Source organism: Chroicocephalus ridibundus, chromosome 8, assembly GCF_963924245.1.
Source record: "Chroicocephalus ridibundus chromosome 8, bChrRid1.1, whole genome shotgun sequence".
NCBI classification, from domain to species: Eukaryota; Metazoa; Chordata; class Aves; order Charadriiformes; family Laridae; genus Chroicocephalus; species Chroicocephalus ridibundus.
Genome location: NC_086291.1, coordinates 7,161,301 through 7,449,658, shown reverse-complemented (window position 1 = coordinate 7,449,658; position 288,358 = coordinate 7,161,301). Strand labels below are relative to the sequence as shown.

General features: G+C 40.8%; 10 protein-coding genes across 24 annotated transcripts in view; 4 read left to right on the top strand and 6 right to left on the bottom strand.

Moving 5' to 3' along the window:
• The window catches only part of RAB3B (RAB3B, member RAS oncogene family), a 58,121-nt gene extending 8,254 nt beyond the window's left edge, over nt 1-49,867 (bottom strand). The window contains exons 1-4 of one of the 5 annotated variants that reach the window (XM_063343964.1): nt 49,723-49,858; nt 44,520-44,600; nt 38,321-38,548; nt 4,799-4,917 (exon numbers count right to left, since the gene is read on the bottom strand). In XM_063343964.1, the coding sequence (XP_063200034.1) occupies nt 4,799-4,917; nt 38,321-38,548; nt 44,520-44,540 (368 nt within the window). In that variant the 5' untranslated portion in view covers nt 44,541-44,600; nt 49,723-49,858. The other 4 variants (XM_063343965.1, XM_063343968.1, XM_063343966.1 and 1 more) reach the window with 4 other exon arrangements.
• Nucleotides 49,868-56,098: 6,231 nt separating this feature from the next.
• Nucleotides 56,099-68,130, bottom strand: TXNDC12 (thioredoxin domain containing 12). Its single transcript, XM_063343728.1, has 7 exons — nt 67,891-68,130; nt 65,723-65,783; nt 60,393-60,445; nt 59,603-59,676; nt 58,928-58,997; nt 58,755-58,838; nt 56,099-58,324 (listed from the first exon to the last, which is right to left on the bottom strand). The coding sequence occupies exons 1-7, from the start codon at nt 67,979-67,981 to the stop codon at nt 58,245-58,247; spliced, it is 513 nt and encodes a 170-aa protein (XP_063199798.1). The 5' UTR covers nt 67,982-68,130; the 3' UTR covers nt 56,099-58,244.
• Nucleotides 62,178-65,174, bottom strand: KTI12 (KTI12 chromatin associated homolog). The gene has a single exon (XM_063343727.1). The coding sequence runs from the start codon at nt 64,117-64,119 to the stop codon at nt 63,397-63,399; it is 723 nt and encodes a 240-aa protein (XP_063199797.1). The 5' UTR covers nt 64,120-65,174; the 3' UTR covers nt 62,178-63,396.
• Nucleotides 68,131-68,596: 466 nt separating the features above from the next.
• Nucleotides 68,597-79,425, top strand: BTF3L4 (basic transcription factor 3 like 4). Its single transcript, XM_063343405.1, has 6 exons — nt 68,597-68,719; nt 69,948-70,011; nt 70,917-71,030; nt 74,012-74,213; nt 76,026-76,085; nt 76,931-79,425. Exons 2-6 carry the CDS (start codon nt 69,958-69,960, stop codon nt 76,975-76,977), a joined length of 477 nt encoding a protein of 158 aa, XP_063199475.1. The 5' UTR covers nt 68,597-68,719; nt 69,948-69,957; the 3' UTR covers nt 76,978-79,425.
• A 19,683-nt stretch (nt 79,426-99,108) lies between these two features.
• Nucleotides 99,109-161,908, top strand: ZFYVE9 (zinc finger FYVE-type containing 9). Of its 3 annotated transcripts, XM_063343959.1 has the most exons (20): nt 99,109-99,405; nt 114,008-114,095; nt 115,434-115,538; nt 122,537-122,641; nt 123,432-125,515; nt 130,531-130,630; nt 134,186-134,362; nt 134,698-134,867; nt 135,640-135,763; nt 137,504-137,626; nt 138,874-139,029; nt 146,976-147,200; nt 149,602-149,684; nt 150,425-150,529; nt 153,251-153,401; nt 154,864-154,944; nt 156,297-156,459; nt 157,418-157,523; nt 158,515-158,691; nt 159,523-161,908. In XM_063343959.1, exons 4-20 carry the CDS (start codon nt 122,572-122,574, stop codon nt 159,682-159,684), a joined length of 4,257 nt encoding a protein of 1,418 aa, XP_063200029.1. In that variant the 5' UTR covers nt 99,109-99,405; nt 114,008-114,095; nt 115,434-115,538; nt 122,537-122,571; the 3' UTR covers nt 159,685-161,908. The 3 variants fall into 3 exon arrangements, with proteins under 3 accessions (XP_063200029.1, XP_063200028.1, XP_063200030.1); XM_063343958.1 differs by lacking the exon at nt 114,008-114,095; XM_063343960.1 differs by lacking the exons at nt 114,008-114,095; nt 115,434-115,538.
• A 53-nt stretch (nt 161,909-161,961) lies between these two features.
• CC2D1B (coiled-coil and C2 domain containing 1B) lies at nt 161,962-197,914 on the bottom strand. 4 transcript variants are annotated; one of them, XM_063343961.1, is made up of 25 exons: nt 197,811-197,914; nt 197,240-197,344; nt 194,135-194,276; nt 189,654-189,769; nt 188,760-188,879; nt 187,505-187,642; nt 185,194-185,467; nt 184,643-184,767; nt 184,428-184,503; nt 183,202-183,297; nt 182,743-182,873; nt 182,404-182,476; nt 180,088-180,200; nt 179,096-179,288; nt 176,662-176,834; nt 175,869-175,994; nt 174,574-174,632; nt 174,206-174,322; nt 173,620-173,693; nt 172,921-172,979; nt 171,019-171,070; nt 169,539-169,638; nt 165,670-165,760; nt 164,837-164,967; nt 161,962-163,135 (listed from the first exon to the last, which is right to left on the bottom strand). In XM_063343961.1, exons 2-24 carry the CDS (start codon nt 197,303-197,305, stop codon nt 164,848-164,850), a joined length of 2,634 nt encoding a protein of 877 aa, XP_063200031.1. In that variant the 5' UTR covers nt 197,306-197,344; nt 197,811-197,914; the 3' UTR covers nt 161,962-163,135; nt 164,837-164,847. The 4 variants fall into 4 exon arrangements, 3 of the variants coding, with proteins under 3 accessions (XP_063200031.1, XP_063200032.1, XP_063200033.1); XM_063343962.1 differs by lacking the exon at nt 197,811-197,914 and adding an exon at nt 197,431-197,556; XM_063343963.1 differs by lacking the exons at nt 194,135-194,276; nt 197,240-197,344; nt 197,811-197,914 and having other exon boundaries at nt 187,505-187,616.
• Nucleotides 197,915-198,559: 645 nt separating this feature from the next.
• On the bottom strand, nt 198,560-219,290 carry ORC1 (origin recognition complex subunit 1). Its single transcript, XM_063344580.1, has 17 exons — nt 219,134-219,290; nt 218,374-218,478; nt 217,848-217,975; nt 214,431-214,600; nt 213,638-214,013; nt 212,689-212,986; nt 211,041-211,145; nt 210,484-210,685; nt 209,307-209,413; nt 208,412-208,513; nt 207,731-207,902; nt 205,474-205,581; nt 204,561-204,710; nt 203,209-203,328; nt 201,528-201,694; nt 200,279-200,366; nt 198,560-198,890 (listed from the first exon to the last, which is right to left on the bottom strand). Exons 2-17 carry the CDS (start codon nt 218,460-218,462, stop codon nt 198,696-198,698), a joined length of 2,577 nt encoding a protein of 858 aa, XP_063200650.1. The 5' UTR covers nt 218,463-218,478; nt 219,134-219,290; the 3' UTR covers nt 198,560-198,695.
• An 85-nt stretch (nt 219,291-219,375) lies between these two features.
• PRPF38A (pre-mRNA processing factor 38A) lies at nt 219,376-223,809 on the top strand. The gene is made up of 10 exons (XM_063344581.1): nt 219,376-219,583; nt 219,682-219,841; nt 220,405-220,526; nt 221,039-221,124; nt 221,297-221,407; nt 221,982-222,094; nt 222,632-222,658; nt 222,740-222,837; nt 223,180-223,228; nt 223,482-223,809. Exons 1-10 carry the CDS (start codon nt 219,454-219,456, stop codon nt 223,522-223,524), a joined length of 939 nt encoding a protein of 312 aa, XP_063200651.1. The 5' UTR covers nt 219,376-219,453; the 3' UTR covers nt 223,525-223,809.
• A 2,042-nt stretch (nt 223,810-225,851) lies between these two features.
• Nucleotides 225,852-273,792, bottom strand: TUT4 (terminal uridylyl transferase 4). Of its 6 annotated transcripts, none has more exons than XM_063342732.1 (31): nt 273,664-273,792; nt 272,104-272,281; nt 264,317-264,988; nt 262,440-262,603; nt 258,844-258,960; nt 256,539-256,716; nt 253,212-253,300; nt 251,930-251,981; nt 251,076-251,145; nt 249,974-250,100; nt 248,849-248,968; nt 248,248-248,469; nt 247,924-248,098; nt 245,118-245,860; nt 244,472-244,622; nt 243,782-243,868; nt 242,614-242,717; nt 242,182-242,239; nt 241,984-242,087; nt 241,244-241,333; nt 240,029-240,142; nt 238,835-238,912; nt 238,274-238,451; nt 237,854-237,901; nt 237,669-237,751; nt 236,215-236,330; nt 234,383-234,543; nt 233,240-233,337; nt 230,150-230,675; nt 227,415-227,588; nt 225,854-226,377 (listed from the first exon to the last, which is right to left on the bottom strand). In XM_063342732.1, the coding sequence occupies exons 3-31, from the start codon at nt 264,873-264,875 to the stop codon at nt 226,286-226,288; spliced, it is 4,878 nt and encodes a 1,625-aa protein (XP_063198802.1). In that variant the 5' UTR covers nt 264,876-264,988; nt 272,104-272,281; nt 273,664-273,792; the 3' UTR covers nt 225,854-226,285. The 6 variants fall into 6 exon arrangements, with proteins under 6 accessions (XP_063198806.1, XP_063198802.1, XP_063198801.1 ...); XM_063342731.1 differs by having other exon boundaries at nt 272,104-272,254; nt 273,664-273,769; XM_063342734.1 differs by having other exon boundaries at nt 264,317-264,985; nt 272,104-272,254; nt 273,664-273,769.
• Nucleotides 273,793-277,184: 3,392 nt separating this feature from the next.
• GPX7 (glutathione peroxidase 7) lies at nt 277,185-287,823 on the top strand. The gene is made up of 3 exons (XM_063343928.1): nt 277,185-277,437; nt 284,817-285,078; nt 286,970-287,823. The coding sequence occupies exons 1-3, from the start codon at nt 277,195-277,197 to the stop codon at nt 287,131-287,133; spliced, it is 669 nt and encodes a 222-aa protein (XP_063199998.1). The 5' UTR covers nt 277,185-277,194; the 3' UTR covers nt 287,134-287,823.
• The last annotated feature ends 535 nt before the right edge of the window (nt 287,824-288,358 follow it).

The following is a 288,358-nucleotide window of genomic DNA, read 5'->3' as shown; positions in this document are numbered from 1 at the left end:
CTGCTTTAAGATAATAATCATTAATTGGGGTTATTCATGGGAATGAAGGAAAGATTGTACTTCACGTTCATATACTACCTGGAGAGCTTATCTAAATACCTGATACACAGCCATAATCCTCCTCAGTCAGGAGAAAGAACGCCTTTACTTGGTTTAGGTAAAGTATTTCTGGAGTGACACAAAGCAAACCAGAATCCTCTTTAAGACACCCACCCATAAGAAGGGTGCGGTGAAAAGATCACCCAAGGAAGAAATCATATGGCAGACTGGAAGAGATATTCTCATTTCCTTTGTAGGCAAGTGAGGCCAGGTCAGGAGGCCGTTAAAACAGTCATATGCCAATGAGCCAGAGATGAGAGGTACAGTGCACCATATGTAGACGGGAGGCAGTTTTAGAGGGGATGTGTTGGAGCTTCGTGACAAGGCTTGGAGAATAATAAGGCTAGTGAGCACAACCTGCTCTGACAATTTGCCAGCTAGAGGAAGGACATGAGCGCTAAGATGCTGGAGAGGTCTAGAAGGGAAAAGACTTCTCTCTCGTGGACAGCTGACTTTGCACAAGGCTACCTTCCCACAGTTTCAGTGTAATTAGGAAGATGAATTTTGAGATGTATGTGCACACCCCTATGAGCTCAACAGAACGCAAGAGTTTGCCATGGGTGATAGCTTACTTGGAGTGCTAGGTCTCTGGTTCAGCTGTTTGTTCATGCTTTTGGATTGTTTTCTGTAGGGAACTCTGCAGGAAGAGATGGCACAAGAGAAAGCAGTGAGATGGGCTGAGACTCACATTGACAACCTGCTTACCCAGTATCTTAAAAAAAACCACCTGAATCACTAAACAGCAGTAGTCAGGGCACCAGCAAGAAGTAACAGGCTTTCGGAATGGAGAATGTCCTACTGTAAAACACATGACTACTCTACACAATTTGACCCATTCCAAGATTTCGTGACAATTTTAGGACCAAGGCATTATGTTCAGGTAGGAAATTCTTACCAGGTGGTGAGAATGGCCTGGGATGGACAGCAGCCAAAAGTTAGTGGAAGGGGCATCACTTCATATTTTATTTGCTGATGATTTTTTTGAGGTATCCTCCTAAACTTGATTGTGTTTGCTTTATGAACTCAGTCCCATGATCGCATGGCAGGTGGCTTACTCATCTTCTTATGCCAGAGAAACACTCAAATTCCATCCACACACGCTATTTTAGAAATAACTGGGAAGGTTAACAAGTTCCTTACTGGATTTAATTCACATTAACTGAGTCCTGCTGATTTATTCTCAATGTCTAAAAGGTCAGCCTATCCGCTGCATCATGCTGCATTTATGACAAAATATTCAACTTAACAGTATTCTTTATTTAGCGTAGCTGGACACTGAAAAATGCATCACTAGCAAGGTAGGATAGCAAGACACTTAAAAGAGAGAAAGGATGCGTAGGATTAATTGCTGTAATTTCTGTAAACTTGCAGGATGTAAGAAGACCTGGGATGAGCTTGCCTGTTAGCTTTTGCATATATTCCAGGTGGATGTCTCATTTAATGTCAATGAGGGTTGAAGCATTGTCTTAGAACACACGTGATGGATGAGACAAGGCAGGGCTGAGCATCAGGGGCATGCTGCTGACTTTGCAGCCTGTGCAGCTTCCCAATTGCTGCCACTCCATCCTCTCACCAGCACCAAAGAGAAGCACTGCAGGACTATTAAGGCTCTGTTATTAGTATTAGGCATGCTGCTGCTGTCTCACACTTGACCTGAAGAAGAGACTAGGCTCATGGAGATACAGGCTCTGAGCTAAAGGAGCTCAAGTAGTAGACACCTTCATGTTCCAGGGAGAGCACATCTTCTGACTGAAGACCAAATCCAGTGTAATGTTTTTTTGAAGCATAACTGTATCACTCAGCATGGAAAAAAAAACCCCAAAAACCTAAAAAACAACCAAAAATCCTACCTACTCGCTATGCTAGCAAATGTCAGAGGCTGATATAGCAGCATCAGTACCAGACAAAAGCTTTTGTTTCCATTGCTTGTCCCTTTGGAAGTTTAGAAAGCAATTTTGCAGACTGGGAAAAAAACATCTCTTAGCGGCATGGCCGCTAGAGGACTCTGCTGGCCCAGCGATGCTGGCTTTGCCACAGTCCTCATCTCTCCTGTGGACAAGCTTCAGAAAGGAAGGAAATGGGCTACCACAGGCTGATTTTATCTGCCCCACTGCATCATTTGGGCTCAGAATCTTAAAACTGGTTGGAATGATTCCTGACGTACAGAGTAAAAACAAACTGACGGTTCACCTCTGTCCTTTTGCTGACAAGGTGCTCTTAGCAAAGATATTCATACAGCTTCCATAGCACAGGAAGACATAAATTCAAATACACAAAGCTGACCTTTCCTAATTCTTACCCGTGCACCATCGCCTTTGATGGAAGAGAGGTTAGACCACTTCAAATACAAAGCTTCAGGTTAAACTTTGCCTGTACAAAACTTTAAAATAGTAGCAGCTCAGAGACTGAAATTTGGTATTTTTTGGCTAAGTTGAGACTTGCAAGCAAAACTTAGTACAGAGGAACCAACAGACAGACAGATGTACTGGTCATATACACCTTGTTTCATCAGGGAACCAAGCTGAAAATATTTATAGCTTAGTGAAAGAAATTGCCCTCACTCACATGCCTGTACTCCCATGGAAAAAAAATCCCTGTGCAGACACTTGGAGAAACAGTTTCATCTGAGCTTGGTGGAAAGTATGCCATGTGGAGGAACCCAGTTTTGGCAAAGCTTTTGGGTTTGTGTTTATAGCAAGGAAAACATTTATTCCTCTATCGTTAGCTGCTGATGCACAGCTCAGGGAAGGTGTTGCAGTTCACCTTCTGCAGCATGGTGTCCTGATACTGGAGATGGGGTGAAAGCGGAGACTACGGCTTTAGACGTAATGATCATGACCAACCGCTTCAGTGGATGAGAACAAATAATGGGCAGTCTTGGAGGAAGGACAAATTACTAGAAGAAACATTGTTGTGGCTTTTGAGTTAGAACCTAGATTAGGGAATATAGAACAGGTGTTCAACAAAAAGCCATACTGAGCTGGATGCTAAGAGCCAGTGCCATAGCTCGCGTATGTTCCAGGAGAAACAGGCTCTTCTGATCTGCTAGGTAAGAAAATTTTAAGTCACCTACGTGCTGCTGTCACATGCTCCTGGGAAGCCACTGAGATCATAGAATCGTTTAGGTTGGAAAAGACCATTACAGATCAACCTATTGGACTTGGGAGATTACATTAACAACCGCATTGCCTTTCCTTGCACGCTGACCGTACCTATCTGCAGTATACAGCAACAGGGTAACAAGCTGAAATGATTGCAAGACATTTGAGGGGGGCCACAAGGGAACTACTTCTGAGGATAAACAAAGCCCTTCCCCTGCCTCCCCATGCCCTGTATGTCCTACACAAAGTCTGGTATCCCTTTGAGAGGATGCCATGGCAGAACATGGGCTCCAGCAACAGGGTCCAGCCTTCTGCTTATCTGTGCTATGCCTGCAGCCTCTACCTCACACCAGCAGCTCAGATGTTTTCCCCCCAAGGCTCTGTGCTGGGTCCCTGCTGAGAAAACACCTCCCATCAGCTGCAGGCATCGCCCGTGGCCACAGCAACAACACGTGCTCTGCCTCTTCTGGGAAGACCTCTACCCTTCCTTCTCCTACGTGTACTTGTCTGGAAGGCAGGAGAGCAGGAAGAAGGTCTGGGCCACAGCTCCGCTTCCAAAATCAGATCAGTGTGGGTGAGATGGGACATTTCTTCCTGAGGAAGACAACAGGTGGCATGAGCTACAAGGGGAGCTTCCAGGTAGGGAAAGGAAAGCACACACCAAAATGTTGTGGGAGATGAGCCTGGCTACAAATGCAGCTTTGAAACTGCCATGGAGTTTTTAAAGTGACTGACCTGGCACTTTCTTTTTTCACTGTAAGCCAAAAACATTTCCTGGCTTGTCATCAGAAACCATTTTCTGATGTTTCTGCAGTTACACTGAATTCAGTGGAGCCAGAGGAGCTTCTAATACCTGAGAATCTTTTTCATGGCTAGTTTTAAGGCTAAGTCCCCACCCTTCCCATTTAATAGATAACTGCTTCTCCTCCATCCCACCCTGATCTCTGCCCTGCAGAGTTGTTCAGGTCCTGCTGTAGACAATGGTAACAGACAGGCCCTTTTCCAAGGGGCACCCTTGCTTTCTGTCCTAAACCTTGCTCTTCCTCCTCTTATTACAACTGTAACTAACTTAAACATCACAAGTTTCAAATGGCTAAAGTTAGATTTTTAATTATTGCCAGTTAGGCAAGGTGAATACTGTTCCATGTGTCTATGCTTGTAGGTTCCAAAAAATAATAATCACTTTTTAAGGCAGTTTGGAAAGATTTAACCTTATTAGATTTTAAATGAGATTTGACTTAAACAACCACTGTTAAATGGAGTGTTTTAGCAGCATACCCAGAAACCTCATAAGCCCAAATAATGCATTAAAAGGATTGATTTCCTTACAATAAATTAGGACTTTTAAAAGCAACAATTGCTATAGTGCTACTATATTTGAATTGTAACTTTTTCCATTAAAGTCAAGCCGTAGAACTGTTTCTAAGGAGAGTTTTAAAACTAAACTATTTAAACCAGAGTTTAGGTGAAAAGGAAGGAATACGGTGATGCAAAGCACTGCGGAGGGTGGGATGTCAGATGTCCTCAACAAACAATTGTGAAGAGAGAACTGGCCAACAAACAAACAAACCTAACAACAACAATAACTTATTTCCTACCAGTCCTGCACTGCATTGAAAGAGTCTTCACTGGTGATATCATACATGAGGATGAAGCCCATGGCTCCTCGGTAGTAGGCTGTAGTGATGGTCCTGTATCTTTCTTGTCCAGCTGTATCCTGGAACAGAAGGGAATATTATGCTTTAAGACTTCAATTCTACAGAAACAGGAATTGTAGTTAGATCTAAAATAAGGCAGCCATTTTTTCTTATTATATATTTTAGAATTCTCATTTGCTCCCACTGAAATGAACTCTACTTAGATTTTAGCATTAATTGGGCTTTTGCATCAACTATGATTTGTTAAATGCATTTTGACACATGTACTATTAAAAAAATAACCAAAGATGTCAACCCTTTAATTGCTCTTCTCTGCCTCAGTCTCAATGCAATAATAAAATCTTAGCAGAGTTCACCGAAAGCTGACACTTCAAAGCAGAGGCAATGGAAAGCAGTCCAGGACCATACCAGGCAAAAGACATTTATGTGCTGCAATTTCATGTCACGGTCAGGAAAACATCCTTGAGATAGATGCTGTGGGTGACTTGGTTCTTACCTGAGGTTAAAGACAACAATTAAAGACTCGATGCAATGAAAATTATTCTACGAAGAGAATTTAATGTGGAATGTCCCAATCACAATGTCTGAGGTGCACGTACTCATTCAAGATTTACTAATCCTCTCCAGCTTAATTCTGTCTCTAGAGTGCTGAAGAATACTTTTACCTGCAGTTGTCATTTCTGTGTTCAGCCTGGAAACACAAAGGTGAAATCCTGGCACATACAACAGAAGCATTTCAAGACTTGTGACAGCTGGAAAACACATCAGCTACCATCTGTTGGATGCCAACAACATTTATTCTGCACATTTTGGGTGCCTGCTCTTAAACTGAGGAATATTTCTACATCAGATCAGCAGTCCGGCAGCCAATCCGTTGCCCCTGGACCCGCCTTCTGAACCAGGGAGAGAAGTTGTGTGCTTAACAGTATCTCTCATTCAGGAGATACCTATCATCTGAAAAAGCACATTCCGTCCATCTTTTGGCACACAGCAACCCCATGAAACAGCTGCAGGGAGGCAAAAGGCCTTACCTTCATGTTGGATGTTCAGCGTATGGTATTGACTCTACTTACTCTTATGGGCCAGCAGTTCTGAAATGAATGGTCCTCCAAAAAATTTAGTCCTCCAAAACCCACACTTAAGAAAGCATTTACTGCCACTGTTTTAAAATGCAATTAAAGTTTCTCTTCTCTGGAGAAAGAGACCCTAAAGGACTTATCACTCACTTAACAGCTAGGTGGAAGAGTAAAATAAGGCCGTGCAGAGCACTCTTGCAGAAGCATAGAGCCAGCTTCTGATCAGACACAGCACATCACCACAACACCAGAAGACACACAGAGTGGGAAACTCCTCAGCTTTAAAATCCTCCTGTCCATCATTCCCATACATGCAGCTTTGTTTTGCTGCATGCAAGAGACAGCATCGGCCTTTCCAGAACACATGCCAGCCAGTCCCTGAAAGGGGAAAACATCAATGATCACCTGTTGTTCTGCACCAGAACATCAGAGAGGCTCTCAGTGGGAGGAAAGCGCTTTTAAATAAACTCCCTGCAGCTTGCTTAAAAGGCTCTGCCTATTGCACTACCATGAGACTATCCACAGCTGTAACATGCTGCGAATTTCCCAGTGGAGAGATTATGCGCAGCAGGAATCTTGCTGGTTCTCCACCACGCTTCTGGAAAGAGAAGGGATTTTCCCCCTGAAACTTGTGCATTTATTTCAAGACAGGGTGGTCCATTGGCTGATCACGGCGAGACATTAAACACTCACTGAGAAAGAGTCCTCCTATTCCCTCCCGACAAGAAGTACCAGAATGATATACCTCACAGCCCGAGTGACCACTTCTTCTGCCATTGATAAATCCATCACAGAACACTCTCGTATTCCCTGACACCGCATCCTCACTTAGCTGCTGAACAGCTAAACCAGCCATGCCAGCTACATCCTGACTGTATTTCAAGTGCGAAAGGTCTCAGCAGCAATTGGATCATTCTGTTTCTTCAGACACATGATAGTTGCTTTATTTTCAGCCTGATTTCCTAAGGACATGAGAATTATTAAATCATCGGTCTCCATACGTATATGCTCCTTATAACTCTGCTGACTTCCGATCAAATTTGACACTCTCCAAGGTACATTCTTACCAATGTCACAAAATAGTTGGTGAGGTGAAGAAGAGCGCATACCTTAGCTGGGGAAAAAAAGCTTAAGTGCAACGCGTATCTTTTTCTGACACCAAAGGATCCGCAGGGGAGAGGCTTTCTTCATGCCTCATTATGAGAAAGACCTAAATCAGTATTAGCAACTTCTCAGATCCTGCAGACGACAAGAAGAAACAAATCCATAGGAAGTCGGGCTTCTCCAGTTCTCATGCTCACAGCCTTGCTGTTTTACACCTGCATTCCCAGGTTCTTCTGTCTCCCAAATCTCATCTTCTGTTTTCTGCTCTGTGTTTAACTAGTGCTCATTTTGATTTAGGGCATGAGGCCGTGACCAGGCAGTAAGCAACTGCAAGGCACGTTCTCTAGCTACACACAGAATAATTTGGAAAGAAATTAAATTTGACAATGGCTCGGAGCAAGGAGTTAGCTCTGAGGATGTACACCCAGGCTGTCCTGGGAAGCAGCCCCAAGGGACTCTGAAGGTGGCCTCCAAAACCTGCCCTGGTACCATCCCAGTGCCTCAGCATAAGGAGGAACTGGACTCCGCCCGCAGAGTTCATCTGTGTTAAAGGCAAACTGTGCTATTGCCCAAAAGGTCTGAAATTTAGTTAACTCTGGTTTGTTGGTTTCAGCATTCTGCCCACGAACCCCCTGTGTGGGGGTGGGCGAGAGACAGGAACGTGGCTGCAGGAGGTACAGAAGCCCAAAGGGCTACATGCCTCTGCTCAGCCATAACCCATTCTCTGGTCAGCAATGCACTTACCTCATTAGTAATTAATTTGCATATTCATTAACATCTACTTAGGTGCCTGCCTTCTCAGGTTATCAAAGGCGGGGGGGAAGGCATCCTATATTTCACGGTATGTAAAGTTTACTCATAACCTTGCCCTGGTAGCAATGTGGTACAGTGCAGAGCTGTGATTCACCTCTGTGTGAGTCACTGATGGATTCCTCACCCTGTTTCACTGCACAGGCACAGAGCATGTCATTTCCCCTTAAAGGTCTTTAGCTGCCTTTCTCCAAATCCATTTGAATCTTTGTAATATCACCCTGAAGTGAATTTTTTCCTCAGGTTATGTTAGCTTCTTAGGCAGCTATAAACTGCCTTACTTTTCTTGACTCGCACCATGGTTTATTCTAGCTCCAGTGAACACCACACACTCCCCAATACTTCAACATAAATAAAATAAAACAAGCTGCAAAATCTGAGCTCAGTTTCTTCAACATTTACAGTAGGTGTCCTTACATCAGTATAAACCACCATAAACCTTAGGTAAGTAGGCATTTCAGTGGTTTATGTGCAAGATGTTTATCTAACGAAGGAGCAAATAACTGACACAGATTGCTTCCCCCCCCAAAGCTGTTTGCAAGATTTCCAGGTAGGCCACAAACTCATTAGAAGACAAGTAGATGAGGCACAGGCAGGGATCAGCAGAAACCCGGTGTAGCTCTAATTAACAGTCTAGCAAATGCCTGGGAAGAAGAGCCCAAGCCTTCAGCATTCAGAAGCCTGTTTGGCTGTCCCTGATGAGGAATCAGAAGGCTTGGTTGTAACCAAGCATGGAAGGGTCTCTGAGAGGTATATTTACACTAACGTGCTAACAACTCTGTTCTTTTCCAGCTTACATACGCACCCGTCCTTGATACAAACAATTAAAAAAACCCCACAAGACCATTAGTTGGTAGCTTGAAATAAAAATTTGAAGGTTTTGCATTAATGAGCAATCAAAATTCAGTGTTTATCAGAGGAGAAAATGACCTAAATTCATTTGCATTATGTGCAGATGCCCTCTACTCACAAGATCCATCACCTAAACATTCACAAAGGGAGCACAACCAGCTTTTCTTAAATTTGCTTGGCTGTCTCAGCTGAAACAGCAAGGTACTTACACAGGAAACGTATTTGAGTTTTTAAATCACAACAGATGCTCTTTGCTGCAGGTCTGAAAAATCAGATTCTCTGACTCTGAACCATCGCTTTTCTAGTGAAGATTTCCAGCCGCAAGCTCTTTGTTCCAAATAAAATGTCACTGAAACTTCTCATCTGTACCGGATTTAAGCCCCTCAGCACCATGACTGTTCTATCAGTATATGTGACAAACAGCCTCTAAAGAAATAAGCCTTTCAATTTGTTTTTAAAAGGACTGTGGCTTGATTTTGGATTTTTTTTTTTTAAAGAAAACAAAACAAAACAATAAGAGTCTCCTGTTGTCCAGATGCTTGTCAACAATTAGAAGATGCATGTACTTGGCACCATCCTTGCTTAGGCTGCTCAGACTCAGGACAAAGGCTACCTCAACTCCAATAACCATCACCAAACACAATTTTGGGGCTTCATCAGCCGTGGTGAAGGAGAAACCTCTTCTTCCCTGCTGTTCAGCATCACATCATTTCGCATCTTCTTCAGAGGCTGGTCAGCCTTGGAGACAGGATCATGGGCTTCAGGACCCCATGGTTATAGGGGCAGCAAGTTGTTAGACATCAAAGTGTTGGGAAACATCTGCCTCCCTGCAAACATAGCTCAGTTCTGAGCCCGACTGGCCACGTCAGCTCCTCTTCTCTACAAGACAGATAACCTGAATAAGCAAGAAATAAAGGCACGTCCTTAAGGCAGAGGGCTGTTTGTCCTGCTTCAGGCCAGTCTGGCGCTCAGTAATACTTGTCCCCTTTACTTTCTCTTCGATCGGAACTCCTGGATGTTACATTAACACGCGCACATTTCCTTTGCAAGAGTGCACTTTTGCGTGGAAGGCACCAAGAATCAGCTAAACAAAAGTCACCTTGAGAAAGAGGAAGGGGGTTAAAAAACAGCGAAGAACCACAAGGGGTGAGTGAAAAGAGTGACCTTGGGCAAACTGGTAGGTGCCGTTAATAAGAGAATGCTAACATTGAGCTTACTGTTCCTGCTGGCAGCTAGAAATAGGAACAAACAGGCAAGCAAGATGAGTCACTGGTTAAGACATGGGAAAGACGTGATGTCATGAAAAGCCTGTGAAGTTTCAATTGCTGCCAGGAGCAAAATAACACCTGGTTCCTTCAGAGCTCAGCTCTGATTAAAATGCTCGAGTTCATCAGATTGTATTAAGCATTTTTTTTTCCCCTCTCTTGTTATTGAGTGCTCCCATTGCCCAAGAGTCACTGGAACCTACTCGACACATTTAGATACTTTGAGAGCCAGTTTGATTTGAGCAACATTAGCAATATGCAGCAAACCATTTCTGTTGTGAAAAAAACCCCAACCCACCAACACAAAACACCCTGCCTTTTTTGTTAAAAGGCTCTATATCCTTACAAGTGTTTTTTAAACATTTCCCCACTATGGCTATCTTCACTTCAACTCTTTGAAGGCAGTAAAACCAGAAGCCTTGGATAATTTCACTACGACCGGCTGCAGAAGCTTCACTTTTCCCATCCTATCGTGCTTACCCTGTACAGAAGCTCCTATCACCTTGTTTTCTCCAGCATTCCCACACTAACTGCTCTCACCGTGGAGGTGGAAATTTTACAAAAAGAGACTTTTAATATATGCACAGCCTATGAGAGCTCACCAGTATCTGGTCAGTCATCAGAGGCCTCAGTCTTCCCCAACATACACATGCTTTAAAAATTGTCCCCTGTAACTCAGTGGCTGAGTGTCCCTCCAGGTGAGGCACTGAACTTTTCTTTTTAAAGTACTTTTGTAAACCAAGTTGATGGACAAGGAGGAAAAACAATCAGTGTAGGTTGACCTCATCCACCATTACAACATTTCTGTTGGCTGGGAAGCCCCAGTCCTTTAACTTTGCTCAGCAGCTCCACACCATTGAAGACAAAAAGTGAATGACTGAAAATACAACGGGGTGCATTTGCTCAGCAGAATGCAATTTCCAAACTGGAATCAGGCCAAGGTACTGTGATGAACACTCCTGCTTATGACCTAGTAAGATGTTAAAAAAATTATTTCCATTTTCCCCGGTGTCTTGAGATTGTAGTGAGGATTAGCAGCAGTTGCCCTTCCTGATCTGTGAAATGGTAAGGAGGATTGAAATAGGGCTGCCTGCTTATGAACATTATCTGCTCTTCTCATCTTTTTGCAGATTGAGTTTCTCTGTTAGAGCATTTAAAAGACAGTGGCTGCAAAAGAGAAATCACACGAAGAGGTACACACAAAGATGAAGTTCATTGTGCACGTTTCTTAAATTTTACAGAACTGAAAAGTCCTCTTTTTCATGACTAGGAATTAATATGAAGATCAGTCTGATATTTTTTGATCCTTCCTGATCCAGTTACCTTGATAGAATAATAACGACATGCCTTTAATAAAAATGTGTAGCATCCACACCACATACCTACTTCCAACTTCCACTTCTTTTGCTGTGAATAAACAGCAGAAGGTAACAGCAAACAAAGTTCAGAGGTATGATGCATTTGAAAGCCCATCCACTGCGGGCAAGTGATAAAACCATCGCTGCTATGATAAAAAAAATTAAAGAAAATATTAAGAGTGAGATCCTAGAATAAACACATTTTTAGGCACTAAATGCATTTTTATATAAGAATATTTTGCCAGTTTTGCAAGATCTTTTTAGTTGTCCCACACATATCCTTTAATTCCGTTAATTGTAGAATCATAGGGTTGGAAGGGACCTCTGGAGATCATCTAGTCCAACCCCCGTGCCAGAGCACTGTAAGAACAGCTGTACCATGCACAGATGTCTGAGCAACGTTAGCCACTATAAGCATTATTAATTAGCTAGGGTTGTTGAGAAGCAGATAAATTAATCACAGCCAGAGTACTTGAGAAGCAGCACTGCACTACTGTGATGAGCAAGTGTGGACATCCTAATGGTCCTGCAGCACAGTGGGTAGACCCTAAGTGGTCCTGCGACAGCCCAGCTACCCCTGCGTGTGTCGTGCTGACCCATAGAGATGTCCAGCAGCAAGGAAACTCTCAATACGTTATGAATCAGCTGCCAAAGGAACAAATGCAAAATCCCCGAGGAGGAAGTTAAATGGTCTGCCATACAAATCTGTCTAAATTCAGTAGCCTCGTTCTTTGATCTGGAAAGGTACAAGGACAGGTGAAGGGAATTAGCATTACTGTGCTATCGGCCTGCCTCCCCCTCAAACCTACGCAAGTGAAACCGAGCAAATCCCAGCTCCGAGAGCAGCAGAACAAGACCCAGACTTCCTGGAGCCTATTTCTAGGTGATCAAATGTCATGGTAACCAGACAGAGAGGCAGGCAGTGACAGAGAGAGGGGCTGCTCTGCTCTGCGCAGGGCTGGCGGCAGCCCCCCCTGACTCCGGTCCCCCCTGGCAGCATCACGGTGGTACCCGGTCCTGACCACGGATGCACCACTCTTGGCAAGACCTTCAGGTAACTCATTCACAAAGCAAATATTTATGTCCGAAGGTGTTTATGATTCTCAATGACTTTGGGCCCGGGAGACCTGTTAGCACCCCAAACCGTCAGAAAACTTAGTTCTCTGCTACGAGCGTCACTCCTAGGGCTTATTCTTAGCAAGGGAAGATTTCAGCTTATTTAGTAGTGGATTAGAGCTAAATCCAGGCCTCATACTTCACAAGAACCTTCTAGAGATATTATGTCAAGGGGGTCAATTCTAAGACAAAGCGCTCAGAAATTCTGGGGAGGTGTTTATGATATTTCTAAGATAAAAACACCAAATCAAATTACAGCCGTGAGGCAAGAACATGTGCTTTAAATTGAAAGGCAGCAGCAAGAAAAAAAAGAAGATAACCAAACACAGTTTATATTAAGAACCACATGACAATTAAAAGACTAATTCTTTTAAGGTCTTTAAAACCTTACTGTGTAATTTTTCAAGATTTGGTGGAAATTTAGAGTTGATCGGGCAATTTCCAATTTATTATCTCCCAAATTAGGAAAAAAGTCCCTTTGCTGAATTCAGGTGAGCATTAAATAAAAATATAAAGACGTTTAAGGTTCTAGCACTCAAGAGGGTAGAATGAAAGCTTAAAGACAACAAAACCCAAGAACAATCTGAAGCTCATAAATCAGAAGGTAAATAGAAACGAAATAGGTACCTTTCTTACTTCAGTGGAGTTTGAAATACATTTTCCAAACACTGAAATTAGCAATAACATAGATTCCTCTATCTCAAACGTTTATATTTGATAGAAATGTGCACATACTCTGAAAAGCAATGCAATAAATAAATCTGATACAGTTCTTCACTGGTGACATGAAAGGTTTTTTTTTTAAATTCACAAAAATGTAAAAAAACAATCAAATGGAATTTGAAACTTTCCAAGTAAACCCACATCTCTGCTGAGAATAGAAAGGAAGACTTTCAGCTAAAGGACAGCTATTTTGGAGTAGTCGTAAGCATCTTAAAATAGAGGCTTAGAATTCAAGTTCTTTGTCAACCACAACAGTACACGCATGATGATGCTCAGTAACAACACGAGACAAAGAAAATAATCTGCTACCATTTACCGTAATATTTTCTATTAGAACCACACAGTCCAGATTGTTAAACTAGAAATTTCATTGTGTAGCAGCTGCAGATGGCCCTACTGCACCCAAAGCAGTTCAGTAAGCAGCTGTGAGGTCCCTTTGGGGCTGTCATGTGGGCACGGCACCTGTGGGTCTCTTGGTGTGAGGTCCTTTTGCATCCTTATTTGAAGTTCATCCACCTTTGAGGTGATGCCGTCTCCTCCTTTCCATTTGAAAAGGGGGCCATGAGCAAATACTTCCTGATATACATGTGACATGTTTTGCTGTTTGGTATTTTTACTGTGTACTAATCACTTCATCACCACAACACCTCCCAGCTCCGTCTAGGCTGTGTCCTGCTTCCTAGCCTTTGGCCAGTGGACACACTAAGTGCCTGAGTGGCTCAAATCTCACTGATGAAAAGCACATCTTCTTATTTACCTTTTTAGAAAGACAGAGGAAAACTACAACAGATTTCCCAGCTGAAGAAAACATGGTTTTGGCATAATAAAAAAGGAAGGACACATAACTAATTTATCTGGCATTCAGACAAACTCCTAAGCCAGTTCTAATCCTCTCCCAGCCAGTCCCTATCGATCAAGAACTGCTTCTCCCCGCTCTAATATCAAATGGGGCTACAATCAAATTTTCTCTACCACCATTACCTACTTGAGACCTTCCAATTACTTCCCTTCACCAGTTGTTTAAAAACCTGACTTTTAGCTGCTCTTCTTGGCAGGAATCACTTTGCACTTCTAAATTAAAGATACTGCACATACGCTCAGTTTAGGAGCAAGCCAAGCCAAAATCCATTCCTCTAGTTCCTTTTTCAAGGACTAATGGTTTTGCTAAGCAATGCAGCAAACAGAGGAAAGGAAGTCCTATCTAAAGGGAAATAAATAAATAAATAAATAATCTTTGAAGACCTACATCATTGAAAAAGACCCCAAGAAACCAGAATACATTTCAAAGAGACTTAGCAAGCAGACCACAGCTAGGTCAATCACAGCAGGTTCTGCAGCAGGTCCACAACTCAGATACTAATGAGAATATCATGTCGGCACTTCAGATGATCAGGATTTCAATGAGAAAGCCTGGCCTAAACTGAGGTTGGACAGATGCTGCTGGGCCCACCTTACATTGCTTTTAAGTATAATCATCTGGAAAATGAGCAGTAATGGATGTTCGCACCAGTGTGAATCTCATACAGTTGAAGTCAACCAATAAAGAATGAATATTGACAAGAAAAATACGTGTGGAGAACTCTATCATATTTCTAATGATTTATTAAGCAACGCGAGGCATAAAAAGCAACAGACTATTTCAAACCCAACTTGCTGCTAGGCTAACACGTGCACATGTACACAAGTGGTAAGGGTCAAAGGATTCTCATCCTAGCAAGAAAAATGCTAGCTACAGAGGTTTGCAACAGCACCACTGTTTACACTTTTTACAGGGTCTGAGTGGGCTTCTACTGAAGGCAACAGAATTACTTTTATTGCAGGTAAATCTACGTGGCAGAGAAGACTGTGCTACAGGGACTGCAGTGTCCCTGATGGTGCACTTACTTGCTCTTCCGATGGAGAGCAGCTCTGCTGCCACATGCCTCCAGGTTCAGCTGTCCCCAGCCATTCCCACTAGTGGGACCTCAGTCAGGGTCTCAAGCCCAGCCTACTGCCTCTACTCACCAGGATCACACAGTTCAGCCCAGATCTGGGGAGATGCCATTTGGCGACTGAACTTTGATACAAAATAAGCCCTGAAGAATTGTAGGCTCCTGCCTCCAACCAGTGACCTCAGTGAAGAATCCTGCATACGCAGAGGTCCTGACGTCTTTCCCGTAAGACTAAGTTTCTAGATAAGAGGAAAAGAAGATGCAGCATTTTCCACTTGATCTGTTTCTCAAAGCACATAAGAGACCCTCAGCTGCAAAAAGAGCTGTTAATGACAACTCCAGACCACCTTATTTAAAGCGAATGAAAATCCTCTGTGCAACAGGGACAGCATGAGATCATATTTGTACAGAACACTAAATGCGTATGATGCTTTACAGATCAACAAAAATTTGGGGGCATCATTCTTCATTATATTCTATCAATTTTACGTTAATATAGCTTCATAAAATAGGGAAACTGCACAGCATCACCCCAAGCAAGTGAAGGACTATCAACAAATCTGTAATTGAAGCAGTCATAGTATCAGGCACAATACAAGCACAAGTTCATGCACAAGCATTATGCTGCTTCCTACATCACCCAGACTGTCCGCCACCAGAAAACTGACAACAGACTCTCTGGATCGTCAGCTCAGTTCAGCAAAGGGCAATTCTACACTCCATTACCATTGCACTTTTAGAAATGCTTCCCAGCCTAGGAATGAATCCGTCCTGTTACATTGGGGAAAACACATACTAAAATATTTATCAAATGAAACCAGCCTCCTTAACGAGAACTAACCCCTGGGCAGATTGAGCTCCTCTGCGTTCATGTGGAGCGACGTGATTTGTTTGGAGAAGGTGCAACAAGTTGATGTTTTGAGGAATACAAGTTATTTACTATGACAGAGTGAAAAAAAGGGTCTTAGGACTTATTCTTGGTCCCACTCCAGTCCAAATCAGTCCTCTTGACCAAAAGGGTGCAAAACCAAATTTTGGAGCAAAGCATAAGGTATAAGTGAACAGAATTAGATCTCCCAATGAGCTAAAGACATTTTAACTCTAAGGGGGCATAACTTCAGCAACAGCATCACTGCTGCAAAACATCATGAAACTACATTTAAATGAACGGCACTTTCTGCCCACTGCTATTTTGCCTTACTCCAATGTCAAAAAAATTATAACTCAACCCAATTTTAGAGGCTCTAGAGCAGCAAGGGAAGCTTTGTTGTTGGCTGCCTGGACCTTACCCTCATGCTTTATATCAAGATTCAGGCAGGGACAGTATCTGGCCTTTCTGCAGAACAGAAATATTTCTGGTCTTGCAGGAAACAGATAATTAGTTTCTGTTTCACTGGTGCACTCATACCACAATCACCATTCTCAGAAGAACAGAGTCCAGAGAATGTATTCCCATTTAAAGCATTAATAAAATTAATACAAAGAACTGAAGGGGGGGGGGGGGGAAACAAAACAGCTTCTGTTCTCACATGGTACCCAGGTCTTCTTTCTCTATCCAGTGTACCAAAGTGGAAGCAATTTCCCTTGACCAAAGGTTTTCTCTTCATCTTCTGAGTCAGTTAAAAAATTATGAAAGCCACAATAATATCCAGATCTCTTTGTTCAGATGTCTCCTTTTGCTAGTTCTTCATATGAAGCCTGAAGGGAAAGCAGAAGACTTCATCCCTACCCTACCACCACTCACTGCACCATGACAAAGCACGTGTGTGAGGACAAGTGCATCCCGTCTTACAGGCTGAGAGTTCCCATAAATCTCAGACACCCTTGACCAGGCCTTTTTTGGGAGACCGTGTGGTAGCATCAGAGCTCATCTCCTGTCAAACCTGCAGCTGAGGAAAGAGAATCCTAAAATCTAATCCACAACGAAGAGTCTTTTACCACAGTTGAGCAGTACTTTGTGCCAGCCTTCCTGATGCTTAGTGACTAAAACTTTCCTAGATCCTAGTTATCCTCATCAAGTAAGGCATAAATAAATACGCTGCAAAGTTTCATCCACAGTGTGTACTCTTCCTGGAGTCAAACAGCCAGACAATAAGTGTTAGATGATAAAGAATAAACACTCTGTTCTAATCTCAGAGTGTCCTTCCACATCACTAATGATATCATATCAAGTCAGCCCTGCATTCATTAGGACAGTTATATCAACAGACAACAAATGTTATATAAAATCTCTTAGATAAGAACAGACAACATACTGGCACATGTTTACCTCCTTTTAATTAATGAACAGACTAGTTGCAGTCTATCTCATGAAATGAGATGTAAACATAAACGACCTCCACATATTCCCTATCTTTCAAAGCAGCTTATTGACAAGAGCTGACGGACAACTTCTCATCCACACTTGCTTCAGTGCTACATCCATTTCTCTGCCACTTCCAAAAAGGAAGAGGCTGCATTTTTGTGCAGAAAGAAGAAAATCAGCGAGTATTAAAGGTGCATTGCCCACAAAAGAAAATGGGAGGGATGGTACTAGAAATACACTGGGATTTCTCCAGAGGGAATGGGATCTGCTGCAGAGACTGGACTACTGGGAAGGAGACACCTCATGACACATCATGGTGGAGGAAAAAGGGACAAACTGAAATGAGCCAAAAGAACAGCAAAGATGATGATGGGAGGGCTGGCTTACTAAAAAACATTGGAAAGGCAAGCTGTGTTTGGATGAGCTAAGTAACAACAATAATCCCAGGATGCTACAGGGTTTGCTTCAGCAAAGGCAAACCAAGGTGCTTCCTTGGGCAGGCAACAGGCTTCTTCAGCTATGCCAGAGACTGGCAGGGACCAGGTCCTCAGGCAGTCTCTCCTTTGGGCTTGAATGACTCCGCTTCTGCAATTCCCAAGGAACATTAGAAACAAAAGACAATAAAGTGATATTATCCTTGTCATAGTCAATAAGGCAAAAGAACTGCTGTTGATCTCACTGGGTCTAGGACTTGTGCCCACTGCACTATTTAAATTTTCAATGGAGTAGGAAAACTCTTCAATCAGTTATTTTATTTGCTAACCACAGACCTCTGCTTCTGCTGGTAGGGGTTTTTTTTGGTTGTTGGGTTTTTCGTTTGCTTGTTTCTTTTTTGAATCTTTGTGTAGAGTTTATTCTGTCAGTTCCAGGGGTTTGGCCAAACTCAGCATGCACAGAGTTGCAGAGAAATCTTGTAAAGCTTAAGACATTCAAAGTCAAAGATGCATTTTGCTCATTGCATTTTGTCAGCTTGTGACTTAGTCTGAATGTTGAACAATTTCATAGAATTGTAACGCAGATTAGTGCACAGACTGCACTGAGAATTATAACCACACTCTGGAGAAGCAGAGTTGTCACCACCTCTACATCCACATCGTTACTGAAAAGCCATTTCTCAGACAATATACTCAGATTTCAGGAGCAAATGATGGGAATACAATTAATGAAATTATCTAATGAAAACAGAAACTCAATTACAGGCTTCACATTGTGCCTCAATTAGACTGTGCTTAGGTCAGAATTCTCAGGTATTAATAGGATTGTTAAAACAGAGAAAACTAACAAGAAAAAAAAAAAATCAATGCTCATAATTAGCATCTTTGTTTTACTAAAAGGTATTGCAGAGCTTCAATTGCAGTATATAGCATCAGAGAGTTTTCAAACACACCATTATAACAGAAGGGAAAACAAGAAATTCAGAAAGAATGTGCTACATTAACTTGATATTGCCATGGTAAACAGCGCTACAATCTTGTAAGAAAGATTAAAAAGATCACAAGTTACCATGGTACCATTGTTCCTTCCAGCTTCATGTTTTCAACACAAAATTGAAAACTTTAAAGGCAACATGGAGCTGCACTTTCTCCACTGCAAACTCATTCATCCTTTTCTGTGGGAAGCTGCAATAACCAGCACAGGATTTTTTCAGAATTTCTTTGTCCACAGGAGTCACCAGCTTGGTATTCAAAATTCATTATAGTTTCCACAATTTGAAAGTGAAATAATTTTCTGGAGGCAGTTTTCCAATGTAACTTCAGACAAAGCATCTGAACCAGATTTCGCTCTCGGGTATGCTGCTATAGAAGCTGGAGTTTTCTGGGTTTGTCTGATCTCAGCTGAGATTAGCAGCTGATCTACCACTGCTTATTCACTTGCTTAACAGTGACAAAAACCTGCCAATTACAAAGCACACTCCTGTCACTCCAGATGGACAGTGCTAGAGGGGCAGCTCGGGGAAACAAGAAGAAAAAAAGCATGTCATACGGTATTAAAGCAAGATAGACAAGGGCACATCACCAGGACCTTTTAGGGGTCTTGCTGAGTCTTTGCAAGGACCTTCTCTCTTCACTGACCTTCCCCTCGTGAATGTTTTCCTCCTAACTATACAATCGCCTTCCTGCCTCCACTGATTGCTTCTGGCCACTTCCAGTGCCCTAGACCTAACTGTATCCCAAATGGTCCTTGCAGAGAAGACCTGAATTTGTGTGACAGACAGACATCCGTAGACACAGCTATGACAAAGCCACTGCCAGGACAACTCTGTGCAATTCCTAAAGTAAAACAGGAATTCAGTTTCAAGGAATGAAGAGTTAATATATAAAAGAAAAAGAAAAAAGAAACAGAAAAGAAACACCAGCCCGGACGTAGCTATTAATTTTATAATGAAATACAGATTGGTTTTGCCGCAGAGAAACCTTAGGTTTCACAGGTTCACATTACAAGTATACTTCATTTGCCACTACTGCCTGTCTGCTTACCCACCTGAATGAATGCAGGTGTTAACTGGCAGGCTATACTTTCCAAATAGCATACACAAACTGCCTCATAAACATATCAAGGCTGTCATCTGCTACATCTAGGAGGAGATGCCACCTTGATGCTTGACAGGAGCAGATTAAATACCAGCAAACCTCTTCCTGATCTTAGCAACCATGCTCATGTCACACAAATGACTCCTGCAAAACACACAGCAAAAGCAGAACAGTCAGATTGCGTCGTTTTGCACCCAAGAACACCACACTTAGCTACCGAGCAACCCTTCATACGTCAGGGGGACTTTCTCCTTCACAGGAGTGCCATCTCCTCCTCTCAACACACCACAGTGCCTAAAGGTGAGAGAACTCCACAGTTTTTTCAGCTCCAGAGTCCCCAAAGCAAACTGCACTACCACTAGTGCCGGCTGTGCTGCCAACAGCGCAAGAAGCCCTGCTCTTGCCTTGGAGCTGCCCTAGGAGAAAGCCATCGCAGCTCTGCCATCCGTGGGCACTCACCGGCGTCCTTTACCTGAGAGTTTCGGGGAGAAAAAGGAAGCAGAGCTCCCCTCCTCCTGCTCAGGCTCCATACAGGAGGCTCTCGTCTACTTAAATAAATGTTATTTGTATAGCTCACCTTGGTAGCACAGGCAGTATGATTACTGAAGCGTTGTATCAAAAACATCGCACAAAGATAGCTGTAAAACATCCCACTCTCTCTTCTCCTCCTGCAGCAGCTGTGCCTATAATGATTATTTGCATAAGTCACTCAGATCAGTTGCTATCAATGACTAAATGGTGGATTATCACTTAATGTTCTTATACCCACCTCCTTGATGAAGTGGGTATTTTTGGCTAGGTGGAAAACACTTTAGGACCTCAACATCAGCCAAGTCTCCCAACAAGGAGAGCAGATGACTTGCTATGCCACAACTTAATTTACTGGCCATTCAGATTTTTATTTCAATACCATATTCATACAGGTAAGAACAGTGGAGTTGGTTGTTCTACATTGTATCTTTACAGTGCAGCTCATTTATTAAGCATTTGTGGAATCATAGCATGGATAAGTTGATGTGACTTTTTGGGAGCACAGGAGGAACAGCCACATAGAGGAAGGAGTTATCACTTTTAGCTACTTTATGAAGAACAGCACTTCATACCTTGGCTGATTTACACCCACACAATACAACAGAAAGGCTTCCTACCTGTAACTGAATGCTCACAAGAAAAAGTTTTTAGCCTCAGGTTTGAGATGTGCTAAGAGATGTGTCCCAACAATCTGCTTTCTCTTAAAATTATCCACTATGATATTATGCTTTTTCTCCCTAAGCAACGTGGACGCAAACATCTAATACGAACAGGCTCCAGCAAATTAAAAACTAAAGGACCAGTCTCAAAGGGTGGTCTGAGCTGGGTGCCTAGAGCTCATACACCACTAGTGGGAGTTCAGTATTGCATCTGAACAACCTTCTTCAGAAACTTCTTAGATAGAAGAAGTTATTTTCACAGTTTGTCCAGGCAATGCAACCTCTTGACCTACAAGCAGTTGTTTTGCTGAAAAACGGCACTGGGTTACCCTCTTCCACCACAAAGTGTGGTAGGTGAAGGCTGCTATGATCCAGCAGCTGGAGGTTTCCACACACCTCAGCATGGGGGCACAAAGCTGTGAGCCCCCCAAACTCTGTACTACTGCCAGGTTAGCAGGTTTTTGGTTTGGGTTTTTTGGGGAGCTTTTGTTTGGGTTTTTTTGTGGAGTTTTGGGTTGTTGGGTTTTTGGTTTGGTTTTGTTGTGGTTTTCTTTTTTTAAAACAACTACCAGTATTACTGGTTTCCTGAGGCAAAGAAATATACGTATCCTACCTAGATATATTCAATGTCCTAATTTGTACTGACAGAAAAATGTGTTGTCAAGCTGCTATCAGAATAAATGTGTCTCCTCCTGTTCATCAAGGAGTAACCACTAAGAAAAATTTCAAAGTAGTCCAACACATTTTTACTGTACTTTTCATGCATGTCATACAAACATTATGTATCAGCTGCGCTAGAAATTGAAGCAGTCTTTTAGACATGATGGATTGTTTCTCATTAGCATATCCTCCTGTCAGTAATCAAAATCAATCAACTTAAATCAAATTAATTCTCCATGTGTTCAGCTAAAATGTACACCATATGCTGGCTGAAATGTACACCAAAGCAAGACTGTGCTGCTGTAGAAGGCTTCTTTCTGCAGCTACATCTAACAGGAACGTTGGGTCAGTTTCCATTAGAATACTAAAAAAAATCATGTGTAACTATTTTCAACCAGCCTTGTGTAGCTCCAAAGGATCAATTAACTGAGTTGCTGAAATTGGTCCTCAGTGACCCATCACAATATGTGCTGTCTCTGTAGGGTGCAATCAGGGGTTAAAGACAAGAGTGTACTCTCTGATCAAACAGGACCTCTGAGAAATCACAATTTACAAGGCATATCTGGAGTCCCAGCTCCAGTAGCATTTGCAAGATTTATATGATGGTATTTAGAGTCATCAGTTACTCTACCTTGTTAAACATCTGGCTGCTGTCAAATTTTCAAGGTACGCTGAGCTAGAATGCACCTGCTTACAATACCAACTACTTCCTAACATCATTTGTATTGCAAGAATGATCAGGACCCTTCATTGTGAAGCCACTGCAGAAAGGTAACTCAGACTGGCCCAGCAGCACTTCCTCCAGCTGATGTTGGAGGTGCATCTGGCCAGGAGAATCAGCAGCGACCACTCACAGCCACAGGGCTGCAGGAACCACCACTCCAATCAGGACTACAGTTGCCTCCTCCCTACTAGATAGACCGTCTGCTTTACGTTCATGGAAGACACTGGGCAGACAGCTCTGTGCAGATCCACGTTTGGTTTTTATCCCACAATTTCGCTGCAGATTCAATATCAAGTGTAAGATGACACACCACCAGTGTGCTCGCGCATCCTGAGGGACTAGACAAGAGCTGAGCCACCCTATAGTCCACTCAGTCCTCAGCCTCTCTACTGCAACTGCTAACAAAACCAGCTGTACTGGACTGTCTGAAGTTGGCTGGGAAGTGGACATATAGCCCTGTTTTATATTAAATACATTTCAGTTACTTTAACGGCCCTGTTCTGATGATTTCAAACAGCAGGAAACCTTTGCTTTTGCTTGCCTCTCCAGTCTCCTTACCAGAAGCCCAGTTTGTACTCGGTGAGACAACTTGTTTTTCTCTCAACCGATCACTGTCATATGCCTAACTCAATGTGTCAAGCAAACAGTATTATGAGAGATTCATAAAATGCTAAACCTCTAAGAGGCTTAGGAATGAGAAACATAATCAAGCATCACTGCTGCAGGCAGAAGAGTTGTTTAGGAATTCTGGTAAGCACCAGTTCAGTGGATACTCATTTTTATGCTAGTTAACCAGAAACGGGTAGCTTCAGAAACCAGAAATGCTTGTCTGCCTCTGTGCTCATTCACCACGGGGTAGAGACATCACCGTGCCACCTCAGATCAGCAGTTGACCAGCACAAGCTTCTGACCCAAACCGCAATCAGAAATTGATGTTTCTGGAATAGATACAAAATTGCAGTGAAGTACAACTATGTAAAACTTTACCAACAGGGGAAACATCTTCCTAACTTAGAAGCCAATCACCAATAAACCAGTTTGCGGTGGACCTCTTTTTCAATACTCTTTCATGTATAACTGAAACCTCTCCTCCTCCTCCCTTGTCTGTATGGCCAAATGTACAGAATCAGACAAATTCCACAGACTTTTTTTATGACACAATGCTCTCAATTTAAAAGTTTTTCTTAACCCTATAAGTGTAATGTAAAGGACCTCACCCTCACAGGTCCCTCCCTCACTGGTAAGGCTGTGTACTGGGACTATAAGATGCTCCCTGACCATTCTTGATCATAAGCATTAGAAAGCCACTATCATCACCTACATCAGGCAAATCATCTCACATCCCACTGGCTGATAAATTTTCAGTCAAATTATCTGTCATCACTGCCCACCTCTCCCTTTGAAAGGGGTCATGGTAGAAGGAGGACTGTAAATTGATGGGGTTTGGTCCCCATCACAGGAGACTGCAGCTGGAGACTGAGCCCTGGGACAGCTGCAGGTAAATCCGGCCTGTATTTAATCTCTAAATTTGAGGCAGTATTACTTGTTTATTTTCATACTGGCCTCGACTGCAGTGTTTCATGCACAGGTACATGCCATGCTACCAATCTGTAAACTGACTTCCCATAGAAATCTGTGGAAAGCTCTTCTACACAGCATCAGAAAGGCACCTGACACAGCAACACAAATAACCTGATGGAGGCATTCACTTTGCTGTCCCGATCTAGTTACCCAGCAATCACGTTACCTTGCTCCTTCAATACCTCTGGGCTCACTTCAATTCATTTTGGTCCCTCTGAACTTGACAGTATTCTATCTGCTGCTGTAAGATGCTCTCCAAACTAGAGTTTGATTTTACAAAGGGCTGAACATCTTCAATTCCTATTTCAACAGCGGAAACACACCTTCGGTCAAAACACATTTAGACTCAGAGTGATCACTGCAGCACTACTAATTAACAATGAGATGCAGGCTTCCAGTGAACTGTCTGAATAAAGTTAGGATAACATAGTCAACTTTGAACTGCCGTATTTCTTAAAGCCAAAACTTGCATACACATAGAAGTGTCCTGCACTGATAAGCTAGTAGCAAATGACTTCCTTGTTGTTTTCGGAAGAACATCCCTTTCTTTTAGTCACGGTTTGCACTCTTCTCACTGCACCCATAGGAAGTTTCAATAGCACTGTCAAATCGATACGGATAGGCGATCTGCATGCATTTAATTTCAAAAACGGTATTAGTAACTGCTTTCTAAAAGGTAAATGTTTCATGTTATCAAAATAGTTCTTAAGATATATAGACTTTCATGACTCCTTGCTACTTTCAAAATTCACTTCTCTCCCATAGACAAGAAAAATCTCTAAATAACTTCATAGTCTTCCATTCATTAAAAAAAAAACCAACATACTTTGCAATTCTACTTTGAAGGAGGAATTCTGCTAAAGTAGAGCTGGGAAACTGAATCGTATTACAAGTTGAAAAAGCAGAAAGCATGCTGCCATTCATTTTAGTCACTTCCAAGCAATTTCATTTGAATCTGCTGAAGGCAAATTTCAGTGTAAAGTATGAAAGCTCAAGATCATCTAGTTACTAAGATGAATGCCTGTTAAATCTTCAGTTGGGACTATTGCCTTCATTTATAAAAACACAATTTCTGCTCCAACAACAGAATTAGCATAAGTGCCCTTACAGTCTTGCTCACAGGATCCACCAGCTATATCTTCTTTATTTCAATCTGAGATTGACGTCAGCAGCATTCACAACCTTTTGAGAACTCACTCTCCAGTTTCTACTTAATTTGATGTCTCAGAACATTTCTATGACTCACAAAATTTGGTGTTTGAAGCTTCAGGGCACAAAGATGCAAAGAAATCCAAAGGGGGAAAAAAAGGTTGGGTCTAATATAGTAAAATAATAGTAAAGAAAAAGAGACAGAGAAAATATAGTCAGGTTCTATTTTTGGTAAGGACTGTGTGGTAAAAGAGGCGCAATTTTCTCTTTCATTATTTAATAAAACAAAGAAACACCATTTTCTGTTGCATTCATTATGAAGAATGAAGAGGTTAGCCATAAAAGCAATGTTAAATATATAGGATTTTGCAGCAACCTGCAAGAGTTGAGCAACATTTTGGAACTGCCAAAGCAAAGCAGCAAAGCATTTACCCTCTCAACAGAAAGCACTTTTTTACAGAGAACACACATACCTGACTCTGGGAGAAAGCTCCTCTAGAGTCAGAAACAGGTCCAGAGTGCAAGTCCTAATTCAAAGTGCAACCTGGACTGTGCAGAACTGCAAAACTTGCAAAGAGCCCATTTCTGAAGAGTAGGAATTAAGATGTAATGACTGATGCCAATACAGATTTCATTCTTGCAAACCCCTGCCCCTTCCTCTGCGGATACGCAGGACCTGTACATCCTCCGGGTGAAGGGAAGACCATGCAGATGGGGAGATGTATTCCTGATTGCACCTCATATGAAGACAGACTACTGCAACGCTCCCACTCTCAGATGGTGGTCTCTAGATCCAAACCTGCGTCTCTGCAAGTTCCACCTCTGGTATAGAATAAACCATCCCTCCTTTTCTGAAAGGAGAACACCAGTTATATGAATCCCTCAAGCCTTGACCCACTGTCAAATTAACACTCTTATTGTTATTAGTCAAGAATTTAATAGATGAGATCTTAAAATTAACATGTCTTGGGAATCTTTTCATTAAAAAAAAAATGGAGACCCAATGAGTCATGACTGAAAAAGTCACTCAGCATCTCCCTTCAAGAGACTATTTTGAAAAAATACTTCATTGAGCAGACAGATTTTAGCAGAACACACATGGCTCACCTGTGGCATGAGGGCAATTAAATCAATTTTTTTACATCCACAAAATAAGTAATTCTCATATTTCCTAGTAACAGTCCCAGAGTAGTTAGCAAATATGATACCTTGGATTTATTCTCACCTTCCTTCATGAAAAATATACTAAAAAAAAGAAATCAATGCTACAATGCTTCTCAGACATGTAGACTATAGTTTAAAAAAAGGCAAAAAAAAAAAAAAAGAGAGAAGGTGGCCACATTGCACAGATTCTGACACTGTAATCAAAACAAATAGCAGCTCTTCTCTGCCCTTGTATTAGGTGATAAAAGTTTTTTTGTTTTTGTTTTTTTTTTTTAAAAAAGTCTGGGTTTTTTTGATCATCAAACTGACTGCACTGACTCAGTCGCAGCTGTGGGATATCATAATATCATACATTTGGAGCGCACATTCTCAGGCAGGATAAACAGCTGCCATTCCAGGAACTTTAAAGCACTGAAGGTCCCAGCTGGAGTAAAAGGGATGCACAGGTGTGATACTTTCAGTACCAGAGCGAATAAATACTTTGTACACAGTTAATGGAAAATAAAGCTATTAGTTTCCTTCTGTTTAAGCACTTGGATTTTGCAAACGGTATGGTGGCTGATGACCTTGCCATCACTTAGCAACATCACATTTTGACATGCAACTGGAGCTGCTATGCTTCCCAGTCTCCCAGCCGTGCAGAGAGGATTTCCACAGCCCACCCTGCAGACGGGAGAACTGCCATGACTTCAAGCCAACGACACAGTGATGCAAAGATGCTGCTGTGTCGAAGTTACAGCCAGATTCTGCAAGTACCAATGATTCGGGTGCAATTTCCCATTAAAACAGTAAATACCTGGAAGACCAAGACCATTTCCAGATTTAGGTGAAAGATTATTCAAATCACAGTTTTGCCATGATAATGGTGTGGATGATTTTTGCTGAATTTGCTGCTCCCTTTAGATTTCTTGCAGTCTCTTGACAGAATAATAAGTAGCTCCTATGCATATTTACAACAGAATTTTAGCAGAAAATCTGAAACAATTTCAAACATGTCCAAGATTTCAGGATGACAGCCACAGCTTTGAAAATGCTACTGTGGAGTGGGGCATATGCAACTCAGAACAGGAGCGAGTACGTCACAGGGGCAGAACCTTATGCAGTCTTCCCTTGGAAGAGTTCATTTTTCCCTAAATAAACCATTAACCAGCACAAGTGAAAGGAAACTATTAATTTTACACTTCCAACCCCCAAAGACTCAGGGGGACCAAGCAGTTCTCACAAATTTGCCTCATTTAATATCTTTGCAGCAGTGATTTTTCCTGCATGCACTTTTCAAAATGAAGGGCATTCTTATAAAAGAGGAGATTTTAGCGAGGATAAGAAGCCTTAAACAGGTATGGATTTTCAGCTGCCACATAATTACAGCACAACAGTTGGAATGAGCATCAGCACGGTAATACTGTTCATCTGGAGCCCTGAGTTCCTGTAATCAGACAACCCATTCAAGTCCCTCCTGCGCTTAACACAATGTCTCACACTTAGGAAAACAACACCTAGGAAGGGGGTTTGGTGGGGAAGGGTGTATAGAAACAGGCTGAAGAGCTTTGCCAAACGCATACCTTCCTCATTTTGGGAAGCGCTAAGCCCAGACACCAACCAGCTCGCAGGAAGGCTGGGATCCATATGGTGTTTGTGCAGACTGACGCTTCTCCAACAGCAGTTCCATCCCTGCAGAACCCAGCCCTCCTGGGCTTCCTGCTCGGGGCCGCTCCGTCCTGCTTGCAAGCCAGCATTTATGAGCACTGCTTCTTTGGTGTTGCTTTCCACTGTAATTAACATAATCATTAAAAGTACTGGTTTGGGTTTTTTTGTTTTGTTTTCATTTCATGGTCCTGCTTTGGTTCTACTCCAGTTTTCACTCCAGTCACTCACTGGTTTTAGGGCACATCAGCACTGCGCTGTGGAGTCGTCTGCACAGGACCTCACTTACCAGAGACAGAGCTGTCTCCAGCAGTGGAGATGGCACAGCTGTGTCAGCACGAAGCTGTGCCGAAGCTAACTCAGGCTTGCTGCAAGCCCCCTGCCATGCTGCACCAAGCTCAACCTTCGTGCTTTCAGACAATGCATCTCCCCTTGGTGTTCTACCATATTGCTCAGCAGCTGGATGCATGGGGCCAGGTTACCACAGCATGAAACCCTACACATGACATAAGCCTGTCCTGCAGATCCTCCAAGTCTGCACCAATGTAAGAGATTAGGATCATATCTAAAGACTTTCCTTCCCTTAGGTTGCCCAGGGCAGCTGTAGAGGTCCCATCCCTGGAGGTGTTCAAGGCCAGGCTGGACGGGGCTTTGAGCAACCTGGTCTAGCAGGAGGTGTCCCTGCCCACGGCAGGGGGCTGGAACTAGATGATCTTTAAGGTTCCTCCAACCCAAACCATTCTGTGATTCTATGATTTTTCTGGTAACTGTTAGCACTGTGTCTTTTGGATTGGAGATGGGAGAAAAAAACCACTGTAAATCCAAATGCTCAGTGGCATTTCAACATCTATACCTCAAATTGTCACTTAAGTTTCTCTCCCTGATGGCTGCACACAGCCAAAACTTGCTCTCTGGCAATCATAAACAAGTTTCCACAGTCCTGCAAGAAGCCATTTCTGAACAACATTCACAACAATGTGTGACACAAGCCTTCAGCCTTGGGCACCTTGGAAATAACATGGGAATAAACCAGACTCCGACTCCTAATTATCTCTTTTCTTGTCTCCCAATCCTCTGTTGCCTTCTATTTAGTCGGCTATGCCAGGAGCAGAGAGCAAATATAAAAGAATTCCAGCTGAAGTTTGTATTTTACAGCAACACTGAGCAAACAAAAGCGCTTACACCTGATGATAGTGGAGATAACTCCAGAGAGGGTTGATTCTGTCCACCAAGTCATCAAGATGTTACGTGACTGCACACCCCAAATCACACTTCACCTCAGTTAACCTCTGCAGGGCTGTCACCATCATCATAAGTGAAGCTGATAACCACAACAGAAGCTAGTGTCTCTTTAGAAGCTGCACATGCACATACACATGATCATGGTGAAGTCTGATTTTCTTCACAGTTTTGGCAGTTCTACAACCCAACAAGGGCTGAGAGAGGGTAAGAGAAGCATAAAGGTTGAGCTCCATCATTCCACTCTTATGCAAGAGAAACATAGAAAATGCATTCCTTAATTAGCCTTGCTCGGCTGTAAATTTCCAGTGTTGCTATTCCACGCAATCAATTGATGCACCAGCGTGGTATATTACACTCAGAATATTTCTTCTCTAGAAAGGAAACAAGTAAATTGACTTCCTCTCTTTTCCCCAGCTCTTGTTCACTCTTACGCACAACTCCCATTATTTCAAATTCTGTTACGACAGTACTCTGCGAGAACAATCCTTACAGTTAATGTAAAAGTGTTTACAAAGGTGGTATCTGATTTCACCAAGAGCAAGTCAGGGTGCTTAACACAGAGCTTAACACAAAGACAAAACTACAGGAAAAGTGGTATAGCCTTACAGAAACATGCACGGCATGAGGCTAAAATGCACAGCAAGGAAGCAATTTACCCTTTGGTGGTAATTCTGATGGGAATGCATTTTTTAGCCTTTCAATGCTGTAAGACAGTTTTAGAGTTAAAAAAAAATAATCCAAAACACTTTTGATGGGAGTTATTTCTCTTTCTTCCGCCCCCACAAAACAAAAAAAAAGAGAAAGAAAAAAAAGGAAAAAGAGACCTGCAGACCACTTGGTAAAGGACTTTCCATGGACTTATCAAAGCTGACTCACACCAGACTACCACAATTTGGCACTTGGAGCACTCATTCCCTCTCAGACCTGGGAAGGGCTCAGTGCCCGCTGGCAGCCAGCGGCGCAGGATGCAGTTACCATGGCGCTCAAACGCCTGGTGACTTCAGAACTGCCACAGTGTTATCACCGATGTAGGGACCAAAGGAGAGGAAGCAGCAGGTGGATCTTTGAATAAGCACATGCAAAGGCAAAACCAGCATTAGAGTGAATATCCTGCGTAATAAACATCCTATGCACAGATCTCTGTACGTTCTATTTTATTGCTCTGACTGCAGGAAAAGCAGAGAGACAGTAATACCTGACAGACGTCAGCAGCATATGTGCACACACGTATCTACACACACCGCTGCTCTCCATGACTTTACCCTCTGGCACTGGTACAGATGTCTGTATCAGTTTGTCAGAGCCACTAGCCAACCAGAATCTGGCTGAGAAAATATCATCGTTGAGCCTTCTTCAAGTGATACACAAAGTTTAATCACTTGACTCTTACACCATATGAAGTTATTTCAGTTAATAAAGCACAGCAGTTCATAACACGGTGCATTTATCTGCTCCTCCCAAACTCTCTTGCCACCTCCTGTTTCAGTTGCTAACATAAATCAGTAGCAAAGCAATGAGTATCTGATATATGATTAGGAAAGAAATGGATCAGAAACAGAATTAGCAAAACCAAAGGACTTCTTAAACAAGATAAAAGTCCACAACAGAAGCACAGGATGCCATGTGTAAGCTAGGTAAAACACTTGGGATCAGCAGCTCCACTTGGAAGGAGGAACATGTTAGCAACACAGCGAAGCCTGGTCTGTGACAGAAGCAGAGGACACACTAGGATGCCCAAGATACACTTTAAGGCTACTGTGGCCCCTGACTATAAAATGCAAGGTGCTAAGCTGCTATCAGAAGATATATTAAGATATATTCTTGAGTTGGCGTTGTTCAACTTGGAGAAGAGAAGGCTTCAGGGAGATCTTATGGCGGCCTTCCAGTACAAGAAAGCTGGAGAGGGACTTTTCACAAGGGCATGTAGTGATAGGACGAGGGGTAATGGCTTCAAACTGGAAGAGAGGAGATTTAGATTAGATATCAGGAAGAAATTTTTCACTACGAGGGTGGTGAGACACTGGATGAGGTTTCCAGGGAAGCTGTGGCCACCCCATCCCTGCAAGTGTTCAAGGCCAGGTTGGATAAGGCTTTGAGGAACCTGGTCCAGTGGGAGGTTGATGATTTTATGTTGTGGATAGGGAATAACGTCACCATTTCCCCATGCTGAAAGGACTGTCACTCATTCACCTTTCCAACAAATCAAAAGGTGCTTCAGGGATACTCATAGGACCTTCCCTCCACATGACTGAAAATAGCCCTTGCGAACAGAAATACAGAAAATCAGTGCTCAACATCTGTGAGCTTCATTCACGCTGTTCAATGACTCAGGATGACATTAAATAGCTAGACAACAGAAAATAAATTACAAAGTCCCCACTGCTAAACTCCCGGGTACTCCAGTTGTGCTACAGGGTTCAGTTTCTCACATCTGAAAACCAGTTTTTATCGTCTCGGGTTCCTGTTTTTATCTCTAGAAATCAGTCATTCAGTCTACTCCTAAGTGTTGCATAAACACAACACCACAGTAGACAACGCAATGCATGGAAGTTATAAACCTGAATAAGCTCAACAAATCGTTGTATTTTCTCATTTGACCAAAAACTTATGACACAGTTTAAGTACCTACTCACTGGAGACAAACACCATGAGAACACATAAATTCCACCCACTGCATTATCTTGTAACTCATCACAATGTAACCAACTATATTTAAATAGAATATACCTAGTCATTATGTAGAAGATAACACTGTGAAAGAAAATCATAGTAAGGGTGATTCTGATAAGACAAGGACAACTGGAAAACGTTTTGAGGCACGTGAGTCTAAGACCTTATGTAAAATGATTACTGGAAAGTACCAAAATATCTGTTCTGAATTTCTGCTGTAAAAAGCATTAAATGCAAAAGATCAGGAGGTCAGCAACTCATTTTGTCCTTTCAAAGCTTAACCTGCCTTACTACATCAACTGGAGAATTTCCCTTGAAATCTTCTCAATACCACTTTTCCCCCACTGGGGAAATGTTAACTGGACAACCAGTTAACATTGGCCCATTTTCTCTAGAAAAGGTCCAAACCATTGAACTATCAGCAGCACTTAACCAACTCAAACAAAAATACTGGACCCTGATCTCGGATACCACACGGTACCTCTGAATGCAATATTGCAACTTTTTTCATTCTACTGTAATGTACCAAACAAGGGCAAACACTCCAGGTGCCTAAACTCTGCAAAGATGTAGCATGAAAGGTATACTACACCTTGCAGTGAGACCAAATCCAATATCGTAAGCAGGAATAACTCCAGTGGTAACAGACTTTAGACTGAAGTTGAATTTGGCCTTCACTGTAATGAGTTATAATAAGATAACAATGGGATCAAGGTGATTAACTATAAACACAAATAAACCTTCCATGTCAACTGTTTAACTGCAAATACAGGAATGCCCTGCTCAGCAAGCTTAGGCTGTTAAATAAATTCAATAGTGAGTGGAATAACTAACCATCCAGGATTTTATTTTTAAGTTTTTATTTGTCCCTTGTATCACTCTTGCTACGCTAATCTTAAAGACCATTCAGAGTGGCATGAGCACCAAGTTCTTCCCAAAGCAGGAGTATTATTTCTTGAGATATAACCAAGACCTTGGAATTGAGTTACAGACACTATTATTGTATCTCTTTTCCAGTTATATGTTCTGCTTTGTGTTTTAACACCATAGCTGCTTTATGTCTACTCACTCTCAACGACTTTCAATCCTGGGACCCAGTAAATCCTTAATCCTGCAAATAAGACGCGATCCTTGCTCTCTTACAAGGTTCAACCTGTTCTTTTCACTATCATGACTCTGTCCACTTGAGTTCTTTGTCTAAACAGCAAATCAGAGGAATTCACAACAGCTGTGAAAGTGCTGAGCAGAATCAGGCCCATTAGATCTTTAGAGACACCCATTGCTATTGCATCTATATATTAAGTTACAGAACTCATTATCTCTTTTTTTAGAAAGAAGTTTTGTGAAAGCATTCAAGTTTAAAGGCTGTGCTTATAAGGAACTTAGCAAAAACGTGATGGGAATGGGATGCCAGGGGAACAGATGATTCTCTCATTTGAAATGCATAATTAGCTTCTGGTTAAGTGTGCAATTAACATTAAAATTTACAATCAAGTATGATGGTGTTCTAATTTTACCTCCTTTAAATGAAAGTATTAACTTAGTTACCAGCGTTATTTCTTTGAATCCCTTCCCTATGAGGTGAACTGCACAGTAACAACCTGTCATCCAGGCGATAAATAATACAAAAAGCTTTTAAAAACACTGCATATTTGCCTTTGGGATGGCTATGCAGCTTGGGTTTTATTTTGGTTTACACTTTTTTTGGTTTTGTAACGGTAACTGCCACTCAGCATAATTAGCAGTTGTCATATTTCTGTTTGTAAAGATCCTTCCCACAAAAACAAGAGCGATGTCTCTTTGCAGTCTCTTCCCAGCTGTGCCCAAGAGCTGTAACACGTGTTTCAGACACCCACTACAGCTAATCTCAGACCCCTACAGGTTTCAGCAGTCAAGCCATAGAAACATTTTTGTTAATGGGAATGAAAAAGATATACTCATCCTAGCAGCTTAAATCTGATAAGCAGCACCTTAAAATAAAAATCATGCTGCAGTCTAAATACGCTGTCTCCATCTGAACAACACATCCTTTTTGCCTTTTAACCTGAAGTTAAATTTAACCTCTATTTACCTTTAAAAAAGGGGATTGAAAGTAGTTTCAACTATAACATCAGCTGCCGAACCCTGTATTTAATTACATTTATTATTAATCACATAGATTAATAGCTTACAGTACCTGCCACAAAAGTGAGGCTCCCCTGTGTAGCATCCTCTACAAAAGTATAATGATGGTGTAACGCAACTCCTTACCCAACACACATATTGTGTGGTGTGCAAAGTGTTGTGGTGTGCAAGTGTTTTGGGCTAAACACTGCCAATGATTTTCCATAAGTAAATTTGTGTTACTATCCAAAGAGCTCATGGAAATAACCTAGACTGGGCGAGCGCGAAGGACCAGAGCTTGCCCCTCAGCAGTTGATCTCAACGCTACACTGCTCAAGAGTTCTGCCGTTATCACCACTTACCACCACTATTACTTATCACCTAGAGACACACAAACGCACAGGAGGAAAAATATGAAATCTCACATTGCTCTCACCTAAAACCAAAATCACTTTTATTCATTCACCCTGCTTCCATCTGGATCTGGACAAAGTGGCCCTCTCTAGCTGCTAGGCAACCTGAACGCTGCATTGAGTATTAACTGTACGCATTCGCTAAGAATATAATAATGTTACCTTTGAAATTTATTTATAATAAAAAGCATACCTAGCTGAAAATATAATAGCTTTTCTTCAGTAATCAGTAATGCAACTCTGGGAATACAAAACTGTTGGTCAAGAAAGAAATAATCCATACATACATCCCACATGCAGAGAGAGATTATAAATCAGCTCCTTATAAATATATGGTGAGGGAGATATTTTATATAAAAGTATTATTGCAGATGGCAGTGGCATAAAAAATTTCTAATCGAAGAATTACATTTATGTAGATATTGGAATATCTACATAATATATTAATATATTTACATAAGTACTATTTTAAATTAGAAATGTTTAAGTTACCAAACCTCATGCAGCTAAAAAATGAACTTTCTCAGTAAAGGTCATGTATTCAATTTACATAAGACCACCATTCCTAAACAAGACAGAAAAGACTTGAAATTAAAAACACAGTCAACTGATCTTGGAGTTCTTTAACAAAGAAAAAAACCCCACAAAACATTATTTCACATAACCCCTCTCTGGACCATTTTACTGCTTTCTTCTCTAGCAGCAAAGCTATCACTCTACCTTAAAAACACCATGAATATCTTTGCTGTGTCCCATTCCTCTCAAACTCAAAAGAAAGAGATACTCCTTTTCAAGTCTTTTCAAAGCAGATCATTTCCCAGACTGCTAGGTCCTAGCACAACTGATAGGAATCTTATTAAAATATCAGTTTGGGTGACTGACATGCTAATGTCAACAAAGCAAGAGGCCCACCAGAGCCATCAAAATTGAACAGAGCAGCACTCTTTTTTGACCATTATACCTGACAGCTTGTCAAATCCTGATTCACAAAATACAGACCTCCTTAAACTCAGCACAAACACAAAAGCTAGATCTCTAGCTTAAAAACACTCATCAGTTTCTTCTGGAGATATTAACCATGAGAGACAGACATTTACTGACACAGCGACATGCTGATAGCCTTTACATGCAGCTGCTTGGCACTCGAAGTGGTGTGAATTTTTCTTAGCTTTAAGAAAACCCAAGCAGCTCTTTGTAGCTGGAGTGCTGCACCCAAATATTCTGCTCTTCTGTTCAACACAGGCAAAAGTCCACGTAGGAAGTCACAATGATCGCTGATCTCTTTGGATCACAGCAGAAGAGTAGTAACTCCCACACACACACCTCGCCTTGAGATTTGTAGGACACAAAAAGGTTATTTGTGCACAGCCCTTGAGCACTTCAGTCTGCCACAGCTGCACACACTCAAGAGCTCCACAAGCACCCATGAACTGAAAGAAACCTGGCTCCACAGAGCAGAGACCATTAGAGGTTCCTAATGGTCCCCTCTGCATTTTATAAAGACATTTGAAGTGGTTAATTTAAACACTTGTACCTTCTCCGTCTTCACTTAGTTTCACATTGAACTTGGTTCACGTTAATACTTAACATCAAGCTTAGGGAGAGCGTAATTAAAAAAAAAAAAGTCAACATAATTGGAAAGTTTTAAGTAAAAGCAAAGTGTTGAATGGAGCTGCAGGGTCCCAGCAAAGTGTTCAATGGAGCCACAGGGTCTCACACTCACAGAAGCTCAATAGCAGCTGTAAATCATTTTAAAAAGTAATTGGAAGACAGGTTTGTAAGAAAACTCTTCCTTCCTACACATAGGAACACATAGTTTTGGTATGCTAATGGCCCCCACTTCTACTACATGTACCCTGAAGAATACACTGAAATTACAAGTTTAGGCTCAGGACAAGCAGAAGGTAAACAAGTTCAAATATAGTTTTTTATAGAGGTACACACTTTAGTGTTTTTGTTAAGGTCCTTAAATCATGACTTCCATCAGGGATTCATGCAAGGAACACAGAAAGAGAAAAGAAAGGAACACGAGTCACTCTGGAAAACTGTCAAACACTTACATGAACCTTCTATTGAAAAGAAATTTTAAATCAACAATGTTGTTGGTAACTCCAATATTACAGGTTCTCTAGACAGCACCCTCTGAGGAATCCACCTGACATCTCTTTTCATAAGAAGTTCAAGGTTATTAAAGCCTTTTTCCCCCCGAAGCCTTCAAACAGATTTAATTAAGATTATTGCTTAATTCATTTTAATCCCAGTATCATTGCAAAAAAACCCCAAATATTTCATGGTGTTTTCTGTCTTGCTTTTATACAACTTATTGGAGAATTTCATGTTCCAAGATTAAGACAGACAAACTGGATGGAAATCATCTTTAGTTGTTCGCGGGGCCTGAAGTACAAACTTTCTTATTACCTAAACCCTAAATTAAATCAAAACAGTTTCATGTCAGCTTATCTACATTAGTTTCAATGCCAGAATTTTGCAACATAAAAAGGATCTTTTATTAAATAATTTGTACCTTGTACCCAGCAACACAGAAATAAAATGAATCATACTGTTGCAGTAAAAAAAACAAACCAAACCCAAAGGTTCCTCATTTTAGATTCTCACTAATTTATTGTGACTATTCAAGATAGTCACAATAAACAAAAGCCCAATCTGATCAATATAATATTACACTTAATGCAATAATTAAAGAGTAATTATCAATCAAGTGTATATAGAACAATTAGAAGACTATGCTCGTAGCTGGGGCAGGATTTGGGTAGAAATGCTGAACAATTTCAACTCATCTTCAAGTCTGAACTTCAAGCTCAATTTGTGAGAGAAACCACTAAGTAGGCAGCTACTTCAAGTTAGTAAGCTAACTCCTTTGAAATTATTAAGTGAATATTAGCCTCATATCTTCTATTTGAGAAGAGAAGAATCTTGCTAACTGTAATTCCATCTGGAGCCCCATGGTACTTTAAAACACAGCAATCTGAGCCTAGATTTTTTTTAAACACACTGAGTAATTCACTGGGACACAGAGGGTTTAAGCATCATCAGGATAAATTGCATTTGCACTGTAGGGTTTAAGTCATGTGCCAGCAAGTAGAATAAAAGAAAATATTTGGTTTCCATAAAAAGGAACATCATGAGCTACTGACAATTGCTTGGCCTTGGTCTGCCACTCTGCAGCTCAGGAACTTTTTTTATTTTTTTAAACTAGGTTAGGATGCCGTAACTCAAAAAGGCTGAAAATGTCTCATGACTGGGTGTTCGAGCAGAAGGAGCCTCCAGCTTACCTACACAAGTTCTCTTCCTGTTTGATTTACCAAGAAGTCACGTCAGCAGAGATGGTTTGAAGCATACCTTTGTCTTTCCCCTGAGGAATTCTGGATGGAGGAAGTGAGCTGGCTTGGTGCTGCTGAGGAGGTGCACGAGTTGCAGGAAGATACGAGTATCTTATTTGGAGGATATAAGCCGATAGCAGAAGCTATGTGCAGAGTTCACTCATCGAGCGCCCACTGAATTTCTTCACCTACCAGTGCTCACTCAAAAAGCGCTACTGAAGGGCTCCAGACCTGCTTTGGGTTTGTTGCACTTTAATAGTTCACTGACTCCTGAGAATGTAGAGCAGCTCCTCGAGGCCGTATCAGGAGTCCCACCAGTTGAGCAAGACAGCAATACAAAGAAAACTTACTCAGCTGTAATGCAGGGAGGCAAATGATACAGCCACACGAAACTTATGAACAATCAAAATCTATATTAATCCAAAAAATTTACTTCCAAAAAAGCTATTTTTTATCATCAAGTCTTTGCTGGGATTAATATAAAGTGTTTTTGAAAACACTGTCACTTACCCAAATCTGCAGTTTCACCCGCTTGTCATTCCTGTAAACTGTTTTCACTTTGAAGTCAATTCCTACTGTGCTAACGAAGGCTGGTGTGAAAGTGTCATCGGCGTATCTGAAGAGGAAGGATGTTTTACCCACGCTGCTGTTGCCAATGATCAGGAGTTTGAACATGTAATCAAAATTTTGATCTGAAGTATCTTTCTGCCTGTATCTGGCATCTGTTACTGAAGCCATCTAAGAAAATGACAAACATTGAAAAAGAACAGATTTAAGAGCAGTTCAGCATTTGTTTTCCTTAACTGTATACCATATGTTTAGCTTATCTCTCTTCTTTCTAATATCATAACTGCTATATCTGCTGAATAAAGAGCAACACACCTTGAAATCTCATTTTAAATCTTCGCTTTAAATCTCTATTATCCATTTGTACTGGTAGGATTTACAAACCCAAGAAATACACCTGTTGTACCTCTTTGTGTTTAAAAGAATAACAGATGGCTACTGCAGATTGTTCAAATACTAGTGGGGAAACAGCATTCTCTACTCCAGTGGCAGGGTGCCACTTCTGTTGCTCCAATAAACTGGAGTACTGCAACCAAGAACTGAAATCTTTGACAGTGCATCCGGCTACGCAATTCATTAAGCGGCCTCCAAGGTAAACCTAAATAATTCCTTTTATGACTGCTAGGGAAAATCTGCATTCCTAGCACAGGCACCACCACCTTTTTTATCCTTAGAAAAGTTCTGTCCTCAACATTTACAGAAAAAAAATGAAATGGGAAAAGATGAAACGTCAGGAATTTCAACTGACAACTTTGAATCCATCCAACACGCATCTACTCTCAAGACCACAATTAAAATAAACGGCAGCTGCATGAAACATGAGGGTGCAGTGGGGCTGCAGGCAGCATTTGGAATGGATAAATTATCCCTTTTTATTATGGGGACGTGAGAGTTGGGGACATTAGTGGAGCAGGGAGGCAGGAAGATGGAGCCTTGGAGATCGCTCCTTCTCTTGTGACCCTGAACTGGATTCAGAAACCAAAAAACAACTGCAGCATCTGAAATATCAAGACAAGTGGAACTCACTGAGCAGCTCTTGCTGCTTGAACATACGCAGCTCGAACACCCCACAGGAGAAGGCAAGGCCCTGACTTTTCATCTCTGGTTGTACAGAGCAGAAGACAACTACACAGACCAAATTACTACAGAGAGGAGAAAAAGGAAACTTTACCTTTTAACAGATATACCACACTTTTAATCTCTAATGCTGTTTCAAAATCTACCCCGCATCAAACAAGCGAAGGTCTCGGCTCCTTGTAACCAGTCACGGGGTGGTGCAAACTGTGGCAATGACAGCACGGGCCTGATCAGCAACTGCTTGTCCAAACTAGGACACATGCTACTCGCGTGCAGTGTCAGAAAGTGCTGAATGGAGACCGAATCTCCTCTTCCCCCAGCATCCAAAGAATTAAGTTAATTTTCCCCTCAACTCAGATCCACGGACACCTTTAGGAACAAAATTCCCACCACTGTCTACTCTCACCACATGCCCAAATACTTCCCTTCTTAGTGAGCCTCACCTGCACGCAGGATTTCACTCACTGCAAAAAAAAAACCAAAACAAAACAAACAGTTCAAAACTCACTGCAGTTAAACAGCTAGAAACCTAACTGCTGTCCAAAAGCAATTTAAACTGGGATGGCAGTTTAACTTAAATTCCTAACAGAGAGGAAACAAACCAAAACCAACCCAGTTTGAACTTCAGTAAAATATGCATGATGGCTTATCTCTGATTAAACACATGCAACTTTCCCACACAGAAAAGGGCTGGTGCAGCAGACATTTCATTCACAGATTGCATTAACAAGGACAGTTTTTGAAGAACTTTATCAGTAGCTCAATAGTCAACAGCTGCACTGAATGCAGTAAAATCTTCCCACAAGTGATTCTCTGTAGGATACAACGCAATTCTGATACACACTCTTATGAACTTCAGCTGCTCTTCAGTAAGACTACAGTCCTGTGCAAGCACTCCAGAAAACCCAAGTACAAATTTTCTTCTCAACAGCTCATCAGAAAAGGACTCTTCTGCTTATGCCTCATGGTTCATAAGAGGAATTTCTAAAATGAAGAATTCAACATCCAGCCTACTTCCACGCACACGCTCAGGCCAATGCACTCACTGCCTTGGTTCAAATGCTAGAAATCTCAGCTCCAAAAATTATGAATCCAGATGATTAGTTGATTTGTACCATCACCAAGCTGGAAGACATTAAGTAGTTATCTATTTGAGTAATTTATCTTCCTCATACACATACATAACTTCCACAAATGCCATTGAGGACACATGTGCACTTGCTAACGAAGAAGAAAAAAATTTTAAAATCTCTACTTCTCCATTCCACTCACAGAGGCTTGAAAAAGTGAGATGCCCTCATCACTTGAAGCCTGGTCATTTAAAGATTCAGACGCAGACCTTTAACAAAGAAGTATTCCACTAATCATACAGGAATCAATATCTTCTTTCTACCCCTGCCTTTGTAGAATCCATCCGCACACTCCAAGCTGATCTTGTAAACGAAACGCTACTGCTTCTATTAACCCCCCCTAGATTGCTATAATCAAAAGTGTACCTGGCGACAAATGCCACTTTCAGATCTCACTTAAAAAAAGCAATTACAGAATGCGGACAGCTAGAGCAGCTTTGTTAGAAGCACAATGCAGAAAATAAGATCCAATGATACTCGCAGAGAGCGCGGTGCTGTTGTCATAGAAGCACAACACTCACTGGCTGCTGCGTCCCGCCGTGCTGCGCCGAAGATGCTGCGGGCTGAATCGTTACAGGCAGCCTCGGAGTGCAAAAATTTCAAAGAAAATTCCATCCCCTTGGCTTAAATTTGACTTTTCCCTTTCCCCTCCTCGGGTCAATAGAGTGAAACTGAAAGGACGTTGGCACTAATTACTGATTACTCCTCTGATTGCAGACCATTAGTGAAGCTGTATTTGGGCTGAAAGCATTCACAGGGCTGCCCCTGAATTTCTGGGAAGCCAGGAGCCAGCAGACCTTCTTCCCAATTCTCCTGCCCTCCCTTCCTCTTCCCCACTTGCTGTCCCACCCCTGCTTCAATCGTTCCCAGTTACGCCAGTCCCGAGGACCGCACAAGGAGCTGGTTCATGGAACAGAGATCCCAGTTAAAAATAAACCCTCCTACAACTTCTGCTGTTTTGCAGTGCTGTTTTTTAAAGTTGGTTCAGTCCCTGATCCAGCACAGCTGAGAGAGCCAGGCGGAGGGGACGGAGCAGTGGGAAGCGATGGCAGTTGCTATGCTACTGAGAGAAAGGTCCATGAAACCCCATCTCCTGCCGGCCCTCCGCACCTGGTGGAGATTCAGCATCAGCGGTGGAAGGAGAAGTCAACAACACGCTGGTGTCGGGCAGCTCCCATCTGACTCGTCAGAACAGCTTGCGCAGCCATCGCTCCCCAAGGAATTTATTCCCTCCTTGGTGAAAGATGTTTCAGTGGCAGTGTAACCCCCTGCTAGCTGGGTACAACAGCTACAAACACACTTTGTTTAGGATGATTCAGCAGCTTCTCTGCTGTTTTACAAACACATGCAGACTAACTGGGGTTTTCTTACCGAAGACCAAGTCAAACCTGACTGGCACGCAACGTGCAAGAGAAAGGCTTTCAACTGTTTCCACTTTGACTGCTTGGGAATAATCCTCAAGAAAATACCTATAACAGGAAAAATTTAGCTACATTACAGAAAACCCATTACACAGGAGAAGAAAAAGCTGCCAATCAGACTGTCCTTGAGAACACTTCAGTATGAGACCTTGCATCTTTTAATTCTTTGCCTGGGCATCCCACTTCTTTGTAGCTAAGAGCATACTAATATTAACAACCTGTTTTCCCCACATGCTTTAGCAAAGGGAACAAGGTCTCAAACACTTCCACTTCCAGCTAGTTTTGCAAGAATAGGCAGTTATGTAGCTATGAGATACCTTATGATTTCCCTATTGAGGAAAAGCCTGCAGCGTGAGCTCGTCTTTTATTAGACAGAGAAACCACATAGGAGGAGGATGCTACAAATGCTCTAAAGCAATAAAATCTTAATCAGAGCTTATTGGCCACCGAAGAATAAGTTACCCAGTCAAGGTGCCTCTCCTTTATTTTCTGTTTTGGCCTAATGAAGTTTAAAAAAAATGACGACTATCACCATAAGACACCTCCATGGGAAACCAGCCTTCACTGCTTTCAGTACTCCCTGAAGCGTGTCATACAGATGGCTCCACACAGCTACACTCTTTAATTTGTGACCAACATCACGATAAAGAATCAAACTGTTTTGTAGTGCAACACAAACCATCAAAGTGTTACTGCTCTTACAAATCACTAATAGTGGTCACTGCTGCCCCGGTTCTGCACTATTTACTGCCGACAGCCAACTTCAGTGAAAAGCAGAACGTGAACTGTCTAAAGCTGATGGTGTTGGCTAGAAATCTTGCCATCCATTTGCTTACAGAAAAAAAAGAACACTAATGTTGAATTCAAGTGTTTCCAGCCTTTAACATTTTGGGTATAAATTAATGGAGGGTTGTTCTCCTCTATCCACTCACAGCAAGACACAAGAAATCTGATCATTACATTGGAAGTTTAGGCATCTCTGCATTAGCAACCACACGGGTCTGTTCACAGACATGGCCGTTTCCACATCGCACTCTCTCTCACAACATTGTGAGGAAGAAGTCTGAATTGCCTTTGGAAAAGGCTCTCCTTGTCTGCTGTCTGTCATGGTCACACTGATGTCCCTGCTCACTGCAGGGAGGCTGGACCAGATCACCTTTAAAGGTCCCTTCCAGCCCAAACTATTCCATGATTCTAACTTATACGTCAAACTACACACGAAGACATATCTGCAATTTCAACTTGTTATGAATCTATGTATTCTGTATATTACAAGTTCCATGCACTTCTAACAGTAAAAACATCTTGTCACAGCTTTATTTTTAAAGGCCAAACAGAAATTTACTACACATGTTTTGTATTATATAGGACCAGTGGCAATTTAAATGTGACTGTTTAACTGTGTCACCATCATCCGCTAACACACACACATTTCTTTTATTAGGCAGAGGAGAAGATGGGGGCGAAAATGCCCTTCTATATTTCTAAGAGTCAAATATCTTATGACAGTATGCTACTTCATGCTACTGGATTCAGACTCATTTTGTGTGTGTCCAGCAACCGAGCCTCTGCTGTTTCTCCTGACATATGATTTTATTGCCTTACAGAGCTACCAGTCACAAACCATCCCTTTATTTCAGATCCAAACTTCCTTTTTCTTACTTCCATTTTATTGTTCCTGAGTTCCAGTGCCCAAATCAGACAACAGAGAAAAAACAAGAAAGAAGTTAATGACTACCAGGCTAGAAGGAGAAAGTGGTAAGAGCAGGCGACAAGAGAAAGGGCAGAGTCACAAACACAGTTGTACCTGTTAGACTCCTGGCTACCCATAGGCACTGAGGAGTGCGTAAGGAAGAAAAGAGATTACTAGATACACTGATTTAGTAAAAGCAGAAATAATGAGGCTAAATAAAGGTAGGAGTTAAAAAAACACGACGTACATAGTGCTAAAGTCACTACAGTGTGCTAAAGTCAAATATATCACACACCCGCCAAAGCTCTTCTAGAAACATAGAATAGGAGTGTTGTAGACAGCTCTGAAGATACTAAAAGACTGTGTAAACTATTCTGGAAGTTATGTGGTAGGGAAAAAACAAAAAAAGTAGCTAAACCAAGAGATTTCTTTTCAAAAGAGCTAATACCTTGTGGGGTTTCCCCCCCCAAGTCTTAAAAAGTGCATCTACATTAAGAATACTCTAGTTCATAAATTACACATCTATGTCGATTCTCTATTACAAAAACTCACTCCTTTATATGCTCTGTCATCCAAAAAGAATATTTTTCTTTTTTGGGAATTAAATTAAATCTTGAATCAGATTTCTATCAAGTAATGGAATTTTCTTTACAGCCAAGGTATGCTGTCCTAAGAATAAAGCTTATAAAGGAAATAAGGCCACGACCTTAAGGAGTCTTATACAAATGCTAGTACTACAAGAGAGATTTATCAGAAGCAGAAAACACAGCATGAGCAATTAACATAACTGCGAATAAATATTGCAAGCAAGCGATAGTTACCAATTTAGATCTATAATCCATGAGACAGATGGAGGCTTTGCTGTGAGTATATGAATCAAGAGAGTGGTCACACTGTTGAACCTGCGATGTAGAAGCAAAAGGATTACAACGTTTACGGTAAAGATGGATAATAAGAATATTATGTAAGAGACTAACGGGTAGGCAGGTTAGGCTGTGAACACACGGCTGTGTAAAGGTCTGAGCTTCCTTCACCGAAGGTAAAGGGGAAAGCCCTGCAGCATACAAAAGAGAACAGAAACAGCGCTTGAGTTAGCGACAGATAGAGAACAGCAGATATTTGGAGCCATCAGTTTAAAATTTATTAAAGGGACAATATCTAGATTAATCTAAAATAAAAGTTTTGGATAAATCCTACAAGCGGGTGCAAAATCTCAGACAGGAATCGTTACGCCTCTCCTGCAGAAAGGCAGCAAAGTAAAACGAACCAAGGAGCAGCTGAAATACATCTGTATACATCGGTGTTTCGCACAAAGCCCAGGTCAAAGTCTAGCATGCTGCAAAGGCAAACTGCAATAGGATGTGGAAATGTCTGCAACCCCCCTCACAGCACATCTACACCGAAATAACTGCCTTAAAGTAATAGTTATTCTGGGTTTAGAGCAGAAAAACATAACAGAATTCAGTCCTCTTTTTCATGGCTAATATAATTTAAAGACCAACTTTGTCTCTGGTGCATTTCCTCTCCAGCAAACAAGGGTAAACCACCGGTTTTCATCTTGACTTGCATTATCTTGCCTTGTGGAGACTGCCAAGACACACGGACAAACTCAGACCTTATGTAAATAACAAGCTGCAGCCACCTATTTCAGGTCAGAATTTGGATCAAACAAGGACAAATCCTTTCTCACGATCCACACAATTGACAATCACCTCACTTGGCAAGAAGACAGCACTTTGCTCTTGCCCAAAGTACTGCACATTTGTCAGTATTGGTTACGTTTCTTCCCGTTTTCCCACCCCTGCCCTCTGCAGCAGTTGGTCCCTGTGGCAGCCTCTGGCTCGCACTTCAGTACTGCCCAGAACTTGATTTTGAGGCATCATCCAAATAACTTAACTGACAGATCTAGAACAAAAATAATTCAACAGTGCAAACAGAAAGAAAGTTAAGTCTACGGTTATTACTTTAAAAATGTGAGCCCCTCATCTTGGCAGCAAAAAGTAAAATCGATTTATTGAGTCCAGAAGTCTTTGCAAGAAGATGCTTGTAGTGGGTTTGGATTTGCTACAAATGAGTTCAATATATGCATGACTACTGAAGGATAAAAACCTCTGAACAATGTAGGTGGTTATTTATTATTATCCATTCAGTTTTGGGAACACAGGCTTTAAGAAGCCTTGTAAGAATTTGCTGGGTATGGAACAAAAGTCAGGGACCTGCAGATATCACCCCTTTCCCATCAACTCTCTAACTTTACAACTACCTTTTGTTAGGCAGCAGGCTGGGACTGTTGTTGAAAGATTTCCCCGAGCCAAATGTCTCTCCGTGTCTGAGGCCATGCCTCTCCCATTTCCTGCACGACGTTCAACATCCTTAAAGTCCATTTTAGAGCCATGACAAAACTCTCAGGAAGGGGGAATTAGTCACTCTAATTTTACAATGGCAAAAAATGCAAAGAAATAAAAGTTCCCACATTTTTTACTCTCTTCTATGAGTGTTTTCATTGCGTTTCTTTTATCATCGCACAGGTCTGCGCCTGGTGGCAAACACGCTACTCCTGAAGATACAGAGAAAAATATTTAACAGTACAAGGATCTCCCCTTCTAAAGGGGAGCCAGTAACCAAGCCCAGCTCAGCTCTCTGCCAAAGGATGCATGGAACAAGATTTACATCCTCTTTTATGCTCTGAAAAGTGGACGCAGAGATTTCCAAAATTCCCCGAATATTCCATTGAGTTTGGGAACCCCAGGAGCCAGCCAATTTCTGGACCTACAAAACCACCAGCTGAGGCTGACCCTCAATCCAGCCCTGTCTCCAGAAAACAGTGCAAGCTGAAGAAGTTGACGGCTATCACAAAACTCACCATCATTAAAGCCCTTGCTTCCCGTTACAAACACGGCAACGGTGGGCAAGATAAGGGACTTCAGCCACCTTCTCCTCGGCTCTCCAGCCTTGCAGCTCTGCCTCAGCTTCCCCAAGAATGAAGCAGCAGTAGTGAAATACTTCCGAGTACCTCACTGCTGAATACACTGAAGTAGCAGTGGCACAAAAGCACTTGGAGCGACACCCATGACACCTGTAACTCCCTGCAGATCCTTCCCCAGGAGGGAAGGATTCTTCCCTCCCTCCCCAGGATCCCTCCCTGCTGGAAGGCTGGACACAGAGACACATTCTGCACTGGGATACAGCCCTCCACAGAGGAAGCCACAACCGTGTCCTCCCATGGTGGTGGAAGATAAGGCAAGTTCAGGTATATGATGGAATTCATACTATCCGAGACTAGAGTCAGGCCACATGCAGATTTGGGTAGACACCCCTCCACCACTGCGCAAGAGACAGTTTTACCGATTTTTCTGCATCACCAGGTCTAAAACCTTTCATTTACAGGTAAAAGTAAGCTGCTGTCCTGACCAAATCAGGTGACTGGAGACATGTATTGTCTTGTAAACCTGTAAACCAGAACCACATGGAGACAGGGCCAGCTCAGGATGCCCCTGCAGTGCAGGAGAAGTTTAATTTGCTGCCTTTTGTCCTCCTCCTCCAAGCAGAAAACCTGTGATGAACAAGCTAGTTCATTTCTCTGTGCTGTGATGGTCTCCGTGCTGTGAAATAAGCCACCTGCTAACTGGGACTAGAACAAGCACCCTCGCAATTCCCGTGTTTTAATTAGCTAATACTTCCAAACATAAGTCTTATTGCTTACGTCAAAGATCAAATACTACAGCGCTGCAGTAAGCTAAGCACACATTTACAAGAGCTCACTAAACACTGCAGATACTTTTTTACAGCACACAGTATAGCTGAAATTACCAGTTCGAGATATTTCTCAATGTTAGCCATTGAGAGGAGCCTCAGAAAGATCTTCTTCCTTGCGTTGAACTAGTAACAGAGAACAGCTGTGGACTTACAGGGGAGGGTGAACCGGATGGATGCGAGTACCCTTCCCTGGTGCTACCACCAGCCAGCATAATGCAAGACCCCGAGATGCGATGCTGTGACCTGCCCATTTTGATCTGAGGCTGCATCAGATCACGTGAAAATGAAAGTAGGGGGAAAAAAAAAATAGCTATCTGAAACACACACAAGTCAGCTAACATGACTATTACATGACAATGACAACTAGCATGCTAATGAACACTACATGCATTGCTTTCCTACACCTAGGTGTAGCAAGAACTACTGCTATTAAAACCTAAAGCTAGCAAGTCTTCTCAATTTGTTACTTGAAAATGTATCAGATCTGCAAAGAGGGCAGCACAGTTTGGTCAAAACTGCAAAGGAAGTTTGATTTAAATATTCGGTTATTTGCCTTCCTTCTGACTTATACCACAAATTGTCCTGATAAAAGAGTCCTGAAGACGGTGATAACACCAAGGTCTCAGTGAATGCATATACAACCACTTCCAGGATAGCGAGCACAAGAAACAGGAAATAAAAGGTTTTTAGTTATACGCTTACAAACAGCATATGGATTCAATCTTGTACCCACTATAATACATACAATATACATACCAGTGCTCCCGCGATCTGCGTACAGATTCAAATACACAGGTCAAGACTATGGCTCCACTGACATTTTTACCTTGTGAGGAAAAGTACTTAGAAGAGGAGGTTTCTTTGAACCCAGAGCTAATCCAGGCTACTCTGCAGCCCCACAAAGTGTTACTAGCACAACTGTGAGTGCAGCACTGGGTCAGGAGTGAGTAAATGAGGAAAAAAAGAAGTTGAAACCAAGGTTTGCCACCAAGGAAGTGCACAGAAACACAAATTAAACTTCTGAGGCCACGGTCTTATATTGTCTCAGGCCAAGGGAAAACCTGGGTTAAAATTAAACACTCCCCCCCTTTATTATATATATTTTTTTTTTGTCAGGTTAGTCTTAATTTAGGTCAGATCAACCTGATGCACTGCACAAACACACTACTGCTCGTGCCGTGAGAAGGAAAGGACAGAACCTTGGGAGGCAAAAAGGTGGAAAGGCTTGTGCCAGCGCTGGCGATACTGCCTGCGATCCCACAGCACCACGTTCCATGAACATGGGGCGACACTGCCTTGCTGCTGGGAGAGAAAACACTGGGGGGGGAATGCGTAGCCTCAGAACATATGGCAAAAAAGACCACATGTATTTTGTACAGCATAAACTGAAGAAATTGGGAAGTTTAGACTTTTTATGAACTAAATTAGAATAACTGATCCGTGTGGCTTCCTGAAATGGGCTCGCTGCTGCTGCAGGGCGGAGTGGACGTCCACGCTGTGCCTCCACCTGTACGGCGAGACAGCAAACCTGCGGTGGGTGCTCTGCGTCCAGACGCACAGTCCAGCGGCAGCAGGTCTCAACCCTTCAAACAGCAGCAACAACAACAACAAAAACACACGAAACCCCCCCCATTTCCCGGCAGTTCGTTTGACGGACGTACAGTTTTTTGTTTCGAAGCGCCGCATCTCCCGAGCAGAAAACAACCGCCCAGGGTGCCAGGAACTGACAAAGGTTACACACCAGCTGGGAAACAACCGGGAAGGCCCCGGCCTCCAGCCTCCCCCCCTCAGGATATTTTAAAGATAAAGCAGTATTATATCACCTCTTATTGCTGATAAATATTTATTTTAGAGATTTAACTGCTGTCACGTTCTCCTCCACGTCGCTGCTGAGGGGCTGCCTCTCACACCGCACCTCAGGGGCACTGAGCTCCCATCCCGGCCCCTCAGACGACGCCCCGCCGCCCGGGGCGCCTCCCGCCTCCCGCCCTGGCCCCCGGCCCCGCTCCGCCACCGTCCTGCCGAGCCCGGGGACAGCCCCGACGCTGGGCACCGAGGGGGGCGGGAAGAGTTTTGGGGGACAGTGAGGCGAGGCCGCCCCGAAGCCTGAGGGGAGGGCGGGGGGGGGCGACGCCCCGCCGGCCGCCCGTGCCCCCCTCACCGCTACTTTCGGCGGGGCAGGCTGCGCCCCGACGGCGCGCACGGCGGCGGGAGGAACCCCCCACCCTTCCTCCTCCTCTTCCTCCCCCAGGGGGCCGCGGCTCTTACCTGAGGCGGAGGAGCGGCAGCGCCGAGCCAAGCCGTGTGCCGGTCCCGCGGCCGCCGCTCGCCTGGCGGGAGCCGCCCCCCCGCCGGTACCTGGGGCGGCCCCGGGGGCGGAGCGGCGGCGGGGCGGGGGGCGGTGGCCGAGCGGGAACGGCGGGGCCGGGCCGCGGGAGCCCCGGCGGGGGCTGAGGAGGGGTGCAGCTGCGCGCGGAGCCGCTCCGCAGGGAGCGGGAGCGAGCCGGCGGTGGAAGGAAGCGCCGACGGGGGCCCCGTCCAGGTGCTCGCCCTCCCGGTGCTCCGCTCCCGGGGATGTGAATCCCCTCAGGCGCTCCTGGAGCTCCGGCGGCGGGGAACGCCGTCCCAGGTACGACCCTGACTTGCCGTTCTTGTTGCACTCTCTTATACGATCTGGAATTCACTTCAGTAGAACTGTTAACTCTGCAGCCTAGTGATGGTGGCTGTGGCATCAGGAACTCCATTGCTACTGGTGAGAAGACACAAAAAAAATGAGGTGTTGGTGGCTGCGATCCTTCTAAGTTGCTTGTCTGATGAAGAGGTTGCAGCAAACCCTCTTGGCTTTAAAATCCTACAAACGGATTCCAAGTTCAAGATCAGAGACCTAATTGCGGCCTGTCGCTCACTGGGAAACCAAAACCGCTTTCAGAGATGATCCCCTAGATAGAGTGAACAAAATCATGGGTGTTTAAAAAATCTCTCTGATGTTAACAATGAGGCGCTTCCCAAACAGACAGCAAAGATGGCAGCGTGTTTTCCCACTGCCAGGCTCTAAGCAAAAAGAATCTAAGCCCAAAGACAATCAGCTCCAGGAGAGTGGCTCCTTTCAAGGGGAGGCCAGCGCAGGAGCCAACTAAAGAGGCTGGAGCTGCAGGATTCCTCTCTTCTCTCAATGACTAGTAAGCAGCTTCCAGGGACCACCTCTGAACTCAGGGCTCTAAAATTGGTGGCTGCAGGTGCCTCTGTGCCCCCACCATGTCCCTCAGAGCACCGTCCCCTTCCCGCCAAGTCTCATCATGGTGTGCCATTGCGTTTGATGTGCAGCACTTCAACTCAGCTTGGACACTGCCCAGAGAGGACAGAGATCGCTTTGTCTACTTGTAAAAGCTTTTTGCACATCTGGTGATCTTCAGTAACCATCTTTGGACTGGCTTGTAGGTCAACCAGCCTGTGGACAAGCTTTAGCTTTCTAACAGTTCAGCCACTTTAAAGGAGTCTGTAAATTGCTTTTATTGCTACGTTTTTCCCAGGGTAGTTGGCTAGCTAACAGTACCGCGAGAATGCAGAAATCCAAAGAATGTGGCAGTGCTATAGAACTACTGTATAGCCAAGGTCTGCATTTTAGGAGCAACCACAGGAGAGTTGCAGAGAAGCTTCGAGGAACACCTCTTCTCACTGCAGATCAGAGATGCCATACAGCTTCTCCGTTCCGTTCAAGTCAGAACTATCTGCCAGGTGGCCCAGGGCATGATTCTACCCAGCATCGGAATCATTTTCTACCCTCATCTAGAATGACAATGTTTATTTGCCATTGAGACCCCAACTACAATTATTGTTATTTAAGCCAGGCCCTGATTTAAGCCTTAAGCAAGGTATCAGCTTTGCGCAGGCAACCTGAAATAATCGATAGTGCAACAAAATCCCGGACTCATTACAATAGTTATTTCAAAGACAGCCTAACGGGTTTGACACCTACAAAAGTCTTTTTAGCTCCTTGCAATCCTCTCCTTGCTCTGGGAAATGTGATCTCTGCCTTTTCCAAAACCTGACTTCCACTCTACCCGACACGGTGTCTGCAGCGATGGTGACAATGCTTTTCCCTCTGCCTGCTGACTGATGCTTGATCTAGAAAAGCACTGCAAGCCAACAGCCCTACAAAGCACCAACATGGAAGGCAAGTGCTCATGGGCAGATACCTACACCTTTGATGCAAAGGGCACGTTATGACAGAGGCTCACTTGGGCATCTGCTCAAGTGATTGCCTGATTTAACATCCCCTGACAAGCCCGGGCCACTGTTCAGCCTAACTTCCAAAGGCATTTGCAGATTCCATGCCATCCCTGAAATGCCAGTGTTTATATCCAGCTATACTGGAGCATTATGAGAGCCCTTTCTTAGTCAGGGCTAAGCAAGAGCAGAAGGGATGCACCAGGTAATTGGGAGACAGGGGAATTTGTAGTGATTCTTTCTGTCTATCATTTTGTTTAGCCACGTTTCTATAATTTATGGAGTGAATATTGTTTGCTCTCCAAATGCAATTCCCCTCCAGGATTTAACGTTGCACAGTCATGAGTTGCTTACACAACTTCCAGTGAGGGGGGACGTCTGTATTATTTTAGATTTATCGATGGGCAAATGAGGGAACAGGAGAGAACTCCCACAAGCCCACGGAGGTGGAAGGGAAGAGCAGATGTTATGCTTTATCTTGTTTTCTGACATGTGGATCTCTCTGACTCTCTCGCAGCAATCACGCAAGCACATTTATCAAGCACAACATGCATACTCTACTACTCTCCCAACGTTTCTAATTCAAGTTACCGCATCCTCACACAGTGCAACTGACCTAAGAAAACAATTTTAATCTTTTCAGTTCCCTCTTTTCTAAAAACATGGTTTTATTTATTGCTTTACTTAGTACTACAGCAAGAGCAGGACCAAAGCATGTAAATCAAGGATGACAGTCTGTCATGTGCGATGCTGTAAGTACGAATAATACTAATGGCCCTGAGACTAGAAGACCCATTGTCTAAGCTCTTGATAAGCACTGGTCACACATAGACAAAATTGTATCCCCAAAAAGCACAGTTTGCACACAGAGTTGTCCAGGGAAGCTAGGTGAACACATGCCAATTGCAAGAAGAAAACAAAATTCTCCTTATTAGAATAGGTCGCACCCAGGCGCTTCTTCATTTTGGTGTGGAATAAACAGCACGCGTGCCCCATGCTGTGTTCCCAAGGTGTGTGCAAACTTCATCCTCTTTAACAGGGCTAATGCACCAAAATCCTTAGAGAGTTTGAAAACTGTTCATAATATTAGAAATAGCACAATAAAGTGACATTCAAAGCTGACTGTGCTGACAATGGAGCTTCTTTTATGCACAGCATGTTATGTCATGCCCTGAAACACACTCAGAAAACGGGGAGAACATCTGCAGTTCTTATCAATTAATATTTCTGCAGCACGTCTACCTACACCATACTGTGTGTGTGCAAAATGGCCCAAAAATGAGCATATACCAACAAATGATCTCTAACCAGCAACCAGTCACCTGCAGCCTCTCCTGCCTCTGCAGCCCTGTCCCGGCTCCTCCTGCAGCTCCCATGGTATCTTTGCTCCCTTGTACTGGCTTGGAGTGGCAGCAGTGGGATCCTGTCCTTTTGAGAGGGGAGAAGCTCTAGGAAGTTGTCTCCCACATCATGGCAGGGACACGGGAAATGGAGCAGGAGACACCTGTGTGGGAGGAAAGCAGAACACAGGAGCAGCTCCGAAGCGCTCAATTGTTTTTACAGCAGCCACCCTCTCGGTGATCCCATGCCCGGGACGTACCCTGCCCGCTCCCTGCACCGTGCTTGATGGGCCGCTGTGCCCCGTCCTGGGACGAGTGCCAGCGTGGGGTGGTGTGTAACAGCCTCTCTGGCTGTTCTGAGTCAGAATCTGGAACGCCATAAGCACAGGTCAGCCAGTCCCTGCTTCCAGCATAGCTATGAACGGGGAAGTTTGGGGTCTCTATTTTTTTGGTCACTAATCAAAGGAACCTGCCACATATTTAGCCATTGCAGAATTGCGCCATGACATTTGTCACAGCCTAGAGAGGATCGCACAAGTCTTGGAACCTGTCTCCACTGCCTGTGACAGGCCACAGGATCTGGCTGTCAGCTGTCAGTGGAGATTCCTCCTCCTCGGGCCACGCTGACGTGGTGGCAGCGGGCTGGCGCTGCGGGAACGAATCACCACCTCTCCCAGGAGTGGTGCTCCCCGGACAATGGCAGGCCTGGGAACGGTGTGCAGGCACTCCTTACGCTAGACAAACTTTGAAAGGAAAAGCAAACTGAGTTTATTTGACTAAACTGCTTGACAAACCAGCACCTGTTTCTTGGAGGAAGAAAGGGGGAATGAGTTAATATGCCAAATAGTTTTGAGATAAAGTGACTTTTACCATTTTGACAGACCTTTGTGATTGTTTCCTCGTTCCCCCAGGCAGCAAGCTCCCCTCTCCAATTATCCCCAAAGACATCTTACACAGCTGTCTGGAAGTGGGATGCGACCTTTTAGATAAATTTCATCCTTGGGCTTTGCTTTCTTTGAGATAAGCATGAACATACAGTGAAGTTCCCCTTTTTATCCCGCTCTCTGGACAGAGTCCTTCTTGGCGTAATTCCACTTTATTGCTCTCTGAATCTCCATCCTCAGGTCTCAAGTTTTGATCCACGTGTAGCCACAATTGTCAAGGAATAGCACTGGAGTGGTTCTCCTGGTTGGGCAAACCCAACCAGGCATAATACTGGGTCAGCTGCAAATAAATATCACAGCATAATGGAAATGCAAATGCCTCTCCCCTTGCCAAAAGTTAAGAAAAGTTTCATCACCTCCAAGGATATATGACCTTGCATTCATACGGGTTTAATAATATCACACTTCAGAGCTATTCATTACACAAGCTGTAAGTGTGGACAATGAATGAAGCTCATTAGCAGTTTGATACAGGCTAGATTTGATGGCAGAAAAACAGCCATGGGGACAAAATTGCATTTGAAGTGGATGGCTCCTAAACTCTGCACGCCAGGATGATGGACAGGACACTCTGGCCGTGCTGGTGTTCTTGGTTGTTGCACTTTTCTCCCTGCTGCTAAGCACGGCAAAGGAAAGGTTTCCCGAGTCTCTAGCTGACACTTCCTTAAAGCCTGTTCAGCCCCAGGTGCACAAAGCAACCTCTGCTACCAGGCAGCCAGATGGCTAGCTGCAATCCAGTCACTCTGTAATTAACTTTGGTTTGTTTGGTTTTTTTTTCCTCTGTGGGTTGTTTCTGGGAGAAAGGGAGCTGACAGCCTGTTTGTTTACATGAGACTGATTTGGCCTGGCAGTTCCCTGGGTCTATACTAAGCATTTTGAAGTGTCTTTGGGTTTTGTTATCACCATAAAAGGAGTAGAAGCTGAGAATCCAAGGGGATTTCTGGGATGTATCTAAAGAAGTTATGTAAGTGTGCAGGTTTTTTGCAACTCAGACGCAGATGGGCATGCACACGAAACAAAGCTGATGGGGAAAACTAATCTGAGGCGTTGGTTACTGTGTACTGTTAAGCTACTACAGTGGTTAATTAACTTTAAACGCAACTACAAAAAACACTGACCTGTAAGCAGCTCGTCTAAACCCTGTGGAGTTGCTTGCGTGCATGAAGTTACACAACATACATAAAGCAACTGTTGGATGGAAGGTTCAAGATGTATCCCTCTGTACCGCAGAAAATGCCAACCAGCAGGTTCACCTGGTCTGGGTTAAAAAGCAGAAGGGCATAAAGAATCTGCAACTCAAATGTCCAGGTCTAAAACTAACAAGTAGAAAGAGAAAAATATTGAAGTAACAGATCAAAAGTAAGTTTGCTCTGCAATCCAGAGATGCAAAACAGCTTTTACGCCTGTTAACTGCTGCCCTAGCAATCAAACTGGGGCAGCACGTACGTCATATTCTACCGAGACCCCAGCTACACGCCAAGCAGGGGAGCAAGTGCCAAGCTCCATCCTGCTACAGAGGACAAAAGCAAGTAGAAGGGAGGGTGGGGAAGCTGTACCAGCTCACCAAGTCTGAACATAGGGAGGGTAGGAAGGATTAGAGAGAAAGGAGGCAGCCACATAACAAAGGAAAATAGATTATGGAGTATTTTTGCTTCAGAAATAGCAAGTCTGGAAGGCAGAAAGTGCTGAAGGAGATGCATCAGAGAAGAGGTGAAGGAGAGTAATTTTGAATCAGGATGGTCTTAAAGGTAAAGGATGAAGAACACTTCCCACATCTGCCACTGAAGGGAGATGTCTCTAGATGGAGAACTTTTTAAAAATTACTTTGAGGCCACGTTGCTTCTGACATCAGAGCATTTTACAAAGCACAGCTTTGGGACAAATGCCATACATCTCCCAGGCTGTAATTTCACTGCAGAGATAAGACAAGGACAGAGCTGCTGCAAAAGTGTGCCTGGAAAATAGCAGAGGTGCACCCTGCTATTTTGCATCAGAGACTGTTTTTTTAATTATTATTTGTTGAATCATATCCCAGATGAACAAGCAGAGTCCTCCCCCTGGTGGCAAGTAAATAAAAAGTATCAATGATTTTTTAGTCATGTCAATCTAAGACTATACATGAAAATAAGTAGCATCAGACAAGACCTATTTTTTATTAGGTCAACCAATACAGCTGGGGAAAAAAAGACAATTTTGCAAAACACAAATCCTGTTCAGGACTTACATAGAATTATTTACTTTGAAGGCTGATACAACTTGAGAGCAGTTTCCGAGTTCAATTTCATGGTTAATTTATTAGACAATTTGCAAGACAAGCAGAGGATAAAACTTGTAGAATAACTTTTAGTAGCTGAGCAGGGTAATTGTAATGTGCAATAATCCCATTATTTCCACTGAGTTCTTGTCTTTTAGAGCCCAATTGAGTTTTGGTGTCTAAAATCCCTTAAAGGCAGACTAGTTAGAAAAGTAAAATTCATTACGCTACTGAACAGTAAAAACAGACTCAGTAGACAACTTGGGTTTATTGTATACAACAATTTTGCCCAACTAATGTCCTCAGATACCTCTTCAAAAATTAGCTGTAGAAAATTATCTCTCTGTGTTTGTTATGGGAAGTTACGGCAAGTGCCTTTTGGACAGGATTTTTTCCTTAAGACAAGTAGTTTGGTGGATGAGAGGAGAGCAGTAGGCGTTTTGGCTTTACTAAGGCTTTTGACACTGTCTGCCATAGCATCCTCAGAGACAAACTGATGAAGTACAACCTAAATAAACAGGCAGTGAGGTGGATGGAAAACTGGCAGAACCGCTGGGCTGAAAGGGGCTCGTCACTAGTGGAATAACCCCTGGGGTCAGTACTTTAACATCTTCATTAACAACCTGGGTGAATGGACAGAGTCCACCCTCAGCAAAATGACAGATGATACAAAACCAAGGAGAGCAGCTGATAACCAGACGGTTGTGCTGCCATTCAGAAGGACCTCAAGAGGCTGGAAAAATGGGCAGAGAGAGTTGCCAGGAAATTCAACAAAGGGAAATTCAAAGTCCTTCACCTGGAGGGGAATAACCTGTGCACCAGTACAGGCCAGGGGCTGACAGGCTGGAAAGCAGCTTTGCAGAGGAGGAGGTGGAGTCCAGGTGGAGAACAAGTTGACCATGAGCCAGCAATGCGCCCTTGTGGCAAAGATGGCCAACAGCATCTTGGGCTACATTAAGAAAAGCATTACCAGCAGTTCAAGAGAGGTGATTTTTTTCCCCTCTATTTTTCTTTTCAGTTCCAGTAGATAAACACTAGGTATTACCCTGCCCTCAACAGTATAGGTAGTATAAGAATGGCTGAATTGTAATTACAAGGAAAAAACCCTGTTGTTTTTTACTTACAAAAAGGAGAAACCTTCTTTGTCTGTGACATTCAACATTAATAACCGCTGCAACATAAACAAAAATATATTCCCCCATCCTTAACAATGGCAAGCTATGCCCTTTACCACAAAACACTGTCTGCATGCTTATGTTTAAAAAGGTTTAATTTTTCACCCTGGTACAAAAATACAGTACAATGTGATGGCAAGGCATTCGCCAAAAAACATTCAAAGAATAAAAGGGGAACCCCCGTAAAGCTTCAACATAACCCACCCTCACTTGATGAAACAATCAAAAGGTGAGTGCACAAGGAAAACGTTAAATTTCTGCCCAAAGGCATATAAAGATGAATCACACACAGTTTTACAGAAAAATGTGTTTGCAGAGCTAATAATTTCACATGCTACTTGGACATTCATGAAATTTATTCTACTTGGCTTAGTGGCAAAATTCATGGTTTGGGTTGTCTAGAAAACACCTGGCCGAAGAACATGCCCCATTCATAGGAATGCCCAGTAAAAGCAATGGGATCACAAAACACCAGTGAGAAAAGGATTCAACCCTGATTAAGCATCAAAATGCCGGCTACTTCTAGTTATTCCAATCACACTGTTTGTCCTCAAATGAACATTCTGCCCTACACACCTCCTTTTTAACACCAAATATTAGTGGTTGCTCAAACACACAAATTGATGTGTTTGCACATCACCTAGTTGCAAATAACCATTACAGTACAAACTGCCAGGCAGAGGAGGAGATAACACTGTAATTGATGCATGTGTGTGAACTCCAAACAGGGTTTAACCTAACATTGTTGACAGGAGAATTATGTCCCTCCAGTGCATCTACATTCTTGGTCTGTTTAATCATTTCCTTTTAGACTTTCCAAGTGATGGAAAAACATCATTCAGTGTATTCATTATAGTTCATCTCCCAGGTGTTTTTGTTTGAAAGCGTCACCTGTTAACTTCTCCTGGGCCTCCTTCATCCCTTGGACAACTGAAATTTAAACAGAGAGACAGCAACTATTAATCTCAAGATTAAAACATGAAGGTGTCCTGGTAATGAAAGTGTTTTAAAATAACACAGTTACAGAATGTAGATCTACAAATTAACAAAAAAAAAAACCAAAAAAACCCAACCAAACCAGTCCTGTGCCCTTTTCCCAACTGTTTGCAGCTGGATCATATGAATTGCATGATTTTCCATATCACAGCTGGAGACAAAGTTTAGGTCCTACAGGCATTATAGTAAGTATTAAGGCTCCTCAAGGTATGAGAGCCACTCACTCACGTTGTATCTAACAGCTCCCAGTTATCTTAAAGTATCATCATTTTTCTCCACTCAAAAGTGAAGATGAGTCCTTCACTCAGCACTCACACAACGCTTCATCTCGCTGAAAATGCACTTCAAACTACTTTGCACATACCTTGATCAGCATTGGTATAGAAATACTTGTAGCTGGGGTTTCCTTTCTCATTTATGATTTCTGGGTGGACTTTTCCACTGGGGTCTATGGAACAAGAAATCAAACAGGAAATGTAGGTGGTAACAATAAGGACACGGTCCTGTGAGTAGATACAACAGCTGTGGATTCCCTACCCATGAAGAGGATTCTGGGAATGTAACCTCCATCAGGACTAAAGGCTTCATCCTTTGGCTCTTCATCATCCTATCAAAGCAAGACAGAAAAGAGGGAACATATTAGCAAGGTATCTACCAAAACACAACACTTGTTTTAAAGAAACAAGCTATTGCCTTCATATTCCATTTATCCTGAGTAACTTGAACAGACACTCGGTAAAACTGCAGTATCTTCCGCTCTCAAAGGAAAGTAAGTTATTTTTACCTAAACAAGTACCATTTGTGAATAGTATTTTTTTTCTGTTCCGTCAATTTGCATTAAATGCATGGGAGGTGTCCCTGTCCATGGCATAGGGGGTGGAAATAGATGATCTTTAAGGTCCCTTCCAACATAAACCATTGTATGATTCTATGAGAGAATGAATATAAATTCCTTTATTGCAGCAACGGAATGACAAAAGGTACAAATTGTTACAGAGACAATGGCAGAGAGCCAGGTTTATAAACACAACTGAAATAACCAGACTGAAGAAAATTCTTTTTAAAACAATCAGGTCTATCAATCAATCCTGAATACCTATTCGGGAGTGCACAACTTAAGATGTGCACAAAACAGGATGCAACCAGTTAAGTGGGATTCCAAATGGTTAATTACTATGCAGTTACATGGATATAAATTAGAGAGCAGCCTACCTCAAGGTTGACCATAACAAAATTATGGGCAAGTTCAGAGATCTCCTTGGATTCAGCAAACTTTGGCTTTAAAGCTAATTGGGGAGGGGAGGGGGGGCAGGGGCAGAGAAAAAAAAAAAGAGATGCGTAAAGACGTGGAAAAGATTTCAGGTTTTCAGGTCAGCATCAAAATCTCGACTTCATTCTTCCCTCTGGAGAGCTGGTACTTTTCAACAAGCAGTGAGTAAATGGAATATATGCATCAAACTGTTAAAGCCAGGCTCAGAAGAGCAGGTAACTGAAGCAATCCTTGCTAAGCAGCCGTACGATGAAGCCTGGCCAATAGACACACATGGTCATATTGGAACCAATGGAACAGATGCAAAAACCTTGGTATAACCTAGCAGTTCTCACTCAACCAGCTCATCCTCTAAGCTTAGCCATTATGCCCATATGTTGGTGATACTGAAAGAGACAAAGTCTCACCTTCAAAGAACCACCAGCTCTAAGGCAATTTACACTTAATTCTTGAAGATCATTCATTCTGTCCCATTTTTTATAGCCAAGTGCAGGAGAAACTGCAGCTACTACAGAAGTGCAGCATTACAGCTGGCAGTTTGCTGGCATTTAGGCATGGCCGGCTTTTGGCAGTGCTAACAGGTGAAACGGTGCGACATTATACCGCTCTAAATGAAATACAAATACTGTTAGCTACGTATTGAATGTGAAGTTCATGTTTCTCACGGTTAAATGATTTGTATACAAAAGGTCATTAGAAATTTCAGTGAGCTCTAGTATTAAATGCACTTACCTTTGCAAGCTCCACACCACGACTTGTGGATGATAACCATAAGAGGCAAACCGCTAAAAAAAAAAAAAAAAAAGAGAGAAAGAAAATCATCGAAGAAAGCTTACAGAAACCGCATTGTATTACATGTACACTTTAATGGCCAAGACTTCTACAAAGACTAAGCGTAATGGAAAATAACAGAGATGTAAAGACATTGTGCTGTGTTTTAAGGTTGTCTTGCAAAAAGTTTTCACAATCTTAAAACATGTATAGTAATAATTTATTATAACTGCCAGCCAATAACTGCTCTTGTAGAGGAAGAGACTTTCTCTTTGGAAGGTTTGCTTTTAATTAGTTTGCATTTGTTCAGATAAACAACTGGTCATGTGTTTTTTTACTGGAAGTGGTTAGCGATACCAGCTGCTTGAGAGATCTCAGTATGGATTTTCGTGGCCGCTTAAGGCAATCCGTGGATGACAGTCAGACATCCATCCCTCTCCCCACTATGGTCTGCATGTTTCAGTCACCTCCTGTGACTAACACCCTCCCTTGAGCAATAATCAAACACAGTAACCTAGCAAACCCTCTGGCTGCCAGGCTATTTTCCTACGTGTTGGTCCGCTGAAATAAATCTGTGACAAATGCAACAAGTGCCAGGACTGAGAAGGAGGGGGCTGCGCGGAACTGCAGCCTAGATTAAGTGCAGTGCAGAAGGGCCAAAGTTATTCTTTACTATTCTCTCTCCCAAAACAATTCACTTGACTTTCACTACCTATACTACCTAGAGGTTAAGTTCCCATTGCCCAACATACGTTTTATTTAACCCTGTTCTTCAAAAATCCCATTAGCATTTCACCTTCTGACAAAGTCAAGCTTACCAAGTTGAATTTCTCTAAGCTCTTTTATAATATATTCAGGCTACATTATGCGATTAGACAAAGGCCTTAAACACACTACAAAAATTCCTGTTGTTACTGATGGTGATTCAATTAACGCACCATTTCACTGCTCCTGACTATTTGCATCAATTTTACCTTTCTAACAAGAAAAGTGATAAAACTACAGGTGACTTTTGTCGCTGAGCACATCCAGGTACAGATGGAGGAAGGAAATGAAAAGAAGGAATCAAGACGCAGAGAACATACTATATTGATACTTCTTTCAGGATATGCCAAGCAAAGCAAAGTTTAAGCTTTCTGTTATTGTAAACTCCGTTACCATTTTGGGCATTAAAAATGAAGTGAATTTCTCACAAACAGAGAAACTACAAAGACCTTTGCACATGGTGGCAACTAAATAAATTACTAGCAGAACTAAAGTACAAGTTTTTCTTTAGCTGTAGATAGATATGAAAGAAAATTTCTACTCAGCAGCATTCAGCTATGGCCGTCAGAACCAGGAAAGGGTGGAGAGGAAGCAATTAACATTTAGAACAGTTCAAACAGAAGCCTGCCATTAATAACTAACCAATATGTTAACATCTTTACGTAGGACTCTGTTTGCAGTACGAAGCAAGAATACACATTTCCCTAGTAAAGCCTGTATTGCATCAGCGTCCTCTCCCTGATGATGGAAGAGCATCCTCTTTCTTGAGGAGACACTGATTTAAGTCTGGAAAATACACATTGTTCTAATCATCAAGGATCAGTGCTTCATGTCAGAAACGTCTGGTAATCGGTACTGCAACACACTTTTTTCTTTTAAAGTTAAGAGACATTTTCAAAGCAGATTTTAAATTTAAGTGCTCACAGTCCTGAAGTATCAACTCTTACCCAGTGAGAACTCAAAAGTTCTAGAGACACTGAATGTACTTTCCCAGCTTTATTCTCTTTACTTAGACAGGAAAAATAACCTTATTTACATCAAAACATTTTTGTAGTCATTTCTCACTCCTGCAATGCATAAGTCCACCTAGCAGCCAGTATGTCAGATAAACAGCCATTGTAATTAAAGTAACCCTTCCTGCCCCACTTTACCATTTCCTCCCAGGCAGCACTACACATACAATTAAAACCAAAAGCCACAATTTATTAAAATGAGAGATGAAGCATCCCCTAGAAAGTGAAAAGTTTATATAAGCTATATATGTGGTATAGCAAAGACTGAAATTAGTTGAAACTAAGTGCAAAACTAAGTTACCCATCACAGCTGGTACAGATTTATGGGAGAGTTTCACCCAGAACAGACACTGTCATTTTAGCTCACTTTTCCTATGACAGCACTCATTCTTAAAGAACTAAGTGTTTTTAAAGGCGTTTAACGATGACCTTGCAGAGAAAAAGACACAGCAAATTATTTCAATAAAATAGTCCTGCAGATAAATTAAGACCGTACTCTATTTAAGGCACACATTTTATTGCTAAACCTGAAACAGAGAGGTTTGAGTATGCTAAGCCGGCACCGTTCTGTCACACACAGTTTGCAAATCTATCTCTTGGATTCAGCAGGATTTTTTGAAACAGTCACATCCTAAAAATACAGCCTGTTACAGTTCTGCACCAGAAGTCTCCTCTGCAGTTTGACATTAGCTGGAGAAAGCCTTGGAAAAACAATCTTCTTATTCAAGACATACACATGCCACTGCGGAGGCAGAAAGTTTTCCCTACAGTCACCACCTTTTGGGCTTTCATGCTGAGACACTATTGGATTACTGGGGTTTAGGTCTCCATAGGAGACTTCACTTGCTCAGGCATGCAACAGTAGCTCTCCTTTTCCAAAGATGCAAGTGAGGAGAACGCAGGGGTGGAGGAACAGCATCCCTACAGATCCCCTTAGCAATATAGCTTGCTCGGGTGCTGCAGGGACATGGCATCCATCTTCCCAGAGCTGCTGTTGCCACATGAGTTGGACTTGATGATCTTTATGGGTCCCTTCCAACTTGAGATATTCTGTGATTCTATGATCCAATATGCGATAGGTGGGACCCGAGCTCCGTGGGTCTGTGGCTGGAAGGCACGTTCTTACTGTTGCGAGCACTTTGGGACCGGACCACGGCCACTGCTGTGTGCGGCACAGGTGTCAGGCTTCACTGGATGCTGCGGCTAAGGTACTGCAGGAACATGCTGGCCAACTGGGGCAAGTTTTCATCACTGGGCTGCATCTTGGTGTAGCTGATGAACTGCCTGCGCAGGCGGCTCAGCTCGGCCATGCTCACGGGCCGGGTCAGCACCAGCCCTTCGGCCACGCCGGGGACGCGGACCACCTCCCCGGGCTGCGCCCCGTCCCTCTGGGCGGCCATGACGGCGGCCAGCACCTCCTGCGTGACACGGTCGAGGTGGTGGAGGAAGCCGCAGGACTGCAGGGGCTGGGAGCGGGTGGCGCGGTGCGGCGGCGGCGGGGCGCTCTCGAAGAGGGCGGCGCGGATGGCGGCCAGCGGCAGCGGCTCCTCCCCGTGCACCGTGAAGAGCGGCCGGTCCCAGCGGTTGCGGGGGTCGGGGGCCTCGAAGGGCGGCTCGTCGGGGCGGCCCGAGCCGCCGACGCAGTGGAGGAGGCAGCGGGCCGTGCCGGCCTGCCGCGCCGCGCAGTACAGCTCGTAGCGGATGCTCCGCAGCTCGTTACCCGCGTCCACGATCACCACGTCCCGCCGGCTCAGCCGCCGCTCAACCTCGGCACGCAGCTCCCCCCGGCCGCCCTCCGCCTCGGCCACGACGTGGGCCTGGCACTCCGGACCGCCCAGCGCCTCCCGCAGCTCCGCCGCCCGCCGGCTCTTCCCGCTGCCCGGTCGCCCGCACAGGACCACCAGCGGCATCCTCCCCGCCGCGCCCGCCCCGCCGCCATGCTGACCCGGATGGCGACGGATACTGCTTCCGATAGGTCACTCACGCCCCTCTCCGTGGTCGCCCGGGCAACCGCGGCCTGCGCCGGAGCCGCCGCGGCAAGAGGCCCCGACCCTCGCCACAGCGGCGCAGGGACACCGGCCTGCGGGGTCCTGCGGTGGCCGCCGGGAACCAGAGACCCAGGGGCTGTCTGAACGCCGGACCCCCACCCTCGAATCCCCCCAGAAACAAGCGTCTCCAGCATCTCCGACACGTCCAGATTTGATTTACAGAATTGAAATCGATTTAAAGCCTTGAAACTTCCTGGACCGCTGGCGCTGATGCATCCCACTTGCTGCACAACTGATAATTTCATATAACTCTCCATCTCCTGACCTAAGGTCAGACTTAGAACAAAAATCTCCTTTTTAGGTTTGCTTATCTTTTTCTTTGGTTTTGTTTCTCCCAAACCTTCAATTCACTAACACTCAAATGCTGCTGGTCAAACCGGTGAGCAGGTCAAACTGGAAGAGGGGAGATTTAGATTGGATATCAGCAAGAAATTCTTTGCTGTGAGGGTGGTGAGCCCCTGGCCCAGGTTGCCCAGAGAAGCTGTGGCTGCCCCATCCCTGGAGGGGTTCAAGGCCAGGCTGGATGGGGCTTTGAGCAGCCTGGTCTGGTGGGAGGTGTCCCTGCCCAGGGCAGGGGGGTTGGAACTACATGATCCTTATGGTCCCTTCCAATCCAAAACATTCTATGATTCTATGAAAGGAGAGAGTGTGCATATTTTTTTGCTCAGGTATATCAAATAAATGCTAAAATATACCGCGATAAAAACTTGTAAGACTTCTGAACTGTACCATCTGGGTTAATTTGGTGCCTATACTAGAGTGTAGAACTCACAAGGCAAATCAGTTTGAGAGCAGAATTCAATAAAACAGCAAACCCGGAAGGCATAATGAATTTCTGCTCACGTCAGCATTGTCAGATCTAGGTTGTAAATTCAAAAGTACAAGTAGAATTAATAAACATACAATTTCCCTTCTCGCATTATAACAAAACCAGAAGAAATTCTGAGGAAAAAAATGTGTCAAAATGTCATTTTTTACCTTTTCATAGAGACAGTGTTATTTTTAGAGTTGAAACTTAACCCAGAAAAGCGTCTACTTAAACAACTTATCAGTTCACTACAGTGACAAAATAACTCGTCTCACACTGAGACCTCATCCATACAGACACATTAGCACCGCTGAGTTCAAGGGGATTGAGTACTAATTAGACAAGTGTTTGTGGGTTTGCGAACAATATCCTTCTTTACTATAATAAACACCCAGTTATTTTCTTCCCATTTCAAAGACATGCTAGGACTTCAATCATTTAATTAGACTGCAGTGATTAAACCTAGGTGGTGCTTCAGCAAAGTGAACAAAACTCTTTATTTTCTCTCTAGTAAGCCATAGTGATGTGAACAGTCTCCCAGATCACCTTCATGTTTGTTAATAATTACTATTTTCAGTGGTTAAATTTAGGATTGATACAGAACCTTTGTCAATGTTTTTAAAGACGTTTTTCTGTATTTAAAACTAGCCAACATACCTGGCTGCTGCCTCTTTCTTCCCATCTTCTAGTGTTCTCCAATGAATATGATCTCCAAAACCTGCCAGAGAGAAGGGTTTATAAATGCTGCATAATTTAACATGCCAACTAACAGAAGAAGACAGACCAACCCTTAAGAATATTTTCAACTCATTTTATATTCTTTTTTTATAGCCAACTATAATCCCAGTCCTGGAAAGACTTCTGCAAATACTTACAACCTACATAGTCTTATGAGGAATCCCACTGAAATTAATTAAGAAGAACATACCACACTCATGAATATTTTAATAAATATGCAAATGACAGCAAATCCCCCAAACAGAGATTAAAACTGAAGGGCCTTCTGACTATTCCCCATTCTTTTTCAATCTGTGAACATTTATTAACTGATTAGTGACAAATTAAACATGTCAGCATTTGGCTTCCTAAATCCCACTGAATGTGAACTAAAGTGAAACTTAAAAATTCCTAGGCCAACATATGATCATTAATTGCTCTAAAACTATTATGCTAAGTGTTACTGATGATGATAATATTACTGAAGAGTAAGAAAGAATGCCATTACACAGATTTCTACATGTTACAGTGACTGAACGACGCAGGAAATATTTTATCCCATACCCAGACAACAAGTCTTGTTATGTCAGTTGAGATAAGAGCGAGCGAGCATACATTTAACAACTGCAAAGTGGGGACTGCCAGGTTTTTTGACCCTGTAGCGGACACGGCACTACCTCTCGTGGCTGAAAGCCACACAGAGAGCTGAGACGAAGGAGATCCAGGAACTGTTCACAGGGGAACTCCCTTGGAAGAGCTCCTCAGGTCTCATTGCTCCAGTAACGCAGGGCTCTGCTGGGTGACCAAACATCAGCCTTGGCTGGCCCCTTCCCAACGCTGAGGGTTTGGATTAGGCAGCAGTGCCCAGGGTGCTGAGGGGGACACATTTTGGGAGCTACACAGGCATCAGGAGCCAGAGGCTGCCCAGTGCTGACACAGGGGAAAGTGGACACCACCTCCAGCAGAGGACTATGGCAAAGGAGCTGGAGAAAGACAAGAACAGGGTCGGCAAAACCTTGTGGCTCCTTAGTTCAGCATCCGGGAGGTTTCAACTGTTGGCACGGTATTTTTATTACCTTATCTTCTGTCCTGATATGAGCAACTGTGAACATATGTGATGCAACACATCAAATATTTAGTTGTGGGGTAAGGAAGGTGGGGATGCCTTGTCCGTGTCCAATCACACACACTTGTGTCAGCTGCAGAAGCAGCTTCAGACACGAGGCTGTGTTCGTACCAGCAGGACGTAGCAGAGCAAAAAACAGTTGGGTTAGCAGAAGTCATGTTTACTCAGAATATTGACACGTTAGCTATCTCATTCAAAGGCCAACATGTTTAAACCGGGAAAACCTCCTATTGTTCTAGCTAGGAAACGCTTTTTGAAAGCTTTTCATCTTTTAAATTAAAACCCACTTTGTGGTGAGCTTCAGTATGTTTTTAAAAGCACTGCACAACGCATTTCTGATGACTTTCTTTTGAATGAAAGTCATCTGCGGAATTAACTGTAGAACAGAAGGGGAATGACGGATCCACACCACAAAGCTTTGCTGTCGTTGACCAAATTGCGTGACTCCCAGCCCCGGAGAGGAGATTTATCCCTGAGACAGGCTAAAGCCACTACCTGAGGGGAAGCTCAGGCGCACCCTGACTGAACCGGGCTATTAGACATGGCAATGACAGAAGGAGGCCCAGACGAGCCAGGGGAGAGGCAAGGAGCGGCGGGGAAGGAGAAGGGGAGCCGAGGGCGGGAGGGAAAAGCCGTTCCTGGCGCACCAGAAGGGGCCGGCGGAGGCCGGGCAGGGCTGACAGGGCACTGAGGGGCTGCGCCCCCCGCAAGGCCTTGCCCAGGTAAAAGCGAAGCCCCCCAAAAGGGAACTTCCTCGGGGTTTAGCCGGAATAGAACCCCCACAGCAAAGACGGCTTAAAGACCTCCCCTCAGCTTTAAAGTCAAAAGGCAGCGCTCTCCCTCCAAACGCCGGCGGCAGCGCCCGGCCGGCCCGGCCCGGCCCCCCCGCGCCTCCCTCCCCGCCGCGGGAACCGGACCGGCCCCGGACCACACGTTCACCGCAAAAGTTGAGAGGAAAGCCCGAAGAAAACGTTTGCCTGACCCTTTCCGAGCCCTTCCGCGGCGGAGGCTGCGGAGGCCGCCAGCACCAGGCACAGGCAGAAGACGGAGGCTGCCGCCGGCTGAGCCTTCATGGTGTCGGCGCGGGCAGCAGCGGCACCCCGGGTACGGCCCTTAAACCTCCGAGACGAGACCGGAGCAGCTTAGGTGATTCAATTTTTTTTTTTCCTCTTTTTTTCTTCCCCCTTTTTTAAAGCCCAGGAAGTGATGTGAGGCGGATGTGGGCGGTGCGCCGCCCTCACCTCACGGGGGTGCCGGGGGAGGGAGGGAAGGGGCTGCTGTGGGGGTTTCTCGCCCCGGCCCTTTCTGGGGTGGTTCAGCCACTTCCCGCTCCGTCGGAGCAGCCGGGACCCGCGGGGCAGAAGTCCCTCCGTCACACCGGGTTACTCCCCTGAACAAAACCCAGGGGAGCAGGCAGCGAGGGGTGGATTTATTTTCTCTTACCAAATAAAACCTTTTTTCCCGCTACTCCCAAGAGTTGCCCAACTGGTTAGGCAGGTAATACAGATGAAGGCGCTTTGGCCAAGGGGCAGAGCGCGGTGACACTTCTGTAGCCGCCGCCTCCCGCCTCTGAGTTCCTCGTCCCCGGAGACTACAATTCCCAGCAGGCATCGCGCCTCGCGCGCACGCCGTCCCGCGCCCACGCCCCCCTCCTGCTATGCAAATACGGCTCCGCGGCGCAGCCAATCTGTGGGTGGGTTGGCTTTGTCACGTGGCGCGAAGCTTCCTTTCTCTGTGCGCCTCTCTTTCCTTCTTCGGACGCCATCTTGTTCTCACCGCGTGTTGGGCTGCGGGGCATCCGCCGCGCTCAGGTGAGACCTTCCCCGCGCCCGCCGGCACGGCTCCGCCGGTGCCACTCGCCTCCCTTCTCCTGCCGCCTCATGGGGCGGCGGGGCGCCGCGGTAGCTCGGCGCCGTCCCGTCCCCATCCGCCGCACTGGGCCGTGGCGGGGCCGCGGGCGCCTGCCGTCCCCTGAGGAGAGGGCGGCGCAGTGAGGCCGTGCGGCGGGACGCGGTGTGGCGGGGTCTGCCCTGGCTCCGATGGCCCGCGGGTCCCCCCTGGGGCCGCGGGGCTCCTGGACGGGCGGGGTTGCCCTGGCTCCCGAGGGACGGGGCCTTCATCCCCTCCCACTCCCCCTGGTTTGGGGGCGGCCAGCCAGCCGCCCGCCGGCCCCAGTCCCTTCTGCCGTCTCCCCGGCGGGGTCCCTGTCCGTGCGGTGATCATCCCCGCGGCGCTGGGCCCTGGCTGGGATCCCGCTCGGCCGCGGGAGCCTCGTCTACCCCTCCCCGTCGCTTCCCCAGCACGATGCCCATGCGGAGAGGGTTTCCCCTTTATTTAGGGGTTCACTGATGACTTCTTGGGGCAGAGCAGCGAAATGCCTTCCATGTGTTGGAAGGTTTGGGGTGTTTTTTCACCCATTACAGATTCTCAGGTCTTGCAGCCTTTAAAGGTCCCACCTGACCAGTTGGAGAAGCCACTTGACTTAATTTCCCAGTCATTGAATTGGGTGAATAGTTGCCAGAGGTTCATATAAAAGATCTATCAAGACATGAACTTCATTGAGTTTGGAACTGGCTTATTAGTTAAAAGTACAAGAAATTCATTATTTCAAAATCATATTCAAAGTAGTGCAGTGATGAATCCCTCCCTGGGCTTTCTTAAAGGTATTTCCCTGGAAGTCTTCGTGCTGTGCGTGCAGGTTTGGGTGTGTTCTGAGTCAGTAGTTCAGTCAAATAGTTCTAACAGTAAACTAGCATACTTGAAAATTCACAGTTAGTACCTCATACTGACGTAAAATCAAATGTCCTGTTGATTTGCCTCCTCATGGTACAGACACTTCAGCTAAACAGACCGCTGATGGACCACTTAGTGTTACTTAGGTGGTGTTTGTTTATGTGAATTTGTTTGATGTGCTGTTTTGGTGAACTTTCTATAAGTTTAAAAACCCACTGTAACTTTAAGAGTACTTTTAAAATGGACTGTGGAAAACTTAATATTTTGATAGTTAACTTGTGTTTGTATCTCATTCTTATTCTTTAGACGCAGCACTATGAACCAAGAAAAGCTGGCCAAGCTTCAAGCGCAGGTCCGAATAGGAGGAAAGGTAAGAAAACCATCAGAGAGACATTGTTTCCTGTAATTTACAGTTTGAAGGAGAAACATCTCTGAAATTTGTTTTTCAAAATGTAGGCTTTAGTTCATGGGAGGGAGGGAAAAAAGCATGTACGTTTGAGGCCTGAAAAATACATTTTTGTTTCTTTGTGTGATCTACTACCTGAAATGTGATTCTATTTCAGTTCACAACTGCTGGATGAGTAGTTCCCACAGCGTGTAAGCTTTCTTTTTAATTCAGTGACTTGTTGTGACCTGTGAAAGCTCAAGCTAAGCTTACCTGTTGGTTGGTCCAGTTCTGCCTTTCTTTTTTCCGTGTTGGGGAGTTCCTTCCTTTGTACCAGCTCCAGGGCTTATGTGACTCTGCATTGAGCTGTTTCTTTTCTCTGAGCCAGCAGGTAGCTTATATGACCAAACAAAAGCGTATAGTTTGTTCAGTGTGGGTGTTCATCTCCTAACCATGGGTGGGGTTGTACAAAAATTTGCAGAGTAAGAATTCCAAAATTGCTGTCTGTGGAACAGTTTAAAAATGTTAATTATTTGGTTACGAAAGTGTGACCTTTTTAAATCACTGTGTTTGTGCTTCATCTTGGAAAAAAGTTCTTGGGGAAACTTTTTACATATTGCTTAATACTAAATAGTATTTTTATAATCTAGCTTGTGGGAAGGGAAAAATACTGCTGCTCTTCAGTACCATTTGGTCTTTTACACTTAAGAAACAGCTTAAAATTGAGACTGACAGTTAAAGCTGTAGGTGAAGTAAGTTGATAAGTATTTTTGACTACAGAGCTTTCATATAGCTTATAAATAGGTTGCTCAGACTGTGATATGACTTTCAAAAACTAGTGTTGTGAGATTTTGAGAATAGCTGACTGTTGTGTCTTGATTCTTTTCCAGGGAACAGCTCGCAGAAAGAAGAAGGTGGTGCACAGAACAGCTACAGCTGATGACAAAAAACTTCAGAGTTCCCTCAAAAAACTGGCAGTAAATAACATTGCTGGCATTGAAGAGGTATAGTGATAAGTGTTTCCTGTTTGAAATTAAATTTACTCTGTTGTTCTGGTGGTGGTTAGTGGTTGTGTTTTTTTGGTTTGGTGGTTGTTTTTTTTTTAAATGACAACTTTCTCTTCCCCTCAGAAAATTACAGGTCTAGTTACTGATAGGTAAGGTTATTTGATTCTTGTCTCATTTACATTAATGGATACACACCTAGAGAAATAAGGAAAAAGGTTCTGCTGGCCAGATAGTGCTTGTAGAGGCCAGTAATATGTTATTAATGTGTGTAGCATGCATTGCAAAACAAAACTTCTCTTGATTCTTGACTTCATGAATTTGATTACCTGCTTTAATGAGAAGAGCAGTAAATGCACATCTGCTGTGCAGGCACATCTGAAGCAAGGGTTGTGTGGTGCAGAATATAAAGAGACATTATGAAAATACCTGAAGTAAGAACTCGCAAGTCTGTATTATTGAAATTGTGTCTTTTTATTGCATGAAAATTACCAGAATTGTGGTAGTGTTTAACCCCAGCCAGCAACTGAGATCATGCAACCTCTTGCTTACCCTGCCTTCCTGCCCCATAGAAAGGTAGGGAGAAAAGAAGGAGGAAAGGGGGGAAAAAACCCAACCTCATGGGCTGAGATAAAGGTAGTTTTAATAGAACAGTAATGGAAAAGGAAAATAATAATAATGGTAAAAGAATATACAAGGCACAAGTTAGTTTCACTGCCCAGTGAATTGGTTGCCCAGCCTGACTTGAGCAGTGATTGCGGATTCCCTCCCTGCCCCAGCCAGCCCCCGTTTATATACTGAACATGATATGTATGGTATGGAATATTCTATTGGTCATTCCATTGTTCTGTCTATGTTCCCTCTTGGCTTCTATGGGAAGCTGAAAAAAGTTCTTGACTAGTATAAACATCACTTAGCAACTACTAAAACAATGTGCATTATTGACATTCCTTTCATACCAAATCTGAAAACACAGCAGCCACTAGACAGAAAATTAACTCTATCTCAGCTGGAAGCCAGACAGGTAGTCACAGGAGACAGCATTTCTTGCAACACAGCAAAGACTTTACAGAACCAGCTTCTGTGTTAAATGTAAGTAGGAATATAAAGGTTCCTATTTTACATGTATAAAATATGAACTGAAACACTGACATGTTCCACAACACTGTAGAGTGATGGTTATATGTGGGAGGTGTTCCTTCATTGTGAACTCAATATGACTGTAGTACTTGGCTAAAGAAGCATAATATTTAATCTGTGATTAATTAATTTAAGCAGGATTGCAGGGTGCTTCCAGAGGTCACTTAGTGCATACCTGTCTTCCAAAGGCAAATGCAGATTCAGTGTGGAAGCCTGGTTTGCCTGTAAGCTTTCATATCTCTGCTACAGAAACAATTCAATTTGTCTGTTTACTTAAGCTTGGTATCTATATGCTGAGCTATACAAACCCAAAGAAAGACACAGTTCTTGTTCTGTTTTGTTGTGGGATTTTCCCCACCGAGCATAGGATCTTTATCCAGACACTAAGGATTTTAAATGTCTTGATGTGAAGGAAGATAATACAACATGCTCTGCCTTGATAGCTAGGTATGTAATTGCAGTATGTTGTTGTATTCAGGTGGACACCTTTTACACCATGGTAAACTCTGTGTAGATAGACGAGTTTGGGGAGGCTAGTAATGTTGAGTTAAATGTGATGTCTGTGATTTTGTTAAAGAGGCTTTTGAAGAGGGTGACTGGGCTTGAAGCCTTTACCATTTCCCCATATGCAAAGGACAGGACATCCATTAGTTTTGCAGGAAAGTGATGCACCTGGTTTTCCTCTTCAAAATGTATTTTGAACTCTGTTGCTGTGTGAAGATTGATAGCTTACCTGTTTTTATATTTTAGATCTCTTTATTTTAGTTCCTAAATTTCTGTTTTCTCCCTGTAACTTCTACTAAAAGCAAGGCTTACGAGTTTTGACACTAAGTTTATTAGTACTGTTTTCGTTGGATGGGTAAAACTCTTCCTTTTTTCAGGTAGTGATTTTCCACATAACCATAGTTTAGCCATGCCCAGAAGAAAAACTTTAACTTTCTATTCTGTCTCCCTTTAAGTTAAAAAACATAACATAAACCCATACAAATCTGCCAGTATAAACTTTGACAGTAGGAGCGAAGTAGGCTATACTGGTGATAAAACTTAATTCTTGGTGATTTAGAAGACCAGGGAAGAGGAAGAGAGCAGGACCACTGTGATGTCCTTAGTCTTAAAAGAGTTGTCATGGAATTATTGGGAAGGCATAGAAGCCTGTTCCAGTGCAGTTGGTCCATAAACCTCCAGTTCTGTGTGTGTATGTGTAAGAAGCATCCTTGCCTTCGGCAGCTTCAGCAAGCAGGCCAGATTGTGAATCTTGTGCCTTTGCCAATTCTGCGGAAACAATAACATTTTCCTGGTAGGTGACACAGATAGCTGTGAATGGCGAGGTCTCCTAAGTCATAACTGATGTGGCAAGGCTTTTCTGTTAGAGCTTTTAGTTTGCAGAGTTAACGCAGAGCTGAAGGTTTCAGGGTCTTTTTTCCCTAGGCATTCCTGATATTAACTCTATACCTTACAGTCTAGTAACCTATGTATGTTTTTTGCCTTCATGTTAAAAATAAGCACAAACTGTATAACATATGATCCTTGCATACTTGTTACTTGTATTTAGATAAGGGTATTTTGTGAAGGAACTGTAGCTCTAAAATTCTACCTTTTCATATAGTATGTATGAACCCATATTTTACCACTAACTCGTATTTTATTTCCAGTTTAGGTGGTATTGATTCCAGGTACTTTGATTTTTATCATGCTAGTATTCTCCTCTAGGAGGAGCGGTAGTTTTGTAATCTTTTTTTATGTTTTAGTATTTTAAATCTAGATCTGAATTAATAATTTATCATGCTTGTTCAACAAGATGCAACAACATTTTGGTAAATGTTATTAATATCTTTAAACAGGTGAACATGATAAAAGATGATGGAACAGTTATTCACTTCAACAACCCCAAGGTTCAAGCTTCCCTCTCTGCTAACACTTTTGCAATTACTGGTCATGCAGAGGCTAAACCGATCACAGAAATGCTTCCAGGCATCTTAAGCCAGCTTGGTGCTGACAGCTTAACAAGTCTCAGGAAGTTAGCTGAACAATTCCCAAGACAAGGTAGGTCTCTTTGGAATATTTCATCGCTGATTTAAAGAACAGTATTAAAGTATTAAAAGTTTTAATCCAAATTTACCAGCAGCATGTGCAACTCAAAGTGATCAGAAGCATATGTGCTTTTATGTATTTGCCACTGCTGTGGAAATACAGGGGGTGAAACTCTTTTTTTTTTTTTTTTTTTTTTTTTAATTTGTTGAGTCAAGATTCTATATAGGCAGGCCCTGATTTTAAAAACAACCAAACAAAAATCTGGTAAGTCAAGCATGCTGCTATTCCAGGTGTACATCTGTGTATGACAAAATGCTGAGGAAAGCAAGTTCATGTTTTCACTTGGAAAAACTCAACAGGTTATCTTTGTCAGGGAATTCATTCTGTTTTCTTTGTTCATACAAAACATATTTCTATTGTGGTTATAGAGGAAGAAACATATTCCTTAACTTCTTTATAATTCCCTTTGGAATTAAACCAAGACTTTTTAAAAACGAATTCAAAAATCAAAGATTTGCTTCAAAATAAAAAAAATCCCAAGTTTTTGATGTAGTTCTTTATATTGTACTCGTTTTAAAAGCATGGAAGCATGGTGTATATGTGCATATATGGGGTATAACTATTACTGGGATTTTACAGTTAAGAAATGGAGTCTGGGGACAGTCCTTTTTAGAATAATACCCTCCTTGAAGTACTGTAGCATGTTTTGTAGAGGTCTCTACTACTGTCCCTAAGCAAGTATGTAATTTAAGAATAGATGGAAATTTTTACAATGGGTTATGTTATGAAATTGGAACATGAGAGTACTTTAAAGCATGCAAGTAATCAGTCTGACTTTGATACGAGTTTGTAAAAGCTTTCTTAGACTGTAGAACAGGTGCACTTTTCATTATAAGTAGTCATATCAGAGTTCAAGTTTCATGTTGAATATTGCTAAAAAATAGTTCTTAATATCAAGCTCTGAAGTTGGGCATTCAAAAAATTATGGATTTCATATTTATACTGGTCCTTAAAAAGACTGTAACTGGTCATGTTGCAATTGTCTGTATTTGGAACTGGAAAATACATTACATATTCTAATGTTTTCAACAAATAGTTATTCCTTCTAAATCAATGATTTTAATTTCTACTATATTTCATGTTCAGAGTTTAATTGAAAGTAAAGGGTTTATTTTTCCTAGTTCTTTACTAACATGTAAAATATCTTTCAAAACTTAGAAAGATACATTGTCATAAGCGTATTTCTTTGATAGAACCTTGGTATCAATAGATACTTACTGTGCTTTCGTTAGGTAGTACAGGAAGTCAGACCATAGAGAAGAAATGCTTTATTTTTTTAAGTTCTTGCATTTCTCTAAATTACTTGTAGCGTGTTCCAACTCCTGTGACCTTGAAGACTAGGTTTGATGCAGGACCCTTGATAGGGAAACACTTTTTCATACAGATGTGGCCCCTTGGTAATTGAATCATACGATGTGTCGGTCCCTGATTGGTACCATGTTATCGCTGCATCGAAACACATGACTTCAGTTAGAAGATCTAGTCATGCTGGGTTTTTTCTGTATCGTTTGATCTTTTGCTAGCTCTGCCTTAACACACCTAAGCATTTGAAAATGGCTGTGCTGATACTTTGGTATAAGAATGTTTTCAAGTAGACCTCTTGGTCATGTTGATTACTGTTGATGCCCAGTCACTTGTGTGTCTGTCATTATTAGGGGTTGGGGAAATGTTTTGTCTTTTTTGCCTGTGTGTTATGGGTTTTATTTTGTTTGGTTGTCCCTAATTCTGTATAATGAGACCTCAGCACCAAATCTCTTTTTATAGTGTTGGATAGTAAAGCACCAAAATCCGAAGATATTGATGAAGAAGATGATGATGTCCCAGGTAGGCACATAGATGTCCATTGAATGTATAAATATTTCAATTCATGCATTTAAATATTTAGCTCTTGATATGATTATACTTCTCACTTGCTAAGGGAGGCTTCATATACCAGGCAGCATTAAAACATTGATGACTTTGGATTCCAGCTTTTGAAAAAAGGTTTACCTTGTGCAAATTGCTTAATTCTTAAGTGAAAATAGGTTAAAATACTTCCAGGGAGGTTGAACAGGTGATCTAAATGCCCAAATAGGGTTTTAGGGCTGCAAAATGACATGATTGACATAGTCATCAGGTTTCTTTAAATCAGAGCAGTAGAAGAAACAAAGCATACGTTAGTGTTTGAAAGTTTCTCAATGAATAAATATTGTAAGTTCTTAATTTGTCAATCAATAACTGTCTATCAGTCACCGCACTCTTCTATATCCATCAGCATGGTGTATTAGCTAAAACAACAGACTAGTGGACCCATAAGTTCAGGCCTCATGCTCTAGTGCTGTTTTTCTTTCTGTTTCCTGGAGTTCATGGGTGCCTAACTTCAGGCATTCTTTAAAGAATGATGATGGCTCAAGACTCATCTGCAGCTTGTACAGCACCTCTGAAAAGTAGATCTTAGTCGCTTCATGTTAGAACTTCCATTCTTATAAGCGTTCCTGCATTTCTGTTTCTTCATGTCTGTTCAAACAAACCCTATTTTCTAAAGCCCTTTGAAATCTGCCCATAATAAATGGCATACACAAGTCTAGTTAAGAACTACTTAACTGTTCCTATAATATATGTATTTTCATTAAACTTGCAAAGGTAATGTTACTGGGCGTTACTGTATTAAATATCTTCATCTCTTTCAGATCTCGTAGAAAACTTTGATGAAGCATCAAAGAATGAAGCTAACTAAATCATTAATAGTTCTGGAAGCTGGCATGGACTAGATTTAAGAAATCAGCTATGTGGTTCCAAAGTTTTAAAGAAACAGAGAACATCATCTGTTAATAGTTCAGTAATATAAATATTTTGTATTTTTATGATGCTGTTTGTTCAGCATTTTCTGTCAGTTGATTTTGCATTTTGCACTTACTCCCAGGATCTACTCTTTTGGTCAAAAAGAAATGTCAGTGCAGTTTGAGGGGTGTGTGCATGTGCGTGTGTGTATGTGTGTGGGTGTACATATAGTGGAGAACAAATTGGAGAACACTTATTTAACCTTTCCCCTTTTCCTTTGGAAGTAGAAATAAAATGAATCTTCAACATTGTTACTTTTGATTATCATCAAATAGTGCAGAGAAGGTAATTAAGATGAAAATTTTGTCCACATTTTGTGACCTGAAGGCATTGCCATTAAAACTTGGGTTTAATTTGCTGTTAACTATTGTACATGCAGCTGTGTTTCTCATCATTGTTGAAATGTGCACATGATATTTGTTACCAACCTTACCTTGATCCCAGATGATACCGAAGACAAGCTGTTTTACCGGCTTGTTCGGTACAGTAACTTTTTAAAAAGAAAACTTGGTCTCAGAAAAACGTGCTCTTTTTTTTTTTTCTTTTTAACCTTTCTTAACTCTTCCTTTCTTTCTTGTCTCTTTAACCTTTTGAGACAAGCTGATGTTTGACTCTTTCCATGTAGACTTAGCAGTATGTTCTCCTGTTGATTATGTAGTATATTTTCCATGTCAAAAGGAAAACAAACACCTTGGTTCTCTACCATCAGGTCACTTCCTGAACTTGGAGGTCTAGTTGGTTACAGTCCAGTGCACCAGTTCTGCACAGTAACAGATTTTTGCTTGAATAACTTCAAGCTGTTCTCTTGGCATGACTGCATTTACTAGCAGCTGATGATCCGCTGTCATTCTTAGGGCACTAGAGATTAAATGCACCGTGTGAGCAATGTTTAAGGTGGGAGGAAAGAGTTCTTGTCATTTTGCCTTGCCTCCTGCTGGGTGGTTTGTGCAATTGACTAGCTCTAAAGGGATATTATTTTTTTTTGCCTGTAACTTACCGTTGCCTATAACCTACCTCTAGGTTTGGTGTCATCTATGTAGTAGCTTCTTAAAAACCACAAATGCTCCTCAGGCATAAGGAGGACATTGGGAGGTACTGTTGGTACAGTGCAGTATTTATAACCTTTCTTTAAAATGCTTAATGTGAACCCGTTTTCTCAGAGGCTCTTTCAAGGTTCTTGATGTAATGTGCATTACGGTATAGTTAGACATCATTGTAACCTGTGTCAAGGGCAGCTGTGGCTTAAGAAAGCCGTTTTCTCCTCTACATCTGTCACTTAACTATGGCTTAATTGGAACATATCAGCTTTTGATGTAGGTTCATACGCTAGAGAACTGTAAAAGTACAAGGTAAACAGTACATGAGTTCTGGTGATATCATAAAACCACGAAAGCAGAGCTGTAGTGGTTTGTCATCCGAACTCCTTCATTTATTTTATAGGCTTTGTTCAGTTTTTTCCTGTTATATTTTATATACTACATGGATCTTACTACAAAATAAAATAACAGTACAAAAGAGGAAATGCTCCCTCTTGTGTGTTGTCTCCTCCACCCACCAGCACTAGCTGAGGAAGGACAGGTGGGTGCAGCAGCTGTTTCAAACAGCACAAATCCTTGCTGACAGCGACATGCAGGGCTACAGGGGATCCTGTTAGAGCTTTGGGATTTCACACTCCCATATACCCACTTTCCGATTTTTCCTGCTGTGTCGAATGAAACTTTGGTTTGTTGTATGGCTAATCTGAAATCAGCTGCAGATACATTTGTTGTGCTTATAAAGAAGAGATGTTTTCATTAATGTGTGCACAGGCACACTGAACTGCCTTTTGCTGCCTCTGCAAGCTCAAAGAGCAAATGAAGGATACTAAGAATCAGGTATTTGCAGTGTCTTGCCATTTGCTTAAGGGGCGTGAGTGAAGAACGTTTTGAAGTAGCAACTGTACTGAGACTATGTATGGGACATCCCCTCCACCTAAGTACTAATCAGATACTGGAAACTCATGCTTATTGGTTTCTGATGTAGGAAGCACACGTCAGAAGTAATTTTGTGAGAGGTTAAGAGTAAGCCTTGGAAACTGATTCCTTAGACTTACATAGTTGAACTTTCCGATTCTACAAAATACTCATTTAATTCTTGCTATTGGTCATGACAATTTACATGTTAAACCCTCACTTTTTCCTATGTTTGACAACCAGTAAACTAACTAAATATGCTAGCTTATGTAGTTATAATATCTTTACTTTTTTCACTGTATCTGAAAACAGTCAACCACTTATGATTTGCTGCTGGAAATACTAGAGCTTATCCATCATTAAACTGATTTTAATTAAAAGTAACCCATCAAGGCTGTTGTGGGAAAAGCTATTTTTCTTCTTCATGTTTATTCATGGTATAACTCCAACGGTGTTTGAACATGCCGATGGAAACGCGAGGTTACTAAGAGTAGTTTTGGGGAGTGTTGCTACAGTAAAAACGCCCCACGTGAAGGTGAACAGGTCAGTGTTAAAATGTTCTTTGCTTGGCTTGAAGCATGATAACCACTGTACTTCTGAAGCCCTTGAGCTTACCTGCTCACATACTCAAACACTGTTGACATATTAAAGATATTGGTAAAGATAACTGAATATTAAAGATATTGACAATGATCTGAAAATAGAGCAGAACGTAGGTTGAAACATGTCTTGGATTGCTCGTGAGAGAATTAAAGCTTTATCATGAAGACTGAAAGAATCAAGAACTTGGCAGATGTGTAAGACTGCAAGTGCTAGTCTTCCTGCCCTGATTGCTAGTAGATTTGTGTAGTTCCTTAGTTTATGGTTGGGGAAACCTGGGACTGGATGGCTTCTCCCAGGAGAAGTAAAAACCTGCAGTTGTGGTGCATTTGCTCTATGAAAAACATATACTCACGCATGATGGGTGGCAGAGATTACAGTACAGTCCGTGATGCTGGAGACTTGGTACCGAGTGCTGGTGAGGGATTCCTGGTGCAGCACTTGGTAACAATATAAGTTTGCAGCTAAGAGCCTTGGTAGGTTGGAAGGCGTTGACATTAAAAGAACATTTAACATACAAAACAAACTGGGACGGGGGGCAGAAAGAGAGTTTGGGTGAATTTTTTCTTTTTGTTATGTAGGAATACTTGAAGAGTGCACAAGAATTAAAGGATGAATTTAGAACTGCTGCTGAAATATGTTGATAATTCACTAGTATTTGTCAACTTTCTATGGGAACTGCAATGAATTCCCCTGTGCCACGATCTTCACAAATAACGTTTTAGATTTGGTGTGTACAAAACGAGCACTGGAGGTCTTACAGATTTATTTGATTACTGAGCAGTGTATTGATTGACCAGTGTATTGCTGTTAACAGGATGGAACGGAGGAAGTTCTAACAGCACAGTAAGTCTGTGCTATATGTAAGAGATGAATTCATGCCTCTACTGAGGAATGTCCCGGGAAGGATTCTCCTGAGTTTCTCTGGAATCAGACAGCGCTGCTCCAGACAGTGGGGATGTACAGAGGGGCTGAGCAGACTGCCCCATAAGTGAAGGTGGGTGTGTGTGAGTTTTTCTACTGGCCCTTAAGATTAGTCTCCTTTTATTATTTTAAGACAGTGCTGGTTTGTTCAGCAAAGTGAACAGACAGATTGTTCTGGAGATCAAGAGTACACTAATTAAATGATCCATGCTTTGTGCTTGAGCAAATGAAGTGATGCAGAACAGAAGCACATCACAACGCTAGCCACAGCAACTTTACGGAAGTGACAGCAGAAGTACAGGGAATGGTTATTCACATTCAACTGTTTGCTTTCCCATCAAGTAATTATTTTTTTTTTTATCCCCCCCTTCTCCACCTCCCCCCTGCCCTCTTTTTTTTTTTTTTTTCCCAAAGACCAGTTTGCAGACACTGAAGAACTTCACGGATTTATTCAGGAACTGGGGGCTGCAGTGTCAATTGAGGATTCAGGTAGCAGAGCAAACGAAGAGATTAATTCTAAAATCAGTTGTCTGGTATGTTGGGGTGGAAGCTTGGCTTGATATCTAGAGCAGCATTATTGGGAACTGGGCTTTCATTTCAGACTTGGGTACTGTGTATTTGGCAAGAAAAACCAAACTTGTACATCTTCCAGTGCCTTGATTTGCCTTTATTTCAGGAGTACTGCTCTACCTGTTACAAGTATGTGGTGTGTAAATTAATGAACACAAAACCTGGATGCTTCTTGAGAGAAAAGAGCTACATCTGTGCAAATGGTAGAAAAAGCTACACTACTTCCACATGATAAACGCATAAGATGTGGTGGGCTGTCAGTACCATTAAACACCCTCTCACTAAACAACAGCTTGCTCAGATGTGATTTTTTTTTTTTCTTGGCAATGTTAGTATCTGTCAGATTCTCAAATATTAGATGACATTTCCTTGAACTTCATGTTGCAGATGGGGTTTGTAACTGTGCTAAGTTAGTTGCCTCCTTGGAGTAAAAGGAGGGTGTCCGTTCATTTGAGTTCTTGAAGTTATTTCTGATATTTTTGACAAAGTATCAATGCTAAGGCAAACATTCAAACCAAAAATTATATTCCAAGGTCTTTTGACCTTTCGGTGCACGTATTCCAGCTGAATAAAAGGAGTTATACAACCTTTTGCCCTTTCTTGACAGTGTCCTTATGGCAGCTATAGCAACTGCTTATGTCAAAATGTAATATTAGAAAGTATTTAATGTATTTTTAGATTCTGTCTAATGCAACTTTGCTGACAAAGAAGAGTCAGTGCCATGTGACCAGCTTTCTACAAACATTGGGAAATGTGGACCAAGCTACAATTTGAGAACATCAGATATGATTTTGAGGCCATGTGTGAAGCTGGAAATTTCTAAGCAATGCAAATTATTGCCAGACATAGGTAAGTGAAGACTTAAAATCTCAACAGATTGTCAGCAAGACACCAGACCTTTGCACACCAAGAGCGAAGTTCCCTGAAAGGCTTTCACAAATCCAGGCTTCCCTGCCACCAAGAGGGGGGAGTCTTCCCCTTCCTTTGCTTTGCCAAGCACCAGCAGTAGTAGCTGATGTCTGAAGTCAACTGGATCAGCTTGCTCAACTGGTTGCAGAGGACTTTTAAAAAGGTTAGTTTTCAGATGGTCTTCAGCTTGCCTTACTGTGAGGTCTGACCATGCAGTTGTGCATAGTGGTACTGGCACGTGCTAAGAACTCGACTGTTCCTCTTCCTGACAGCTTGCTTTGGTTGGCTTAGCCAGCTTGTGGAACTGCGTCCTGAGCTCTGGTGGCAGCGTTTGAGCCTGCCAGTCCCACAGGTGCCTGCAGAGGAAGCTGCAGCTTTGGGGACAGTGTCAGTGGTCTTTGCCTTACCACATGCTGGCTATTTAAATTTCTGAGAAATAAATGGTAACCTCCCTTCAGAAGGAAAGTGTTCACATGCAGTATTTCTGGGCAGGCTTGGCAGATATGACCATCACACAAACCATCCTCCCAGACTGAATTAGCCTTTTACCCTGCTGCTGTTTGCTCTGCTTGTGAGGCTTGTCTTGGCAAGAAAGTGGGGGGGAACTTGCGGTGCTGCTGCCGGGGTCGTGCTGAGTTTGAGAAGAAGGGAAGGATTTGCCATATTGATGCCTGCCTTGGCCGAACGATTCTGGTCAGATACTGTAACTTGCCGTTTGCGTTTAAACTTTGAGTCGTGAAATAGGGGTTTGGTACAGTTCACTGTGCCTTGTGAGGCACAGGCATTGCCTGCACTGTGGGCTGATAAGCTGCAGCGTGTGACCCCAGCGTGCTGTTACCGCAGCCACCCTCTGACCCAGCCACCCCACTGCTCTGCAGCTGCATGGCTCCCGGACACAGCCTTCCCCTTCAGCCTGTTTGGCGTGTCTCTTTAGACGAACAGTGATTTTTTCTGGGCAAGCCGTCAAAGTTTTAATTCATGCTGCAGGTTCTTGTTCACTGAAAATCACTTTTTAAGTTAGTTACTGAGATTTTTAATAAGGCATTTCCATTTTTGTGACAAGATCTGGATTCAAGTAGTTTCTGACACATGGTGTTTAACTGAAAATAGCTATAACTTGCAGCATTTTTACAGTCTCTAGGGAGTAACGATGCAACTAAAGTTTCTTCTATTTTAATTTTGAAACGTTTGCTCTATTGCTAAAGACTCTGGTCTGCTCTGTGTGATTGGCAGTTGTAATTAGTGATGGCTTGCATTTTTTGCATGTTTCTGAAAGACAGCAAATAGGGCCTAAAATAATTTTTACTTTGAATAAGGATTTCTTCCCCTGTCTGTCTTAAGTTTCCCACGGCCTGCTTCCTCAGCTTGACTGAAAGACATCAGGTTTTCGCATAATCTGCTGCTGGATATTTGGATATTTTGATGAGATTTCTATTTTGACACAAAAGTGATATCAATTTTCTGAAAACCAAGGAATGTGTTACATTTTCTAGGTTTTTTTTCTACATTACCTTTCTCTCAGTAGCATGATTTCTCTGTTGTTGTAAATTATTAACTTTTGAACACAAGGGTATTATTACCTCTATCTCTTCTCCTGCCCTTTGAATTGCAGAGTTGCTTTCATTGGCAGCATGCACTGAGAAATCACGCTGGCCACTTCCAGCCCTGAAATTGTAATAGTTTATCCCATTACATGGTGATTTTTTCCAGCTCAGTTCTCCTGAGAACCTTGAAATGGGTTTTCCATAAAAATATTCTATCCACTCTTTTTTCTTTTAAAGGCTATAGTCAAATTTGAAGGGATAATCTAGCTATTGTTTCTAGTGGTATGTGTGTTCTATCCTGATGATTTTGTTAAATTACAGAGGATTTTCATAGTGCAGTCTAGGTCACTGAGAACTTGGTGACTTCTTTGAGTGAGATTGCTTGTTCTTTGGGAACAAGCAGAGACACATCATTACCATCTTAACTGATGGAAACTTCTCTATGAAAAATGCATACATTTTTTTATGATTTTAATCTGCACAAGCACTCCATGAGATTCCAGTAAGCTGTAATAAAAGGTTTAGATGTCTTATACCCACATTTCCTCAATGGCTCACAGTACCATCATCTGGAATGTATACCGAGTGCATCTTCCTTTGTGCTAGTTTTGTCATCTTCCTTTCTCTGTCGCTGTTGTGAGTATTGTCTGGGAAACAGAGCTTTTGAGTTTGGGCTGCCTGACATTGCAGCTATGCTAATGCTTTCAAGCTGCTTGGGCCCTCAGGTTCATTATGGTTCGGAGGGGCCAGTATTTGTCAGGAAAGAACAAATGAACTAGGAGCTATTCAGAACAAGATTTCACTTGCATTGAATAAACATGGGGAGAAATTATTTTTATTAGTTTCTCAGCTGAGACGTTAATCTATGCTAAAATTTGTATGAGATGTGCCTTGGTTCAATCTTTGCCCTTCTGTGTTTGCTCTTAGATAGGCCAAGACGAGCAAGGTGATTAAATACTTGTCCTCAATTAGTTTTATCCTTGTAAGCAGTCTCATGAAAAACTGCTGTGGGAGGTACTACATGCATTGTCTACTTGCACAATAAAAACAAGCTTTAACAGTTGTTCCTACCATAGTTAAGTAATCCTGTTAAAGCAAAAATATTTGCAGGTTTTGCACTCAGAAGGTCTCTCTGGTTTGGTAAAAGCAAGATAAAGGATAGATGTCAAAGAGCTTCCCCCCCTGCCCTTCCATTCAAGAATGTACTATTACTGTGCCCTATTCTATTGGCTAACATTGTGCTTAATCCTGTATCATAGTCAAAAATGTCTTGCAAGGGTTCTGGCAGTTTGAAATGGGGTACCAACCTTTTTTAGCACACTCAAAACATTCAGCTGACTGACTTCTGAGTTACAAATGTGAACAACTTACAGATGTGTCTCATTGAGGTGTTGAGGAAATAATTGGTCAGGGCTTCCCAAGTGCTTTGACTTGCAGCACTCCGCAAAATCTCAATCATGTATTTAGCAAGGCATAAATAAGCTTGGGTTTTTTTTTTATGGGCTTAATTACACCTGGTGAAGCAATGTCCTTTTGCTTGAGTAGGGAGTTGCCACACTGCTGTGAAGTCAAAACATTGCTAGGAGAACAGGAAGGTTCGGGCAGAGCTATTGAGTTCATAGGAAAAGCAGGAGCGTGTGTACTCGTGACCCTGTTCTCTCTACACGTGTACACTTCCATGGGATTTAGTAGTGGGATTTGTCTGTGACGGTAAGACTGAATGATTCCCTGTTTGCAATCACTGCTGACTTAATAAATGACATGATCAAGACCAGTGTGTGTCTGGCTTCCCCCCCCCCCCATATGTACTAGTGAAAGAGAAATGAGCTGATGGGCAAGAGGGCACAACCTGCCTGGAATGATTGGTGACTTGTATTCAGCAAGGAGGTCTTTACATAAGTGATGTTACTGCTTCTTTCACTCGGTTTTTGTGTGATTTAATGTCTGTATGTCAATGCCTGCGGCATTCCAGGCTCATTCAGTCCATGTTCAATACCACGCCTGGCAAATGGGAATTTTAGGTATGTTTTCATGAATAAGGAGGCTAACACAGGCTGATCTCCAAAGCATTTGCTCAGCCAGTGCAGCTGCTGCCGATGGGATATTTTGTACCATTAGTGGAAATGGGTGTAGCCAATGCCATTCCAGTCACTGATGGGCTAATGCTTGGATCTCAAGGATCGTCTGTTAAATGCTGAAGGTAATGCTTAGGGAGAACACAGTGTGCAATTAGTGTTGCATCATCATATTGTGTAATGGGCCTTGCTGGATACTAAGTCCTTGTTATACTGTTCCTTGTGAAAACAGAGACTAAAACATGGCCCTTTCCCTGTACAGCTTATCATTTAAGGGATAGTCAAATTAATGACAACTGGTTTTCAGTAATTGTAAATGTCAGTAAAATGCATTTACAGGGCTCAGGGCTTCTTCCTCACAGAAACAGCAATAGTGTCATAGCTACTGGTCAGCTTTCATTTTCAAGGCCTGTTATACTAAATGGCATTTTTACCAAACTCAAATATTTACTTGATCAAAGTCTTTAGTAATAAAAAGCACCTTGAACTCTGCTTAGGAAGCTCATTTATTTCTTACTAGTATTTGAAGTCCTTTGCCTGTTTTACAGGCCTAACAAACTCCCCTTAGTCTCCTACCTAAATTATCCTGAAACCCAGTCTCTTATCTTCCCCAACCCCTAATTTGTTAATCACATGCACACTGCCACAATCATGAAGCTATGAGCCTGCCACAATTTTGCTGAATTCTCATGTTGCTTTCTGTAGCCTTATCCTTTTTTTATTCAAGCACTCTCCCCGAGGTATGCATTTCCATATTGTCATACCACATAAAGTTCTGGCTCAGTTTTAGCTTGGTTCCCTTATTCGGCCAAGAGACAGGGTTTTCTTCATTATTAAGGTGCTCAGCTTTTTGCAAACTATAGGGGGAGATGTTTGCTTATCAGGTTTTTTTTTCAGAGTTAAGCACTCATTTTCCTTGGGGGAAAAAGAACAAACCCAAAAACTTCTCTTTCTGGCTGTCCAACAAAAGGACCACCTCATTACCAAAGAGAGAATGAAGGAGAGGGGCTGCGCTGTTTTCGTTTTGTTTTCAAGATGTTCGGCTTAACTCTGCATTTGCACACTGTTTCTATTCTTTAATGGTTGGTTCACACATGAGTTTTCTATCCAGTCCGCTTTCCACTGTATTCTTTTGCTTTGCTACAATTTATACTGAACTGTGATCTCATATAATTTATACAAAGTCATTTATTTAAAACAACTGTCCTGTAAAGAGAATAAGGGATTTGCTGCCAGGTATAATAAATGGGTAAAACAATTCTATCACATTTCAGGCTTATTCAAACATCATTCCATCTACAGCTATTTTCTCTAGTGTCATATGTGTTACTTGAGAATCAGTGACGGTGACTTAATTCTGAAGAAAATAAATCCTTTTCTCCAAGCCTCTTCCTGCTTTACATTTGCCCGTATTGTAGCAGTCTGGAGGGAATGTGCCAGTGCTGGAGCCAGGCCACGTGCATAGCTGTACAGACCACAGTCACTTAGGCTCCTTTTTCATAACTCCTTTTAAATATCAATTTCAGAAAAATAGTTTTGAACACCAAAAAAAAAATTGTCATGTGAATATGATCTGCAGAGAGCAAATTAAATGGGTTATAACTGTCTTCCCCAGTGAATTTATGGTGTGGGGAATTTCATGTCAGTTCAGCTGACTGCCTCATTTTTCAAAGCGTTTCACTATGGGTTTTACATTTTCAGTTAAGCTGTTGCTATTTAAAAAGATGACTTCTATGTCATTTGCAAAGCATGTAGAAGTTGGAGGCAATTCAGCATTTTGACACTCTTAATTAACTGACGGCCTGTCACAAAAGTAGGTTGTAATTAAATGATATGGTAATTTTGGCCATGCTGCTTTTCAAACTATTTTTATATCCCAGCATAATAATTCAGGTGGTGACATCATGTCAGCGTATGTGCTTCTCCTTCCTCAATGCTTACTCAAGAATTGTTGCTCGTGGTTCAAAATAGCTTTAAGAAAATAAATTCCAACCAGTTCTTGGTGAAAGAGGAAACAGAAATTTAAAAAATTTCCTGGCACAGACTGTGGCCTGTCATCCTGTTGGGGTCTGTGAGGATGACGTGTAATATGTGACAACCTACACATCCTGTAAGAGATATTCACGCATTCAGAGATCTGCAGAGTTTCTAGGGCAATCCAGTTGGGTTCATGAAAAATGACTGGAGAAAACAAAGATAATTTTGATGGCTGCAGAGCCTGTGGCATGCTTGCTCTGGGGGATTACTAATGATTTGAGTGAGATTGTATTTGGATTTGGCCCAAAATATTTTTAATTAATGAAGATTATGCTGTCTTCAACTAGAGGGGTGGGTGTTGAAATGGGAGTACTTTCAGTGGGTAAGCAAACATAGTTTTACAGAGGCATTCCGGGATGGACGTGTCCCTTACACAGCCTGACAGTGTTACTGTTCAGAAATGAGTAGGATTTGCCAGCAGCCAGTAATACTCACTGCATTTTGAGCCAGGTTCTTTTGATGTCCATTTTCTGATGTGCTGCCCTGGGGAAATCTGCCGTCTATTCATCTCTTCAATCCCTTAATAACATCCCTTATGCCAGGAACATCATAATGCTGAATGCCATGACTGAGATGTTGCTATGAATATGCCGAAGATCCTCACTTGGTGTGTGATGAAACGATCTTTGGGGAATAAGTGAAACAAAAGTGCGTGTAGGATATCCTTTAATTCAATGAAGAATGTGGGTGGAGAAGCAATTGAAATGAACAAGATGCTTTGGATTTTCGTTAATGCCTTGAATACTTTAGGGTGTACTTAAACAAATCTCTGCATGTGTGTATGTGAACAGTTTCACTGCTCAAAGGACTAATGAAAGCAGGAGGAGCTTGTGTTTTTTAACCATCTCCTTCTCTACCTGTCCTTCATCGCATCTTTCCCCTGAGATATGGGTACTATATTCCCTGTGGCAGTTCTGACAGGGGAGAAATAACCATATAAAGAAGTCTAGACCTACATGGGGCTGACTGACAAGCCACCTGCTGCTAAAAGCTACTAAGTGGCTGCCTTCCCTCTGCTGTGCCCTCAGTAGTGGCAGTCATTTGTGACTTTCTCCTATAGCAGTCACCAGCTGCCTCTTTCAAGTGTGGCTGAATTTGAGCAACAGATTCCTGAATTGTTTAAGGGGGAAGGAAGATGTACCTGCATCTGCAGCACAAATGTGTGAGCCTTTCTTCTGTAAAAGGCTTAGCTAAAAAAAAGTGTATGTGCAAAGAATGGTGTTTTTGATGCCCAGTGCACCCACTGTCATTAAGGAGACGTAGGGTGGAAAAGATCAGCATGCCCACAGTATGCACCCAAGACAGTGTTGCAAAAGTGGCGCCTGCCGGACTCCTTCAAGATTAAAATCCCTTTTGCTGGAGTTTGACTCTATCATGCATTGAATGATTTAATTACAAAAAAATCACGAACCAGAGCTTAAGAGTCGTGTATGTCCATGCATAGCAGCTATTAGTTTATCTCCAGCACAACAAAGAAGGGAAATGCTTAAGATAACAATGAGCCAACTACATCTACCGCTTCCTTTGAAGTAAGTTTCAGTTCTTTTCCTTCCTAAAGAAAACCCAACTCTTCCTTTGAATTCAGAAAGACTAAAAGGATAAATTCATATACACATATTAGATCAAACTCTTCACATAAACACTGAAAGAAAAAAAGATATTCTAGATAAAGGTTTATACCTCTGGTTACTTACATCCTTAAAAAAAAAAACAAACAAAAAACTCAAACAACGAAACCAACCATATTGGAAATATGTAACTGCTTGTTCATGGACACATTGACAATTCTACAGTTGGATGGAAGACTTTTTCTGAAACATACTTCCTACCTCAACCAGAAGCGATGAGCTTCATGCAAGATGCGCGCTCTCCTTGCTCCTGCTGTCCCTCATCCTCTGCTTTCCTGTGCCCCAGGACTCAGTGGGCTCCTTCGCTTTGTGTCCTCCCTTCTCCTGTGGAGACCGGCAGCTTTCTCCCTCCTCCCTCAGGTTCATAGAGCTGCAGATCTGGAGAGATTGGTGATGGAGGAAGGTATTGAGAAAAAAATTATATTGTAACACTCAGGGCCCCAGTGTTCCACACTAATGTCTGTAAGGCACATGGTGTTGGGAAGCATCACTGTTTGGTGCTGCTTTTACAGCATACACTATACAAGAAGTCAGAAGTAGTAGTTTCTGACCTTAATCTGTTTACTTTGTCTGTGTTACCACTTTGGCCTTCGATTTATATTTAGATGTCTTTCACATAATCACAGAATGGTAGAGGTGGGAAGGGATCTCTGGAGGTCTCTAACCCTCTGCTCAAGCAGGGCCAGATACAGCAGGTTGCACAGGACCATGTCAAGAAGGCTTTTGAATATGTCCAAGGCTGGAACATCCACAATGTCTATGGGCAACCTGTGACAGTGTTTGGCCACCCTCATAGTAGAGAATTTTTTTCTTATGTTTAAGGCGAGTTTCCAGGATGTTAAATGTTTTTGACGGAAGCAAGTTAAAGCTGTCTAGGGCCATTCCAGAAGGTTGAGTTAACTTTTAGCTTTGACCATCCAAGAAGCAGCACTGATTTTTCAGATGGTCTAGTTTACATGTGGATAGCTCTGCTTGTTATTTTGTAACTGTTATCCACCCCAAAAGAGAGGGCAGTAACACCAAGGCTATGACTGTGCTTCTCTAACTTGGTGACATGGCCCTCTCAGCTCTGGCCATAGCCCTCAGCCTGTCCATAAGGATATAACTGAGGCTCTAGAAGCTGAAAATGACACCATATAAAGATGCAGAGAAACTTGTGATTTAAAGAGAAATTGAAAATGTCATAATTTTTGCAGAACAAAGATGAATCAGAAGGAACATAAAGGAAATAAACAGAATAGAGGATTACATAGAGAAAGTAAAATCGATTGTTCCTATATGAGACAAAAAAAGGATATTAAGTTAAATTGTGCAGTACAGCATTTACATTTGATGAAAGAAAATACTTTTAAAGTACCACAATTAGTGCACAGAACTCACTGTTACAAGACATCACAGATTAAAACAGGATTTAAAAAGGATTAGATTTTTTCTGTATAAAATGCGTGTCCGTTTATATTAGATAAGTACAACAATGAACTGATTTATTTAATTTGCATACTGAATCTGTAAAAAATCTGTCAGCTTTTTTGATCATAGAATGCATTTATGTTGGAAGAAACAAAAGAAAAGACTCTCACATCAAAAGATATCACTTCAACATTCTTAATAATGGATTATTTAATAATACCTATGTTGATACAATTTTTCAGTTTGAAATAGTTTTTTTTTGTACTATATATAATTAGAATCGAGTCAAGTTTGAACTGTAGTGTTTTGATTTCTCTAAAATTGTTTTGTTCTTAGAAGTTTCCTTGCATCTGAAGTGTTGACATTCGAGGGAGTGGGTTTCTGTTCACAAAAACAGTCATTCAAAAATCCTCCACAAAACATCCTCTGTGCTACTGTTTGCTGGTGGAATTCCTTTCTGAAGTGTCTGATGCGGTTTGTTCTCAGCCAGCATATTGAGTAAGTCTTGCCTCTACGAGTGAGTGCATCAAGCACTGAGTATGTTCACTGAAGCCCACACAAATGCCTGAGACTGTTATTTACGTAGACCTAATTTATGAGCTTGTAAGCTCTCTTGTCGGCCCACATCTGGGCTAGTTTTGGAGAATCTCAGTTTAAAAATCACCTGTTCTTCACCATTGTGCTTCCTATTGGCCTTGAAGCGTAGGTATGTTGGTGGCATGTATGGAAAAGTGCATATGGCTCTTTAGAAAAGGCTGTCAACAACTCAGAAACTTCTTTCTAGAAGCTTTGAGAAATGCTGGTCCCTCCTTCCTCATCAATAAATCATACTTAAGGCAGATTTTTGAAACCAAACCGGCGTGAGTTATGACTTTTATCCAAACAGTGAGAATCTCAATTGTCCTACCTTCCGCCATCCTCTGGCACAGCTCCAACATTATTCCCGGAGTACTATCATCTTTGAAAGATGGAAGGTTTTATATGATTGAGGAAATTAAATGATATCACAGCCAAGTAATATCCCAATATAGATGGAATAGGATGTAAAATCAAGAGTTCTACAATTCTAGGCCAAATTCTTAAATGCTTTTTTTGAGCAATACGGAGCAGGTTGCTTAATCCTCACAGGAGACTAACAGGTTTCAGCTAATTGTAAAGTACTTTTAGGTCTGCAAATGGAAAATGCATATTTCTCAGCATTTTAGGAAGATGAAGGTCTGTAGATGGAGATAATTTTTCAAACTCTTACTCATTTTTGACTCTCAAAGGTCTTTTGTTTCAGTGAACCAGAAAGCACATATTTAGGTGATGATTTCATATCTTCCAAATGATAGTTTCTCATGTAATCATCATAATAACACTTTTCATAGGAGACTCTGAAAGTGGTTTCACAGACCTTCATAAGGTCTCATGGAATACTTACTCATGCTGTAAATATAACTACTTCTACCGTACACACAAGGAGAGAGGATCAAACGGGTTAAATGTCACTCAGCAAGTCAGCTAAAGAGATGAACAAGAACCTGTTTCTCCCGATTCCAAATCCTGGCGGGTTTTTTGTTACTGAGCACAGACATGTCCATCTGGAACACCCTCACAAATACTTGCTCAAACCCCACGGGTATTCACTAAAGGCATTTCCAGCTTCTGGCCAGACCAGGAATGTAATCAGAAAGGTACTTAAGCATTTCCAGGGCTTCCAAATACAGATGAATAGCAAAATAAATGATAAGAATGAAATGATCCAAATGTTTCTTGTTTTCTTGTTAACAGGGACTCCTAAATCCTGTAAGTCGACTTCTTGCTTAGTGGACGCTTTCAAATTACCTAAGTATCACATCTCGGTCTCAAATACTGAGTCCAAATAACAACCTTTGAAAAGTTGTCCTGTGAATATTGGAAAAATCGCCCTTGTTTGCACATGGATTTGTGTCTTCACCCTCTGATCTCTTCCTTGCAATAACCCTAGTCCTGCCACGTCTGTGATGACGCTCCTGCCACAATGACCTGAACTTCCTCCACGTTGTCTGCAACGCTCCTGGGCCGAAACAGCATATGCTGGGAGTAACGCAGCCGTGCATGCATCCTGCCTGAGCGGCCGGGACAGGCGCTGATTAACAAACTGGCTGCTGCCACACTGCATGTGCACCAGCTGAGTTGGACTTGCTTTGGCTCACCCCCTCTGTGTCTGGCCATGGATTGCCACAACACTTGTAAGAACTTAAATTTCCTTTTAGACTTACCACTTTTTCAGCTGTGGCAGAAATTGGCCAAGAGATCCTAAAGATATGGGAAGGAAGGAGGGGAAGAGAAAGACAAACACTTTAATTGAATAAGTGTTGTTTCCTTCTGAATCTTGGGCTAATAAGCTAAAATCGGTGCCAGAGGGAGACAAAAAGAAAGAAAAAAATCAAGATGTAATTAAAGTCCAAAGCTCTTGCTCAAGCTTACACAGAAGTTTAGCACAGATACAGACACAGATCTTTTAAAGCCTCTGGGCCAGTGTCTGGAATACGGAGAGAAAAGTGATGCATGTTCCAAGATGTAGCCAGCATAGACAGTAAAGCATTTATGTTCCCTTTTAAACGCATAACCTATGAGAGTGTACTGTTGGAAAGGATTAAAATGCCATCTTTTTTACTCCTAAGAATACACGTCATGTTTAAAATGTAAACTGGACAAAATAAGAATAGGTATTCAGCATGGAATGACTCTAAATTTACCCATGCATTGAGACGGTGACCTAACAGGTCTTTTTCTTTCCTAGAGATTAAGTTATATCTGGTGGGAAATGCATCATAGATTAATTAAGTGCTCATGTATTAGTGGTCTTATTGTATGACTCACTAAATACTCAGTTAAACTTAATATAGGATTCTGAGGATGTTTAGCCAATCATTTTTATTGATTCAGATTGTTCTGGTGCAGGTAGTACTTCAGTATAATGGATGAAGCATGCACAAAATTTAGAAAAATCAAAGATTCAAGGCTGATGAGATAATAAAAATGTATTCAAGACAGATGCCACAGGAGCTGGACCAGTCACTCAGCCACTGGAGGGCAAAATCACAGCATTGTAACCTTTATTGCAGGCCTCTTGGTGTCTTTCTAATGGTGTAATCAGAGTTGTTTTTTTACAACAAAAACTGGCACTCTATTAGCAGTGGTAGTAGTAATTAACATTTAGAGTCTTGTGTCTGTCAGAGTGTGGTATGCAAGTAGTTACTAGCTACTGTATGGAAAAAGCCAGCATTTTCTTCCATGGAACTATGAATAAAAGCTTCAGTCACCCAAAAGGTTTGGATGCTTAGGTTTACAGCACAGGCTTTTTGTACTCGAGATCTCGCATACCAGTAGAAGACGGAGTATTTGTATCAGCAACTACATTAGGAAAGTAATGAACATTTTGCTGTGAGGTTTTCTAATTGTATGATGCCATCAGATCAGAGCAGCAGGCTTCCGAATGCCACATTCTGGGGAGATTCAGAGCCTCACGTACGATCCCCTATCCAAATCTGTCTTTGACCTTCTAATATCAAGTATTCCTGTTCTTCTCTTCCCTGGTTCTTGTCCTCTCCTGCACCTATGCCTATTCATCCTCACACATCTATTCTCTGCTCCCACCAGAACTCCAGCTCCAATGTTCAGAGGCCAGGGTGGGTCAGCTTTGGTATGGACCTGAAAGACTGCTCGGCGTGGGAAAGATCAGTCTCCTGCCTGTGACAGTGGCCAGAAGCAGATGCCAGAGAAAGAGATTAGTAGCAAGATATTCATATAGTCGCACTTGTCAGGAGTGACCTCCCAGCTTCTAGCAACTTTTGTCTCAGACTTCTTGAGTGAGAAATGTTATCTTTGTATGCAATATGCTTCAAAGGATTTGCCTTCTGTGAACAAGTCCACCCATCCCTTCAACCCATGTAAACATTACCATCCACGCGGCTGCTCCCATCACGTGCTCAGGAACACATGATCTGTGTCAGATGATGCTGAAAGGGATGACAGGTTGTTACTTCAGCGCCCAAGGAAATCGACTTCTGCATAGACTTGTAACTAGAATCCACAGCTGTGATCACATAGTTGTATCTCATGGGTAACAGAATTACAGGCCTCAACTCCTGCTTGTGTTAAAATATAGTTTTTAAAAGCACCTGATTTTGATTTTGACATTCCAGTGCTGGGAAATCTAACTTGTTCCTCCCTAAAGTGTCTCAGTGATTATCTACCTTCACTGGTAGAAGACCTCACCAGGAAGCTGAATACCTCTGCCTTTGGCATACAGTCACTGAATTTTAGAAGTACTTAAAACCTGTGATTGAGTCACCCCTTCACTTTCTTTTTTGATGATGAAATAGATTGCACATTTTCACTTTCAGTCTAAATCATTCTTATTGGTCTTCTCTGAACCATCTCTTTTTCAGCTATCAAGGAATTAAGGAATTTGGGTATCAGACTTCAGGAGCAGTTGGACTAGTACCAGATAAAAATACAGACGTCTTTCTGTATTCTCCTGTTTGTAAAACCAAGGATTGCATTAGCCTGTTGGCCACAGCACCACATTACCTACTCATTTTCTTCTGATTATATGAGATGACTCTCGGGATTTTTGAACATTAATTTGTTAGAGCACAAATTCTCTCATCCTGTAATCATGGTCTCTATTCTTTGGTGCATGTTTTTACATTTGGCTGTACAGAAATGCATATTACTTGTTATCAAGCTGTCTCAGATCTTTACAACATGACTTGTTATTTATCACTCCCTATTGCTTACAGCAGTTGCAAACTTTGTACGTGATGATTTTATGCTTTCCTTAGAGACGTTAATATCAATACAATATAGTGGAGAACTAATTGCTGTAGGACCCAGAAACGCATTCTTTGATGATGATTTCTTATTTCCCCACTTTGTAACTGTCAGTTAGCCAGAGTTTGAACAATCTGATACATGCCATGATGAGTCTGTATCGTTCTGACTTCTTAATTAAAATGCTGCAAGTTACTGAAACAAATATTTTGCAGATATACTTACCTTGATCAACCAAACTCATGCCATTAAAAAATAAAATTATTTTGGCAAGATTTATTTTCCACATTAATTTTCATTTATTTTGTTTCCATCCTTTAATTCTTTTTTAATCAAGTAATGTAGATAATATAGAATTCTTGTCAGGCTGGCAGGTCGTAATTACCCTGGTCACCTTGTTTACCCTTTTGAAATATTGGTACAATATTTCATCCAGTCCTCTGGAACTTTAACAGTGTTCCAAGATTTATTGAAAATCAACATTAATGGTTTAAAGATACTCTGTGCCAGTGCTTTTAAAACTTTTGGACGCAAGTTACCTAGACCTGCCAATGCCCAACTTTATTAGCTTCTGTTTAACATCCTCCTCGGTGCCTGTTGTAATGGAATGTATTTCATCATCATCATATGATATTCGTATATCATCTGGCTCTTCCCCAAATACAAACCAGAAATAGTTATTGAGGTCTTCTCTCTTTCCTACACTCGTACAACCGTTCTATTATTCCCATCTAGTAACAGACCGAAGCCATTACTAAGCTTCCTTTTCCCCCAAGTTTCTGCAAGTTTCACTAAGTAAGTAGTTAAAAAAATCTTCCTTATTTGTCCTTAACTCTGCTGTTCGTGGATTAGTCTTGCATCATTTTGAATCCTGTATCAATTGCCCCTTACTCCTAGCTCCCACTGTACATACGGTGTTACAGACACACATCTTTGTATTGATTCTGTAACTCTCTGCTGCTCCCTTCAAGTAGGGCATGTCATAGCTTCCCCTCACCTTTCTAACTGAGGTCTTCTCACCCACTTTCCAGTTCCCTGACTTTTGCAACTTGAAGTTTCCTCTTCTATATGCTCTCCTTCATGCCTCTTCCTTGGTACCTTCTCATAAAGATCTGGGAAGAGATGGTAAAAGGAAGAGATGGTAAAAGGCTTTGGGAAAAAGATGTTAAACTCAATACCAAATGTCCATGCTATCATGTGGGGTACTATTAGACGTGATTTCTTACCACCATGCTATAGAGGCTCACTGACTTGAGGCTGATGTACGTGGAAGAGCTGAAGATACCTTTTGGAGAATTTGTAACTCTGACACTTGCACTGAATGTGCCAAGGAGAAGGTCATGGTCCATGTCTTAGAGCCTTGGTGGAGCTTGGGATCAAAATTATTGATTTGGTTTGTATGTAGTGTTTCCCACTATCCATACCCAAATGTTTCCTGTTTGGACAGTAGCAGAGGGACATTGAGAACACAGGACAGGCAATCTCCTGCTTTAAGCTCAGGTGTCTGGCACCACAACTGCCTGGAGCAGCAAACTGAGTTTTAATGAGTTTCTGCTCCTCTAGATACATCTCCATTGGGAACAAGTCATGTGGCATCCAAGATACATACAGACAGCAAGACAGGACAGAGCATGAGACCACGTGCCATCATCTTAACTCACAGAGATGTTTCCCATTGCTCCTAACTCCTTTTTTGCATGCTTTCATGAGATGGCCGTCTTGAAAAACAGCCAATTATGATATCCCTCCGGTAAAAACTCAGTGTTTGGTGAGAAAACATTCCAATGGATGGCTGTATGCAGAGGGATTAAAGTAGAACAAAATTATGGTAGTGATATGCCTCTGTGAGACACACGTAGATGGCAAACCTTTGTGCTTGCATGCATTTGGCCAGAGGGTACGAAGTGTTACATTGCTCACCCTTTAATTTATTCCCTTTTTGTTTGTCAGGCATATTGTGTGTTTAACAGTCTGCGGTGTCTCATGAGAATTGTTTTAAGGATAGTAACTGTGTATTGGACTGATCCGAACTCCTCATCTGTGCTTTACAAGCATGACACCACTAATTGCTGAAGAGATAGCAAGTTGGGGTTAACCGGGAATGCTTTATATGGGAGAAAATAAATTCCGCCTCCATTAACATGCTACTACCAGCAATGATTGATTAGCATTTTTTATCTCCTCAGCTCTTTGCCCATGGATTGATGATTCAGTTGATTGGGAGTATCTTGTATTTTCTGCTTGAAAAGCACATAGTTCTAGCAGAATCAATGAATAAACATTAAGTGCTTCCCTTTCATTTCAAGTGGGATGGGCAGATGCTGTTTGAGCAAGAAGGCCTAGATTTTATCGCCAGGGCTCATTACACCGTATTCACTGCCATATGTAGGAAGTTAATGCAGAAGCCGAACCTGCTGGAAAGTGATAGCCTGCAAGCGCGAAGACCTGAGAAGGGGGAATGGCGGTGCAACTGCATTAGAGGCCACAACGCCCGCCTTTCTCTCTGTCCTTGGGGTGACATGGCGTTCCTGAGGGGAGCCGAGGCGTCCCTGAGGCGGCCCGTGCCTGAGGGGGGACGTTCCTGAGAGGGAAGCGAGGCGTCCCTGAGGCGGGGCCGTTCCTGAGGGAACGCCGAAGCGGTAGGTTCCCGAGGCCGGCTGTTCCTGAGGGGGAGCCGAGACGAGGGGTCCCTGAGACGTGCCGTTCCCGAGGGGGGGAGCGTTAGCGGGGCGTGAGGCGCCGATGAGGGTCGCTGTCCCCGCCCCGCTGGCCGCCCCCTCCCCACCGCTCGCCCCGTCCGACCCGCAGCACCGCCGCAAGCCACACGCGGGAACGTGCCATTTCCTCGAGTTCCCGAGCGCCCGCAAGCCGGGCGGGGAAAGGTGTCCCGCTCCCGGCATGGGCGCCACCCTGGCCGCCTCCTCTTAAGAGGGAGAATCGGTGAGACTCCGGGCGCATAGTTATGGTTTGGCATAACCTGCTAGCGTGCCACCGCAATTCTGTGAGGAACCAGCGTGCCTTTTTTTTTTTTTTTCCTGTAATCGTGCTCTGATGAAGAGTTAACGTGTCGCTGAGCGGGTGGCTCCGTGTGCCTTGCACCCCTGAGGGAGGCCGTGTGGGCTCGGGTGTCCCACAGGAGAGGGTATCCCTCTCCGATTATGAAGGAATTCCGTATGAAATGGCAAAGTAACATAGGAACGGCTCCCGGCCGCCCATCCTTCTGCCTACAGCGTGTAGGTGCAGTTGCAGCCGGCTGCGGGGCACGTCCCTCGGCCGAGGGCGCGGTGCCCGGCTGCCTCCCCGCGGCGTGGGCAGCGGCACGGAGCCGGGCTGCCTGCTGTCGGCTTGCGGCGCAACCCCGGTGCCGCCCTCCGCCTGTGTGCGAGCGCGTGTGGGCGGCAGGCCCCGGCCGCGGGGGGCTCGGCGGTGGCCCGCAGGCTCGCCGGGACCCCGCGGGGGGAAGGGACGGTGAGCGGACAGGCTCCCCCCGCCGCGCGCCCCCCTGCGCCGGGTGACTCCTGCCGCTCCCCGCCCGGCGGTAGGCGGCCGGGCCGGAGGTGGCGGCGCGGCCTGCCCGGCCCCCCGCGCCGCGGGGCGGGGGTGCGGCAGGCTCCGCACTGCCTCCCCGGCGGTGCCGCAGTGCCGTGCGCTGCCTCTGGGGCCGGCCAGGGGGCGCTGGCTGCCGGTAGCTGCGGCGGCCTTGGCCGCGGAGCCAGCGAGCGAGCCCGGCTGGCAGGCGGTGAGGGCGGGCGCCGGCCTCTCCAGCGCTGGTGGGGGTCTGCGGGGCCCGCCCGGGAGCGAGCGGCGGCGGAGTGCGACCCCGGGGGATCCCCCTCGCCATGCAGACCCGGCGGCGTCTGCTGCCTCCCGAGGTGAGTGAGCGGCGCCCAGCCCTCAGCCCCCGGGCCCGGGAGGCCGGGGTACCCCGTTCCCCAGGCCCCTGCCGCCCGGAGCGAGGCCCCGCGGGCGGGCGGGGAGGGCTCCGACGCCTCAGCGGAGCCCCCGTGTCGCCGCAGCCGCCCCGGCCCAGGGCCTGGGGGCTCCGGGTGCCCCCTCACCCCGCCGCCCTTGTCCCCCGCACGCCGCCAAGGGGAAAGGCAGCGATCGCCCCTCAGCCCTCGCCGGCGGCGATGCCGGTCGTCCGAGCCCCTTCCCCGCCGTCCCCGGGTGCGTGGAATGGGTGACCCCCTCGCCGGCGGGGGGAAAGAAGGGGAAAGAGCCGCAGAAGGGGAAAGAGCTCTTGCCGTCCTTCATCGGGGCTCCCCCCCCGGGACCCCCCTTGTGCCGCCGGTGCGGGGCAAGGCGAGGCGGTTCCCCGGGCCGCGCCGCGCTCAGGGGAGGCAGCGGGCAGCCTGGGCTGCCGGCCCGGGGAGGGGAGGATCCCTGTTCGCATCCCGTGCCCTTTTTATGGCCTGATCTCCGCTCTCTCCCCGGGCAGGGAATGTTACTTGCTCATCGCGATGTGTAACAAGTCACTCCTGCAATGGTGGTGGTAGTGGGGGGGGGGGGGATGGGGCGAGCGGGCGGGCGGGCGGGATGCGTTTTATAACATCTCTAATTACGTGAAACTGTGGTCATGTCTCACTCTAAGAATAACTGGCACTCTTGGCATGTCAGGCTTTTTGCAGAGGTGGGTTAGTTACTGGCTTATGAATGTTACGGTTAAATAGGTGCATATGATGGAAGGTGGCTGAAGAACTGTTTTTATCTTGTGAACCAGACTGAGAAACAAGTAGCAGATGGGAACTGATAGACTTTATGTTTTCGTGTTAACTATCTTGTTTATTTATAGACAAGATTTTCTTGATTATTTTGTGACAGAGGTTTTTCAGAGGGTTAAATTTTTACACATATTTTCATTCAGTTCAGATATTAGAAGTTGGCTGAATATGGAATCTCAAATTCCGGCAATCATTTTATTAAGGATGGTTGTATTAGATTAGAATTTCTGAATAACACTACCCTCAGTATTTTGGTCCAGGCTGAATCCAAAACTGGAAGAGGCCCTGTATAAACAAGTAAAATAAATTTTAAAAAGAGATGTTCTACTTGAATAAAAGCTTTTATTTTCTTTAGATAGCATTTCACTGACTACGCAGTGTTTTAAAACATTGTAATTAACTTTTATTAGCAAATCATTTTTGATTGCATGGAACGAATCCAGATTTTAGATACACCTTCAGTGATTGAAACATCAAAATCCTTTGTTACTGCCTGAGCCCAGTAGTGCACTTCTTTTTATAAAGTAATGGCATGTGGTACCAAATGAGAAGAACAGTCCTTGACCCAAGAGAGACAAAATTAAAAATCTCTTCAGAGGTTTGGGGAATCTGGAATGGAAGCTGAGTAGGGGCCTAAAATCTCAAGCAAGCTTCCCTCTAATTCAAGCCCTGATCTACACCTAACAAGTCACCATGTTGTCACACATGGTGATTGATTCTCTAATTGTCCATTGCTTTATGGTGCCTTCTCTAGTGTGTGAAAAAGGAAGAAAACCACCCCAAAACTGCATTGCCAAGCCCTGATATTGGGTGTTGTTTTTATGTACTAGCTTTGAGTCTTTTATTAGGCTGGGGATTAAATACTTTCAAACGCATGTTTCAGGATCTGAGGCCTGGGGCTAAGACTGAGATGAAATACAGTTGTTTTTTTTTTAGTTTGGCATAAAGTCTGACTGTGATTGTCTCAGGGAACAAAGGTAGAGACTGAGCAAAGATGCAGTATTAAAACTTGTGGCCAAAGAATGATAAGCTTTTAATATCTGTTGTTGCCTGTCCACTATCTGTGCCAACTTCAGCAGAAAATAGCTTGGTAGTTTCCCAGTTTACAGGCTGTCTATAAAAAATTACCTGGAAATTATTTTGCAAAAGGGTTAGAGTGAAGCTTTGCTTTTGAATAAAAGTTGGCCAAAAAGAAATAGATTCTGGGAAGAAGTTGTGTATTCATGTTTTGTTGATCAGAAGAATGTTTTTGATCCATTAAGCTGAGAATCTTCCAAATAAATGTGAGTTTCTTGACAGAAAATCAGATGAGGGATAATAGTTTCAGTGTATGGTTAGTCTGTGTGCTGATGAATCGGTGATCTTTTCCAGAACGTTGTTGGAAGACACCAGTTTATTCATAGACTACTTTGAAAGTTTTGTATAAAGACTATTGTTTATTTTTTTTAAATTGATTGAGATTAAAGTCTCTAAAGAAATTGAAAGGTGGCTTGTTTTAGAGGTCTATTTGTGATTCTTTATGAGACTTGAACTTTGAAATGAACAGAAGTATGAACATACATGCTCAGTTTTCCCTCCTGTTTTTGTGAAGCATTGAGAAATGGGTCTGTACAATAACAATAATAATAATAAAAGTTTAAAAAGCTTTTTGTATCGATAAGAAATATATAGCCAAGAGTAAATGGCGGAAAGTAAGTTAAAGTATTGAGTTTTAGGTGATAGAAACAGCTTTTACTTCTGTGTTGGCATCTTGCAACACTGGGAAAATTATGTCAATTAATGTAAATGGATGGGAAGTTTTAAAAGATATATCAAGGATCCTTCATTGACATAGTAGTTTGTACTTGAATTAGAATTCGGGATACACATTCATACAAATTTATTTGACTAGCGACTAGAGCAAAACATGCTATATAGTTATCAAAAGAATAGCACACTTTGGAAAACCAGAGTGATAAAAGTAAATGACCATTAACCTAATACACAAAAAATATATTTATATATAAATAAAAATTGTTTATTTTATAGATATACATGATTCTATTTTTACAGACAAATAAAGTACTTTCCTATGTATTGTTTGGGTGGCTGGGTTTCCCTTAGTTGAAACTAAAGCAAAACACAGTTTCTTTTTTTTTAATTCAGCTGTTAAGATTCTTTTTTGACATTGAACATTTGTAGATTTTAAGATGCCCTGTTAAATCTTAATGGCTCTAATTCTTGGCTAGTGTTTGTGGGAAGGAATGAGTGTGAGTGTCATACCTAGGTTATTAAACTATGTAATTCCTTTAAATGTTAGTTTCTAGAGAAAATTACAAGACATTGTAGATCCCAGGACCTTTTCATTGGGATTAATGGAATGCTGCACTCGGTGCTTTTGTCTTTGACAGGTATTTCTTTCCTGAATATGCTTTATGATGTTTTCTCCCTTTGCGTCATACACACGCGGAGTTTGGGATATTTAGGAATGCTACTATTCATACTGCCATAGCAGACAGATGGAATAGGAAGATACTTTTAAGGCGAGTTTATATGTATTCTTTCACTGAATCTTTTCAGTATTGTTTATTACTGGAATATTACAACAGTAATTATATTACTGTTGTATTGCTAGAAGAGATAAGTAGAAATGTGTAATATTGATACTTATTTTTCAGAAAAAACAGCCTCCAAGTAGTACATCAGCATCAAATAGGCTGAAGGTGAATGGTAGAGGAAATCCATAAAGGGTCATTTAAGCTATTTTAAAGGTCGTTACTAGAGAAATCTAATTAATTTAGAAATATAGGTTAAAGACAAATAGTGCATGGCCAGAAACTCATGGGTAACAACACTGGGTAAATAGTTCCTTCCCTATTCTGTCATACAGATCTGCTCAAGTGGGAGCTGACTTGAAGCAAATCCAGTCAGTTGAATTTAACACAGACATAGTTCTGTTAACAGTAAAAAAAAAAAAAAAAAAAAAAAAAAAAAAAGAAAAGTGATAAACTATGTGAAAAACAGGTTTGGAGTCACAGTCGGTAGATTTTCTGTGTTTTGGAAAGTGTGGAGCTAGAGTGCTCTCTGAATAGCTTGCGTGATATCTTCAGTCTAAGTATAAACTAAGGCAATAGTTGTCTTAGTATGAAGGCCAGTGAGGAGAGAGCTTAAAGAAACTTTAACAGTTTTTTGCTTCCCTGTAAAATTTAATAATTTGGAAATGTCAATATGTGGCAGTCTGACCATACGTTATGTTTTGAAATTCTGTTGTCCATATATTAAACTTTTCACATATTCTATTCCCAGCATCCACTGTACGTTGGGCAAAGGAAAACATGGACCTCAGTGTTGAATTTCCACTTGCATTGGTTTTTTGTTTGTCTCTATGTTCTTGAGAAGCAATTACCTTCTTATGGAATTATTTGCAGATAATGCTAATGACTGTACCCTCTATATCCTGTCTCTGTGTTGTACATAGGATTTATAAATATTTTTGTCTTGTTTGCTGTATGTGTTAGTATTAATTTATACCTCTGATGCTTTGATGGCAACTGAAGCTACAAATCTACCTTATGAGTCAGTGGGGTCACTGTAGTATCAGTTGTTTAAGGGAATACACTGAAGCATTCCGGTATGCTCTGCTAGGATTGTCTAGGTTTTCCTATCAATAATTGTATTGCATGCTACCTCAAACCAGGACACTAGCATATATTTTGCTTCTGGTTTTGGTACTTTTCACCCCTCCTTTTGATATCAACAGGAAACTTGATGATTTTTTTTAAGGGATTGATTGCATAATGAAGTTGAGTGGGACCTCACAATTGGAATGATATTGCTAGTTAATTTTTCTTAAAATTGTTTTGTTCTATTTCTGTTACTGGTTTGCTTCCAACATAGTAACAAAGGTGGAAAGCTTTCTAGTGGAGGCTTGAGGCATCAACTCATACTTCAGATAGTGATGCTGAACCCTCGTTTAGGGTATGGCTTTGTATATAAAATAATGCAGTAATGTGTCTTCGCTAGTGTCTTTCTGCTTTTTGGCCTGGCTCAAGCTGAACTGACATTTGCAGTAGTTAGAAAAAAGCACTAAAGCCTAATGCAGGCAAAGCTGGAACTGCTTTTTTCTGCTATTATCTATGTATGAAAATATTGCTGTGCTGTAGATTACACTTTGGTAACTATTTTAGGACTGTCCCCCAGCTATTCTTCATTAGTGACAGAGGAATTAGACATGATCAGAGGTGCTGGAAATGTTGTGAGCCTTTGTTTGCTGTTTACCAAATTATGACTATCCTTACAGGTTATGTTTCATTGTGGGTCTTACTTACTGACTTCTTGTACTTCAGTTTTGCCAAAGTTTAGTATATGGCTAAAGTTCAGTGCCTTTTTTTTTTTTTTTGTTGGTGAAGTGGTAGCTGGGAGTAACCTATCTTTCCCTCTTCCCAGCATACAAAAGATCAGAGGTCATTTCCTATCAGGTGATAATTTGAAATTAGGCCATAGTTATGTCAGAGATTCACGTGTGCTCTATGAATTACAGAAGTGCCATAGCTGCCCTAGTAATATTTACCAGCCTTACTTCTCGATTCTTGTAATTTTTCTAAATTACTGTAGTATGAAAGTTTTTGTTTATTTCTGTGATACACTGAAGCCTTTTTTTATAAATAATAGGACTCAATCTTTATACACATGCTCTGAGTAGAACATTTATATTTCACTCCAAGTTTAAAATTGTATTTGGGAAGTAATATGGGTGAAATACGTTAGAAAATTCATAGAAGGTTATCAATGGAGGAACATACACTGGTACATTTTTCTAAAAAGTAGTATGATGAACTTAAAAGGAGTTGGTAATGTTCAGTGTAAGAAGCAGATCAAAGAGCTTTCTAAATCGCATAATAGCTTCTTTATCTGTGAATGACACTGAGTATTAGAGGAGCTTTTCTATTTCTAGATTCAGTTTTGTAGTGTCAAAACTCTGCTTTGAACTCAGCCTACATGTTGGCTTACCTGTTTGCACTCCAACTGTGATCTAGACGATTGATTTAGGATGACTAAAATAAAGGCCAAACCATTTGAAACACTATGAATTTATAGTGTATGTGGTTGTTATAAATTCAAGAAGAATTGGCAAATCATGTGAATATGCATAAAATTTATTGCTTGAGTGGTTGGCCAGTTGGATTATTGGAAGTTTGGGAGATACTACAGGACAAAAATTGCAGATATTTTCAGATCTGTGAGTTTTTTTGTTTCTTAGTTATTATTTACTGTACTTTTCTTTCTTGTGTTTCTTTTAACCTGGACAATGAAACTGTTCTCTCATCTGTTTCCTTTTCTTCTTCAACAGCTTTGATTATTTTTTTTCTCTCTCATTTTTTTTGAATTGTTGGATTGTAAGAGGAAGGTTTGAGAGTGGTGTCATTAGCAGTAGGATATGGGGCCTGGTTGCTGGTGATCTGGATTCCTCTGGGCTATGGTGTTTCAGACCTCATTCTGGTCTTGGGTGTGCCGCACATCCAGTATCTGAGGTAGAATTTGATGATCTCTGTGGGGGTGACTTAGGTAATTCCTGCCCCAGTCACCTGCTGAAGATGCCTGGCAGAATTGAATTTGTGTTCCCTCTTCAAGTTCTGCAGCTCTGAGCTTTGCATATCAATTTAAACAAAATCAAATTAATTTTGTTTCTACACCAGATTGGGGAGTGCAGTGACTGAAGAGGTATCACATTTGCTTTTTCTGCTTGTGATGTAGAGAAGGAAAGGCAAGTGGGCCTCAGTGAACTATCGCAGAAGACGGGAAGATATCTGATGCTGGTGATTTCTTAAGTAAGCATGATATGAAAGAGAAGAGCATGCGTCTTGGATCTCTGTGTGAGTCAGTTCCACAGGCTGTGGAACAGGGATAATGCTTACCTGTATTTTCAGGACATCACAGATCCAGGGAGCATGTTGCCTGACCTCATGCAAGACTGAGGGCAGAGAACACTGGGCTTGATTAAGGTGATGCTCCAAAGAGCTTAGTGGTTCTTGGGTTGAGTCAGTGGAGTGTGCTGGTCCAGAGATAAAAGAGCTCCCATCACTCAAGCTGAAACAGTGGAAACCTAATTCCAGATTCCTTTCTGGTGGCTAGGACTTATTTTCCACCCATAATTCTTCAGAATTTGTAAAAGATTTTTGTAAGTAGCAGGGAAATTCTTACAAGATCTGGAGACGGAGAGACCTGTGTTTTGTTTTGAATTAGAAGATGTGTTGAATGACTTTTATAGTGTAAACGGAATTTGTTATACGTGCCCAAATCTTTTGAGATACTTGGTAAGCATACTGTTCTACCATCAGTGGGATGAAAGAAGCTTGTTTTTCTGTAGATTTAAATCCTTTTTGCCCCTTAGTATCTCTTCCCTTCCTTCCCTGTCTGCAGTAATCCCAGCTTTCTCACATAGCACCATAGTTCTGTTTTTTCCAGAGCTGTGTGGGTATTGATTGCCCAGCAGGTTGCTGCCAAAAATACATATAGCAGCTTGCTTTTCCCTTGGAGGGCAGTCATTTGGATTTGTTTTTACTGTGCAGATACTAATTTTCATGACCGTATATTTTTTTGGGGAAAGATGAGCATAAAAAATAGTAAGTGAACAATATGATTCCATAATCTTCATTTCTGTAGGAGACCAGATCAAAGATACAGAACTTGGAAAGTGATAGTAACTGAACACTTACCAAAACGTAAGACCTCTTCTTATTTGTGGTATTGAAATTGTGAATACTGAATTTTCTTTGTAGGGTGGAGGAGACAGAAAAGTTACATGGTTAAAATATACCCAGCAAACCAATCATGTCAATGTAATTTTTTATTCTCTATCTGGACTGTAATGCAGATAAATGAGCATTTAATATGAATTGAGATCATGTCAGAGAAAAGTTCCCCCTTTGCCTATTAATTTTTTTTTTTCATTTATCTAGCAGACTTTTTGAAATTGCATGTTCTTCTGCAATACAGTAGAAATACATGCTGTAGCTTACTTAAGAGACTTGTGTTTTGTAGAGAAAGGCACAGGTATCTGATCTATGCCCTTTTGGGGGTTTATATGTCAGTATATAGCTCTTGTTCCTGTTTGCTGGCCAGTTTGTTAGTGTAGTGGAGCATATTGTTACAAAGTTACATTGTGAGTGCTATATTAATTCAAAATGAGTATTTTAATGATATCTTATTTGGTGAGCTTGAAAGTATGTGCGAAGTGCACTTCTTAGGTTGTATTATTAACAGATTGCTTTAAACAGTGTATATACTGAAACAGCCTCTTAACTGAAACATCGAATTGCATTGATTGTAGGAATTTCATACTGTGTTTTTGTATAAATGATGAAGGCTGAATAAAACCCCAGTATCCTTCATGTATTTTACAGTTCTTTCTTGATTCTTTTATAAACGTAACTTTAAAAGGTCTTTACTTAACTTTAAGCATCAGTCTACCTGTGTACTTTTGTGCTTTGAAGTAATTTTATTAGTGTACTGGCATAATAGCCTCTATATTGTATTTACTTTAGTTTTAGTTAACAATTCACCTGTAAAAGGCATTTTAACCTGTCGCTGGAATCTGCACATAAATTGTTTTGGGTTTTTTTTTTGTATACTCCTATAGAATGAACATGGGTTTTATGATGACAAGAATTAGAAATTGTTTCTTGAGACTCATGGGCAATAGATGCATGTATATGTAGTGGTTTTGTTCCCTCACTCTTTTCCTGTAATACCCTTTGTTGTTATATTTCCCTTTTTTTTTTTTGCCATTATGCTTCGTTTCTGTACAGATGGCTTGTAGATGCAGTTGTATCTTCTTCTACTTTGAGGAAATATATCAATAGTAGCTCCTATGTAGTTAATAAATCTTGTCTTAACTAGAGGTTTTAAATATATAGATGCTTGAGGGAAGAAGCAGGTAGCTGTGCTGGTCCTAGACGCTGGATACCCTTTGTGTGTATGTGTCAAAAATTGTATTTCACAGTCTAAAGAGGTTGAAGCTTTAAATGAATTCATGAAGGAGCCATGGCATCAGTAAATAATGATGAGGATAGGTAGAAGGCAGTTGACAGTTACAACGATGTCTTATGGTTTGACTGTTATTTTAGCCACGTGTCGTTTTTTTTCTTTTTTGGTAGCTATTTTGTGTAAAGACGTTCATTTATGTTTAAAAAGTGGGCGCATCACCACTGTTACAGGATTTGTTCCTATCATTCTTAGAAGTGAGGAACAATATCCTGTGGTTAATAAGGTAATTTACAACTGTTTTATACCAGTTGATCTGAACAGTGATGTTGAAACATGTGGTTTCTCATTTTTTTGTCAAAGAAAGAAGGAAGCTCGGGTAGGGATAAAGAAAACAGATGCAGGAAGGAGTAAGGAAGGAAAGTGTTTGAGATGGGGAAAATAAGATGAAGAAAATGCAACACAAGAATGTACTACAGTCTAAGAAGGAGAGGTAAAGAAAAGAGGTAGGGAGAGAAGTGGCAGAGATTTCTCAGTTTTGGACTCAGAAACATTGCATCTGAGTTTAGGAGGATTTGGTGTTCCTAGAGCTCCGTAAGATTTCTGAAAACTGTATATTCACTCATTAATAATGAATGCTTTCAATTTTTTTGGTTTTTTTATCTGTTAAGCCTTTATTTCCCGTGACTGCTAGCAATGACACAGAATTATGAGCACTTAGTTTTATAAATAAAGCTTTTCTAAGTCTTACATAATTTTAAAGTATATGTCCTGATTGGTATATTGCACCACTGAAGCAATAGAAAAAAAGGCTTTGCAGCGAATCTGAATACAATTTACTCATCATTTCTGTTGGTTAGCGCTTAGTCCCCTCAGCACTGTTAAAAGCATGTTAATGGACCTTAGCATAAATGAGAATCATACTCAGAAATAGCAGTTTCAGTACACACTGTTGCCATGGATGTTTTGAGTTGTATTGAGTTACTAGTTACCGATGACTTGAGACATAATGCACTGTGAGCATCAGCAGTGTAGTTAGATCAAGATCACAAACGTGGGAGTAAACTTTGCTACATTTGACAAGACAACAATGTTTTATAATGTGTTAGTATTGCGTGTGTGTATATATGTACATAAAAATTTAATCTTGGTGTGATATGAATATCAACACAAAATGGGAATTAAAAGTTACTTCCTTTGCGATAATTTTAGGTTGAAGGGAGTATGAGATAAAAATTCATAGATATCTGAATTTTTTTTCAGGGTTGCATGGTCATCCAGCTCTACATAAATAGGATTTGCGAAATAGTAACTATTTGCTGTCTATAACTATGATATTTCTTAAAAATGTGTGTGCGTAAGATTTTAGAACACCGTTATGTTACATAGCTATCAAATAAGTAAAAATGACCATAACAATGTTGGAAAGAGGGTGTATACAAGTGTGTTGATAAAGGTAGCTTGAGTAGCTGATTGACTGCTCTTCGGTAGAAAGTGACTGTAGACTTTCAGACTTTTTTTCGGTACAGATTGTCCTTTCTCTAAAGAGCAGCTGAGTACATAAATTGTGTCGCTTCTAGCAGCTTCTCTCCCCAGTGGGTACAACTCAGAATTGATGGGCCAGTAAATGGTGGCGAAGCGGTTTCCCTCTTTGCCTGTTGTCCTTTTCATCTGTTCCATTCTGGTTGCGGGGCAATTCTGGCTTTTATTATTGAATACCGATTTTGCTCATGGCATCTGCAAGTGTTGGCCCCTCATGGGTTTTATAAAAAGGACGGTTCCTTGGCAGTTTTAGGCATTTAATTAGTGATTCTAGGGTACCTTAGTCAGTTTTTTCCATATTGCTCAAATCCAAGAAACATCTGAAAGAATGATCAGTATATTTGGAATTCATTCTTCTTTCTACCCTACATTAGAAAGGGGGAAGACACATAAAGTATTAGAATACAGGATTAATCCATGCTGAGATACATAGTGTGTGACTTTAAATAATTTTATTCTTCGTATCTGTTAAACATTAACTTTGAACAGTCAAACCCCTGTTTCTCAAATACAGAAACATAAAAAGTCATCTCATAAACATATTTATTCTATACGTTTTGCTTTAGTTTGTATTTGAATAAAGTCAAATAACAACTTCACTGTGTTAAATTTACTGATTTTTTTTTAAAAGCACATCATTACATTGATGACATTACATGGAATCCATGCACAAATTAAGAAACACGATTTCATATTAAATTTATGTTTAATGTAGTGTGCATTAATTTTTTTGTGGCTTACAGTATTTTAAACTTGTGAGTTATGTAAAACAAAGTGTTATAAAACATTAGATTTCTAAACCACTAAATTTTGAAATGAGGTCCGTAAGCGTATGGGTAAGCTCAGGAAAGGATTTTCTCTTTTTTTCCAACCATATTCCTCTGGAAAAACTTGCATTGAAGGCAGTGCTGCAGTGTAAACCTATCTATTTGTTCTTCCAAGGAGCTGGGTATGGATACTTTTCAAGGGAGTCAAAAGTAGTTACGCAAGAAGGACATGTGGTTCCTGTCTCCAGGTGCTGAGGGCTCTGCTTCTGCAGCCTGCTGAGGAAGGATGGGCTTTTAGGCAAGGTTGGTTTTTGTGTCAAGCAAATAAATCAATTTCTTTCTCCTTGAAATAGTAAAAAAGGTAGGAAATTGAATTTATTTTCTACTCTAAAGTTTTATAAAGCAGGTGTCCTTTTCAGTTGGGCTGCTTTCTCTTATTTAGTGGAGGACAAAGGTTGATAACGCTGCTATAATTTTTCTTGTCTCCCTGTTACTTTTGACTGTGATACTTTCTATAACGTTTCTTTGAAGTTGCTGCTCTTTTGACTGCCTTACTGCTGCTCTGGCATGCGTGAATGTCTCCTTATGGAGACTTGGCTGGAGACAAAAGTCAAAATAATAGCTTTAAAATGGCATGGGGAAAAGTCACAGGAAAAGATGCAAATATTAGTGAAATAATTAGAGCAACTGTATTCTGCTTTAGGCATTGTCCATCTCTATTTGTGCAGTTGATTGGAAAAAAAGGCAAACCAACGCAACATTGAAATAGTTTATCTTTTGTCAGCATTCATGGGTAGTGAGCTGGTACAAAGTGTTGTATTACACAGAAATAGTCTGCCATGCCCCAGTCTACCCTTTCGTTAATTTATATTGAGTAGTAGGAACATCAGCGAATTATGGGAAATAAAACCAAAGGATACTTGGTCATGTTGAGCTTTTGGTGCTGAAGAAGGATTAGAAGCGACCTTGTTTATATTTGTTATATATATTTATTTCATCACTTGCTGCTGTTTTTAGTATTTCTTATTAAATGGATTTATGGTGAGTTTTAATGGGATTTTCTAATCCTGAACTGTTTCTTAGACAAGGTATTTTTGAAAAATTATTTTGTTATTTGTTGAGTCTCCTTTAATAAATAAGAGTTTTAAAAACAATTTTTTTTTTTCTGGTTGTATTGCATGGCTGCTAGTTTAATTTATTAATAGAACAATTTATGTTGAAATGTTTAATTTGGGGCCTAATCCAAAGTCCTTGCTGTTGCAGGCATTTTCATGTGCATGACACAGATACTGCTCCTGCTGTGTCACAGGTATTTGATAATGCCCGCCTGCCCTTTTATTTGGCAAACACTAGGTAGAAGGATCCCTGTACTTTGTGCAGAATTAATAGTTGTTTGAGAGTCAATGTAGTGTTCAGGCAAGGTAACAGCAACGGAGAATGAAGCTTGCATGGACACACACTGTCCTTACGAACTCCGGGTGCTGTTGTGACAGTGTATCCTGAGATGGGTCTCGCCTTTGCGGGAAGAGCATTCCTGCATAGTACTTAGTCTTTCTACTTACAGTAATTCTTTAATACAAACACATGTTCATGTGAAACTTGACTGAAAGTTGCTGCTTCATCTGAAAGAGGCCGAGAAGGAACTGTTACGAAGTGACAAATCATTGGGCATATGGTAAATTACCATTATTCCAAGCATTTCATCACTTGAGTGAAAAAACACCACCTTTTCCACTTGTGAAGATTTAGCTTCCAGATTAACTGATCAGATAAAATAATTCATATTGTATGTGTGTCCTGAAACTTGCTACCTGTTTCCCCTTTTGTTTGACTACACTGTTTTCCTATTAACGTAACCCCCTGCTCTAGTATTTCTTGTTGTAGTTTTTATTCTTGCAAAGTTGGGACCTGAATTCGTCTGCTGTATGTAGTCTCCCTGAATCTCCCATGTGATAGTTCCAGAATGTAGACAAGCTGGGAAGTTAAGATACCAGCGTTGAAATCTGGGTTTGCATCTAAGATAATGCCTCGTTCAACTAATCTAGCAATAATCAAGTGCCTTAAAATGGCTGCAAATGTATTCCTGCCTACTCAAAGACATCTTCTCACTGGTAGCACATTATAGAGGATCTGTAGTGTAGTTAAGATTTGGATCCTTGCCAGTAGATCGAAGCATTTTTTAGCATCTCTTCATGCTTTGAGCTTTTTCCACATTTTTTTAACGTAGTATCAAAATTGCTTCTTTTTCAGTCTCTTTCCATTTATTATAAGCTCTTCCAATTTGTGCTAGTTCAGATTACTTCCATTTGACGTAAATATTTTTTGCATTCTTTTTTGTGGAAGATATTTCTAATTTTATATTTTTAGAGCTCTTTTCTTCTATTCTTCATCCTCTTTTTATTCTGGGCACGTCTCTGCTTGTCAAATTTCTCTTCAATTTCTGTTTTGCTTTTGCAGTAATTGGCAGTCACCCTCTTGGAGCTCCTGAGGGAAATCATGCATGTAGGGTATAACCAAAGCAGCACCTGAGCGATACCACTTTAGGGCAGGAGACAGAAGAGTTCAGCCAACCATCAGCAGAAGAGATAAGAAACTGTGAAATGCTCCAAGTAAGCAAACTGGAACAGCAGAGACACTGGTTCTTCTTCATTCATAATGATCTTAGGTCTCAGTAGGCACATAATTTTTAGGTGGAAATGTATGTATTTTTTTCAACTGTGATGGAACCCTTTTTTAGCAGTGTGTATAATTAGTGAAAAACCTAATAATCACTAGGTGATACATTGTTGTGGATATTTTTGACTCTCTTTTGTAGTTGTTCTTTTTGTCCTTGATTTTTATTTTAATATAATTCCTTTACACTAAGTTCATATTGGAAGAAGAATTTGGCACTGTTGTCAAGTTGTTCATTTTTTCAGGAAATCCAAACCTTATAATTTACTTTTTAAAAATCGCTTTTTGTTGAAATATATTATATTCGTATCTGTAAACATGCTTTGATTTTTGCATTCATCTTCGTAAGGGGAAATGGCTGCTGAGAGTAAATGTTGAATTGTAAATAAAAAGCTCTACGACCTCCAGGTAATATCTTTTCAAAGTGTTCTTTGGAGACTGGTAGCAATTGATTGGATCTGTGTTCTTCTGTGTTGAATGGTTACAGACAAAAAAGTTATTACCTGGGAAGAATGGAACAAGGAAGATGGATCAGAATAAAAACAATGAATAATAAAGCTGTACTGTTGCCCTGAATATCACTTCCCTGTAAGGCTTGTTGGCTTGGCTTAGAGCACTGGTAACAGCACAGCACGTTTCAGCTGTAGGTTGCTAGGTCTGATCCATTTCTGATTGGTAAAGATTCAAGTTTGTGGTTAATGTATGACCGACTGGTTCATGTGAAATGTGTTTGATGTTCGTGATGCAGTTGACAGGCCTTGTCATAAATCACAAACTGGATTGTCATTAATTGATCTATCTTTTCAAAGGGTTCATGGAAACTGAATAATTCTCCTCCACCTACAGGCCAGGAGGGGACGTGGTGCTGGTACAGATAACCTTGCCCTGCTTCCATAGGTATTTCATATCCCTTTGAAAAAGCTTATCATTCTGAAGCCTTTCAGTGCAATTAAATTTTCCCTCACCTCCATTTTTGCATGCATATCAAGCCTATCTGAAGAACTTTGTAATATACTAATTTCTACTATTTCCCAAATATCCAAAATTCATCTTAGCTTATAGAGGTAGAAATACCCATGGCATCAGAAATTTTACTTGCGTATGGGGATGGTTCTGTTGGCATACAGAGCTGTGGGATTTTATTCTGAGTTTAGAAACAGTACTACTAGGAGTGCTACTGTTCAGTTCATTAGTTTCCTGGAATTATTACTGTAGCTTATTTCTGAAAAGAATAATAAACAACCCTGGGAAAATTGTAGTATAACACTGAATAACACTTTCATGCACGGAGAACTGATTATTTTTTTTTTAGCTCTGATCATTTCGCTGGAGTTTTAAGTTTTTGTTTTTTTTTTTTTTTTTTCTAACATATGCTGCTTCATCAGGGCAGTAGTAAGTATTTCAACTAACTAACAGGTCAAACACCAGAAGCAGCAAACCTTAAAACGTGAATATAGCTTATCTAACTCCTTGTTCGTGTTTCACTGTTTGTCATAAACTAGTCTATTCTCTTTGCTCATGGCTGTGTTGGATTTTTGAGCTATGTTGAGTGTTAGGATGCGGTCTGTGAAAATGAGCACCTGACCTATAGAAATGCTGTAGTTTAGAGAACAAGACAGTGTCTTCTGAAAACTCTTTTTTTGCTTTGGTCCTACCTACTGTTGGAGGTGCTATTGATGCTATTGTGGTTTTTGAGAGAAGAAGCCTTTAGGAAATGAAGGGAGCCTAAGATTGTAGGGGGAATAATTTGAAGACAAACAGTTGTTTAGCTGTAACAAAGTCAGCGTGAAGCTGATGAATACAGTTTACGGAATCCAGAGGGCCGTGAATTTTTGTTAAGTATCAAAGCTACTAGCTCTTTATTTTTGGAAGGCCTATTGTAGTGTAATATAATTAACTTCAGAGGCTAGTTTTATAAATTAAGCGTTACAGTCAAGGTCATCAGGAATACAAGGACATTTGAGTTGCTGTCTCACTCTATGAGTTTACAGTTAAATGAAGAATAATAGGAAGCAATGTGTTTTTTATTAAAAGCTTTTTTTACCATAATATTGGAGTGCAATAGTGGCATAGTGCATAGATCCCTGAATTTAAAGCTGCAAATGTAATCCAAATCATTTGAAGGCTTGCAGCATTTGCCAAATGTGCCTGTGCTAGCTGCAGTCATCCGTTGAAAAAACATGGTTTGTGGCAGAATTACCAATCATAAAATACATGTTTATATTTTCTTTCCAGGATCAAGTAGAACACACTGATTCAGCAGAACTGGCTGGTTGTGCTGCAGTCATCATGAGTAGGCACAGGGTCATTCGTTTCTTAACATATGTATGAGAGAAAAAGGTAAGAGGCAAGTTCTCTTTAGAATATATTGATTCAGGGGTTTCTACGTGAAATGCATGTATTTTTATGTGTGCTTATGGATATATATTTATATACATACATCTCTATATATGGATATATAGCTTATATAGAAAATGATGGAGTATTTTTAGCATTTTGTTGTTCTGTTTTTTATTAAGAGTAATTGCCTTGTTTTAGAGCAAAGATGTGTCTTATTTTGGTTGTGGGGGGGGGGGGGGGAAGTGGGCACAGTCTTTCTTCCTCAATCGGTGCTGTAGGCAGATCTCATCAGTTAAAAATACAGCTATTGCTGAACTCTCAACAAGCTGTTCATTACAGCAAAGGTGCTTGACTTCGTCCTCCCGGAGGCAAATAATACAAAGGTCACTAAGGAAGCTGCAACAATATGTGGACTTGACCATTGTTTTTTGGGGTTAAAGGAAGTCCTGAGGAGCACTAGATCTAATAAATTAATTTGTCCAGTTGATATGTAATTCCATGTTGTCATGCTATGGGAAAACGACATTTTCTGGACGTCTGTTTTTTATCAGGATGAATGAGCAATGTTTGTTTTCAGTTTGATCGTGCCCCTTGTGACTTTCATCTTAGGAGTCTTTCATATATTTTTTTGGTGAGAACTATAATAAACTACTTGGGTATTTTGTTTAGTAAGAGTTTACTGAAATGTGTATGTTCACAGTTTCATATTGAAAGAGTAGTCTACGCAGGACAGCATTATAGAAAGTCCTGAGATCTTACTCTGGTTCTTTACATACTCTCTGATTTTTAGGCCTTTGCTGTGAGACTAATAGTTGTATGTTGGTATTATTTCCTTTTGGTGCATTTTTTATTATAGAGTTTTAATATGATTGTGTGCTGGTCACTCGCTGTTAGAGTCAAGAAAATTTGAAAGACCTTAAGGCTGTCAGTTCCGGTGGTGAAAAAAATCTTGAGGGTATTTTAGGATGTGCAGTGCAGAAGATCATGGGTTACATAATTCCTTATCACAGAGACCAAAACAAATCTGAGTCTTGCCACTTTGCAGGTATAACACAAGGCCTATCTCTTTGTACGGATCATTTCTGAAGAAGAAGCTGGCATGTGGGATATCTGAGCTGTCTTGAGAGGCAGTCTCAAGGTTAAGCCTGTTCAGAATACCATCTAATTTTAAGGAAGGTTTTTCTGTCCTTTACTTCTATCTCCTTCCCTCCCCACTAATCAATTAAAGTTTGTCTTATGTCTAAATGTTATGGTGACTAGGATAGTAATTCTGGATACGTATGACAGACATTGTGGTACATGCCTCTTTATATTTAGACATTAGGGGAGAGCAGAGCTTGTAAACTTGATAAAACTTAAGTTCTTAAGTTTTAGAGATGAAGATGATGATGATAAGTTCATGCTGTTGAATGAAGAAATTGATAAGTAAACCACAGAGTTTCTGAATTACCCATGAGCTGTGATCCAGCAGGAGCTTGAAAATAATCTGATTGACAGGCTGCATATTTTCATTAGCTTTTTGCCATGAAAGACAGGAGATGACTCTGCAATGGGTACCAAGTGATCTCGGGTTCTGGACTTAGAGTACCAGTGGATAGTAGCCATTGAATTCTTTTTTTTTTTTTTTTGATACAGAATTAAAAAAAGAAATTTGCTATTTAATGGGGTTTTTGGCTATAATTAGTCTTCTCTGCCAAATCTTTGCATGGACTGTATTATTGAAAAACTGTCTTATGCTTTTCCCTGAATTTGTGATTTATGCCTCCTTTTCGTTGCACTGGCACGATATCCTCTTCTTCATATTGTTCATCCCAATATATACTAATTTAGGAAGTGTCTCCTTTTTGGCAGCGTACAGCTAAAATTGCCATTGAAATTTCTTCCTGATTTGCTCATGTTTTTATTCTCACTTTTCCAGAGTTTGAGTTGTGTGTTTGCTCGTCAGCTTCTCTCCATGCCATGGCTTGGAATAGTTGAGGAATACTGAAGAGTTTCACAAGTACCAAGGATCCTTTAAAAATATAATTTCAGCCTTTATACTAGGAGGAAATTTGGGACTAGAATAATTCTAAAACTGTTTCAAACTTTTATAGTGGTATAGTGGTGAGTTACAATCAAAGTTTCCAAAGACCTGTAAAGGAATATGTTTCTTTTTATTTATGTTGGATATTTCATAAAAATATTAAAATTAAATTCTAAACCACAGGGAAAACAGCAACCCAATTATTATAGCATGCTGTGTTAGAGGGTTGTTTGTTTTCTGTGTTGATCTTGAGTTGCTGGCTATGCCCAGTTGAAGTATTAGATCTTAAACTGGCAAAAGTATGAGTTGCTGACGATGTATTTGGTCAGGAAGTATTCCTGTCTGTTAGGAACATGAGTACTTGTCCTCCTTTTCGGTCAGGAATAGGGCAGTAAGGGCTTTTGTGGGTTTGCCAGTGTGTTTTGCCCTTGATCAGAAACTTCTGGAAAAGCTTGGGGGGATTGTTGTGTTCTTTCATATAATAATAATAATTTTAGATGTTAGACCTGAAGATTTGCAGCTGACCTTTTCTGAGAAATACCTACTTGCACAGATAATGAGATCTCATTTAGAGTGGCAGTCAGCTTAGTGATTGTGTTTAAAAATTAAAGTTTCTCCATGTATCCTGGTACATCAGTAAGTGAAATAACAATAATGATATAACAGGTCTTTTCTCTCTTCAGTTTGGAGTATGAGCACCCATCAGTCTGGATTTTTGGCTTATTGCATGTTTGCGTATCAGTATTTGAGCTTCAGAATTCATATGGTTACATATATTTGTTTACAAATAGTTCTCTCTACTTAGGATTTTTAAAAATATAGAAAAAATCTCTTTGTCATACTGGACCAAATTTAAACTCACAAATGTTAGATCTTTAATATTAGATAATAGAGATGTTAATACAGATACTATGAACAACATCGGGATTATAAGGAAGTGGGAACAAAATTCTAAGTCTTCTTTATATGCCTTCTTAACATTTATATATGTTGTTAAACACGTGGTCCTTTTCTAATGTTATAAAATGACATAATATAAAATTTAAAATCCAAACCCTAACATAAGTCAATAAAGATGATTGTATTTATTATGAACGTCTAACACTGCTTTCTTTGGTTAGGCATATCTTGTTCCTGATTTGTATGACAATGAAAAATTTAGGAAATGTCGGGGGCAAACGTGGCTTATATTCTACTTACTCTAACGTGCATAAATTTGAGTTAGTTCTGAAGTAATTTTGTCAGGCTTTCAGACAGGTTTGGAAGTTGTATGAATGGTCAAGTCTGAATTTTTCTAAGCATTTGAAAGTTACACAGAATCAAAATGCAGTCATCTAAAGAGTTACTTAAAAACATGTTTTCAGCAACTACATAATCAGCATAGTGTTCCTTCCCCATCAACTTGCTTGTCTTCTCTTAAATAAACAAAACAAAACAAAATCAATGCTTGTAGCCTATTTCTTTGGGGCCACCCATATTGCAGAGCTTGTGTTTGTGTTTGTGTCCTAGTGAATGCCTTGACTGGATGCGCTTTTTTGTCACGAAAGTGCATGGAAATCTGCGTGCGATGCCTTCAGACAGCGTCACAGTTTAACTTTAGAACACAAGAATTTTGTATGACACTTTTCAGTCTTGCAGTGCTTCACTGACAAATAACTCTTTGCATCATTGACCTTAGTAGCAGGACTTTGCCTAGGAATAACTATTCACATCTTCATCAATTGTTTGCTAGACTGGAACGTTGTCATCAGAATGTCAATTAAATACATGATAAATAGATGTGAAATTATATGGCATTTTGTACAGAACAGTCTTACTGTAGTGAGTTAATTTTGGTTGTTTAGAACTCTGAATGGAAAAAAAAATTCAAGTGAAATATTCATTGGGACAGGTTGTAATTAACTTTTCAATATTTGATATTTACTGAGTTAGTAAAGATGCTTCCTATTAAGGAGCTGAAATGAGGTGTAGAGAAAGGTGCAAGAGAACCTCCAAACTCTTGCAGTTTGGATGTAATTTGAATGAATTTAGTATTTGGATGTGTAAGGAGAAGCATCTGCTTTTTAAAATTATTTTGATTTAAGTGAAATGTGTGTGGTAAATGTAATTGTTTCAGATAAAATGTACGAAATATTTTTAATGCAATGATTTGGTGGGCAGACTGGATAACTCAGCAAGACCTTAGAGTAGGTATCTGAGGGATCAAAGAGTACGCTGTCACGGTTAGAGGTCAGAACCTGGATTTGGGTAGAGAATGTAAAATGTGAGCTTTTTTTAGCCTCCTGAAATGCAGCTTTTGATCAAGCTGGCCAGCTTCTCCATTGGTTTTGTTATAATCTTTGCATCTGTGTACAGTAAATTATATGGCCAGTCATCTATTTTCCTTGCAGAAGGAGTTAATCTAAAATCCCAGAACAGAGGACAAATCTGGGAGTTTGTAATGTGACACGTCTAGTTTAACTCTGAATTTCTTTGCAAAGTGGCCTTTTTTGGGGGGTGATGCTTATTGCAACTTCTAAGTTGCTATTACACTAATTTTCTTTAAAGTTGGCTTTTTGTATATATCTTTAAAACATAGTTTAATCTGATTCTATTAAGTAGCAATGTATTTATGTTGTAGCATGGTCATCTTTTAAAAACACCATTTGTCAAATTTGAGGTCAACCTTAGAAACTTGAACTCTGCATTTGATGATATTTTAAGGCATGATCTCTTTGTATCGATAACCTAATTGTAGCTGTTGCCCACAATAAACACAAAGCTGTATTTAATGTTGTAGTGATTGAAATTAAACTGGTTGATGTCTTCCTCAAATCCAGATGTTATGGAGGTAATGTTAAAGTAAAGTACAGTTTTAAATTGGAAACTTCCTCTGACATGTTTCTTGTGTCTGTTGTATCTCAAGTGTAAAAGAGCAGGTTTTTAATTGAGCTGGAGTCTCGCTGTCAGGTCTAACACTGTTTCTTACTGCAAAACAAGGTTCTCGCCCTCTCCTCCTCCATTTCCTTATTTCACAACATTGAAAGCCAACTCTGAAGAGAATAAGGCTGTTTTGGATGATGTTCAGAGAACAGATCAAATCAGGGTCTCTCTTTATGGTATATAGGTTACGGCACATATTTCTCAGTGAAGATGTCTTTACCAGTAGTGAATGTTTTTAAAAAATGAATCAGGGTGACTTGTTGCTACAAGCCTTTGGTAGCAAAAAGACCATATTCCTACTGTTAGGGCGAAAATGTTATTTATTATGCGGAGTTGTAGAAAGTTCTTTAATTACTTAGGGTTGGGGTTTGTTTTTTTTCATTTCTCCCTTGTCATCTTCCTTTCTTGCCTGAGAGTATTATCTTTTGATGATACTATTTATTTCTGCGCATTTTGCTGGATTTCCGGTGCCTGCCTTTCAGGGAAACAAGAACTATTAAAGCAGGCATTTTAAGAGCTAGCACAATTCAAGTAACACCCATTAAGTCCTTCAACAACTTTTACAAGTATGAATCTTTGAAGCGTCTCTGGGAAATGAGGAGTGACACAGAACACTGCTAGCCCAGTATACATTAAAAAATCAGGAGCATGGAGAGTTGAAGCTACTTGTTCAAAGCCACATGAGCTAATCAGTGGTAGCACAGAACTGAATCTGATCTTTAGATTGTTACTTGGCTTTCTGGTTCTCTAGACTGTTATTTTCTGGTGGGAGCAATTGGAGCAATTTTGCTCTTACCATTATGGTGATCCTGATGGTTAGACACGTTAATGCGGCAATGCCACCTTAATGACAGCATCACACTGCCGTCATCGTTTGGGTTTTGAAATATCTTAAAGGCTATTGCTGGCTTTAATGACAGTTCTGTTTAAATGTTCAGGTGGAGGTCAGTGATTTTCTTGAATGTGAGAAGTTGAGGCAATGCCTTCAAACACTTGGAGAGGCATTGATAATGAGCTGTGAGGGGAAAAGGCACGTGGTTTGACGTTGTTCAGTTAAACATATCCTTGATCATCTGTTACAGTAGCTGTACTTCAGTAACTACTGATGAAAAGTCTTCCTCTTCCCTCTCTCCCTGTTCATTGTGGTGGAAAAAAATCTGTCATCTAAATAATAATGAAAATTGCACTGATATGTAATGAAAATAAAAGCTTCAGATGTCAGAAAAATTGTTTCCTATATAGGTAGCATTTTACAGATCCTAAGTGAACACTGCATGAGAAAGAACTACATGACTTTCATTTTTGTTACATTGCCCTGAAGTGAAGTTTCTAAGCAGTCAGGGAATGTCTGAATTGAGGAATTCAGTTTGATGTGCTGCCTGTATATAACTTTCTTCCAAATCCTGAGAAGAATGTCCTTTTACTTTGGCCTCTCAAAAAGATCTGCCACACTAAATGGAAAATGCATTGAATTAAGCATAGGGACAGATATGCATATTGTTTTATAAGTTCTGTGGTGTGGAATACATTCTACTTTGAACTGACATGGATTTGCAAACTTTGTTTGTTTAGTATTCTTTTATTCATCTGATGAGGATGTTTTCTGTTGCTGTGACAGCCACTGTGTAAAAATGAACCTCTGTTCTTCAAATGTTGTTGCTGTAGACACCTGGTTCACATCAACATGTTTACTTTTTTATTTGTGTGTGGCAGGATTTTTAAAAACATTATGTTGGAAGTGTTTGCAAATACTATGATCTAAAAAAAAATCTGGGTTTTGCTTAAATTTTAACATTTTAAAAAAACATATTTATAAACCTGGGAGATGAGAGGTAATAAAATCCAAAGCAAGCCTGGGGAGGTGGTTAATCTGAATTAAACAAGTTTAAACACACAAAAAATTTTTATTCCTGTAAAATACTTTTGATTTATGCATGTAATGTGTGTAAAATTTGATTTACGAAGGATCCGTTTCCCTTTAAATCAGGGCAATATGTAGTAGAACCCTGCTGACTGAAGGTTAAATATCTGATTGTAATTTCTTCTCTGGCAGGTTCAGACGGGAATCTGGTGGTCTTTCCCTGACAAATGGAGAACTATTTCCAAGCAGAGGCATATAACCTCGATAAGGTTTTAGATGAATTTGAGCAAAACGAAGGTGAGTCATTTTGAACAAGATCGTAGATGCACATTAGATGTATTCTACGGAGAACACCATGGAAAAGGGAGAGAGCTGTGATAACCTTTTTGGTTTTGAGTTGCGAATTAATCTCAGAATTTGCAAAAAACATCTGTTAATTTTGCACTGTGGGTCTTGAGTATTTGTTAGTATTCACTTTTGTTTCCATTCATCTTGTTTACGTTTTTAAAATTTCTCACTCTTTTAATAGAAAATCTTCCATACACCTTTTAAAGAAAGGTTTTGTGAAGCTTAATCTCAGTGGCAATATTTTAATAATTCATTTTAAACAAATTAGGCAAAATTTATTTTAAGCTTCTTTTGCCGTTTTGGGAGACTCAAGCATAGAAATGTTTTATTAGGTCACATAAATCATATACAGAAAGTTATCATATTTGAAGTATTAAATTTTTTTCTTGGTCTAATTGCTACTTCTGTGCTGTCAAGGAAGTTAACATTTTATGGGAGTGGGAATCTTTCTAGGCATTTCTAGCTGTCTAAAGTACATTAATCAATAGTTGAAAGTTGCTTGTGCAAATTCAACCTGATACTAATTGGTGTACCTTCAACCTTCTGCAGTTCCCGAAACATTATGCAATTACACTACTAATGGTTGACCAAGGATGTTAGTTATGGCAGATGTGTTTTACTGTTGTACCTGTATTTGAGCATCTCTACATTTATATTTGGCACATTCAAATGCAGCAGAGTTAACTGAATCTGTAGTGTTAATAGGACAGTAAGTTCTCTTATTTAAACACTTTTTCAGATGCCGCTGTTTCACCTGCCCTATTGGGTGCAAAGTGGAATCAGATTCTAGATCCTCCTCGTCGTCATCTGTCATTTAACCCTACCGTGGCCAATGTGAATGAAGCTACAACTCCTAATGAATGTCAACAGAAATTAAAGTCTTTCTCCTTGTCTCATTCAGTGACTACACCAACAGGAGAAGGGGATCACTGTGCTAATGGAAAGGATTTTTGCGTAAGCCCAGATACCCCAGTCATGTGGATTGATGATCAGGCAGCAGGAGACGATCAGCTGATCAAAAGAAATAGTAATCGGGATGATCAGTGTAACACTGTGGAAACAGTAGAAAAGAAATGTGGAAATATAGCTTGCTTGCCAGAGGAGAAAAATGTACTAGTGGTGGCAGTCATGCATAACTGTGACAGAAGAACACTACAAAGTGGCGATTTGCTGGATTGTAAAAATTACAACAGTCAGTCCCTAATGAACACTATTAGCTTTACACTGGATAATGAAAACCGACAGAGTGATCAGTTTAGTATTACTGTAAATGGATCCATGGAAAAAGATACAGATACAGAAAAGCAAGTGAATCGGCTGTGCACTGAAGATGACTCTATAAGTCATTTGATTAACGCTTCATCTGAAAGCCTGACCATTGCATGCCCCTCCTCTCGATTAAAGGATGATTTTAATATGAGTAAAGATTCACTGTTTTCAGAAGCTACAACTGCAGGGATTAATGCAGTGACTCTCTTACAGACACCAGTTGATGGTGCTGTTAAAATGCAAGAAAATTGTGTATCAGTTGAAAATTTTACTAGTAAAGCCATTCCTCAGAGAACAGATCTAGATGCTAAAAACTCTTCTTCTGGTTCAAGTAATGGAAGCTTAATCGTAGAACAGGAAACAACCCAACAGTTACAGTCCAGACTATCTGGGCTCACTGAAACTTGTCAACCTAACGTGGCTGGAAGTGGCAATTACAAGGAACTTGTTGCAGAACACTTTGCCCCTGAGGATGTTAGTGCCACTGAAAGTGAAGTCAGTGAATGTGATAAAAATCTTGGCACAACGGAATTAGCACGTCTTAGCACGGCAGAATGTTACCCTGAATCTCAGGAGATGGCTAATTGGGAACTGACCAAGTTGAATGAGATGAATAATAAGCAAACTCTGGGAGAGAATGAAAGACTTTTGCAGACGAAACAGCCTGATGAGGCATGTAGTAATAGTAAAGAAGGTGGAGATGGGATGATGGAGGCAGGCATAGACTTAAAAGGGACTGGTATAGATGAGCTTGAAGGGTCCAGTCTCTCTGATGTGATGGCTACATCAGCAGCAAGCTCTCTGTCTAATGGTTGTGATTCCTATGGAATGCAGAACCCAGTTGCTCATGTTCCAAAGACTTTACCCTCCAAGGAAGACTCAGTAACAGAGGAAAAGGAGATAGAGGAGAGCAAGTCAGAATGTTACGCTAATGTTTATGAACAGAGAGGAAATGAGACCACAGAAGGGAGTGGTCTTATTTTAAACAGCACTGGTGACCACATAAAGAAAAATTATTTACGTAATCTTTGTAGTCAGGTTTCATCCATGCAAGGGCAAACTTCACCAAAACCAGTGACTAATTTGCAATCTATCAGTGTTCCTTTTGGTGGTGCAAGACCTAAACAACCTACAAATCTTAAACTGCAGATTCCGAAGCCATTATCGGACCACTTACAAAATGATCTTGTTCCCCCAAATTGTGGAGGAAATAGTAAAAACAAAAATGTCTTTGGTAAGACACAATTAGGGGATACAGCAGATGCTTTTCCTGGTGGAACATCTTTAAATGCCTCTGGTACTGATACTAATGGGGAACATTTGGAAGAGTATGAATCTGGAGTCTCTAGTAGTCCGTGCCTTGCAGTAGCCCCAGATAGTCCCGATAATGATCTCAGAGCTGGTCAGTTTGGAGCTCCAGCCAGAAAGCCTTTTACGACTTTGGGTGAGGTGGCTCCAGTCTGGGTTCCAGATTCTCAAGCACCAAACTGTATGAAATGCGAGGCCAGATTTACATTCACCAAAAGAAGGCATCACTGCAGAGCTTGTGGGAAGGTAAGTTCGTATTCTCTGAGTAAGCTCAAAGCACTCCTTTTTTCCTGATACTGCTTAAAATCAAATCAGAGGACTTCCTAAGCCACTGGCTGTAGTTAGCTGTGACATCTCTTCCTAAAACGCTGTGTTTGATTTGTGAAGGAAAAAAAAAAGGAGTTTCTAAGCTGTAACCTGTTTGGGGTTCTCATGGAGAATAACTAATTGTTATTTATAACTGAAAGGTTTATTAGCCTGTATGAGCAGTGTATTAGTTGATTGCAACGATCAACATCATTGGATTCATGTAGAACTTCTATAAAAAGGCTAAGCACAGGAAAGTAGTTTGCAGAAATTACTACATCAATAATCCTGTTAAAGATACCGAAACATATTGATGGGAATTGGACGTGTGCCGTTGAATTGCTGGCGTTCCTGCTGGTTTAGATGGCTGATCAACTCTATTCTTTTAAGTCTTCTTTACTATCTTTTCTCATATTGCCTACATTATTTTAAAGAATATAGGCTTGTTCCTTGAAAAAAATATAATAAGTTATCTGTAACCTGATAGATGTCCACATGGTGAGAAATTTTGCAATGAAGACAACTAAAACAACTATCATCTTGTGTTGTGTAAGAAATATTTTGTTGTTGACTTTTTTTTTTTTCACATTTTACATATGTGCCATCTAGGTCAACACAAATTATTATTTGGCAAGTTTATGGTAAATGATTGGCTTGTAAAGTATTTCCAAGTGTCTTGTTACTGAAATACAAGTCAGTGGCACATGGGAAGTAGGAAAAAATATGATGATTCAACAGCGGTAAACTAACAGTCTTGTCAAGTAGATATTCATGAGTATTTTTAAGATAAAAAGCAATATTAAAGCCCACTAAAAACTAGAGTAAAAGTAACTTTGGTTCATTTAGGCCGTTTCCAAAGGTTTCTGAAGTTGATTGAAAGACCTCCTGACCGCTACAAGTGGTATCTTTTGCTACTAGAAGAGTGCAGGGATGCAGAATGACTTGAACAAAGACCTAAAAGAAGCAAATATATCTGGAAAGCCCTTATGCCACCTGTTTCTGGAAGCAGCCTAGCAGAAAACCAAGGCTTGCTCCTCTGTAACGGACTACGTATGTGTCCCATTTGTGTCTTTAGTAACTAAAATGCATAGCACTCACTCTCTTCACTGCTGTACCAGATAAGTAGATTTTATTCAAATTTGATTTTGAGACATGCTGAAAAATCTTTCCCAGAACACTTTTAAAAGCTAAGCAAGCATTCATTGTGCACTGGTCCAGGACTTCCAGCTGCTTGCTTCTGCCCATCCTCTTGCAGTCCTGATGTGGAGCTAGTAACCACAAGGGATCAATAAACGTCATATGGGGTACATGCCTACCTTTTGTGTACCTTTTGTTTAATATCAAAGGCCTCAGTCTTTTTCTCATTGCAGTTAAGGAGAATCCGTAAAGCATATAAGGTAAAGGAATGTCCATCATTTTAGCTTTGAAATATTAACTTATACTGTCAGTCATTTAGGTAATTCTGTTGTTCTTTATGAGTTTAGCCAATATGACTACAATTTTGATTTGCAGTAATGTTTTCTCCTTATTTCTGTGTTTTAAACAAGTTCATTGCTTGGATTTAATTACTTCCCTGTAATGACTGAAGCCCTGAATTGCACAAGTGAGAAGCAGAAAATGAAAATACCAGTAAACAAACTGGATAAAACATGCACAGATAGAGCAAGGCCAAAAAATTGTAGTGTGGGCTTTTTTCTTCTCTTTTTTTTTAAACTCCTGAAGACAAGCCTTGAGAAGAACAACCAGCGTTGTTTTGGGTGATATGTGGGGAACAGATAAAATAAAAGGTCCCTCTGCTCTGTAGACAAACTTGTTTCTCAGATGTGAAACATACATCGCATATTATCATTTAATGTTCTCAGGGTGTTCTTACAATGATCCCCAGAATGACTTGTTTCTAGAAGCTTTTGTTAGCTAAATTTTGTCTGGGCCAAATGTGCAGTCAGCAGATGTGGCAGAAAATTCTGGTATTTCATGCCTTCGTATGTTGTTTTCTCTAAAAAAAAAGCACTTATTAATAACTACTAAGAATCAGTATAGGTGAAATAATGCTTAGCACTTTACAAGAGTTAATTCCTGTAATGATTCTGGGAGAAAAGAGACCAAAGGCTTTAACAGGCAAGCTTTAGTGAATAGTGTAGTGGCTTGAGACATAGCTGTTCTCAGCTGTCCGCTCTTGCTTTCTGGTTAAGATAACCATCCCCAAAGCAAGTCATGTTGACTATTTGCCTGTGGTGAAGGTACTGAATCACAGTGACACTTCCACTGTTTCTGTTAAATGTTTGAATCTCACTTAAAGAACTGGGGAGATTAGTGTCTTCAGCTCTTGCAATTAGTTGTTTCTAGGAGGAGTCATGGGACTAGATATTTTTGAGCACAAGCTTTGGCACAACAGTTTATTTTTATTAGCATCATGACAAAACATTGTAGTAGGGGTGAATATGTCTGTCTGATTTGGGAGTGAAAATTGCACTTTAAAATAGTTGAGTGGCACCTGTGAAGTCTGTCTCGGTTTTTAATTTCAGGATAATAATTGCAAAATTAATGCAAGATAGGAACCTCAGGGGAGTGGTAGAAAGTAAAACACTTACAGTAAATTTTGAATTAAAATGAAGGACCTGAAAAATGTGTGTGAACACATTCATAAATTTTACCTTATGTATTTATGTATTTTCTATTGTCAGATGAAACAATCATCCTTGATAGGAAAAACAGAATATTTATATGTCATCTTTTTACTGACAACCAAAACCCTATTTTTCCAATAAAATATAAAAAACCCCAACCCCCCTAGCAACTAGTGCTTTAACAGCTCCCAGTGAACCTGAAAACCCTAGTAACGTAAAAACTTGCTTTGACAGAGCTATGTTTTTTTTTTTATAGCATGAAATACTGAGATAGTGACTTGGTGATTGTTAATAACAAGACTGAATTGTCAGTTGTGCTGGCTTGTGTTCTTCCTCTGCATTACTACTGTTAGAAATCTTATGGAGCCTAAGAGAGGAAGGGTAGATACTCTGTCATTGTGTCTGTTTTGTCTTTTAATATTTAGATCGTTGCACTTGTGAGCTTTGCTGAATGCACAATGTGTTGTTTGATAAAAGGTCCTAAATTAGATATTAATTTGTGTTGGTCCTTCATTTGTGGTTGAAGACATTGACTTTTCTATCTTCAATACTGAATTTATGGCTGGAAGTTTCTCCCGGAGAACTGCAATGATGTCAAATGTCTCTAAAATATGCTGTGATGTTGTTATTAATATTCCCTAGAATGCTTGTAAATTGGGTTAAGGTGTAAATGCAGAAATCAGATTTTTAAAGTACATTTGTTTTTTAAAAGGTTTTCACATATGTGGAAGGGTTGTTTTTATTTTTGCATAAAAATGCCAGTGTATACACTGTATACACTGGCAACAAAACACATTTTGTTTCTGAAATGTTTAAGTTGACATAATTAGGAAACATTAAAAGTGGTTGAAATGAGACAGGGTGAGCTCGTCTTTCTTCACATCCGATTTTCAGCTCTCATGGTGAAGTCGGAGTTTATGTTGCATGTGCCTATTTTAAACACTTGCCACTAAAAGGCTATTAAGTGGTCATAATTTCGTGTGATCTTTAACTTGGTTGAAATTTTGTTAGGTTTACATCTATTTGTATATGAGAATCCTATGTAGTTTCTTGACTATATTACAGAAATACTGCTGTTGAAGTGATGATGGAATAATTTTTTGGATTAAGAAAGCATTACAGATCATAATAACGCGTAGTGAATTGTCGGTATACTATCCACCTATAATTAAAATTTGAAATTCTCTCTTGGTATCTGAACTCATCTGTTAGGTAGCTGCTGCTGTTTCTAGACTTCCTGAGTGTGACATTACCTTTCTGCATGAAACGGGTATTCATCAGTATCTTCAGATGTCACCTGAATAATAACCCTGAGGAAATACTTGTTTTTTTAAACAAAGAAAATACTCTTTAAAACAAATAAGAAATCATTAGGGCACCCTGATTTGTCTGTTCTGCAGGATTTTGAGATTGCAATTGCTATTGTAGGATCATATCTGCATGCAAGTATTTGTTTTGGTACGCAAGCCGTGCTCATGTTTTATGGTTTTGCTTGTCTGGAGGAAGCCTCACCACTGTTTCCTGCCCGGGACTGGGGAATTGTTAGAGCTGGTTCAGGTGAGAAGCGCTAGCAATGCAACTGCATCTCCGCAGCAGGTTGTTCCGCAGGGGATTTTGCACCGCATCCCCCTTTAGCAGCCAGTGTGCGTAAAATGCAGTTCTTAATTTCTTTCTAGTGTTGTGATGCTGTAGTGTTTGTAATCATGTAAATATGAACTTTTTAAAAAAATGTATAAACGGAGCAAGATTTTCTTGCAGTACCAATGTCAGTAAGCTTTTTTAGATGTCATTTTATATGTCCAACACTTAAAACATTTCCATATATCCACTTCAGTCCCAACTTTTTATGTATGAAGAGATAAAAAATCTAGAGTTGCTAATATAGATGAATTGCCCTGGTGCAAATAAAAATTACTTGTTTGAATTAATCTGTGCCACAGCAATCTGTTGTATAGAGAAAACTTATGCATTTAAACATAGTTAATTCTAGAAAGATTGAAATTAATTCCCAAGTTGTTAATTCTGTGAGGGATTGTAAAGTGGTAGGAATTTATTAACCCATTGTGGTTTATGCCAAACATATTTTAAAAACACCACTGTGCAGTATCAGTACAACATGTATTTATGTGTTCCATGTAATACTGCTTCATCAGAAGTGGTAGGAAGGGCATCCCGGGCAGGTATTAGTCGCTGTGGCTTTAATGGGAAAATACTGGTAATTTGCCTCCTTACGTTGCATGTCTAGAGCTTTACAGATATTCTCTTGTCTGAACTCATCCGTTCATCGCATATTTTTGAACACTTAAGTTGTTTCCCCTTTGGTTCCAGGTTTTTTGTGCGGCATGCTGTAGCCTGAAGTGCAAGTTGCTGTACATGGATCGAAAGGAAGCCAGAGTCTGTGTAATCTGCCATTCAGTGCTAATGAATGGTAAGTGGAAAGAGAATCTGAGATGCAGGGCTTCACTGGCTCTGTGTTGAGCTGCAGTGACAGTATTTTAAAAAAAAAAATCAAAATACTTTATTTGTATGGGGAAGTATGATAAAAGAGCAAAGGTCCTTGAGAGATCAGGGTGGAATTCTATGGGGCATGGGGATTCTTAAACTAAATATGATTAACAGAAAGCAAAAACTGGTAAGGTTGCGATAAGTTTGGAAGCTTTCGTTTATAAGTGCTATACCAGGATTGCCGAAACTGTGAGGTTTTTTTGTGTTTTTCTCTTCTACATTATGCACTATAGGAAATTGGGAAAGTACTATTTGTCCACAAATTAATCCAACTCTTCTTCCTTCTTAACTCCTTGTCGCTAGAGTAGGAGGCCTTGTCTAAAGACCTGTCGACTGATGTGGACAACTGAGTTTGGATTATTGCTTTGGGCATGTTACTGGAGAGTCTGTCAAACCCAGGACCGTGCTGTGGTTAAAAGCCTGATGTGAAAATGGGAAATATGAGACAGGTCACAAGAGTTATGACGTTAACAAGTAGAACAAACAAGAAGCTGTATTACCTCTGCTTGGTCTAAGGAAAGACTGTGTTTGGTTTTGACCAAGGGGCCACGGAATCTATTTTGTGTGTTGTCGTTTATAGTATTAACACTTTAGATATGTGATGTAAATATGGGCAAACACAGAGTATTCTTCCAATGTTTGTTGAGGCTTCTGAAAATTTCAAGAATTTCCTGAGCTGGCAGTTACCTTTGGGTGACTATGCTGTCCGATTGACTTATTCCCATGACATTGAGACAGCTGTTGCTGAAAGACTCGATGTTCAGTTTTTATGTCTTGAATTGAGAAGGTAGAAATATTAGATTAGGTTGTGAGAGGATCCATGTGAGTGCTTAAATCATGAGAAAACCTGTCACATCATGAGAAATTCCAGGCACTCTGTCTTTGGTTTATTAATGGAAAGGTGAATAGGTGGCTTGATCTCGAGGTATAAATGTATATCTGGATAACTGGAACTTGATGACAAGCTACTTCAATTGTAGAGGAAGGTCTCACAGGCGCACTCTAACATGTAGTAGGTAGAATGAGAAGTGAGACAAATCCAGGTTCTAAATGCAAACTTCTAAACATTAGGATAACTAACTTTCTTAACAATTATTGAACAGTTATCATGGAATCTCCATTGCTGCAAATGTTTAGTTAACCTTCGGAGACTGATAAAAGATTGCTGCTATAGTTTTAACCAAGAATTAGGAAAATTCTGGTTTATGTCAGTGTTCAGACAAGGTAATTTTGATGGTATCTTTACATATTACTGTAGAGTAGATTATTTGGGCTGCTATTTTCAGAAAGATCTGTTAATTTGTTAAGCATCTAACTAAACTTAGATGCACATAGCTTTATTTTTTTCTCCAAAGAAGTTCAGTATTATGCAGGTTCGGCTGAAAGGAACTGAATGCTTAGGTTTGAGATAAGCATCCAAAATTAGTAGATAGTTTCTGTTATTAAACAGGAGTAATCTTTTTCTGTTTCAAAGATTAATCAGTTGGCAATGGTAGGTTTGAATTATTAATAATTCTTTACTGTAGGCCAAATGTGTAAGGTGACAGGAAATCGTAGGTTGTAATATCTAGAAATTGAAACCAAGTCCTGATGATGCTAAATTTTGAGATGGAGAAATTAGCATATTTCAAGGTGTACAATAACAAGGAATTACATACACATACACCTGGCAAAAGACAGTTGTCTCCTTTTGGTGGTGAGTAGGATTTGCTTGCATCTGGGGCAAGGGAAGAATCTGAAAATATTTCGGTTGAAACCAGAAGTGTTCTTGTAAAAAGGCATAATAAAATTGATCATATTATAATGATTTCCTTTTAAAAGCTTTTCTGTCCTCTTGCCAGGACAGATAGACATTAATGGCAGCGAACAGTGACACCACTTTATTACAGGGAGAGTGCTGCTTGCATACTTAGGTGTATTTGCCCCCGGCTACCTCTCTGTGTCTACCCCTGCTGCAGTGCTTTGTGATGATGCTGTTGGTTACTGGTTAGTTAACCTGTAGCCTGATCAGATCTGATCCCTCCTGATCCTTGCAGTTTGTTTGTCGGTACAGGTTTGTGTTTTTTCCACTCAGTGCCGCAGGTTAAGCATTAATCTTTGCACAGTCTTGGAACCAGGGGTAGGAATCGCACTTTAAAAATAGTTACTTAATTTGGTTGCTTGGTATCTGGTTTGTGTTTTACTGGGGTGTGGGGGGAGGGTTGTATGTTTTCTGGCACTTTTCCACAGACAGGCTATGTGTTTAATAAAGTTTCAAGTGCTATTTTTACAGTATTTTCAATTGGTAGATATGCTGAGTTGGCACTTTGCTTGATTTAGAAAACTAGGCTTTAGAAATGTTCTTTTACCATGCTATGACTTTTCTAATAAAGGGATCCTAGAGATACAACTTTTTGTGTGCATTTTTAACACTTTTATTTCTAAATGAATACAGAATTGCTGTTAAAAAAAATACTTCCATTTAATTAATCTTCTCAAATGGAAATGTATAATACCTTTTCCATTGGCAGGCATTTCACGCTGTTGGTTTTACAGGTTGATGGGAGGAAGCAGGAGGGATTTGTGCTCTGTTGTGTTCTGTTAGGGTTTTTTTGGTCTTAATATTTTCACCTTGTTTTTCTGACAATTCATAGCCAAAGGCACCCAAAGATATACATCATTTATTCAGGCTTTATAGCTGCTCTGAGAACTTAGGTGGCATGATATTTATGCCTGACTAGAGGAATGTGTTTATTTGTAACATACTAATATGATTGAAGATGCAAGCACACATAAGAATTTTCTGGTACCTTGCATAGCTACAGGCCTTCTTCATAGATGAAAAAGTAGTAGTACTGTGGAGATATATTCTGTTTCACTAGCTAGAGGAGAGATTTCCTTGTGATGAATGTTGTCGACAAGTTTTATGTGTTATGGTTTGGGCAATTGACTTAAGGCTCAAGTCATGCCTTCAGAATTAGTAGCGTAAGGGGTTTTTTTGTAGTTAAGAATGTAAGTTGTTCATCTGTACTGATCTGCCCTGGATATAAAGAAATGCAGAGTGCTTTTTCTCATATACAAAACATAAGTCTGCTCCAGTGTCCCGTAGTCTATAAAACATTCGTAATAGGAATGTACATCTGTCCATACAGTGTGATAAACATACATATATATAAGAATTGAGTGTTTTCAATTAAATCTTTGAAGAGGAAACAAAATGAAGCATGAGGAACTAAGCATCATTCGGGTCAAAGTGTATTGTTATAAGTTTCAGAAAATATTTCTATATGAACTGATATTGCATAGGACCAGTGCTGTTTCTCCTCCCGCTATGCATTTTCTTGCTTAATTACAGTCTCCTGGGCTTTTAAATAAAGCAAGAGAGATGGTCTTAGGAGGTGGCAGGGTCCCTACCTACTGTAGCTGAGAACCTAACAGTGTTTTGGACTGTTAGAAACCTTCCTCTGTGCTCACGTTTCTTGTTCTTTGTTTGCTTTAGCTCAAGCCTGGGAGAACATGATGAGTGCCTCAAGCCAGAGTCCTAACCCTAACAATCCCGCTGAATACTGTTCTACTATCCCTCCTTTGCAGCAGGCTCAGGCCTCGGGTGCCCTGAGCTCTCCGCCTCCCACTGTCATGGTACCTGTGGGAGTTTTAAAGCATCCTGGAGCAGAAGGTAAAAGTACTTCTTTTTACTTTCAATTTAACCTGTAGTAAGAATTTTGAAAGAATATCTGCACTTTATCCATTTCAAATACTCTAGCTAATGTCAGTTGTGATATTCTTGCCCTCAGAAGGGACATCAGATTTTAAGGACAAGTAAACTACTCTCATTGGATGTGTTCATACATAATGCTGCCATAGGGAATGCACTAGATGATGTCTTAAGTCCCTTACAGTCCACGTTTCTCTACGTCTTTTTTTTTTTTCAGTTTTGCTCTTCTGTAGTCAAATTTTCCAGTCAGTGTTGCTGTGAGATCTTAAATCCTACTTTTTTTATGATCTCTCTAGTGGCTCAGCCTAGAGAACAAAGGCGTGTTTGGTTCGCTGATGGGATATTACCCAATGGAGAAGTTGCCGATGCAGCAAAACTGACAGTGGCTGGGACAACTTCCACAGGAACCTTAGCAGTGTCGCATGATCCATCAAAGCCTGTGGCCAACAACACGTTATCAGCAGAAGTAAGGAAGCGTTATGCTATTCACTGCTCAAAATACCATGCTTGCCTTGGTCATTAATAGTATATTAGCTTCTGTGGTGATTTCAGTAAGACTGATCTAGGAAATCTGTTGAGGCTTGTCTTATTATGTTGTGTAGGAAGTGTCCTCGCTTATTTTAATGTTTGCAGCGTTCTGAAACAACCATATATTTGGAACTGAAATGAACTATTATGGGGCAGAGCACTAAGCAGTGTTTGAAGTCCGTGTGCTAGGTGGCTTCCAAGTGTTTGGCTGTACAGCCTGTGTGTGAAGGTTATTTGTGTGATGCATGTTTTAAAAAAGCTGAGTCATGGTCATTAAGAAGTTTGAAACAATAAGATTATGATAACACAAAGTAGAAAAATATTTTGTTTGACACTTCTCATAAAATGATATATGCAGGAAAGTGCGATATAATCTAACAATGTTACATCCATCATATCCCATGTGAGTGGATTTGAGCCTTTGCAAAAAGTTCAGATAGGCATAGGTACATTCAGATTTTGTAAAGAAAAGGGTTTGTGTGGTGCTAGAGAAGGGAGATGATGCAGTCTCTGTCTCAGCAGGCTTTTTAGTAATAGTTCACATACGGGAGTCATCACGCAATCAACTATTGTTAGAGACAAATTACTTGGTGCTTCTGGTTCTCCAGCAGACACAGACTCCTTCACCTACGTCTAGTAGTCTAGTCAGCCAGCTCTTACATTTTTATTACTTTGTAATGTTGTCCTTTCTTGTTGTTTGCTTCTTGTAGACTGATAATGCTTCTGTATTCTCGGGAAATATAACTCAGGTTGGCAGTCCTGTTGGCAGTGCAATGAATCTAATTCCTGAAGATGGTCTTCCTCCAATTCTCATCTCCACTGGAGTAAAAGGAGGTGAGGGTATAATTTGGCAGCTAGCTTTTATGCTTACCAGTTGCAATTAACCTAATAGTTACTGTGTTTATTTTAAAAATAAGATGCTGGCAATATGCTGAATATTTGAAGAAATTAACATAAGTACTCATGCCTAAATGTTGTGACACTCATTTGCACCATTGATCCTTATTAGCATCCAGGAAGAGCCCCATCTTGCAATGAAATTACAGTAAGAAGTAAAACACAAAGCAAAAAAGAAAATTAACTTCAGTCCAGAAATATGTGCTAATTTCTTCACTAATCGGACTGTGGGGAATGTTTCACACAGAGATACATTTTAATTAGCCTTATGAATATTCATGCTTCCTTTCTCTGAAATTCTCTTGGAACATCCGCTCTGTCTGAGGCATCCCCAAGCACTGCATTCAACAGCACTATTGCACATCTTGGCCCACAGTGAAGCTTTTAGCAATTGTGATGTCCCTCCCAGAGTATCTAAGTGGAGGAGAATTCAGAAAATTAAAAACTAATTTTTAAAAGGTTAAAAAAAATGTATGTGTTTATCTGACAGTTGCTTTCCACAATCTGATTCATGATATCCTTTAATACGTTCCTGGGACTAACTTATTTTTTCATCTTTGATTTTTTTTTTTAATTCCTATTAAATATTTTGCTGCTACAGTGCATTTCTAATGTTAAGCTGGAAGTAACCTTTTATTGCAGAATAGTGTCAAAACCAAAATGTGAGCAGCATTTAATTTCAAAACAAATCTGTTCCATCCTGTGTTAGCTGTTCATGTGGGTGCCTGATTATTCAGTCTCCTTCACAAAAAAGGAGCGAAACTACAGTATACTTTTCAGCTTTTGTATAGATAACCTCATATAAATCATATTATGCATGCTAAGTTGATTTTGTTTCATATGCTGTCACATACTGGATTTTTCTTTGCAGCATTTTACTTCTGATATTCTAATTCTATTTAAAAAGATTCCAAAAATATTTTTCACATTAGAAAGCAAAATTACCTTTCTTTCTAGATAATTTCACTTGGAAAGGCAATACATTTCGTTCAAAATCTGTTTTCATCAGTGTAATTATTTTTTCTTAAAGCTTAAATGCAGAGTAGATTATAATCACATGGATGAAAAATTTTAATTTGCAAGTTATCTAGGTCTAATCATAGAGGGACACTACAGACATCTTTGAAGTTTCATGTTGGGATCTACGTTGCGCTGGATTTAGACCTTCTGTGGCTTATAAAAAATGTTGCTTTATATAGTGCTTCCCTCTTTGTTGTCTCCCCAGTAGTTAATGCACAGAAAGTGTAAGTTATGTGACATCGAGATAGACCATGTGCTGGTGTTAGTAGTCCAGGACTGATGCTCTTCTGCTTTACTGTGATATAAATAACAGTTGTTAACTTCTTTGTCACTTGGGATTTCAGTTGACACCATGACATGTTTCTCAGTTTGATTTCCTTTTTCTCCCCCAGTTGATATAAAAAAGTTGATTTATAAAACAAGCTGCACTTCTCTAAAGGATGTGCAGTGGTTATGCACGTAAATGCTATTGAAGTTTGAAAATACCACCCTAGGAAACAATCAATCAAACCAGCAACACTTAAATAAGTTGTTTTGGGGTTTTTTTAAAGGTCAAAAAAGTAAAAGGCATCAGAATCTGGGTTATCTGATTATAATGTAGAGTACTGTACCAGTAAGTTAAGGACTTCACTGTGTGTTTACTTGTTTCTTTCATAGACTATGCTGTAGAAGAGAGACCTTCTCAGATCTCTGTCATGCAGCAGCTGGAGGATGGTGGCCCTGACCCTCTTGTATTTGTTTTAAATGCTAATTTGCTGTCCATGGTAAAAATAGTAAATTGTAAGTTTTTATTATTAAATAAGGCTTGGGGTATGAGCGGGGAAATGTTATATATATTATTATAGGAACAGCAGCATTTTTATTTGGTAGGATAGTCTCGGAAAAGGTACATGGATTGAAAACTCCATACCTAGCCATATTAAGTTAAATTATAAAAGGCTCTTTTCCAGTGCTTTAGACATCAATACAGATAATTTAGTGTAGAAAATATAAACTAGACTGACAGAGCCACCAGTCTCAGGTTTGGAGATCAGTGTCTCCTGTCCAACTTGGTAGGGCAGGAGGTATTTTATCCCTCCTTCTTTCTTTGGTTGCTTAACTTATTTCCCTGTCATCCCCTTCTGGAAAAAGCAGATAGGATCTGATAGTTATGCGCAGGTTCCATTCCGCTGTGCACCTCTTCTATCCTTTTCTGTACTCTGTGTGTGTGTGTACATGCGCTGAGGGAGGGAGGGAGGAATGAATGGCATTCAGGTGGTAGAGATGGCTTCTCATGTTAGTACTTCACTTCATCTCTGCTGGATAAAACGTTATTTGAGAAATTGAGGATGGTTTTGCAGTAAAATATTTTGTTTCTTTGAAAAGTTCATACAATAAATTAAGATGTTGTTTATAAACCTTTCAGCATCTGGTTAGATAGCAGTACAATTTTGTACATCTATATAAAAATGTAATTAGTATGCATATTAGATGAAAGATTTTATTTCAGTAACTTAGTATTCTCAACAAATCAATTGTGAAGCTTAGAGCATGTGTCATCACTAACATTCATGGAAGCAGAACAACGCAGTGATGTCTCATGAAGACGCCTATCCATCTTAAGCTATCCCTTTTAGGAGAGAGATATCACTGTCTGAAACCGGTTTAGCTGTCAGGATCATGATACGTACAGCCAACAGCCTGGCCTTTTCCCAGGTTCCTTCATGTCCATTTAAATCCTGTCCTTGAATTTGGATACAGAAACTGCTAAAAGTCTGCTCTGTGGTGTTAATCCCACAATCTGACTGGAAGCTGTAATGATCTGACTCTTCCTTAGCTCTAAACTGGACATTATTGAGCTGCTTTTGTTTTGGATGTGCTTGCTTGGAAGCTAGCGGATTTAGAACCTAATTTGTCTGTGTGACAGGTATCACAACCAAACATGCTGTAAAACTGATTCTTGAAAGAGCTGTCTTCCTGTAGTGAAATTTAGGCATATTTTATGAAATACTGATCTTCTGTTCTGATACACGTTTTCCTCTCCGCAGATGTGAACAGGAAGTGCTGGTGTTTCACAACAAAAGGCATGCATGCGGTGGGGCAGTCGGAGATAGTCATTCTCTTGCAGTGTTTGCCTGATGAAAAATGTTTGCCTAAGGACATCTTTAACCATTTTGTGCAACTTTACCGGGATGCCTTAGCAGGTAGGAGAAATGCTCTCTGTTAAAAATGGTTTGGATAGATGATGGTACTGGGTCAGATACTCGCATTTTTGTCATTTAGCAAATGGCTATTTTTGTATAAAAGAATATAAAAAGAGAATAAGGATCAAAGCTGTTTAGGGGGCTGAGTTGTTACTGGTTATTAGTATCCTGTGTTATACACAGCTCGCCAAATAAAAGCATTAACGAGGTGCTGGTAACCTGGGGAGCTGCTCTAAAGATCTTCCAGCCTTCCTCTGGGCGCCAGCAGAACAGAGAAGTTTGGGCTATAAAGGCCTTACATAGACTGTTACAGCAATGGAGCAGGAGGACTCTGCCTGTGACAGCTTCGTGTTCAGCAGCCATTGCTGACTGCCTGCTCTGGCTGCTCCTGCTGGGTGCTGTGCTAGGTGCTGGGGTAAGAGTTTGAATACGGTTAACATATCTGAAATTAGTACGGTATTTCATTTAGCAGTAAGTGTAGCAGGATACGCAGCAGGACTCATAGATACGCTAATGACATTGCATCTAGTAATTTTTTTTTATTTTTTTTTTTCAAAATTTTGAGAATCCTTGTGGATAGTATGTTAAATATTCCCAAACCAAGTGGTTTAGAAATTTGATTCCCACATTGTCTGTGTCTATCACCACATTAAGGAGATACTATTTGTATTTTAAAGTAATACACATATATCTGTATATGTGTGCCTGGAATTAATTGTAGGGCATTGCAGAAATTATCCCTTTATCCCTGAATTTTAGTATCTCAATTGCAAGACTGTGTTATGTAAACCTTTACACATTTTACATTTACTGAGTAAATGGGCTTCCACTTTTAGCTATTGTTGGACCTCAGAATTCAAGAAGTATTGTATAAGGAAAAATGCAAGTATTTGGTTCCACAGATTAGAAAATAAAGCTAGCTTTCCGGAGGTGAAATTGGATCATATTAAGGTTATATACTGAAAATATATTTATGAAGGGTTCTGCATATCATTTGCAATGCCTTTGGAGTGACTGAATCCAACACTTTAATAAAGTAATGAAAAAGATCTTTGTTTCCTAAAATGTCTTGATACAACAAAGGTCAGCTTGTCGAGAGACGTTGCCACGTTCAGAATGTGCTATTATTATGAATCATAATGGATCTCATGTACACTGGAAACAAATATCTTTCCAAACTTCACGTTACTTGCAATGCTTTATCTTCTAATGGTTATGTTATTCAGAGGGAGATAGACATGAAGAATTGCATACGTGTGTGTGTATGCGTGTGTATACATATATTGCAGCTATAAATCCAGCTTGGTGTGTATATTGCAATGAAATTCTGTATAATTACACTACAGAAATACATAATTTATAACTCCTACATAATGTATTTGGAATTCTTTTTTTAGTGCGCTAGTGGTAGTAATTTGATATTGTACAATTGCACTGGTGGAAATAGCTGCCTACTATGGTACAATTCTTAATCAGAAACCAAATTTCACTGTTTAAGAATTCCACTGTGTAATGTTCTTTTGGTAGGATTTGCTCCGTGTTGTATTTCAGAGATGTAGCAGAAGTAGACAGACAGCGTGAGTTGCTATGTAATACCAGACCGTACGGAAATTTTTGCAGAACATAGCACCTTGTTAAATTCCCATAGCATTTTGTAATGCAGTCTCTCAATATCCATCCTTTTTTCTTTCCAAGTTATGTGTGTTTGGGAGGAAGAAGTATATATTAGCATATTTGCAGCTGTTTTAAACGTTATTCAGCCAGAGAGAGAGGATGGATATGATGCTGTAGGGGTTTCACTTTGGTGGCTGTAATCCCTTGGAAGCGGTTAGCACTTTGCATGCTGTTCTAGATGGAGCCGGGCTTCCAAAGTTGTTCATTTCAGAGGTACTGCAGCTCTCCTGGCAATTAGATGATAGACATTTAGAGTAAACGAGAATTCCCACTGGAAGTTAGAGACTATTTAAAACCCTGCCTCACAGTTTCATTTTTCATTATATAATGTATTGGTTTAAATTTGTTTTGTCATCAGGAAACTGATAAATTCTGTAGAAGTTTTTTATTTATCTCCTTTAGTAAATGCTTTCTTAAAAACCGTCATAAAATAAAAAGACAAGTATAGTATTTTTTATTGGAATGGAAACAAGAATTACTTCTAGAGATGTTGATTTTGTTTCGTAGTGATTTGGGGTTTCTTGTTTTTGTTTTCAGCAGTGGAAAATACAGCATTCCCCTTTTGTTTATTTAAGTAAATCCCATATCTATAGCGATTTATTTTTTTCATGAGTCGCATGAGTCAAGTTTTCATGAGTCAAGTTTGAATTCTGCATTCAAGCCTGCACAAACGTGTATATACTTGTGCCTCTTCCCAGGTGTTTCTGCTTTCCTTAGAGGATAACCTGTTCCTTGCAGCCGAGTCGTGTCCTCTGTGCTAGTTACTGCTCCCAGCTGCTGGCAGAGTGTGGGTCTAACATCTGCACGCAGCAGCAGCGGAGCCCAGGCCTCAAACCTGCAGGCAGGAGCGTTTAGTCTGTACGCTCAACGCTTTGCAGTTTGTCCTTCGGAGTCATCTCCTGTTTCAGCGTGGATAAGATGTCGGTCTGAGGCAGCGCTGCCCTCAGCCTTCACCAGTTTTCTTATGGGAAGTCCTCAACCTCAAGCTGCAGGCTGGTGTTAGGACTTTATAGTTGTAAAATAACAGAGAGATTTTGAAGGAAAAATGGCATTTTTCACTATAGGTTGTATGTATGTGAGTTATAATAAATTGTGAAGTTGTTAATTAAGGCAAGTATTAATTGCTGTTCAGTTTCCATCACTTTATTTTTCCTCTGGCTCTTCTGTCATCGAGCTCCCTGCTGTGTTGCTTTTCTTGTTTGGAAATTGAAAGCTAATCATTTCTGTTGTGGTTGTAGTAGTTGTACTGTTGTAGTAGTAATCCCACGATTATCCTTGTCTGTTGGCTATAAGCCTGGCAGGAGGTCTAGTGAATGGAAAAATGAGAACTTCTGTCCGTCTGAATGGGTACTTTGAAGCAGTTGGATGTGTTAATATAGAGCTGCCAGATATGCCCTAGTGTATCAACTCTTTGGTGGAATACAATAAATGCTACTGTTACTTTTGTAGTGAAAATGCAAATCTGGCAACTGCTTGAAATGGCTTTGTGATCTCCCTGGTTTTGGGGATATTCTGGGTGAGGGTGGATGTATCCCAGTCACAGTTTTGTGTATTTTTTACCTAGCCTGGTTTCAATTAAGCAAGGCAGTGGCTAATACAGAACAGATCTATAAAGAAGCCCACGTAGATGTTCTGAACAGAGAACAGATGAACTGAGTGAGTAACACACACCTGCAACTGTAATGTGGAAAGATGGATACAAAAATCAAACATCATATAAGGTGTGGATTGGAGTGATTGGGAGACTGCCACAGGCTAGTCTGAGGAAGTTCCAGATGCTGGTAACTGCTACTCACAGTGATAGTAAGTGAAGCATTATGCCCCTTGGCCCTTGTTCTTTCCAAATTACTTGCTAAGGTGTTTTCGATAAAAAGATGCTGAGTATGGTCAGAACTTTGAATGTTGAGTTTCACATGTTTTTTCTCAGTGTTGGCATCTGCTACAGATGTGTTGTGCCATCAAGTTACATTCATGGTCTTGTCTCTTCTGTGGCTCTTGGTGTGGTAGCGACTGGGTTGGTATTGCTTTTCCAGAGAGTATGGGCTCATTGGCTCTTGAAGAAAATCCATCTGGCAGGATTGTTCCCAGGTGAATATTGCTTTCCATCTCTTGCTACAGAACTAGGATACTTGGTTCTTCAGGGTGCTGGCGTGGTGTTTGGTACTTGGCTGTCCTTCGTTGTTACTGATGGCAGTGGAATGAGGTCAGCCAGGTGCAGGTAACTTCCCCAAGCCGCGTATGTGTGCCTTCCCTCAGGCTGGATGCTAATACCAGCTTTTTCACCTGGGATTAACCAAAAGATACGAAGCATACATTAGGAATTTAACCTCAGTGTTTTTGGTAAAAGCACCTAACTGGATTCACCACATGTTGAGGACAATAAACAAATGCAGAAATATTTATTTATTTACCTTTCCTGGTATAAACTATTTATTTGAGTTCAGACGGATTGCTAAACTTATATGCAAAGTACATTGCTCATCAGAGGATGATACCTAAGTGAAGAATTCAAAACCACATGGACGATGACTGAAGAGAAAGTCACATCAGTGGATAAAAGCATGTTATTTTAAAGGACTTTATAGAGCTTCTTAGGGTTTAAAGTCAAGGGTAACCCAGCATAATTGAGAAGAAAATAAGTACTGACCTCCTGCAGACCTGCTTTAGATGCATCATGCACACTTAAGGCGCTTCCTAAATAATATCAATGGTCTGATGTCAGGTGGTGGAAGTTAATATAAGGAAAGGCACCTTTCTGTTCACTCTGAGATTACCTCTTTGGAAAGGAAGTTGTCATACTTTGTGAATTAAATTACATGCTTTTGGGGAGGATAGCTTTTTGGAAGGTTTCTCTGACAGCTACACTTTCTCTACAAGCCTCTGAAACACAGTTATATGCTTAAAGTATGTAACAGTGCAGTGGGTTGAATTTGACCATGCTAAGTTGGTAATAGCAACTTTGCAGTGGGGCCTTGACTTGGAACCACCTTCAAAGACGTGGCAGGAAAGGCTGACAGCCCCTGGTTAGTACAGAAATGTTTGTGGGACTAGCCCAGAGTCCAAAGAGGCTTTTTGCCTTGTGTTTGCTGGTTGAAAAGGGCCCTAGAGAGGAAAACGCTTGATTCTTCCCATGCTCTCCACACAGCAGGCTCTTGCACTCTCTTTTAATGATGAAGTGCAGCACAACTACCTAATCCCAATAGCTTGTTCTCTCAATAGCGGTAACCTATCGGAGCTTGAACTGTGCGAGCTGCTTGTGTCAAAAGGAGTAATTTAGAATGCTGTGGCTTATGGTAGCAAAGTGCTGAACAGCTGAGTTGCACATTCCACTCTGAGGGTTTTTTTCATGTTTCTGTTGGCTGCAAGAATTCTTGTTAAGGCATCCCAAGCGTGTGAGCCTTGAATCTCCGTCTCCTGAAACGGAAAAAATAAGTAGTCGTCCCCTTCTGCTGCAGCACTTGGCATCAGTCACAAGTGGAAATGTCTGATTGCTTTGTCATCCCAGTGGGCAGTACCACACATCGCAGAACTATATGGTATTGTACAGCTTCGCTTTGCCTAACCCCTTTCATGCAGAAAATACTGCAGAAAAGGGTGCAGAATTCAATTCAGTTTATCAGTTCATACACTTTGTACATTTTAACATTAGAAAGGATTATTGTGGTCATGTTGTTGGAACTGTGAAGCTCACCAAGTAATTTTACTATCAGGCCTGTAGCTTCTATTTGAGTAAGAACAGATGGGAAGGGAAAAAGGAAGTATAAATGAAGAAGAGGAGATTAGTGAGGGTAGGTGGGAACTGCAAAAGCAAACGAGTGGAGTTGAGATAGAAAGGTGCCAGCAGCTATTTTAGATAAGAGAAAATCTTTTTCATGAACACCAATTGATACATCAGTTTGCACTCACTAGCAAGATGCCTGAGTTGGTGCATTAGCAGTGTATTCACTGAGCAGGCAATAGTGTCACAGCACAGGCTGACACAGAAATGCATTTGCACATGGGCAGGATCAATGATTTTCAGCAGCTGACAACATTTGATGTGGCTCTATTAATCATGTTAGTCCTTCAGTTTGATGAGTAGCTACTTTTCATCAAGTATGCTCAGCTGAGCATTACAGAACTTGTAGCCACTGTAAGAGTTCTGGAATTTGATCTGAGCTGATGGTGTCAGTTCTGGCTTGTGTTTATCTGTAAAATTACAAATCAGCTTCACAGGATAGTGGCAAGCCATGAATGAACTGCACTCTGCCATGGGGTACCGGGGCTGCTGCAGCTCCTTTTAACGGAGAACTTGAGAACTTGGTTTGTGCAGCATCTTGTGGGCACAGAAAAAAAATGAAAAAAATTCACTAAGGTGCCCACAAATTTGAATAGCAAGGAAACCCCTGAACTTATTTGTTAGTTGGAGTATAAAAGAAGCCTTTTGTTTACAGACCTGCCAGTAACTCGATTTAAAGCTGGAGTTCCCAAGGTCATGTGAAGGAAGCAATATTTGGTGGTGATAGTGCCAAGGGGGTCTGGAGGAATGCAAAGTATCATGGCCACACCTCCGGAGCGAGGGCAGGAATAGCTGTATTGTTCTCATGAGGGTGCTGGCTTCATGGAGAGTTGCTGTGACTTGGGACTTTCATAGGAGATCAGTGTAAAGGACAGACATGAAAGGACTCATTGGTTAACCTTTCCTTTGCTGACCAAAACTGTGCCTACTGTATTTATTTTCCTTGCATTTGGAGTATGCTCTGTGTAAAAACGGAGAAGGCTTAAACTTGAAGATCGTACCTGTATTACTGAGGATGTCAAAGTTGCATTTCTGTGGCTTACTTAAAACCTAGTGTTTGTGTGTCTCTCTTGTGTGTAAAAGGGAGAAACCCTTCAGTTACTGTCCCGTTGATGTGCATTTTGGAGACATGCACATCACTGCCTTGAGGTCAAATACAAACACTCCATTATGAGGTGGTGGAGAAAGAGCAGAAACTCCTACTTAGCAGTCTCTCTGTCTGCAGGTGGGAAAGCCTGGGATTACTGCAGGAGCCCGGGAGGCCTGCACGAGTGCCTCAAACCCACGTGATTCCTCATGAGTGGTGTGATCAGCCACACCGTGCTCTCTGAAATTACTTTGAGAGCAAATCAACACTATTAATATTCACATCTTCCTATGGAGAATTGTGATCAGCTGTTCTGTACTTTATTTGCATGCTGTTGTTGTCATTTGATAAAAGGAATCACACCATGGTTCTTTGCTTCAATGTTAAATGCTGCGTTGGATGCTATAATAATCTAATCAACATTCAGATTCATTCAGCCATTCCAGTGTAAACACTTTCGGAAATTAAGAGCATCAAAGAATAAAAATGTGAGTAAAAATTAGTGATGTTTCTCCCCTGTGTCTCTCTCAGTTGCGTTTTACATTAAGTGTACTAATTAAATAAACACTCTTTTGTGTAATTCGTAAAATGACCCAGATCTTCAATATGTGCCTGAGCAGGCACCCCAGTGGTTTGTCTAAATGGAAAGACAACCAGTGGGCATTAATCGTTTGATCGGGTGCACATCTCTCTCCCATCGCAGCTGGGTCTAAAAGTTTAGTTCAGTCAACAGCAGCTTCTGCAGTGGAAACCCCTTGAATACCTGGAGGACACTGAAAACAGGCTTTCTTTGGGTGCTTTTATAGTGCCAGGGGGAGGTTGCAGGTACCGCTTCCTTAGCAGCAATACTGCTTGAGCTCTCATTACTCTTCCCTGGCTATCCCCGGGATGCATGATCCTCTCCATTACACCGCCTCTACTGCTGGGAACAAGCAGATCTCCATGAAGGAGGCAGATCACAGAAATGGTTGACGTTTGTGTCCCTCCCTGCTCCCCCGGGAAGGGTGGTACATCTGTGGTTGTATGTACTGTCCTGGGAGCACTTGCAGGCACGGCTTAGACAGGCGCAGAAATGAAGGAGTGTGTGCATGTTCCTACAAAACTGACTTCCTAACAGTGATAGTCACTAAGTACATCTGGCACCAAAGGTGGACCAACTGGAGATACTGTGGCTTTGGTGGCTGTAGTCTGCAGCAGTTATTCCATAACAGATTACGCACTTTTGCACAGGAGGTAACCTGAGCCCCTCTGTGCAGCAGATCTTTGTTTCTTGTGTGATTAATAGATAGTGCTTCAGGAAGCAAAGCAAGTTTAATATGGTTTGGGTTTTTTTTCCCTTTTGAAAAACTCTATGAATTCCTGATATAGCTTTCAATCTTGTGAAGTAATGAATATTTTTGTTCATAGGTAACGTTGTGGGCAATCTGGGACACTCCTTTTTCAGCCAGAGCTTCCTTGGAAGCAAAGAACACGGAGGGTTCTTGTACGTTGCAGCTACGTATCAGTCCCTGCAAGACCTGGTGCTCCCAACCCCACCGTACTTGTTTGGCATCCTCATTCAGAAATGGGAGACTCCCTGGGCTAAAGTGTTCCCCATTCGGCTGATGCTGAGACTTGGAGCTGAATACAGACGTAAGTAACATTCTTCTAGCTGCAATTATTTCTGCAGGAGAATATATTCCGGTTTAGAGCACACACACCCAGTCCTAAATCGTTACCTATCAAAGCCGCACAAGTTTAAACAGGCAATTAAAAATTGTATTTCATACCCACATGGCATCCAGCTAGCAGCACGGCAGTACTGAGGTTGTGATACGACCTACAGCCTTTTTTACAGCTGTATTGCTTGATCAGGGCGATTTTTGTGGACACAAATCTAGTTCTGAGCAGCTGTTTGTAGTTCACAAACCTGAAAGAGTTATGTGCAAAACGAGTCTTATTTAGCTGGTGCAATTAGGACGAGGGAGAGCCTTTGATACGTTAAGCTTTTTCCGTGTTGAAATGAAAGAGCGTTTCCTTTTAGGTTTTTAAAACCACACTCATTTTCCAGAGAGTAACAATAAGTGTGCAGGGGCAACTGACGTGGCAGTTTATTGCAAAAATTCTGTTGCAACTATTAACAAGTAGTCTGGAGAGAGCGTTTCAGCTGAACAAAGTCTTAGCAGTTAGCATGAAATTAGCATAAAATAAGGATAAAATCTTTTTCAAAAGCATTTGCCATCACTGGAGCAAAGAGATTATTGTAAGTCTGTCCACCACGATGGACCAAAACTTTGCTTGTCTTGCTCATCTGCTGTTTTAATTGGCACATCTTGTAAATCCGAATGACTATGAAAATGGTCTGTTGTTAATATTTTTCAAAAAGTTTTAGAATATATTTTATAGGCATTTGTAAATTTAACTTGTGACGCTTAGGGAGCATTGGGAATTTTTTATAAAATACATATGCTACTGGCGAGGAAAAAGAAAAATCTTCAAAATTGGCTTTCTGAGGATAAAGACTGTAGGTTAAAATTGTCCCAAGAAACATTAGTGTTAAAGGTGTTTAAGTTTTTGTGTGTGTGAGGTTTTTAAGTAGTGTATTTATTCCTGTCAACATTTAGAAAAACAAACGAAGATGCTCATATTTTGGATGTGACATCTGTTTTTGAGCACAGAACCAAATGTTTTGGTATTCACAGACAGAAGTACCTGCTCTGAATGCACTGGGAAGCTGGGGGTTGAATTACTTCTATAGCTGTGGGTTGGATTCAGGCACGTTCACTTGCACTGTGGCAGAGCTGACTGCAGATCACTTCCTCAGTCCCCTCTCGGAAGGGGCTGCATTTGTGTCACAGGTTTCCTTGGGTGCATCTTCTTTTCTGGTGGAATTGTCAGATTTTGGGCATTTGTCCAGTGCTGCTGAACGCACAGCAGATCAGGTGCAGGAGTACTTTGGGGTGCTAGCTGTCCCGAAAACATCTGCTGAGCATCTGCTGATCAGCTGTGCCTCTCAAGCAGAGGGAAGTCAGCGCATCTGGGACGTAGCTGAGCTGCTGTGTGCATCCAGGGTGGCGGACACGGGAAATTCAGCACTTCTTGGTGCCTCAGGACACTGTGCATGAGTTGGTCAGCTGTAGGGGGCACGTGTAGGAGCTGCGATGCTTTCCAGATCATCAGTGTGCAGAAGCTGGAGCTTATTTCTATCAGGAAATCCTGATGATGTTCTTCAAACCTGCTGAGCGTTTTACGGCCCCTTCTGACTACAAGGGGAACTGTGAAGACGTGTGGCATTTTGGGAAGTCAGGCTGAGTGTTTGCCTGAGGATAGTTTAGGAACCTTTCTTCAAACATGTGTTTAGCAAACCTTGGCATTACATATTACTGCATGAGTCATGTTTCAAGCACTGTTACGGCTTCTGCTGCAACATAATGCAATGTAGCCAGGTCCATACACTACACTTTGAATTGTGTCATAGATGTAAGTGTGCCCCTCAGCCAAGGAATGCAGGTATTTTGCGTTGCCGACATACCATAAATGTAATTTTAATTGGTTTTTATAGACTCCCGTAGGGAATTTGCCACGTTCTCATGAAATTATGAAAACAAAAAATGAAATAATCTCAGTATTATCATTTGAATGTCACACGTCAGCCACAGAAGCTAAAGGCTTATGATGCTATAGCGGAGAGCAGCAGGCTGGTCATAAAAAAGGGAGAAGCCGTTTCCAAGAAGCAGCCTGAGAAAAGCATTTAGAAAGGTCATCTTTGCAATCACTGTCCCGATCGCTAGGTTTCGGGCTTGCAGTGTGGCACTTGTAAGCATTCCACATAGTTCTCCTTACTGTTTCTAGTGTGGTGGGTAAGGAGCCATGAGATGTGTAAGGTGCATTATAATGTTAAACCCTTCTTCCCTTTTGCTTTGTAAACTCTGGTCTTCTTTCCAATCTCGTCTTTTGCTGCTGCTTACCATATTCGACTGAGGAGATTGTATTTGAGTCTGGTTTTGCAGAACCTGAGTATGCATCTGATCGTTACTGTTTTATTTTATCCTAGTTTATCCATGCCCACTTTTTAGTGTCAGATTTCGTAAGCCTTTGTTTGGAGAGACTGGACACACGATCATGAACCTTCTTGCAGTAAGTGCTGAGACTGAGTTTGCGCGTTCCATCGGTGTGAGTGGATCAATGTGGGGAGAACTGTACTCCAGTGGCACATAGTAGCTGGCATGTTTGGAAGATGACAAGAGGAAATAGTGGGCATTTGGGTGAATTTACCTGCTGTTGCTGATATTGGATGTCAGCTTTCGACAACACGGTGAATTGTAAAAAGGTACCCAAATAAACATCCAAAACCTGGCCACCTGAGAATGTCTGGATCCGGAAACAAGCGCAGTAGGCGTTCAGATTCCTTCCTCAGAAGTGCTAGGTCATCACAGTGTGCAGTCACAGCTCTTTGATTATACTTCAACTGAAGCAAAGTTACTAGTTCTACTTTGCTAATGTTTTCAATATAGAAAATTTCCTTGGATGCATGACTTAATTTCACTGCTAGAAACACTAATAACTCTATCCAGTAATGTAACAGAACAGAGAGAGCAAATTTTCTTACATACAGTGATGACATTCAAGGCTGGAGAAAAATAATTGTGCTGTAAGAAAATCAGTGAAATGGCTAACAGTCATGATGATGGTTTTTCATTTGTGTACTGCAATTAATGTAGGTTACAAGCTGTGATGGCTCCATTCCTCCCTGCCTTTCAGTCACTGATTACAATTATTTTAATGGGCTAACTAGGAGTCACTGGGATAGTTATGAAACCTACAGTGCTAATGTTGGTCATCGTGCCTAACCTTTAAAAACTTGTTTTAATTACCAGGACTTCAGAAATTACCAGTACACACTGCCGGTGGTCCAAGGTTTAGTGGTTGATATGGAGGTCAGAAAAACCAGCATCAAAATTCCCAGCAACAGATACAATGAGGTAATGCTTATAAGAAATACATTTGTCTACAGTTTTTTGTGGTTGGAGGACCTGGCTTCTAAAGGAATTTTATTTTATTCATTACCACTAGGGAAAACTGCCTCAAAAGCAAATGGTAAATGCATGATGCGCACGTGTTTTGAGAGTGAATGAGGGTGGCTCCACAGAAAGAATGCAATTCAATTTAGTATTAATGAAATTCTTGAACTCTTTTTTTTCAGGTTTTTTAACTGTTTACATATAGTGTGTAATTGTAAATAATAGAAAATACTGGTTTGATTTGAACAAATATGTTGACAAACTTTATGCTTGAGGTAAACTAGGAGGAAAAAGTAAATTAGCTTTTCTCGTGTATCTTGTGTGTGCTTACTCGAAGCATTTATTAGTATTTTCTGGGTTGCTATTTATTTTATGTAAAATTTCTCCCAACATCTAGATTTTATACATGATTTCTGATGTGAAAAAATCAGCGTCTTTAGGATTTAGTGCTGCGGAAAATGCTTAGTGACAAGATAGTAGAACAATAATGAAAGAGAGCAATGGAGAAGGTGATTGATTTTCGCGGTCTGAATAAAGAGAAGGGGGTAACTTGGTATTTTGAAACTAATCAGCGTTTGGGGTGAGAGCAAAGCTCCTGGGCAAAATGGTATTTGTAGAAGTCCTTGAATATCAGAGCAGAACACAGCTTTATCTCAAGAGAATATTTCCCTGCAAGAAGCATTAAGTAAATTAACAGTGAGAATAAAGAAATAAATTGGGAAAAAAAAGGAAAAAGTTGTTCTTACGTGAAGTTTGAAAAAGCTGAAACTGATGAAGCAAGAAGATAAAGGGTCTGTTAAAAGGTGCATTAATTCTTGATGCAGTTGTGAGCAGAAGGAAAAGGTCAGTAAAGTTTGCATGAATTAAGTAGGGACTGGCACACGAGATGCAGTTTAGGGCTAGCGGTGCCTGGCGGTTCTGCGTCGGACATCGCACTAAGCCGGACTGTGAGGAAATCCCTGCGTTACGCAGCTCAGCAAAATCTGCGTGTCAGGACTGGGCTCTCTTTACAGCGTGAAGTAAGAGTTCAGCTTTTTAAATGAAGGAAATTTAACGTTATTGCTTGCAATCCAGTTGAAAGGTTGAATTACTAGAAATTTTTCGTCTGAGTTCAGTTTGAATTGAGACGAATTAAATCACAAGACCTTTGCTTTTTTTCTCATGTAAAGTGCCATTTAATTCGAAAACAGTGTCACTCAAACTATCTAGAAAGCGAAAAACTCATTTTAAATCTCATGCATGGATTAAATGTGGAGAATTCAGACCGTAATTAACAAATTAAACACTAATATATAGTTTTTCTATCAAATACCTATTTTTATCGTCAAAGCTATTTTAATTTTCCACAACTTCTAGTGATACTTAGTTGCCTGTTTAGTCCGGCAGAAAAGGTGACTGTTGTTTTTTAATCAGCTGCCTTGTTTACAAAGTACAGTTGCCATGTCCAGTTGTTTCTTCTTGTGCTAAAGGCAACTTCTGGTCTCCATAAAGACGGCGGCTGTTGAGCTAAAATCTTGTTTCTGGAGCATGACATGATAAACTAGATAATGAAATACACTTTTGTCTGATGCAAAATCTTAATTAAGTTTCCTCCCCAAACATTACACCTGCGCACATTTGTCAATAGCGAGCATCAGCTAATGTTCCTGACGCTATAATTAAGGTTTTATGTTAGACTGGGAGAGACAAATGTGTTGTGTGTAGCGTGCATGCTTATCAGCCACAGGAGGCAGAGGGTGGGAGTATGAGTGCTGTGCAGAGATGTCAAATAATTCAGCATTTTCCTTCTCCTCGGGGTTTTCACTGGGGGTGGGGGGGGATAGTTTATTTGCCTTTTTTTGTGTGTTTGTTTCTTTTAAGCAAACATACGGGTTTTGCTTTTGAAACAAATTCCAGAGATAGGTGACTCCTTCAGTTTTCTTTTGGATGAAAAATCTCATACTCTGAGCTTCCATGAAGATGAAGAGAGGAGAAAAGGAAAGAAGCTCTATAATTTACAAGAATATTATGTCAAGGCGTGTAACTAGGTTTTTGTTAGATAATAATCAGCAAAACTGAAATGCAGATACATCACAAATGCTTTTGGATGCTTTTTGGGGGTCTCCTTTGCAGAGAATTAAAATTATTTCTGGACGTCTGTGATTCAGCTCTTTCTTAAAAGTCTTCGAATTGGGAACACTGATCCCAGTTTCACCGACGGGTGCAGGGGAAGCACAGAGACCCGAAAGCTTTGGTGTCTGATCCCGGCAGAACCAGGATTAAATGCCACAAGCCAGTCTAGCACTGAACTGTGGAGGCAGCATTTATGATTTATGTCATAAACAACTGTAGTTGCGGAAACAAGCCAGATATTTCCTCCCAAGGTTTTTTTAACATTTTTTTCCTGTGAATTTATTTTTTAAAACCAGCTAGAGATAATAGCTTTTCCAGTCCGTATAGCTCAGCTATCCCTTATACCATTTATCTTAATTACATAAAAGGTGGCACTTCAAAGCATCTAGACAGTGTAAGACCTGAACCCTCTTTTCAAAAGCAGTTTATGGTTCCGAGTGCTAAAATCTGTCACGAGAATATGAGCACTGTTGAGAAGCTCGCTCAGTCCCATTAAACTGTTCCAAGAATCACCTATTTATGGTAGCGCTTGACGAACTGGGTAGAAATGGTAAACCTTTTTGTTTGCAGATGATGAAAGCCATGAACAAATCCAACGAGCATGTTCTAGCAGGGGGCGCGTGCTTCAACGAGAAAGCAGACTCGCATCTGGTGTGCGTTCAGAATGATGACGGGAATTACCAGACGCAGGCCATCAGCATCCATAATCAGCCGAGGAAGGGTGAGAACGAGGGTTCAGGAGGAGGCCGCTCCCTCCTGGCGCCCTGCGTGACTCCTTTGCCGTTTGTGTTACCGTTCCAGCGTGTGGCTTTGTCAGTCGGTCAGAACTGGATTTGTCTGCATTTCACAGAGTTTCTCTTGGACATTCAGAGAAACTACTTGTGACTGCTGGTGTTACTGAGTGGGCGGCTTTGGGAGTTAGACAGGCAACACAAGGAACAGTCACACGTTGCTCTGTCTGCCCTTTACCCCCTTGGTGTTTTATTCCCCTTGCAGAATCCATGATCTCAGATGTCGGGGAGCACACTGGGCAGTTTGCATCCTGTGTACAGTCCACATCATGCTTCTCTAGGTCAACGGTGCTCTTCTGAATTTGTCTGAGAGATGTTCTAGCAACTTCATAGATCAAGCAGACCTAAAATAAAGCCCGTAACGGCTTGCTCCCGTGTAAATACGGTAATACCGCTTGCACAATACAGCTCAGGACTTGCGGTGCTCCAGAGGTCACGGTGCTGTAAGTGGCTTAGGCAACATCTCTACATTAATAATGAGAGCTGTCTTTGGCATTATTGGAGACTACAGGGGAGGCTGTGGTTGCCTCTGCTTAACCTGGCCTATGTGAAAAGACAAAGATTAAATTTAGTGTGAGAGAAAGGTAAATAGGAATAACCAAAGACAGCAGCATTTTAATAATGCATCTTCAAGAAACTCCTCGTGTTCACCTCAATCAGACCATCTAATTTCCAGGCTTTATTTTTGTTAGAGTAGGCTGAAAGGCTGCAGCAGCAGTGTGCTGAGAATTTAAATGTTGTGGTTTTGGGGAAGATTTCTGGCAAAGACATTTATGCTATCTCCAAACGAGAACAAGCAAGACAGAGGCCAACTTTTATGTTTTGCAAGTATCCCCAGTCACTCCAGTGAGTATTCCCTGGCACGGCGTGTCACTCCGATCTGACTTCTGGTAATTTTACATACGGGACAAGAAGAGGGATTTCCAGCAGGAAGTTCATGATGCTTAGTGGTCATTTAAGAGAATTTTACTTCGAATCATGCAGCTTTCAGCTGTGGCCGTGCCAGTGGGTTGGTGTTACAGTGTGATCCATAAACAGCTCGCTCACAATCTTTGCCAGCTGTGAGGGAACATTTAGAAGTTATTTGTGTACTTGGTCACCCTAAATTAGTAGCCCTGAAACTTAGAGGTGTGTATGGGGAGAGGGTGAGTGATGAAATATGAGCATTTATTAAGGTTGACAAAAACTGTTGTCCAGTTTAGAAAATAACTGGGTGATTTGCCCTTCCACATCCAAGCCTGTGATGGGCGTTAGTCACCATAATTCTCAGCAGCGTTTATCCTGATTTAGATCGTTCACCTCTCTGCATGATAGAGCCGTGATACCTGATTCTTGTCTAAGGCATTGTTTGAGGGAAGCCTCCCTAAATCACTCCTGTCGTTGTTGTTGCAGTGACTGGTGCCAGCTTCTTTGTGTTCAGTGGAGCTTTAAAATCCTCTTCAGGCTACCTTGCCAAATCCAGTATAGTAGAAGGTAAGACATGAACTGCTTGGCGGTAACACACTGCTTCCCTCTTAGCGCGGCTCGGCTCTATAGTTGTCAGGGCTCTGCTCTTCAGCATTTGAATCACGCTGCTCCTTCAGCTTTATCCTACTTTTTAGCCACAAAAAATCTGTTTTCTTTAATGAGGAGGAACTTGTCCAGATGCTGTAGAACAGGCACACAAGAAAATGAGGGTAGGGTATGAAATATACCTGTCTTGTGGGTCTGTGGTCAGTTTACTGGTTTGGGGTGAGTGAGGAAATTGTGAGCCTAACTAAAGGAATGTCCCCTCCACCGAGCAGGAGAGGAAGCCCTGCTAAACTAACGCTGGTCCCAACTAGCTCTGCATTATGCAAGATTACGAATGTGCATTGTTTATCTGCTGGTACGTGGGCAGAAGAACATGACAAGTTGAGATTGTGGAGCTGGCACTGCTCCGATTTGGTTTGTTCTTCTTTTACCAGTTGTCATATCACAGAAATAAATGCCGACTGTGTACACTGGTTTGAAAGCCGTTATTGCTTGTTAGCCGAGCTACGGGACTTTGTAGTCGAACCTCACTGCTGATGCGACAGTGCAGACAGTAGTTTTTAAGTGTGCTCCTTACAGTTTGTGAGCGAGATGTGCAGGAAGCCGCTGCGTGCAGTCAGCACAGTGCCGCTGACGAGCAGGGACTTCGTAAGCTGCGCCAACTTGCGAGCGTGCAGCTATATGAGGGTGCAGGCCCGGGTGAGTGGTCACTCGGGGCTGGAAAGCAGTCACCTGACTGTAAACCAGTACGTGTAGGCCGTCGTACCATTTTCTGTGGTTTAGTACAAGGCAGAGGTACGGGTGGATTCAGGCAAGGAGTCTGTACACTGGGGAAGTCTATCATTCCCAAATTATTTCTGCAGCAATTTAGACTGAGCCAAGCCAAATCCTGTATCTTTTGCCACTGTCAGGCAAACGTTGGCTTCCCAAAAGCTCCGTCACCGCTGGAGTCCTGCTTCCAGTGCCAACAGGCGATAGCTCAACGAAGGGGGGGGGGGGGTGTCACATGGGGCTTCTGAGGGTTGCTTAGAGCAGGTGCCAGATTTTGAGGCAAACTAACGTGGCCATCGCTATAGCTGACTTCATCTGGTAGATGGATCTCACATTATCCTTGCGTTTTCCCTCATCAGCGCTACATTTTAGGAATCGGAGCACTCAGAAATGGTTGTATGTAGCATTGCTGCCTATGACTCTTAAAATAGATGTTTAACCTTTCTGTTGCAAAAAGAGGAAGGCTGTTTATGTCTTTTTTTCATATATAGGCTCTGTTCAATGTGGCTTATCTTGGCTCATAGGATTTCTTGGTTCCCTAGATGGAGTAATGGTCCAGATAACCGCTGAGAACATGGACTCTTTGAGGCAGGCCTTGAGAGAGATGAAAGACTTCACCATCACTTGTGGCAAAGTAGATGCTGAAGATCCTCAGGAACACGTTCATATTCAGTGGGTAGAAGATGATAAAAACTTCAGTAAGGGGTAAGTAGAGGAGCAATCACTTGACATTGACTGTATTTGTTAAAAATTTTAATTGATCTTATAAGGTGCGTGAGTCTTCAAATCAATAGGAATTACAAGACTGTACCTCTATTTTGAGTGATAAGATGCGATTAAATGTAACGAAAATGGAATTGAGATACCAGAGCTTTGGGGCATCAATTTAGAAAGTTGTCAATGCTATGGATTTTTGTTGCCATTGCTAATACCCAGTTATTGGAAACCACTGATCTGCCTCCAAGGCTCAGTGCTGAACCCTGCACATTGTGGTCACTTTGCTCTCTTGGCGCTTAGTTTGCATTAAGTAGCGCTGGAAATAAAATTGCTGAACATCAACAGTATATTTGGACTCTTGGTAGTTAAGCCAAAAGAAAGGTGCGTACGGCAGCTTAAGTATTTATGGCAGTAAAGTGCTGTTGTGATGGGTGCAATCGCGCAGGACTCAGCCTCTAGAAAGAAGGGTATTTCTGTAGTTTCAGGCTGTCTGGGCCAGTTTTAGGTTCTATATTTAAATTCTGGGCTAAGTAGTGTTTTGGGTATTACTGGCCTACGCTGAGGTTACAAATCAATAAAAATCAAATCTGTACGAAACACCTCATTGCTGCGTTAGCACCTTATGCGCCCTCATCTCTGGCGCGAAGCTTTGCCGAAAACCTTCAGGAACCTGGTTGTGCATGTTGACCTGACGGGTGTCAGGGGTTGGAGCCTCCCTTCTGAGGCTGATTTTGGTGCGCGAAGCTGCTGTGGCAAGTTGCCGTGCAGTAGCAGTGCATGTTGCAGAACACTCGGTTATGAAGAAACCTGCAGGGAGGCAGCGGGAGGCGGCAGCTGCAGCGGAGGAGCTGCCCTTTGAGCCCGATGTACTTCGCTCTTGCAATGGCCTCTGTTCAGCTCTGTCTTCTGCTAAGTCAGAACTTAGGTTTTTCCCTCCCTTTTACAGTGTTGTAAGCCCTATTGATGGTAAATCGATGGAGTCTATAACAAGCGTGAAGATATTTCACGGCTCAGAGTACAAGGCAAACGGAAAGGTCATTCGGTGGACAGAGGTAAGTGCGTCACACGGAGCTGCATGTAAACCAACGCCTGGCATTTTGGGAGCGCAACTAAAGCCTAGTCTTCCTCCGACCTGTTCTCCCAACGCACCAAAATTAAAGCAGCAACTTCCCTTTCCTACTTGCAAAGAAAGATTCGGTACGGGGTTGCGCAGAGTCAAACACCCCGTCTCTGATGCGCAGCTCAGGCGCTAGCACAGCCAGCCCTGCGCTGGCCACCTCTTCTCGCACACGGTTGTTGAGCGTGGGGGGAACCAGAGAAATACTTGCTCACTGCGTTACCCAAGGTAACGGTTGGTTTCGCCTGCATTTGTCTTTAAAACTACCTTTTAAAATTGAGATAAACGTTAATAATTCTTTTTAAAAAACATTATTTTGAGCCACCTTCTCTAAAAAGTTGCAAGTTAAAATGAAGGTGCTGTGGCATAAGTCACATTAAGCATAAGCTCCATGAAGCAGCTGACGGTGGCGGTGCTGCTGCCAGCACACAAATGCTACTGTTAAAAGATTTCTCGAAGCGTTTCACTTAACCTGCCCAGGAGGGACCAAGTGACCCACTCTGCAGCTTGTCACCGTAGGATCCTTTTTCCCAGGTCAGTTGGGCTCAACAGAGACAAGTTCAGCGACAACAATCGTGCAGATCTTCAGGCTGGGAGGGCTTCTACAAAAAATTTGAATTTTCTGAAATTAACATCTGTTTAAAAGCAGGTTTTATTATAAACTACATGCAATACATAGTGAATTTCCATAATGAGGCTTTTGACCAGAACGGAAAGTTTTTTTGAGAACACAACTATTTAAATCTTTCTTTTGAAGTTTTTTTACTTCCCCCCGCCAAGGTGGCTCGTCTTCAGTGTGTTTTGCTGGTCTTCCCTGCGCAGCTCGTCTTTAAGTCTTCATTTGCAAAAAGTTTCAAAGGCATCTCAGTAACCTTATTTTCTAGCAAAGCCCAAGTGTTATGTCTTGTGTTAACTCACTCCTTTAGGTGTTTTTCCTGGAAAACGATGAGCAACACAATGGTCTGAGTGACCCAGCCGACCACAGCAGGTTGACTGAAAATGTGGCAAAGGCGTTCTGCTTAGCGCTCTGTCCCCATCTGAAGCTGCTGAAAGAAGATGGAATGACTAAGCTGGGGCTGCGCGTTACACTTGACTCCGATCAAGTAAGCCTTGAATAGTTTGGGTTTAACTGGGGGGGGGTGGTCCCTTGTTCGTTCCCCAAAGAAGAGATACACCGCTTCAGCCATTCTCGTGGTTAAAGACGTACCATTATCTGCTGCTGATCGAGCGGTGCTGACTGTTGTTTGGTGTTCTGGGCCATCTGTTAAATTTGGGAAGTTAGTGCCTAGCCTGAATTAACACTGGGCTTGACCCCGACACGGCACCAGCAGCCCCTGCTCCGTAGTCAGAGGCTTGTGAACAGCCCCGCCACGGCCTCAGAGCAGACCCTAAATTGGCCCTTTCACCAGAAGTTAAAGGCCGAAGTGTATTAAATGGCCTCTTGGGTGAGCGTACGACGTTGTTCATGAGCAGGGCTGTTCTTAAAGATCACATTGCGTGTGGGGCAGAGAAACAGATGGAAGGTCCCCTTGAGAGTGCTCCATGGCAAAAGCTACGAGCAGGGATAAGGTCTCCTGGCAAGACAGCTGGCCTGGCCCTGGAGTGGGCCTGTTCTTAGTATCAACCATCTTTTAAATACTGCATGACTTAATCTGATAATGCAGGGTGCGGTTCCTGCTGATCTGAAAGATCTGCTTTGACAAAGCAGTAGAAAAAAAAAGAGGCTACTTTTGTCTAGGCAGCCGCTGGCAACATAGGGAAGAACAAAAACAAGTGGAAAAGCCGCTTTAGTGTCCATTCCATCCTGTTCCCCGGGCAGAGGCCGCAGCCCCTCGCACAGCGCATCCTCCTGCGCAGCACTCCCCTCACCGCCCGCTCCAGCGCAGCCTCACGTCCTGCTCTCTGTAAACCCCCTCTTGCTTTGTATTTTTTAGGTTGGTTATCAAGCTGGGAGCAACGGTCAGCCGCTGCCCTCTCAGTACATGAACGACCTGGACAGTGCCTTAGTGCCGGTGATCCACGGAGGGGCCTGTCAGTTGAGTGAGGGGCCAGTCATAATGGAGCTCATCTTTTATATTCTGGAAAACATCTCATAAAGAGGACTTCATTTTCTGTTCAGACCTGTTCCAGCAGCAGTTGTATCTGAATCATTTGCACTTTAAAACTGGAAAATTAAGCTTTTGTTAACACTATTGGGGGGACGGGGGGGGAGGAGGGAGGGACAGTTGTTCCATAATTCTAAATCTTCTATGCATTGTCAACAAACAGAGGATCAGGGCAGCTTCTATACAACATGGCTATGCTATCCTTGCAGCTAATACCCTTCTGTTCCTGTTTAGAAAAATGCTCATGTTTAAAGACTTACAGTCATGTACTCTCAATGCTCAGACGGGTGCAAAGATCACTGGGGAGTAAATAAAAAGTGAAACTCCAATCTTGTACTGTTTGTAGATGGACATGTAAGAAACAACAATCAAGACCTCCATTCTGACCTCATCGTAATGCCGTTTGTGGTTATTCTGTAGACATTAAAAAGTAACGTTTACATTATTTTGACCAGATTATTGGTTGAAATACGCTCGGAGTAGCCCTTGAGCGATCGGGAAAGATTACCTAGCCATAACTACATTTGCATATGCATCCAAACGAGCAGGAGGGCAGGCATCTCTCTGACAGCGGTAGTATGTAAACTGCAGTTTTGTGCGTGTAATAGGCTAGTTTCCTTTTTTCCTCTATTTACTATAAAAGCCCCCATCACCTCGGCAGATTTCTGTAATCTCCTAGAACAACTCTGCTCTTCTGTCCTTTGTTTACAAATCTGTGTGAAGCAGAGGAACTATCAGCCCTAAAGTGCAGTTATATCTCATTCCTCGTCCCCCGGTAGGTCCTGCCTTTCAAAGAACAGTAACACCCAGGGCAGCTTTAAGTCTCCTCCTCGCTGTACGCTGTAGTGTAACGCCAGTGTCGTGTCATACAGGACAGCTCGCACTTCATGTTAGCGGCACCATGTAAAAGCTTACCTGCGATAAAAGTATAGAGTGGCTCTTCTTGCATGTTCTGCTGAAACAAGGCTTTCTGGTCAGCTCTGAAGACTTTGCACTTGGCCCAGTGCTCTTGGTCTCACCTGAGAGGGCTTTAGTTAAGGAAAGCGGCTGCTCACATCTGCCACGGTGAAGCTGGAACTGAGATTCAGCCAGAGGAAATGCGGCTCCACACGCTCACTGTCTCCCCGGAAAGCTGCTAAAACCAGTGGAACGAGCTGGAAGCAGGAGAAGGGCTTTGTTCGGCCGTAACCACGCGAAGCAGCTGTTTGAGCCCCTCGCAGGAAGGGGTCGAAGGTTTCCCCTCCTGTTGCTACAGACTATTAATTTGGGAAGAGAAGGGCTAATGTGTGGTGAACACGGCGGCCCAGACCTTGCATCGTCCCTCCTCGCAGTCAGTGCTGGTGGATGCAGCAGGGCCGATGTTGTTTTTCGCTGTATGTGAGTAACACGGGCGGCCTTTCAAATCGAACGGGAAGTGCAAGGCTACTGTGAGAGTGATGCTATATTTTTTGAACAAATACACAGCAGTAGCTGGGCAAAGGAAAAGGTAACTGTACATGTAGCGATATATTTTATGTCAAGGCAGCACAGTATATGTACAGAGCGCGTTTGTGAATAAATGGCTACTGCTTTTTACAAAAAAAGCAAAGTCTGACAAATCCAATATTGCAAATGACAGCTGTCCCCACCCCCCCCAGGAGAAGGCAGGGCAGGGAACTGGGGGCCAGCTCCAGGACCCAAAGCTGGCCAGCAGCAGGGAGCACACTGCTACGCTTTTATAAAAGCGTTATGTCAAAGTGAAAGCTCACCTCTGGCATTTGGGGAAAGGTGGCTCCATGCGGCGTACTCTGTTTCCCGATGGACAAACCGTAAGCTACGACACAATCGGAGCCTTGCCCTGTCCCTGTGCGGCGGAGCGGGGCTGCGGCTGCTGCCCGCCTCCCCTCTGCACGCTGTCCTCGCACCCGCTGGGACACGGCGCAGCACTACGCGGTGTAGGCAAGATGCAGCACCTGGAAGAACGTTCCATAAACTAATAACAATCTTCCTCCTCGAGCCTGCACTCCAGCTTTGCCACAGCAGCGGCTTGCCAGTTACCTTAGTTGCATTGTTATGCTTAATAATGCAGTAAAAGAGGTGAAAAATCTTTATCTTCTCTTCCTTTGCCCCAAAAGTCTTTCAGGTTTGGATTACGTTTGTGCAAAACACTATCAACTGGTGACTGACATGTTTGCTTCAACCATAGCCTTTTAAATGACCTTAATTACCATGTTGTTAAGAAATGAGTACTTGTTTTAGAAAAAAAAAAATTGTACTTTTAAAATTCAGTTAGTTAACACTGCAAAAAACTGCATATTATATTTTTATTTTCAACATGTAGTTTTGTATATTAAATTTATTGAAATTAAAAACTAAACACTGTATTGTCTTCATCTGCTCAGGAAGACGGAGGCGGCGCTGCCTTGTCTGGACTCCTCTCTGCCTGCAAACACCCTGCCCCGGCACCGGTGCAGGAGCGCTCCCGCTCCGAGATCACTCCATCCTGGTAGCTCACAGACATTTAAAACCACAATTTTGGTATTTGGTACCACTTTTTGTGTGCCGCTGATCAAAAGCGTTCCTGAAAATAGTCATCATCCAGTTTTCTACCTGACAAAGGGCGGCTATTTTCCCCATCACCTGGAAGGAGCGTAGAAACCTATTTTTGTAAAAATACAGGGGACATTTGGGAAGCAGCAGAGTCTAGCGTACTTTTTTTTTCCCCCCCCTCCTTTTTTAAATTTAAAACCGGCAAAAGAAAAAGGATGAAGGCACAGTACCCGGCTGCTCTGACCAGGCAGCGCAACAAGCCTGCAGACAGCTGGTAGCCAGGACAAAAATGTAGCTCTGTGAACACCTGCCGCTAAGAATCCTGCATTCTTCCCTTCTGAAAGGCAGCATCCCACGGAACTTCACGCTGCAGTGGCAGGCAGAGAGGAGGGACACGCCACCGCTAGATTGCTGCCTGAGCTCCCTCTCTATTTTAGGAAAGAAAAAAACCAAAATTGAAAAAAAAACCCCGAACAGGCCTTGCTAGGAGAGAACGGAAAAGCGGCAGCTGTTGACTGTACCACGCTGGCTGCTCGTACGCTTGAAACTATGAATTCTAGTGAAGTCTTACCTGTGACTTGACTCAAAAGTTTTTGCACTGCCTGAGGGAATTTTTAAGGGGCTAAACTTTTCACACACGGCTATGCATAGTTAATGTAACATTCATCCCGGCGCTACATTAGTAGTCCCGCGTTAAGGCAATTCTGTCTATTTTGTGTAGACGAGTAACAATCCCCTGCAGCAGCAAGTTTCCAGAGCCTTACATTTGCCGTACAGTTATTAATAAGCACGATGGCTGTTATCAAAATAGACATTAGGTTCAGTAGTGCATTCATTTAACATCTTTGGTGCTCGCAGCTAGCAGCATCTTTCTACGTACAGTCATCCCACATCTTCTAACATTCCGATGGATCTGGGGGGGAAAAAAGAAAAACAAAACCCAACAAAATTACTTGCTGCAGGACTGAACAGATGTTCACAATTCAAGGTCACATTATATGTAAAATGCTGACATGAATTTTCTGGATGGTCAACTAGAAAAAAATCAATGGAGCAAAATTATTAAGCTCTAGTGATGGAAAATGCTTAGGTGTCCCGTGACGGCACAAGGCCAAGTTGTCACTTCAGACAAACGTGTCCCTCAGCCCAACTGTGGAGCTCATGGGCAGGTTCCTGACCCCCTGGGCTGTGAGGAAGAAATCACTACACAAACAGTCCCTTCGGTGCAACAAATTCAGACTCATATTGAAACAAGACCTCCCGATCTGTAAAATCCAACACAATTCGAAAGCAGAGGTGTAGTGAACAGGTGATGCTGCCGTGAAGGTTTGAACCTTAACTGCCATTTATAAATGCAAAGCAAAACAATATGCTAAGGAAGAGGGAGCAGAGAGACCTCAGGAGCTCAAGCAAAGGAAGAGGCATTACTTATTAGAAACTTTGTATTTATACATTGTCTGGTTTCCATGAGAAAAGGTGAGGTTGCTCCATGCTGGTAGAGCAAGGTCATGGTCCAAGAGGACCATAAACACCTGCTCAGAAGGGACAACACAGTCACAGCCCTGCCAATAACACCCTACGACTGCAGGCCATTTGCACCCACACCGAAGGGAGACGTGACTGTCCCTAGCGAGTCGGTGTCCTCTCCGTGGTTTTATGAATGTAAACTGCGGGAGTAGCAAGGACCTAAGTTTCAGGATATCAGTGATTGTGTCCAACTCATCTGAACTTCTTTCAAGCATCAGACACATACGTAGAAGTAGGCTGAACTAAAGATTCCACAGGCAGATGGACTTCTGGTACTTATCTTTCAGTAACTTTATGTAAAACATCACTTTAAAAAAAAGACACCAGAATTTTTAGTACTTATTTCTTTGTGGCTTTTTTTTTTTTTTTTAAGAAGGGAGAACTTGTGATACCTAAAAAGCAGAGTATAAGAAAGGAAGACAAGCTCCCGACCACGCAGTTTCCACAGAGGCTGCCAAGAGGAGGAAGCCTCCCTCTTTTTCATCCTTCTAATACACAGGCACTTTGGCGGCACGCAGCTCCTCTTCTGTACTCAACATGAGCACAGTGGGCACCAGGCACAGTTCTTCAGGTGGCCTCTATTCAACTGTACAGTTTCTCCCTGCCCAGAAGTCTCCAGTATCCAGAATGAAGTCTATCTGCAATCGTTTCCCTCTCAGATGAAGTCAAGCAGACTTTCACGGGACAGCAAACGCCCTTCTCTCGCTTCTGGTGGGGGAAGAAGGGTCCTTGGTAACTCTGGAAGGTTTTTTGCTAACAATACGGATGGACAGAAAGCACCCTCCCTCCTAGAAAGGACTCGTCCATCTTATTTTCTAAAAATAATTCTAAATAAAGGTGATTCTAGAAGCTCTCCCTGTATTTCAAGTGATTGTGAAATAGCATCTTTGATACACAAACTAATCAGGGATTCTGTAACCTCGTTTCTGAAATTATGTCAACTCACCACCACAAATATAAAGATGAATAGTACCAAAGCCAGGGCTATGTAATTAGGTCAATGTCAACAAAAGACACGATTCAAGCAGAGTCTATCTGTAGCCCTGTCAAGTTCTGGCCAGACGATCTTTACATGCAGAATTCATACCTCAGTTAGAACTAATGTTCAAGGACCAGCCAGTTTTCTGTAATTGTTTGAAGATCTTGACCACTGAGGGGCTCCCTGAGTCTCACTTTTACCTCCAGTTTCCCTCCAGTGGGCTTCCTGCCGTCAAAAATCTGGAAGAACCACAAAAAGAAGAGCAGTTAGCGCACAGACCAATGACAACGTCAAACTATAGTGCCTCAGGCAACCACAGACTTTATTTCCCCATGACTAAAGGATGACAGAGATCACCTGCAGGGGACTGTGGTGCCGGGAGGTGTCACAGCCACGTGCTTCCCGGTATTCAGCAGAGCAGGCTGCCCACCCGACTGGCGTGAGGCACCTGTACCACCGGCTGCACTACCTCTGCAAGCCCCGACATACAAGTGGACTCCGTGGGCAGCTCAGAGGACGCTGAGGGCAGCGGCGTCCTGAGCACGGCTGTGATGCAGCACCAGGGATTATTTTTTTACGGTTCCGCTTTGTGATCTACTGGATCTTACAGCAGCTCTCTGTCTGCTCTGGCAGTCTTCACTGAACCCTTTGATCTGTTAGCTACCAACACAAATATTTTTGGGAATCGTCCGAATTCCTGGTCCTGACAAAGGAAACTATCTTGATACAGCGAATTTGCAGAAGACTCCCCAAGAAGTTCCCAGTACCAGAACAGTCACAGCTAAGACACGCTTCAAGAGATGATAAAACAGCCAGCCCATTTTTTAACAAACTCATGCAACACAAAACCGTCACGTGTATACAGATACCTTTATCCAGTGCGACCATTCATTTTCCCTTTGTGTTCAAATACTAGAATACACCTCACCCAGAAAACATACCTCGATGATCTCTCTAACTTCACATTCTGATTCCAGCTTTTCCAGTTTCAAGTGTGCTGTCCCCACCTGCTTGTCACTTCTGAAAAAGGACCTGTTTCAAAGAAACCTTCCTTAATCGAATGGGTAGGGTTTTTCAGAACACGGAAGAGAAAGCAAGCTTAGAGCCCATCAAGCCCTATTTGCACCATCACTGCATCCAGGAGGATCAGTCACGACACGCTACTAAAGCCCTACCAACCGGGCTGCAAGGGGCAAACCCTTAGGGAACCAGACTATAAGCACAAGATATGGAAGGACTCATTTTTTAATTACTCTCTTCCAAGAAAATTAAAGATGAGAGTAGTGAAGAAAAACAATCGACCAAACTAGCACTTCGAATGGCAGCAGCTTTTGTCCCTGCACAGGGCAACAGGGAAGAATGGCCCAAGAGCCAGGACAGACAGCAACCTTCTGCTACGGGCTGAAAAACTTCCCAAGGAAGTTACATCTCTCATCAAAACAAATGTTTCACAGGCACACGCTGGTTTTGGCAAACTACTTATTAGGAAAAAATCACATGAATCATTCTGTTTCATTTTGACAAATCAAAACACTCAATTTCAACAAGTAAGAACATTTCACTTCAGCTATTGTTTTGATTCACCTTCATCCTGGTAGTTTTAACAGTCAGGAACTATAATTTTAGAATTTCTAGTCTGCTGAAATTAAACACGAAGCATTTTCATCCTGCAAGGAAAGCAATCGACTTTTCTCTGCTGCAGTCACTTCTGTTGAACAGTTTTATCAGCAAGAGACCCATCTTTACCTTAAGAGAGACAGGTGGTACAATCCTCATCCAGACGAATTCCTACAAAAGGCACCAGCTAAAACTAAAACACACTAATTCCACAGAAGCATTCAGCTCAAAGCACTGGATTTCTCTGCCTGCATCCAAGCATTTCTCTGCAGCCTCCAAAAGGTTTGATACCTAGAGTTTCTGGAGGCAGGAAAGCCAACCAGACACCCCTTTTTTATGCCATTCTAATTAGGTAAAAACCAAGCAAGCAAACCAAAAACATACAAAAAACCCCCTACCCAACCCCAAAACTTCCACCCTTCTTCCTATTATCACTAAGAGGTATTATGATATTATCAAGCAAGACGTGACATATGCAATGAAAACTCTGAAGACGATTATATGATCACATCATCTGTGGCAACGGTAACCGGTATATTAATACACAGACCTGATGTGCCATCAGCGCCTACCACTTCCAAGTGGACATCTGTGCACCCAATTGTCTAAAATCTCTGCTGGAAAAGGAGGAAGGTTGTTTCCTCACATCCACCGCCTCAATGATTGCTTCGTTCATATATTCTCCAAATAGCTCCTATCAACCGCAGTATAACGAGCCTGACATCCACACTTTACCCTCACTTTCCGCCTCGTGTGTTCAGAAATAGCATCAGGGACGCTATGGCTCATGTAGCACGTAAGTCTCTACCGATGAGGAGGACAACGGTCTGGTACCATAAGCCCAGGCTGCAGCAAGCTCACAGCACGGAGCTCAGACGTTTCCAGGTGGGATAAAGAGCCCAAGACCACTACTACTCTGAATGCGCTGAAGGTGCAGTCAGTCACGGTTAGGAAGTGCATCTCTTCTAAAAAGCTGTTGGTGAAGGACCTGAAAGACTCCACCTCAGCTGTTCAGATTGCTTCTTATTTGTCAGTTTGTCCATCTCAACACAAATTGCTACAGAAAAGAAAAACAATGCCATAAATACTTCAGCATCTGACAGTGCTGCCTCCAAACACGACGCCCAGGAATTCTGTTGACAGAAAGCCTTCCAAAGATGGAACTGTATTCTCCATCAATGAGACCACAGCAGACTCACAAAATCATTTAGAAAAGTTCAGAATTTATTAGCTTACGTGCTGCTAGAATACTTCCTTCGCATCACAAGCACCTTAAAATAAAGAAGGATTAGGTAACTGCACTGCAGTATATTGGCCACTTTGCTCATAAACTTAAAAAGAGAATCAGCAATTCTTCTAGATTAATTTTTAAAGCATTTTTTCCATTTTATAATTCAAGAAACGATAAAGACCGGTTCATCTCTGATCAGTTCTAGGGGGTTTGCAGTGAAGAATGTGAACTTGCTCTAGGCCATGGCTTCAGAAACAGCTCTGGGGAAATCTCCTTTTATCTTCAGAAGCTTTTAGGAGAGGTTTAAGGAGACAGTTTTCCTTTGGAAAAATACACTGCTGGGTTTTTACTTCAAAGTGTTTTTTACACTGAAATTTAATATATGTGACCTGAAACAAGCCTCCTTTGCTCACTGAGAGAAAATAATTCTTGGGAGATGGTCAAAGAGCTGTCAGAGACACCAAAACTACAACACCTACAAGCATTTCTGAAAGTATTATCCATTATAGTCTTGAAGAAAGACAGAGAGCAGAGGGGCTTCAGAAAAGAGCCTGGATCACTTAATCCTCTCCTTTCTCCTGAGAAGATGGCTGGGGGAAGGTGATCAGGGGGCATTTCTTCTTTTTCTCCTTCCCTGTTGCTATTTGCCATGGGAAACTGCCATCCCTCCACCCCAATCCAGAAATGAGCACGTATTTAACTTGCTAGATTCCTGTTCTAAGAACAAGCAAACAAAAAAAATCTCAGAACCTAAAAAGAGACATCCTGCACAGATTTTTTTTTTTTTTTTTGTAATCTTCAAAAAGGCTTCAAAGGGCAATCTGGAGCTGGCACACAACTCATCAATCACTGGAGACTGTTTCCCAATGGGTGAACTTAAGCCTGAGCTCACACCTTAAAAACAAGCACAGTTCCAGCTGGTAAGAGAACAGGATACTCCCCATATGCGCAACGGTATGCAAAAGATAGGGAAAAATGTTTGAAACAAATGTAAATGCTTAACAGTTCTATGCAAAAGAGGCAGGATCTCTAATGATGAAATCCCGAACAACAGAGCAGTGGAGCAGTCAGGATTGACAGAGAAAGACTAAGAAAAATCAGCTTTTGCTTCAACAGAGATGCAGATGGAAGATCTGGAGTAAAAACAATGTGACTTTAGCTCACAAATTTAAACATCTACAACTCGAAAAGCATCTCGGAGAAGCTATGGATCATTTCTGCATGTCCCAGTAAGAGAAACAAAGAATAGCACAAAGAGCCACCGAGACAAAACCCGGTTATCCAACATCCCAAGTCACGGATCACAACCAACTTGGGGACTAGTGAATATAGGCCACTCCGATTTTGAATAACTCAGTAATGAGCCTAGACGTAAGGATGATTTCCCTGAACGTTACCAACTGTTAACATCCATCTCATCATCGTGATCTCTGACATGAGGGGAGTCCGTCCCTCTCAAGGCAGTCTAACAGTTTGCAGTGTTCAGTAAGTATTGTAAGATCCTCAGAATGAAGAGAAGTACAAAACCATGGCACTAGTTCTGCCGTCATCTGTCATCTGATTTACTGCTATGAATGTTTTGCTGCCAGTACTACTTCGTTATTCTACAAAGTTATCCCATGTAACGTTGAAATCTTCTAGTCCTGACAACCAAAACCAAACTGGATAAGAGTCAAACCAATGTGAAGCTGAATCATTACCTTCTCAGTCTCATCAACTCCTCTTAACACACTGATCCTCAACTGATCTGCCAGTTATCAATCAACTTCGCTGAATTCTGCCTTCTTTTAATCCCCACAGGTAAGATCCAGAGCTCAGGCACATTTTGAAAGGAGTTCTCAGACATGAGAACCAGACAACTGTTTATTGCTAGCTTAAAGATTGTGCTTCATACATTTCAGTTACGGCACTCTTTTCCACTGTTACGAGAAGCAATGAGGGGGGAGCAAACTGCGGACTTACCCTTTATGAAATACTTCAAATTTAATTCCTTTGGACCGAATTGCTCGTCGGAAACCTCTGTGATTTCGGTTGATGTTCAACTTAAACAACTGGTTATATTCTACAGTCAAGATACAGAAAAATGAAAGAAAGCTGTGAAAGTCAAACTATATGCAGTGCTCTATTACATGCAGGTCCTCAGACCTCTGTTCCTCTCAGTTTGGCCCATTTGTGCAAGGCACTTCACATGCGTATGAACGTCCTTCTCAGGAGGTTATTTCAGTCATTAACAAGTTAGTGGCCCTGTGGAACCATTCATTTGTCATCCCCACTTTAGAGGGACAGAAACCAAACTGCAGAAAAACTAAGCCGTCATGAGGAGGTGACAAGTTACTGGAGAGCCCAAACTGGAGAATCTAGGTCTTTTAGCAATTAAACAGAGTGTCTGTGGCTAAGAAAAACGTACAAAATAATAAGGAACAAGCATAGGAAGGTTGGAATGACTGGGAAGGGGTATTTTTCTAATGTAATTAATACTGTTTTAACACCAGTGTCATTTATGAGCGTGACAAGAACTACACCACAGGATACCTTTTTATCAGAGTCTCACACCATTGTACAACTGATGTTCAAAGACTGCTCTGCTGTGCTACCCAGCCTGGGAACCCAAACCACTAAAGCCAAGGGGCCGCTCAGCAAGTGCAGATCAAGTTATTGGAAGATTTGGAACAGAGCACTCAGTATCAGAGCTTCTACTCCTACCAGAAAATACATATAAACTCAAAAGAAATATACATATATATGTATTGCTTTTGAGATAAATTCACAACTAGTAATTTGGATACCGAATTCAAAGTTGTTTGGATACCAGACGGCTGCTTACTGCAAGAATTGAAAAAAAAAATAATATAGCAGTAAAGCAAACTCAGAGTGCAAGACGATTAATTCTAAAATGCACAATGGTCTAATACCGGTGGCTAGGTACAAAGAGGTATTTTTCAAAAGGTACAAATATTAGTTGGTTCCAAGATACATTGTCTTAAAAAAATTAAAATCTATTACTGCAATGATGCTTTGTCAGGTTTAAAAATGTTATCTGATTAGCAAAAATCATGATAGAGTTGGCAATCTCACAGGACACAAAATCTGACTGAAAAAGATCTGATCCACGGAGATATTAAAATTAATAATTTAACTTATTTAATAAAGAAAACGATTTATCTGGCCCACCTCCCAGCAGGGATGACAGTAACAGCTGGAGCATGGCCGGTAACGCGATAATTTTGCTAATTCCTAACACAGTAACTATCATCAACATTGGGATGAGGGTGAAGAAATTGCCAACACATCTGGACATCACCCTCCAAAAAGCACTTTCATAAGAAAGAAGAAAAAAGGTGATGTGAGGCCCTCTGGCCTGATTCACAGTATGAGACGAGTCTACTCTCCACTGATTCCTAAGGTGCAATGTCTTCCCCTCTGTCCCAGAAAAAGTACTAACCTGGAGAATTGTTATTGTTAATTACAGGTGTTTTACTCTTTTGAGGTTGCTCCTATTAAGAGAGACACACGTTACATAAAACCATCAGATATTATTTCAAAATACAAAGCAGTAACCATTTCTATTACCAGCTCTTTTTTATACCTATACAAGAAACATGAGGTTTAGGGGTTTATCTGAATGGTAAGAAGAGCCATGGTACATTCCAGACTAAAATATTTGGATTTCATTGTGGTAACAAGTATAATACTAGATAAAGAATAAGCCAAAACATTACATTAAATGTAAGAGCCACAGATAAGCTACATGGTCACACTCAATTCAATCCAATCATCGTAAAGTCACTCACTGCGGCTGTTAAACTATATGATAAACTGTGCACGTTCCACGACACAGTAATTCTCTTCCTTCTGCATTAGTTGGAATAATAAGCTACACAAGGAATTCATCACAAATCATTCAGGGAATTGCCCTACTATTATTTTGCCTGACAACCAATCTGCCACCAAAATGAATTAACTTTTAACCTAAAGCAGAGTACAAACTAAATCTCTGGGGACCGAACAAGGACAACGTGACCTAATTATTGCAGCTACTTTGCAAAACTGATTTCAGCTATGAAGGAGAAAGGTGGTGTATTTGACTGTTGTCTCAGCAGCAGAGATCTGGCTTTTTTTTTTTTTTTTAAAAAACAAAGAAAAATAGATTAAAAGCAACTATGCCGATTCTTACTTATTTCCCAGAAAATAATTCATACAGACCAATTCTGTCTTCAACCACCCTAATGCCAGGGACTCCTCCATTGAGGCCTTGTGTAACTCAAACCTAAACACAAACCTGATCTGACCATCACCAATCTCCCACTGGTAATTGAATTTATTTTAATGGAATTGCTGCAAAATTTCCTAGGAGGTAAAAATCTAGGCTCTGTACTCTCACAGGGCTAAGTATTAATCCTGTAAAAGCAAAGATTGCTTTTGCCCTACAGAGAAAGCAGCGTAAGACCCAGCACTTCTACTGACGGTAAGACCAGGCAGCCCTCCTTGAAAGCCCTTCCAGCTCAATGGTTTCAGTATTTTTCAGACCAGAGACTGCTTTTAAAGGTGAGGGGAACACAATGACACTGGGGAGTTTCAAGGAAAGAAGCAATATATATATGTATACATATTTTTTATGTACATATACATGCATATACACACAAGTATTAATTAGTAACGTCAGAAACTCATGACCTAAGTCCTTTCTCCAGATATTCATATATATTTTTGCTAACTAAATCACCAGGAGTCACATGTATTTATTTGATGACAAAGATTAACCTTTTCAATCCATTTCTATAATTATAGCAGATGTCCAAAAGCTAATGCCTTTAAAACATTGATTTCTTAAAGGAATGGGACTTGGAGGGAGGTCACATCCAAGGTGGCCCCTCTCCCCTACTGACAATTTTGCGTGCCCTTGTGTTTGGTTGAAGTTACCAGTGCACCCCTGAAAGAAATGAACTCCTACAAACTTTGCGAACACTGGAAACAGTCTGATTAGCATCTTCAGGGGCAAATGGTGGGCATGGCTCAGCACTGTGAATGCTGTTTAGCAGTAAGCTGGTGGTCAGCCAGCCACAGAACATGCAAGCCTGAAGGAGACACAACACCACTAAGTGTAAGGTGGTGTGGAGAACATCAAGAGAAAGGTGCAGCAAAGCTCAAATCTGCAGGAAACAGATTCATCAGTTCTGTTTCTCAGAAAAACTTTATTTTTTTAAAAAATAAATTCAGGCATTATGCCTACAAGTGTTTTCCCTTTCTATAAGAAAACCTAGACTTCCTCCTTGAAGCCCTCACAAGCTAATACAGTGGCAAGGGTCACAGGCTGAGGAACAGAAGAGCCAGGACACACACTCACCGCACTCGGGTACTGAAATTCAAACTTCACAAATGCATCCAAATCTCTTGGCGATACACCTGAATGAGACAACAACCAGCCAACACAGGTATTTTCATTGTATCTGTAATGCTGAGCAGGATTTTCATGAGCACCTAACTGATTTTCTGTAGGACTCATGACCTGTCTCTTGACAACTGAAAAACCCATCCATCAAACCAAAATCCATAGAAAGCTGACATCCAAAGGAAAACACCTACTTTTCTTAACGCCGCTCTTAGTCCTGAGACAGTCTAGCACAGATGGTTTACAAGCTCCCAGAAACAAGGGACTAAAAGCAGTAACATTGGCAAGAGCAACTCCCTGTCTACTGAAGGGTCCATACACACTAAGGTGGCAGGCACTCATCACAAAATAGGAGATAAACATGAAACTTAAACTATTACCCAGTTATGAGTGAACCCAGCTGAACTTAAAGTTCTTCCCTCTGTCCAGATGGAACCCAAACTATCTTTAGGCTTCTGGTTTGTTTTTTTTTCAAATACCATTTAATGGTTTTTGGGGGGCTTGAGCCTGAAATGGGGTTATTTTGTTTTAATGAGTGCTGCCTACAAAGGTCTTGACTCCTGAAGTGGTCTTCAAGGTAGAAAAAAAATAATTCCCCACTACTTTCCTCAGCTACTCAAAGGAAAAAGCTGACGTGCCCTTTCGAGTACATACCTGGCGGAGCTGGGAGGTTTATCCCCCTGACAATAAGAAGGTGCATTTCTGTGCTGTTGAGCTCAGAAAATATCCTGTGAAAAAACAGACAAAAAAGTGTATTCATCCGAGTAGCCCACCACCACCTGATCCACTGCCAGACCAGGATGCCACTGGTATTTGTCACATCTTTTTCAATAGTGCACTCGTACATAGATCATGTTCATAAATTACCAACGAACAACGAAAGAGCACAAACTGAGATGATAACATCTCTGGGGTATAGAGAGAAGTGCCACGAACAAAGCCCAAAGGCAACAGGATTGAGGGAGAAATACAGAGGATGGAAGAGTGGCAGAAGCAGCAGAATATGAGATGAAGCTGAAGATATTTTGAAAACAAGAGAACCCAGAAGAGAAGTTAGAGAACAAGTTCTTTGTATTTAAATTGTTGAGAGCGTCCTTTCAGGCATGCTGAGCCTAACCCTAGTTTGCCACCCGAATGCTGAGCCACCCAAGTTTGCTGGGGCGCACAGTTCCCTAAACAAGAGCTAGAAACCAGAAAACTCATTCCAGTCTGCCTGAGAAATCCATTTGTTTTTCCACACCTTATCATTTTAAAGGTTCTTTCCTCGAAGTGATGGCTTGGAGGATCCATTCCTTGCGCTCGTGCAAGCTGTAGGATGTCCATGTCTTTTTTACAACCTTGTGCCAGTTTCTCAAACCTATAGAAAAGGCAAACAAACAATAGAAAAGCTACACAGGTACCGGAACATCAGAGCATTCTGCCAGATACAGGCCACAGAGTAAGCCTCAGACCAGAGGACTGAGAGCAACCTGGAGACGCAGGCCTCACAGTTACTGATGCTTTCACATAATGAGAAGCTTATCAACCATTATCTTCAGAGGGGTCAGGCAGACTGAAGCCTGAACTGACCACATTGTGGGATGATTAACAGCGGGCAGTGTGTCTTACCGAGTTGTTTCTGCTACATTTCCCAGATGCATGAATTGCTTGGAATACTGCAAACACCTCTGTCAACAGAAACAAAAGCAAACAAATACGAATGCACTCAGCGATCCTTACATGCAGATTCATGACTGGCAGGGAGTTCTGAGGTTGAGGATAACCTAATTTAAGAAAAGCCAAGAGTTTTCCCAAGTCACCCAAAACCATCCACACCCTGAGTCCTTTAAGCCCAAAGCTGAGCAGAGCATTTGTTTGAGCTGTTCTGCCCTATTACTTTTTAATCACTTAATTTCTAGGTGTGAGGTTCACCCAAGGGCTAGGTTTAATCATCCGGGTACTATATACAAACTTCAGTGCTCGTATTTAATAGCGATTACTTGATAGTCTCAATCTCCAAGCACACCCTCTGACCCCAACTAGCAGAGAATCCAACTCTGAAAATTTTCCACTTTGGGACACACAAAATCAGAAGTATTTTAGAAGAAAAACAAAAGACCCCAGAGAAATAATGATGGCTTATAATCACGGAATCACGGAATCTTCAGAGTTGGAAGGGACCTCTAGAGATCATCTAGTCCAACTCCCCTGCTAGAGCAGGATTGCCTAAAGCACATCCCTCAGGGCTGCATCCAGGCGGGTCTTGAAAATCTCCAGAGAAGGGGACTCCACAACTTCCCTGGGCAGCCTGTTCCAGTGCTCTGTCACCCTCACCGTAAAGAAGTTTTTCCGTGTATTTGAACGGAACTTCCTATGTTCTAGCTTGTGCCCATTGCCCCTTGTCCTGTCGCTGGGAACCATTGAAAAGAGCCTGTCTCCGTCCTCCTTAAACCCACCCTTTAGATACTTGTAAACATTAATCAGGTCCCCCCTCAACCTTCTCTTCTCCAGGCTAAAGAGTCCCAGCTCTTTCAGCCTTTCCTCATAAGGGAGGTGCTCCAGTCCCATAATCATCTTGGTTGCCCTACGCTGGACTCGCTCCAGTAGTTCCCTGTCCCTCTTGAACTGGGGAGCCCAAAACTGGACACAGTACTCCAGTTGTGGCCTCACCAGTGCAGAGTAGAGGGGGAGAATGACCTCCCTCGACCTACTGGCAACAGTCTTCCCTATGCAGCCCAGGATGCCATTGACCTTCTTGGCGACAAGGGCACACTGCTGGCTCATGGATAATTTGCTGTCTACCAGGACCCCCAGGTCCTTCTCCTCAGAGCTGCTTTATATTAATAAAAGCCAGAAAAATGTAAAAAAAAAAAAACCAAAACAAAACAAGCCCAGAACTTTTTCAAAAAAGATAAAGGAGTCACCTCATGTTGGTCCTTCAGCAATTTTATGAGCTGTGCATATACCTCATCTGCTTTCTGAGACAGTCTGACATCTTCATGGTGTATGAAGATAAAATCACCCTCATCATCTGTAGGGGGTGATGGCAGCTGCAACACAAGAACACCACATTTCAGAGTTCTGATAGGAAAAAATGAAGCAGGCAAAAGCAGTCAGAATGTATGGAAAGGTCAGTGAAGGGAGATGGGTTGTTTTTCTTCTCAAGGCAATTCCAACCCAACCACTACTTACACCACTGCCTGACAATAGATTAAGTCATAAACCCCTGCAAAATGTCTTACAGGCCTAGTTCCCTGATTATTCAGGTCAAGAGAGCTATTACAGTGCAGTTTGGTTTCCCCATCTACCCAAATAGCAAGAGAAACCAGGGCATCATTGTATCACGTGCACCTGATCCTCATCCCAAAATGGAGTTAGGACACAGCTAAGAGATGCACTCACACCCTAAGCCCAGGGAATACTTCCAAGCTGCATGGTTTAGGTGTGCCATTGTAAATCAAGGAGAAAATGGTTCACGAAGACTAAATTTTCTCAAAATCCAGCACATTTGAGGAGCAGCAGAGGAAACAAAATGAAACAAAAACTAAAATAAAAAATGTAGGGGAATTTCAGGGCTCAGGAATTCCCAGATTTGTCACTTGAGCAAACTAACTTAATTTGTGCCCAGAAATATCTATTAAATCATTCACTGTTTCAAGTAAGCATTTAGATGTCCAAGAATACGAAATAAAGCAGAATACTAACAGTCCTACTAACCTTGGAAATATCAACAGGTTTGCCACATTTTGCTTGCTCAATCTTTGGGTCAAAGCTCTTAGCTGTTCTGAGATACATCTTAGCCTGTTCAAGGTTATTTTCCTTCTTTGCTTTGACGGCCGCCTTCATGTATTGCTTCTTTCTGTTCTCCAGAAATTCCAGCTGTTCCCTAGCTGAAAAACAGTTGTATAAGAACCCTCGCTCATCTAACACTGCCATACCCCTGAAACAGGTTTATCACACTCAGTTTACAGGCAGAAAAAGTTCAGTAAACACACAGATACCAAGTAAGGACATTTCCTTACTGCATTTAATTGTTTCGTGGCCAGTTTCTTTTTCTGATACTTGAAATTGAAACGAGCTTCCTTCTATCATGGCATGCTTCATCAAAAAACCTTACAGCACTTCAGAAGCGTCACAATAGTAATTACAGCAGGAGACAGACTCCAGTACAGCTGACTGGTCCAAAGCAGAAGCTGAAATCAAACTTTCAGCTTGACATCTTAACTTCTAACAGAGAGTGAATATTATGAGCATCTTCTGTACTGATTTTCTTTCATCTCCCCTGATCTGTCAAAGAAAACCCAGATGAACCAATGCGTGCAGGCACGCTGAGACATACCCGCCTCTGCTTGTTTATAATTCCTTGCCATCTTAGTTTCTTATTAATTTTTGGGTCTCTTCTCTCCTTCCCAAAACAGTAAGGACAACCACACAAGGCAGCAAAGATTGCTTTACATTGCAACAGGTCAGTGCATCCTGTCTCTCCCTATACCTCACTTAGGAAATGATAGAGCATGAGCTGATTACAGCCATTTCCAAAGATACTCATATTGTATTCATCACTGCACTCTACTCAACATTACACAAGCTAAACAACACTTGCAAGAGGCGCCTGACTCAGCAAGCAAGTATACCAATGACTCTCACACTATGTTCACTGCTGTCAGATGACGATCAACTTATTCCCATCCTCGCAAAAGAGCCTGCTGTCCTGCTGCTGGAAGCAATTTGCCCAATCAGCCAAAACCAAACTAATTAGACAAGGTAGCTAGCCCAGATTCCACTGAGACAAAACCCACAGTGTGCTCTGTGAGGCTGAGACACAGAGCACAGGTATTTTCAAAGAAAATCTGTGGAGAATAGACCAAGCAAGGCCATTAATCCAACTGATCTTAGCTCCTTGACTTCCCTGGTACAGGCCTTAGGTGCAACTGCTCCACTCCACTCACACATCTCCCTGCGCCTTGTGCCCTCCAACAAGAAAAAAGACAGGTTTTTTCAAAGTTGATTGATCAGCTACGGGCAGCTGTAAGCTGCACTTTGTAATTCCAGGGGAAAGGAGGTTACATTTGGATCACAGAATGCACTTTGGCTAGTGAAATATAGCTTTACAATAGTGAAGTACTGTCATTTTGTTGTGAAAAATCAAGACTCCGTCCAGGTCCTTGTTGCACCTAATGGTCTAATATTAAAATACTTGAAATACCCAGAAGAGATTACTGTAACACCAGAGATCAGGTATTATCAATTCCTTCACGGCGTAAGTCTAGGGCAATTCACTTAAGAGATTAATATGTCAGCTAAAATTGCAAAAAAAAAATCCTCCTGAGGATTCATAGATTTTTCAAAGCCAAAATGCACAAGTACTATATTTTAGTGGTCTTTATAAAACAAGTAATGGAATTTTCTAGAGAGAAGAGTTATGAGCTAATCACAGCGGCACTGCGAAATGCCTTTGCACTCTGCAAAACAACTCACATCAGCCAAGTAGGCAGTTCTGCTTTGCTCTGAGGGAGCCACCCAGGGCAGAATGGAAGAAGAATGATGGGGTTATAGCCAAAGCATGACAAGAGAAACAGTGAGACCCTCAACACTGCTGGTGCGTGCCCAAATCACACCGTGAGGTGGTGCCTGTCCCTTACTATCTGTACAATTAATCTTGAACAGACAACTGTTTAGTGACCTTAGCAACAGGAGGACTAGAGACTGATGAATGGTCTACATACGCCAGCGTGAGGTCCTTGCATGAAGCATTAGGCAGAAACTACTGCTTGATGCAGGAAGCTGCATTAGATCAATGAATAATTCACTCTGGCAAGCCGTCCATTTTAATGGGTGTATATGTAGAGTTCAACTGTGAGCAGAGTTAAACATTATGAATCGATACACTTGTTACATTAAAATTAATTAAAAACCCAATCACCCTTATAATTACACACGCTGCCTCTGTGAAATAAAGCTGCATGGCTGGTCTGGATCTGCCCTCCAGCAGACACATATATTGAGTCTCCTGTCAGAGGAAATCTATGCCACACATTCACAGGCTCATATCTAAAATATAATGAAAAGAAGTCTTTAACAAGGTATTAAACTAAACTAGTGCAAACAACTTGCACATGGATCAGTGGGAATGACGATCCCTTCACCTTACCAGCTGGTGGGAGATGATCCATTGACTCTGCCTTGTCCAGGGTGGAGGGTGACATAGCTCTTTTCACGTGCCCAGGAGAGCTCTCCTCCCCAGCTACGGTAGATGGCACTGTAATTGGCTTAACAACTTGAGTCGGCTTTCCAGGCAGCTGAGCAGGCTTCTTGGCAACTGGGGCCTGTGTCAGAGGTTCATTCTAGCATAACAAAAAGAATTTCACATTAAATGCATAAAATCTATTCCAGAGTTGAGGATAGCATCTCAAGCATCAATAGCCATAGTTATCACTATATCAGCCTTCTGGTATCACTTTTGAGGGGAGCATAACATTCCAGACAGCAAATTTTAATTTCTGGGGGTTTATGAGCCATGCCACGCCAGTACGTAGTTGACCTATACAGGCATCAAACCTCCGCTATCAAAGGGACAAAAGGAATGTTCAACAAGGCAGTGATTTCAAAAAAAGTAGGTACGTGCAGAAAAAACATCATCCATTAAAAGCTACTCTGCCTGAAAGCACAAACAATCAGCAACCAAATCCAGAGAGATAAAGAAATCAAAGAGAAGTCAAAAGGCTGGTGCTGCCTGACAAAAAGCAGTAAGTGTTGAACATCTTGGGAAAGCACAAACATAGGAGCTACTGGGATGGAGGATCAAAGTACAGGTTTAAGGACTTTAGAACAACATAAAGGGGTGGCCAGGATCTGAAGTGTTTGCTTTGAAAATAAAACCCACGTACAAGACACTTACAAAAGAGCCGAACTCTGGACTCATAGACTCTGTAGGTACTGACTGTAATAACATCTCATCTCTCTCTCTCTCTCCTCTCCACCGTAATGCAAACTGAAATTACTACTGAGATCCTGTACTCTTTAGACTTCTGGGAGGTGTATTTCATGTCAGCACCTTTGCTCGACTGGAAATCCAATGGCCTCATCTCTGCATACCACAAGAGACAGCATTTTAACTTTTTCACAATCTACTATTGTACTAACCTCCTCCTCTTCATCATTCTCTTCCATGTTTGCCAGCTTGCTGGCACTTTCCAGAACAGCAGCTACTGTGCTGTCACCATCCGTTGCTGCAACACCAGGAAGAGGCGGAAATCCTGAGGAGAAAAGGAATACAGAAGTAAAGAATTGCATAAAACCGATGTTCTGTCTTCCGTACTTCTCCTTTTCTGTAAAGCTATTTCTATCCAAGCATATATCATCTAATATATTTTAGAATTCAGTGTAACTAGACTGAGGCCAAGGCCACAAAGCCTTGCTAGATAAAGTCACAGTAGTGGGCTTAAGATCAGATGTCTCACAGATATACAGGCTTAAAGGGATGATGCTAAAATGATGCAATAACAGAGCACAGTTTTCTAAGTTGAGTGACTGACTGGCAGCCAGCCAAGGAACCTCACAACCTTGACCTTGGTAATAGAGATCCCTCCAGAACCAGCAAAGAATTTAATCTCTTTCTTCTGCACAGAAGGATAGTGGATTGTACGAAGTGTTGCTGGCTTTTTTTCCCCCCCTCTCACTGCTGCCTCACCTTAGTTGATACACAGTCCAGCAGAAAATCAGTCCGAACCCACGGAGTAATAAACAACACATCATTGACATCTGGATAACACTAAGCCTCTGCTGAAAATCAACAGCAACACAGAGGCTGCAAAGTAAGGCAGGATCACAGTACTTAAATGTGAAGTATGTGAAGAAAAATCCTCTTATTTTATTATCCTTTTAAGGATAGGGGTAAAGGCTTGATAATGGAAGATAAACTCTCACTTCCACACGACTAGTTGAGTGTCAGCTTCAAACAAGACACCCAGAGCCACCACTATAAAACATCTGTTAATAACATTGATCTCATTATACATAGCAAGTATTTTTTTTGCCAGTCTCACTAGAAGTGCCAAGAAATGATGACTAAACTGCTTCTAAACCTAGAGGTGGCTGCTACAGGGACAGAACAAGTTTGAGGTACGCAGGCAGGCAGAACACAGAACCCTATGCTGCTGCCCCCATGTGACATTTGATCCATTACTCAGCAGCATTTCTGTCTCCAAGGAGGTCAAGGCCGGTACTTATCATTATCCAGATGCAATGAAATGCACTGCCAGTCCATTATAATCTCATTGCTGGTTCCAGTGTCAGCCTAATGGTTGTCTTCAGTGCACATCATATGGCCTATAAATGATGGCTGAAAAACAAGCAGCTGACGTGCAAGGAAACTGAGGAGTTAGCCAGATTTTCAGAGGTGTAAATATGGAGTACCTCACTCTTACAGAAACTGATAATCACCAAGAAACAGATCATGTTCTAGAACAAGGGATGCTAAACTGCTTTTCACGGACAGCTTCAAAGCAGGGAACCTTTAAAGCAGTATGGAACCTGACAGTGGTGGCACTTTCTAACTTTACTACTACTACAGCACTTGCCACTGCCACGTTTGACAGCGACAATAAAGCCACAAGGTCCACATCCCTTTTCTAGGCTTGGTTTGGCTTTTTTTAAAACTAAAAAAATATAGACACCACTTTGCAGTGCTGAGTGTATCTTTTCAGAAGAACACATCAGGCACAAGATAGAAGGAATGATGCTTCCTAGGGGGGAAACAGCATCACGCAAACCAGAGGTGGGGCATTCATAGGTGACCTTGCCCAAACTTTTACAAACACAGCACTACACATTCTGAACGAGACAAAAAGGACACACAGTGTGTCCAGAACCAGGTTCAGTTTCTGCCTCTGTCACTGTCTCAGTGTGACCACAGGCATGTTTTGCTTGATCTCCATAGACTACTTTTACCAGCCACAAGAGCTGCAGTACTGATCTGACTTGCCAGGAGTTGCAAGAAAATATTTAAATTAAACATAGAGTTCTGAGGCTCCTGCTGGGAATAAACAGAATGGGAAATGTCACACATTTTTTTCAGTTTCAAAAATCTCCTTCCAGTAAACTAAGAAGCAAATATATCTCAAGTTCAATCTTTCCTCTAGGAGGGCTGGCGCAGAGGACAGACAGGTGACATTTTCAGCACCTTCCCATGGTTAAGTTGTTTAACTTTTCAAATAGGGCCACTTTCAGCTTCCAATGCTGTCAAACAGGCAGTCAGTAGTCAGGAATATTCACCAGCGTGAAAATTTGGGAGGATACTAACACCCAGTTTCACAATACCGTCAAACAGCAAGGCCATCCTACTCACTGAGAAAAAGGAGGAGCTGCTCCACAGGATCAGGAGGCGGTGTCTGCATGCCTCCTTCAGGGCCCAGTAGATATACAAAAATCGCTATCAGGACATTTTATATTCACACTTACCAGGAGGAACAGGAAGCTCAGAAAAATTCACTTTTCTCCCTGCTTTATGGGCTCTTATGGCATCCTGGTATTGCTGTAATCAAAGGCACTCGGTAAGACATAAAATCAAATAGACTGTAAATTAGTAATCATCTGTATTTAACCAGCACAAACGTTGCAGAATACACAGTATTTTGCTATAATATGTGCATTGGCTCTATTTCTCCTTCCTCCGAATGTTTTACAGCTTCCGTGCTGGAGCTCTTTTCAAGTAGAAGGACAACACACAAATTATTTCAGCCTTGAAAAAGTCTTCAGCAAGAGAACTAATTCAAATGGTTTGCTACACTTTCGTCTTACCTTGGCTATCCTCTCATGCATCCTGCCTTTCCGATCATCCCCACTTGCTTTAGCCTGTGCTGCTGCTGACTTGTACTTCTCAAGCCTTTGCTGCAACGCTTCCAGCACCGTTTTTGGCTGCTGCAGGGAAGCTTGAAGTAAGACAGACAATGAAATGCCACATGATTCAGATTTCAAAATGTTATGAGCTGCCTTTTCCCCCCTGCTTCCTTACCTTCTGCAGAGACAAAAATATCATTGTAAAGTCTTATTATGAATACAATTCTTCTAAAGAAAGTTTATTAACTTCTTCCATTATCAATCCAGAAAAAAAAGTACAGATGGCATCAGCAACAACGTTCAGGAATATTAGCTGGGTTTACTCAATCCTGCTGCAGTTCAGTGGGACAAGGGCAGAGCTGAAAGTGCCTTCCAGCCCTGCTATTTTTATGGCTTGCTACAGAAACGCAAAAATCCTACCTGAAGCTTCAAGCGTTGTAGGACCCTGGGAACTTCCCGCTGGAGCTGGTACCTTTTGCTTGGATGCATCTTGTATGTTTCCTAGGCTTTCAAGATCTGCAAAGCAAGGAAAGCAGAAGTTTCACAGTGTTCCATAAACAGCAAGCCAAACCATGTTACTCAGAAAACCATCAATTTGATCCCATCATCTTCCTGAAAGCTTTTTGGCTTCAAAACAACATCTGCATGGCTAGGTAAGTCTAAGGTTCCCATTATTCAGCAAAAATGCTTTATAACAGAAAATCTCAAAGGCTGATTTAATTTAAGTTAGTGCTGCTTGAGGGAAAAGAGGGGGGGGGAAAAAGTAAACCCAGTTCAAGTATTCTAAGAATTTTCTCCCCAAAATATAACTTGGTATCTTGGCAGATGGAAAGAGTGAACAAGATTGCTAATTGGCTAAAATATCCTAGTAACAAAAGATGTGCTGAAAAAGGGAAGCAAGTAATACCGTATATTCAAGACACCCAACTTTCTGGCACTGTATAACAGTGGTTATTTCGGAAAACTACAAAAATATCTGCTGCAAAAATCTTGCGCTTTTTAAGGCAACATTATATGATGGGTGAAGTTTCTCTCTAGTGCCATTTGGTGATCAGTTTATAACTTAAGGAGTCACAAATCTCATGATTTATTGAAATAAAATAATCTGTCATTTAATTTCTTAAAATAATCTGAAGTTGTTTAAAACACTGAGTTGCACAGACCAAATATTAATTGGTGGTGATGATACTAGATTTATTCTTTAGAAACTCTCTTACAATGATCAAAGCATCTTTAATATTGGTAGTTTGCTTTAAGATTTCAACTTTAATGCACTGCAATCTGTTTGTTGATCTCTTAATCTGAAGCATGAACTTTAGTTGAAACATGTAACACTGTCAAATATTACAGTAAACTTTAAGAATGTGCCGTTACCCTTCCTTCCCTTCCACTTCAAATACTGGTTGCTATTATCTAAAGTTATAAAAATAGGAATATTAGACATTGATACCTACTTGAACTTGTAATTCACAGAGTAACTTCAATATAAAAAATACCTCATTTTTCTTCATTGGTCTTGATTAGAATTTGAGTATGCAGTAAGCCTCAGACCTAAGTGATTTTCAATTCTTTGCAATCAAATTCAGAATTCATTCCATTACAGCACAGACAGACTTCTAAAATGTCTTTTGTAAGACGAGCCTTACCCTGAGGAGATGGAGGCATGTTCTGGAGGTCTATTGGCTGCCCGCTATCCAAAGCTTCCAAGACCACATTAAATTTCTAATGCAGAAAAAACAAAGCAGAATATTTATTCTAGTATGTCCAAGATTTACTAGCTGCCACAATGAATATTAGACACTCAGTGAATTTGCATGCAGCATAGGGTATGTTTAGCATTCAGGATCTCTTGCGTGCATACCTTGCCTGCCTTCATGTATTCCTTTGCTTTCTCCAGGTCCCCTTGCTGCTTGGCTTTTAGAGCTGCTAATTTATACTCCTTCTGCCTCATAAGAAGTATTGCTCGTGTTCTGCTGTTCTGGAGATCTGTGAGAATGAACCAACGTTGAGACACTGCACAGAGTATGCAAGTGTTGTGCATCCCTTTCTATGTCCATCTACTCAAACCTGCATTAGTCCTCTTTTGCTTTCAATCGCACAGTCATCTTACAAAAGTCCAGAAGTCCTACCAGACATAACAATGCCACTTTTCCCAATTATAAAGAAAAAAAATAATACAGAAACTGAGGCACAGGAAAAGTTAAGTGAAAGACAGCGATACCGTGCATATAAGAGCTCTATAACAATAACTGATTCCACTGCCAGAAATTCAGCATCCCACTGACAATTCCATCTGAAATATTCAGCAGGGAAGTTCCAACATAAGCAGTGCTTTGCTACACAATACAAATGTCAAGAAAGATGTAGCATTAAAATAGTGTTGCGACTGCTTATCTTCTCAGATCATGGTACCTGTTTCCACGATAGGACTAGAAGCAGCATGACCCTGCAGAGACTCAGATTCCAGATGCTGTGCTGCCTCATGTGAGGTTTTCTGCTCATCATCTGCAGCAGACTCAGCTTTATTCTCCGGTAGGACACCGACTGAATCTCCTGAATTCTCTAGCTCCACTCCCGTGGCTTGAGATAAGTGAGAAGAACTCTTTCCTGTTGCAACAGGGGGTGGCATTTCTTCCTCATTGATTTTTTTGCCTTTCTTCACTGCAGCCAGCATGGTTTCCAGCGTCTGGCAGAGATAGAACAGCAAAGTCGATAGGCATTTTCATCAAACATATTACTAGCATAAAATCATTAAAACACAAATTCATTTCCTTATTTGTGATGTGATCTATTATGCACACCATTACAGATTGCTGCCCCTTAGCTCCCTATTTTTCTGCAAGGCCAACTTCAGCACTAGTGAAAGGTGTCCGATTATCAGAGCAACACAATGCAAAGGACTTGTACCCAAACTATGTGATTGCAAGTACCTCAACACCTGGAATTACTGGATAGCTGATGTGGTCCACTCGGTTTTGTCACAAAAAGCGAAACCAAGGAAGGCATTTATACCAACTGTAGACGCATTTTATGTCTTTAAAACGAAATAAAATACACAACTCTAAAATGTCACTGCCTGTCACTGGATTCAGGGAGGAAGGAGTCTGCATACCTATTTAATGCAATAAGAAAAGACATTAAAAACTAACAAAGGAAATGGAGCTTCAGCTGGTGATCTATGGCAAGAAGCTCTTACCATCTGTAACATGGGTTAGCTGCTGCTCTTTTTTTTTTTTTTTTTTTTTTTTTTAAAAACCCTTCCTCCACCACAAATATTACCTTCCTTGGTATTTATTTTTAATTTAAGGCTCAGACAAAAGACCACCATATACTTTAAGCCAAACCAAAAGTTCTACTTCTTTCATCTTCCACATAAACTGAAATGCAAGCACAGAAAGACAACAACAAAATCACATCACTGTTGGAATCACTACTATTTTTGGTTAGCCATGACATCGTTTGACCTATTAAGCGACAGTGGTAGAGATACTTTGGATTGACTGCATGTGAGATTGGGGTTCAGACCAGTACAGCAACCCACACACAGCTCTCTCTTCTCCACGTGTGGGATGACAGTCTGACTGGAAATGGAATTAAACGCTGAGATTAAAGTTCACAGTTCCAAGAACTACATACAAGAGATAACTGCACCATTTGTCGGCATGTCATTTTGCTAATTAAGGAACTGTGAGCTGTGAAGTGAGATCTAGTCTATTATCCTTAGCTACACTGCTTAGGCACAAGGAAACTCCCTCCTTTGAAAAATAAAGGAAGTGGCAAACAGTGCACTAAGCTTTGTTACTGAATGAAATAAGCTGGTTTGCCTATGCCTCTTGCTCTCTGAAAGGTCAAGTGATTTCATGTACATTCCTTTCAGAGCTAGCAGGCAGTGGACACATGCAGACATCTTTCTTGTGCGTTTCCTCCCCTGGGTTTGGTCTCAGTTGTCCCCTTTGTGCCCTAAGACACCGGGTAGCGAGTGAGACATGACATTCTTCCCTCAGTGGACAGTGCTGAGCTATAAAGCTTTGCTCAACAAGACAGAGCTGCCTGCTGTCTGAGTTGATGCAGGAGGCCAGACGAAAGCAAACAGGGAAATAAAGGCACTCTGCACAGCGGTAATCACCCAGCACCACGAACTAACTACAAGCACGCCACCTGGCTGAAAAGATGCAAAGCTGAAGAAACCACTCCCTGCTGCAATTTTTAATTGCCTTAATGGAAAACCCTGTTCTATTCATTTTCAAGCACAGCCAACACATTCAGGGAAAGGTATCACCTTCCTTTGTCTCACAGAACTGAGTGGAAGGTTAGTATCTGAAGGACGACATCTGTGATGAACTGGCAGGTTTACATGCTAGGAAAGCTCCTAAAATTTGCTTTAAGGTAACACTGAACAGTCACCACAAGCCAAATTCAGAGTTAAGACAGGTGGGTTTAACACCAGCATTTACCACAAACCCTGCCTCCAACTACCACTAGCCACATTCGACACAAACAAAGCTGATGCACAAAAAGGCATTTGAAGTTACACTTTCGGTGTGTATTTGCTACATCAGACTGGTAGTAAGTAACAAGAAATGTTTTTAAAGTAACTCAAGGCAGCATATTAGAATTTCTCTCCCCTTTCAACAAATTCACACATCTGGAAAGACTCTGAGCTACACTTTGGAGAACTGACTTTGCCTCCCCCTCATTCACATATCTGATGAACTCAACTTACCTTAAGGCCTCTTTCGTATCGGCGTATTTTGGCACTCTCACCTGACTCCTTTGCATTAGAAATCGCCGTCCTATAGTCAGCAATTCTCTTCTCTATTGTCTGTTGCAGCTCACTGGTAACAGCAGGAAGTGAGGTGGTCTCAGAAAAAATAATAAAACAAATCAAGAAAACTTATTTCATCCAACTATACAACTTTTCCCACAGCACTGAAAAACAAATACTCCTCTTCACACACGCTCCTGTTAATCAAGAGCGCAAAGACGAAACAGTCGCTGAAACAGAGGAGCACTTGTACTAGGCTAACGGTCCCTGGATCCACCTCTGGATTTTCTCTCAAAGGCGTAATAGAGAAGAATGGGTGGAGACATTTAGAAAACTCACAGTCACAGGGTAATCGGAGCCATGTGGTTAGGGAGTAGGTGAAGAGAACAGTAAAGTCTCTCAAACACCACACAACAGAGGGCGTGAAGGGGTATTTTGGCACAATCTTGACTTTTTTCCTTTCTTATTTTTAAAACATGCTAGTTTACTCCCTTCTGGGCTTCTTCAACACGGTTTTACTACAAGAGCTACTTTTCTTCCTCCTACAGCCTGGAATTAGTTCAACAACAAAAGCAGCCTAAGCAAAGTTATGAGTAGCTACTTCCAAACACTCCACAGCTGCAAGACCTTTCAGATGGCTACTGATGTAATTATTGCCGTTATCTCTACAGAAAGACTCTCAAATCCATTTATTAATGGGCCCAATGCACTAGTGCACTGGAATCTGTAGCACACAACAGAAACATGGCAGTAACTGAATAAAGCATTTTACTGCATGAGGATTGACAAATTAAGCTGAGAAAGCTAATGCTACTGAGAAAAATTCCACAAAGTGTAAAAGATGCTGAGTTGTAACAAGTCTCACAATTTCAGCACACCACTCAATACTCTGAGGGAGAAGATACGAACTCTGGAAGCCTGAACTGCAGCCTACATGCTCAATATGCATAATGAGAGACAAGATATGCTTGATTCCAACTGTTTACCTCCTCAATTCTATGCTAACATTAGAAATTATCCTCTGAACAAAGGAAAAAAAAATATCACCTATAACAATACAGCATTGGTTTCCACAGAGGAGACAGCAACAGTATAGTTTTTCCTTCCACGGAGGGCAAGAAGACCTCTCTAGATCCTTGTTTGTGATCCCCATATAAGCTGCATGACAACAGTGATTCAGCAAAACTTTCAGGAACATGAAGCTCTTTCCTACCTGTGGTTGCAGTTCAGGTTGCTCATTTTCTGGTTCGGCTGTGGATGGCTCCATTGCTATTGTTTCATCCTCACAGCTTCCTGTCTCACCTTCCACCCCCAGAACTTCTTGCAATTCTGCCTAAAGTAAAAGTCAACAAAAGGCTTTTTCTCAAAATTTTCTATTTCCTCAAAAGACAAAATAAAATCAAGTCTCAAGCTCCAAAACCTCTGGATGGACCTTGAACCCAAACAGAAAGTCTAAACGTCTTATATTCCAGTATTTTGTTTTATTTTTATTTTTAAATGAAACTGGTTCCACTTTTATTCACAACAGAAAGCCAGATACCACTCAAAAGCCACACTGCAGCTCCAGGATCACCACATAAGTTTGTGGTTAAAGATCTGAAGCTGGAGAAGTTCAGAGAATTAATTTTACGAAGGTCATTCAAACCCAAATTTGAAATTTCCAAAAAGCATCTATAAACAGTGGCAGGGAAAAGCACTGCTTAACACTCCTTCCCTACAGATCACTCGCTGAAATGACAATGAATTTGTTGGAAGTTATTCTCTCAGGCCAAGCACTATTCGAAGCAGTAGCAAAAGGGTGACAAGACATCACTTTAAGGAGAACCTCCCTGATTGTGTTTCACCAGCTGACATGGAATGGGATTCCTGCTGTTCCCCCCACTTCTCTAAGATTCTCACACATATGAATGTTAGTTAGAAAATTCTCTTACCCTGGTGTGCAGGTGGTTGGCTTCTGCAAAGCCTTATATCTAATGGAAAGTTTTTGCAATATTTTAGCTTCTCACCACAAAGTTAACAGACGTTTTTGCTAAATGCATTTCTGTATTAGAAAAAACAAAACCAACAAAGACATACTAAAACATTTTTCTAACAAAGTTACGCATACCAACAGGTCTGTATCCTTCTCCAAGTCTTCATCATCTGCTTCTTCCTCGTCATCTTCATTCAGGTCCTTCATACACTCTGCAGCCATCTTTTCAATATGATCCATGGGCAGAGGAGCTGTAAAAGGAAACCACAAGGAGCCATAAAACCTAAGTAACAGTTATGCAGTCACTGGATATAAATTCTAAAGGAGTTGCTCCCAGCTGAAAGACAGCAGTGACTTCTCCTCTTGCATCCTCTTTATCAGATAGTGTCGTAGGTAAATGAGATTATATTCATGGATAAATGGCAAAGACTGGGGAATTGAACATCAGTGTTTCTGAGAGTGACAGTCAAGGCAGGCAATAAGACAAGTAAAATGACTGCATCAAATAACCCAGCTCAGAAATTACATCTTGGAGAGAAATAATGTCTGTTTACTAATACAAGGATCCTGAACAGCAAAACCATAAGCACCATGATAGACCAGCAGGTATAGTGGGACGCAACAGTGGTTCAGAAAGCACGTCCACAAAAAAGAAAGATACTGTGGTAGGTTTGCACAGTAATGACATTTAAGACTGTAAGAAAGACAAGTAGGACTGGATGAAACAACTGCTTCAGGGAAAAATTACTAGAAGTCACCTCAAGCTCCTACGCTGATTTAAGATAAGTATGATAGTACTGTATGATATTATTTACAAAAATAACTAGTAACAGAACTTTGTCATTATGGAAGACTTCAATTTTCCAAAGAAAAACTGGAGAGTACTGTTATTCTTGGATGTTACGTCAAAACTGTACTCCTCAGTTAAGACAAAAATCAATGGTGGCACAAGAGCAAATGAATATAAACTGTTGATGAATAAATCTGATTAGAAGTTTCTATCCATGAGAGAAAATTACTGGAGCAGTCTCTGTCCCCAGTAGGAATAAACATCTGAACTAGTTTTAAGCTGTTGCTAGATATTTATGACATGATTGTCCATATTAACAGGCCTGGAATCTGCACCCTTGTCAGGCCTTTCTGTTCTGTTTCCTTTGTCTCATGTCAGTTTACCCTAACAAAATGTAATTCACTCCTGGTGTAGCCCCTGACTGACAGAATAAATTCTGACTCCATGTGGAACAGAGTGGTCCACATTCATCCATCTCTTAAGTGCCAAGAAACTACTTCTTTTTCCCAGTTCTATCCCTTTTCTTCTCTCCCTTATGTTGAACTAATTTGAGTTAAAAGTACTGTAGTTCCCAAAGATCTGCATGTATGGATATGTCCAAGTTAGTTAAATGCATGAGATGCAAACACTTGCATTAAACATCCCAGCGCACCTGCCAGTAAAACTTCTGTCCACATTTTCTTTCAAAGCCAAAAAATACGTTCTTGGGTGTATTACAACAGCACATACAACCAGAAATTGGAACACAGTTCAAGGCAGTTACCATAAACAGTGCTGAGCTCAAAGAATTCCCAATAAAACTACAATTAAATCACTGGAGTTTTGGATACGGTCTACACTTGAGACTAAGACAGCTAATCCATTTTCTCAACCTACAATCTTAAGCACAAGAATGTCTGTCTCTCTCTCCATCTCTTGTTAATCTGGATATATATTTATCCGTTGAAACTGATGATGCACATTAACATCAATGCCAGAGACACACTGAGCAACACAAGCCATGAGCCAAACTACTGGTTGTTAACATGACAAGAAAGGAGGCGCAGCAAACTATCCACATGTTTGAAGACACCAAGAAAGGAAGACAAGAAAACCTTTCTGCCTTGAGAAGTTACTTGTTTTATACATCAAACACTACTGCATAGTCACACTTGGCATACACAAAGAGAATGCTCCAAATCAAGGCATCGTACTTGTCCTGATCCCAAGAGCAGCAGCAGAACACTGGCACAGAGATCTGCTAAGCAAATCAAAAAAAGTGCTGTTTCTTTTGCCTCTCTAACAACACCTCTGCATTTTTTGCATTGCTGTCTCATGCCCATGAGATTTTCCCTTTTCCAAATCTTTCTTGGCTACTTCGTCTTGCAATTTCTCTTCAAGCTTCTGGTTTTCACCCTTAAAGCTCAACTTAATTCCTCCTCGACAAGTTCTCATCTCTACTTCATACTGTGCCAACCACGCCTCCCTTAACTATCAACTTCCTCCATGCACTCTCAAAGGTGGAGCTATTTGCACACAAATCCCAGCTGTCCACCTAAACGTCTCCGATACTTCCCTATGCAGACATATGACTGTGACTCACCAGTGTCAGTAAATGTTGCATAAAACATAGATCTTTGTGACAGATTTTTACAGTCAATTTAAATGGATCTAAAATGGATCACATCCTTCTCCTGCATTTGCTGAATCAGCTGAAAATTAACACAGGTACAAAGCTGTTTCTGTACAAATAATCTAATTCACCATATCAGTACTTCAATACCTATATCATACATGTTACTCATATATTTGACCCTTAGCAAAACTCTGCAAGTAGGACAGTGGGCCATATCCAAAGGCAACTGGCTGTAGTTCAAGGGTCAGAGTGCTCCTCACATGAAGCCTCACTAGAGGCAAAAAAGCCAACCGAGCCTCCTCAGATGGTTGGTTCAGCTCTAATCCAGTATGGCAAGTTGAGGCTACATTTCAAACACCCGAGTGGCTGACCAACTAGCATTTATCAGTCACAGATAGCAGAGATCACTGTACTTAAGATGTTGCAACAGTACAGCTTTTGCTGCCTGCATCTTCAAGTTAGAGGGAGAGTTCGCTATTCCGTCCCCCAAACACAGCTCTATGATGTAAATCCAGGAGTCAATTATTGCACCTGGTGCTCAGCCAAGAACCAAACTCTAGCACATATTGTACTGTGTCCCTTTTTCTGTCCCTTTCCAGACCTCCTCGCCATACCCTCCTCCTTTCCAGGTGACAGCCTGTACCCTGTCCCCATCATGCACCATGTCCCCATCGCTACACTGTAACCAGGTCTCAGGAGTCCCCAGTGCCAGCTGTCCAGTTGTTCCTCTTCCACAAGCTTCTAATCTATACACTCCCAATTCTACCAGGAAAAGAGAACAGCTGTAAATGATTTTGGAAAACAGTTTTATGACCCATACTACATACCCTTTAGAAGGCATAGTAAATGTTAATTTTGCACTGTCTGAAGTTTCATTTCCCTCTTATGAGTAAAGAGACTGAAAAAACACATGAAGTGACATGATCAGGGCAAGAAGGAAGTCAGCGCTTGAAAAGGTGACAACAATTGAAGAGATCCTGACACACAGATTCATCCTCAAAACACTACCCTGCATGTTTTAACCATGAGTAACCCATGTCCAAAGGCAGAAGTTCTGCTATTGTGCTTATTAGCACAACTATGCTTATTAGCTTTAAGGGTTTACTACAATCTTGAAACCTGGAGAGTGGAAATGATTTCGAATTTAGGTTTAGAGACAAATACCTCATCTGTCTCTCATCAATAATACTGTTTAGACAGTCATTTTTTCTACATATTTTAAAATTCTTCATTTCCCTGCTGCTCTGTGTGAAGTCCCTTCAAATATCACAGGCAAATTACTGCAGCGCTGCAAATAAGGCTGTCGTTGCACTAACCCTTCTTTCCAGCATCTGCTCACGCACCTTTAGCAAGCTCCTTGTCCCACCTCAACCACTTGCTGCCACTGTTCCCTTGCAGCGACAGCAGCGTTCGAATAGGCAGGCAGCAAACCAGATCAAGGAACTGCTTCAGCTGAAAACCTAGCCCAACAATGGGTTTACTTTTATAGATCAGTTTCCTGAACCAGCTCACCCTGCAACTCCGTAAATGCGTGTACCAGCTTAGAGGTAGAGCATGCTCACCAGAGACTGCCCCTCTCAGCAGCTGCCTTGATTTACAGCAATCCTGTAAAACACTGCATAGCTGCATGCGAACACCACCAGACTATACAGATGCTTAAAACACTAAGAATAGTAATGTTCCGTTCCGAGACACACTCTAACCTCCTGCATAACACAAGCTACAGGATTCTCCCAGTAATTTCATCAGTTCCAGGATTTCTCTCTTAGAATGGTATTCAGTTTTGGTTACAGACTCTAAGTAACTAAAAACATAATGCTCATTCAGTAAATTCAGTCTTTAGGAAAAAAAACAAACAGAAGAACAACCAAAGAACAAACAACCCACCCTCCACAAGAAACACAATTTCTATTTTTAATTCTTCTAGTACCTACTACAGCTTTTTATGACTTCATATGCTAAACAAGCATGTCTTAATTTAGTCATTGAATTGGCTAGTCATCATATATCTTTTCCCTATGTCTACAAGAACATAGACCCCCTCAAAAAACTTATCCTTTTTGTCGACTAACAACTTAAACCTTTCAAAGTAAAAGAAAAGAGTAGTTGCAATTTCAGCTTCTATCAGTGATGAGAAAACATTTTAGATAAATCAGTGATTTGTAAATTATTCACGCTGTCAGTAAATAAAGACCAGATACTTTAACTTACTTTTCACTTTTGGTTTTGATTTTGCTTCTTTGACCTTTGCTCCTGTGAGAGCAGCAAGCTCTGCTTCTAGGTCCCCATCATCCCCACCTTCCTCTGCACCCAGCAGCATCTCTTCAGGATTGAAATCTACAAACAGCCCCAGCTGCAGACAAGGCAAAATAAACATATTTTTTTTAAATAATGAAATACTGTAGTTAGCAACAGAGATGATACTCAAAAACATCACACTGCATGGATTATTTAAACATTTTCATGCATTCTGGATTCTGTTCGTTATTTTTAAAGCTGACTATCATACCACTTCTATTCCCAAACCAGGCATTCCAGGAGCCCCTAACTGCTGTAAAGTATATAAATCTTAGTAAGTCACAAATACTCCCACTAAAACTCTGCACAATCAATGATTTCTTCAAATCAAGTCTATCTATTAGTTTGACACAACAAGGCAAAATAAAATGATGTCTGTTACACTGAGCCTCATGAGGCAGATATTATCAGGGAAACTCAGGGCAGTTCCTGCAACAGCTAAGGTAAAAAATATTCAATAATCACCCACACAATACAGGTCTGACATACGTACACTGCAGAGATCTCGCTCTTATCTTTCATTACCTCAGTTTGTAAATGATAAACACATGGAAAGCGTGCACACACGCACAGAAAAACATAGCCATTACAAACCCAGCAATGCCTACGCTACACTGGAGAAAACAAACAACTGCCTGGAACAGAGCATCAGCATCTCGGGTAATATTACTAATAACAGTAATCAGAACTTGACAAAGTAGTGAGGGTTATCACTCAATTGTAAAACATGCCAAAGGACATAAGTATCAGAGAAATCTCTGAGGTCTTAATCTAAAAGGTATTCTTCCAAGATGCCATTTTATCATGATTTTTATATCGCTGGTTAAGGTACTAACTGCCCCAGAAATAGCATTTTTTATTCAAAATATGCTAAGCTTTTTTTTAAAAACATGAATTAACTGAGTTAGATTCATCCTGTGAGGTAAGTAGAGTAGCTTTCCACAGACTTTTTCAAACCACAAGCCCCTGCTGGCCTTCACATGGCCAAGTAGGCAGCAGCTCAGCTTCTCTCAAGCAAAGGAATAAAAATCAGTTGTCATTATTACAAGGGTTAACAATCTCCTCCAACCTCCCAGGATCTGAAGTGCTGCCAGAAGCTGAAGCTGCCTGTCAGGTTATCAACTACTGTGAATCAGTATTAACAACTTTTTTTTAACCCTGTAGGAACTGAGGTGCTGGCAGCTACCGCCTTGAAATATTTTATGTCCCTCTTTCAACCTTTTTATAATCCCAAAGGAGAATATGAAGCTGAGAAATACTGATTCCGAGGACGAGGAACAGGACTCAACACCTGTAGCTACTTGTTTACTAGCCCTGATCCTGCCCATGACATTCTGTAAGGCGCTGGGCGTATCGGTTAGCCACCCTCTTGCCTTATCCATCTCTCTTCTATAAAACAAAACTAATACACTTGCAGCCTTAGATAGAATGGAAAAAAAAAAAAGGTCAGGACAAGATTTAATTAGGAAATGTTTATAATGGCAACCTAAACATTCAAGTTCCATGGAACATACATACACCTTTTATAAATGTGCAAAATGGATCAGGAGCACATGTGATCTGTCCATTACTACACTGCAAGCGTAAGAAGTGAAGTGTAGTAATGAATGAAGTCAAGAACAGAATCCAGCTATTCTAGCTCTAAGTCTCTCAATCTCTTCAGTAAAGGCACACTCCCAATGAAATTAATGGTATTAAACAAATGTTTAAATAAACCAAAAAAAGAGGTTATAAAAGCCTTGCAGTTGATACACCACATAGCACAAGAACAGTTTAAACTGAATTAATTTGCAACAGAACAAGCCATTAGTGTGTTTCAAGAAACAACCCACCATGCTGTAAAACAGGCTGAATAACTAACTGTATCAAATTAGACATCTGTAAAATTCATTTACTCTTTATGTTTTTAGAGTTTGGTTTCTTTTTTTGGAAGGGGGAAAGATATTTTCACCTTTTACCTTCTTCCTTATTTAAGTGAACTAAATTACACGCTACCTCTCCAACTGAGGAATGCAAACTTTCATATTAGAGCAATGGTGACATTATTGATCTCTAACTAAACCACTCTATCTCCAGTATGAGAATATTCATTCTTTAAAAAAAATCACCAAAAGAGAACACCTTAACCATTTTCTCTATTTTAATATTCTATTCTAATCTCTTTTAATATTTCCTTGTATTTTTATCAGTCATTCCTCCTCTGTTTCTTGCCTCTATTCTACCTTCAAAGGTTTCTGAAATTCCATTCTGGTTCGAACATATTCTTTACCTCTAACTGTACTCTGGTTTTCTTCCATTATGGTACCCAGAATTTTACCTTAGCTGTATTTCTAATTTTGACATTGTTGCCTGACTTCCTATGCCTGCCAACCAAGACTAAATCATGTTTCTGACTTCAAGGCTTCTGAAACTAGATCCAAAGGTAAAGAGTATGAAAACAACCCACCGCATAGACACAGCTAAGCTCACTTTTAGCTACAAGAGAGGGACACAGGCTTATCAGTCTATCTGTTGCAAGAAAAAAATTACTATACACAGGGAAATTAAAAATTAACTGGCTCTGGCGTAGCACCTTAATCTTTTCCCATATGTGCCCCTGAACGTGTTATCTGATATTCTGGTCTTCTTATTTCTGTTTTCTTAGTGGTGCAAGAAAATCCTCCATGTAGTTACTGAAGTTATTATTAAGTCTCAGTATGGCTGGCGTAGGAAACTACTATAAACATGAGTCATGAGGCCTCATGCAAAGATTACAGCATTACGACATTGTGCCTTCCCTGCAAGACCTCCACTGCTGCATATCACATATTTACTTTAAGAAGAATGCGCTAAAGGACAAAGCAGAAAAACAGGCACCACACAATTTAAATTTTTTCACGGTCCTGCCATATTTTATTAACGCATGGGAGACTGTAACAGGAAAACAGCAGCAAGAGGTCTGAACGAGACCTGAAGAGCAGTCGGAGGTTTCCCTACCTGCTTTGCAACCACATCTCCTTGGCCCTTCGCCTTCCTTACCTGCTTTGCAACTGCAGCTCCCTGGCCCTTTGCCTGAGGGCTTTTTTTAGGTCTTCTGCCAAGCATGCTGGTTCATGAATTTCAGAGGACTGTGTCTCTAAGGGACTGAGAGCACATGAAATTGAGTGTCGGTATCCTCGCCCGTCTCAACCGGACGAAGGCAGGCAGCACAGAGCAGGCTGTACACAGACCTGCAGCTTTTACCGGCACCGGGCACCACCGTGAGGGAAAGGCAGGGGCACACACCACGTAACACTACCCCGGGCCCAGGCCCGCCCCCGCGGTGATCCCAGCCCGGCGGCACCGCTCCCTCCGCCTGAGGCGACCCACCCCCGGCGCTCCCCCGGCTCCCACAGCCCGTCCCGGCCGGCCGGACCCCCTCCCCGAGCGACCCAGCACCGCCTGAGGGCGGGGCAGGCCCGGCCCGCCCCGTACCCCTGTAGAGCCCTCCCCGCCCCGCCGCAGGGTGGAGCCGGCAGAGGCAATAGGCCGAGCGCCGCGTAAATAACCGCCGCCTCCCGCCCACGGGCCGTCGGCGGCACCGCGACAGGCCGGACGGGCCCCGGCTCACCTCGGCCTCCCGCCGCCCGCCTCAAAGGCGCCCGGTGAAGCGGCGGCCGCCCGGCACTGAGACACCTCGGCCGCGGCTCCGCGGCAGCAGCGCGCATGCGCGGGGGGAGCTGGAGGAGGGGCCAGGCGGGGGGAGCGGCGCGCGGGGGCGGGAGGGTCCGCCCCCGGTCACGTGGCGAGAACAATTTAAAACACAACAAACAATTTTTAAAAGTGTTTTCAGACTGTCCGTCTCCAAGCGAGTAAAGCGTTTCGGTGAACACAACACCGGTTTGATCCCAACACCGACCAAACAGTGAACGGTTTGATCACAACAGCAGGTTTCAACAGACCTGCATTAGCTGAGGCCATGGCGTTGAAGCAATCCTTGATATCAATCAATAATAATAAAAAGCGGTTACTTAAAATGACAAATTTCTTGTGGTATTTTCACTTGTTCTGGTACCAAACAGTCTCTCCCATTCGAATATTCCGCCTGAATAGTTCCTTTTTCATGGTATCAATAACATAAGTTAAAGCACATTTTAATGTCGTCTATACTCAACAAAAGTCAATGACTGCAGCGCCACCAACGCTGCCTGTCTTAACAAAAAGAGCTCGTTAGCCTTTGCAGCCATGCAAATACTCAGTTTCAACTTCTTACACCTCAGCTGAAAGGGGTGCATATAAAAATATCTTAAAAACAATTAGTTTAAATATTTGAAATCAAAACGCTTTGAAGCAAATTCTTTATTATAAAAAAGTGCGTTAATACATCAAAGATTTAAGCTATGTACTTAGAAAAAATACATTTCACTATTTCCATTTTATCAACAATTTAAAACCAATAAAAATAGACAATATTTAAAATATTTATACATATTAAAAAAATAAAATCTCTATTGCCTTATTCATCCTTGAGTGCATACATGACATCGTCCTGGCTGATATTTAGTCGCACCCGCATGTGAAGATACTTATTACTGGACTCCACCAGCAAGAGCCTGCAGGCGCCAAGTCTGGAACAAATTGCCAAAATTTCTGATACTGTAGGACTCTGCATGCCTTCAATTCTACACAACGCGACGTGCTGCTGATAGACCTGTTAAAACAGAGGAAAGGACACGGGTCATGTGTGCCTCCTGTTGTAGTGGAGTAGGCCAAGGTGAAAAAGGGAAGATTCCTTCTCTCCACATCTGTGGGTGGGGAGGAAAAATTAGCTCCAGCCCATCCGATAACATGCACTTGCTGTTGTTTTAGCAAACTGTTAGGACTTTAATAAGGAAGTAACAATTCCAAGCTACAATTTCCCTTTTTATCCAGCCAAGGAGCAAAACAATTAGCAACCTACCTTGTCTGCAATTTTTAAATTAGATCATTTTATCTGTTACTACACCTCTTCTCCCCTGGACTATGGGGACTAAAGTTTATCCATCAGATTAAGAGCTGACATGTAACTAATTACAGATCAATGCATGCAGAAGTGATATTCAGGCCCAGTGACCAGTAAACACAAGTCACACTGACTAAACATGAAAGCTCATGGCTCAGAAAGGCAAAATAAAGAAGAATGCTCTTGTCACAGATCACATAGATTAGTAAATCTGCAACAAGAATCAGTTGTGGTCTTCTGCTTTGCTATTTAGAAAGAGCAAAAGAAACCCCTTTTGGTATCAGAGGAAAACTAAGGGAAAAATGTAACAAACCAGTCTAACAAAATATTGTTTGAAGTTCAAGAACCGATTGCCCAGCATATCTGCGCAATCAACTGATGCAGATGTTCAAGGAGCCAGTTACAGAAAATGCAAATAAAATGCTTACCTACAAACTGGATAAAACTAGCAGGTTATTTTATATATAGATATATAGTTCTAAACATTTTTATAAGTATTAACATTTAGCTTCCATACAGTGAGTCATGAAATAGACTCTGTGCAGCTCTGCTGGTGCCAAGTATTTTATGGGTCTATTGAAGCTACTAGAAATATAGCTGAAATATCTGAATAGTGAAAATTGAAGCTACTAGTGATATATCTGCCTCTATTGATAGTGATACAGAAGTTGGAATCAGCTTTCAGTTTTCCCCCTTGAACTATGCTGTCTGATATTTTCAGGTTCTCTTTCATTTTTCCTGTTATAAAGCATGTTACGTGGAGGCATACAGTATCCTCAAATGCAGGCCAAAAAAAAAAAAAAAAAATCACTTTGTGATTGAGATCACTGGTAACATTAATAGAACAGCAGGTGTGTCTAGTTGTAGGTACTTAGTCTCATTGAAAAACAGGTGGCAGCACTCAATTAGGTGTTACACCTGGCCTAGACAGCCATGCCCCAGTTTACCTTGCCACCATATCTTCCTTCCATCAAATTTTAAGAATAAAATCCCCAAATATTTAAATATTTACACTTTTGCCTGATAATTTTGACAGTGTCCCCCCTCTTTTAAGAGAAAGAGAGATATAAGAAGTGTACTCCGAAACACAAACATACCTGTTGAACTGTTGCCTCCTCAACTCCTGCCCTGCGAAACTCTGCTAAAATTGCTTTCAAAAAGATTTGTTCGTGCAACGAGGCATTCCTGAATATCAAAACAGACAAAAATTAATCTGCCAAGTTTAGAACTTATGAAACATCAGGAAGAAGTCTGCAATGGAAATTGCTTGGTAACCACCTATTTACATGCAGGGTATTTTTCTACCTGAGAGGGGCGGTTTCTATCAACTAGACCTTATATTACATCCTGCAGCTCCGGCACCACAATACACTGCATTTCACTTCTCTTTTAATGTATCTGAGCACAACGTTTCATTCCATACTTCATACATGTTCTGCAGCACGTCACGGTCAACTTACATTTATGAATTAACAAATTAACATTGAGGTTTTCAGGCCCAAGTAGCACAGTAAAAGCAGTACTTCCATATAGAGCAAAATACCATATTTGCACCCCTTGGCCCCTCCGTTCCTTGGTGAAACATTCTTTTCTTTTTGACCAGAAACCGGTAAAGCATTTTACCGGTTACAGCTTGTGCAGACCACTGAAGGGCAACAGAATTCCTCACCTGTATTCCCTCAGGAAGCCTTTGGGAAGCCCTAGCAGAATCTCTTTATGTTAAAGAAAAAAACCAGTTCAAATGGGAAATTCTTACTTTCTGCTCAGACATCTGCGGCTGCATTTAAGTGAGCGAAGACAGTGGCATAATTCAAGCAGATATGTAGAGGGGAATAGCTGACTCGAGGGCCTGATGCCTACACTATGCACATCTGAGTGGTTTTTGTTTCAGTCCAGCCCAAAGCCTGGTCCAGTATGCTGAATGACTAGCAGCATCTGTAGTTGTGGGCTCCTGAGTGCATCTTTGTGATTTAGTTCCAACTGGAAGGAATTCAAATATATGCACTCGGAAGCTGCTGTTCACAGAAATCAATGTACAGTAAGCAGGGACAATCGAGAAATTTCAAAAGGCCCCTGTTGATCTGAGCCAACACACTAACACGGAAACACCCTGTGTAAACTTGTACAAGTGATTTCTATGCCTTGGTCTCCCTGGTCTTAAATTCCTATTTTGTACCCCTCTCTCTCCTAGCTGCACTGCAAGGTTTGTTTTGTACCATTCTTCAACAAAGCACGATGCCCCACACATGTTCCCAAAGGGTGGTGAGGACAGACTGAACGTTTTTGGAAAAAATAGCCCAGTGAAAAAGACAAAAGCAAAGAAATTCCTCTGAGAAATGGCTTTACCTGATTGCATTTATATACGGTGATGAAAACATTTCATCTATGGCTTCCGTTACGTGGGCCATCTGGACTATTTCAGGGGTTCTCTTTTGGCTAGCAAACTCACAGATCTCAGTGGCCCTTCTGCAGATATCAAGGCAACGCCTTGCATCACCTGACAGTGCTGCGACCTGAAAGTAAACAAGACAGGTTTGTAGCAGTATTTCCTACAAGTTGAGAAAAGAGTTTAGCAAGAATCAACAGACAAAAAAAAAATCAAACACAAAAAACAACCACAAAACAGGAGAGCAAAGCTACTGTGAACTATGTTATTAGAATTCTGGATTTTAAATAACAGTCTTTCTGACCAAAACCAACAGAAGCAACCCACCCCCACCCTGATCTGGTCATCACAAATTCAAAATTGAAATTTTTTCTATAACCACAGAAATCGGAGGTTTAAAAAAAAAAAATCCAGGAAATTCAATGTGAGCAGTTCAGTTCAACACCAAGTTTTTAGACATTTTATCAATAAAGAGCCTACCGCAATCCATGTTCATGCAGGGGGGTGGGAAGAAAAGAGAGGGGCAAAACAGTCCTCAGTTTTTCCATACCCAGTAGAATATTGAGTGTATTTTAAGATATGATGATTTAAGGATACACTAATATTTTTTAGTAGGTTTCAAAGAAACATCTGGGATAGTGAACTTACATTTACAAGTGCCTGAAAATTTTTAGGTCTCTAAAATTTCTGAAACTCAGTACTTCTTAAAACCCCACTTGTGGTTTACAATTTTGATAAAGCTATGAACATTCACTAGATAGAGTATCAGCCTAGTTTTCCCAGTAGATGCTGATAACATATGAAAGCAGTAGAGCCCAGCTGGAGCCAAGAATGAGAAAGCCTTTAGAAAATCTAATTGCGAGTTAGTTTTCTAGATTTTCTGAAGAAAATGCATACTAGAAAAACATTACAGATTATTGAGTCTGCAAAATCATCGCCATTGTTCTTACAAAAAGGTGGTTCCTTCATAACAAAACAAACGCTTATAGTTACTCCTGACATATAAGTACTCTTTTTTAATCCTATAATGATGGCTAGCAGAAAAAGTTTAAGCATATACTGGTTGACAGATGTTCTAGCATAATTTTAATAGATTCTTTTAACATATAATTGCTAACATAAGACATTAAACAACGCATACATCTTAATTTGAGAAGCTACTGATCCCTAATGCATTATTTATTTTTTGTACAACTGGGTATTAAAACTGGCGCCAGAAGAGGTACTATCTATTATGCCAAGGCTTTAAACATCTTAAGAAAGAAAATGAATATGGATATTTCCACTGCCACACTAGTGGTTTTTTTCCAAGATCATCCAGTGACTCACATTATGCCAAACCCTGAAGAAAGCTGACATCTTATCATTATGCGTTATCACGACTCCTGTTGTCATGACTCCAGCTCATGGAATATACTGCTGCCTTCTCAAAAGTAGGTGGAAAAAGCAAGAACACTACTTTAGCAAAGTTTCCTGCGAAAATACCCTGTATACTTTACAGAGAGCATAATGTATAATCCACTACTTGCACCCCACTTTGTCTCCAATACAGAACACATAACCAGCTCTGACTACTGTTACAAAATTCTCCCCCTCTTTACCTAGCGCAACACAGAGGGCATACATCTGTACTGTGCTTACCTTTCTGGAAACTAGTTGAATTGCATCCTCTTCAAATGCCTTCACACTGTTCAGTCTAGACAAAATAATTTGCTGTAACTGTTTGTAGGTGTAGGGCTGAAAGGACATTCTTGTGAGGCCCTGTAGTAAATAATACAACACAGTGAGAAGCGTTTGTAGCACTTGAAAACTCTCAACTGCTCAAGCATAGCCTGTAGATTTAGTTTTAGCTTCTCTGGTGGACCAATCTCTCTTTCACATCCTTCCCTTCCAAGTCATGTGGTTTAATCAATTCTTCCACTCCGTATTTGTGAAATAAACGTGCAAATCCACAAAACTCTGATTAAGTGAGGACCACTGGTTGGACCTCCACACTAAAAGGCCTGAAGAGCAGACCCTGCTGCTATTGAAATTCAAATTTCTCTTACAAAACTTGTAAATAAATCGGAGCCCACCTAATACAACAACCTTTTGATTAGAACTGTTTACACTTTATTTTTTAATACAGTAACAGCAGAAGCTATGAAAAAATACTCATCTCCTTTTGCGAATCTGTATTCATGTATACAGTCATACTACTGAAATCACATTAGCAATCAGCCAAGAATTAAAAAATCTTCTGGCTCAAGCTGATAAAAACTGCTTTCACATGAGAAGGACAATCTGTTACAGATGGTGCACTGCCTTTCATATTCTATAGGAGGCCTGAGTTTTGTGTTTCTTATGCAAAATTCTTCTCCCTTGTGACTATATGGCCTCAGCTGATCTGCAGGTTTAGTGGGTGGAGGAAAGCAATTCACACACTGTGGAACTATTTTTGAGTCACAGAAGGACAGAGGCACAAAGTGCTGTTTTTGCAAACCAGTTTTTAGAGCAGTGATGAAGGGATGACCTAAGAAAATGTATTCAGCGCACGTGTAGCGTGCATCCAACTTTCTGTCTGAAGGTACCCAACAATCTACCAACTGATAGCAAACAGAGAGAAGTAACTAGGTGCCCAGAATGAAAGGGGAAAGAGGAAGAGAAACCAGAAGAGAATTCTTCTGAACCCCAGAGTAAGCAGCTTAACCACGAAGCATGGCATTTGATTATCCAGATCTTAATATGTTTAAAAAGACATCTGCATTCTTAATTCATTCTCACAAGAACATAGTGTACTCACACTGCATAACATCCGATTAGCAACCTGGCTCCTTAACTTATTTTGCTAAGATTTATGTGTTTATTATCAGTCCTCTGGAGAAGGAATTAGAAAACCATTGTTTAACCTCTGACATAACCAGCCCTGCCTTTCTCCTGGATTACTTTTGATTGCATACAGTATTTAATCTGTTCTCATTTTATAGCGTAGCAACAAAACTGCTAGGACATACCAGCCTGCTAGCTACTCTGTTCATCATTATTCTCTCTGGCAAGTCCATGGTGTTAGCAATGGCCAAAATGATTAACTTGGAGTGCTTTTGAGTTGGCCAGTCAAATAAATTGTACATCACATTCTGTTTCCGGGTCCACAGAAGATCAAGCTGCAGAGATAGAAAGAGAAGAATTAGACTGAAAAATAACGGTCTTGTATTTACAATATCTGATGGGGGGTTGAGAGAGCTAGCTCTGCCATAGAAGACTTCTTACATGATTCTGAACAGGCTCTCTCTGTTGCGTTTCCTTCATCTATCTACTAATAGGACTGCATTTTCTGAATTGGGGCTCTAATCTCTTTTGAAAAAGCACAGTCCTACTAGATGCTTGAACGGTATTAATCACAGTATAACAATTAAACAGCTGGAGTTTTTAAACACCACTGTGACATTAATACTAATCTAATAAGATTAAAAGACCCTCCATGTGAGACCCTGAATTAGCTTACAGCAAAAAAATAAGCATGCATTTCTTTATTACTGAACATAGCACATTCAAGGAGTTTCAAAACTCAATACGACTTATTTCACTGTGAGTTTTCTCACTGGAAAAGCAGCAGCTTCCAGACAAAACACAGTTGAATTCTATGGTATTTAGGAGTTGACAGAACAACTCATTCCATGACTTTGACCAAAACAAAACATAAACCCAATGTGAAATCCAAGGAGAAAACAACATAGCAACAGGATATTTGCCCACTTAAATTCAGCTTCCTAATAAGGCTAAGAGGATCTATTTGGATATCTTCTCTCCTAAGTCTATTCCTGTTAGATCACATACGACATAGTCTCAGCATATCTTTTTCCATCGTCCAAAAAATCATTTCTTATGATACTTCAATGGAAGAGAATGAAGGATTCTTTGTCTCACCTCATCCACTATCAGCACTGTGGTCTTCCTCTTTGGTCCAGGTGTATTGAACAGTTTTGCCAACAGTACTGCAGCATGGGTTGCTGTCACCTTCTGACCTGTCAGTAACTGGACAAGGATTAAACAATTTTGCAGGTTAATCACACCAAAACACTGGAAATGGGAAGTTTAACTCCTATTCAGTTTTAACTTTTCTCTAACAATCAACACCAGTCATCTGGATTTTTTTTCCCCATGGTGGAGGAGTTAAAAGAGAAAGGTCGTTAGAATTTCCTGCAATTTGTCTTTAATATAGATTCATCAAGAAATCCTGAACCCAGTCTAAAAAGGACTGAAAAACTTGCATACCTCAAGAGTGTCTCTGAACGCAAAACACCGTCTGAAAACCTAAGTCAGTTGACAAGAATAGCCTGACTTCAGTGATCTTGGACTCCCATTAAAATATTAATGCAGTATCATCAGGATCTAGAACTGAATAATTTATTCAACTCTAAGCTAAAAGAATTACCTTCAACAAGAACTGCTTCTGCAATAACCTATGTTGCAAAACAGATGAGCTGACTGTACATTACCTGTTCTCTTGCAGATCCAAAGCTATATAGAAATTAAAGCATCACATTTCAAAATTACACTATATAGGCTGAATCAATTGTAGACTGCATTTGAAAATTGTATTTGTTCTCCAGAATCCCTTGAAAACTAACCTGAGGTTTCATAATTATTAAAGAAGCCACAGCGTGGCAATAATGTATAATCTACACTTGTTTCATGTTTACAATTCAGTCAGGACAGTCTGAATCAGCCATACAAAGCAGTTAGATCCCAGGGGATCCTGATTCTACAGCTCTGGGACTGGGCATCCAATACAGCCGAGTTCAGTTTGTTGTGGTGGAATTGGCACATGTACTGTACCCAGGTATTTAACCTCATCTCCTTCATTTGTCCAGGTCTTCCTGTCCCTGTTCCCTTCTTTATAAGTTTTCCTGCAACAGTGAGCACTGTAGTGAGTGAGCACTGCAGTAGCAAGTGCTCCAGAATTTGCTTGACTCATGCAAAGAAACGTCAGCAAACTGGAGCTTGAGATTGACCTGCAGCAAGAGATGTGGCAATTGGAAAAGCAGCCTTAGCCAGGGTACCTGGATAACAGCTAGGCAGAAGAAATCTGAGAAATAAGTGGTTTGTTTGACTACTTGATGTCCTGAAGGATATTTAACCAGGCTAGCTTAAAGAGTTCAGGGCCCGTGGGGAGCAACAAATTTTATGTCCAAAGTATTCTTTATTATTTTTAAAATTTGATGCTGAATGGGATAGGAACAAAGAGTGTTAAAATAAATTAACATTACCATGAAATAAGGTAATTGTCATGAAGCCTTTCACTAAGCTAAAGAAACACAGCAACCTGTCTGCAAATAATCCCTCAGCAAGACACTGCCTATCCTGGTTTGAGGAAAGGATACAGGTAAGTAAATTGAACTCCCAACTATGAGGATACAGATATTAGGACAATGTATGCCACTTCCTGGTCAGATAGAAGGTGTCAAACTTAATTTCAGCGCATAAGTTTTTAAGAAAATGGAACAGATGCTTCAGGAAACCATCACTTCATTTCCAGGTCAGTGATTTACAGTTAGCCTAGACTGACAAAGGTCGTGGGCCGTTACTGTTTAACGCTTATTGGGTGATCATAATCCAGTCCTCAAGTTAGTTCACACCCATATAAACGCAAGCAGAGTCATTAGTCCCAGATGGGATACTGCAGACTAGTTTGTCATGGAAATCTGAAATGTAGCACTGTTGACAGAGACGGTCCCTCTTTAGCTGGACTACTATGATGACAGAATAATTAACAATTAAGACTCCCTTAGTAACTATTTTACTGCTACACTTACTTCCAGAGTTGTCATCTCAGTAACTTTTCAAGCATACATGTGCAGAAAAAGTCATAGAAGGGGAAAAACATTAAAAGAATCTGGTTTAGATTTTTATTAAGCCTGAGTGGATGTAATAAATCAGGCTATTTCCCAGCCACTGCCCCTACGTAGCCGAAAGCAAAATAGTTCAAGAAATTGGCCATGGCCTTAAGTTAACTATTTTTTAACCTGCTCTAAGATAAGAGCATACAGTCTCTCGGAGGGACTACTTGGAAGTATTGATATGTTAAGTGCCTTGAATACTGTAACACATCGAGGACCTGATGGTAAAGCGTAAGATCTCTTCTTCTTTCAAACCGGAGAGCCATTGAACAGGCTTTACTTACCTCTAGTATCTGCACGTAAGCTTGGTGAGGGTCAGTCAGCTTCATGCCATTGATCTCTACAAACTGGAATGATGGTAGGTCATCATTTTCTGCAGCTTGCTGAAGACAGCGAATTACTTCATGAACAGTCGCGGTTTTACCTGTTCCAGGCACTCCAGAAATGTACATGCACCTACAAAAGCAGAACACCTTTTCAGCAGCTTGAGTAAAATGATAATGCTCTTAGGATTAATGAGCTGGAATTCCTGGGCTCTGCGACCAGCCTTCAATACTACTCCTCTGTCACCTCAGGCAATTCCCTGTACTTCAGCTATTTTATTTGCAAACTGGGACACATAACACATTGGAGGATCATGAGGATTTTTATTATTACTGAAGCAATCAACAATCTAAAATACTTTATAAATGTAATTTACATCTTTAATTTAAAAAAAAAGTCCCAGACATCTAAAATTGACTAGTTATATTTTGGTCTTTAATTTGAATCTGTACAATAAAGAAGCCCACGTTATTTCTATGCGCAACCCTTCTTAAGGAAGAAAAATACCAGGAAAATTCAACTAGGAACTTTAATTCAGCCAAATGATGGTAACTTCTTAAATAAAAGTAGTGTTGATGGTATGACTGCTGTTATGCCATAGGTAGATGTGATCTCAGTTACAGTCTCACCAGAATACTCACCCTCCTGTACCATCAATAAGTTTGCTTTCCACGAAGTTATAGATATCCTGGAATTCTTCCTCACGACAAGGCAGAGATTCTGGGATAGCAGAAACATGCAGCCTTTTGATTAAAAAAGAGAAGAAAAAGAAAATTGAAATACGAGGTCCAAGGTTTGTATTTTTGCAATTCTACTGAGGAAAACAAATAGCCAGATGCTCCACCTTTCACAGCCGTGTGTAGATTTTCAACTCTCTTACATACTTTTAAGTCTGAACACGAATGTCAAGTACCACAAAAGAAATAACACTTCTAGTGTTTTTAAGCTTTAACAGGGCTGAACAGCCACCTTCATAAACAAAGAGCACAAATACGCAGCAATAAAGATCTAGCTGCTTTAATTCACAAAAAATTTGTAAGCCAACATAAAGGTAGGATAAAACAGGAAAGATTGCTTATAGGAAACTGAAAAAACTAAAACTCAGTTTGAAAGATACATTCAGTCCTGAATGCCTTTTTTTCCTCCACTGTGAATATCTACAACAATACATATAAAACTTTTTCACACACCAAGAGAAGACAGATATTGTACCTTTACAATCTAAAGCTAATAAGAGAGGATCTTTGTTTTTCTAATGTTGCACAGAAAAAAGACAGATAAGTAATTCTAAAAAACTTAGCATGGACTGGTTACAATAATTTGAAATTGTGAAAGTAGTATTGTAAATACTACTAGTATTTGTAAATCTAGTATTATACTGTAAATCCAGAAATGCTCTTCCGGTAACAAAACACCATGCATTTTTAGCAAATTTATTCAATATGGTAAGGATGACATTTCCCCTATTTCAGCATAGCCTACTGCTATGCATACCTGATGCAAAAAAGATGATTTCCTCCCCTGGGCACACTTTACCTTAATCTGGCTTCTTCTAGTATACTGGCTGGTTTCTGTGCTGCATGGTTGCGCCTGGGAATTTCAGGAGTTGCATTCCGGGGTGTCTTGGGTGTTCCTGGTAAAGGCTGTAAAGAAAAGTTACAACCTCAAACAGATTTTCTACATGCAGCAATTTCTATTGGAGACTGATCATTCATACAAGTTTCCCAAACATAACTTATGCACAAAGACTAGCCGGGAATACCACAGTCCAAGATGAAAAGATAAACAGTCTTTACAAAAGGGAGTTACCAAACAAACCTCAGTCTTTTCTTCCTCAGGGAAGAAAGAAACTGGAAGGAGGTGGTGACAAAGACAACTACATTTTAACTGCCTGAAGAATTTTTAAATTGTTTATGCCTTTCTGGAGTGCTGTGTTACAAAGTGATCCAGTTCTTAAGAAACCGCAAGCAACTAGAAATTGATCTATCTGAATTTCATTGTCCAAACGAAAAAGCCATACGATATCTTAATTATTCTGCCTTGTTGTGCTTACAAGTTCTAGTTATGCTAGGATTGCTGTGTTAGACATTTCATTAAAAAACATCAGCCATTGACTGTACATCAATGACAGTATGGCTATGATACTGAAAACAGTCTGAATGAGTCAGGCTTAAGTGTCGCATAGCGTGGTATCCCATCTCCACCAGCAGCCAGGACACTACGATAAACTGCTGGCCACACTCTCGTTGGTGTGGCCATGAACACTATAGAGCATCCCTTTTGTGTTGGTAAGCCTTCAAGAATCAGGACAGTTCTGCTACCAAGCACAACGTTGGTCTTATGGCTTTCTGCTATATATATAGACGGCACTCAATACAGACTGTACAGAAACAGAACTAAAATGTCTCAGTGCACAGATTACAATAAAAGTAAAAATGGTGGCCATAAATGGATTCATCAGTTTGTTGAGGTCCAGCCCAGTTGAACATTTTCCCCATTTAGGCTAGAGTTTTCTGATCAACGTTGTCACAACATTCACAATACACAAGTGTTTCATACATTTGTGTTACCTACTCATACCAAAGATCATAGGAATTAAGATAGCGTTTCATTAAAAGCTAAGAGGTTCAGATACTTAACTTTGGTACACAGCCATCAAGCATTCAAATAATTTGCTTAGAAATAATAAACCAGATTTTAAATGGAACCTTACAGTTTTCTTCGGGGTCTTAGCAGGAGTGTGAACTGAAGACTTCCTTGAAGATTTTGGGGTGCTGAATATTCTACTTGATTTAGTTTTCTTTTCTGGTGTACAGGGCACATCACTCTCCTCTTCCTCACTACTTGAAGAGTAAGAGCTGTCTGAGCTAGAAAGAAGATCCTCTTCCTTGTTCAACTCTAGTGTATTTAATATGCTATGAGAAACGGAAATGACATGAGTTTTAAAAAAATACATACAACTCTACACACTACAAAGTATCATTTGTACATTTTCAGCTTTTTCTGTAATCAACTGTAATCAGCAAGCCAACATATTTTCCACTTGAGCTGTTAATTTTCCATGGCTATTTAATAGACTGGTTTAAATGAAGTCAGTTTTACGATGAACACCAAGAGTTGGCCGTATGTTTCTGAACATAAGACAGTTTTCACACTACACTTAAGCTGTGCTTTTAGAACCACTTGCATTTCATTATTGAACTAGACAAACTCTCAAGGCATCAAGCTATCAGTAGCAATCTGAATAAGATATCATGGACACAAGTTTACCTGATTTGCTCTCTAATGCGAGCACTTGTGTTCTGTGCACATATTCTCCGAGAACGAGGGGTCAATACAGGGGTCTGATTACCCAGTTCCTGACATCCAATTAAACTGTAAAGACAAATCACAAAGGTATTTGTATTTCCTCTTTGCATCACACTTGTAAAGATGGAGAGAAGGCCTTTCAAATATCAGGCTCAATTGTTATGGCTGTCAGTCCAACATGAATTCTTGTTTACAGTTATTTACAATTGGCTATGGCATAGATATTGGCAGCACAATTTCCCCTCTCTTGCACTCTCTCTTCAACACGTCTTTGCCAAAAAAACCCCCAAACTACAGAATATTTACTATAGTTCATTCGTGGTCCGTACTGTAAAGATTTTTATAGTAAAGCGTATTTCTGTAAAGCTTTGTAAATCAGTTGAGGAAAGCTGCTAAGTCTAAAGAGAGACCCTGAGTCCATACAAGTCAGAGCTGCTAGCTGACCTACGATGCTGTGACAATAGTGACTGCACTAGCATTAGTTTAAAACAGACACCTCTGACTTGGGCCCTATCAACATTATCCCACTTTGTTTCCTGATGCACCCTCAGCTGGCAACAGCTATGTACTTCACATCGACTGACAGCTGCTGCACGTTAACAGCTTTCCCTCGCTTCCCCAGTCAGACACATACACGTCGCTGAAGAGCACCGAATAGATGGTGCTAGCGTTGAATTAGCAACCAAATTATTTTGTAAACACAACACTGACAAACTGAAGGGACAAGAACTCAAAACAGTAGTAGTTTTTTGTTTGGTTGTGGGTTTCTGTTGTTGTTTGGGTGTTTTGTTTTTAGTTTGTTTTTAAGAGAAAACAAGTATGTTTTTCTTTGGGCATCTCTTTGATCTGCCCTTTGGAGTAGGTTTTTCTATTTGTGTTTCGAGATTCCTTTGTTGTCTTCTTGGGCATTTCTTCATCCCCATCACTGAAACACTTTACTGTTAATACAAATTTCTTATTAGTTCAAAGGACACAATGAGATTAATTATTTGTAGACAGTTCTCAAATTTTTTTTTTAAATCTATAAATACCACTGAAATGCCATTATTTTATCAATTAAAATAAATTAGGTTTTTTGCTATAAAAAAAGTGACAAAAATGCGGTGTGGATCCACCAAATGTTGCACCCACATCTTTACTCTTTGAAAGGAGGAAAAGAGGCAGAAGTAGGGCACATTTGAGCTTGTATGACATATGTAAAGTGACTGCAGAGAAACAGATTTTTATCCGCGCCAATGAGTACAAATCATAACAATCAATATGGCTTCAATTCCCTTTCATATAATCCTACTGTTCCCTCCCATTTCCAATCTCTTCCCTCTGCTCTTGTAACCATGAACTGCTTGTGTCCATCTTTAAAGTCAGCTCCTCTTACGATCTCCCCAGTCATTCACCTCAAAGTAACACACTTTCTAGAGCTTCACCACAGCGTGCTTGTAACTATTTAGGCTCTCCCCCCTTCTCTCAGTGATCTCAACAGGCAAAACACAGTACACACAGAGACTTCACCTGCTTTTCTCGCCAGAAGCCTTTCATAAACGTGCTTTAAAAGAACTACATACAAATAGAAATCCCATACAAAAATACTTATAAAAAGGCTATCACTTACCATATACTGTCATCTTTCGTATTAAAATTCTTGGCTTTCTCACTGGATTCTTTGACCTTAGTATAGGGGGATAATCGTATTGTATCACTGAACCTCTGCCAGTGCTCTGCAATATCAAACGTTGACTTTGACTTATCATCGGCGCAAGGTATTTTTGGTGGTGAGCCCAAAATACCAGTGAATTTCACTTTTCTTTTAGTAGCTGATGGCTCTAATGGTGCTACAGCATCAGAGTCATCATCCAAAAGTTCCAAAACTTCACATCCCAGGATCCTGCTTCTAGGAGATCTTGTGGGACCTAGGAATCAAGAGCAAAATGAACTTTTGTCAGGCTTTAATATGGCTGGTTTGGTTAACTTTCAGAAGACATGGTATAACTGGTTCAGTGGTTGTCATTTAAACGAAAGGGAATGGTGTTACACTCCAGGAACTGAATACATACAGAAGGCAAAAATTTCCTCTAAAAAGATGATTAAATAGAATACAAACTGATTTTTTTCAGTTTTCTAAGCCACCTCCACCACTTACAACTTTGCTCAGGCTCCAGTTTGAAAATACAGCATGTTACATAGGATCAAATGTGCTTATTCAACCAGCCCAATGTAAACATTCTAGCGCATTGTCGGAAGATTAAAGTGAGGTATTCTGAGGTCAAGTTAGGCTGATTGGTAGCCTTTCAGCCAATAAGCACTTGTAACTTAGACTTACCAGTTATGAATAAAACGTTTGCATCATCAATTGGATATAAGCAGTACAATTGCTTGAAATAACAGACATAAAACAAACAACTGATACGACCAAAAGGCTTGGGCTAACCCCAAAGCCTGTATAAGGTAGCTAAAAATACTGATGTTGAACACTACCATTGTTTGAATTACCCAAAATGAAGAGGCATAAAACATACTACATTCCAAACTACCGAATGGACAGAGTATTGTCGTATACATACTGTTTAACTGTAACTTCTTCCTTGCTGTTGGAGTTTTCATGCCATTAGCCACTCTTCGTGAATGTCTCTCCTTAGCAAGGGAGGACTTGGAAGCAGAATGTTTTGACTCTATTTCCAACTCAACATTTTTTGGTTTTGTAGCACTCCGAACAACACTATCTGTCTCTTTTTTCAGGGGCGAAACAATGTCCGAAGGAATAAATGAGTTTGAAGAGTCTGGGATGCCACCTCGTTTCTTATTGGCTTCTTTCAGCTTAGAGAATGTGTCAGGGGACAAAGCCTTAAAGCATTTCCCATCCCAAGACTGTTTTACATAGAACGTCTGTTCCTTGTTTAATGAAATAGGTAATTCCTCCCCCAGATGTAGTGGTATTACCTGTAAAAACAGAAAATGCCAAAAAACACATACCTTAACATTTATCATCAATTTAACATTCAACTATTTCCTAGTCACAGATCTTACTATTGGAACGCATGCAATCCTTCATCATACAGGGCAACAACTTCAACCTACATTTACACTAGCACAAGTTTATTGCACTACAGGACCCCCAGTCACACTACTGCTTTCCACGCAAACCTCTAAATGAGCTGGCTGCCAACAACTAAAGTCATTTTGTGATGGAGGAAAGACAGAATATCAGCAGTTTTCAACTATCCCATCCTCTGCTAACTGCATTAACAAATGTACATCACGCATTTGGTTTGTGAGGAAATAAAGTGACTTCACTGTTCTACTATGTTTTTCAAATTGTTTCTTTCTTTCTTCCTGTAGAGGGGCTGCAGTACATACCCTGATGCTTTTAATAATGGTCTCTGCAGCTATATCAGTGTCATAGCAAGAAACTTGATCATAAAACACTTCTCGGGGAGAAATCTCTCTTTTAAGTAGTTTCTGCTTATTGTGAGGTATCTCTGTAATATGAGAGAACCACTGCACAACTGCACGTTTCTCCTGAGCACCTGTAACAATGAAAACAGAAGTCAGTGAACATTAAGAATTTTATTGTATTGCAAATAGTTATTAACCGACCTCAATGACTTTAGCCCAAATGCCATCAAGGATAGAAAACCACCCTGGACACAACTGAGAAAGCATCTGATAAGAGATTACAATTCCCTTTTTAAAATTAAATTAAAATGTTTGAGTTGAGACTTTTAAGGACTAAGATAATACCTACATATATTCTCAATCACAACATGCCCGCAGACCAGCTGATCTACCAGTTCACTATCACAAAGAGGTTCCTTATTTGCATAAATGCGTTCTAATGGAACCCCACTAACTGAAAGCAGTGACATAAAAGGAGAAGTGAGAAATTTCAGAACAGTATTTATAATTTCAATGTTATTTTAGAGGCAAACCAGAAGCACAATTTATTAACTATTAACTGCCTAACAAACCAGAGAATCCTGCTGTTGAAATACGTAGAAGAAAGTCTGAATAAATACTATGAATAGATTCAGTGTGGAGAGTTAAAAGAAACATATTACAGTATTCAAGGATCACCTTCTCCGTGTCCAGGAGCAAAATATACTGACAAAGAGGAAGGCAGGAAAGAATGCTAGGAGACCTGCCTGGATGAACAAGGAGCTCCTGGACACACTGTCACACAAAAAGAAACTTTATAAGGAGTGGAAGAAAGGACAGCTAGAATGGGGGGCATATAAGGAAGCTGTCCGAGCAGCAAGAGACCTGGTGAGAAAAACTAAAGCTCAGTTAGAATTAAATCTAGTGAAGGAGATCAAGGGAAACAGCAAAAATTTCTATAGGTAATATTAATGGTAAGAAGACGACTAGGGAAGGTGTGGGCCCCCTCAGAAAGGAAACGGGAGAACTGGTGACAAGTGATATGGAGAAGGCCGAGGTTCTCAACAACTTCTTCTCCTCAGTCTTCACTGGCAAGGGCTCCAGCCACACTCCTGGAGTCACAGAAGACAATGGCAGGGGTTGGAAAGAACTGCCCATTGTAAGTGAAGATCAGGTTCTTGACCATCTGATGTACCTGAAAGTGAACAAGTCCATGGGACCCGATGGGATACACCCACGGGTACTGAAGGAACTGGCAGATGAGGTTGCTAAACTACTCTCTATTATATTCCAAAAGTCATGGCAGTCAGGTGAGGTCCCCACTGACTGGAAAAGGGGAAACATAATCCCCATTTTCAAAAAGGGAAAGAAGGATGAACCAGGGAACTATAGGCCAGTCACTATAGGTGAGGTACTTCTCACCTCCATGCCTGGTAAGATCATGGAGCAGATCCTTCTGGAGGCACTGCTGAGGCAGAAGAATAACGAAGAGGTGATTGGGTACAATCAACATGGCTTCACCAAGGGCAAATCGTGCCTGACAAACCTGGTGGCCTTCTATGAGAAGGTCACAACCATCAATAGACAAGGGGAGAGCAACTGACGTCATTTACATGGATCTGAGCAAAGCCTTTGACACTGTCCCGCATAACATCCTGGTCTCCAAGCTGATAAAATATGGGTTTGATGGACTGACAATTCAGTGGATAAAGAACTGGCTTGAGGGCCGCACCCCAAGAGTGGCTGTCAATGGGTCCATGTCCAAGTGGAGGCCAGTGACAAGTGGAGTCCCTCAAGGATCAGTACTGGGACCGGTCTTGTTTAACATCTTCGTCAGTGACGTGGACAGTGGCACAGAGTGCACCCTCAGCAAGTTTGCCGACAACACCAAGCTGTGTGGGGCGGCTGACACGCTAGAGGGAAGAGATGCCATCCAGAGGAACCTTGACAGGCTGGAGAGGTGAGCCCATGCCAGCCTCATGAAGTTCAACAAGACCAAGCACAAGGTCCTCCATCTGGGTCGGGGCAATCCCAAGCACCGATATAGGCTGGGCAGTGACTAGCTTGAGAGCAGCCCTGAAGAAAAGGACTTGGGGGTGCTGGTGGACGAGAGGCTCAACATGAGCCGTCAGTGTGCACTTGCAGCCCAGAAAGCCGATCGTATCCTGGGCTGCATCGGGAGAAGCGTGTCCAGCAGGTTGAGGGAGGTGATTCTCCCCCTCTACTCCACTCTCGTCAGACCCCACCTGGAGTACCACGTCCAGTTCTGGAGCCCTTACTACAAGAAGGATGTGGACATGCTGGAACGTGTCCAGAGAAGGGCCACGAGGATGATCAGAGGGCTGGAGCACCTCTCCTATGAGGGCAGACTGAGAGAGTTGGGGTTGTTCAGTCTGGAGAAAAGAAGGCTCCGAGGAGACCTTATAGTGGCCCACCAGTATCTTAGGGGGGCCTACAAGAAAGCTGGTGAGGGACTTTTTAGGATGTCGGGTAACGGTAGGACTAGAGGGAATGGATGGGGAGGGAACTAGAGATGGGGCGATTCAGACTGGACGTTAGGAAGAAGTTCTTCACTGTGAGGGTGGTGAGACACTGGAACAGGTTGCCCAGAGAGGTGGTGGCTGCCCCATGCCTGGAATTTTTTAAGGCCAGGCTGGATGGGGCTTTGAGCAACCTGATCTAGTGGGAGGTGTCCCTGCCCATGGCAGGGGGTTGGAACTAGATGATCTTTAAGGCCCCTTCCAACCCTAACAATTCTATGATTCTATATTACAATCAAATATTAAGTTCCTTTCTACATTTTAAGGTGTTCAGCCACATATCTTTAAAAAATTTGTCAAATGTATATAGCAAAAGGAAAATATTATTTTCAAGGAAGTTTCACAGGTATCATTCCAGGATGAAAAGAATATTCAGTTATATTACAATAAAGCTGCATTAGTAAATAAATCAGCTGGAGTGATATGCATTTATGTTTTTTAAAGGTAAATAACTAAAAAACCTAAAACATTATCACGATGGCCCAAAACAAACGACGAAAGCTGTTGAAAGAAATCAGACATAGCTAATGAGTAGTTTCTAATTCAGACTCAGACATAGTATTTGTATCACTCACCTTCCATGATTTAATATCTACCTTTATCTATAAACAAGGAGTCCTACAAGGGACAGAAGTAACAAGCCCCATTCATTCAGCCTTGCATCTTATTGCTATTCCCTGATGGCTAGTAAGATGCAAGCTCCAGAACTGCACTGCTCTTGCTCCATTTGGATTCCCCAATCTAATTTACTTAACAAATTAGGCCAGTGATATGGGGTTATGGTCTAAATATATCCCTGTGAAATCTTTAAAACATTTTAAGATTTCTCAGATAGGAGGTGAATTTTTATTTCTCTTACCATCTTCGTATAAATCCAGGAGTTGTGCCACAAAGGGTTGATCTGCATTCTCCCCTTCTACTAAAATAAACTCGCCAACTTGTATACAGGTTTCTGTTCTGCTTCTTTCTGATTTAATAATGATTCCCCTAGAAAGTGATGCACACATGCACATTAGCAGGATTTCATATTCTTTATAATTCACATTAAAGCTGATAGCCTGTCAATCTTACAGCTAGTTATGCTCCCTCTTGCAAAGCCTACAATTGGAGTTTCCTGATTAAAAGCTTTTATATATATTTCAAGTAGACAGTTAACCCTTATTCACAGATTTAATTAAACGTTTTTTCTTTAGACATTATACAGTTTACAGCTCAAGAGCTCTGCAACAACATTTTTGTTATACACGTGCAGTGTCATGACACAATGCTCAAAACCTTACTCATATTCTCACTGCCTGCCGCATTAACCTATACGATGTCAGAACGGCAAAGAAGCCTTCATTGCTTAAGTTTCCCTGAGCAAGACAGAAATAAATGTTATTTACTTGTACTGGAAAGTCCTCAGTTTTCTGTCCGAGTTCATGGGTTTTCCATACCAGGAGTAGATAATTTTGCTTTGCTGCCGGGTGTTCATGATTCCCAAGGAAAAGCTAAAACAAGCAAACAAACAATTTTAGAAATAAAAGCAGGGAAAGGCTTAAGATGGCCAGATACATAGAAAACCCATTGGTTCTTTCAGCGTGTAGGAAGAACGTGGTGTGCATCAGTTGATGCAGAGAAGCCCACCTTCCTTCCCCAAAGCCTCCAGACGCCTCTCCTGAGGCAGAAGGAAAAAGGGAAGGTGTTTAGTAGCGGACTGTTTTTTAGTTTTTGTTTTTTTTTTTTCCACGTCCAGCTGATGGCTTTAAGACTGTGCCTCGCTGGTTTGAGTCCAGACCTCACCGCGACCAGCCGCATGAGGCCGTGATGTGCGTTTCGCTTACGCTCCATTTTTATGTTGGTTTTGAGATTTTTTTTTTTTTCCCCCCTAAATAAGAACTTTCCCTCTGGAAACAGGCCGCAAGGCTCAGGAAAACGCCATCCACCCACCCCCCACGAGTGCCATTCCCCGCCTCACACACCCCAGCCCGTCGGTTTAGACGAGCTCAGGCAGGTCTCCACCTCAGAGACCCCCTCCCCGCCCCGTCCGGCTACAACCGCCACCGGTTCGGACATCGCAAAGAGACACCGAGGCGGCCCCAGCGCCCTCCGGGAGCCGCTCCCCCGCCCGCTCCCCTGAGGGACCCAGGGCCGAGGCCCACTCACCCGGCGACTCAGCGAACCCGGCGCGCGGCGGCGGCAGCGCGAGCGCCTACCAGCACTAGCATAGAATTTCGCGCCAAAGCCCACCCGGAGCCCCGCCCACTCGGGGGGGGGGAGGGGGGAGGGCGGGAAGAAGCCGCGCCGGACGCAGCGCCATGTTTGCGCCTGGCGCCCCGAAGCCGCGGGCGGAAAGGGATGTCACGGCCCGAAGATAAGATGGCGGCGGCGGCCCGGAAGCGGAAGGCGCTGCAGGCACTTCCCGGAAGGGGAGCGGGGCGGCCCGCCGCGGAGTTGAGGGAGGTTGTGGAGCGGCGGCGGCGGTCATGGCGAACCGGACGGTGAAGGACGCGCACAGCATCCATGGCACTAACCCGCAGTACCTGGTGGAGAAGATCATCCGCACCCGCATCTACGAGTCCAAGTACTGGAAGGAGGAGTGCTTCGGCCTGACGGGTATGGTGGGGCGGGAGGGGGCTCGGTGAGGGGCCCGGTGAGGGGCCGGTGCTGACGGCCCGGTGCTGACGGCCCGTCCCGTCTCGTCCCTCTCCCAGCCGAGCTGGTGGTGGACAAGGCCATGGAGCTGAGGTACGTGGGGGGCGTCTATGGCGGGAACATAAAGCCGACGCCCTTCTTGTGCTTGACGCTGAAGATGCTGCAGATCCAGCCCGAAAAGGACATCATCGTGGAGTTCATAAAAAACGAGGACTTCAAGTAAGTTGGTAGCTTGGTTATTATTTTTTTTTTGTTCTTTTTGCTTCTCGTACTGAATGAAACCATCCAAAACAGCCAGGGGAACCTTAGTGCAGGATTTGGCTTTTAGTGGGCCCTGATAGACTTTTCTTGCTAAAAAGCCTGTCCTTCCTCTTGCTTTCAAATGACTGATGTCCTTGTCACCGGGGCTGGTGGAATGGCTTGCCTTTGTAGTGTGTTCTCTGGTAGTACACCTCCGCCCGAAATATTTAGAATGAGGTGTATTAAGGGAACCACATTAATCTGTTCTTTTTTTCAGTATTTCTTTGGACTTTGTGAGTGATAACGCACCCATACAGCGATTATATATATGTATACTTGAGTGTGTATATATACGTTTGTGTATATATATACATATATATATACATACACTTGAGTACCTGAAGGGGAAAGTCTAAATGGTCATATGTTCTATTTATTTTAGTGTACTGGTTTTCCTCTGAAACTTCTGGGAAAAACACCTCGTTTATCTAAACTACTAACTATGCAAAAAGATTAGATCTATGAAACGGTTTTATTTTCAGGTATGTCCGAATGCTTGGTGCGTTGTACATGAGATTGACAGGCACTGCCATTGACTGCTACAAGTATCTTGAGCCACTGTACAATGACTATCGAAAAATAAAAAGTCAGAACAGAAACGGGGGTAAGCAGTCCTGCATAGTTGTGGTTTCTTAGTACCTTATAGATGACTTTTTGTTAAAAGAATGTATCCTGCTAGATAAAAGTAAATATTCTACTTAGTAATATAAGCTTAAAAAACTGTGGCATAACCATCTTTTTGAAACTTTACTATTATTTATTCATCATTTGGATAGTCAGTTGCTGGTCTTGCTCACTTGTACAAATGAGAACTGCCTTGCTTATTTTGCTTTCCCCAAGTGCTTGTATTTTCTGTTGAGTACTGAAACACAGTTCCACAAATACTAAAGGAACACTGTTTGAGTACTGGTTTAAGCACTGTGAATCTACTAAGCTGTGCAGTAATTTCCTCTTTTTGTAAGGCAGGCCTAATGATTTCCCTCATCTTTGAGAACGATTTTAGAATTGTTGTTTGTCTAGCCTACTTGACATAAATTGCCTGAAGTATTTAATCCTTACTCTAACCGCAAGCGTTAGTCGTCTTTGTCTTTTCAATGCTATTTTTCCCCTCCCCAGAATTTGAATTGATGCATGTGGATGAGTTTATTGATGAACTACTCCATGAGGAGCGTGTATGCGATATCATTCTGCCTCGATTACAGGTTTGGAAAAGTAGATGGCTGTTGAATTCTTAACTGCATCAGATTCAGTAGTTGTAGCAGCTACTAGCTTGTTGCATAAAGCTCTGACATAGGCCCTTCTGGCACACAAGATGCTTCCTTAGGTGTTTGTTCTTAATTGGGTTATGTAAAATAAAGTCATAATTTCTCCTAGAAACGTTATGTTCTGGAAGAAGCTGAGCAACTCGAACCTCGTGTTAGTGCTTTGGAAGAAGACATGGATGATGTAGAATCTAGTGAGGAGGAGGAGGAGGAAGATGAAAAGGTTGGTGAAATATTTTGCAAAGGCATAGTTAGAGACAGTGCTGAACCACCGCAGAACACTTTATGGCCTGTCAGAAATATTTGAGGGGGGGTCACCAGGAGGCTGCTTGAAACTCCTGTCTCCTCCCTTAACATATTTTCATATAAGCTACATGCAAGAACTTGTTAGACCCTGAAGCAGTTCTCAGGTGCTCTGTGTTTGTCACGCTTTTCTGTTTCCTGAAATTCACAAATCTGGATCTATTCTGTGTTGCTTAAAACAATTTATCTGAAATATGTTTATATACATGTATATTGGAGAGAATCAAAGGTGATGATGAACGTTATGATGACCATCATAGTCAATTCTGCTGTACTTCTTCAGAACCAACAGTATGACAGGTGGCTATTTTAATTTTCAAATGGCAAGCTCAGGCAGTACCACTCATTTATGAATGTGAAATACTTGAGGATGGGGAAGCTTGATCATACGACTTTTGTCATTTATATTAATTGTTCAGAAAATTTTACTGATAGATAAAAACGTTGATGAAACAAGAGTTACAGAATCTTTTCCCTCCGGCCATTGTTCGCAGCTGGAGCGAGCACCCTCTCCTGACCACCGCAGAAGAGGCTACAGAGACCTTGATAAACCTCGCAGATCTCCAGTTGTGCGATACAGGCGGAGCCGAAGCAGGTCTCCAAGAAGGTGACACAGCTCTCTTAAGCAATAATTTTACCTACTGTACTGCAGATGGCTGGAGCAAGGCATAGAATTGAAGAGGATTCAGTCAGAATCACTTATGCCTCCCAATTCCTTTAGCCGTTTTCTAGAGTAAGGAGTTGCAGTGCACAGACACGGTCAACCCGTCTGCCCCTTTCTCTAGTCCTTCAGTAACGCTTGAACTTGCTGGCCAACTGAAGCTAAATTTGACTATACAGGGAAGATATTAAGGAGAACCAAGTGCTTTGTTTCCATGTAAGCCAGAGGCTGCAGAGGAAATCCTGTTAATTGTTCTTACTGATAATAAGCCAGGAAAAACTCATCACTGACCTCATTTGCTTGCTGTATGGGTCAGTCCAGAAGCGTATACAGCTTCCTGTGCAACAGGCCAAACACACGCTAAGTGGGGACATGAGGGAGTGGAAAGGAAGCCCTGGTGCTGTTGCTGGATAATATGGGAAATTAAACAGCTCGTGCTGGTAATGATTTTTATCAACAACTTGTTTTCTCCCCCAATTACAGGCGAAGCCGCTCTCCAAAGAGAAGAAGGTAGTCTGTTATTCTATTATTTAATCTTAAAACATGTTGCATTTTTAGTATGACTATCTTTAAAAGCTTCCTTTCTCTCAGTCCATCACCACGCCGGGAGAGGCATCGCAGCAAGAGCCCAAGACGACACCGGAGCAGATCCAGGGAGAGGCGGCACAGATCAAGATCCAAATCTCCAGGTACTTTTGTCACTTACAGATTAACTCTGGCAAGTCTTTATCAGCAGAACATCCACTGCAAGAGAAATCTGTGTCACGGTAGCAAGAAGGTACGACAGGTTCTTAATCTGGCTCATAAAACTCTGAGTTATGTGAAAGCACAGCTGAACTCATTCCATACACGCAGAATTGCCCTGAGTGTGTTTTTCATATATTTGCTAGGAGGTTATTTGAGTGCCTAATTAAGGCTAGGGTTGCTCTGGCATTATCTAGGACGCTTGGTCACTAGAAGCAGATTGCATTAGCAAAACAAAAAAGAATTCCAGGGTCTGTGAAAGTAACCGTTACCTTTTTATCTCATAGGGCATCATCGCAGTCACAGACACCGAAGTCATTCCAAATCGCCTGAAAGGTAAAGGCTTGCCCTGTTTTTTTAAGGATCTGTCCTGTAGGAGCTCTTACTTGTCATTTAATCTTGGGGATTGAAGGTTGTCTAGCAATGTTGGAGATCAGATATTTCATACAGTACCTCCCCCAGTGCTGCAGTCAAGTCGCGCTATCCATATTTGACCATAGAAAATGCCACTTACTGCTATGAATCACCTTGGTCTTTCAGACAATTACTAGTACCCTGTCATATGGATATCTTTTTTTTCCTGTTTCAGATCTAAGAAAAGTCATAAGAAGAGTCGGCGAGGGAATGAATAACAAACTAAATCCAGCAGACAGTTTAAAGACCTTGACCTGCAGTCTAATACTGTCCTATTAGCTTTATGGGACAGCTGGATATGTCCTGGCTGCTTTAGCAGTCCATGTCTTTAATCCTTCCCCTCTTGTCCAAGTCTTGTTTTTGTTGTTTTTTTTAATTAAAAGAAAGCTAAGGACATTTTTTATGTAGTTAGTTACTCATTCCCGTGATAGAATTTGAGGATTGTTTTTATCAAGGCCTGTAAAAACTTGTGAAGAGCAATTAAAGGGGGTTTTGTCTTTAAAGGCTCCTTGCTGTTTCTTTCATCGTACTTTTAGACTTCTAGTTGAAGCTGGCTTCGTTCTCAAACCAGGCTGTTGTTTTGACGAACAGCCACTGCAGTCAGCTGCTGAAGTGAGAATGTTTGAGTTATGAACACTGAAGAGCTACCAGCCTAAACCATCTCAAACCTCCAGTACAGGAAGAAGTAAGAAAGACTGTCATAGTCCAGTATGTTTACTAATAGCAAGAGCTAACTTAAAACCACTGCTACTGGTTCCTTTGTAAGAAGGGAGTGTGGGGACAGGTGACACTACAGTGAGGTCTGCAGCAGGCCACGGGACTAGGAAGACCAAGTGGATGAGGCCCTCTACAGACAGCTAGGAGCAGCCTCATGTTCACAAGACCTGGTCCTCACAGGGGACTTCAGCCACCCTGGTTATCTGTTGGAGAGACAACACAGCAGGGAATAAGCACTCCAGGAGGTTCCTGGAATGTGTTGACAATAATTTCCTTCTCCAAGTGACAGAGGAGCCAATGAGCAGAGGTGCCATGCTGTATCTTGTCCTCACCAACAATGAGGAGCTGCTGGGGCACGTGAAGCTCAAGGGCAGCCTTGGCTGCAGTGACCATGAGATGGTGGAGTTCAAGATCCTTAGGGCAGTGAAGAGGGCTCACAGTAGGCTTGCTACCCTGGACTTCAGGAGAGCAGGCTTTGGCCTCTTCGGGTCTCTGCTTGGCAGAGTACTGTGGGATAAAGCCCTGGAGGGAAGAGGGGCCCAAGAAAGCTGGTTAATATTCATGGATCACCTTCTCCAAGCTCAGGAGTGATGCATCTCAACAAGGAGGAAGTGGGGCAAAAACACCAGGAGGCCTGCATGGATGAACAAGGAGCTCCTGGGCAAACTCAAACAGAGAAAGGAAGCCTACAGCGTGTGGAAGCGAGGACAGGTAGCCTGGGAGGAATACAGAGAAACTGAGCAGCCAGGGATCAGGTTAGGAAAGCTAAAGCCCAGATAAGAGTTAAATCTGGCCAGGGATGTCAAGGGCAACAAGAAAAGCTTCTAGAGGTGTGTCAGTGATAAAAGGAAGACTAGGGAAAATGTGTGCCCTCTCTGTAAGGAAATGGGAGACCTGGTCATCCAGGATATGGACAAGGCTGAGATACTCAACTTTTTTGCCTCAGTCTTTACCAGCAAGTGCTCTAGCCACACTGCCCCAGTCACAGAAGGCAAAGGAAAGGACTGGAAGAATAAGGGACCACCCACTATAGGAGATCAGGTTCAAGACCATCTGAGGAACCTCAAGGTGCACAAGTCCATGGGACCTGTTAAGATACAGCTGTGGGTCCTCAGGGAACTAGGTCTTTCGGGTCCCTTCCAACCCAAACCATTCTGTGAATCATCCTTAAGCATATCAAATGATACGCTTCTTCTGATGGTGGTATCAGACAGCATTCAGTAAGTCCCTGTTTTTCAAATTAAGAATATATAATCTCCTACTCAAGTTACAGTTCTCATTTTAGTACATTAAATTATGGATTAATTTGTGTTGTGTTAAACCCCTTGTGTACCATTCCTTTATTCATAGTCTTGCTTCAGGAACAGGGCCTGGCGCGTTTGTCTCCTGAACACTGCATTTACGGCTTAGATATTTTCATTTATTGCTTGATGAGTGCTGACAGCACAGAAAATAGCATGCCAAATGACTTTATGAAAGGTACTCTTTAAAATTACTTCACAGTAGAGACTGATTTTTCTAGAGTATTTGCATAGTATTTTGCAAAGTTTATGAACAGAAAAGCAGGTGTGCTCTTCCCTCAAATCAAGTATTTTCCAAGAAAGACACAGTGGCTGTAAGCAGCACATGCAATGACACCGGCACAGGGAAAAAAGGCGTACACTGACTGTATGCCTCGTTAAAGCTGCTCATCTTTCATTTCTTCTTTAGGATAATTAAATTAAAGCTGTTTTTATTATTCTGGTTTCCTAATTACAGCTAAATGCAAGCATGCATAAAATAGGGAAGAGGAAAAAGTCTTATGTCCTTTTTTTTGAAGTTTTATTTTTCTTTTAAAAAGTTTTTTGGCACTACATAGTTCTGTAAAGAATAGAAGTGACAAATTTTTAAACACATGAAATCCCCTTCTAATTTTATTTTTTTAGAACAATATATATAAAGTCTGAAGCAACCAAAGTATGAATACAGCTAATAGAAAATAAAGAACTTAATTTTAAAAATTCTCTCTCTTTACAGTTTATCAAGATAAAACAAAACACAATTCCCCTTAAAAATAGGGTAATAAAATAGATGAAATTTGTATCACTCAGTTTTGTGATACTAGTAAAAACTATAGTTCATATCTATGTACAAATGATACAGTTTAAAAACAGTCTTAAATAATCTTGTATCTAAACATGTTGCATTAAGATTTTAAATCAGAACCTGAATTTTTTTCCTTCCCCCCCCCCACCCGCCACCCACCCACAATCCCATTAAATTTCACTTTTTCTGTTGAATGTAATTCAGATTCAAGTGTGGGTGTCCTTGAGACAGAAGCGAGAACCGCTGGTTACTCTGCATCAGTGGACCAGCTAAAAGAAAATGGATTACAATTACTTCAGCAAATTCAATATATTTAACAGTGCTTGGCTATATTCAATGTATTAATCTTACTTAGAAATAAAGGCATTTACTAGACTGACACATGCTATCTGTACAACTAACCCATTTCATGGGACAATACAGTATTACTTCAACTGTATCTCCAGAATTCCTTCAGAATCATCATTTTGTTGTATTACTTTAATTATTGAACAAAAATAGGTTCAGGATTTTTAAATATGGGTCTCACTTGGAAACCTCGCTACAGCCAATAAATTAGATTTTGAAAAAAGGATTTGGTGCCACTATCTCTCATTTTATACCAGTTGATCCAGCAACACAGTAATTGCAAAGCCTCCAAGTTAAGATTTGGGCATAGTTTCTCTCTTAGTGGAGCCAACGGTCTTTTTCCTATAGTCGTTCCCAATCCTCCCCAGATGCTGAACACCTTTACCATTCTATAGCATCAGAAAGAGTTGAGATAAAGCCAGTCCTTCAAAGCACCCTCAATAACTCAACCTGATCCAACTCGGAAGTTAGTGCTGCTTTGACTGCAGGCAGGTTGGACTAGATAAACCTCCAGAGGCCCCTTCCAACCTGAATTATTCTATATTCTTGCAAGTTTTTCTGTGTGTAAAGTCATTCCACAAGGCAAAGTACAAAAGCCAAATAAAACGAATTAGGACAAAAACATCTTCATATTCTTAACACGCTCACGGGCAAATCATCTAAACCTCTACTGAAGCAGAGGTGGGTCTCCAGTGAGACTGCAGCAGCGAAGGAGAAAGAGTTTAGACGTGCAACAGACTGCAAATTGGCTCAGAATTCACAATTTGATTTAACCCCTTCCCTCCCACAATGATTTTCATCCATCCATACAGGAAGCTGAAGCGTTGATTTGACTCTTGGATTCATTATGGTTCCAGGGAGCCTAGCAAGTGAAACACGATTCCTTGGCTTTTAAAGCCTTTGAGACAGTAAAGAGACATGTTGCATGAGCTGTTGATTCATATACTAGTTCTAGTACCTTGAGGGTAGAAAGGTTTGTTCGGTGGGTAGCTGGCATTTCCCTGCTGCATGTAGTTCTGAGGCATATTGTAAGGCCACGCTCCTCGGAGGAGAGGAAAATGGGTAGGGGTCCCATGGTCCCAAGGGACAGAAGGAGGGTTCATTTTACCAAACTGTCCTTGGAAACCCTGATCTATTTTTCAATTGAAAGGGAAAAGCACATTGCAAGTTGAAATAATTAAACAGTAAGTCACAAATACAATTTACATCTTAAATAACAGTTTGCAGGGGACTTAATGCGATTAGTCTGATGTGCTACTCTTATTATTTTTTTTAAATATACACCAATAAAAATTACCACCTAAATTACTCCATTATTCACTATAATAGAAGTTACTGGGGGGGGAGGGTAGGACAGAGGATGAATCAGTATTAATATCAAGACCTACAATTTCACTATTCCTATGTCATTCTCATGATGAAAAATACAAGGTCCGAACAATGTTACTAATAGCTGATTCCACACAGATATTCGCTATCACTGATGTAGCTGCAACATGAAAGCTAGTATCCTACAGCAAGAAATAATTCTCAGAAGGTGTACACTGGAATTCCACTAATACCTGTATGCTTAAGAAACCTGACACACAGGTCATCGGACCAACTTAAAATTGGTTTTTGGGAAGAAAAATTAAACTTTTGAAGTAAGTACATAAATTGAAAGCTGTTCCATTTACAAATCCAGTATTACTGCAGCATTAAGGATGAGAAATCAAGCATCCAAGGAGGCAGGACACACAACAGTTGATGCCGAATGCTGTATTATTATTTCTGCTCTTTTTGTTCGTAGCTCCCGATTTTTTAAGACATGCCAATGCCTGCTTATTTAACAACTTGAACAATGTACATTTAAAAATAAATACATTTAAGTAACTATCCTTGTCAATAATTCAGTTCCCCTTCAGGATCACAAAACAAACAAACAAACAAACAAACTTGCAGACAGACTTTCATTAAATAAAAGTAAGCTAGGCATTTAAAAAGAATAGTAACTTTTACACAATAAAACATGAAGCATGGCTCTGGAGTAAGCATGAAAAAAAGTTTTCTGTCTGAAACTTCTAATGATCCTACTTCTGATCAATTGTCTACTGCAAAGGAAGTAAAGTTGCTCCTTCCAACTCGAAATTATCGTGAGCCAAAACAAGTTTCCACAAACTTACTGTTCCCCAAATTGTCCCAAGGAAGTATGAAAGCAGGTTTCCAACAGAGAGCAGAGAGCTCATCTCTACCGTGCGCCTACCCAGTGACCCCACCTCAATGGCTGCTAAGCCAAAAAGGAAACAAAACTGATTAAAATATAAAGAGGGAAAAATGGAAGGACTAGGAACTTGGAAAAGGAGTGTCATGAGATTGGAAATAGATGGAAGGGAAAAAAATACCGTGACTGACAGCGCAAGAAAACTGGAAAACCTGTGCAGACGCAATGAGAGTGGAAGCGAACAAACTGAGAGCAAAAGGAAAAAGACTGAAGACAGGGACCGAGTGACTACATGATGAGAAACAGGGTTCATTCAGGGAGAACTGAGCAGAAACTAGGATTCGGGGAGCTCATCTGAAAGAAGGCAGCTACCTGGGTAAAATGATTTGGATTGGAAGGAGCTGCCTGAGAAAAAGTCATAGCTGATGTGGACATGGAGGAGGGGACAGACGAGCCTGTACAGAGCACACGGATCAGAAATGGAGAGGCAGGGACAAAATGAAGGCACAGAGCGCACACTGGCAGCAGTTTCTGTATCCTCTAAAATATATTCTCCACTAAGCTCTGAACAGAGGAACATACATCTCCAGCATCTCAACAACTATCTGAAACTCACTGGTGAATTATCCCTCATCCAACACTGTTGCCTCAGCTGAAAATCTACTGTTGCTGTCAATCACCTTGTTAGTGCAGAGAAAGGCTGTGCAGGAGATGCAAAATTTCCATCTCGTGATGAACTGCATCAGTGTATTGTATGAGCCACAAATAGGTTTTTTTAAACATAAGAGTTACACACTCGGAATAAATCAAAAGATCATTATCATGATTTAAAAGATCACTGTTGAAATTTAGGGGCTGCCATGTTTTATGTTGCACAGAAAACTGCATGGGCTTTAATTATTATACTATTTTTCTCAGCCTCAAACATACAAACGTACTCAGCTTTGGTTGCCCACTTGTCGCAGAGAAAACGTGTATGAAGTATTTTCAGGAAATGACATTGAGATTAAGGAAGTTAAACACGGTAGGATAAACTACAGGAAAAAAGAATGCCATGTCATGTTGCACTAAATGCAAGGAGGCGATATTCAACTTGCACAACCATAATTCTGCCAGTCTCTAAGTTTGTAGCTGCAGTCTCAGCATTCATCTAATAAACCATACAACAACATAAGTGGAAACCGTATTTAGAAGCATATTCACAGAAATGGGCTTTAGACTCAAACAATTATTAGAACATTTCTCAGTTGAATGCATGATTTCTCATGTGTTGCACAGCCGTTAATGGCAGACAGGACCAATGCCTGGAAGTTACAACAATCCAACTTGCGTAATTTTTTTCCTATGGAAATGTTAAGACAGTGAAGGTAATGACTTAGTTTCTTAAGCATCATATTTTTAATATAAAACAAGCTGAAAGCGTTAGCTGTTTCTGTAACATTTAACGTTTGTACACAAAGTGCGAGAGGTTTGATACAACAGAGAAGAGTTACCTGAATTCCCCACAGTGCCATTGTTCACCAGTGAGTTTGGAGTCACAGGATTGTGCCAGTGTCCCTCATGAGAAGTGCTGGGGATTCCCATGGGCCTGGCAGCAGGCTGTGCAAAGATGATACTGGGATCATTCAAGCTTACACTGCTCTGGTTATTTGCGGTGCTGCTGCTGCCAGATCTCATAGAAAATGGAACATTTGTAGAATGAGGAGGGTTACCCGGTGCAGAGTGAATAACGGGCCCATGAATAGGCCAGGAAGTGTTGGGAAGCTGAATTTGGTGGTGATGGTGCATCTGAAGTAGTCCCAGGTTATGCAAGGTGGAATACTGACCTGGGGGAGATTGGGGAAAGTTAAACAAAGGCAGCTGGACCTGATGGGGTGGCTGTGCACCCTGCTGTGGTTGCGGAACGTGCTTAGACTGGGATATTGGTTGTGGCTGAGTCTGGTTAATGGAGGCTGGCTGAGAGGAATTCTGTGTAAATTGTTGAGGTTGTGGAGAGTAAGATGACTGATGCGAATCAGACTGGAGGGGAAAAAAAAGTATGTATTTCTGATTAGTTCACTAGCTATATAATGGTGTTTTTTTTCTTTAATAAGCACCTATTTCATTAGACAATTCATAAAAAAGGCAAAGCACTTCCCAGCAACACCCCAAATACTGTGCTCCAGTTCCTGCTGGCTTAAACAAGTGCAGTTTGACTGACACTGATTTTTACCATCAGATAATTTTGCCTGTTAATGTTGCCCATCCCCACCATCAGAAACATCATTCTGAGCAAACAATAGCCCCAAGCTCTTCATTAGACTCCTCAGACACGTTTCCGATTTTTAATCCATGTCTTCCCCCACCCTACTTATTTACAGCCCCGAATCTCATTAACAAATTACCTTACTTCTGAATCGAGTGGTTCTTATTACTATAGCCACTTTTTAAAGTAATTCCAAAATAAGCTCCTAATAGTTACTTAATTTGTATTTAATCTGTTAAACAAGAAGTTGAAACCCAAAACCCCAGTTTCAACCTCCATACCCCGATGTTAGGCCATGGCTGAAGGCACAGAAATAGCAATTATTACAGCCTTTGCAGAGCTCTTACAAAGCTTTCCCTAGGCATGAGCCTATTTCATCTCTTTGGTATTGCAACTAAGCAGAGAAGCACCCCAAGAACTGGGGTGGCTCAGAAAAGAGTTCCCCAGTTTGTCTTTCAAAATTTATTACCAATGTCTGGATTAACCTAATCTGGTTTTAAGCACTGAGACAATGGCATAAAATAGGTGCCGCCAAAGAGAAATTCAAATGACAGATACCGGAACTGGAGATGATCACCTGAACCTCATATCTCCACCTTCCCCCAGAGCTGCTTGTCTCCCTCCACAGACTACAGCAGACAGCTAAGCTCCAAGTAACTCAGCCGCTGTCAAACACCTGAAGTTAAAGGTCTCTGCACCTTGTCACTAGCCATGACTGCTCGCCTGTCCATTTAAATTGGGAGTCACTTTTCTTCAATAACCAGAGGTCTGTAGGACTTTCCCGTGCCAGCCTTTCAGAGCGTTCCCTATAGCAGCACACTGTGTGTATTTGCCTGGGCAAAAGCTGAAGCCCAGATGCTGGGATCGCTCCCTGCTGCTATTCCAACTGTTCCAGTATGAGTGCCTCCTATGTCTTTCTATCAAACCAGGAAGAGATGGTAAAACCTGGGATTTGAAAGACAACAACTAATTTAACAGTTTAAATGTTATAAAAATAGAGCACATGCACTGACTACAGCCTTCCTGCAAACACTAAACCACCAAAAGCACGCACTGGACATGCCAGCAGCAAGAGAGGAGAAATGTTAAGCTCCAGCCTCTTGCTCCACACTAACATTCCCCCTTCCCATTCTCCTCAATCAATCCCTGGACAGCACATATTCACCAAGAAATCCTGGCCAAATGACAGAAATGCCACACACACACAGAGTCCATGACATCCAGATGACACAAGACTATACACATGCAGTAGATCCAGTGTGCGTGGTGTGTCTTGACTGTGTGTGCAGTCAGACAGATGTCCCACATGTCCAGCTTCAACTTCCCCAAGCAGAAATACAAGGCTCCTAAAAGGATACTCCTGTCATGTGACAGCATGGTGGCAGTTCAGCCCTTCACTTAAGTTAGGGCTGTGTCAGTCCCTCCTTAACAGCATATTATTACAGTAAAAATGAAGTCATAAAGTCTCTGTTACTGGAGCATTCCCAGAAATGCTGATCAGTTAGGAAACACTCTATACTATGAATACACTATTCAGTAGTAAACTGAACAAAGAGCACTAATGATCAGCAGCCCTGATCACTATGTTTGCTTACTTGCCAGCTTCATTAGCAGGCATATGTTTCTCAGACTAACAGCTTAAAATTAATTAATTTCTGCTGTATTCTGTATTCCAAAAACATTAAATGCCACCAGCTGTATTTGCTCAAATACCCTCTGCTATCCATCTCCACTTAGAAGCATGTTAAACATACTTTATCTAGTTCTAGAGACTTGAAAAAATGCTAAGAGAAAACTACCTGAATTTCCCCATTGTTCTATCTGTGCTTCTATCATGTTCTGGCAGACTTTATCCCTGGGTATCGCATCTGAATTGAAGTATGATTCATATGTGTACCCTGCCTGTTCATGACAGTCCCTTAAGACAGTTCTCTTACACCACAAAGAATCACGGTAGTCACAAACGTAAGTCTGCAGCACATTGACAACGAGCTATGCTTTACTTCCCTTAGTAACTCCAGAACATTGACAGAATAACTAAGCTAGAGCCTTCAAAAGGCATCCTACCTTAAATCTCAAAGATAGTGAAGCTGGCCTTTCAGAATTGCAAGCTATCTCAAAAGAAATCTATCTACATAGTTTCCATATTGAAAGACCATATATGCTCTCCAAGAGACACTAAATTATAAGTTTCACTAACTGGCAGAGTGCAATGTTGTCATTATGAAGTCCAGAACCTGTTGAGAAAAAGACTGTGCAAACCTGTTCCTAGCATGGCCCAAGACTGCTGGCTTGCTACACCTTGCTTACTTCAACACTACAGCTAATTGGAACTTACACATTCTGATGACTGTCTAGTGCGCAAAGGCCGTTCCACTTGCTGCTGACTCACAGCCACTAGCTGTGAATTTACCATGCTTCGGACCAACTGGGTGCCTAATCAAGGAACAAAAATGTTAATAAAAACCACAAGGTTATGCATGACAGAATAATGAACACAGAACTGGGAGTCAGTGATACCTTAATTCTCATGTGACACAGAGTAGGTAAATCACTTCAACCTTTCCTCTCGTTTAAGTGGAAAGCTTTCCCTCTACTGGCAACAGCCAAAATGAATGGCTAGAGCAGCTAAACCCAAAAGCTGAGCAATACAAATTCTAGCACAATGCTCACTTTGCCATCAGGCCGGAGTGCTACTTTATACAGGTTTCCACACTATTGCTGTAAGTAGTGGGATTTTAAACAGCAACAGCAGAAACTTTTGGGCAAAGGTGGGGAAGAAAAGAGAGAAAGAAAAAGAGAGAGAGAGAGAGAAAGAAAAAGAGAGAGAGAGAAAGAAAAAGAGAGAGAGAGAAAGAAAAAGAGAGAGAGAGTAAAGGCTATCAGAATAGAGAAAAGCAGCAAGGTTCTCCCTGAAGGTGATTTATGATTGCTTTCTCTACTTTTTCAAGTACTGCAGGCACCTAAGGGCCTAATTTGAATGGTTTTGCAATTAGACTTGTCTCTAATTACTAACACTAATTTGAAAGCTGGATCTAGCTTTCTAATGCATCCGTATGCTTTTGGAAGTATTGCTTTAAGACTAATGATTTTTGGTGAGAATACATTTACTTACCTCTCACAGATGATGGAGGGTTAGCTAACGCTTGAGAAACATTTGGAATAGGAAATGCATTCAATTTTTACTATTATTACTACTCCTGAATGTACCCACTGTGAGTGGAAGACAAATAATACAATAGCCTAAAGTACACTATACTTACTGCTGAGTACATTTTTACCACCCATGCAAAGACGGTACTTCAGGAGGCATTACTCCCCTTGAAGAAAATCAACACTTAGATGAAAAGCTGTATTTGCCACAACCAAAATCATTAGTTGCAGACAGTATTTTTTTAAGATAATTACCAGGTCTGTACAGAAACCTAGAGAGAAGGGATCTCAGGACTTAAAAATTATACTAACACATAAATTAACTTACCTGGCACACTATTATTTCTCTGACGGGTTTGTTTGAATTCAGGGCAATCTCTTCTAACGTGACCCACATCCCCACAGATGAAACACCTTTTCTCTCTTGTTTCTCTATCATCTTCTTTCACTTCTTTTTCATCATCTTTCTCATTCTCCTTTTTCTTCAACCTGAATAATAATTTTTATTAGCAATATCACAAAACCACAAAAAATAAAATCTTGGTAGAGTTGTTATATTGGTATGTACAAGGGGAATGGTTAAATAACCAAGAGCTGCACCAGAATACAAATATCTTAGGAATCCCAGAAAAACGCTTTCAGAATCTGGGCTGGTTAACAACCTGTTTGTATAAAGTTAATGGACTTCGAAACTCCACATTATTGTCCGGAAGCTATCTGACTGTATCAGTGCAGAACTACTGCAGTTAAGTAGGCTTAACCTGCCAGTTAGTTTGGGAGTAGTTTTGCGCAATAACCCCACTGAGTCAGAATATAAGCAAAACAAGTTAGCTATATCTTGTCGATATAACCTCCCCCTGAAGGGAGACGGCATATTTCTCTATGAGAGTACATTAGCATCCTGAGCCTCGACAGGATGTGAAAGAAAGCACTGAGGCTCTTTCAAACACTCAGTACTAATACAACAAACAGGAGAAGAACTAGTGATCAGGAACCAAGACAAGAAATAAAGGCCGGTTTCCACATATCTGTTGGATTGTTAAATATTAATACTGTTTTGTCAGCTGTGTATACAATTTGAGAGATTCTGTGTAGCAGCAGTTTGTGTGAAGAACACATCATAATTTCTTTTCCTGAGGCAGACGTAAGGGAAGAGGTAACGCAATTCAATGTGCTAGTGCTTATGAGGAGCGTTAAGGGAGTGACTGAAAGAAACAGTCAACCTGCGACCTTAGGGTCCCAGTCCAGTTTCATGTATCTTGAGCTCTGCTGACTGAACAACAGGCTGTAAATAAGGACTTTGCAGCAGGAAGAGACCAAGAATCTTTTGAAGAACTATGGAGCACACAACTGAACGTAAGGGGTAAATGAAAAAGCCCAGACTTTAATCTGCATTCTCAGGGCTTCAACAGGTTTTAGAAGGAGTCAGCCAACCTAGACTGAACAGGTCATTAAAAATCCAAAGACGTAAAAATGCAAGGAGGGCACGTTCTCTCTCAATTCCTGCTAAAGTCTTTTTGGAGACATTGACCTGCATGTTCTAGGGACTCCTTTTGCAGGAGTATTGGATGCAAAACTCCTCAGTGTAATTAACGAACAAGTGCAAGATCCCTAAGTGACTGGCACTGGTATGATGTTACAGAAACGCACCGTTAACTATGTACATTTTAACCACTCCTAGATTTTAATAAATGAACTTTTACCTGCCTTGCAGAGGTATGTTATCAGATCTACAGAGTAATTCAAATTCAACACTGTCTTCCGAACATGATCACTACAGGAAGTCCATTTTAATACATTACAAATGGTGCTGTCAGGTAATATGGTCTCCATCTGAATGTTTACGCTATAAAAAGATAATTCAGTGATCTAAATTTTAAGGTAAGCTGTAACTACAGATAGATCATGAAGCAGAAGTGTTAACATATTACAGACTGTTGATTTTACTGCGTGTGCTTGCATAAACACTCTAAGATTTAAAGAGATTACCAGAAATAGTCTTAAGAAAAGCAAAGACAGGATGGGAAGCTGAAGATCAGATACGAAGCTTTGATTTTCTCTGCAATTCAGCATATTCTTCATTTCCATTAAAATTTCAAATATCGAAATCTCTCCTGATTTAATCTCAAAGATTTTACATAAGCTTTGTATATTACTTACCTCCTCCTCTTTGGACAGTCTTTCATGTAGTGACCAATTTTTCCACAGACACGACAACATCTGTCATTGGGTGCCAATTCCCCATCTGTCAGTACTTTTGAGTCAAAAAAGTATTCCTATCAAAACACATCAGACAGATGCAATATATAAACCATTCACTTAGAAGACTGAGAAATCAAAGAAAAATGGACAGCTTTCATCTCCTATTGTTCCCTGAATTTTACCACTTCTTAAATTGTACCTAGTCCTTGTCTTCCCCTAGATAATGGCAGCTTTTTCAGAGATGTGGAGCAGTTTGGGCTAAAATGCAGTATTTAGTCTTAGGGACAGAGGCTGAATGTGCAGAAGAGCTTAACTAGGTTCCAGCCAGCTGCCGATCTTCCACTTCCCCAAGGGCTCTTCAGAGGGCAATTTTTTGCATATGATCTATTTTGGTATCTGAGTCACTGCTCGTATGCTTTCCGAAGCAGCCTATGTCCCTTCCCAAAGGACATAATCATATCCTCCTGGACAGAATAAAGCTCAGGTGGGAAACAGACGGAGCATCTGCACGCTGACCTATGTCACTCCCCTCTCCTGGAATTTGCTAAGGACAGCTGCAGTTCTGATGTGTGTCAGCGCAAAGGCCACAGTTTATAGCCTCTGAGCAATATAAGCACTGTGAAAGTACTTATCTCGCCTGAAAGACTGAAATAGAGATACAAATAGAAATGTCCTAACCACAGCTCAGGAGCAAAGTCCTACTGTAGGCTTAGGTATTTACTGAACCTTTTTGCTACAGTTTCCTCTCTGTACCACTAAGCTGCCATACAGGGCATTGGCTTAGGAAGGAGACTGAGAACTCTTCCTTTGTTGGGCACTTTGGAGATATAAAATACTATGCAATACTATTGGCATTATTTCCTTCATGTAAGAGACAGCTCATTTGCATACTAAGGCTGCTTTCTGTCCTGCCTTTTATCCTTATGTAAAATGTGGAGTGAAAATCTGAGATGAGGCAGAACACAAATGAACACTATACAAACACACAGTACATGCTTTCCAGAAGCACTATAGCATTGTGTTGAACACGTATGCAAACAATTAAATAAAACCAAACTAATTAGCAATAATATTTACTACATATGGTCACATTTGTCAGTTACAGCTAACTACATCCACACTGTAGAATTTTATTATTTGTATCAGAGTAATACTCAAAAGTCCCAATAAAAATAGGTCCTATTTTATTAGGCACAGGACAAAACAGAACACGGTCACTGCAAAGAACATTTTAATACGAACTCAGATAAAACTCAGGAACCCAATAATAAGCTATAACTTTTATGCAGATGATGCATAATTACATATATTGTGCATACCAAATTGATAACTACATGTAAGAGATTTGCTCTGGATGAATCAATTCAGTGGATGAAGAAACATAAAAAACATACTAAAACCTGAAAACTTACAGCTTCTCTTCCAACAGTTGGGTAGAATGGGGTACCAAATAATTTTCTCCCATTGATAAATGCCTTCATTATGAAATTAGTCACTATTGAAGAAAGACAAAGTTATTGGAAAACAAAAGAAAAGGCACAACACAACACTTTAGAAATTAGCGAACGTTAACCATTAGTACACACTAATAGCTTACTTTTCCTAGAGACTCCAGCACCGAGATTATGATTCAAGTCAAAAGGATCTGTGCAAAGAAGGGGGAAAACCAAATCAAAACTGGAAAAAATATGCCACAACAAAAATTTTTATTTCAACACAGAAAATTCCATTTCAAATTCACTCACAGAGTAGATGATAGCGCAGCAACGCTGAGTGTTTCAAAAATATGTGACTAACCACAATAAGGCAAGAGCAAGTTACTGATGTATATCGAAAGTTAGAAGTCTAATCTCATTTTGTAAGCTGTAGGACTTGCAAACAATGCTTTTTTTAAACATTTATGGCATTTATGTTTAGTTTCCTCACATAAAGATCCTGTGCAAGAAGGAGAACGGATTCTCAAGTAAAAGCGTTCATCAGTCCCCCCTCAATGGAACAAAAATTCAGCAATAAGTACCTTCAATGGCAATACATTTGGATGTCCACTGTTTCTCAAACGTAGTTAACAGCTTCTTCTGCCGGATGCTGATCACATATTCCTTGAAGTCAAATTCTTCAGTGTAGAATCGCAGCAACCCTAGCCAAAGTTCTCCAAGTGATTCAGTGTTCTTCCCAAGAGAAGGCAGACGCTTCTTCTGCATGCAATTGAAGACACAATTTATACAGGTACAGTCACCGAAGGACTTCTCCTCCTGAACTACGTCTCTAATTATGAGTTTGTCTACCATGAACAGTTTCACTTGGTTAAACCCCCACAGTTAACACTCACCTCAATCCTGGACTGTTTATTAAGAGTAAAAAGTATTTTTCCTGATTTACGTTACTTAGAAATGATTTAAAATAAACTAAGAAAAAGCAGACACTGATTTCAGCAAAACAGGAACTCATTTGGGAAGTTATAATAATATGGATATGGAAGTTTAACTACTCTTTTATATATTGCACTGTTAGAAATATATTACTTTCCCATAAAAAACCAAGCCTTAAGTTTTACTGACTTCTGGAATTAGAATATTACCAATTCTTCCATGTCATCAAAGAAAAAGGCATTCCATCCATCCACCATTCTTTGTGGAATCTGTTTTCCATCAAATATCTGCCAAAATGGAGAGGGACACAGTCAGCACTCTAATTCAAAGTCACCATAAAAGACTTGCAATTTTGCTTTGTAAGAAATAGCACAAAAATATAAATCTTTTAGTTTTAACAATTAGTTCTTATATAGGCAGAATTTCCCATTGGTAAAAAGTTTGAAAGTCTTTTTGCACTATTGCTATGCCTCTTCCAATTATTTGGATATTTTATTTTTACTTGTTCTTTGCAACTAAGAAAACATAACTGAATTACCTCATCAAGATTCCAACATCTCTCTTGCCCACAAAATCTCTAAGGAAACTTTATACGACTCTTATTACATTTTGACTTTAGCAAGGCCAAGGGGAAATTCCACTGTTATTTAAATGCACTCTCAGGGTGGCAATAAAATAACAACCCCCAACCACTAGTAAAGTATCAGCAAGAAAGTCTTGAGTCGCAACTGCAGTGCTTAAGCCAATTTTCCTCTTGCACACAGACAACAAAAAAGCCAAAAAGGGATAATTTTCGAAGAGCTTGGGAGTTCCAGAGTGTATCCAGGAAGAGGTAAATAGCTGACTAATTATATTCTCCGCACCCATGCAATGGAGGTACAAAACGTTATTTTCTTAATAAAGTTTCCTGGCATGTGTAAAATAGTATCTTGAAAGTTGTACCAAAGCATGAGTTATCTTTTTTTTCCCCTCATCAAATCATAAAATAAACTTTTTCTCTTAAAGATAAGGTGTTGAGCAATAAGTATTGCTTCTGAAAATAACTGATGGAAGACCTGGACTCGCATCTCAAGAGCATCTGACAAAGTCTCATAATTACAATTCCCTTCTCTCCATACCACCTGCCATTTTTTTTCCTATCATGTTCAGTACATAAATATCATCATAAGACCAAAATGCCAGAATAAATGTAACAGCAGAACTTAGGTCCAAAAAATTCCTGATTTTGTTGTAATTTTCTTGGCAAGTTTTACCCACTACAACCAAGCAGGAGTTAGGAACCTGCTAATGCAGAAAGGCCCCATATTTCATTCATTCCCCTGATCCTAAAAGCCCAGACTTCTCGTATTTGGCTTGAACAAACAGTGCGTCTGTTTTCATAGCCTCTTCTTCTGAAAACCTACCTCCTGAAGAACTGGAATAACTGGTGGATTTCTCTGTTGTAGAAAGTACAAAACCATAAGAATATAGGCATACGAAGACAGACTACCACGGGATGCATCACCAATGTCGCAGCGCTGAAAAAATACATTTTAAACAAAATAATTAATTTGCATTCTATTATTTAAGACAAACAACTATGTGAGAAAGCAAACAGAAACCCCACCACTAACAGAAAACACATTCATCTCATAACTAAAAATTGGTTTATGAAGCCTGAAAAACAAATGTCCTTAGAGTCAAGTGCCATCTGGCAAACCCACAACATAAACTGACTAACACAAAAACAGAAAAGCTTTTCAGAGCCAAAATAATTTTTTTTAGTTTATAATGTGCCAAGTTGAAAAAAACAAATCAAAAACCCCAAAACAGAAATCCCAACAAACCTCCACATCTGATGTCCAGGTTTCAATACTGTAGAAGTTAATTATCCTAAAATCATGTTACTAGAGCTGTTTCTATGATTCCTTACTGTTTTGGTTTCATGTCTTTTTTCCTTTTTAAAAAATAATTAATTAATAGGCAAGCATTTCCATGTCATACTGGCAACTTAGGCAATACCTGGCATTTTGCTAGCATACATACACATACCTAATTAAACCATGGTCCAGCATGCACAACACAGCATAAAACGAACACCAGTCAATTACCTTACTACGCTTGAAAGCCTTATTACAGTATAACCTTTCTAGAGCACAAGCTTCAAAGCTACTTTTTGCTTCAAGCTTATGTCACAAACACCACATTTTTAACCTCCTAGGTCTGTAAAAAACAGTAATTTGTGAATCCCTTCGACATTAGCAGCAGTGACAGCTGTTCCTGGTTTTTCCGCCCATGCAAACAGAGGAGGAAGGATTTTGCTTAAACACAGAGTATTTGTGTAGCTATGAAGTCACCACCATGCAACATACATTCAAGAGTGTATGTCTGCCAACTTGGAAACTTGCTCTTTACAGTAAGATTTTTGGAATGTATACAGTAGTATGCAATACTACAAAAAATTTAAGATTCGTTATTGTATAATGAATAATGCATAAGTACACTCAGTTTAAGAAAGTGCCCTTCATATTAATAGCATTCTACTGTGTCCATTCCAGTTGGTATTAGCAAAAAGTAAACTCAGTGGCTGTATCAGAAAACACTGTATTATACAAATAAGTACCTTCTTTTTATATTACCTTTGCAAAAACTTTCATTGTATAGCCCAGATATTGCACTCTAGGATCAATCGCTGCATACGTGGCCAGCATTCTTGTGTTATGCTGCGCCTGGGGATGGGGGGGGAATAAAAATCAGACAGGTGTTTCAATGTAATTTATCCGCACAAGTTCAAACACAAGTGATGTATAATAATAATAATACCATTGCAGGGCAAAAATCCACGACAACATTCCATAAAATTCATGCAACATTTCCTGCACAAATGTAACTGAAAGGCGTAATCAGAACACTATTGACATGTAACAACAAGAACCTTGGAAAACACCAGCAAAGAATTAAGTCCGTAAGATGACTCACATTGGAACAAATTCCACAAACTGCATCTTCTTCAGAGGTGAATGTGAGCCCATTACATAAGAAATCGTGCAATTTCATTGTGCCAGATGTAAGCTGGGACGAGATGTTCTATTCATCATGGCAGAAAGGCCTTGGTGAATGTGGCACTAACAGCGTTTCAGGAGCATTCACAAAAATGCTTTGTGTGCCATGACACTGCTCTGCCATCAGGTTATAGAGCTACTTGGCTTGGGCTTGACAGTGTGGGCCACCAAATTTAAATAATGTAGGAAAAAAAACCCCAAACACACAAAAGTATTTTAATTCTGGTTTCAAAATTATTCCCTCCAATGATTATTTACGTTACAATGAATTAAAAAGCTTTCTTCAAATGCAAAATGAAACACAAAGAGACGCTTACCAGCGTATTGTATAAACTGATATCTCCTTCTAAGCCACTTCGTCTGTGTTCAAATTTTACTATAGGCACTTTGGCTGTTGTTATAGGCAAGATGTTTCTCAAACCTGGAGAAGCAACACTTTAGTACATAAAACATTTCCATTAACTACACATATAGTAAATGTAAATACAAAACAAACACTACTTTAAAACACCTACCTGGATGCTTCTTAAGAACTTTTGCCAAACCTTCTATTATTTCTTTACAGTTTAATTTCTAGGAAAAACAAATATCACAGCTTCAGATGTTGAAACATGGATCCCATCCCAACAAGCACATTTACTATCAAACATGTATTTCATAGAGGAAAAGCCTATGTACAAAAAGAAGTAAGCAATAAGCCAGCACATGAATTTATGTAAATTGGTGAATCATATTCTCTATATGGACATCTACAGTACACTAAAAGCGTGCTTATAGAGCATTAAAAAGTAAAATAGGCTATGTCTTGCTTCAATTGTGCGGAGTGCAACACGCCAGTGTGCTACTAGCAAAATCTTACCTATGCTGTGTAATTTTAAATGAATTAAAAAACCTTAAAGAATTCTTCCACTTAAAATAGTAAATTTTATCAATTTCAGGACTCTTACCTCTGCATTTTCATGGCCTTCCAATGTCATGCAGATATCTAGATCACTGTCCCGAAATCCAAACCCATTCTTTGAAGAGCCAAACAAGCAAAGTCTGGCTTTGTCTGATCAAAAGAGTAGACCAAAAAAAGACAAATTCTTTTACAGCTGAATGGTAGGTGCTTACTATGTAATATTGCTTAACTGAGATATGTGCCCATAAAAAAATTAACTTTAAGAGAGAGTTCACAATGCCGTTTCTAAGATGTCACCTTTGATAAAGAAGGAAGCACAATACTTTAAAAATTATTCATAGAAAGTAAGACAGGAGAGAGCCCATGTAATTTTTATGAGTGAGGTATGTTACAGAGTTACTATAACCATTAAATGGCATGTCTAAATGTGGTGCAACATCTTGTGGTATGTGACTGCACTTTCCTGTTTTAAATAAATCAGAATACTGTGCAAACCCAGTCACCAGTACAGCTTTAACCCACAGATAAGACAGAGCTACTCTCAATGCAGTCCAAGCAATATTTCTGGTTCCACTCATACTTTATCTTGGTTGCATATTTTTCCTGTGACTAGGTAAATTTCGTCAATCAGTAAGCTTCTGGAACCATAACATACTGTTCAGGGAGATGCAAGCAATAAGATTAATATACTTTATGGAACATTCTTTCCCAGTTGTTTTATTTTTGTTTGAAACAAAATATTATAATGTATTTTCATTCTTGTGAAGGAAAGTGAAATTACGTAAAGGAAGCAATTTCTTCCTAATTGAAAAAAATACATTTAGCTGTTTGACTGAAATCAACGCTTGGAAAATATACATAGCACAATATATATAAACACTGGTGACTAGGCAACAAGTACTTGCCCCATGACCCAGCTAACGCTAAACCCAACTGGCCAGGGCACATTCAAACTTTCTTTTTGTCCTGACTGCAATAGTCCTTTGTCTGCATTATTCTCTTGCAGCTCTTCCTCCACCCTAGGGACATTTCCACGGAATAGCACTGAGGGATGTTCAGTTTAGAAGTCTGCAAGATAGGTTTCAATACAGAGGGAAAAGAAATGCCGCTGCTTTAAGCAAGGAAAACGAGCAACGAGACAAATTACATCTTTGTGCTCTGGACAACATGAATAAAGAAAGCATTATCAAGAATCACTACCTACTGTTACATACCATTATACTCTTTTCGAATAAATCTTTCCAAACTTGCCAGAATTTGTTCTCTGTTTTGTTGCTCAGATAAAGGAGGAGATAACTCATCTGAGTAAAAACAAGTTAAAACACAGTCAGATGTGACATTCAACTAGCTCAAAAATCTTTTCCAGCTCATTAAAAGTATTGGATACCTTGTTGTTGTTACATTTACTTTCTTTGAATATGTGTTTTTCTTTTTTATATCATTAGAGTTGTTAGGATTTTATTCCTAACAACTGATTTTTGTTGGATTTTTGTCTGATTTTTATGGAATTATTCAAACACGGAGTGGCCTGGCGGGCACCTGGCGCCCAGCCAAGGCTAACTCACCAAGCACCCAAAAGGGGCTTTTTCCAAAAGAAGCCATAGAATTTGACAAACTCCCAAACTAGTTTTGCCCAGAGCCTAATTTCTGGGAACACTAGTAACTTTTTACAAACCAGTGAAAAATCTTGTATAGTATTAGTTTCTCAAATCTGTTACAAGAATTTGGTATCACAATCATGGATTATGTGAAAACAAAAATATTGATTTATTTGTAGCCTAGGGTACCTGGAAAGCTTCTTCCCACTGAATTTACTGGAATAAGTAATTGAGCCCTACTGTCATTTTTTTTTCCAGCTTACAGATGGCAGTTTACGGTGGAGTATAAACACTCTTCCAACTTACCAAAACATCTTTTACACACTATATCAAGTATTTCACGAAATCTGTCTGTCATTGGTGGTAGTGGTTTTAGATCAATTTTCTTGAAATCCTCTGGGCAGTCATTTTTGGAATGTCCATCCCGTTTGCAGATGCTGCATACTATAGTTGGTGGCTTTTGTGAAAAAAGAAAAAGAACGCACAAAGACAATTTTATTCTTAAGATAGTTCAACAGACACGTAAGTCATGCAACCAAGAACATTTAATGTATGAACAGCAACAGAGTCTCTGCAAAGAACAGAAGAACACTTCTCAACAGGCTGCATTTAGTTTTCACAGTACACAAGAACATCTGGAAATTACACAAGAAATTAGGCTGGGGGGGGGTGGGGACACACCAAAAAAAAAAAAAAACCCAGGATTTTTTTTTTTTTCGGCGGAAACCAGAAAGCTTTGCATAAAACAGGGCAACAGACTGTCTAGTCCAAATGGCACAAAGGTTTGGTGTTTTCTACTCCTGAACAACAGGTACTCTAAAAGGGACAGAGCTACCAGAGACTGAAACAATCACTGGGGGGAAATCCTGCCATCCATCCACCCTTAGTTTTAGTGATTAAAAAATAACAGGCTATGGACGTGTGACCAGCACTGCTTAAATACACAGCTTACCTTTCCTGAAGTCAAAATAAACTTATCAAACACATAATGCATTTCTTCCGTAGACAGTCTGCCTTCATCTTTGAGATCATGAGCTTCCACCATTGCTTTGCAGTTGGGCGAGGTAGCTGATGTGCCAGTGCACTTATTCTTCTGAGAAGACTCTGTCACCAAACTCTGTCTACTTTCAGCATCAGAAAAATCATTACTAGAATTTGTGTCATAGGGCTGATGTTCACTGCAGTTACAATGGTGGCTTAGCTCACCTTCAGTTATACAAACTGAAATTTCTAAATCATCCCTCTCTTTAAGTGATTTTTGCTTTAATTCACAGCATTCGTTAGAAATAGGGGATAAAGCTTCTTCTTTGTCTTCGTCATAACTAGAGTCCAATGTTGAAAGTAGCAGAGAGTCTATGTTCTTGGAAGTACATCTTTTGGCTACACTTTCTACCACTTCATTACATTCAAGTTCATTCTCTGGTATGTTACATCCACTTCCTATATTTTGTTTATCTACAACTTTTTCCCCTTGTGGAAGGCAACAGTTGGCTACAGGCTCTTCAGATCTCGTGGATTTCTTACTATTCATTTTCCCTTTTTCTTTCTTCTTGGTATCTGGCTTGGATTTAATCCCATCTTTACTTTGTGGACATGCAAAATATTTATACGCTGTCCTAAATCGCTCCAGGATGTACTCAAACACCATCTGGCTATTTAGACTTCGTGCAACATTCCTCTTTAGTGCAAAAGGATCTAGGAAGGAAAAAAAAATAATTTCATTAGCAATCTTTAATTTCTACATTTCACTAAAGCAGCTGAAATACCTAAGTTATGATGCGGCAGTTAAAAAGAGATTCTTATAATACAATCCAGAATTTTGTTTGGATATACTTAGAGAACATAGGGCCCACAAGGTTTTTTGGACTTCTTCCATACAAAACACAACACACGTGTGAGCCATGAATGGTTGGCTATCACGAACCACTTTAAATAGTGTTATTTAAAAAGAAAACCCCAGGTATTATTGTACCATTATATTATGATCAATTTCTAAACTAGAAATGAAAATAAACATACAAAGGCAAAATAAATGTAGGCCTGCCTGAACTTTTTTCCTTCACTGAAGAAGGATTTGCATTTTCCGTAAGAAAGTAATTTCTCCAAGAGTAACATTAAGGTTATAAGGATTATATGAACCAATCTCACCAGGTTTCATTCTTAGTCCTTCCTAGCGATTTCTACATCAAACATGTTTTCCAAGTAAAAAGAGCACTTGCATAGTTGCTATAAGTTTGCCTGGGAAGATAGCATCAAACTGAGATTCTGTTACTTCATAATTTCAGTTACAAGCTTAACATTAAAAAAAACCCAGAAGCAAAAGTGAAAACCAAAAAACAATAAAACAAACAAAAACAACACAAAAAGACCAACAATAGCAGGTATCAGAAACAGAATGCCATCTGCTTTTTGAAATTATTTCCTGTTTCTTCCTTAATAATTTGCCCTTTCTTCTTACAGGTTTTAGTCTCCCATATGTTGAATAAACATACCATTTTAAATACAATGAAGTTTTAAGCCTCTCTGTCTAAGTGTGATTGAAGAAAGAATAGGAGAGGAAATTAAAGCCACAGGAATGACCTCAAGACCCACTATTCAACATGTCCCTCAACAATTCATTGCTTGTTTTTCTTTTTACTTTTCCTTCTTGCCCTTCTAGTACCTGACTCGTTCTTCGATATACCTTTAGTAACTCATTCTCTGCCTTTGTGATTCTCTCTGATCTATTTCTCCTTGTCCTCTCCATCACCTCATGTACGTTACAGAAAAGCTACTTCATCAACATCTCTAGGAAGAGTCCAATTTATGCCTTTATAAAAATATAACCTGAAATGGTTTCTTAACCTTACTTAAACACCCACTTTCTCTCCTTAAACACGCAGTTTCTCTCTTCTTAAGGCCAATTCAGAATGCATGCATCGTGCTCTGACTTTTCCTGTTAAGTATTGTTTACATATTTTTCTGAGGAACAGAAATAAACATGTCTTCCAGTTATATAGAAGTAACAGACAAAATAATTTTCTTTCTTTCTCTCCCCAACATACATTACCTCAGGGTGTGTATTATCATCAAATTCACACAGTCTCACTCCCTGAAAAAAGTACTTCCCTTGGCAGGATATTCAGGCCCTGAAGCGCAGCCCATGACCTGACATTCAGTTTCACAGGATGGAAAAGCTACCAACAGGGAAAGGGACAAGGGAGGGTGCTGGGGTGGGTGTGTCGGGGGGGGGGGGTGTGTCGGGGGGGTGTGTGTGGGGGTGTGTGTGTGTGTGTGTGTGTGTTACTTTGATGGGTTTGCGCCAGTTCACTCCGATCCGAGCTAACCTCTCTGCTCAGTCCGCATTAGAGTCAGAGGAAAAAAACTGATTGCTGGTAACAGTCAAAACACATTGCAGTTTTTGGAAATGCAGCTAGAGGTGCTGAAAATTCATCGTGTCAGAATTATTGAAAAGGAATAAATAATAGCTTATAGAAAGAATGAAACAGATAGAGATAAAAACAGAATGGTAAGAAACAGTGAGACAAATTTACACTTTGTACTTCAAGGACCAGAGTTGCAAAAAGTAGCATTAAACAAAGGATTTTTCCTTAAACTGACTAAGTAGCTGACAAAGTATGAAAAAAATTATTACTTTCTCCTCCAATTATTGATTTAATTTATTGCCCAGACCTCTTGTGACAGACCGCTAAGTATTAGGTAAATAAAAATAATAATGCAGGATGAATACAGAACTAAAAAAAAAAGTATGACCCTACCTTCAATGGCTATTCGCCTTTTAGGCCAGTTTTTATTCTCTCTGGTTAAGAGTTCTTGTACCCGTATGCTGATGACGTATTCCTCCAAAGCAAATTCCAGTGTGTAAAACTTCAACAGTTCTAACCACAGTTGCCCCAGTGAAACTTGGTGAGGGGTTTTGAATGCTAAGAGAGACTGAAACACATGGACAAGAATGCTCAACTGCAATAAGAAATGAAAATTCCCATTTTTTTTCCTAGTTCTGTCCAGTATTGATGTTTAAACATAAAAAATACGGATGAGAGAGAGAATACGGTATTCCGTGAAATAAAGCCATGACTTACATTGCCGTGTTTCTCCTTTGCATTACTTTGGTTGTCCACTTCCAGGCTTGTTACTTTTTTACCACCACCTTTCTGTTGTTCAACTTTAGTTTTACTTTCCGCTCCAACTGAGTTTTTTGCTGCACCATTTGTTGGTGGTTTGTACTCCCACCGTACAAACTCCTCTTCTTCTATACCTTTCAGCTGGTGGTCATCTGGCCTCTTTGAATCAAAGCCTTCAATCTAGCAACAATTAAAGTAGCTTTGAAACAAGAATGTATATAATACATACAACCAGAAGTTTTCACCAAAGGTAACACTGACACTGATATTTATTCCCCTCAAGAATAACTGAAATCAGAGAAATAAATTCAGAGAATTAACGAAGAAAATATTTGCCTTTTCTCCAAAGGCCTGACACAACTGCGCAGGCTATAGCAGCTGCCTTTTTTTTAAAAGTCATCAGAATCATCAGGCATCAACTGTGTGAGGATTAAGTACCAATGCATTCTAATTACAAATTTCTTAGGCAATCGAATTCTGCACATCTTATAATCTTGCAGAACACAGAAATAACGTCAACAATTTAACAATAAGATTATTACGTTATCAAAGCACTTACCCAATTGCCCAAATAGGATGGTAAAATACGTGGTTTTCTTTGTTGCAGAAAAAATATCACCATTAAGGCAAAGGAATACGAAGGAATCCCACCTTCAGCCTGACAGTCAATGTGACAGAGCTGCAAGCGAATAAATCATTATTTTTCTGATGTAACATCATCATTTTAACTTAAAATCTACTGGAAAAGGGCAAGTATTAAATTAACATGATACATACTAGAGTGAAACAGAAAATCCTTTATCTCAGAAACTGCAGTCGTCATGTCATGCCAAATACAGACAAAATTGTAGCAAACTGTACAGTGCCTTAATTTATATTATTTTATTTTATGTTATTCTCTTCAGTTTCATCACACTTTGTGATTGTGGGACACATTTATATTCCTATCTAGAATTTCAGTCAACCATTAGGCTTTTGTTATTGTGCGCTATCTCATGTATGGAGATGGGGATTCTACGCATCTGGTTGTAATCTCATACTGATGTCTTCTATAGGAACTCAAGAGAGATGTAATAAACATATCAGAGTTTGAACAGTTCTTTGTAGTTTCTACTGCTGCTACTTAGATGTTGCAAAACAGGAATTTTTGTAAAATCAATTTTATAAATCAAGCAACAATAATAATACCATGCAACTGATTTTTCAGCAAAGCCAAGACATTGTAAGTCAAGTATGGCCTGGCAACAATTTCAGGACTGAATTAAAAGACAGCTAACGCTGTAACTTGGTTCCCGTGACCAGCGTTGATGTCTGTAAGAAGCACAGCAGGGTATGATGACAGACCCTTTTTTGAGCAAGTGAATTTTTTTTTCAATGTGCCCTCAACAGCAAAAATTTTGCAAGACCTGATTGCTCTATTGAGCAGCTTTTCAAGGATCGATTAACTAGCTTTAAGGAACTACCATGATGGCTTAGTAACAAAATAGTGGAAGTTTCATATATGTCTACAGTTTCACACCAAAATCTTTGGTCTCATTCTGGGCTGTTCAGGTAAGAGGTGAACTAGAAGCATGAAGCCCTTTTCTACAAAACATATTCATGGTATATTATACATCACATTGTATGCAGTACTTAAAAAGAGGAAATAAGCATATTTAATTATCCTCGACATTTATAAACTTACTCTAGCCCAGTAGCGGAAAGCCAAAACCAAGGGAATAAGGACAGGCTCCAGTTTACCAAGTGCAGCCAGCAGGTCGGTTGTAAGGCAAGCCACATCATTTCTAGCACTTACTTTACATGTCAAACCACTGTAATTATAAACACAGTACAGAAAAAAAAATGGTTATTGTCTTGCATATACAGATGATGCTTGGGGCAGGGGGTAGGTGGCGCATCACATCCACAATAACAAAAATATGCATCAGTGTTTCCCTATGTGAGAACCTGAACTTTTTAAACAAAAGCTAGAGAATATGATCATGTTTTCTTTACTATTAACTCATCAGTTGGATCTGGAACTTACAGAAGTTCATTATAGCTAAAAATATAAAACAGTAATAAGCATTTGCTCTAAGTTCTGCCATTACTTAATTGTGCAATCTTACACAACTCAAACCTTCCACATGCCAAATAAATAAATAAATAACCCCCCAGACCTGCTGCATATTAAGAGCTGATAAATCCACAAAGCAGCATCTCTAAAAAGTTTCTGTTTGCCTCTCAGAATAATTATTTCTGTTCTCTTAGTACTTAGAAGGCATTTGCATGATCTACAAACACAGGAAAAGATATGCCCACCCTTGCTGCATTTACCTCCCCAGAGTTTCAATCACGTACCTCTAGCCAGTCAAAGCAACGTGGGCATCATACAGTAAGCCTGTTTCATTTTGCAGGTTACTGCTACTTAGGAATTCACTGGAACTGTCAGATGATGTGTCCTTACTGGTAATGTGTATCTTTATAAAATGTTTTTAAAGTCTTGGATTAAACTGATGGCAGAAATTTTAAATATCAACTGAAAAACATTTCACTTTTCCCCTATTTAACTAAAAGTAGAACTGGTATTTTCAGACTCCTATAACTAATGAGCTCTATGAAGCTCAAAAACAAAGCTAAGCTTTCCTTCTAGATTTTGTTTTTGTGTATGAGCAATTCTCCTTTAACATGAATGTTAGCTAAATGTTACGGTAATACTTCTCGTCAGGAGTGCAGGCAAGCAGCTGTTATGAACAAGCACAGTAGAAATTCGTATCTCATTAAAAATCCTTTTCAGTGACATGTACCTTTTAACATCTTTGCAAAAGACAACAGGAACTTTGGCATGGAAATCTGACTCCACATCTGAGTAGACAGCTAAGCAAGGAGGAAAAAAAACATTATGTATCAACATCTTTCACAATTTTCCCAGCTGTGTCTTTAAAACTATTACATTTATACCATGCTTTTACAGAACAACTCAAATGAAGTGCTGTGCAGCTAACCACTAAGCAGTATTTTCTTATTACTTTTGATGCTCACCACCAGCATCACACAGCTAGCAGGAAAAAAAAGAAAAACCCGTGTGAGGAAACTGGGCTGGCACCTCTTCTAGAAATTTTTGTCTTTACAACACTTGAAAGACACAAGGTTGAATCTCTGACAAACCATCAGGATAGTCTGAGAACCACTTATGGAGGTGACCTACCAAAATTTCCTGAAGGATCAAAACCGCAATGCTACTTGCATCACTTGGTTCAAGATGTGTGGATTACAGGGTCAGATGTCTTCCCAACAGATCAAGGAACTTGTAATAGTTCTCCCTGATCTTCATATGCAAGTGGAAAAGTGGCTGCTGGGTTTGCTGCTTGCAATTTCTCCTACAAAGTTAAATACTTTTTCACCTGGTATCTAACACTACTACTGTAACTTCTGGCAATCTGAACTGGACTTCCTGGGCTGCCATTCTCCAGCTGCAGGTTCTCATCTCTCATTTACACAAGCACCAATATTTATGAAAATCACATTCATAAAACCAGCTCAGATACTTTGGTTGAAAACGAATCCATTTTTGTAAGTTTACAGAAAAATTAAGCATTAAAAAAACTGAACAGCAGTTGGAATGTTAATTAAATAGAAATGAGATCCAACTAAAACTCACCACTGTTCTTCAAGATTTCAAGCACCTGTATCAGAACATCTGGTTGAGTCATCTAAAACGACAGAATTAGAGCACATTACATTATTCAGACTAACCTATTTTATTTAACAGTTCATTTAAAACTACTTAGGTTGCACAACTAGTAACACTATGTTCTTTCACAAAAGTGAAATCATGTGTCAGTATTAATGAAAAAGTTCTCTATCTGCACCATGAGAACAGGTACTAGTAAACATATCAGCCAGTTTTCTTTTAGCATACAGCTTTTTCAGTTAATACTTCTGTTCTAGTTCTGTATTAACAGACTCCATAAAGTTAAAACAAAATACTTGCCATATATTCAACAATTTCAATGTCAACATATGCCACTAGAAATACACCACAGTAAAGAATTTAATGTCAGAACTTTCCCAAGGGTTTTTAAAGCTTACAATTTTTAAATGTGTTTTCTTTTCTCCCCAGAAATCAATTCAAGTGGTGTTTCAAAGGTAAGCTGTAAATAGTTCAAAGAAATCTAAAATGCAGGACCACCTTTGAGCCTTTGTGAAAGAGTGACATGGTACACTCCACATTCAATTGTTTGAAAAAGGGCATTTTTTGCATCCTAAAAAAGGGAATCTTTTGCGTCCTAACGGCAGTATAATTTCAAAATGTTATGTGTAAGTATGTACCCAAAAACGGGTATCTTGAATTCCACTGGAACACTTATAAAAGTGTGTGGTTTTGGAACACAAAAAAAAAAAAAGAGCAAGTTCAGCAGTTGTGCCTCTAGCAGGAACGTGCTGCTAATACCACATACTAAACACAAACCAACCACTTCAATGTTTAAAGGTTAAGTTTCTGCAGGAATTTTGTACCACAGTAAACTGGGATGTGACATCTAATTGCAAGTGACTAAAACATAAAAGGAAAATTGTCACATTTAGCCCCATGGGGGGGGGGGGGGGAGAAACAAAGACCTACAAGATTTTATTGTCTGAATTACAAGCACATAAAAGCACAATTATCCAGAGCAAACTATTTTCATATTGCTTCAATGCTTACTCAAAACATTAAAAAAAAAAAAAGCTAGCATAAGATTGTCCAAATAAACAAACTTAAAGTTATCTAATAAGCAATGAAAACTTTATCCACTTGATTCACAGCACGCCTGAATTATATGTTTTGTGCTATTCTAACACTGTATGCCCCAAGAGAAGACAAAGGCAATGGAGTAGAAATAAATGTTGATGGATTTGAGTTAAGAAACATTCTTAGTTAATACAAAATAATATCTACGCACCTTAGGGGGGAATTTTATATCAATGTTAACATCACTGGTCTTAAAAGCAAATCTAGTTAAACAGGAGCCATACATCCTCAGTGAACAGTCTGGAAGAGAGAGAGGCATAATTATTTAACAGCTAGTAAATAAATTATTCTTCAATGGATGACACACACCTTGCTTTAGATACTGTACCTCCCAAGTGATATTCCCAAATTAATGAATAGTGAACCACTTTCTCACTCCTGTGAAGGCTAGTCATCTCCATAACACAACATCACAGGAAAACGGATAATTCAAATAGTAAAATTACAGAATCACAGAATTACAGAATGGCAAGGGTTGGAAGGGACCTCTGGAGATCATCTGGTCCAACCCCGCTGCCAGAGCAGGGTCATCTAGAGCAGGCTGCATAGGAAATTACCAAATGTCAAAAATTTTCAAGGTGTTTTAAAGTATTTTTGCAATGCAGCTTTAGTTTTGTTTGTTCTTAATATAAAATTAAATACAGAATATTAATAACTGTCACCATCTCAGTGCGGGATTTTAATTAACAGCTTTTGTTAACTACAGCTTGATTTCATTGCAGTTAGCCAATTATAAAATTCTGTGTTGCCTCATACACTTTCGCCACAAAAAAATTTTATATGTCCTACAATCTGTTAATTACATTAGCAAGTTCCTATACACTATGAAACATACACTTAAAACGTAACTTCAATATAATCCAAGACACAAAGTACATTAACCATTTAGTAACTGGTTTTATAGTTAATACAGTTCCTTACCTGTACAGATGTACAACAGATATAAACTAATTAGAAAGTAACTAAGAATATCATGAGAAATGTCATTCCACTCGATGAACATGAATTTAACCCCCTTCATGATATAACTTTTGTAGATGAAAACTTTCCTGTAATATATATTAGGGTCTGGCATATTTATGTCAGCTGAAAATTGAGACTATTCTCAATCCCTTCCAAATGCAACACCCTGCTCAGGCAGCGTCACCTACAGCAGGTTGCCCACAACTGTGTCCAGTTGAGTCTTGAAAATCTTCAAGGATGGAGAGTCCCCAGTCCCTCCAGGGAACCTCTGCCAGTGTTCAACCAGCCTCACAGTGAACAGGGGGTTTCTTGTATTTTTTCTTAGTACCTTTATTTGTGTTCTGTCCAAACTTTCTCAAACAGAACCACAGCAAAGTAACTCTTAGAAGAGAAAATAAATCTTACACATACACAGCTTCAAACAAAACTTTCTCTATTTTTCACTACTTAGAAACTAGCCCTGAATTTCTGTATGGTAAATAATAACACAATAATACTACAGTGTAATTACTTACAGCGTAATGGCTTTCCATAGTAGTAAGAATTTTTGCGTAGTTCTAATGCAAGCTCAAGAGAAAATCATGCCAGAACATCCCATGTTTTCTACACTGTGCATTAATTTTTTTTTTTCCTAATTTACCATTTAGGAAAATACATTCACTAAAACATAGTGGGTTTTGAAAAGTGGAATAAAAAAATTGTCATTTACTACTACAGACTCCCCCTGGACTACTATATACTTCCACATCAGCTCAACAGTCCAAACAAGTCAGCCAGCCGAGTAACACTGCAACAGTAATTTTCATGAGTATTCATGTAAAAGTAATAATTTCCTCTGCTTTGTCTTACACTAATATACTATCAGTGGAAAACTCAATAGCATGTCAGAACACAAATTTGCACTAGGAGCCACATATGGCAATGTTATAGAGCAAACGAATTAGCAAACCTCCGCCCTACAAGGCCCTGTTCTATTCAGCACCTTATGTTTAAGCATATATTTAATACAGCTCCTAAAACTAAAGCCAATCATTCTGCAGCAAATCTTTCTTACTACAGTATTTTTATAGAGCAAAGGGAAAGAAGAACGTATTTCTAAAATAAAAGGACAGTACAGAATATCAATCAATTTCAATATAGATGAAATTAAAAGAATGAAAACTTTTTTGTCAATGAGATTAATACTTTCTTCTGTTCAGATTCACTGAAAACCAAACCATTGTTATCAATACTACTGTAGCTCCAAAAATCAACTTTCAAACTCCTAGTATATTAACTATAGGAGATGATACGAAATCAATGCAAAGAAGCAAATGTCAAAGGTTATCTTATTGTTATATTATTTATATTATTTTCCAACAGTAGGATAAATTGGATTTGAATGTTTAACATGTTCTGTTGAAGTACCATACTGTACTTCTGAAGGGGAGGGGAAGGAAGACTACCATTCAACTTATTCAGACAGTTTTTACAAACTTCACTAATGCACTGAACTTTATTCACCCACTGAAGCAAATAAATGGGACTAACCATTTAACCTACTCAGACTTTTTTTAAATTATTATTTTTCATCAACATAAAGCACTCAATCAAGAAAAACACAGGTAAGGTATGATATTCATACGTGGTTTAGTAAATGTAGTATTTTGACCTATTTAAGACAATTCAAGAGACTTTGGGAAGCTATAGTTTACTCAAAGTACACCTCTCCCCATTTTAGGACCCATTAATTCTAATACACATGACAAGAAATACTTGTTAAACAATAACCCTTGTTGAATTTAATGACTTGTTTTAATGAACAGTTACTGATTAGTACCCGCAGATATTTCAGATCACAATTAAGCACTGAAAATTCTCATATTCTTACCAAAATCACTTATAGCTGAGGTCTAATTCTTTTTTTACCTAAAACTATGCTTTAAAAAAAAAAAAATTGCCTCGTGCAACTTTCACCTACCATGAAAGGTGTTATAAACAACTGAATGACTGGTAGGGAAAAAAAATACATTTCAAACTCCTCCTCATTTTCCCTTGTGCTACTTTTATATTCGTTTAATTAAATGTAGTTGGGAAAAAAAAATCTCTACTGTAACAGCCACAGATACTCAGTAATGCAAGGTAAGGTATAGGTGGAAAGGTTTGTAGGACCTAGAGCCTGAGAGAGGTCCTCAGTGGCTGAGGCCTTAAACATGACCAGGAAGGAAATATTTCGTGTCCTGGAAATTTCCAGTCTTCATCAGAAATCATCACTTTAAAGAGGACCAAGAGCTTCAATAAACACATACCAGAAAGAATAAAAATAAGCACAATCCTATTTTCCTCTTTTTGTAGGTTTGTTAGCTCCTTTTAAATCAACTGCTAGTCTGTATTAAAATGCCTGTACATATTAATTTTGTACAATATAAAGATAATTTAACCCCAAATGCATTAATTCACTATTAATGAAGGTATCAAGATATGTGTAAAAATTAAGAATTTTCAGCTAAAGAAAATGGAGAATTACTATGAATACCTGGTAAGGGCTGTTGAATAATTTTCTCCATCTCGTTTACAATTTCTTGACGAATTCTGAAGTCATCATCTGATATGCCTTGTTCATTTGCTGCCTCAATGAGCGTAAAACTCAGAGCAGCCAACTGTGCAGATGAGGGGGGTGGGAGGGCACGCAGCTCATTTTCTTCTTGTTTTTCCTGAATAATTGTTGGATGATAAAAGCAAAAACTGATATTTTAAAAGAAAAAGGTTATCTCATACTATTGCATGATATTAGAACGTGCTGTTTGTGTTCCTGTATTTACAGGTTGTCCTGACCAAACGCCTTCAAAGGTACGTACTCTGTCCAGTCTAACTGGCAAATGTACCAGTACGGCTCACAGAAATGTCAGTAGATGCTCAGTGTTTAAAAGAGAACACGTTGTTTCACAGCTGGCAACTGGGGAGGAAATCTGCTGTGTTACATTCCTGAACCACATTTTCTGACAGTTCTGAAACAGAATTCATCCAAGGAAATGAAAAGCTGTAATTGTTCCTACATAATAAAAGTAACCGAGCTGAAAAAGTTCTTCTCGAGTCACACATTTTTCAGAGTGGATTATACTTGAAGGAAAGGTATGAGAGGCAGAAAAAGTATTCCCATCTCCAAGAAATGTTGGTAAGTTGAGTCCCATGCTAAACAGCTGGTGCCAGAAAGTGCTATTTTTAGTGCATCAAGTTATTATCAATTAAATCCAACAGCAAGAAATACATCAGACACATTAAGTCATTTCAAAGTATGACAATCACTTGTTTCATGAATTCATCAACTAAATGAAATATGTGACTGACAACAGAAATAAATAACAACCGGAAAATAATTCTGAACTAAGAAAACAGAGTCCAGTATGAAAATGTTTGGTTAGTTCTAGGCTGCATCTCTTAACTCTTCTGTTCTTATTTCAACAAATTTAGACTAAGAAAGAATATGCACCTTTTTAAGGGCTGTGGTTTTTTAATGTCACTGCTTTAGCGTTTTTCTTGAGTGGGGAAGCCACAGGTGCTACTAAGCTTATTTGATAGTCACATCTCTCATAGTTACAGCTGTAAATAGGTATATTTTATGAAGTAACATTTAAACAGTTACATAGCTCTTATCACTGTAATGTGGCACACAACATAAAGCTATCTGAAGACAAGTGTTAAAAACTGAAACCGCTCCATGTCCTTTAACATTTCCATTCAGTGGTAAAGAAACCTCATTCCTCAACTCTTCTCTCCATGCTCAGATGAAGAGCGTGGTACGAATGTGCTTCCATATCAAACACGGGGCTGGTTTGTTGGCTGATTTATTACATTTTTATTCCATGATGCAACTTAGCAGACAGCAAGAGAACCAGAATCCTTTACAAATAATAACTGAACATTATATAAAAATGCTACTTTCTGAGATGTAACGGATTTATGGCATTCAGAGTTTTCCAGGTGATGACTTGCATATACGATAGAATTAACAGTGTCAATTACAAACAGAAATTACAAACACGGCAACAGAAGTAAGTGACTGAATTTCGGGGAATGGCTGTAGGAAGAGTAATTTTAGCCATCTGAATCACAAAATCTGACTCACAATACTGGGGAATTTGTACCTTTTCGTGAGCATTTACAAAAACGGGTTAGCAAGACAATCTGTGTGCCTTTTATTGGATATCATGCTTGTAACAGTTCTTTAAAGCAAAGCAAATAGTAACAGCATGGTATCTGATAAGGAAACTGTTTATCTCTTTGAAAGTCTTAGAACTGTTTTTCATATTAAACAGATACATAAACCCAGGGAGATGATGACTGACTCAGGAACTGAATCCCTCACTACTTTAACTCTCTTTTTTCAGTCTAGACATACTATCCACTCCACTCACCCATCACAGAAAAGATGTAGATAAAAACTTCACGAGGCAGACAAAAGAGAAACCAGAAAACCAACATCCCCAGCCCCACCTCCAGTCCCTGCTCCCAACAATATTCTTTTTGGAAGAAACAGAAAAACTAAATACGTTTCTCACCTAAGTTACCTTGCATTCTGTTACTAAAAGTATGATGAACTGCCCACTACCCAGAGACACTCATTCAGAAGCAACAACCAAAAACATTCTTTCCTCTCTGCCTGGACAGATCATCAAGCCCTTCCTCTCAAACAGAAAACAAGCAACAGAAATTTGTGGATCTCAGCAAACTCTCACGTAAATGAAGATGACCAAAGAAAACATACCACATAACAAAAAAAAAAATCTTAAAAAAAAAAGGAATTAAAAAAAAAACAGTCAAAATTGTATTTGTTAACTTACCATTATATTTTTCTTATGACGTTTTTCTTTAATATGCTTGTGAGCTCCCTGGATATTTTCAATGTGAACTAAGCAGAGCTTGCATAGATACTGACAGTTGGTGTATTCTGGGGAGCGCTGAGGAAAAATGGCCATAGATTAAAAGAAAATGTTTCTGCCAATAGTGTCTGAAAAACTCAATTCTTTGAATAATAAATTGTATTTAACAATTATGTAACACTTGTAATGTCAAGGTGCTTTGCAAACATTAAGCAATCTTCAAAAAACACAGTGGAAATGGATTTTTACCCATATCACAAGTGGGGAAAGCAAGAAAAGGAAGTGAGATGACTTGAATATTACACTTCTCAGTAAATTTCAGCAAGGCAAGATTAAGACTGAAGAGTTTATGCCTCTTAAGGCTGACCTAAAGGCCAGTAAGCCATTCCCTTGTCGGCTCAAGCTTTTAATAACTATGGATTTATCAAATCTCAGCATCTATCCTCCTTTCTCTGATGAGAAAATGGGAAGTATTCATCATATTATCTAGTATACATGTTATGACAGATGGTGTTGTTGTTTGGCTAGCATATTCGCAGCGTACTGTGCAAGTACTGCATTTTTTCTTCCATTAAAAAGGAGGTGGCTGGCCAACAAGGACGAAGATAGCCAGTTTCTGACTTACTAATGACTAACTGTACTCTGGATAAGGTGGGATCCTCCAACAAGGGGTAAGATTATTCCATTTTGATGAATAATTTGGGATGCCCAGAATTGGAGAAATATGCTGAACAAGCACCTTTTTGTACAGACAGGCTGGGAGAGTTTGAGTACACAAATGGAGAGCTGCTACTGGGGAAACCCCCAGAGTTTGAAAGAAGCAGACAAGCCTCAGGAGATGACGGGGGGACAGAAATCACTATTTTCCTAGGGTCCAAGAGGCAATACTGTAGAGTTTCTTCAACCAGGAAACGACCAAGAACTACTAGACTAAAAGGCAGAAAGGACCACCGCTGCAAAGACAAGGAGCTGTTTGCAAATAATTCCACTTTAATCTGTCTCATCCTACGGTTGTACTTTCTTGATCTAATAAAACACAGCTATAGAGATTGGAAACCTTTTGATGTGCTCACTGCAAAGACAAGAGGGCCCCAACAAAAAGCCTTAGGTTTCCTCCAGACTTGCTAGCATTTTTCCAATAACTGCTATCAGTTATAACTGGGAGAGAAAAAAACCAACTACTTCACATTTTCATCCTAATTCTAATACATCTGTATTTGCTAAACCTAAGAAATATACTGAAAACACCAGATGTTTGAACAGTGACATAACAATGAATGAACAAAGAACACCATTTTAAGACACTAAGTTGGACTACAGATCAGTTAAACAAATCTGACTTACTATACGGAAATCTAAACCACTGCTAAATTTGGACAAGTTTTTCCACTTACTGAGTCTAATCTTTTGGTTTTGGGGGGGGGGGGGGAAGGTCTGATACCCTCCAACTGCAGGGTAAATATCACTTTAAAATAACATGCTCTAAAATCATAATTATGCTTTTATTACTAATTCTCTTCACCCTTATTTCCTATGAGACAGATACCTAGCAAGATGAAATTAAACATTCATTTGGAAAACAACTTATAGACAGTTAAACTTGTCTGGCTCGGAAGATTCAAGTATTAGATACCCGATGACTGAAGCAGATCAAAAATATTTTACCACTCTTCTAAAACTGAACGAATATCAGCAATAATAGTATTTCTTTTTTAAATGGGTATTTCTTTACAATACTGGTCTGCAGTATTACGCCAACAGAAGTTGCCAGAAAGACTGAATCATGTAATGCCTTTTATTTTGCCTTTGTTGTAAAGCCTTTTTTAATCATCTAGTTAAACACCAAGCTACAGACTTGAGTAAGACAGATGCATCCAAACAAGGCAGGCCTCATGAAATTTGTGCTTGGATATTCAGGGAGCTAATCCATCTCAGAGCCAACTGTATTTTTAAAAACTCTCAGAGAATGGGAAGGTTCCAGATCACTAGGCAAGAGAATCTTAAGAATATCTTTAAAAGACTAAAGAGGATGAGCCAAAGAATCAGCAAACAGTCAGAATTAGCACCCAGAAAAATACTGTATTAAATTAAGTTATTAATAAGCACATAAAAACAGGTCATAGGTGGCAAACTGATCTGCTATAAACAAATTGCACTAACTAGGGTTGCTTTTTTAAAGACAAAATCATAGGGCTTGAAGAAGCAGCAGCAGATGTTGTATCTTGAAGTTTTTGTCACTTGTCATAGTATCAGTCTCAAAAGGAGACCATAAATACTATCTAAATAAAGAACACTACGGTGGAAGCAAAACTGCTCCGGGAACTGTCCTCGGAGCACACATACCTTGACGGGTTCACCACCAGTCTAAAAGCATGCGCCAAGGATTTTTCAACAGGGGTCCTTCTGGGGTCAGAAACATTTGCATTTTTGTTGAAAACTTAGGAAATGCAATAGAAATGCAATGCTGACTACAAATGCGAAAGATACCAAGTTGGGAGAGGTTACAGAAGATGTAAGATGACAGAAATTCAGTGATCACAACAAAGTAGATAAATGGAATAAATAAAGTGCAAATTAATAATAAAAACAAAGTATCATTCCTCCTTAAGCATTATTAACTGCAGAAAATACAGGGCTGGGAACACCTGATTGGACATTTCTTAAGAAAAGGATATGGGGAACGTTGCTGGTCAAACTACAAGCCAACATCCTATTGCCGCCAAAAAAGCGGATATCCTAAACACAAATGCAATATTTCAGACAGAAGAAATCAGCTTTCCTCTTTATATGTAAGACCTCAACTGAAATTGCATGTCCAATTTTGGATACCAGTTACATGTTGGATGCCTACAGAAAGCAACAAGAATAAACCAGTAACTAAAAACCCCCTAAGACCGAAGAACAAAGACTGAGTCTAAGAAAGACAAGACTGCAGGAATGGTAATGATATTCAAATATGTAGGAAGTTGCTGAAAAAAGTAATAAAGTTATATTTATTTTCCTAGGACAACGTATGAGGGATTAAAAGGCTGCAAGAGACACTTACATTAGACATTAAGAAAAGCTTCTGCGTTACCTATACTGACTTTGAAATTTGTCTCAGTGGAGATAATATTAAGAACAGTTTAGACGAACGTTTTTAAGGAGTCGACTGCAATATAGGTGATGCAGACTGTCAGAAGGCTAATATACTGAAGATAGCACAAGGTTCCTTTTGATCCTGTATTCTGAGTTTCCAGGTAACCAGACTTTCTAGAAAATCTTTGGTAAGTAATGGAACTGTAAACCCCTTGGTCTGCAGAATTAGAAAAATACTGTTCTACAAAGGCTACATGCGCCACGAAAGGAACACTAAGTTTTCAATCCCCCTCATTGGCCATGATGAATGACTAGTCAACTACTAGGGATAATGTCTAGTAGTACAACACCTACAGTGTTTCATTATAAAGAAGAAACAAAGCGAGGCAGCAGGCTCTAGTAGAAATACCACCCAAATAGAAATATGGTGAAGATAATGAAAGAAGACACCCATTTTCTTTTTTATCTGATCAACCTACTTTTTCAAGTCGGGAGATATAATCTCTTTCCAGACGTTCTTCAGCTTGTTTCAATCCTAGTTGCTGTTCAACTGTCAGATTAGATTCATCAATAACAGCAGTGTTTTCTAAATAATCAGCTTCCAAAGTGTGTTCTTTAGTTGATTCAGAATTCTTTATTTTACCTAGAGAAAGAAAGAGTAATTTTCTTCAGAGTAACTCAAGGAGAGAAAAAGTGAAAGTACAGAGCAGTTAAGAGCTTCTTGCTAAGGAGCTGGACACAAATTAAAGCTACATTCTAGTTTTTTGTGCAAAGGCTGGCTAAAATCACCTTAGATGTTAGAATCTTTCCAGTATGTTAACCAGTATTTTAGAGAGACTTCAGAGACTAGTCTGCAACTAAGACTGTTATCAAAAAGAGAAAATAAAAGGTAGATGCACTTTGTGTTTCAGTCTTCAGTCTCTGCTAAGTTCTTCAAGGCAAGGAAGGGGGGTTTTTGTTATGCAGAACAGAGTACTCAAGATCCTGATGTAACAGAAATAAGAAATACTAGGCTTAAATTTTTTATTTTTGTTTTTTTACACCATACATTTTGTTAAGGAAATAGTCACAGAATGGCCTTGAAGACAGTCACCCAAACAATCTTACAGAGCCAGTCATCAGGCATTTCAGGCCCTCGATTTTGAAGGCTGCTGGAGCTGCATCTGAACACACCACGACACCTTGCCACCCACGGCCAGCAGCCACAGAGCTCTGGAACGCGGCTACTCACAAACACGCAGGTCAATTACAAAAGGCCAGTTCCTCCAGATGCCTATGAATTGTTCATAGTCCACTAATTCGTACAAGCATCTACATCTTAAATTATTCCAGTAGTTTTTACATCAACAAAAGTGAGGGTTATTTGTGTTTTGTTTTCTTTTTTCTTTCCTTTCAAATGAGATCTGTGCCCCCAGATTAGGTAGGAATCAAAACTGAGCAAGTTTTCAAGTCCTGGTTTCTTAGTGACAGATGGTCCCTACAGTACATGATGGTGGTCTACAAAGAGCTGACTGATCATAGGATGCTGCCATTTCAACTTGTTTTTCCTGTTAAATTTTATTAAGATAGCTAAAAAAATCTGCACTTTAATATTTCTTAGTATTTCCATACAAGCAACTGCTGTAGCTGTTGCAATAGTGGGAAATACTTCAAATAGGAGGTCTGCACTGGCACACTGTCTTAAAACAGCATTTCTATTAGAAAAAACTGCATTTTGAAAAAGCGTCTCAAATTCTGAACTAATAAGTAAACCTGAAGTGAGACAAAACCTGATCCATAGATTTAATTCCGAAATTGAAAAATATGTATAAGTATTGAACACTCATAAGGGTAACCACTGATGGGTGGTACGGGTTCCAGGCCTCCCTAAAATGAAAAGCCATCTGCCAAAACATATTTTAAGCATTTTTAGTTACAAAAAGAGCACGACAAACACAGAAAAGAAGGTAAATATTTTCCCCCTACCTATAAAAAAAAACCCACTTTCCTTGCAGATTTTTCCACTGATCTTTCTGAAAAGCAACAATAACTGGCATTTCTGTAAGTGGCAATATTATTACGAAGGGTCCCCCCCTCCTAAGAAACTATATTCACAAAATTTCCTGAAACTCACACACACTAAGTATCTTGCAAAGATGTTTAGGTCTTAGGCATGAGAAAAAAGGACAGCTATTATCATAGTCTCTTATTCTCTAAGTAATATGCTTGTATTAATAGCATGTTCTCTCTAAATGCAATCAGCAACTTACCGTATGTGGAAAAAAATATGCAAATGGAAACATTTCAAAGCCCATTTCAGACTGTTAACAATTTTACCAGAAGAAAATTGAATAAAGTAGTGTTGAATAATACTCACTGAAGTCATCAGGTTTATGTTCCATTTTTCTTTGATCTGAAGCAGTCTTACCAGGATCACCAGTTTGATCAACACCACTCTTCAAAGTAAGAATTCCCAGTGGATTTTCCAACACCAGTTTCCCTTTCTGTGTAGCTGTTAAGCTTTCCATACTGACCCCATTCCCTGAAACATGTGAGCCTGGAAAGTTTTCTCCCACCAGTTGAGCTTTTGCCTGTTTCAGGTTTTCCACTGCTGCTGATAAATTAGAAAATTTTTTTGCTTTTCCATGACTTCGATCCTGAACATTTGACCCCGTATCTTTAGTTCCGGGAATAGTATTTACTTTGCATGATTTATTTTCTCCTTGTTTTTCAGAACAAACATCATTTTGTTTACTTTTTTTGCTGCTATTCCCACTTGGAGAACTTCTCCCAACATCCTTCACGGATTTGTCGTTTCTATTATGTTTATAATTTTGATTATTTGTAACTTTGACTGCTTTGCCTTCCTCACAGACAAGACGGACAGACTTCCTTGGGTCATGATTTCCATTCTTTGAGCTCTTGGCCTCTTCCATTATAGTGAAGACCTGCTTCTCCTGTCTCTTGAGACCACTTAAGTGCAATTCTTCAGTAATTTGCAGTTGATTTTAAATCCACTGTGCAGGCAAGGATCGTAGCTGATTGTCTACTGAAGAAATAATGACAGACATTTTTATATTGAAGGAAAAATATCAAAGCTCTACTTAGACAATGCATTAAAATAAACCTCTCTAAAGTAACTACAAACTATTACAGGAAGGATGTTCTCCCCACAGGTATAAGTGAATTTTCATAATACTTTCTGTATTAGAAGTGTAACTCATGAAAATTTTGATGATCTTGACTTCTATTTAAAATAGGAGATATGAAGAGACAAAAAATGGCAGAACATGGTAAAAACCACTCAGTGATAAACCTGCCAACAGCTTGCTTTTTTCTTCCCTTCCTATTTTTGGCTTTCTGAAAAAAACCAAGAACCAAGATATCTGCAACTACACTGGAAAAAAAAAATAAAAAAAAATTTAACACATCTAAAAAATACCACTCGATAAGCAGACCACTCAAATTAGCCACTAAAGAAAACTACTTCAGCTTCCAGCAAGCAAGCTCCATTTTATTAACTGAATTAAAAAAAAAATACGTATTTAGTGATATAGTTCAAAGTACTAATAATAAACCTGACCTATCACCTGTACCCATAGATACTTATGCATATTTCTGACACATACAATTCTCATATAAGTTAACTGCCATCAATTAAATAAGATTTTGCTTAGCCAAATACCCCCACAAATAGTATTTTGTTTAGCTGCAGATTAACTTTACTTATCTAAACCTCAGTCCTTTAGGTGGTATATCATCTGAGCTTTATGTTGGAGACAACTCAAAGATTGTTTTTCCAATGGGAAGCTAAGCATGAGTAAGTGGGTCTGTAAGGAATTACTCTTACTAATACAGAAAATGAAGGGGGAAATCTGTAACACAAACTTGGATTTATTTTTTATTTTTTTAAATAACCTCAAGATAGCAATAAAAAATTATGAGAATGAAGTATCAGGCAGAAGAAAATAAATTTTATAAAACTATAGCAAGATAAGAGTTTGAGAATAGAGAGTTTCTTTCCTTCCTGTCTACCTACATATTTGGCAGATAAAAGCATGATCCATGGGAATTTCTGGGTTTTAGAGAATCCATAAAAATAAATAGCTTATCATTTACTGAACAAAAGGAGTAACAGAACAGTCAATTAATTACAACTATTAGAAGTACCAATGTACTTTGTACTTAAATAATAAGAACCAGAAGGAATGATCAGATTAAAACATCTGGTTAAAAAAAAAAACTTTCTGAATATTGTCAGTATAAAGGACAGTAATACTTTTTTAGGCTATACAATGTAGTTACTTTCTCTCTCACTTTAAAGAGACACAAATCAGAAAATACTTCACGACACAAAGCACATACTAAAAATGGTTACCTTAAGCCTCTATTGACATAATTGAAAATATATATTATCTTTGAAAAATTAAAAAAACCAACCAACTGAAACCCATAAGAATTTTCACGAAGTTAATGTCAGCATCACAGTCTTCATTAAAATATAAAAGAAAAAAAAAATCTGTATTACTAAATTAATTCCAACAGCTAAGTATTTTATCTCACAAATATATTTAGCTACTATTACAACTATTTTCTATTAAACACTGACTACACCTGGCTCTTATTTCTAGACCAAAAGTCAAAGACCAAAAATCAAAAAAATTAAATAGTATTTGCCTTTGGATTGCAGACACTGTCTTCCCCACAGCAATTCTTATTAGCCCGGCAGCAGGAACTACTGCCCACCTATACCAGCATTGCTCAAGCCTCAGTGTGATAAGAAGGGCCCAGGGTCCCCACAGGTTGGCTAAATTATTCTAGTCTCTGACCACCAATATAAAGCTCTGCTCCATAGACTGGTGAGATCTTTTAGCTACATAGAAGAAGTTGCTATCTTTAAACTGTACTCTACTGAGAAGTCTTTTTATGTAACCAGAAGAGAAAGGACAGTAGGATTTTTCAAATTCTAAACTATTCCTTATGTTTTAGTTGCTCAACCTGAAAAGGGGTAAAAAAAAAATACAAAGCAACAAAAAAACCCCACACACATCAGTTCCGCTTTCATTTCCAGTTTGTTTCTGACATCCACACCACCCTTCAACTCAGGACTGGAACACACCGAGGCCACACTTCCACACTCACTGAAAAGCAGCATAGGTCAGCATCAACTCCGACAGGAGCAATAACACCCTTTCTCCAACCCCGGCTACTTACTCCCACTCCTCGGGCTGCTCCCTCCCTTGGGCAGTTCTGCAGTGAACAAAACCAGTAAACCAATCCAGCTTAACATAAAGCTGGCACAAGGGAGGAGGAGGAGCAGGAGCTGGTAATAAAAAACAACTAGTAGGGTGGGGACAACTTCTCTCGGCACCGCTTCCAGCTTAAAGCTACCATGAAACTCTGGCATTGGAGGAAAAGTGGGGCTTCATTTTGCTCTGCTTTGTGTAAGCATCAAATTGTTAGATTCACATTTTGCAAGAAGGTTTAAAAAAAAAAAAATCCACAACAGCTCAAATGATTTGATGTTATCCATTTAATAAAATACACAGTTATATATTCAAAGAGAATACATAAGCTATAATCAAATGTACAAATGAGATGGGGGAAAAAACTAAGGACACTGCTAATAAAAACTATCTTTATAACCCAGCTAATAAATTGAGTACTGTGATAATGTTACATATTAAGAGAGTGAGTGTAATAATGCAAGTAGTTAAGGTTAAAGAACAGATATATTCTTTATTCCTGAGAAATATGAATAAAGATAGGTCATGAAATGTCCTCAGACAAGAATATTTTGTGCAAAATAAAGCTAAGATTTCCGCAATGAAATTCAGAATTTGAAATGCAAGTGTAATAATAATGTTGTTGTACTTCGGGATTTTTTTTCTTTTTTCTTTCTTTGCTTTTGCTCTTTAAGAATGAAATGATTTAGCAAACAAAAAATAATCTAAACTGCTGTACAATACTCAATAGTAACCAAGCTAGCCATCTCACAAAGAACTGCAAAGTAAACCAACCAATGAAATTTAAGATGTAAAACAAAAGAAGAGACCACGACTAAAGCCGAGACAGTCTGAAAAAGATCCTTCCTCCTCCGGCAGATACTGACCATGTACATGTGAGAGAAGGCAGAGAGGGAAATAGGAGGAGAGAAAGGAGTGCCTTCGAGAAGAACAACATGTTTAGAAACAAAACACAAAAGTGGTGTGAATCAGTGCTGAGGTGGCATCTTTCTAGAAACCTGGATGACATGTCTTATTCACAAGCTCAGGCTCATACCAAATTGCCAGACCTGGAATCAAAGAAGAATTTTCTTCCAGGCGGCTGGCAACAAAACCAGAGTTTTTCACCTGCGTCTGCAAGCTGGCGTGTGATTCACTTGTTTAAATCATTTCAGCATTTTTCATTTATTCAATATCCTGGTGTTACAGGGGACTTGGTTTCCCCTGCTTTCTGAATGTACAGTGCCAGTTACCCCTCTGAAACCTAGTTCAATTCCTGGCACTTTGTAGAAAAATTATATGGCTGAAGTACATCTGCTTAAGATCAGACAAGATACTATCTGATCTCAAACTCTAGAAAACCATTAAGCCTATACATACCTACAATCATCAAATTAAAAATGTTTAAAATCAGCTTCTATTTCACTACTGTAGAATTAATTTTAGGCTCACGAATGGAAGGAACGAGTTTCACTTTCTTTTCTGCCAGTTTCTTTTGCTTCCTCCTCCTCTCAGACTAGCATTAGAAAATTCTGCATTTGAATTGCAAAAAACTCAGGGTAACACTTACTTCCAAACAGGAAAATAACAAGCCACTTCCAAGAAGATATTTCTACCCATTTGCCCTTCCACTCCTTCCTCTCAAGTTGTTCAACTGTATTTAATTCCTTCAAAAGCAGGCATTTTGGGTCAGACTTTGCCATAACACGGCCTCTTCCAAGATGAAGGCCAAGTTAAACTGAGAGCTCTCGCATTCTGAGTTGCTCTTTCGCAAAGCATTTCTTTTTTAATAAACAGCAGAACTGAATATGCCTGGTTTCCTATACGTTAATTTTGTGCTCCTCTGTCACATTCTTGATCACAGCCCATTGGGCAAGCAGAGGAGACGTGCTGTAGCTGAAGGTACATACACGCTGACTGGTTCTGAGCTACTTCCCAAGAGGAAACGTAACGTCCTCCTGCTTTGCCCTCAGCAGAGACCCCTCCTCTATCGAGGCATGTTTTTTCCAGAAAACATACAGAAACTCAACAATCTTTTGCCATTACTTCAAATATGTTCTAAAATCTGGTCCCGACTGGCTGAAATGTCCAAAAGACAAGAGTGTAGAAGAACAACTAAAGGGAAAGAGAACAGTCTCATAAGTTTCGTTTCCCCAGGGAGTACTAGATTAAACAGCGAAAGTACTACAAACATAATTGTTATCACCCTGTTTCTATAAAGCACTCCCTCCTTCGAGATAGAGACCTGTATTTTATCTGAGACCTGCTTTTATCAGTCCCATTCTGACTGTTCCATAAGCTCAATTCTCCCCAGCCAGCCTTCCAACAGTAAGTGGGGTGATTAACCTCATTCCTCCCCCAGCTGATTACCGATACAGCCCAGCTGAACTTCCTCAACAAAAATAAAATGAAATTCAGCAAAGATTACAGCCATAGACAGGAACAAAAGGAAAGGTTGTCTTCTGCACTCTGCTCAGATTGCAGCACAAGTAATGTCTACAGAGAGCCCTAAAGCGCTGGGGGGTGTGCGTGTGTCTCTCTTTTCTGGACTGTTTACAGCCTTACATCCATTTTTGTGTCTGAGAACTTCTACAAATCATTCAAGCTTCTCCCATGCTCTATGGCAATAGTTTAAAAACGTTATCACACATTTATGTTTGTTTTATGATGAACTAGACACAACTTTGTACAAGCTATTAATCAATCCTTGATGTTTTTCCAAACTACTTAAAACTAAAACTACTCGAGATTACCGGCCACTAAAGCGCCTCAGGCTCTACCAGCAATAAACCCATAGGTATTCTTAGTAACAAACAGAAGTGCTATACAGTGTTTCAGATCCTCCTGTTTCTACAGGCTATAGAATTTAGACTAGTAAGTATAATACTACCAAAATCTAACTAGAAGGAAGCCAGTGCAGTGCACGCAAAATTTAACACACAAAACAGGGATGCAACAGAACTAGCACTTAGCGAAGGTACGTAACTCAGTAGGAAGCTCTAATGTTGTATTTACAATGCGGAGGATTGAAAACTTCTAAGACAGTTGATCATTAGATAAACAAGTGTGTATGCGTATACATATATATATATGTATATAACTGTAACAGGATTACATCTGAATTACAAAAGCACCGCTGAGTAACTGAAGTAAAAGGAAAGCTTGATCTGCTTGATACAGAACTTAGTAACATACGTAGGTGCAAATATCTTACAATTAAATTATGAAATGAGCAGAATATGCTGGATAAGAGAGCCATACAAGATGTGCTTGTTACAGATTATTCTCTCTTTGCATTGACGCCCGCTGTCTTTTCTACAACATGGTATGACTCACTGAGAAGGTAAGAAAGAGGCACGTAACCAAATGCCAAGAACTACCACTCTGAATCTACTACTGCTGATGATGCCTGTTCCAAACTTGGGAAAGCCATCACTCTCAGTCACACCAGCTGTGTAACTTACAATGGCTTCCTTTACCTCTGTATTTCATATAAAGATTTCTAATGCTTTAGTATGTTTTGGGTCTCATCGTAGGTTTTACTGTAATAGTCCTTTAAACATTTCACAATCGACATAAGCAAGCACGGAAGCCAGAAGAGGGGTACTACTTGCCTCAAATGTCGCTGTATGCTGTACGATACATGCTGTCATCAGATCAGGAAACCAACCCAAGGTAGCTCTACCATTAAAAAAGAACGCACACGACACTTGTACACCAATACAGGTGATGAGGCTGGAAAAACACAGTACAGCACTGCATAGGTTTTAAAGCCTTTCAGACACTAAACTAGCTTCCAGAGGCCTGAACTGAAAATGAAACTGGCTTAAACGGCAGCTATGCATTTAAACTCAATTAATCCATCTTATTCTTAAACCTCCATTGATACTTGGCACTTATGCTAAATAAAAATACAGCAGCATGTATTTGTGGTATAGAAGCTTAGCTGGATCTTCGTCTGTAAGCAATAGTGATCCCTTCACCCAAACTCTAATCCTTGAGGCAGGAACAGCCTTTGAAGTACTTCATACCAGCCACAAACTAGTTCCCAAACTACAGCTAAAGCAAATGGATCTTCTACCAGTATCCTTACTCCTGCTTTACCAGGATCCAGCACTTTCACTACTGAAAGATATATGCTGAAAACCACTACTTCAGAAGTGGTGTCAGGAATACATCCATGTAGTTGGCACAGAGACTGAGTCACAACAGTTTGTAACACAAAACTGATTTCGGACTCCCAAGTCAAACTTTGCTGACACCAAAAACTGAAATCTGAAAGCTACTTCTTGCTGGAAATATTATTTCATACATCAACAGAAATAAAAAATAAAATCTAAGAACATCTTGAAAAAATAGTGTTTCTTCCAAAGACTTGCTAAAACATTAGAACTAAAATTATGAACCAAGGATACAGTATGAGTACATATACATGCATGCATGTACGCATCTCTAGCAAAAAAAAAAATAAAATTAAAAATTAGATTCATACACATTGTTACTAAATTTAGGTAATAAGTTTTTAGTATTTCTAAGTTAAAAGAGTTACTCATCTATCATTTATGTGCAATTAATCAAACAATATACAATATAGTCTGAATGTGGGAAAAGAATAAGAAATGTTGACTTCCCTTGGATTGTTTCCATTCTGCAAATTAATCCACCAAGCAAACGGCAGTATCCTTCTTTCTATGAGTTCTCAGTACAGGTCAGCACCAGTATTACATTATTTCATTAAGATAGGTACCAAAAAAAAGTTAATTTAGTAGAAATGCTTTCTAAAATTTCAAAAGCAAGCATTATGACTAAAAACCAAGATATACTCTCAGCAGGGCAAAATTTTGAACTGCCTTACGGTATCAGTACAAATACACAATCCTAACCCATTACTCTCACAAGCTGATCCACAAGACATTTAAGAGGACCTCCCCAGAGATACCTTGTTTTCAAATAGGACACAGGGAAATCCTGCTCCCCTTTTTCTTTCTCCCTGTAGCAGCAATTCCCTTCAGAGGAAGAACAAAGTAAATGCTCCGCACTGTGCAGGTGTCCCGTGGCATCCAGTAGTTTCTTTTCCTCTGCTAGTTGAGCTATGAGAGAAAAGTCCCAGCTGTCTTCTGTGCAAAAACACAACACAGAAGGAACTTTCTGATACCTCTGTACATATCTTCTGGGAACATATCCCAATATGTATGTTCTAGGAAATGGTAATTTAATCCCAAAATTAATTTTATTAAGCTATTTTCAGTAAAGTTAAGTAGAAACATGATTAGAAAAGCCCACTGCCAAAACTGATGTTTGTAAAGGACACCTCTGACTCCTAGCATAGCGTCTTCTCCCAGATACTGTAATTAAGTCATACTTCCATGGCTCATTTAATTTTCTTGTCACGGAAATAATTATGTCATAACTATCTGCAGTCAGACTATCCAAACAGCACCTACTGAAACTGGGAACACAAGTCAAACAAAAACAGAAACAACGCGTATCCTCTATTTTCAAGCAAATGCAATGACTCTGGAATCCAGGGCACAGTGCTCAGGAAGCCAAGTGACGTGGAGGTAACATGAATATAAAAAAAAAAATTATTAGATCCATACTTAGATACAACTATTATTTTAATGTACTAATCCCTACCTTAGCCTAAACCTGATTATATTGCTTCTCTGCATGTTACCAGCTTGTCCTCCTTTGATATACCCAGAAACAACCTTAAAAGCAAGAAGGCCTCAGGTAATATGACACATTCAGCCAACTGGCAAATTGCAACATATTGCAAAAGCAGGAAAGTCGTTCAGCTGTATTTGTGTACAAGATAAGCCAACAAAAGAGCACAAACACAGGGCCGAAGGGATGCCTCTGTGCCGTTTCAGGCACATCATAACCCACAGAAAGGAAAACCTCTCGCTTTGGCAAGAAACGGCGGGGGGGGGGGGGGGGAGACACGACACGACACGGCTGAGGACGGCCGGGAAGAGGGGGCCATCTCCCCAGGGGCCTCACCAACTGCAATGGCCTCCCCCCACAATATTTAATTCTACTGGGCGTGAGAATAACAAGCCGCACGCACCCCGCTCCAGCCCGGCAGACCCCGCCGGGCGCTGCCTTCGGAACCGGCCGCCCGCCCAGATGCGGCCGTGGGGCCGGCCCCGGTTCCGCGCTGACCTTGGGGCCGCTCCCCCGCCACCCCGCCGGGGCCATGACCAGCGCCCCCGGCCGGGTGCGCGGGGCAGCCCCGTCGCCGCCAGCCTGCCCGGGCGTCGGGTCGGGAGGCCGCCGTAGGCCGTCGAGGCGGGGCGCGGACAGCAGGGCCGGGGCAGGGCGGAGCTGGGCCGCCGCAGGCTGAGGCGGGGGGCGCCGGCGCGGACAGGCCCCCCCCAAGCCCGCCTCCCCCCGCCCCGCTCGGGGGGAGAGGGCAGAGCGCGCCCAGCCACCCCCACCCCTCAGGGGAGGCCCGCGAAGCCGGGCGGGGCACCCCCCGGCCCCTAGAGCCCGGTACCTGGCTGTGGCGCTAGGGGTGCCGGGGCTGCGCCCCCGCCATGCCCGGCTCCAGCTGCTGGAGGCCCCGACGCCAGCGGCTCAGTCCGGCCCGGCCGCCATGTCAGCCGCGCCGCGCGATGCATTGTGGGGCGAGGGCGGGAGGGAAGGAGGGAGAGCCTCGAGGGCGGGCGGCGCTGCCGGGCGGCGGCGGGCGGCAGGCTGTGCCCGGCCCGGCCCGCATCGGGCCTGGCTGCCGGGCGAGCCCCCCCCTGCGCCTCAGAACGCCCCCCTCGCCGGGGGGATGCTCCCCCTTCCCATCTGCCCCGGCGTCCAGGGCCTCCCTCCCCCAGCGCCACAGCACGAAGTGGGGATGTGGGAATAAGCGGCTCCGTTTTTTCCTTCATCCCCTCACAGGCACCCCAGTTTTTCCCCCTTTTTCCCCCCTTTTTCACCCCAGGCTTCTCTCCACGTACGCTAAGCCCCAGGCCTTGTGGAGCAGGGTTAGGGCCTGCCCAATGCTGCAGCCTGGGCCTTGTTCCCCTTTTCCTCAGGGCTTTCCCCCCCTTTGCTCCATTTTGTGGAGAAAGCCAGGTGTGCCCCCCACCCTGATGGTAAACAGGGGCGCTGGGGAGGAAAAGGCTCCTAGCTCCCTGACCTTGGCTACAAAGCTGGCCCCGGCAGCAGCTAGGGAGAGCGTCTTGGCCAGCATGTCTGCTGGCAGTTCCGCAGGCCTCGGGGGAGAAGAGCTGGGCTGCTCGGCTCTTGGCAGTGCTGCAGGGTGACCTAAAGAAACTGGCAAGTGGTTGTGTAAGGCAAATCTCTCTGTGATCCAGTACAGTACTACCCCTTCTTGGCAGTGAAATGTCATGTTGGCACTTCCTAGCCCAGCCTAAGGAGGCCTTTCCAGAAAAACAAGACGCCTAAAAGATTAATGTTGAACTACTAAAAGGGTTCAAAGGAAAGTATTAACACTAATGTGAATAGTAGTGCTGGAAACATTACCTCAAAGAGTCTATGCAGGTAAACAAAAGTTGCAAAATCTGTAATACTGGATTCTATAAATACTGTCAAGATGTACTTCTGAATGTATTGTGAAGTCAGTGCGATCCTTAGAGCTAATTGCATTTTTGCGGTTCCCTTGAAGTTGTCGTTTGTGAAATGAGGACTGGGTAGCTCAGGGTGTTGCTAATGGGGTGTAGTGCAGAGCTTTCACCTTTAGGAAGGTGGGCCGATCCAGTCCAGGTCAGCAGTGACAGAAATTGCAGTGCGGCAGTGCTCTTTGGGGACAGCTGTGAGCTCGGCAGTGGTTTCAGTCCAGTCCTATTTGACAAAGATTTTTATTAGGTTTAGTAGGCCAAAGAGAAATTTGCAAAAGTAACTAAATTATACTTGCTACTGGATACAATCCTCCTAGATCAACATTTAGACATGCTAGTGAGCAAACACACACCAGTTTGCAAACCTAACTGGCATTTTTCCTGCAAGCTGAAATTTATTAGAATATATCAGATTTATTTCAAATAGTTGGATAGACTTTAATATGAAATGTTCGTGCAGTTTGGCTCGGAAAACTTGCATCGCTATAAAGCCAACAGTCTTTGACATAGTCTCTCCCTCTGTGTATTCAGGAACAACTCTCCCTTCTTTGCCGATGTTAAAGAATGTTTTATTGCAGGGAGCAATATAGAAACATGGCAGTAAAAGAGGAAGCTGAATTCTACTGCCAGCTGGCCATTATATAAAGAGTTCCCAACTCAGTGCCAGTGATCAAAAATTTTCAGATTATGGGCCCAGTTTGTAGGAGAAAATATAATTTTGAAAGCTGCTAAATTTTATCTAGAAATCAGAGATGATAATCATAAAGCTGTAGTTTATAAGGTCCCTTTCCAGAACAAAACCTTGCTCGTCTCATGTTCCAGTATGATGCCTCATTTTTAGTCCCATACCCAAACTGCTATAAAATTATGCCTCAAAAAAAAAGATTTATTTTTAAATTTATGGCCAAAAAAATTCTTATAATGAATTGTTTTCATTGTTGGAATGATTTTAAATTATTTTTAGGATTTAGTAGGTTTTAAAAATTTCTTTAAATGTAAATACTATATTAAAGCCCTATTATACTATATTAAAGCTCTCTTCTCTGTCTCTAGCTGTGTCTGAAGAAACTCTAAAGCTTCTTAGATAATTTATTTATAAAATGAGGAAATCATACTTGACTGTCATCTAAAGGAAAGGTTCTTGGTCAATACTACAGCCAGGAAAGTATACAGAAAGATAGCACCTGTGGAGAACTTCAGATTTTTAACACAGCGTATCTTCCCCATCGACAGCAAGGTAGATTTTTCCATCTATATATTTTTGTAGCATGTTGCATTATTTCTTGATGCTGGATGTCTACTTAAGCTGAAATACATAAAAGCATGAAAATTTTTCAACTAGTTATATATGGCTTCTTCACTTACAGCAATGCCACTTATGCTTCTATTACCTAACCAAATTTAATCAAGATGTCAAAGATCTACCAAAACTCAGTTTAAAAAAAAACAAATAACAAAGCGAGATTACAAAATGTAATTTGCTCTTCAGAAGATAGATTTCCAATACGCCTGGGATGTGCTACTTAATTGTTTTCTGTAAATCACTACATTTTGCTTTTCTTTGCCAAGAATTATCAAAATCATAGGCATGGAGGACCAGTTTCTCGGTCCAAGAAGGAATCAATGACCATCAAATGCTTTCTATTGTTGTTACTTAATATATCCAAATCCTTTTCTTCCAGCAGGCGTACCAGCGAATGGTACAAATAGCTATTTTTTCTTGCAGACAATCCAAGAATGGCATCAGTGCACTGAAGCAGTGGTTTGGCTCTGTTTATCTGAAAGCCTTGGTACCACATTCAGTTCCTGATGCTTAATGCCTCTTTCTTGTTTAAAAACCCTTTGGTAATGTGGTTTCTCACAGATCACACTGTCAAGCCCAGTGGCCTGCTCTGTCACTTCTCGCCAACCAGGTGCATGCAGAGAATAATTTCATGAAGGCCTGGCTAACGGTGCTCCATTTCACATGATACAGTGCACGACATGTTGGTAATTTTGCTGAGTGTATGCCGTGACTCTTGTTCAGAGCACTTCCATCAGTAACCACTAGCAACCAAGCCACTGGTATCCTTTGACATTACACCATAGTTACTGGATGCTATAGTTAGTGTACTTTAAAAAGCAACTTGCAAATCCACCAAAAATCACAATAACTCTATCCCTTATTTTCCTAGCACATGGTTAAAGCGCATCTCTGAATCTGGTATCCCAGAGACACACCCAGTATTACTATTCTTGAGCCAACTAGCACTTTTACGTGTCTTGTACCCAAACCCGGCCTAAATTAATACACCTCCACCACCGTGAAACACTCAGTGCTGGAGTATTTGAACCCTCCCTCAATCCACCCTCCCGATGCCTGCTATGGACACAGCCCCTGGCCCTCTGCAGAGGCCGGACTGTTGCAAAAGCTGGCTTTGCAGCAGTCCCTTTCTTTGCGGCAGCCCTTCCCGATGGCGGCGGGTGTCCCCGCGGCGCGGCCGTGCAGCATGCTGGATCCTGAGGGCAGTGTGGAGCACCCGCCTTCCTCTGCCTTCCCAAAAGTTCTCCTCATCCCTCTAGCCATGCTCCTCGCAATTGCAGCGCTCCTGCTCTTAGCCTTTTCCGCTACGCAGCAGAAAGAGCCTGATTTTTACACTTTCAAAGTTGTAAACATCAGGGGCAAACTAGTCTCTCTGGAGAAATACAGGGGCTCGGTAAGTCTGCGCGGGGTGGGCAGCTCGCCCTGGCTCGTAACCAGCCGGTCCTTGCATGCCTGCAGAAACCGAGCGGGGCGGCGAGGTTGAACATTAACTCGGTGGCCGCATGTGGAGAGATGTTTGGGTTTACGGCTCTTCTTTAACTGATCTGGAGCGTTGCCTGCGCGCTGCCTTTGATACCGCTCCGCGGGGCTCAGGAGCAGCCTCTCCAGCCCCAACCTCTGCGTGTGTCCGCGTCCTCTCCTGCTGCCTGCAGACGTGGCAGGCAGGCAATGTTCCCTCTTCCCTGCCTCTTCCCTGCCTTCCCTTCAGCAGGACGAACAAATTTGAAGCTCAGGAAGTTTGTGCCTTTGTATAACTTACTTTTGGAGCATATTTCTGCATGATTTTTTAACTGCATGGCTTTTAGTAAATTATTTTTTGCTTAAATCTCATTCCGTTTTAATGTTCTGTTAAAAAAAAAAAAGATTTAATCAGTTTCTAATGGAGTTAACAGATTTCACCATAATTAGTAAAAAGGCAAGACAACGATAAAGTAATTATTTTAATATCAGTGTATAGTGAAATTGTAGCAACATTATGCTACTCCTTGTCACTTTTTAGTGTGACAGAGCAGTATGAAGAACGGCATGTAGATGCACTTACACCTTTATGATGTCTTTTAAATTTCATTTATATATAAAGGAGTTCTAAGCAGAGCTTTCCTTCCCATTTTAAGAACAATATCCTTGAATGTAACCAGATTATTTTTTTTAGGGGTTTGATCATCTAGGAAAGATGGTCAGTAGCTGTGCAAGAGTGAAAAGGGAAGTTAGCAGACGGGGTGCATAATACTAGAAGCTCTCATAGCCACACTGACAAGCTACAGAAGCTAAAATCAACATAAAGCCCACAGCTGCCACCCTTAGCACTCAAGTGACCCATCTTCCGTGATACAGCCAGGCAGTCCAACAGCCTGGATGCTGCCCAGGAAGGCAGGCAGCGCTTCTTGCTTTCACCCTTGGTCTCCAGCTTTCTATGTCCACCTTTCTTTTCCCCCTCCTCAGGTACTTCACTGAAGTGTCTGAGCTCACTGGTCCACAGTAGTAGGTCACTAAAATGTTGGCAGGAAGACAAAGAATGCCAACAGGAGGAGATGCACATTTTCCTGAGCTCGGTAGAACGGGATACTGGTGGATTTGGACCAAATGAGCGGTCTGAATCTTACCTGGTCAAAGTCCTCCTCTCCTCCCCATTCACAATTCAGATAGAGCAGAACTGGTCCAATGCACACTCAAATATCTGTATTGGGAAAACCATGAAACCTATTTAATGTTAAGCAATATTTGCTTTTTTTTAGGCATTACTTCCAAAGGCTCTGTCAATAAATCCTGTTACTGGGGCATGTTTTGCCTGCAGGTCATCTGCAAATCTGACTGAATAAGTAAATACCACTTGTAGCTTCTGTACCTCAGGGCCAGAATCCACATGGAAAGGAGTAAAGGGAACTCAGAGGAATTCCTTACAGACACCCTGCAGAGAGCTGAGGGTGTTCGTCCTCTCCGGAACAAGCTGCAGAGCCTGCCCTGGTATCTCATGACCAATTTAGGGGTATGTGTCTGTATCTCCATTGGTGCTATGATACCAGGCCGTCCTCGAGGCGTGACTGGTTTCATAAGGGAGAGCTCTGGAGCCATACCTTGGAAAAGGTAACATCATCGGTGAACAGTACTCCTTGGTCTCTGCTAGGCCATTTGGAATTGTTTATTCCCAGGAAGTGATGACCAGCTTCTGTATGGAACAAAAAGATTTGCATTCAGAGAGCCTATTAATGTTCAGGCTAGCTGCTGTTTGAGAACGCAAGTGCACAATTTTGAAGAAAATTATATCAAAACACATCCCTTTCTGTTATTATGTTGTCAGAACTCAAGGTAGACAAAGGTTAATTAAAACTCCCATTTATTTCTTAAAATAAACCAGCTTAAATTTGCAGTTAGATAAGTAATGTTAAGATGTAGGTTTATCATATTTTAAAGCTATTAAAAGAAAGCAAATAATGTATAAGTACTACATATGTGCTGCTGGTGTTTTAAAGGAAGTGAGTCACTAGTTAGCCCCTGGAACAATAGTCTACTAATTGCTAAACAGGCTCTTAACAGCCGTAAGCTTTCTGGCAGATGTAGAGAAACATTTTCTTCAATTCAGTCACTCAACTAATTTAGTTAAATAACTGCTTAATTTGTAGTCAAGAAACTAACTGTGAATTGAAAAAAATCCAAATGCTTCCGGAGTATAAAAAAAAAAGTCTGTTAATTCTGAAACCACAAGAGCCATGCTAAGTAGAAACAATCAGTGCAATTCATGACTTGCAGAATCTTTCTTCAGCAACTATTATTAATATAATTTATTGTGTATTCAGATCATTGAGATAATTTTTCTTGGTAAGAAAAAAGTAAGGCTGATTGATAGTCTTTCATTTTCCATTCAAGTGCATCTTGATACAAATCAGAAGTACCCTCCATTATATAGTAAACAAGAAATGTACTAATAATTCTGAAATAACAAAAATGGAAAAAATTAAGGAACAGATTTTTTTCTGAAATAAACGTGCACAAGCATAACCTATCCTCCACTTTAATAAAAACACCAAAAATATGTGAGAGTACTCCTTTTTTATGGGGTCATAAGAAATTATGTAGCCAGAGGGCAAAAAATTTGGCACACATGCTATGAAATCAGGTGTGATATTACATCTACCTGAAAGCAGAGAAAGGGAGGGCTATTACGACTGAAAAAAAGACTACCACAAGTGAAATAGATCAAAAGGTTGTCTGTTTTACTGTGTTGCACAAGAAGGCCATCCTATCTTTCTTTCAGGCTGCCATACTGATGTTGACCCGTTAAAAATGAAGGGCAGTGACGCTTGGCTGGAAAAGAATCAACAGGATCCAAATAAGATTAGTTTTCTATCTAATCTATCTACCTATTTAATTCAGGAAAGCTTACATTGTATTTTATGATCTCTATCAGATATGCTGTAAGAGGCAGTATTCTTACCAAAATAGTATCTATTTGGGAGCCAGAACTCCTAAGCCTCAACTGTTCCCTGCTGTGTTTATACCTACCTAGATAAAATAGTACCTGCCTGCCTACCTGCCTGCCTGCCTACCACACAGCTAAGTGCAGTGTGCTGACGTGTAATAAAGCAGTGTTAGTGCAGTGCTTTGGAAATCTTGAACCAAAGGTACTATAATAATGTTAAAGCATTACTTGCTGTAACAATGTAAAGTATAATTTTACGATTGAAAGTAATGTTAGGCACTTTGCATCACAGCTCTCTGCAATCCGAGAATGTAGTACTACTGAATGTGTATAAATACAGGGTATAGCTACTTAATTACTGTACAAAGTATTGCTATTTTTTTCCATGAAGGTAAAAGCTTTGTGAATCGGTGTAATCTGGCACTCGTGGCTGCTTCTTCCATCAGTTACATGGAGCCAGTTAAGTATCTCCTGGTCTAAAATCCTAAGAATCTACTGTCTCTGCTAACAGATCCACAAAGGCTTAACTTGAAGCTGATAGCAGATTCATAAATCTCTCCAGGGATCTTTTCCTCAAGGAGGTACACTGGTGTAAACATTAAGTAAACCAAGAAATATTTTTTCAAGGTTAAGTAAATGAGTTCATTACTAGAATGCATGGGTTTTCTAAGCAAAGGGAAGGAAAGAATAATACTAAGAGGTCAGACAACAGCTAATACAGAATTCAGCTTAAATAATTTTTGTAAGGTTCAGGATGAATTGTTTGCGCTGCACACTAGGTGGTGTACTTGACTTGCACTCTCAGAGCCTAAACACAGTCAAGAGGCATATTAAACTTAATTTAAATAATTAATTGTTGCAAGAGGTCGAAGTACAGCCTCTTCATAAGAACAAAAAGAGTGACTGTTACTTATGAAAAATAAAATATAGAAAAAAAATCACCCCATTTCATAGACTCGTAGACTCAGAATCATAGAATAGTTTGGGTTGAAAGGGACCTTTCAAGGCCATCCAGTCCAACCCCCCTGCAATAAGCAGGGATATCTCCAACTAGATCAGGTTCCTCAGAGCCCTGTCCGACCTGACCTGGAACATTTCTAGGGATGGGGCGTCTGCCACCTCTCTGGGCAACTTGTGCCAGTGTTTCACCACCCTCAGTGTAAAAAAATTCTTCCTTATATCTGATCTAAATTTACCCTCTTTTAGTCCTTATGAAATACTAATAAATCCTGACAGTTTTTTATTATATGTGTTAGTTACAGTTTTAGAAGGTTTGCACTATTAAATTATGGAGTTCAGTAATAGAATCACAGAATCACAGAATGGTAGGAAGGGTTGGAAGGGACCTCTGGAGATCATCTAGTCCAACCCCCCTGCCAGAATGCATTTATTAAAGAAAAAAGAGAAGCATTAGATGTCTGCCATTCTAAGAAATGCTGCATGTAGTTTCCTCCTATTTTGTGGTAGAACATTTGGAAGTTTGCACCATTTGCAGTGTGAGCTCTCATGCCTGTCACCACCATGCTGAGTAATCACTGGGTTTAAACAGCTGTAAATTAAAATTGTTGTTTGAGTGAATTGTTTCAAGCCCTTCTAACTTCAAAATCAACTAAAAGTTGTAAAAGCTTGATTGTTTTCATTGGTAAGTAATCTTTCATATCTATTGTAATATGAACATAATACCTACACAATCTTATTTCCGCCGAATTTTCGGTGATAAATTCATATATTACCATTGTATTTGGGAAAAAGTACCAATAGATATGATTACTGTAAGGTGTATGAATACTTATGCATCACGAGAATGCTGAGGCTTAAACTGTATTTGAAAAACACTCTAAAATTTTATATGAAAGAACTACATGTGACTTCAATTCTTAGCATTACAACATAGCTTTACTTCAGTCCTACTAAACTATAGTTGTTACTATTCTTGGTAAATACAGATTATTTAAAAAGAACAGAACTGCCAATAGTTATTTTTTATGTCGAATACATAAGTTCTATTTGAAATGCTGACAGTCTGCAACAGGAATGCATCACAAAATTATTACCTCCTCTCTGAAAAAAAATAAATATATGCCATATCTCTAGATGTTTTAGGAGACTGAAACGAAAATTTCAGGTAAAGCTTGTAAATGTAGTCTGAATGAATGTGATGCTTTGGAAGTTTGCTAGATGGCTCCAGATCATATTTCATATGCAAGTGTACAGGGATTGCTTAGATTGTATTCTGTTGACACACTACACCACAAAGATTACATCAACTTCTGCTTTATAGAATTACCTGTCTTCCAGGGAAAACGGTGCTGCTCCGAAACCACTTTAAATATAGCCACATACCTATACAAGGTACAAAATACACAAAATAAGCGTTAATGTTTAATGTAAGAAATGATAAACACCAATATCACCTTATCTTTTTCTTTACTCATTCCAGCCCCTTCTAGGGATTTCATCTTACGATCCTATATTGTGGCCTGATTATGGACTTTTATATGCCCATTTGTTTTCTAGCCTTAAAAACACTATACACATGTAGTAATTTATTTTTCATCTATCATAATTTATTTGATGCACTCTATTAATATTTCCTATATAATTTTATATTTTGTATAAAAACATACACATAGGAATATGGAACAATAGTAACATAAGAACCAAACTTTAAATTGAGCAAAGCCAATGGCCACAGGCACAAGAGTCTGAGACCTGAAGTCAGAAGTTTTTACTTTCCTTTTGTTTTACAACTACTTGCTGTGTAATTTGATCAGCTCAGTTCATGTGTACAAGGTTCAGGCTTTCCTCTTGCGGCACTGAACCCTTCAACACTGCTGTCTCACACTGACAATAATGAAAACAACATGCCAGCTTCTGTGAAACTTCCAAACTCTTGTAGAAAGAACCAATGTAAATAGCTACTCATGTTGTTACTAACACTGGGGAATGCATTGGCTACTTTGATTGAATTAAAAATTTTTTTGCAATTTGAAAATGAAGGACCAGCTTCTAGGCTGATGTATAATCCATAGAAACCCACTGGATGCAGTGTAGACCAGCTAGAATTTCGGTTCCCAAATCATAATGCTTTTTCTGTACTATGTCTGATTTTAAACCAGGTGGGTAGAAACATTTTTATTATTATAATATTTATATTGCCTTGTGACTCTTACAAATTGTTCTGAAAAAAGAAATAGAATGTGGTTATATGTTCACTGTAAAGTGCATAATGCTATTTTTATTAATAAAATCATATTGTATCTAAAAATCTATGACATTCAGCTTCAATCCAGTCTCAAGAAAGCATCAGAATTGACTTTATGTAGACTGAATAGCAATTCACACTTAGAAAATTTCTAATAACAATAAAAACTGTAAGTCTGAAAATAAATTCTAAAAGTTATTTGAGGATAAAATATCTCAAAAACCAACGGAAAGCTCTTCATGGCCTTGAGAAGATGTGTACTATGTGTCAGCTCGGGGTTAGGTCACTCAATTTCCCCAACAAATTCTCAGTAGAATCTGTTCTGTCATGTATTCTCCTTACACATGCCTCTGTTTTCCCGTAGTGCTCATCTACGTTTGGCATCTTCCTCTCTGCTGGATCTGTGCAGGCAGATACATGCCTGGTGGTAATGTCCGAATGACACAATACACACAGCGACAAAGATGATCAGCTACAGGAATAACTCTTTAACGGATAGTGGGCACAGTCTTCACTTCTTGGAATGTCTAACTGAGGCAGTAAACCTGTATGCAAGATGTGCTGCCATTTTGCCACAACTAAGTAGACTTACTCTAGAAATAGTGTGAAATCTTACAGTTCAGTACTGCAGAGACCAACCCAAAATCCTGTAATTGCTTCTGTTAATTTCCAGGTCAAGAATGATCTGGAATCACTAGCAATGATAAATGGATCAGCCAGTTCTGTGTGATTACTAAATTCTGTACAGATGCTGCAGAATGGATGCCTCACTACAGATATATGAATTACCAAAAATACATTAATTTGCAAGTTTCTTTCAAGCAACTTGGTATACCTTAGCTAGATGGTTATTTCTTAAATATACTTAGAAGCTATCCAAAAGGCAGAGTGGAAAAACATAGATTCTCTGTAAACTGAGAGTTAAGATTCCTTAGCAGTTTATTGATTATTTTCATGGTTGCCAAATGGGAACACATAAAAGAAATATTAAATCTTCCTATTGTGAACAGAAGTCAATGTAGTTTCAAACGTAAGTGTTCAGTCACAGTTCTCTAGATATTCTATTTTTTTTCAAATAATCTGCATCCCAGCCTACCTGTTGGAAAACTGACGTGTGCAGCACATTTTTTTAATCTCTCTTGTTCTTCAGGTGTCGCTAGTTGTCAACGTTGCAAGTGAGTGTGGGTATACAGATAGCCACTACAAGGCCTTACAACAGTTACAGAGAGACCTTGGCCCATATCATTTCAATGTGCTGGCATTCCCATGCAATCAGTTTGGGCAGCAAGAACCAGACACTAACAAAGAAATCGAGAGTTTTGCGCGAAAGACTTACGGTGCCTCCTTTCCTATGTTCAGCAAAATTACAGTCAGCGGAGCTGGTGCAATTCCTGCCTTCAAGTACTTAATTGGTGAGTAATCTGGAACATTGGAGGGTTGTTTCCCCAGTGTAGAATTCCTCTGACACAAAATACCATCCAACAGAAGAAATATATCTACGACTGTGTTCACAGAATCATAGTGCAGAATTGTCAGGCTCAAGGAGGTCAGAAGTCATGCAGTCCATCCTCCTGCACAAGGCAGTATTTCTCTCCGTGTCACCCCTGATGCCTTTGTCTAACCTTCTAAAAAGATCCTCAGGGATGAAGACACTACGATAACAAATGCCCTGTAAAAGCTAGTCTAATAAACCTCTACATGGAATACAGGTCTTGAAATATTCTCCTGTATGCATACAACACCTGATCTTCCTTTTTCCACTTTGCAGTCTCATAAGTGCTTCTCCTGTGATGTGACTGCTGCAGGTTTGATTTATAAGATTCATCTCGAGCTGTAGGATAAGTGGAAGCAAAGTGCCTACATAATTTACTTCAACAATGAAAAAGTGAAACCAGGCACTAAGAGATGTCCTTGAATACTCCCTTCTTCATTCCCTGCCAAGGACTGGGATAGCCATACTGTAGAGTTCCCCCAGTTCTAATCTGCAGTATAGCTGGCACTGAGACCTGAAGAAGTTTTGCTGCTTCTTAGCAGACACCTGACAAAATACACTGTGAAGCCGGATATTGTCTATCATCAAGGCACTCCTTTTCTTGCACTGAGCAAATGCTCTAAATAATATTTAAATGCTAAACTAAAATGTCAGTCTTTATCCAATGTGAAGGAAGTGTCTTCCAGCAATGATATATAATAAAGCCCAATATGGCATGCTATCACCTGAGCTGCATTCTGCAAGGACCATACCGCTGCTGCTTCTCTCCAGCATCACAGTGTTCTCCCACACACCACTGAATTTAAAGGAGTGTAGTTAGTATTATTTTTAACTACCCCAAGCATACCTCCTTCCAGGTGTCTGTCATGGATCCTTCCACTAGCCAAACTTCCCTTTAATCCTCTTCACATCCTTCCATTTCCGCTCAGCCCAGTGGGGTTGTTAGTGCAGACATGTCACACGAAACTTGCAGAACTTCTGTTTCCCTTTTGGTCCATGTGCAACTGGAGGCTGCTGGAGGCAGTATATTTATGCAGCATAATGACAAGATAGTGATCAGTGTAGGTCTGGCTCTGTCTTGATGATACTCTGAAATATCTTCTGATTCCTTATGAGATTTTGCCCAATGTATAATCAATGGAAAAAAGATGCTAATTTGCCTATAGCATCTGGACTTGTGCTATTAGTGGGACAAAGCTCCTGGTCTGATTGAAAATCCTGAAAATTTTTTTAGTCATGTAGCAGAATAGTAAAAGGATAAGAATGCAATTTATGTAAAATGAGTATGTGGTTGTGGAGGGAGAAACTGTAGTCGATGAGGATTAGGAGGAAACCTCCTGGAACAATTTACTTTGTTATTTCTTCATGTAGCATTTCTTGAAACCTTCTGAAGCACATGATACTGGGTGTTCTGCAGAAAAAATTCTGGATAAGCAAGCAAATAATCAGTCCTGGTACAGCTCTATCGTTAGGCCAAATTCCATTTTCCTATCAATGTTCAACTGTTTCAGATTTACCTGTATAGCACACACACACACACACATGCACCCACAATTTAACATCTATTATAATGCTTTCTCCTGTCTGTCTGTCTCAAGCTTCACTGTTTCCATAAGTCTCCAGGGGGCCACTATCTAGTTAAAGCTCCCTGTCTATCAGAAAATTAATCTTATTATTCAGTCTGAACTCCCTCTTAATTTTACATTCTTCCTTCCTCAGAGACAGTAATCATCAAATTGACATGAACAAATTTTAGGAATTGGCTAACGTGGTTTTCTTTTCTAAGTTTCCAATTTTTTTTTTGCCTGTAGATTCTACAGGAGAAGAACCAACCTGGAACTTCTGGAAATACCTGGTGGACCCCAATGGGAAAGTAGTAAAGGCCTGGGACTCTACTGTCTCTGTTGAAGAAATAAGACCTCATGTTACAGAACTTGTAAGGAAAATCATCCTGAAGAAGAAAGATGAATTATGATTTTCAAAAATTCCAGCATGTCAGTTGCCTCTTTAGTGAGAATTAGAGCTGGACTTTGTCTTTTCACATTCCAAAAGAGAGTATATGGGGATGGGAAATCATGACCAGTGGAATCTATATTCATCATCCTAAGAATGTAGAAAACAGCAAGTTGGCGTGGTCAAAATAATTTAGATTTTTTCTCCAACTGAATTCAATTTGACCTTTCTGGGAAAGAAAACTCATCAGCAATTGTTTCTTTCCCAACTCAAATTATTAATTGTTGGTGACACTATAGGAAGTCAGTTCATGTACCTGTAGGAAGAAGGCTCAGAATAATGAGAATTTCCTGATTGGGATCTCACTGACATCTACAATTCTGTTGTTATATTTTGATTGTGAACTGAATGAAAAAAATAAAGAGTAAAAAGTGCATGATTTAATTAAGGCATGTGCTAGGAAGACAGCCAAAATAGATACCTTCAAACCAGGCAAACTTACATAGATGTATGTCTTTCTAGTTACCAAGGCCAAATATATTTGATTTCCTCTGCCTAGAAAGTCAGTTAAGAAGGGCATGGGGAAAACACATCTATAAAACTTAAATTAAAAAAATGTGAAGACAAAGTCTCTGTAAAAATTCTCCAAAAGCTACGAGAAGAATTTCTGCATTGTTTCACACAATAAAGATGATCAGATGATATTTAAATAGCCATTTGAACGTCTGTAGGACCAGAGCCTATATGAAATAGCTGTTTCTTTCTTCTATTAGTATTTTGCCTTAGAGGAATTACTCTCACCTCATACAATTGATGTTAAATTTATTTTTCAATTTATAACGCCATCCAATTTTGCTGCATATACAGACAAACATTAGAGAATCAACATTTTTCCATGGAAATAATTTTTCAATGTTTAATCATTGCATAATGCTACCTTGTTTAATACCACGTTAATGTTACAAATGTTTAATGGCACGTTTTTCAAATGTAGCACTCGGGCATCTGCTCAGACTTCAGACTGCAGAACTTCTTAGCTCATACTAAAATAATAACACTAACAATTACAGCCTCATTGTTCTTTGACAGAAACCCTTTGAAAATCTTGTCAGCCAGAACTTTTCTTATCTCAACAAAAACAATGTACAGGTCCCCTGCTTTTAACCCCGGGATGCTGTAAGAAGAATCTAGTCATGTCCAATTGCAGTATTATTGACGAGTGAAAGCTGGGTTGTTTTTTTTTGCTT

Coding starts and splice junctions, on each gene's coding strand:
- TXNDC12 (XM_063343728.1), bottom strand. CDS start 67,981: ATGAAGGCTCAGCCGGCGGCAGCCTCCGTCTTCTGCCTGTGCCTGGTG. Junction 60,446..65,722: donor AAGAAAGAGGCAGCAGCCAG/GTATGTTGGCTA, acceptor TTTTTTTTTTAG/CGGTTTGCCTCTTATGGTTA. Junction 58,998..59,602: donor TTGTTATGGTCAACCTTGAG/GTAGGCTGCTCT, acceptor TTGCTTTGATAG/GATGATGAAGAGCCAAAGGA.
- PRPF38A (XM_063344581.1), top strand. CDS start 219,454: ATGGCGAACCGGACGGTGAAGGACGCGCACAGCATCCATGGCACTAAC. Junction 219,842..220,404: donor ATAAAAAACGAGGACTTCAA/GTAAGTTGGTAG, acceptor TTTTATTTTCAG/GTATGTCCGAATGCTTGGTG. Junction 222,838..223,179: donor ATCAAGATCCAAATCTCCAG/GTACTTTTGTCA, acceptor TTTATCTCATAG/GGCATCATCGCAGTCACAGA.
- KTI12 (XM_063343727.1), bottom strand. CDS start 64,119: ATGCCGCTGGTGGTCCTGTGCGGGCGACCGGGCAGCGGGAAGAGCCGG.
- BTF3L4 (XM_063343405.1), top strand. CDS start 69,958: ATGAACCAAGAAAAGCTGGCCAAGCTTCAAGCGCAGGTCCGAATAGGA. Junction 70,012..70,916: donor AGGTCCGAATAGGAGGAAAG/GTAAGAAAACCA, acceptor ATTCTTTTCCAG/GGAACAGCTCGCAGAAAGAA. Junction 74,214..76,025: donor TGAACAATTCCCAAGACAAG/GTAGGTCTCTTT, acceptor CTCTTTTTATAG/TGTTGGATAGTAAAGCACCA.
- TUT4 (XM_063342732.1), bottom strand. CDS start 264,875: ATGGAAGAGGCCAAGAGCTCAAAGAATGGAAATCATGACCCAAGGAAG. Junction 244,623..245,117: donor TTATTTTGACTTCAGGAAAG/GTAAGCTGTGTA, acceptor TTTTCACAAAAG/CCACCAACTATAGTATGCAG. Junction 237,752..237,853: donor TGCTGGAGTCTCTAGGAAAA/GTAAGCTATTAG, acceptor TTTCTTCAATAG/TGACTAATTTCATAATGAAG.
- GPX7 (XM_063343928.1), top strand. CDS start 277,195: ATGGCGGCGGGTGTCCCCGCGGCGCGGCCGTGCAGCATGCTGGATCCT. Junction 277,438..284,816: donor TGGAGAAATACAGGGGCTCG/GTAAGTCTGCGC, acceptor CTTGTTCTTCAG/GTGTCGCTAGTTGTCAACGT. Junction 285,079..286,969: donor TGCCTTCAAGTACTTAATTG/GTGAGTAATCTG, acceptor TTTTGCCTGTAG/ATTCTACAGGAGAAGAACCA.
- ORC1 (XM_063344580.1), bottom strand. CDS start 218,462: ATGAACACCCGGCAGCAAAGCAAAATTATCTACTCCTGGTATGGAAAA. Junction 211,146..212,688: donor ACGAAAGATGACAGTATATG/GTAAGTGATAGC, acceptor TTGTCTTTACAG/TTTAATTGGATGTCAGGAAC. Junction 208,514..209,306: donor CTAGAAGAAGCCAGATTAAG/GTAAAGTGTGCC, acceptor TTTAATCAAAAG/GCTGCATGTTTCTGCTATCC.
- CC2D1B (XM_063343961.1), bottom strand. CDS start 197,305: ATGCTTGGCAGAAGACCTAAAAAAAGCCCTCAGGCAAAGGGCCAGGGA. Junction 187,643..188,759: donor AACCTGAACTGCAACCACAG/GTAGGAAAGAGC, acceptor ATTTTTTCTGAG/ACCACCTCACTTCCTGCTGT. Junction 172,980..173,619: donor AAACCTCCCAGCTCCGCCAG/GTATGTACTCGA, acceptor TGTCTCATTCAG/GTGTATCGCCAAGAGATTTG.
- ZFYVE9 (XM_063343960.1), top strand. CDS start 122,572: ATGGAGAACTATTTCCAAGCAGAGGCATATAACCTCGATAAGGTTTTA. Junction 147,201..149,601: donor ACTTGGAGCTGAATACAGAC/GTAAGTAACATT, acceptor ATTTTATCCTAG/TTTATCCATGCCCACTTTTT. Junction 158,692..159,522: donor TTACACTTGACTCCGATCAA/GTAAGCCTTGAA, acceptor TGTATTTTTTAG/GTTGGTTATCAAGCTGGGAG.